This window comes from Ischnura elegans, chromosome 5 (genome assembly GCF_921293095.1).
Source record: "Ischnura elegans chromosome 5, ioIscEleg1.1, whole genome shotgun sequence".
Taxonomy (NCBI): Eukaryota; Metazoa; Arthropoda; class Insecta; order Odonata; family Coenagrionidae; genus Ischnura; species Ischnura elegans.
Window position 1 is genome coordinate 114,869,222 of NC_060250.1, and position 288,358 is coordinate 115,157,579.

At 40.3% G+C, this 288,358-nt stretch overlaps 16 protein-coding genes across 17 annotated transcripts; 7 read left to right on the top strand and 9 right to left on the bottom strand.

Moving 5' to 3' along the window:
* The first annotated feature begins 11,815 nt into the window (after positions 1–11,815).
* On the top strand, positions 11,816–12,988 carry LOC124159436 (mitochondrial translation release factor in rescue). The gene is made up of 3 exons (XM_046535246.1): positions 11,816–12,030; positions 12,126–12,430; positions 12,518–12,988. The coding sequence occupies exons 2-3, from the start codon at positions 12,202–12,204 to the stop codon at positions 12,733–12,735; spliced, it is 447 nt and encodes a 148-aa protein (XP_046391202.1). The 5' UTR covers positions 11,816–12,030; positions 12,126–12,201; the 3' UTR covers positions 12,736–12,988.
* Positions 11,866–12,145, top strand: LOC124159765 (MIEF1 upstream open reading frame protein). Its single transcript, XM_046535679.1, has 2 exons — positions 11,866–12,040; positions 12,126–12,145. Exons 1-2 carry the CDS (start codon positions 11,866–11,868, stop codon positions 12,143–12,145), a joined length of 195 nt encoding a protein of 64 aa, XP_046391635.1.
* A 2,879-nt stretch (positions 12,989–15,867) lies between the features above and the next one.
* LOC124159437 (Werner syndrome ATP-dependent helicase-like) lies at positions 15,868–63,130 on the bottom strand. Its single transcript, XM_046535248.1, has 19 exons — positions 62,829–63,130; positions 62,518–62,621; positions 62,275–62,418; positions 61,965–62,200; positions 61,538–61,645; positions 61,191–61,384; positions 56,014–56,151; positions 52,436–52,571; positions 51,410–51,601; positions 47,314–47,564; positions 42,005–42,254; positions 39,296–39,398; positions 38,626–38,767; positions 33,010–33,271; positions 32,747–32,889; positions 28,742–29,031; positions 26,996–27,322; positions 17,674–17,913; positions 15,868–16,705 (listed from the first exon to the last, which is right to left on the bottom strand). The coding sequence occupies exons 1-19, from the start codon at positions 62,995–62,997 to the stop codon at positions 16,049–16,051; spliced, it is 4,086 nt and encodes a 1,361-aa protein (XP_046391204.1). The 5' UTR covers positions 62,998–63,130; the 3' UTR covers positions 15,868–16,048.
* Positions 63,131–63,949: 819 nt separating this feature from the next.
* LOC124159440 (60S ribosomal protein L27) lies at positions 63,950–74,544 on the top strand. The gene is made up of 4 exons (XM_046535251.1): positions 63,950–64,060; positions 64,419–64,645; positions 64,770–64,909; positions 74,448–74,544. Exons 2-4 carry the CDS (start codon positions 64,427–64,429, stop codon positions 74,494–74,496), a joined length of 408 nt encoding a protein of 135 aa, XP_046391207.1. The 5' UTR covers positions 63,950–64,060; positions 64,419–64,426; the 3' UTR covers positions 74,497–74,544.
* On the bottom strand, positions 74,542–81,370 carry LOC124159438 (dynactin subunit 2). The gene is made up of 7 exons (XM_046535249.1): positions 81,262–81,370; positions 81,034–81,105; positions 80,821–80,960; positions 80,443–80,706; positions 79,716–79,944; positions 78,710–79,031; positions 74,542–74,885 (listed from the first exon to the last, which is right to left on the bottom strand). Exons 1-7 carry the CDS (start codon positions 81,307–81,309, stop codon positions 74,707–74,709), a joined length of 1,254 nt encoding a protein of 417 aa, XP_046391205.1. The 5' UTR covers positions 81,310–81,370; the 3' UTR covers positions 74,542–74,706.
* A 39-nt stretch (positions 81,371–81,409) lies between these two features.
* Positions 81,410–90,946, top strand: LOC124159439 (NECAP-like protein CG9132). Its single transcript, XM_046535250.1, has 5 exons — positions 81,410–81,524; positions 81,687–81,892; positions 82,045–82,235; positions 84,094–84,404; positions 89,827–90,946. The coding sequence occupies exons 1-5, from the start codon at positions 81,439–81,441 to the stop codon at positions 89,876–89,878; spliced, it is 846 nt and encodes a 281-aa protein (XP_046391206.1). The 5' UTR covers positions 81,410–81,438; the 3' UTR covers positions 89,879–90,946.
* Positions 90,947–95,311: 4,365 nt separating this feature from the next.
* LOC124159443 (tetratricopeptide repeat protein 17-like) lies at positions 95,312–106,214 on the bottom strand. The gene is made up of 6 exons (XM_046535253.1): positions 105,820–106,214; positions 105,422–105,707; positions 105,221–105,340; positions 105,010–105,150; positions 97,265–97,417; positions 95,312–95,766 (listed from the first exon to the last, which is right to left on the bottom strand). The coding sequence occupies exons 1-6, from the start codon at positions 106,125–106,127 to the stop codon at positions 95,587–95,589; spliced, it is 1,188 nt and encodes a 395-aa protein (XP_046391209.1). The 5' UTR covers positions 106,128–106,214; the 3' UTR covers positions 95,312–95,586.
* Positions 106,215–106,283: 69 nt separating this feature from the next.
* LOC124159442 (dolichyl-diphosphooligosaccharide--protein glycosyltransferase 48 kDa subunit) lies at positions 106,284–122,150 on the top strand. The gene is made up of 8 exons (XM_046535252.1): positions 106,284–106,524; positions 106,613–106,777; positions 106,864–107,000; positions 107,925–108,113; positions 111,783–111,917; positions 118,135–118,293; positions 119,748–119,978; positions 121,841–122,150. The coding sequence occupies exons 1-8, from the start codon at positions 106,371–106,373 to the stop codon at positions 122,048–122,050; spliced, it is 1,380 nt and encodes a 459-aa protein (XP_046391208.1). The 5' UTR covers positions 106,284–106,370; the 3' UTR covers positions 122,051–122,150.
* A 19,668-nt stretch (positions 122,151–141,818) lies between these two features.
* On the bottom strand, positions 141,819–144,517 carry LOC124159871 (piggyBac transposable element-derived protein 4-like). Of its 2 annotated transcripts, none has more exons than XM_046535770.1 (2): positions 144,372–144,517; positions 141,819–144,292 (listed from the first exon to the last, which is right to left on the bottom strand). In XM_046535770.1, the coding sequence occupies exon 2, from the start codon at positions 144,116–144,118 to the stop codon at positions 142,394–142,396; it is 1,725 nt and encodes a 574-aa protein (XP_046391726.1). In that variant the 5' UTR covers positions 144,119–144,292; positions 144,372–144,517; the 3' UTR covers positions 141,819–142,393. The 2 variants fall into 2 exon arrangements, with proteins under 2 accessions (XP_046391726.1, XP_046391725.1); XM_046535769.1 differs by having other exon boundaries at positions 141,819–144,127; positions 144,203–144,517.
* A 39,987-nt stretch (positions 144,518–184,504) lies between these two features.
* On the top strand, positions 184,505–192,241 carry LOC124159445 (putative nuclease HARBI1). The gene is made up of 7 exons (XM_046535256.1): positions 184,505–185,136; positions 185,402–185,638; positions 185,713–185,909; positions 186,360–186,492; positions 186,574–186,715; positions 187,296–187,682; positions 191,415–192,241. The coding sequence occupies exons 2-6, from the start codon at positions 185,402–185,404 to the stop codon at positions 187,673–187,675; spliced, it is 1,089 nt and encodes a 362-aa protein (XP_046391212.1). The 5' UTR covers positions 184,505–185,136; the 3' UTR covers positions 187,676–187,682; positions 191,415–192,241.
* LOC124159444 (piggyBac transposable element-derived protein 3-like) lies at positions 188,428–191,415 on the bottom strand. The gene is made up of 2 exons (XM_046535255.1): positions 190,962–191,415; positions 188,428–190,800 (listed from the first exon to the last, which is right to left on the bottom strand). Exon 2 carries the CDS (start codon positions 190,795–190,797, stop codon positions 189,007–189,009), a length of 1,791 nt encoding a protein of 596 aa, XP_046391211.1. The 5' UTR covers positions 190,798–190,800; positions 190,962–191,415; the 3' UTR covers positions 188,428–189,006.
* Positions 192,242–194,147: 1,906 nt separating the features above from the next.
* LOC124159766 lies at positions 194,148–195,062 on the bottom strand. Its single transcript, XM_046535681.1, has one exon. The coding sequence runs from the start codon at positions 195,060–195,062 to the stop codon at positions 194,148–194,150; it is 915 nt and encodes a 304-aa protein (XP_046391637.1).
* Positions 195,063–195,139: 77 nt separating this feature from the next.
* Positions 195,140–196,396, bottom strand: LOC124159767. The gene has a single exon (XM_046535682.1). It carries the CDS (start codon positions 196,394–196,396, stop codon positions 195,140–195,142), a length of 1,257 nt encoding a protein of 418 aa, XP_046391638.1.
* Positions 196,397–199,962: 3,566 nt separating this feature from the next.
* LOC124159768 lies at positions 199,963–201,295 on the bottom strand. The gene is made up of 3 exons (XM_046535683.1): positions 201,039–201,295; positions 200,251–200,471; positions 199,963–200,169 (listed from the first exon to the last, which is right to left on the bottom strand). Exons 1-3 carry the CDS (start codon positions 201,052–201,054, stop codon positions 199,963–199,965), a joined length of 444 nt encoding a protein of 147 aa, XP_046391639.1. The 5' UTR covers positions 201,055–201,295.
* A 14,096-nt stretch (positions 201,296–215,391) lies between these two features.
* On the top strand, positions 215,392–216,030 carry LOC124159769. The gene has a single exon (XM_046535684.1). The coding sequence runs from the start codon at positions 215,392–215,394 to the stop codon at positions 216,028–216,030; it is 639 nt and encodes a 212-aa protein (XP_046391640.1).
* A 29,453-nt stretch (positions 216,031–245,483) lies between these two features.
* LOC124159770 lies at positions 245,484–247,643 on the bottom strand. The gene has a single exon (XM_046535685.1). The coding sequence runs from the start codon at positions 247,641–247,643 to the stop codon at positions 245,484–245,486; it is 2,160 nt and encodes a 719-aa protein (XP_046391641.1).
* Between the last annotated feature and the right edge of the window lie 40,715 nt (positions 247,644–288,358).

Genomic DNA, 288,358 nt, shown 5'->3' on the forward strand with positions numbered 1-288,358 from the left:
CACTGCACACGCAAGAAGTTCTGCGATAATTCAAAATTTACCCATTTTTTCGTTTATTAATCCATATTTTGCGCTTATAAAATCCATATTAAAGAAGTAAGCGCTTGAAGACAAGGGAGGCTCCCAGGATGCTTCTTAAGTACTCCATAGAAAGCTATCTAAATCGGAAAAATACTTAAATAACCAGCCGTAACTGAAACTTTTAGTAATGATATCTCGTTTATATTAACTCACCCAAAAAGTGCTCGGTCCGCCAAAAAACGTATTCGCTTCTAAAAAAACAAGGGTGGATGAAAGAAAGGTTCTCGGGACTCAGGTAGGAGAGGAGGTTTTCCCTGAAAGGTAAGCAGGGAAAGCGAGTAGGGAGTTTGAAGATGTCGTATACTGCCTAGAAGCTGGGGGTGAGAGGGCATGGGATGACGAGAGAGGTCATGACCTGCAGTGGGAAAGAGAGAGAGGATTTTCAGATCGATATAATACGGTAAAGCACTCGCCTAGTTGGTGCGCGCTGTTGTGCAGTTAAAGTTGGGAATCCCTTCCGGTCACTTCCCTCATTCCTTTAAGAGCCTCCTGAATCACATTAAGGCCGGAATTGAAAGCAGGAGCGCCGAGTGCTAATTCGACGAATCAATTCCACGGTCATTTCCGACTGCAAAGATAATGCAACGATGCCAGATCTACACGAAAATAAACGTGAAAGCCTTTCATTATCCATTACTGGCTTTCAAGTCAATTGGATGGTTATGAATTTGTCAATGATGACAGAAATATATAGATAAATTAAAACAAAAAATTGAGATGAATAGAAAGATGTCGTGGAAACTAAAGTAAAATATCTGGCGTTGGGCACTAAATATTTATTTTTATTTTCTTAACATGAGCTGAAGGAGGATTTCTTACTTTTTTGCAGCATAAAACATTATATAACGCTCATAAAATAGGAATTCTAAAGCTAATACCTAGATTTTGTCCTTAAGAGAACGATAAAGTAAGGAGAAGGTGAGCTGAAGGAGGATTTCTTACTTTTTTGCAGCATAAAACATTTTACAACGCTCATAAAATAGGAATTCTGTAGCTATTACCCACATTTTGTCCTTATGAGAACGATAAAGTAAGGGTCAATTTAATTAACACGAATATTCATATGACTGCCGCTAACTATGAATCATGAAAAGGAATTTGCATAGTGTAACAGACACTGAGGAACATTAGGACAAAACACGAATGAAAGGAAGGAAAGAGTTGAAGGAAACCCAGTGTTAGCTTCAGTCTGCTCTGAATGAAAGGCTTCAAGATGACCAATAACGTCCTGCAAGGCGGCTGATGGATGCTCTTCTCGAGGGGCTATAGCCCCTATAGGGACTATAGTCACAGGGCACAGAGCACCCAAGTGGGATATACGATTCGTCAGCAAAATCTCCACCTATGTCGGGATTTAAACCTAATCTCTCAGGATGAAAACATTTACCGTCCCTTGTCAGTTTCTTTTTCTCCCTTATGTAGTATGCCAAAATTCAGTGGGTAAACAATGCATTGCATAAATGTACTAAATATTTAACCGATTTCTGATGAAAATCACAAGAGTGACACATCACTGATTTTCTAACTTGCACTAACTGTTACCATCACAATCATACGTTTGACGAGTTCTCGGTAAATCATTATAAATACGAGAAGATTACCCGTTATTCCCAATTTTTTTTATTATCTTCTTTCCGAATTCTCTGTTATAAAGTTTTTTTTCCGAAGAAAATTATTTAGTCTCTCACTCTAAACGAAATACGCCTTCATGTAACTGTATTTAACCTTCCGTCACGCCGCGCCGTCCGGGTTTTTTCACGGTGAGTCTGATTTAATTCACATGGGACCAATGAGGAATCCTTAATATTTTTACTTTTGCATTATTACGCTCACTGACTCCATTCAATTGTGAGATTAACAGTGTCTAACAAAATAATGAAATAACCGTTGCACCTACTTTGACTGGTAAGACTATACTACTCGGTCGCGTTTTAACTTACACTCTTTCCTCTAAGATGTTAATTCCCCATCGTTAAGAGAATTACATGCCTCAATTAGCGTCAAAATCCATTCAAATTTAGCAATTTCCTCGAAAATATAGATGTGCACTGGATTTGAAAGGACCTAACCGCTGCTGTTCTTGTAGTAGTCCTCTGCTGTCACAAAATTCAAAAACCCGACCTGGTTTCGCGTCGGGGATCGATAAACAAAAAGTGGGAAAAACTGGTAGAGACTCCATGATACTGCACGGACAGAGAGAATATCGATGGGTTTCTACGATGACGACCTGAATATCCGTAATCACCATCTATAAATAAATTTTATCTATGAAGTTTCATTTTCATTGCTCAAATTTGGGAGAAGAAATTAAATAAATTTTCCACGCGCTCGATATGTAAACCGAAAAAGTTTTGAATACCTACATGGCAAAGTCAGATGTTTACATTTCTATAATTTACATAATATTTTAAATGGGATTGCTTTCGTGCGCCGATGTTAACTTACTACGTAACTTCAACGCCACGAATTTTGATGGCATGTAAACTGTTAGCGACCTAACGATGACATTCTTCTCTACTAATATCCTGCTCTTCCTGCCAGAAAATTTTACTTCGTCAATCTTCCCTCATTAGCCATATTTTATAATACACTCTTCTTTTCCATTCACTCCTTCCTGAAATATAAACAAACACGCCAAATTCGCTAATTAAATTCGCTCTTCGCCATTATCTCTCCTATTCTTGAAAAGATAAGAAAAATATTTTGGACCATGAATGTGATAGTCCAGCATTATCATTTTTACTATTGTTTGAAGCGAAGTGAAATGAAGCCTCAAAGACATATAAAGAGCGAATAAATCTTTTGACGAAGGAAAACGAGGAATGTATTCAAATAAGATCACCAAACTCCAAACTTGCTAAATGATTTATAATTTCATTATCATCAATTTTTTTTAGCAAATACGCCTAATTTCAAGTTACTACCTAAAAAACACAATTTTGGACTTATATCCGGCTTTTTCCGATTTCAAACCACTGTGCGTAGTGTCATTCCGACCCTAATACTTATTTTACAAGCTCTGGAGCGATGCAGAGAGGATGGGAAACGACAATTAGAAAAGGGAATGCTTCGAGATGTGACTTCCGCGCTGAATGAATAGGATGCACAATTACCGACCTCTTCAAATCGTTGCGCCCAATGCCTGTAGAAGTTGTCAGATGAAGCAATGAAGCTCTCGCCAAGTCCAGGCCTCCGATGCAACTGCCATCTACTACCCATTCTTTGAACTCTACCCTCAATTGGCTTTCCCCCGCCTCAATTTGAAACTAGTTTCCTTCGTCGAGCCAGCTGGCCGTTTAATAAAACGCCATTTTTTAATGAATCAGTGAGACATACTTATAAGGAAAGAATTCCACTCATAATTTTAAAAAATCTAAAAATATAACTGCAAAGAATTTTCATAGAAGATGCGCGCCTCATCGTCCGTAAAGCTATTGAAAATTTGAATGAGCACCCAAAAATTCTATTCTATGAGTTGAAAGTGTTTCTTACGCCCCTTGTTAAACAGGATCGGTAATGACGCAAATAAATGAGGAAATATTGAAATTATTTACGCATAGTAGCACACTATCAATATAGAATCTTAAAGACAGTAATAAAAACATCCAAGATAGCTATTCAGTATTAATGTAAATTTCAAGTGATTATGTGAATAGACCTGAAAAATCTATATGTACGGGACGTACCACACTAACACTGTCCAAGATGACGTCATATACGTACGGAGAAAATAAATTATCACGATTTTAAAACACTGCCTCGACTAAAGGATGCAAGCCAAAGCTTCATTTTCTAACACTAAAAATTTATTCTCAAAGCTCTAAGCTTCATTTTATAACATTAAAAACTTTTCCAAGATTAAATAAAAGACTAAAAAACACGAAAGGCAAACATACGTCAAAATGCTATCGAAGAAATTAGCGAAATGGATTGCTGGGAAAGCAAATAAGCCGAGTTGTTACTCCAATTCTATCCATTGGAATGAGAACTCAGCTGAAATGAAAACTTCCGCTACGGGAAAACTACACGGTAGCCCAATTCGTAATACGGTGGGATATGTAGAACACAAGTTTGGATTGGACACTAAAGCCACCGGTAAACAGTGTTCCCTTGGTGCTGTAGGAAACAAGCTCAGCAGACGCCATCTTACGCCCTTAACGGGCCTTAATTCCCTTACATAAGATATCAAAAATATCCTTTTCAATGGAATGAGTGAATATATATGTTTCGTCTATTGCCCAATAGGTGATTTCAAGATCAGTCTCAACTCTGTATCATTCGATACCATTTAATTTATATAATTTGTTCGTAAATTACTTTGGAATCGTATTCTGTTTTTGGTATTTCAGACATGCGTGCACATATCCTTTGGTTACTTTTTCATCGTGTGATATCTTTGGAGAGAATTTGACGACTCTGTCTGATATTTATGTGATTTACTTGTTTAACTTTGTTACCATACTTTTTCTTCGTGTGATATCTTTGGAGAGAATTTGACGACTCTGTCTGATATTCATATGATTTACTTGTTTAACTTTGTTATACCAAGCATTTTATGAGTTATTCCAATAACAGGGTATAGCTTTAGAGAATAATGAATCAATTGAATGCCCCGACGAAAACTCTTTCTACCGTTTAAGGTGTAAATATCCTCAATCAAAAGAGGCCAACGAACATAACAACCAACCAGTATGGAAGAGGCTCGGGTAGCATTATAGGTGTGCTAGTACAAGGAAATAATCGATCGGTGAACAACAGCAAAATAATTTTCTAATTTGGCTCAATAGTTGGGAATTTCATTTAATAATGAATGGATCTCAAATTATTTAATTTCCTTTTTTAATTGGTTGGTGCTCACGATCGATTTCATCGTCATCACATATTGAAAATGACGCTATATTGTTGAAACGGGTTGTGGTCAAACAACAAAAAAAGATGTGGAAAAATGACAAATTTTGCGATCATTTAATTTGGTTTTGAAGCGTTGTTTCAGGCAAGATGGAATGTGTGACATAGAAATTCGGAATTGGCTTGAATCTGGTTCTCTTTTTTTTCGAGTTGACTTTTATTCGAATTGATAAATCCGTTTTTAACTTAAATTTCATACAATTTTGGTGAAATTAGGGTAAAAAGACCACAAAGTCTTATGAAGAGCCTCTCCTTATCACTCATGGCGCAGCTCATCGGATCAGTTGTTAATGCGAATCAGAAAACTCTCGAAGCTTTATTTACGGTAAGTTAAAGGGTTGAATTTGTCACGGTGTGTTTCTATGCAGAGATATTTCCACGCTCAGACGTTTGTCATTCCTATCACAGGCGGAGGAAAACAAAGGGGAACCGATGAAGGGGGACAAAGCGGAAACGAGACAGACGGGAAGGGAGAATGTCGTGTCGTTTAGAATTTAAAATCCTTCAGCTGCGAAGCGTGGAGAGGTTAGGAAGAGGAGGGAATAGGGACTGTTACGCGGAGGGATGACATGGTATGCAAGGGATAATACATGATCCGCCGGGAAATTATACCACATCTCACTGACTGCTTATGCGGATTTAGAGGGGTGGACGGAGGGTCGTGCCCCCCTACCCCCCATACGCTTAAAAAATAGACAAGATACGATCGTATTTAATACGGTTATCATTACATTCATTTTTATTTGTGCATTACGGAGCCTCAATCATTTCAGCCTTGAGCCCAAGTCAAGAAGACAGATATGTCGGTCATTGGTACTTTGCTAGTCAGCGCTCGGAAAAAGCTTCGCCTGAGTAGGTAATGGGCTGAAAAATTGTTGTTATTATAAATAATTTGTTTGGAAGCCAAGGGGTACAAGTGATTTCTTTTTTCTATAAACAGTTAGGTACAGAACTTAGGTATAGAAAACAAACGAGATGAATTAGATATTTGATATAGTGCATTTGATTTTCTACTCGATGCCAGCACAGAACTAAGACTCACTCGTATCCCTTGGAGACCAATTTTTGTGTATTTCTTATAGCAATTAACTTTACCTAACTCTTTTGAGAAAAAAATCTCTTGTACGCCTTGGCTTCCAAACCATTCATATGTAACTTGTTAAAATTTTCATATTAATTAATAACTTTCATATTAAAATAAAGAGAATATTTCGCAAAGTAATTGTTCGATGTTGCTTTTAGTTTCAAATATGAGAAAACCACTCCTCTCCACAGAAAAAAAATCCTGAATCCGTCCTTGACTGAATTAATATTCTTTAATGTACTCAGTCACCGCCCTCTCGTCTTCCTTGGAAGCCGCAGGTCGACTGGTTCCACAAAAGAATGCTACAAGCGTTGACCCAAGATGCACAATATTTTACCTCTAATATGCTGAAATTATACTCGCTTTGCTTAATTGAAGGCAAGACATCTTTTAAGAATAAAACGATAAAACTTATTGTACTTTCCACTGGTTTATTAATAATTATAACGCGTTTCGACGCTTAGCGTCATCATAATGTCAGATAGAAACAAGTGAGTATTGCTGCAGCTGCGACACAATTTTTTCAGGCTCAGAGGAGTAGGGGGCAGAAAAAAGAGGGTAGGGAGAGGATATAAGTGTAAAATAGATTAAATGGGAAAGGGTTGAGGTCACAATCTGTCATTAGTTGAGGAAGCATGGGGAATGAAAGGTGCTGAGCATACAAAGAAGGAAGAAATTGGAGGGAGGGAGGAAGGGGCGAATAATAAACCAGCTAAGGTAACCAGGCGGTTAATAAACCAGTGGACAGCACAATAAGTTTTATCATTTTATGCAGAATGCTGTTCCACCATATCTCTCCAAACACAGTTGAACTCATCCTTTAAGAAAATCTGGGGAGCTTTGAATTCAAAGCAAAAAAAACGAGCAAACCAATAATGTGACTATAAGGCGCTACAAGAAGCCAATAAATCAAACTCACTATCGCCTCCATATGATAAATCATCCATTTATGATGTATTATCATTACAAATAATTACTCCCACCTTACAAAAGAGTTTCATTTTTTATTTATGAAGAGGTTTAAATTTGAATTTCTGCCAAAAAGAAATGCTTTCCACGTGGCCAATGCACCCGTGCTTTTGAGTAACTTCGTCCCAGCTCTCATTTCCTGGAAATCTTCTCTGGTTTTTCACACGGTAATTTTTTCTATTCCCGATGTTTGGATGAGTATCCAGTTTCCAATAGACGCTTCAATGTCACTGGCAACCTGAGACTAATCAATATAATTTAGAATGCCTTGGAAAAAAAGGCGTAGCCAGAAAACTTTTTTTTGAGGGTGGACTTTCGAGGAGGGATTTCATTTGGAGGGGTGTAAACTGCGACTCCAAAACAGTTCGGGGGCGGAGGTTGGACCCTTTAACTCATCCCCCGCTGACTACGGCCTTGAATAGAGAACAAAAAATCCATTCGCCTAATTTTTAAAAAGGTAATTGATCATTAAGAGAGAATTCCGTCATGTCTGGTGTTTTAAGAAATTAGCTAGCTGCGACTCGGGATAATAATGTGGTGGTTTCGCCTTGCCTGCCGCGTCGCAGTACCACAGCCGCTAAAAAATGTAAACACGCCTAAAGTGAATTGCGTGACGCTTAGGGTGGTTCTTTTTTTTCGATTTTCTTTCGGGATACCCCTTATATTTATTTAAAATGCTGTAAAAACATATCTTGTATAATATTATTGCGATTGGATAACGGGAAGACGTACTGCATCGCACTCAAAATTGTGAAATTTTGCCATTTTTGGCTGTCTTTCGAACATGAATGGCCACTAGGAGGTGCTAGTATTTTCGATCGATTTTCTCTGGCAACCAACGAACATTGTACATTTGACATGCTGCAACTAATATATTTTCCTATTGTGACCGGTGGTTCCTGGCGACTGTCACAGTACCGACCACTGCGGTCTCCACCTTCCCGGACATGAAGTAAAGCTGCTGCCATCTCCCCCGGGTACCCTATTCGGGTAGTTTCCTTCATCAAAGAAAACGAAAGGCATTGATTGCGATTCGTTACCCACCATTAGTGTAGTCATAATATATAAATTATTTGGTTTTAGAAATCCCAGTTAAGACGAATGTTAATGGTCAATTTTAACTTCATTTGAAAAAGGCGAGATTGGCGCCCATGCGATGCCACTCCACATGACGTCACAGGGACCTAGATTCTACACGAGTAATCAGGAGTTTTACATCGTCTGAGATTACCAATGCATGCATGAGGCACAGACTTCAGGGAATCATCTCCTAATAATCACCTATTAAAATTGTCTTTGGTCGGAAAGTTTCCTTCGTTTGATAGGGTATTAATAATCCTTATTTAAGCAAAGCGCTACCTGCTAGCAGGGTACTCTACGTTACCGCCATGCTCGGCAGCAAGCAGCCTGCATGGCCTGCATCGTAGCGTCGAACATATCCTCGCCCCAAGGTCACCTCACACTGGAACCAGAATGACGCCACACGGGCTTTTCCCAGCATTCATACTTAGCCGTCCGCGTTTTCGCGAGCTTGAAAATTTTCACTTTTCCTTCAATCGCGAAAAATAGATATTGTCATTTAAAAATATAAAAGCGTGAAATACGTGCTCCAGGGGTAATATTATTTTCGATTTAGGCAATAAAAAATAATAGGAAACCACCCTATTGTTAGCGACCTCCCGTCACCATATCACGGCATCTTCACAGGCTTTACGTATCAATTAGAGTGTCTATCTTCCCCAGGGATGGACCCATACCAACTCGGCATGTCGTCGATTTTGTCCACGACTGCTTATTCGACGAGTAAACTCGCTTATCTCGCAGCTAACCTCTAAATTTAGAGGTTGGACACCATTCGCAACGCGGTGGACGCTCATCCGCGATCGACATCAAATCAGTGCTGAGAAGAGTGGGTGAAAAGAGAAGTCTTCTAAAAAGCTTAAGGCGAAGACGGGACAACTTTGTTGGCCATATCATGATGCATGATTGCCTAATGATAATAATCGTAGAAGGACAGGTGGAGGGGAAGAAGGTAAAAGGACGGTCCCCAATTAATTAAAGAGGACAGGCTATTAAGAATGTGTAAGAAAAAATCATCACTATAAAAAGGCTAGCAGATGGGAGAGCGTAATGGAGAGCTGCGTCTAAAAAATCTTAGTACTGTTGACATAGGTTGTTCCGAAAAGTTAGATCATGCGAAGTACAGCTCACGCTCTTTCTTCACGACGCCCTCAAATCAGATGGATCGAAAAGACAAGTTAACGCCTTGTTTCTGGATTTCAAGAAAGCTTTCAACAAGGCACCTCACAGCAAACTTTATACAAATTACAGTAATACGGGTAAAGCGAAACAGTGGTAAAGTGGATACGCGACTTTCTGAGAGATCCTTAGCAAAACGTAGTTCTTGACGGAATCACCTCTGATGTAGTTTAAGTGATATGTGTCCCACAAGGAAGTGTATTTGGCCCCTTTCTGTTCGCTATATGCATAACTGACCTATGCTCTCAAATTAACAGTAAAATACATTTATCTGCTGACGAGGCCGTCATCTATCGCGAAATTAGTATCACACTGACTTTGAAATTCCATCGTCATATTTAAGCAAAATTCATGAGTGGAGCCAAGGGTGGTGACTCGAACTTAATCAAATGTACGGTGGTACATTTCTTCCGCAGGTCGTCTACTATTCTACTGTTTTATTATTATTCCCATGTATATGCTGTTATTATTATGCCCATGTATATTACAAATATTCTCATGTATATGCTGTGAATGGTGTTAACATAAAGGCGACTGATGATGTGAAGCATCCGGGAGTTACGATAATTTCGAACCTATCGTGGTGAGCTCAGATAAGTAACATTTGTGGTAGAGCCCTAAAGAAGCTTGGGCTCGTCAAGCATATTGTGGGAAGATTTTCGGATGAAAAAAATAAATGAGAAGTGCTATTTCGCACTCGTCCGGCATATCTTGATTATGCAGCGAGCATTCGGGACCCGGCGCAGAAGGACTTGATCCGTAAGCTTAATAAAATACAAAGGAAAGCTGCACGATTCGTCAAAAACTGCTATGGGCGTACAGAAAGACTTGCACAAATGTTAAGCGAAATAGGCTGGGAACCGCTAGATACTGGGAGGCTGCGTGCTTGACTTAGGTTGATTGAGCAACTGAGAAAAGATATCTTTCAGTGATACGGAGAACATCATATAAGAACCCCACTATATTTCCAGGTCCGACAGAGAGAGATATTTTTCCGAACGGATAGGTATGGGAATTCGTTTTTCCCCCGCACGATAAAATTCGATAAATGCTGCGCTTGAGCAAACTCTATGCGGGGGTGTCTAAATACCACACCTTTTAAGGCAGCTTGCGGGGTAGTATGTTGATGAACATAATACAAAATGTACTGATCGTGAAGTGAAATTAAAGTATTTGTGAAAAACTGCCAGTAAAAATTAATCTACTACTATACAGTACGGTATATTCTTATTCATTGGGACACACCCGAATAATTGCATAAATATTATAACATGGACGTTGTGATGTAACTGTTTTTAAACTATAATGATGAAAAAATGATAAAAATAACCAGCACAACTTCGATAATTCTATAGGTGAAGGAAACATATGTTATTCATATTTCTCTCAGTCTCTACACACTGAATTAAAGGCATTGACACTGATAAAATTTAAGTTCCATTCTGGCTAGATTACTAACGTTAGAGGTGAGTTTCTGTGGATTTAAGCTTTCATTGAACGACTGATAATGACTAATGGAAAAATTGCCATTACATGGAGTTTTGAATCTTATCGTGCGTATTGATCAAATGCCACCGATGCGTGGTCAGTTCCAACCTGTTACTGTCGCAATTGACGACAGAAAACTCAGGGTAATTCTTCAATTGAGTTCTATTATTGGGAATTCGTCACAAAGCGGCTTCCCCAAATATATGTTGACCCAATCACCTACAATCTACTGTGATCATAAAATGTTTAGCTAATTATAACTATAACAGATGAACACGGAGGGATGTGAGTTCCTAAAATTCACGTGGTAAAAGAGTCCAATTGAGCTAAACTTTGAAATTGAAAAATTGTGACAGCCAAGCATAAAGATGAATCTCATATTTTTTGCTGCGATAAAGATATCTGACCGAATTATACACGTGAGGGCAGATGAATGAAAAAGAGATCATATCAAAACAAATCATATGGATGGAAAGACGAGGAGGCAAAAAATCCGTTAATTTCTTTTAGACATGAGATAACACTTGCTAGAGGAACTAATTAAGCTCGGAGATTGAAGAAATGGAGATATCGGGATTTAAAATGCCGTTACAAATAAAATCTGATCAATAGGAGGTGAGTAAGAAATCTTTTGAAAATTTTCACTCACTTTCAGCAGAAATGCTCAAAAATTGCGTTGCTCCGCTCACCTCAACCTGGAGAGAGTATAAAAGTAACTACTGTTCCTTTACTCTGTCCTTTATTCTTTTTGTTTGCCTGCTTCAGCTGATTACCATGACTCAACGACCGATCATGCGACGTACCATGAGGAGAGCAACACAAATCAGGATACTGACGTAATTACTGGCAAATTAGAAATAGCATTTTTTGTAAAGTAGTTTAAGAATGTATTTTCACGTGATGATCAAATGAATTGAACGAATATCTGAGTTTAAAGTTACCTTAAATGTGAGTTTTTACGAGCAAGGAAGCACGGCTGGTTCAGGCGGCCCGCCATCGTCATATGGCAAATGAGTAACGAAAGTTGCGGTGCGAAGATGTTTTCATTTTGAACGATAACCGAGTTCATGTGAAGAATGTATAATCCCAACCCTAGTCAAGTTTTAAGCCTTTACCGTTCACTATTAAGGTATGGGAAGGAGTTAAAATACACCGATAGAAATTACTTTAACAGAAGAATACGTCGGGAATTCAAAAGAAATAAGAATTTATCCCCCGAAGAGAGTGCATTTCAGTACGAGGTAGGAATTGGTATATAACATCATAAAATATTGCATCAGAGAACCATTCTTGTCCAATAAGTTATATCTAAAACTTTTTATTTGTTTTTTTTTAGAGAGGGCTAGTTCTCCTTGAAAATAAAAGAGTCGTATGATTTTCCGGCCTTGAAGCTACAAATTGTTGACCCAGAGATGCTCACCATACCGCGCCTATCAAGGCTAACTCTTATTCCCGCTATAAGTTGCGATCCTATGGTTTCTGGATGGCTTAGCTTGAGGTCGAAGCACACAGTAGATTACTCCCTTGTGCCTAAGGTCAAGGAAGAGGATTTGAAGGAACAGTTTGTGCGAGGAAGTGGACCAGGAGGACAATCAGTCAACAAAACATCCAACTGTGTTGTTCTGACTCACACACCCACAGGTAAGCTTTGCAATGTAGCCTATTCACATTTATACATCACTGTTAAAATTACTTCCTCGCCTTAATAAAGATTAATTTTTTTAATAGGAATAGTAGTTCGTTGCCATCAGAGTCGATCCTTAGACCAAAATAGAAGAATAGCTAGGGAGTTACTGGTTACGAAACTGGACAACCTTCAAAATGGAGCCAAAAGTGTTGAAGCACAACTAAAATCAATTAGAGATGCCAAGTCCATTAAAAAAGATCAGAAGAAAAGAAAAATAGCTTCTTTGAAAGAGCAATGGAAAAATATGAACAGTGACTAGTGATAGTTTTCTCCATTATTCTTTACTGAGTGATATAGTCTAATGTGCTGCTTCAAGCGCTGCCGATTATGGATAATCGACTGAGAAGACTGGAGTAGCCAGACATGATAAGTATCTCAAGCTATCCAATTATGTGGGCTGTGGACATGATAGTTGGTGGATTTTTAAGTATATGTCACTGTTGAAATGCTATTCGTTCATTAAATATACTGATTAGTGTTTTTACATGAAATAAATATGGGTCTACCACTCATTGACGTATCCGCAATCTTCTCATAAAATTTGATCCTTCAACTTTCATACATCTCAATTCCTTTCATTCCCTCCGAATTTCCCCGTTCCCTTCTTTTCACCTTGTGCTGACTTTAAGATTACTTCTCCCTTTGTATCCCTGACCCTAGTGATCTCCTTATCCCTTTCCCCTACTCAACACGCAAGTTGCTGGGGTTGGTTGCTCCAGGGAATTTTAAACAGTACCCTTTCCATAAGGTGCATTGAATCCCTGTTTGTGGTTGCTTAGCCAATGACATAACGTTAAGGAAATTTCAAAAATTGGGACTGGAAATTGAAAGTTGGCATAAACTGTACCCGTGTACAATCACTATGGTACGACTTTCGTGTATAGGAATGCATATTTTGATGATTTAGCGTAAATATCATAATAAAAGGGCCTTTTTTAAGTTGATGGTTGACTAGACTTAGACCCTCCAAGTAAAATATTCTGGCTATGCACCTGCAACTCACTGATGATGTAGAGAACCTCATCTCTCTTTCCATCTCACTTCTGGTATGTTGGTATGTGCAAGGGAAGATATCGCTACATACTAAGCCATTGGCGTGGTACACATATGTTAAGTGGTTCAGTAACCGTTCCACTTAACCATTCCATGATTTCATTTGTAGTAGTAGGTGCAAATGCTTCATCTGGCTTTAAACCTGGGACTCTTTGATTAGATGCCAAGTGTTCTACCTCAAGGCAATCCAAATGCTCCCTTTAATGTTTAAATTTTATCATTTGGCTACTATGTATTCCGTCAACCGTTAGCATAGTCAAGAGGGGCAACTGCCTCCCAAAAATGCATGTTTTGATACAATTGATTCCAAACATGCTGAATGGTGGATCAGAGACCTCAACCATTCGAAAAGCTGACTAGAAAAAAAGAGATCTTGAAAACCTGAAGCGGAAGGCAAATGCTCAAATAGAAGGTTGAGGAGAGACATAAGAAGGTTTACTACAGAACAAGAGAAGGAAGGAAACTGTAGAGCATCATACGTCAAAGGTTCCAGTGAATAGGCCATGTCTTAAGAACAGTACATCATTATCTAAGAAATAAAATCGAGGAAAAAGTCCCTCATAGGAAACCACAAGGTTTGTATGTACTTGGGGCTAATCAAGAACTCGAAGGGCAAAGAGGAATGTGAGGGAACTCAAGGCATTGGTTTGGAAAGGGAGAAATGGAAGGCTGCATTACACAATATTCAGATTACAATAGGTACTGTGAATTCCTGACAAGATTAGGAGAAGAGCAGGGGTGCTGACTTACAAAAAATATTGGGGGGCCCAAATCGGGGATCTTGCCCCGGTAAATTTTATAAGTACATAGTAAGTTTTAAGTTTTTAAGCATTTTAGAAGAGTCATATGATCAAATTTAGAACACTGATAACTCTAATGTCGATATCTGGACACCACGGGGAAAATTGACAAGCCTGACACATTTTTTCCTCACATCTGTAACAAATTTTTGGGGGGGCTCGGGCCCCCTCAGTCCCCGTGGAGTCGGCGCCACTGGAGAAGAGTAAACAACTTACACTCCTTCTCCTCAAGAGGGCTGCACACAATTCCTCACTAAGCCCATTCTCTGGATTATCCTCCCCATACCTTGAAATCCCTACAGTGGTTATCCACAATCGACTCTAGGGATATTACTGATGTATGTACATACTATATTTATTTAAAGTAGGAACCTCACCATGGTCATTAAGTTCATCTTTTTAAAAGTGGTTTGACATAACTCTCTTCCACTTTTCATCACATATTCAATATGTATATAGCTTAAACTAGCTTGCGGATAAATATCAGGGGGCTTGTGGGAACATAATATAATGAATTGATTTTTTCACCAAAGGTTATTTGTTCTCACCCATCAAGTAACATCAAAACCCTGATGCATTGTTTCCTTCGGTTGTTGTTTAAACTACCAAATCCTTTTTTTGAGTAATTTGTCATCTAAGATTTATGAATTTTCAATTCCTATATGCCATTATTCTTAAGGCCTGTTTACATGGTACGACTCTCTGCCATTAAAGCCAGAGATCACACTAAACATGCTGTTAAGGCCTGTTTACACCATACATTAATCCGTACAAGTTAATATCTAAATGTATGAACGCGAGAATCAACGCCAAAATGTACCGTGTAACCACCCAACTTGTGCGAATGCATGCACAGAAAATAGAACCCGTTCTAATTATGTAGGTTCATGCATTCATACATGTTCTGTTCCGGTCCACAAAAATCATTCACGCAACCATACATTAACTCGTATGTGTTAATGTATCGTGTGAACAGGCCTTTACTGCAGACCCATAAGCTATACCCATTTTTAGTAAACAGTTGGCTTTCCATCCCTCCATTAGCTTCATTCAAATTTTTTTTTTTCATGGGAGAGGTGTATTCATGTCAGGTAGGATACAAGAAGATTACAACTCTGTGGCTATGGTGAGTTATTTTTCTATTGCTTGGAACGAAGAGCACATAAATTCAATCATTTTTGCATGACCATAATGATAGAGCTGGGGGGAATAGAAAAAAGGTGACACTGGTTAAATCACCTTGTATTTTAACCACTACCACTTGGCAGGGATAGCTTCAACGGGGAAAAGATTTGCATAAAAAGTGAAGAAGCTCACATTACACAAAGCTCTCAAGGGAAACTGACCAAGGAGGAAAAAGGTAAATGGCCAAAATGATCATAAAAAGTATCCTTACCTCCACCTGACTCAACCTTGGAAGGAGCAGCAAAGCAATTCCTTGAAAATTTAGGCCAGGAAACACTTCTGAGAGGAATACCAGGTTCTGGAAAAATATACTTGATACATGAACTTATAGTGAACAATAATTGATATTCACATTTGAAGTAGAAAAATATTTGTACGTATTTAATTTAACAAAAACAGTCTTTTTTGTAAGTTTACCTTCACAGAGTTGGGGCTATGAGATTCCAGCATGTGAGTATGTATAGGAGAAATACACTTCATCTTTTGAGCATTACAATAAACAAAGAATGCCAGCACAACAAAAAGACAATCAAATCACAAGTTAGCCAACTTAGCTCTCTTCTTTTTCATTTCCAATTTTTTCTCCATCACCCCTACTGGTCTCTTAGCGATCACAGGTGTCTCTTTCCCACTGGAGCTGGAGTTAGAAACCTTTTGAGGAAGTTCTGGGGATGAGCTGCTGCGATCTACATACTCAGATTTTAAACTAGTACTGAAGGCAGGAGATCTTGATGAATGGACTTCTCTACCTGTCTCAACAACCACACCAGATGAACACTCACTCATTTCAGACTCATCACCATAAAACTTGCTTGGCTCATCAACAACATTGAGTGGTTGATGTTTAGCCTCAGGGGTACCATCAAGGGTAGTGATTCTCTCCCCTGAAGGTTTACTGAATGAAAACTGACTCAATTTCTTTTTGGCTTCAAATAGAGAGAACTGGGGTCTTGTGACATTTCTGACTGATGATGCCTCCTTAGGAGAACAACTGATGAGATCTTGCGAAACCTTTTCATCGCTATCCACATTATTACTCTCTTTTCCCTCCTTTCTTTCCTGACTGCCACTTGGAAAAAACAAGCAACTACGAGCACGTTTAAACGTAGGGCTTGGTTCAGTCTCTGCTGTGCAAGGCCGCACATTATTCATACCAGGTTCCATTGATTCACCACTACCATGCCATCGTTCCTGAAAAAGGTAAATGCAAAAAAATTCAGCTATACAAGAAAGAACACTTCAAAAGTCAAACAAATACATTTGAAATTGAACTACAGTCACGTTCTGAACTGCAAGGACAGCTTTCACCAACCAAAATCAGAGTATTTCATTATTTATCTACTGGGCAATGAAAGAAACAGTACATATCTCTTGCCACACTCCCAAGGAATACTAGCATATATCCTCAATATGAACATAGCAGAAATGATATACCTAACTCAAGGCACTCTTTGGGTAATATGTAATGTTTAAAAAATTAATGAGAATCAACCCTTTTATTGATAACCTAATTTTCCTGGTATGCTGAAGAATGCCAGAGCTTTTATGTTTGCACTTTTTTATAATTTATATAAAGCCTAATATACATTATCAGAAACTATTTTTTTTCATTTGCTCACAATACTTATGGGTATGTTAAACCATGGCAGATACTAAAAAATAATTACAACAGCTACATGAATCACAAAAAATAAAAGTTGTGAATATAAAAAAGTCTTGGCCGATAGTTTGGTCCATGACACTATAAGGGTTACTATCTTCTAAACAAATGAGAATTATTATGCCTTGGATAGTTACACTATAGGCTTTTCTTTCTACACTCCCACAGACATTTTGATCAAAATCCCCCCCCCCTCCCTCAGCCAGAAAGACTAATGGACTGAGATTGGTGGAGTGATTCATATAATGAGGCCTCACATGAATTACAGAGAGAAGATTGAGAAAATTGATAAAAATTTAGCACTATTCTTTTGAAGTATGGCTCCATGACTGCAATATCTTCTACATACTCATCCAATCCAAAAGGAGCACTCAAATATAACGTCTTCCACTTATTCCTTTGATTCCCCACACTAACTTTCCTTAATAACCAGCCCTTCAATTTTTCACCAACTTCATGATATTAATCATTTATTTCAGTCGCTTCCACAACAACTTACTTTACGCTTTGAACCAGAAGACATGGAAAATTGTTTTTCAGGAGTGACATCTGCTTCATGTAAGCTACCAGATGGTGAGGAATCCATTGATGACGATTTTTTAACACCACAGCGAGGCTTTTCCATTTTCCATGAATCAGAGCTTTTAACCCGTTTAAACCTAGGACTTGACTTAATCGGGGTCTTAGATGAAACTAAACTTGGAGATTTACTTCGCCTATCACCTTCATCAATCATTTCCTGAAATAACAATATGATAAATTGATTAAAACAATACATGTTTTCAAATTGAAATTGTTTTTAAATTTTTTTCAAGGAAAATTTGAATAAAATTAATTGTAGGCTTACACAATGCGATAAAATGCTTTTCTACAAAAACACACACTTTATTGCTGACTAGTTTCGGTTACACTGTACCATTTTCAAGACTAGTGAGAAACTACTAAAGTGAGAAAGCACTAGTCTTGAAAATGGTACAGTGTAACCGAAACTAGTCGGCAATAAAGTGTGTGTTTTTGTAGAAAAGCTAAGAAATTTCCTTCCAAACATTAAATATGGAATTCTACAAAGTAAAGGCCTCAACAATTCAGTGCATCATTATACATACATATATATAGTAGAGATGTGCGAATAGTATCCGCGAATACTCGAATACTAGAAAGTATTCGATATTCGAGATTTCGAATAGTTATGCGAAAAGTACCGCCTCGAATACTTTGAATTTCGCGTCATACACTGTCGCACGCACGTCGTTGGTAGTGACTCGGAAAAATGTAGAGAACTGTAGTCATTTAGTGCTCGCAGCGCCGTTTTACGCAAGTTGACGAATTGCATCAAATTCGTGGATTTTAGCGGTGAAAAGTGTTCGACGAGGGGAACCGAAAATAGTCGGGTGAAAAAATCCGAAAATCCCCGATTCCCCCCACCGGGAGAAACTCAGTGCCGTGGGATAGCAACCTTAGGGCATTTCCCACGATCCTCTATCCCCCTCCATTCAGCACTCGCCTCACCCACTCTGACGCTTTCCTCTTCTCCGAAATAAAACAAAAGGTCCCAGCTCGCGCAGGGATCGCATTACGAAGACCCCTGCTTCGAAAAAAATATCGAGTTACGAGAACAATAAAAACGTGTTTCACGCCCTCCCCCCTTTTCTCGCCCACTGACCTTTTTCTGGCTACCTGCTTCGAAGTTCCCCATTTCTGGAGGTCAACTGATGTGTGAGTACCGTGGGATACTTACATTAGCGCATTTCCCAAGGTCCGGTATCCCTCTCCATTCAGCACTAGCCCCCCCTCTGAGGCTTTTCTCTTCTTCAAAATAAAAAAAAGGTCACAGCTCGCGCAGGGATCATATTACGAAGACCTTAGCTTCGAAAAAATACGCGAGAACAATAGAAACGTGTTTCGGGCCCTCCCTTTCCTCCCCCACTGACCTTTTTTTTTCCTACCAGCTTCGAAGTTCCCCATTTCTGTGGAGGTCAACCGCTGCATGAGTCATCTATTAGCACAAAGGGTGTCTAAGAATGACTTTCGTCACTTGATGTTACACCTTTATTGAATTGAAATATTAGTAATGTGCGCGTAATTTCAAAAAGAATAAGACCAAACACGACGTATTTCTGAGTTTATTTAAGCATTTTACGCAAAGAAATAAATGTCAAAACACGACGGAGACTTAGCATTCTGGCGAAACTCGATATGAGCAGCAGAGCTTCTCGGAAGTTGATGCGGTATTTTTTTCCGAAAACATATATCAAAATACAATTTATGAGTGGTGCTATAAATCTTTATTGTTACAGTCACAGACAAAAGGATATTTTCTCAGAATATTTGGTTTCTCCCTGATAGCAATTCCAATTCATCTTCTTATCTCGTGAGAACTCCCAAAGATGGACTGAAAATAATTGAAGAAAATCCGGTGGAAAAGAGCTTGTATTTTGCAAAATGCCTCAGATTGTCAGCTAGCACTTGGCAGCAGGAGTGGGGGTAAAGCGATGTTAGTTGAATTAATTATATGCCCAATTGTTTCCATAAAATTAAATTATTCATTAATCAGCTAAATTCCTGTTCGAATCACTTTAAGGAAATCAAAATTACTCCCCAAAATCTTGTGTTGCCTGCTGCATAGGCAACCGAGTCAAACATTCCAGCATTCATCATTTAGTATTCGAGGTATTCGAAATTCGAGGTATTCGAATATTCGAGCTATGATTTAATATTCGAATTCGATATTCGAATTCGAGAAATCTGCTATTCGACCCATCTCTAATATATAGGTATGTAGGATCGCTAAATGGTAACGCTGTAGTTGAGATAGTGCTCAGAAACAGCATCTGAATGTGTATGAAAAGCTTCCTGCAGTACAATGATAGGATAGTAATGACAAAGATAGAGACTAAACCGATCGATTCCATATAGGTTTACAAGCCTGCTACAGATTACAAGGCTGAAGATGTTGTGGATATCTACGAAGATATACATAATGAAGTAATAAAACAGGTAAAAGGTAAAGAAAATCTTATTATTAGAGTCTACAAGTATTTCAATTGATTGGACTTGAGAAACAGTGTTGTTGGAGAAGGCCTAGATGGAAGAATCACAGGATTAAGGAATCAAAACGTAAGAGGAGAAAGGCTCCTGAAATAATGTACAGATCACAAGTTAGTGATTACTAACACACAGTTAAAAATCACATGAGAAGAAACACATGGAAAAAGCCTGGTGATGAAAGAAGATTTCAACTAGTCTTCATTTTAGTACAGCAAATTTTTAGTAACCAGGTGGAGATACAGTGCCATCTGTAATTCAAGACCTTTAAGAAAGCAGTGATGAACATATGGCAAATATGAAGATCATCATCATCACTGGTCAACAATCCTAGGATTGGTTTGACGCAGCTCTCCACTCAGTTCTCCTATCAGCTAATCTTTTCACTCCTACGTATTTCTTCTCTTTCACATCTCTCTTTACTTGTTCCATATATTTTGTTCGAGGTCTTCCTTTTCCATTCTTGCCTTCCACCTGTCCTTCGACGATTGTCTTCATCAGGCCATCATGTCTCAATATGTGGCCTATAAGGTTATTAAGGCCTAATATGAAGATATGTAAACTAAAAGAGCCACCACATGAATGGGCATTCAAATATGCAGTGGATAACAAAATAGGAGCACATCTGAATAAGATGTCTGTGTAGGATAGCTGGTAAATATCTTTAACTTATCCATTTCTCATGGCCATTTTCCATCCTGTCTGAAAACAGCAATTGTTTCTCCCATACATAAAAGAGGTCCAAAGCACGACTCAGAAAACTATAGACCGATTTCCATTCTTTCAACCTTCTCTAAAATATTTGAGAAATTGATGTTTAACCGTATTGTAAATTACTTGCAACATTATAACCTCCTGCATCCAAATCAACATGGTTTCCGTGAAGGCCGATCGACAACTTCAGCTGCTTTCCAACTAATTCAAAGCATTTGCCAATCGATAAACAACCACCATCAGGTTATCGGTACCTTTTATAATTTAAGTAAAGCATTTGACAACATTGACCATTCTATACTATCTCACAAATTACTTGGTATGGGTATCTCTGGTATAGCTTATTCCTGGCTAATGTCATGTCTGTCAAATTGCCAACAACTTGTTCAATGAAAAAGTAAATCCGAAATGGGAATAGGGTAGTTTCCTTCATCAAAGAAAACGAAAGGCATTGACTGCGATTCGTTACCCACCATTACTGTCGGCGTCAAAATGATGTGCCGCTGTACTTTGCAAATTTATATCTGGACTTCAGTGCATGCCATACTAATGCATAATACGTCATTTTACAGGAAATTTTATTTTCAATTCTATTTAATTTTTGTATTCTAAAAAATTCAAAAATATAGACATGCGAGTGCAATAAATAACTCCGCACACCGTAAAATTAGCCGTTTTGTCAACTTCATGAACTTTGGAACTCAACCTAGGGAAAACTACTACTTCTACAGCATTCATCTTCCACAATAAGTTGAAACAATTAATGTAGATTAACAACATGACTTTTGTGTATTTTTAAAACGTATAATTTGTTGTAAAATGACGAAAATGTTTAAATACTATCTAGTCCTACAGTTTACCCCGAAGGAAAAAATGAAATTGATAGAAATACTTTTAATTTATTTGCAATTTTTCTATGATCCATAATCTATAATTTTATTTATATTTGTGAATGTCAATAACTTCTATTAATGTCATGTTGCCAAACGGGGCCGCACCAGGCCAGTCGTTACCAGGAAGTAAAGTTTAGCGCGCAAAACGTGGCAACGCAGCATTCGTTCGCTCCGGCGTATTTTTTTAATGCCTATATATAATCTATACTGCATAAAAATCATGCATTTTCGGATCATAGAAAAATTGCAAATAAATTCAGAAGTGTTTCTGTCGATTTTATTTTTTGTTTGGGGGTAAACTGTAAGACTAGATAGTTTTTAAACATTTTCGTTATTTTACACAAAAATATGCGTTTTAAAAATACGCAAAGGCCACTTTATTAATCTACATTAATGTTTGCAACATATTGTGGAAGATGAATGTTGTAGACGTAGTAGTTTTCCCTAGGTTGAGTTAAAAAGTTCATAAAGTTGACAAAACGGATAATTTTATGGTGCGCGGATCATTTATTGCACTCACGTGTCTACATTTTTTTATTTTTTATAAAATAAAAAATAAATTAAATTAAAATAAAATTTACCTTAAAGTGACATATTATTCATTAGTATAGCATGCACTTAAGTCCAGATATAAATTTGCTAAGTACAGCGGCACATCATTTTGATGCCGACAGTAGTGTATTCATAATATACAAATTATTTCGTTTTAGAAATACCGGTTTAGACGAATGGCAATGGTCCATTTTTATCCTCATTTGAAAAGGAACTTATTAGAACTGGCTAAGGTCGGAAAGTTTTCCTCGTTTAATTAGGTATTAATAATCCTTATTTAAGCCAAGCGCTACCAGCCAGCAGGGTACTCAACTACCCGGTAGCAGCCTGCGTCGTATCAGCGCTAAGCCTCGCCTCATGGTCACCTCACAGGGCGGCGCCGGGAACCAGAAATACGTCTCACGGAGAGATTTCCCGGCATTCATACTTACGCGTCGCGTTTTCGGGCGCTTGAAAATTTTCACTTTTCATTTAATCGCGAAAAATAGATATCGTCATTTAAAAATCTAAAAGCATGAAATACGTACTCCAGGAGTAATAATCTTTTGATTTAGGCAATAAAAAAATAATAGGAAACCACCCTATAAAAAGCTTTAGATATACACCACTTGCAGTTAGTTCCCCTACTATTTATAATTTTCATCAATGACCTACCCCTCTCTCCACCAAACAGTGATGTGGTATTGTACGTCCCTAAATTCTGCAGTTACTCCAGAAGTTCTTTTCTCGAACACAAAAAACTCAATAATACATACGTCTCAATGGTGTCATGAAAACAATCTTTCCCTTAATATCAATAAAACATCCTTCATGCAGTTTCACTGCAAAATATCTCCTCCAACAAGTAGTCCACGGCTAACTCTAAACAACAGCATAGTTCAACGTTCGTATTCAATTAAATTCTTGGGCCTCCAATTAACAGAGGATCTTGACTGGTCTACTCATGTTGAACATCTATCCAAAAAAGCTGCTACTGACATTTATATGATTAGGAAACTTAGACCAACTACCTCCGCTACCACACTAAAAATGGTGTATTATGCCAATGTCCATTCTCACTTGATGTACGGCCTAATTTTCTGGGGAAACACAACAGCAGCTGCAAATTATTATTTCTCATTACAAAAACAAGCTATCAAAGCCATTTTAGGTGTGTCCATTAGGACTCCAGGTAGGCCAATATTTGAAGCTCTTGGCATTCTTACACTCCCTTGTATATATATTCTGCAATGCTCTATGTTGGTTAAAAACAATCCTTCTCTATTCCCACCAAACAGTGACTACCATTCATACAATACACGTGGTAGAGGCAATATACATGCATTTGGGCACAATTTAGAGTATTTTAGGCGAGGTCCTTTCCACCCAGCTTCCCAAATATACAATAAGCTCCCAAGTTCTTTAAAGTCTCTTCTCCGGCCATTTTCAAAAGCAGATTATGTAAAATTCTTATAACAAACGGTATTACAACTTGACTGCATACCTGGAAGATATTCTCTAATTGATTTTTTGTGTATTGCATATATTGTAAATTTGTATATTGTATTAGTATTGTATAGAGTATGTATGTTTCCAATTTGACGAGTTCTATGTCACATGACCAGCGGAACAATAAATTTTATTATTATTATTATTAAATATTAAAAATAAAGATTGGAGGAGGCTGTAAGAGAAGTTATGCAGAGAAGAAGAAGCCAGAGAAAGAGATGAAGATGAAAGAGCCTTGGGTGACAGATAAAGTCCTGCACCTCAGTGCAGACAGGAGATAGAACAAAAATACAAAAACTGAAGTAGAACAGACTTGCTACATGAGCAAAAGGAAGGATATTTGTCCCAAAGTCTGGAAAGCCACAGAAGCATGGATGAAGGGCTTTTGCGAAGATATATAAAATAGTCTACAATAGGGTAAAGTGGAAGCTGCCTATATAATAGGGATGAACCATTTTGTGGAAAAGAGTGCAAGATGCAATACCATACGGATTAAGAATGAAAATTCTTCCTGAAAGCGAAGACAAAGGGAAGTCTGTAAGTTGAGCAATAAAAGTTCTCTTCACGCAGCAGTAAACCCAAAAATTGTTTACACTGGCGCATCTAATCACTGCAAAAATCTAAAATCAATCTTAGGATTGTTGGCTTATGGTGACGATGATACATATTTCCACATGACTCAACACTGTTTACTAGTCCTTGACCCATTTCAGTGATTATTTTCGAAAGGTAATATGTACAACCTTTGTTTGTTTTGTGTGGAAAACAACTAAGTTTTAATCTTTCCATACTATGAAATTTCAAAATACTTCAATCCACATATACTATCTCCATGAAATTGTGAGAATGATTGAATTGCTTTCTTCAAGAAAACCATCTGAAACCAATTTTTTGTACTCGAACATGGCCCCTGTCTTGGGGTGAGAAAAAAAAGAGGCATGTGGGAGGGGATAGGAGGGACTCTTAGGACTTTGGAAGGAGAGGAGGGGGTGAAGGACTCATCAATAGGCATTTGCACACTACATATTGTAACAATTCTGAAGGGGTAACACCTCAATTAACACTACATATTATCAAAACAATATAATTCACTCCACATTTTTTCTTACTTAGCTTCAGGCTTTGAATTGGGCTGTTTTCACAACATATCAGAAATAAGGATATGGCACTCCCCTAAGCTCCTAACAGGAGAATGGCGTGGCAAACATGCCACCCCAACATTTCCTTAGGGAGCCACATGATCTGCGGAAACTTCATGTAGGAGTTTAAATTTTCCGCTGCAGAAACATATGGTATCTGCTGTGGCTAAATGCATGTTAAAAATGCTTGTTAATATTAGTTTCACCAAATTAAATGAAATCATGTCCGAAAGAAGTTTACAGTTACTGAAGGATAATATACTTCCATCATAATCTACTCCGCAATTCACTGCAGATAAAAATAATTTAGGTATATAGCATTTGTACTAGAGATGTGCGAATAGTATCCGCGAATACTCGAATACCTCGAATACTAGAAAGTATTCGATATTCGAGATTTCGAATAGTTATGCGAAAAGTACCGACTCGAATACCTCGAATACTTTGAATTTCGCGTCATACACTGTCGCACGCACGTCGTTGGTAGTGACTCGGAAAAATGTAGAGAACTGTAGTCATTTAGTGCTCGCAGCGCCGTTTTACGCAAGTTGACGAATTGCATCAAATTCGTGGATTTTAGCGGTGAAAAGTGTTCGACGAGGGGAACCGAAAATAGTCGGGTGAAAAAATCCGAAAATCCCCGATTCCCCCCACCAGGAGAAACTCAGTGCCGTGGGATAGCAACCTTAGGGCATTTCCCACGATCCTCTATCCCCCTCCATTCAGCACTCGCCCCAACCACTCTGACGCTTTCCTCTTCTCCGAAATCAAACAAAAGGTCCCAGCTCGCGCAGGGATCGCATTACGAAGACCCCTGCTTTGAAAAAAATATCGAGTTACGAGAACAATAAAAACGTGTTTCACGCCCTCCCCCCTTTTCTCACCCACTGACCTTTTTCTGGCTACCTGCTTCGAAGTTCCCCATTTCTGGAGGTCAACTGCTGTGTGAGTACCGTGGGATACTTACATTAGAGCATTTCCCAAGGTCCGGTATCCCTCTCCATTCAGCACTAGCCCCCCCTCTGAGGCTTTCCTCTTCTTCAAAATAAAAAAAAGGTCACAGCTCGCGCAGGGATCATATTACGAAGACCTTAGCTTCGAAAAAATACGCGAGAACAATAGAAACGTGTTTCGGGCCCTCCCTTTCCTCCCCCACTGACCTTTTTTTTTCCTACCAGCTTCGAAGTTCCCCATTTCTGTGGAGGTCAACCGCTGCATGAGTCATCTATTAGCACAAAGGGTGTCTAAGAATGACTTTCGTCAATTGATGTTACACCTTTATTGAATTGAAATATTAGTAATGTGCGCGTAATTTCAAAAAGAATAAGACCAAACACGACTTATTTCTGGCTTCATTTAAGCATTTTACGCAAATAAATAAATGACAAAATACGACTTAGCATTCTGGCGAAACTCGATATGAGCAGCAGAGCTTCTCGGAAGTTGATGCGGTATTTTATATATCAAGTTACAATTTATGAGTGGTGCTATAAATATTTATTGTTACAGTCCCAGACAAAGGGATATTTTCTCAGAATATTTGGTTTCTCCCTGATAGCAATTCCAATTCATCTTCTTATCTCGTGAGAACTCCCAAAGATGGACTGAAATTAATTGAAGAAAATCCGGTGGAAAAGAGCTTGTATTTTGCAAAATGCCTCAGATTGTCAGCTAGCACTTGGCAGCAGGAGTGGGGGTAAAGCGATGTTAGTTGAATTAATTATATGCCCAATTGTTTCCATAAAATTAAATTATTCATTAATCAGCTAAATTCCTGTTCGAATCATTTTAAGGAAATCAAAATTACTCCCCAAAATCTTGTGTTGCCTGCTGCATAGGCAACCGAGTCAAACATTCCAGCATTCATCATTTAGTATTCGAGGTATTCGAAATTCGAGGTATTCGAATATTCGAGCTATGGTTTAATATTCGAATTCGATATTCGAATTCGAGAAATCTGCTATTCGACCCATCTCTAATTTGTACACACCAATGCAATATCAAATCTGTGTCTGGCTGTCCCACCACTGCCAGGCTGAACTGTCACGGGACTGGAGCTAGGGGTGCGGAAAAGAGGTTTCTTGGACTCAGGTGGCTCCACTGAGGATGATGATGCCTTCTTTGAAAGAGAATGCTCCAAAATCTCATCTTCAACATCGGTTTCATCATCATCATCATCATCATACTGCAACTGAGATGGAAGGACTCTTTTTGAAAATGTGAACGGCTGCAATGCCGATTTAACCGGAGTATTTCCTGAGTTAGAGGATGCCTGGTTACCACTTTTCTCTCTAATTTGACCATGATTAGCATATGCCTAGAGAAAATAAAAAGATAATTTAAGTTTTTTTGTTTAAATATAAGCAATAACTCAAGACCTGTAATAGTCATATCAATAGTTTGGACATAAAATATTGCCAAGTGGCAATATTTTATGGCCAAAAGTAGTGTCATTTAACCCTGATATGGCATTATTTTGCCAACGGTAAATTTAAGTAAAAACTCTATGCAATACATTTGATGCATATTTTTTTTATTTTTCAATGTCCCTATTGTAAATATTTCATTCCATTCAATTGGAAAGTGACAAATTTCAATTGAATGTATGGAAATTAAATAGAATATGAGGCAAATTCAACTGAATTTCCATATATTCAATGGAAATTTGTCACTTTTCAATTGAATGGAATTGAATATTTCCATTAAGGGTAGGAATATGAGCAAGGGGTAATTCCCTACTTATACCCACGACGTTTAATAAAATATTTGAAGATCAATCTATCCATATATCCTCACTTTAATGGAAAAACATGGCTTACATATGTTTTGATATGACTTTTGTTACAAAAGCATGAACAATACAGTTAAAGATGATAAAAATCGAGAGTAAATTGTTCAAATTAGGGTATTTGCAGGAAACTGCTGAATTTACGTTATTACATTTGCAAATTTTACATGTCCCCAGCAATAACTTATGGATAAATTTCATATCAGTACACTTTGGAGTATATGCTGCGACAGCAAAAAGGCACTCATAAATAACATCACCCATGACAATAAATCAAGCAAAAGCATCACTAAAAATGGTTACTTAAGTTTTTACTGCAAAGGGTTTAACACTAGAACGATGGAGTGAGCCAGAGAAATTCATTCCTCAACCCTATTCAACAATTTCTTTTAATGAATTTTGCCTTTCGTGACTTTTCATTCACTTTTAAAATCTTTAGGTTAGAGTTGTCAGGATCAGCGAATGTTTTTTAGGAAATAAATGATAGTTTGCTTAGAAGGACAGTATGTCATAGCTAAAATGGTTCACACCATCATTCTAATGTTAAGTGAAAAAAGCTATAGAGGACCTAACATTTTCCTAGCAGAAATGTACTGCAAATCATTTGAATTTTATAAAATTTTAACAATGTACAGAACAAATGATTCAAGTGAAATACAATGATAGACTAGTAAAAAAATCAAACAATGGGAAATATGTATAACAAAATTTCATTCAGCGAAGGAGACTCGTGTAGCACATTACAGATAAGTTATATCTGCAGCCAACATCCATTATATAAAATGTGCATGCACTAACAGTTGATAGCATAGGCCATTTCAGGGCACAAATACTTAGTTGAAACACAAAAGCACATGTGCAATTATATTAAAAATAAATAACTAGGAAATTACTTAATGTTGTGCTGTACTTAAGAATAATTTCTAAGTACAAAGATAAAATTCATACCTTAGATTCTAGATCAACAGAAGACCCTCGGCTTTCAGCTTCAGAAGAACTTGGACTGTGCTTTGTTTCTTTACTAAATCGAAAACTTTGCAATTGAGGAATACGATTTTCTATTGCGAAGGAGCTGGTTGCTTGATTTTGTGTCCCAAACATTATCTTCAGTTTCTCTTGAAATTTATTTGTATTCCCAATTTGACTTTTCAAGTGGAAAATACCAACGCCTAGCGTAATATCATCATATGAAATGTTACGAGGACATAAGTTTTTAATAGGCGCCAAGCGTGAACAATCTGTAAATTTTAAACACAAACATTAGAATGGGAAGTCAAAAATTTTTATTATTGTACACAATAATAACTGAAATAATATAAGATTGTTCATAGAAGGGGTTGAAGGAGAAAAGATCTTGCATTAAACACCTGAGTCAGATATCAGTGCACAAGTGAAAGAAGCAATGACATACAGTCATATTATGAAATGAAAGAAGTAGATTTATTATAGGAGTAACAGTGCTTCACATTTTTGCTACCGAGAGGAAACCCGAAAAATACATTACCCCATAACTTTGCAAAGAATCATAGGAACTCAGAAAAGAAAAATGCTTTCTCTTCAACTATTCTTAGTCCATTAATTTGAAGCAATCAGTACAAAAAAAATTATAAAAACATCTAATATACATGTATCATTAGCTAATTAAATTATATTTTACAGAATATTAATTCCCGGAACTTTAATTTTTATGGAATGTGGGAGGAATTTGGAAGATGCTGGAATATCCCTTCACAACCCAAATCATCCACAATTTTTTATTTGCTTTGGTACATGAAGGGCTCTGCCTGGCTGCATAACTTATGAGCAAAGCAACAGAGGGGTTGTGGAGGAAAATGAGTGCACTAAGTCAGCTATGAAGTGTGTCAGTTGCTACAGCTACTAACTGCTAGGTGAAGTGTTTTTGATAGACCCTCAGATGCACATTTACTCCTGTACCTCTGATATTAACGGCACTTTGGCAGCTTGCCCGTGTCTATTAATCTGTCAGTCATGCATATGTGCATGCTTTTGAGTATGACCTCATGCCATCATTTTCCATTTTTATTGGAAACTCACAATTGCTAGATGGAATACCAAAGATTGGAACGAACTCATTCAAAATAATGAACATACTCCTCAATTAGACTTCATCATCTGAAAGCATTGTGTGTAGCAGGAATATAAGGATCCGGGTCTTCCCCAGCATACCATTAGGATGCATTTGTTGAGATTTCATCAGAGTGAGTTTGCTCAAGAATACGTTTTGACGCCTAAAATTTTCTTATTACCAGGGAGAAATAAATCTTCCCATTCCGTCAGCAATTTGAAGAGGGTCAAGAATGAAATTGCTCTAATTTATAGAGTGAGTAAAATAAGTCTTTTGAGATATGTTAAACGAGGACAGCAAATCTTCACCAGTTTTGTAAAATAGAATAGAAATATTTTTGTAGCAAAGAATATTTCTATGCCTTATAGCAGAGAAGTTTTGGAACATACCCACTCTACAGAGTCTTTAAAAAATAAAAAATAAAATAAAAAAATGTTTAATACTAATTCCAAGAACTTTAATTTCTAATTAACTTAGGTGCTGTGAGAATATGAGCATTGTTAATTCAACCATAAGATTTTATTGTAATTATAAATGCTAAGCATGATAGATGAGTGTGAGAAAGGAAAGGCATGCTATGGGCTAATTTAAATATCTCAATTGGGAAAAACATGGACCACTGGAAAAACAGACCAGAAAAGAATGGAAGCCTCAAGTCTTCAATCTTGCTGTAATTACAGTAAAACCTCTTCAATTCGTAATGGAGGGGACCAAAATTTGGGCAATTTAATGTATGGAGGTTCACTATAGAGAGGTTTTATTGATATGCACCATTTTTCATATCCTTTGGAAATGAAAGGTACCTACTGTCTTTTAAATCATTATATTTAAGCGTTTACATAAACATGCATGCATTAGTGAACATTTATTTATTATTTAATGATAACAGAAATTAAGCGCTATCATGTGATTTTTACCATCGTTCGAGAGAAAACGATGTGATCTCTCCTAAATAAACAGTCACTTAAAATGATTAAGATAGTTGATATCTTTTTTCTTAGTTACTGTTAGGTATGCTCTCATATGGAACAAAGTGGCCATAACCAGTGGTTTATGTGAAAATCACAGCATATTAAAGGTGTAAAAGAAAAAAATAAGCATGAAACATTTATTGCTGAAAATGTCATTCCATGTACGTAATTGCGGCTGCATTAATGGTCTCTAGCTGTCTTGGTACGATTTGCGGAGATAGTTAGGCTGTCTCGGGGTATCTCCTTGGTATGATAAGTGGAGGTTTTATGAGATAAAGAGGTTCACTACATAGAGGTTTGCCTATAAATTTACATGTAAATCTGACAGGACTGTAGGGGTGGTATTAAATATGGAGGTTTATGATGTAAAGAGGTCCACTACATAGAGGTTATACAGTATATTTATTTTTTCGTAAAAAGGCAGGAAAGCCCACACCAAAAAGCACCAGTCACGTACCACCTAGGTGAAGGAGGAGGGCATATATACCAGAAAAAATAAAGACATTGCCATCATCAACCCTGAGGATGTAGGGAAAGTCTCCTGATTAAATGTTGGCCAACATCATGCAGACCCTGACCTGGCTGGAAACCAGATAGCAGTTCATTCATAGAACTAGAAGTACACACACTATCGTCATCCCCATCATCACCAGAAACTTAGTCCCTCACCAGGGCCCAGCCTGCCTCATGGCAATTCCCAAAGGACTAGCTGGCAGAGACACACTTTGCTCTGGGGCCATGAACAAGAGGCCACTCAATGAAAAAATTGGTGGTAGGTCGGAACTTTGGTAGCTTATTGCTCAGCGCCTAGGCCATGAGGGAATGAGATATTGTGCCCTTCTTCATTTGTCATGTTGCACTGGTTCTAACCAAATTTAAACACATTCAAGGGAGGAAACTCAGTGCATGTATCTTGTGAGGTTATAGTCTGTTCACATTATGTCTGCGGGTGAGCTTTCGTGAGAGCCCGGACACTCTCGGATGGCTTCGCTGATAGGGGAGGGGTACTAACGAGAGAGAGAGAGGAGGAGCGAACATAACGTTGCCAAATGTACATAGCCGCCCTACTTTGTCACTGAAAACGTGTGAGTCATGGGTGGCCACGGGTATTTTGGCCCCGGCGCCGAGACTCATTTGGAAGGCATTGGGGATAATCCTTTCACAGAAGCCCATGACATTTTCAGCTACAGTGCTGAATGAGGCACCGTTGGTGGAAGGCATACTTAGTCACATACATGGAGAACGCGTGAGCTTTGGCAACACTGCTCCACGAGCAGATTCACGATGTTCACTCGGTGGAGGTCTGAGAGCGACTCACTGAGGCCACGCCTACTGTTTGCTGATTGGCAAAGGTAAAGTCACATGTCGAGAAACTTTCCCTCCCGTATTCTCCACTTGCTTTGGCCACACCAGATCACCCGCAGAGATAAAATGAACAGTGTATAATGGATCTTGATATTAACAGAAAGCCAGAGGTCCACAGTTGAAATGCCAGTCAAGAGGCCATTTTTATCATGGCAATTACCGTAAATTCATTCTTCAGCGTACTTATTTACATGGAATAGACACAATTTTAAATATTTTTATCCAAATGATAGCCTGGGCTAAAGTGGCATAAGTGCAAATAAAGTGGTTCAAACAGTAATAAGAGACATTACCGTCTCAGTTCTCGAGTGAACAAAGTCTCGACATATTCCACAATAGAAAACTAAATTTACCAAAAAGATTAAGAGGAAAATCACAGGAATATAGCTTTCAGTCACACTCTCAGAATAAAATACACAGACCTTTAAAATCCCAGCCAGGCATTAAATCAGCAACTGCTAATTCGACCAAAAATCCCATACTATGAAAATACCTTTGGAGTAAAAAGATTAAGTAAAAAGTAATACTTGCCCCCATTAATGGAAGGAGAATTGATGACTTTTTCAATTATTTGATATTTATCTGAAGTAAAGCCGAGACGTTTGAGGTCTACATGAATTCCCTTCTTAATAACTTCACCTAAATGGCCACCTAAAGTTGAGGGTTTCAGTCCTCTGAAAATATATGAAAAGTTATGAGCATGAGGTAAAACGTTTTTCCTGCAGTCTAAGGGTTAAAGTAAACTTACTTCAAGCATTTTAAATAATAAAATTAATAAATATCCATCAACTAACCTTTCTTCAGCTATTTGTGCCAAACTCTTATTTTCCTTTTGAAAGGCAACATAAGTGGCCCTTACGGTACCACTTAAAGAGGCAAGATCCAAACTGTCCTCCATTGCACGATTGCATGGATCCTGATCATTTTTACCACTTCTGGAGGACTTAATTTTAGGAAAGTTGTCCAGTTTTAGCCCATTATGCTTGCAGAAATCGAGGACCTTATCCACCAAAGGACTTCCAAACTTATCGATTCGGGCCTGATTAAAACCATCAACTGAAATTGTAAAAAAGTTTTTTTTGTTACATATTTTTGTATTAGCAATGATGATTAGTAAGATCATAAACAGCTTTCCTAAGCTTGGAATGAAAAAGTGACATACTTAAACAAGGAAAGCAAAGCATCATAAACATTGTATCCTAGGGACTGAAAATATTGATTCCAAATTATGTACTTATAAAATAAATATTCTATCCAAATATAAATAAAAATATATGTAAGCATAAGAAGAGCTAGCATGATAATACATGTGCATCACCACATTGTGCTGCTGTTCTCATGTAGCCTTTCAAAAATATTCAATGCAATGCACAACTTCTCAGAGAAATATATTTACTTTCTGTGATTTTTTTCTCATTTTTAAAATACACAAAATACCAACTGATAATAATGGGTTTTACAAAAGATGCATGTAAAGCACCAATGATAGGCACCGGAAATATGAACAACAATAAAATAAAAATTCAACTCTGTCGATCAGGGGCAGTCTGGGGTCATAGGGGGCCCTGCTTACTGGGGGATTCCGGGGAATATTTAAAAAAACTTCGTGCCCGGAAATGGAGTTTGACACTGTTCTGACTCATAAATAAAACAGGTAAGTAAAGGTAAATAAAAATAGCAATTTCATAAGAAAAAAATACCATGAAAAGCGAGAATTTCACAGCTTATAAAATTTAACAATGATTTACTGTTCTAATATGCATCTATTTTGTGACTTTGCTCCTTGAAACTACACTAAAATCTAAAAAAAAAACTCTAAAAATAACCTTTTTAAAAATCCTAATTTTCTCTTCTAACACCTTTTTTATATTTATCTATAATATATACAACCCGATGTGCAAGGCCGAAGCCAGAGGGGATCAAGGGGGATTGATCCCCCCCTGAAATGAAAAAAATTAAATAGATACTTTATGCTCGCTTGGTGCTCACACGACAATATTATATAGAGGTGCATGGACCAGTAGTCCAATGTGACTTAAGTCAATAATAGGGTAGTTTCCTTCATCAAAGAAAACGAAAGGCATTGATTGCGATTCGTTACCCACCATTAGTGTATTCATAATACACAAATTATTTGGTTTTTGAAATACCGGTTTAGACGAATGGCAAGGGTCAAATTTTATCCTCATTTGAAAAAGGCCAGATTGGCGCCCATGCGATTCCACTCCACGTGACGTCACAGGGACCAAGTTTCTACATGAGAGGATAGGAGTTATACATCGTCTGAGGTTACCAATGCATGCATGATGCACAGAGCTCAGGGAAACGTGTCTTAATAATCACCTATTAAAACTGGCTAAGGTCGGAAAGTTTTCTTCGTTTCGTAAGGAATTAATAAACCTTTTTTAAGCCAAGCGCTACCAGCCAGCAAGGTACTCAGCTACCCGCTAGCATCCTGCGTCCTATCAGCGCTCAGAGCCTCGATCAAGGTCACCTCACAAGGTAGGAGGGGGAACCAGAAATGCGTTGCATGGGCTTTTTCCCATCATTCCTACTTACGCGTCGCGTTTTCGCACGCTTGAAATTTTTCACTTTTCATTTAATCGCAAAAAATAGATATCGTCATTTAAAAATCTAAAAGCAGAAATACGTACTCCAGGAGTAATAATCTTTCGATTTAGGCAATAAAAAAATAATAGGAAACCACCCTATTATCTAAGCGAATTTGTAGGTGCAGTGTGTGAAATAATAGTGCTGTGAATTAGCAGAGAGGTGAGTGACATATGAGCCTCCTGAGGGACCACAGAATTGACATCGACACCGAGGAGTTAATTCATTTGGTCGCAGCAAAAAAAAGCTAGAGGGCTAAATTCAATTTTATAATTATATTTTCCTTAAAGGGTTTATAATAAATATGCATATTTAACTGTATAAGCTATTTTATTTACCTTATAAAAATAATTTTACATTTGTCTACTATTCCATAAACCCCCCCCAAAAATATTTTCTGGCTTAGGCCTTGCTGATGTGTGACAGATACCTCACTGACCACTGACTGACCACTCACTGATTCACGTATACAAATCCCCGACCACTTCCGGACGTGCTGGGAGGACGAGATTTTTACCCGAGGTGGGCAAAAAATATTGATCGAGGGGAAAAAATCTGAAAACTCAAAAAAGTCGATTGGTTTTCGAGATATATATTGATCAGAATTAACATTGGAGCCTTATGGGACTAAAACTTTTTCCATTTATTGCCTACTTGTAAATGTCTCAGGAACTTGAAATTTCTCTGACAGAAACAAGATTTTTTGCTCAATTTTTCGGTTTGGTTGTATTTGCCATTATTTTATTTAAGGTATTTTTTATAATTTTTTTAAATTTCCAATGCTTTTCTTAAGGGCCTATCTTTGGATTCTTTTTAAACCAACTTGCAATAATTGTAGGAAAAAGTCCTTAATGAATAAGATACAAGATTGTTTGCTTCATTTTTGGTGAGGTTTTCTTTGCAATATTTTGATTTTAAGTATTTTTTTTAATTTTTTAAAATTTCCAATGCTTTTCTTATGGAGCTAACTTTGGAATTTTTTTGACCAACTTGCAATAATCGTAGGTCAAATTCCTTGAAAAGTAAGATACTAGATTTTTTCCTCCATTTTTTCGCTATCTTAGTACATCCATTAGTTGAACAAATTTCGAGTAATTAACGATTATCGATTTTTATACATAGCACCAAATCAGCAAAAAAACAATAAATGTCTACATTTACATTGCCCTCAAAATCCATTTTTACACAAAAATATACTAAGACCAAAGAAAAAAAGACAAGAAACACCAAATTCAAAAAAAATATACAATTAGAAAGCCCTCAAAATTCCATTTTATCTATCCTTTTGATAAATATAGAGGCGTGAGTTGGAAATGGCTCAAAAAAAATTTCCTCCGGTAAGCCATTCAAATCCTCTATCCTCCGATGTAGAAAGGAAAATTTTAGTCTATCTGTCAGCTGCCTTGGGGCCTTAATCTTAAAATTATGATCCCTCCTCCCCAGATAACTTGGTCCTTTCAACCGCTTCGTTAGCTCTATATGTGAGTAATAAAGGAAAATTCATGGTTCCACTAAAGCTAGAGAGCTGGAATTTTTATTGTAGGCCGGCAAACACATTTTATGCAGGAAAACCCCTCGAAAATTCACGTAGCTCCCTGGAAGACCACAAAAAAAAAATGATTTTTTGCTATAAGTTACCAGTTATTGGTTGTTTTCGCATATTTTGGCAGTAATACCGTTCTCCTATGACTCATCGCTAAGGAATTTATTTGGACGATAGTGATAGTCAGTACACTCATTAGAACCCCTGGAAACTCCCCGGACCCCTTCAAAAACATTGATATAAGCTAATCGGGGTAACATGCGTCTAAATTCTGCCAAATGTTTCCCCTCGTAGCCTTCGCCAACGATGGGGGACAGCTGGTAGTACGCATTGCTTGGTGAGGAGTGAAAACCGTGGCGGCGAAGACGCCGCCGCCCCCTCATGAGGAACGGCAAAGCCGTTCCGAGGAAGTTGATGAGCAGCCAAATGGGGGTCTTGACGAGGGGGGAGGGTTCCGATAACCCTTGGGCGGCGAAGCCGCCCCTTCACGAGGAATGGTGAAGCCGTTCCGTGGAAGCAGTGGAGTAGTCGTACCTCTACCTCCGGTCGGCGAAGCCGACCCCTGACAAGGAACGGCGAAGCCGTTCCGAGGAGTCGCGGGAGGAACGGCGAAGCCGTCTGGTGGGGGCGGCCTTCACAAGGAACGGCAAAGCTGTTCCGAGGAAGCAGTGGAGTACCTGTTCGGGGGCTACTTCTACCTCCGGGTGGCGAAGCCGACCCCCTACAAGGAATAGCGAAGCCGTTCCGAGGAGTCGGGAAGGACGGCAAATCCTTCCGGCGGGGGTGCTTTAGGGGGCGCAGCCCCCTATCGAGCGCGTTTTTTATATAATCTTTTAACACGGACAAGGGGAGACCATGTATGTACCTTGCTCTGCCTTTTTCAATGCCATATTTTTTATGGCATTCGGAATAATGATAAAATCTCTGAACTGATAGTGGTCCCATTGAATGGGCCTTAGTTTGGCTGCAAGTAATTAATATTTTAGCACACACCAACCTTTGCTAGTGTTGTATTCATATCTCTGCATTCAAAAAGACACTTCTTAATTACCTAAATGCCGTTACGATGTTAAAAATTTTTTCTCATGTCTATGCTTGCTGAAATTAAAATTAGTGAAATACTTGTCGCCATATGATCAAAATGAAGACTAGAAAATATGCTACCGTGTCGAATCCTTGAACCCGAGTCCCCCCAGGTGAGGACCAAAGATGCTCATCACCACACCAATCTACCCAGCTTTAAGGAGATGCCCTATTTTGGGATTATAAAATGCTTGTTAAAAATATCGCTCGAAAATTAATTAACTACGGCCAAACTAAGGCCCATTCAATGGAACCACTATCAGTTCGGAGATGTGTTCACCATTCCGAATTCCATAAAAATACGGAATTGAAAAAGGCGGAGGAAGGTACGTGGTCTCCCCTTGTGAGTATGCTGTGAATAAAGGAACTAATGAAAATGCAGAATTTTATAACAGGAAAAGAACTTGGTTTCAATTAATGAATATTTTTTATCACATTTTCCACGCTTCATGATAGATACGAGCATTGTGGGGGCCCCCTAACTAAGAGACCCTCGGAAATCGCCAACCAGCCAACCTGGACAGACAGCCCCTGTTGTCAATTAGGTATGTATTATGAAAAAATTTTCAAGTGCCATTTTCAATCTGTAGCTATGGATACAACAAAATTTTAGAAAAACCATCAATTGTTTGTCACAGCTAAAAGCACTTAAGAAGGAAATCTGTATCTCTCTATTTTTTGCAACAAAGCCATAAATGCAATGTATCCACCGGCAACCAGAAATATGAGCTACTATTTCCTTTCTAAGTAGAAGTACTATGGAGCTATTATTAGCATTAAAAAACATGCATTCATAATTAAATGTTATAATAAAACAGCTTTAATTTGAGTTTTTTTTTAAGCCAACAAGTGATCTTTCTGATATTACATGGTTGCTCTTTCAAACTTAGGTGGCAGAGTTTAACAGTGTATAGTAGTAATTTGAGCACTGTGCATGAACCTCACAACAATATTTTCATATTTTTGTTCAGAATGAAGCAACTTGGACTGGGCTCTCCCATTGCCCCAAAGTGTTTTTCAGAAATTCAAAATGAATGAGAAGCACTCGAATAACTCCCACTCCCTGAATCTCCCATAAGAATATCTGGTTGATGCTCCCAGAAAATAGCTACTTCAAAGCAACCCCATATTTTCACCATACAGGCTCTCACCTAACCTTCATTCTAAAACATACCTCCGCTTAAATTTCCCACAGTAGAAGGGCAAAACCTGGTCATGTCCACCAGAGACTTATCACTTGCAACCATGTATGGCATACAGTTACTCATCAATGCCAGGTGATTCCTAAGTTCCATCAATTCCCCATATAGTTTGTGCTAGAAAAAAACACAAAATTCTCAAATAACATACTAAGCATAACAAATTTATCTAGCCAACATGGCCTTAATGACGAGTAACAAAGAATGAATACTATTTGCACACAAAAAACATAACCAATCAACCAAAAAATTAATTATTAACCTAAAGTAACCATTTAAATCACGAAGAACTTGGGTAGCTCACCAATAGTATAGGACCATAGCACATCATTTTGATATGTAGTACATACTACCTACTTTATTGTTGAAGGGAAAAATGGCAGAGTTAAGCTTCAGATGAGATACATAGAGCAGCTAATAAAGGACTTTTACACAGGGGATTAAGTACTTTTACATTTGAAAATTCAACACTGCTTACTAGTGCTATGAAAAAGTGGCAAAATCGGGTCTTGTTTAATAATAAATATGCTATCCAAAAAGTCTGGAGTATTATGTGACTACACAGTACATAATGAGTACATACTTTCACTAAGCCTGTCCTTAATAGGTCACATCATTCCGAAATAACAGCTACAGAACTCTCACCTGAAGAATTTGTTCATCCTTGCTTACTGGAGTATCATTACTGGTGGACTCATTAGTCACACTCTCAGTAAATATATTATCAGCAGAAAATGTTGGTAACAATCTGAAAAGAAGAAATTTAAGAATTTTTATAACATCTTTTTACATTTTCAATCAACCTGTATGCAAAAAGAAAGTGGTATGTAACTCATAAGATCAGCCTCATTGCTGTGTTAAAGTTTTACCCCTAGAAAAACAAAGATTTTTTGGAATAGTAAAGAGGAATATTAAGTACCACTTTCTATCACTCTCACTTTATTAAGAAACTAGCAGGCAACCCGGCATTGCTCGGGAAGGACAGTTAGATGATAACCACGACCCCCTAACCCCAATGTATCCCATGGTTGACTTAAGATTGAAAGAGGATGGTGAGCGAAAGATACTGAACTGTAAAAAAATCGAACAAACTATTTCCATATACCGCACACAGGATCAGCTTATACCCTGCTCGTTACGTAATTGAGTTACATACTTAAGTAACATATTCCCTACGAGTGTGCCAAGAGGTTTGGCTACCCAGCAGGATGTCAAACCACAGAAGTTGTTGACGAGACATAACAAATGGTAATGAGAAAACAATGCAAAAGAATGCGTGGGACATAACAGAAAGTAGCACTATGGGGTTCCGGAGCATGAAATGCACCCACGTATTAACTTTGGTTGAAATCCGTGCAGCTGAATGGAAATGCATAGTGGACAGACCAACAGACATCCTCTTTTGTATTTATAGAAGATAGATGAGAGATAGAAAATTTAATTGCAAAACTTTACTATTTACATAGTTGAAAACACAACATTCCACAATTTAAAAAAAGTAGAAATTGGACAATACCCCACAATAACTTAAAAATTATGTTTTCAATGATTACAATACATGATTAATACTAGGGATGAATGGATGCCTGATTTTTTTTCGAATCTCGATCCAGATTGGATCCTTGATTTCATGGGTCAGATTTTTGGATATTTTCAGATCCAAATGTTTTTTTAATTGCCCGCTATAATATGAAGTAATTATTCAAGTTTCTCCAGGGTAAATACAATAAAAGGAATGCTATTTTGATACCGTACACATTTTAATATTTTCAAATTTTCCTCACACACATTTCCCCTGAATTTTGTCACTTTCTCATTCCCCGAATTTTGTCTCTTGTGTTTCGGTCGCAAATGCTTCAGTAGTGGTGAGGTTGATTTTGCACTTCCTTGCGATAACTTCACGCCACAGTGCACACAAATAGCATATATTAAGTTATTCCAATCCAAATAGAAATGTTTCCCAACTTAGGAAGTCACTTTTATAAGTATAGTGTATCATGAAATTAAATTGTAACTGTGCAATCTGCAACACAATAAAGAGTTATTTAGACATATCATATCAGCAAACTGTAGGTATGGCCTCGGTCGGTCACTCTCAGACCTCCATCGAGTTAACAATGTGAATCTGCTCATGGAGCAGTATTGTCAAACCTCATGCGCTCTCCTTGTATGTCTTTAAGTGTGCCTTTCACCAACGGAGCTTCACTCAGCTGTGACAGTATCATGGGTTTCTGTGAAAGGTTTATTCTCAATACCTTCCAAATGAGTATGTATATTGTATCGACAATCCGGGGTCAAATGACTGGAATCAAAATACCTGTGGCCACTCATGACTCACACATTTTCAGTGACTAAGTACGGGGCTATGTACATTTGGCAATATTAACTTTGCTCCTCTTCTCTCTCTCGGTACTACCCCTCCCCCATCAGTGAAGTCCAACCCCATCACCCACAAACATAAAGTGGATAGAATATAATCACACATGATTACTGCAACAGATAAGAATTTTAATCCCACTCATTTACAATCATCCTCACCCCAGGAATCTGTTGCAGATTGGTTATATTTTTACTGGTTTTTGCATTTATATTGGTTGCATACTATAATTTTTTTATAATTTGAAATGAATTCTTCGCTTTGTTCTGTGCGTAAGCAATAGGGTAGTTTCCTTCATCAAAGAAAACGAAAGGCATTGATTGCGATTGGTTACCCACCATTAGTGTATTCATAACATACAAATTATTTAGTTTTACAAATACCGGTTTAGACGAACGGCAAGGGTCATTTGAAAAAAGCCAAATTGGCGCCCATGCGATGCCACTCCACTTGACGTCACAGGGACCTAGTTTCTATACGAGTAGATAGGAGTTTTACATAGTCTGAGGTTACCAATGCATGCATGAAGCTCAGAGCTCAGGGAAACATGTCTTAATAATCACCTATTAAAACTGGCTAATGTCATAAAGTTTTCTTCATTTGATAAGGTATTAATAACCCTAATTAAAGCCAAGCACTACCAGCTAGCAGGGTACACTGCTACCTGCTAGCATCCTGCGTCATATCAGCACTCAAAGCCTCGCCCCAAGGTCACCTCACTTGCGGCAGCGGGAACCAGAACGACATCACACGGAGTTTTCCTGGCATTCATACTTAGCCGTCGCACTTTTCACGAGCTTGAAAATTTTCACTTTCCATTTAATCGTGAAAAATAGACATCGTCATTTAAAAATCTAAAAGCGTTAAATACGTACTCCAGGAATCTTTTCTCTCAGAATCTCAGAACAATCTTTTAAATACTTTGCACCCCTCATGGTTTAAATTTATAGAAATAAATATATAATTGATATACTTACATAGGTTCATAAGTTCTTGATCTTTGAGCTTTGGAGTGAGTATCTTTGATAGTATCAAGCATGTTCGCTGGAGGGACCAAAAGGATCTTATTCTTGGCTTGATTTCCTTCTTTACGAAACAGCTTCAAAAATTTCTCTCCTTTTAAGGAAGTGTTGACAGTAGCATATGGAAAGGACTTTTTCCCAAAACCACCTCTGAAAGGCTTTGACTCACACTCCTCAAGGTAGCCAGCCCTGATTAAAAGCCGCCCTGTTGAATGATTAATTCTATGAACATCAACCAACAAAGGCAACTTCCCTGGAATTAAATTTCTCTTTGAAGAAAATAATTTTCAGTTATTGAACAAATAGGTTCACTGGTCTATTTGTCACATAAAAAACATGTGGATTGAAGAAGTTGAATGTTGCTCTTCAATGAAATAAGAAAACAAAAAATGTATTTATGCAAATCTTTCCTAAGGTAATTTGTCTAGCATTTATAAGGTAGTATAATTGATACTATAACTTCGTTGGAGAACAAATCTATGTAAATAACAAGATTACCACTTTACAGTCATAATACATCATAATTCATTGGGTTAAGTAGCATTACCTTAAAATCCAGAGGAAATGGATAAAACTTAGAAATACAAGGCATAAATTTTATACTGGGAACACTTATGATGACGTAAAAATTAATAATTCCTTAAGTATTACCATAAATTGAGTTTTTTCTCTTGACCTCTATATTTTATATTAAATCAGCATCTTGGAGTGTAGGTCTTTAGCTAAATGCTCCAGATGTACCTAGTAATTAGACCTAAGACTTCAATGATAAACCATTAGCGCTGCCGATACAACCTACTCTCAAATAAAAAAAATTGAACAAACTGTTTTTTTTTATAAATCCAATGCAAAGAAGTATGGATCAAATGCATATATGTTCTGAAAATACATATTTTTAACAATCTCACATGAGATTAGAGGGTGGGTAGACCCAAATCTCATGATATCTCACTAATGAGGGAGGGGGATAAAAAAAATTGTCAAAATCACCACACACAATTAATTGACGGGGCCATTCTTAGCAGTCCCACTCCAAACAACACATTTATATGGAAAGGGCTTGCTGAAGGTTCATACAAACATCCTTTCAGAGGGTGAACACTCGAAAATTATCTTATTATTATTGTTTATTGTTATTACTGAAAATTAATTGACAGATCTTATTATATCATACAGTATCTTATTATTATTGAAAATTAATTGACAGATTGGGCAACATTTCAGAAATGCGGGCACATTTCTATGCAGAAATCACTACTGCTTTCGCATTACACAAACTCGTAATTCAGAATGTGGGAAAAAATAAACATTGTTTTGCATTTAACATATTAATGATAAAGGAATGTATTTCTTTCAAACAAAAAATTCACTCTTATAGGGTTTTTCTCAGATTAAGGTCAACATTTTATGCAAAAAGGGCTTAACCATGAATTGTGTTAAAAAAAAGTTACGCAAAAACAGAGAAATTTCACTCCATCATTGCACTATCTCAGTTTGCAAAAATTTGTTGTCTCTACACGTGGGTGCCCACAAAAATAATTACAAAAAAATACTGGAGATAATAGCACCACCTCAGAAAATTTAACCATACCAAATAAAATTCACAACTTCAGGCAAATATTCAAAGTGTTGCAAGTAAAAAATTTAGCTGCCATGGGAAAAAATTAGAGATGCATCAAAGAAGCAGCATTCATAGCAGACTTCTCGAACTGGAATATCGAATTTGAATATTAAATCATTGCTCGAATATTCAAATACCTCGAATTTTGAATACCTCGTATACTAGAATTGCGCAAAGCATATTAAACGTACATTTTTTCTTCTATTTCACTTGATGAATATATAAATAAAAAGGTATATATCAAATACATTTTTAAAATAATTATTTTTAATCTGAATAAATTCCCCACATTGATTGCTGTGGAGTCCAACATCAATCAATTGATTGATAGCATCGCACTGCGGTGGAGTTATGTTCACATTACACTCAAGTAAGAGGCAGCTAATGTGATGGCTTTCTTCCGTTCTGGAAGATGCCTTCCTTGTGGGTTCATCCTGAATGAGCATAGAATGAGAAGTGGTGAAAACAATTTTTTGAATGTAGGTGTATTGATGCATTCAGCCAGAGGCCCATACATACGCCGTTTTTTACTATTATTTTAATGAAAATTTCAATCCTTAATCAACTTTGACGCATCATTGCGGAGATGTCATTTGGCATTAGGAAACAAAACTGACATCAGAGGAAGCCCGCATCCTTGCAGTCTTCAAATTCGTGATGACCTTTCCGATGAATGGAACCGTTCAGGAGCAGTAGCTCAATGCATATCGGAAGGTACTCCAAAAGTCGATATTTTTTCCTGCCATTTTTAATTTTTTCAAGGGGTTTCGTGGGGGAAAACCGGGGATTTACGGATTTTTTCCTCCGATCGTTTTCGGTTTCCCCCGTCAAACGATATCTTTTCACCACTCTAATCCGCAAATTTGAGTAGTTCGTCAACTTGCCTAAAATGGTACTGCACGCACTAAATGACTAGAGTCCTCTATGTTTTTCCAAGTCAACTACCAACGACATGTGTGTGACAGTGCATGGCACAAAATTCAAAGTATCGATGTATTCGAGATCTCAAATATCAAAATCAGTATCAGTAAAATTCGGTTATAACGCGGGTCTAGGGGGACATAGTTTACACCCGCGTTATCGGACAACCGCGTTATTACGGGAATCTGCACGGGAAGCAATAAAAAAAACCCTTAAAGGTAATTTTTATAGCCAATTTATTTGCGTAATACATTATTAAAATATTTAATTTATGATTTAGACGCTCTACTTTAACGGGAGTTACTAAAGTACTCGGATATTTTCTTTTGCCGCGATAGTTGATGGCGTTTCTTTGTCACGTAATTTTTTATGCTTTGCAAGTGCAACAGATGAATACTATCGCAATCACTTTGTCCCTCCAACCAATTCATCAATTCACTTATATTATGTAATAAATGGCCAATTTTTGGCATCTCGACCTCACTTTCGTCTTCTTCATTCTCGCTCTCATCTTCCGATGATGCAGCTGTTTTTGCGCGGCTCAGGACTGCAGTCACAATTTCTTCGTCACTCTTATAAGCAGATACAGGAGTTTCCTCGTCTTCGCGAACCCAGGCCTCGAGATCGCTCACAAATAGCTTATTACAAAGAACATCTGAAGCTTCACGTGCGTCCTCTTCCGTGAAACCCAAAAATTCGTCTTCGTCTTCCATGCTATTGCCCGCTGTATACTCGCACTTTGACCAGCAATTTAGGATTGTAGCTGAAGTTATTTTCTTCCATGCCAAACCAATATTATAAGCCATGTTCTTCAGGGTGACTCTTTTCAGATATTCTTGTACCTGCAGTTCTGAATTTATGACACTAGTGAGCAATTCCCGCCGATGGTGGGCTTTAAATGCTCTGATTATCCCTTGGTCCATGGGCTGAATAAGAGCTGTCGTATTTTTTTGGTAAAAACGAAGCCACTATTTTGCCATCCCTCGATATCAAGAGCTCAGAAGACGGATGGGCCGGACAGTTATCTAACAGAAGTAGTGCCTTCTCTTCTAACTTTTTTGATCTTAAGTGGCTCTTAACCGATGGAACAAAATCTTCATTGAACCAAGATAAAAAAATGTCTCGAGTCATCCAGGCATTCTGACTGTTTTTGTAATTTATGGGTAGTGCTGTCATATTAACGTGCTTGAAGCACCGAGGACTTCGATTTTTACCAATACACAGAGGTTTTAACTTGTGACTTCCTGATTTGTTAGCGCACAGTAATAAAGTCACTCTTTCTTTGCTCATTTTTATTCCGGATTTATTTGCCGACTTCTTAATATCAAGTGATTTTGTTGGAAGCAATCTGTAGCAGAGAGCGGTTTCATCGCAGTTATACAATTGCTCTTCAGTGTACTCACGTTCATCAATCATCTTGCGTAAAGTCCCACAGAATTCTCTAGCTGCTTCACTGTCACTGGAACGAGATTCTCCTTGCATGTTAACTTGCGCTACCCCGTGGCGAATTTTCCACCTCGATAGCCAGCCAGCAAAAGCAACAAAATCATGAGCACCACCTATTTGTTTATTTAATTTAATTGCCTGTGCTTGTAAAAGTGGACCGGATAATGGAACACCTTCACTGCGCTTCTGAACAAACCACGTAAACAAACATTCATCCACATCACCAGCAGCACTCAATCTGGCCTTTTTTCTATCAAGTCCTATTTCGTCATCCACCTGATCAACAAATGATCGTAATTTATCTTCTTCTTTCATCCAACCACGAATAGTTCCTTCAGGAACACCAAACTCCCTGAATAAACTTGATTTTGAATCACCGCGTTTCACTCTGTCGATTATGCCCAACTTTTCTTTAATTGTGTAAGTTTTCCTTTTGGCAGACATCGTTTTTACCCTAAAATCAATGAAAATTTTCGTAAAAAAGTAATTTTCATATTAATATTAAGCCAAAGACAAAGGTAAAACAGCTCATTCATCATTAAATGCTCGAAGCCTGTGGGCATCGAGTACCTACCTTGGTTTGAGCGCCGCGGTGCGAACGTACGAAAGAGAATTATCTCAATCTCCCTGAATCTCGAAAATTATTATAGCCGTGCAACACACTTTTCAGCTCGAGTTCACAAGACACAATGACCGATCAGGAATTACCGAGTTTTTTTTATGGCTACGAAACAATGTATGGAATACGTCGCCAACCGCGTTAATACAGTCGCTTGAAGTAGCGCCGTTGCGACGCGTCGGTAGACACGCCGAGATAAAATTCGCCACCTACCTCAAAAAAAAAGGTCAATGTAATCATTTCGGGGGACATGGTGAGACCCGCGGTATATCCGAAACCGCGGTAAAGTGAGGCGCGTAATAACCGGAATTTACTGTACTTTCAAGTGATCAAGGTATTCGAGTATTCACGGATACCATTCGTGCATCTCTAGAAAAAATGGAACTGGTCTGTTGGCACACTGGTAAATGCATGAATTAAATAAATTAAAAAATTACTTGAGTTTACTTTGCCTACGGCTAAACTGACTTCAAGATATGAAGATCCATGATATTGCTCTCAGTGTAAAGTATCATAATGATCAGTGCAATTCACCTTTATTCTCAAGCGCTATTTGATTCAAGAACAAATACACTATGCCATCAGTGAATGTTATATTTTCAACAATGGTTTATTAATAATATGCAAAACAGAAAAAAAGACGAAAAGAAAACATACCAAGATTTTTCCAGTATGCCTCAGTCTTATGCTTTCCCTTCCCAAACAAGGGATCCTTGGAATGATGATCATTCAACCTGTTAGACTTGGATCCACGTAGGAAGAGAATAGGAATGGTCAGTCCAAAGCGACCCCCAAGAGCATTTACAGCACCCATCATCAGATTGGCATCTTCAGAGAAATCATATCTTCCACACTCATCCAGTCCACTCGACTTATCTATATCTATACCTATACTGCTATATGAGGCCCTGAAATAATAAAATAGTAATCAAATCAACAGTTATCCAGGCATAATGACACAAATTTCAATGCAACGCAGGTGCAAAAGTCTGATGAGAAAGCACTGATAATAAGTACAGTTGTAATTAAAAACTGAAGAGGATAGAATTTGAGAGTTAAACTCAATTGATTAGGAATTCTTATCTAAGAGTTCAATCACAGCCATCATCAAGCCATGGGGCAGAGCAAAGGGGGCACCTACCCTGGGTGGCAGATTTCAGAGGGCGGCAAAATTTGAAGTTTATTACAGAAGTTATTTAATTTAATCTAATTATACAATTAACAATAATTATTTATTTATAAATTATTTAACAATAATATTGATTAAACTTTTTAATAGCAAACATCATATTTATCTGAATGTAGTCCCTCCTTTTTTTTCCAAAATTGCCCATGGTAAAAGTAAAGGGGGGACTAGATTCAAGCACATTTTTTTTAATTTTCCCGAAACTGAAGCCTCAAAATAATGGGAGGGGAATATATTCAGGGATGGACTATATTCAGAGAGGGACTCTATTTGGAGAAATACGACACATGGTGCGTAATTTTAACTACTGCATCTCAAAAAAGTAGCTTATGGATGTATTATATCATAGAGGAAGATTACTCCATAATTATATTTTAGTGGTACAAGGATGGAGTGGAAGGGGGATATAGGGACTAGGGACCAAGGAGTACAGTATTATTTACTTCAAAAGGGAACTCAGTAAAATTTATAACTACAGTACACTCCCGATTATCCGGGGTAATGATGGGGAGAGATGGCACGAATAATCGGAAAACACGGATAATCCAAACTTTCAGTTAAATGTCTTTTAATGTTCATAATTTACTTAAAACAAACAATATATTATTATTTATGCAGTTATTGTGTTGCTTTAGAGTGCTTCCAGGACTCCTTGAGAGCTTTCTTCGCCAGTTCGCGATCTTTTTTTAGCGACGATAGCGTGGATGTACTCGTATTATTAATGCTTTGCGTATGGCCTGGTTTCGAAAACCACGCATCCGTGGCTGTGTGATAACGGATACAGGAAAAAGGTTTGCATGAATGCTTCAAAACCACTGCTTCACGTCGCAAACTACACTGTCAGGCACTACGCCACGTACTCGCGTCTCGCACAAGTTGCCCGGGTTGAAACTGCTGCGGGACTTGTATCCGTGATCAAGGAGCGCGGTCGCGCACTGCGAGGCTTGGAAAACAGGAACACGGTGCTCCCGTGAATGCAACTAGAGCGCGATCGCTTCCGTTTTACGAAGGGGATTCTAACGGAAATGATAAGCCCCGTATGTCCTAGCATTGATGCAGTAATTCCGGTAATTTTGCTTAGGATTTTTAAAACCAAAGATCGCGGAAAAAATTGAGCGAGAGTGAAAATCATGCACGGATAATCCGCAACCCGGATAAACCGCAGCCGGATAATCGGGAGTCTACTGTACTTTCATTGATCTCTACTCTATATATACATTCATATCTACCTGTGGAGAAAATAGGTCATAACTGAAAGAATGCTGTGAGTGAGTGAATGAATTTAATACAGTAGACTCTCGTTATTACGAAGTTCACGGGACCGAAAAACCGGAGGTTCGTAATAACGAAGTTCGTAAGAACGTTTCTTTTAGGAATCGTCGAAAAAAATAGTGTATTATAAACGCGATTAAATTACGCGAGAATATATATTAACAGGAAAATTCGTTTCAGTTTTTCAACAGAAAACTACGCCATGACGCAATCGAGGGTTGATATCTTCCCGAATACATGAACTCCGATATTCATACTAGATGCGTCCCAAGACCTTGTTCCTAGGTTGATAAAATTACAGTCCGGCCACCGAGATTTGTCCAATAACAGACAAAATGGTCTAGGTCTGGGTAGGGGGCAAGGCTGCCAGGTAAGAAAGGGAAACGCTTACAAATTGTTCCGTGAAGAAAAGAACCGGAAGGGACGACGGGCGTGAAGTACCTAGAGGAATAATCACTTGTTCTTGTGATTCGAAGAATGGGCTTATTTTGGTAGATCAGGCTTATTTCGGTGCTCGTTTATGCATTTGACAACGTTGTATGACTAGGCGAAGGTGTGAGGTGCGCTTGGGGGACAGCGATTGGCTTTAAACCATGCTGACGCAGGATTATCCGCCCATCTTATTGTGCCGTAATCAGACAACCCTCGCCAGCCGGATTGTACGCAAGTTATCGATGAGTACTGTTATCCTGCGGAATGCAACACTGCATTACACGTATGCGATAACTCACGATTGTGGCGAACTGATCTAGCGGGGCCTGCGATGCATTCGGAGCCGAAAAAATAGCTCCCCACGGTGACGAAGGACGGGCGAAACGCTGAAGAGTTCCTAAATTCACCTTTAATGATACCTTATTCAGATTGTGATCACAATGAGAGTTTCCCAGCGCCACACCGCGTAGTATCGGCCAAATTCGAAATTTGAAAATTTTGAATGATCGTATCTCTGAAAATTCGTAAATCGAATGTGCATAGGAAGAGGATTGACTGTACAACCAATTTACTAACGGTTATGAGTGGGTCACTATGACTTCACAGGAATGAAGCTTGTTATATAATGTAGCGTATAAACTGAATAAAGAACCATAATTGACGCTCTTTGGCACACTACACGAGAAGAACTTAAACGTGGCGCGATTATTAAAACTTAAGTGTAGTGAATATCCACCTAAATGCCGTGACTTGTGCGTGGAACTTCGTAATAAAGTTCATATTGTAACCGCCGGGACCGGGAGTTAGGTTCGTAATTTTGTAAAAACGAAAATTTCGCTATAACGTTTCTTTTACTATAGCTTGGATAGGCCTTTTCGACGGGACCAACGATTTGCTTCGTAATAACGAGAACTTCGTAACAACGTTGTTCGTATTAACGAGAGTCTACTGTAACAAACACCGTATTTATCTGAATATAGTCACTCCTTTTTTTTTCCAAAATATGGACATGCATATAATTTCCAAAATGGGATAGAAGGAATGGCGAATGATTACCAGAAAATGGTAATAGGGATCTATTACAGTTACCTTTAGAAAAATGTTCAAAATCAGTTGTGAGTACCAGTTACAATTTTCAAAACTGTGTAATTGCAGCTACAAATATGGTTATCATTACTTTTCGACAACACTTTTAAAATTTCACACTATAATCAGGTGAGTTTTGTCAAACACCATAAAATACTTTACTTTTTATTACAAAAAGTTTGACAGAAAATTTGCAGGGTTGAATGAAAAATAAAGAAAAATATCAGCCCTCTTACTTAACACTAAAAGGACGGGGTGGAGATGTTAAAAGCTTGCACTGTCTTACACATTAGGAGGGCAGAGTTGAAATTGGTATTAATCATCTAACATAATACTGAACTACTCTTATGATTGCATTTCCAGTGCATTTCCTCCACCCATTTGGGCTGTGATGAGAGATATCATTATCGTCACCTGGAAAAGCTATGCTTGTAGGAACACACTCGTTGTGGTGCCGGCTTTTTAAATTACATGCTCCGGTAGGGTATGTGACGATAAGTAACAATTACTTTTAGAAAGCAATGAGTATATTACGAGTATTAGTTAATTTCTTTTAATGTGAGGAAAAGAAAAGAATAGAACATGAAATGCAATTTTAACCACTAACTCAAGTTTCTCTTACTCAGTGACTGTGGAATACTAAATATAATCAAACAATTTATCAAAATTTACGTTATGTTAACAGGATAAAACAGACAACAGGCATAACATGATAAGGGCCCTGGAACCCCTCTCATATGATCACTGATTCATATTTGACTATGAAATGAAACTAACTTTCGATTGCAGTTGTCACAGCAAGTCTTTGATAATGTTGTTCCTTCTGATTTACTCATTCTGCTGTCTTTGAAGTGGCTTAACAGAAGCTTGCGGCGGCATTCACTGGTTTCCAGATAGGACTGAAGCAAGAGACTCATTTCCTCCTTATGTTTTTTGAACTGAGCTGTTTTATAAGTGCTCAGAAAATGCCTAAAAAGGACATGATGCATTAGATTTAGTCATATTGTAAATACATATTTGAATTTTCACTGGTGAATACTGAGCATGATTGCTATGACACTTCAGAAGGTTTTTAACAATTGAAATGCATTACATTTTTACGTATTTTCTACAATTATGTGTTTACAAAACTAGCATGCAGTAATCAATCAATATCTTCAACCAGTTGGCCATCCATAGTTCAACCTCTTGGCACTGCCAACTTGACAAAGCGCCCTCTCACCAGTGGGAGTGGGGTGAGATAAGGGAGAGTAACAGAGGATACCCAATGATTGGGTCCAGGGGATCTTAGGAATACACCCCACATGCTCATTAATGGGCCTCAGGACAACTAACTTCGGATAGCATCTCAGGAAACATTTGGTTAATTTGCCCTTACAAAAGCTGGAGGTCCGGGGTGACCCACTGATTACAGGACACCAAACATGTTGACTGGTCACATAATACACATAAACAATAGGAAAAATAGGAATAGTTTTTACACAATTTTACTGCAGTCGGACCAATGACAAAAAAGGCTCTTTTTATCTGTGCTATGACACATACCCAACTCATAGCGGCAGTCATCCACCATTGAATGAGGTTCTGGGTGTACTGTGGGCCCCCCATAAAATTTCAGGGTGCACCACAGGTCTTACCTGTCATTAATTACAATAATTTATTATTAACTCAGATACACTATCAGACTTTTCACATTTTCTCGGCAATTACCTAAAGGAGCCTACCAAATTTTTCACAGATTGTCTTCATTACATTTAGGAGGGTAATGGGCAACAATCAACACACAAAAACAAGCATACTGACCTATTAAGAGCAAAGTCAGCAGGAGAGAAAAACACCAAACAACTGGATGGAAGACCATCTCTTCCAGCTCTACCAATCTCCTGATAATACGATTCAATGTCATGAGGAGCACCATAGTGAATAATGAGACGAACATCTGAAAATCAAAATACTTCATCAAATGAAAGTGATTATTCCATATCTCCTGCAGTAAACAATTACCGTATTTCTCCGAATATAGTCCCCCCCCCCCCCCTAATTTTGAGGCTTCAGTTTTGGGAAAAGTTAAAAAAATGCATTTGAATATAGTCCCCCCCTTTACTTTTACCACAGGCATTTTTGGAAAAAAAGGGGGGACTATATTCAGACATACACGGTATGTACTGTAAAGTCAATGATATTTTTATATCGTACATGCTTTCCTGATCATACAGAAATTACTCAACAGGTAGTTGTTATAAACCCTTTCCCTACAAATGACGAAAATATGTGGCAGGACGTTTCTTTACCCAGGAGACAAAAGCAGCAAATATTTGTCAGAGATTTCTCTACGCGGGCGAACGAATGCCGAAGATACACGTTTCCTTGCTCTTCCCCTTTTATGACGGTCAGAGGATCACGAAGTCAGCAACTGCGGTCATTCAATTGTTTCACTCAGTTTTCGAAATGAGTATTTGTTCCTTTCTCAAAATATATAAACTAGAATTGAATTCTTTGTCTTTTGAGCAGCGTTTATAATTTTTAAACGAAACTATACAATATACATTCACTTATATCTCGATTTCAGTATGAACATCAACATGGAAATTGTTGCTGCATTAAAGGCTTTAACATTGGCACTAGAGCTTCGTTCAAAATTTGACCATTCTCAGAATAAATCGAGGAATTTAATTCAAAGTCTGCAATTTACATACTAGGAACAATTATACATACAGCTAATTCGTATAAAAAAAGCATGATTGAACACGAACCAATGCCTCTGGTAGTTTTATAAACCCCAAAATGAGGGAGCCCAACTATCCTCGGATAATGCGGAGTCTCTGCTAGGTAGGGTCAAAAAAGGTTGGTGCTGAGAGTGTATGATTATCCGCAAGACACGTACTTCTTAACAAATGCCAAGCAAAAATGCTCCATACAGAGAGGACGGAAGAGTCTCTAGGGGCTCAGTCCAGCAGTCATGCTAAGGCGAGAACTCCACCATCTCGAAAGGGTTAAACCACATTTTATCATCAGCAGAGCACACAACCTAAAACGTTACTTCCCTCATCTTTTGATAAAGCAACATTCACTCACAAGAAGTGGATTGTCTCTTTTGAATTAATGTGTAATTGTAGCTTTCTTATTTGTCATGAAAAAAGTACCTATGTGCACTTGCAGAATATTAGTTTGCAGAATAAAATGGGCAACGCATTCAATTGTGAAATATTATACTCACGAATTTGAAAACCAATCTAGGACTAATGTATTGTTTATAGGCCAGATGCCATGACTAAAAATTCACATTTACCACTTACTTATCTGATAGAAGACAAAATTTTTTTTTTAAATGTAGAGAGGATATAGCATAAGGACACTTGAATGAGGCGAAAGATACAGAGAACACAGGCAAGTCCACGGTGCGTGCCATGGGTGTGACGGCACTTGCCCACAATTTCATAAGGGCAGAAAAGTAACCTTGAAAACTTAAAACAATCAAGCATAAAAAATAGGTAACAATTTGAACCGAAGAAAAATAATGGTACAAATTATTGCAAAATTGTTCGTACACTTCATCATAATCATTCATACATATAGCAGAATACATTGAAAGAACTCATAAGCAATCTAATAATCCATGAGAAAAAACTTGTAACACATATGACTAGAGGTGTGCGAATAGTATCCGCGAATACTCGAATACCTCGAATACTAGAAAGTATTCGATATTCGAGATTTCGAATAGTTATGCGAAAAGTACCGCCTCGAATACCTCGAATACTTTGAATTTCGCGTCATACACTGTCGCACGCACGTCGTTGGTAGTGACTCGGAAAAATGTAGAGAACTGTAGTCATTTAGTGCTCGCAGCGCCGTTTTACGCAAGTTGACGAATTGCATCAAATTCGTGGATTTTAGCGGTGAAAAGTGTTCGACGAGGGGAACCGAAAATAGTCGGGCGAAAAAATCCGAAAATCCCCGATTCCCCCCACCAGGAGAAACTCAGTGCCGTGGGATAGCAACCTTAGGGCATTTCCCACGATCCTCTATCCCCCTCCATTCAGCACTCGCCTCAACCACTCTGACGCTTTCCTCTTCTCCGAAATCAAGCAAAAGGTCCCAGCTCGCGCAGGGATCGCATTACGAAGACCCCTGCTTCGAAAAAAATATCGAGTTACGAGAACAATAAAAACGTGTTTCACGCCCTCCCCCCTTTTCTCACCCACTGACCTTTTTCTGGCTACCTGCTTCGAAGTTCCCCATTTCTGGAGGTCAACTGCTGTGTGAGTACCGGGGGATACTTACATTAGCGCATTTCCCAAGGTCCGGTATCCCTCTCCATTCAGCACTAGCCCCCCCTCTGAGGCTTTCCTCTTCTTCAAAATAAAAAAAAGGTCACAGCTCGCGCAGGGATCATATTACGAAGACCTTAGCTTCGAAAAAATACGCGAGAACAATAGAAACGTGTTTCGGGCCCTCCCTTTCCTCCCCCACTGACCTTTTTTTTCCTACCAACTTCGAAGTTTCCCATTTCTGTGGAGGTCAACCGCTGCATGAGTCATCTATTAGCACAAAGGGTGTCTAAGAATGACTTTCGTCAATTGATGTTACACCTTTATTGAATTGAAATATTAGTAATGTGCGCGTAATTTCAAAAAGAATAAGACCAAACACGACGTATTTCTGAGTTTATTTAAGCATTTTACGCAAAGAAATAAATGTCAAAACACGACGGAGACTTAGCATTCTGGCGAAACTCGATATGAGCAGCAGAGCTTCTCGGAAGTTGATGCGGTATTTTTTTCCGAAAACATATATCAAGTTACAATTTATGAGTGGTGCTATAAATCTTTATTGTTACAGTCACAGACAAAAGGATATTTTCTCAGAATATTTGGTTTCTCCCTGATAGCAATTCCAATTCATCTTCTTATCTCGTGAGAACTTCCAAAGATGGACTGAAAATAATTGAAGAAAATCCGGTGGAAAAGAGCTTGTATTTTGCAAAATGCCTCAGATTGTCAGCTAGCACTTGGCAGCAGGAGTGGGGGTAAAGCGATGTTAGTTGAATTAATTATATGCCCAATTGTTTCCATAAAATTAAATTATTCATTAATCAGCTAAATTCCTGTTCGAATCATTTTAAGGAAATCAAAATTACTCCCCAAAATCTTGTGTTGCCTGCTGCATAGGTAACCGAGTCAAACATTCCAGCATTCATCATTTAGTATTCGAGGTATTCGAAATTCGAGGTATTCGAATATTCGAGCTATGATTTAATATTCGAATTCGATATTCGAATTCGAGAAATCTGCTATTCGACCCATCTCTACATATGACATTGAGAAGGAAATTCACATACGTACAATCAAAAAAAATGTAAGTGAAATAAAACTACTTGCCTGGTTTGTCAATGCCCATTCCAAAGGCAACAGTGGCAACTATAACCTTGATTTTGTCCTTGACAAATTTTTCATGAACAGACTTCCTAACATCAAGTCTCAAATCAGCATGATATTCATCACATTCAACTCCCAATCCTGTGAATAAATGAGATACATGATAAAAATATGAGAATGGCCCAATTCACTATTTTTTATGTAAATTTTGTTAGTTTGAAAAATAAAGAGACCCATATTTTTTATCTGTAGACAACTTCTTGAGCTCAAATGAAAATTGAATACCTTAAACTTTTTGCAGATAAGTTAATGATGCCACAAGCAAATGCCAAAAAATGTATATTTCCTTCTTCACTTGGTGTGGTTGTAGGGGTACCCAAGGCTCTGTCCTGGGTTCTCTACAGTTTCTACAGTATGTCAATGAATTACTCGAAATGGTAATGATGAATGTTGATCATAAGTGCATAACACATGCTGATGATGTTAGTATTTCAACGTCTGAAATTGGCTCGCCTAGTTTATTTGATTCTGCTAAAGTGGTAAAAACATCTAATGCCAAGCAGGGGTGAAAGCCAGCAGCAGATTCAGGATATTTTCTGGGGGGGGGGGGGCACAAGGGTCCCACAGATCTTCTTATATTTGAGATTAAAAACAAAATGCAACAATTACAGTAGAAAATATTATCTTTATTTTGATATTAAAATTATTAACATTAAATTAAATGATTGAGGCTCCGTACACAAAATAAAACGAACATAATGATAACCATATTAAAAATCTTGTCTATATTTTAAGCATCTGGGGGGGGCACGTGCCCCCATGCATCCCCGTAAATCCACCTATGGTGACAGCAATGATTTAATGTTGAACAATCAAAAGTCACTACATTTCAATTTGTAAATAATGAAAAGGGTGTTCATGACTTAGCCTCCAATTAAACTGATCTCACAGTTGTAAACAGAGTTAAATTCCTTGGGGTGCATATTGATTCTGTGTTAAAGTGGGATGTGCATACCACTAATCTACATAAAAAACTGAATTCTGCAATATATTTGGTATCTACTTTGAAACACACTGTTACTTTAGATATTATGAAAACCATTGTATTTCTCCGAGTATAGTCCCCCCCCCCCCCTAATTTTGAGGCTTCAGTTTCGGGAAAAATTTAAAAAAATGCATTTGAATATAGTCCCCTCCTTTACTTTGTATGTACTTCATTTTTTGCAGTATCTTTTGGACAAATAAATTATTATCATTAAATACAAGTGGGTCATCACCTCTCAGCTACTTCTTTGCGTTGTGCGTGAGCATTACATGGTTCATTGTTTGTCATTCCTGTGTGCAATTTGTTCAATCAATGAAAGATTCTTCCTGAACAGGTCACTGGAACTCTAATGATATCACCGCCTCATGAAAACTGAACAACAACTTCCATTTTTTTTTGTTTAACTCAGTGGCGGTTTGCCCATAAGGACTCTCGGACGCCGCCCCTCCCAAATATTTGAAAAAGTAAAAAAAATAAATATCCATTAATTTATAATTATACATTGATTAATGAAAGTGTTTTTCAGTCCCATACATCGAAAGTGTTGGAAAAAACGAAAAGAAATAGCGCGAGAAGTTCGTATTTGTAGCCGTGGGGCGCTGGCCAGAACGTCCCAATCCATCCCCATGCAGTTATATGGAGAGTGGTAGTGGTGGGGGCAGCTGGTGCTATGACGCGTCTAACATAGTGCCTTACGGAAGCCTTGGGACGTCGTCCGAGATTGCGCAGAGTGACGAGTGAGTTGACATCGCTGCGCAGGCCGGCGGGCGTATAATCTGGCGTCTACTTGGTGCTGCCACAGAAAAGGGACCTACGGAATCAGAATGGTCACTGTACTGGGTGTAGTTATACGATTTTAATTTTTAATTGCTGGTAGGTATTGCTACAGTAAATAAATTATCCCATTACGCTTGCGTTTTTTGGTGTTTGAATTCCGGAACACATAAAATCCAACCAGTTAAAGGCCGTATTGACGAAGGAAAACTATTCTCGAGTATTTGCCACAGTTCTGTTATGATTACGAATTTCAAGAACCGTTGGGAAACTAATATTATAATATTTAGGCCTTAACAATGTATTCATATCTTCCCGATGATTAGAAATGCGGTACCTATTTTTCAGATTAATTTATCATAAGACCTGCAGTATTAGGAAAAATCAGTTAACATTCCCCACTGATTTATAATTTAAGAAATAGGTGCGTGCGTGATAGGGTGAAGGATTAAACATGATTTAAACCGTAAAACGTGACTTTAAATAGAGTCATCCAATGAATGTCAAGAAGTGCCGCGTACAATGCACCTTTTGTGTGTAGGTTCATCATTTTTCTAGCCGTCCTTGTTGTATTAGTTCATGTTCACCTAATTCATCAGCGGCAGAGCGGTAGCTGTCTGACGGAAAATGTCCACTTGGGTCTGATTTAAGTGGCTTCGAAGAGTTCATGTGGCTTCAAGAGTTCAGTGCGGAGATCCTTACAGCTCCCATCTGTGGCTCAGAGTCGTCTTCTTTTACGATCTAGAATTTATATATTATTATATCATGGCAATGATTTCGAAGTCATGGTTATTCCAAATGCGACCCGTTGGCGTCTCGTGTGTTTACCACATATGAATCTTAGACTCAAGGAGATGGTCCGTGACGTATTTTGTTTGCTTGAATGCCTTTGCTGACCTTAAATTCGTCCCTCAGCTGAATCAGCATTAGTGGACCACGACTTCTATCTCCCTTGAGTCGTCCTTATAGTAACGGCAAGACTCTCGGAAAGAACGGAGTGAAATAGTTCAGACATCATTTTCGAGGAGTTAACTGTGCGTAATTGCCGATTAAGAAGTTTCTTAGTGCTGTGTGTACATTCAAGAAGACAATTTTGAATTAATCAACAGTGCTCGTTTTTTTAGGGAAATTTAGGGAAAAATTGTTCCAATTCTGTGTACAGGCACCTTGTTCTTTTTGGTCGTATTTTTCGTCGGCCCATTTTGTGTCGTCCCTTGTTTATTAAGTCCCTGGTTTATTTATAGACTAGTGCCCTTGCCATGTGTTCAATCGGAAAGAAATTGTTGTCCGGCGCTGATTTCAACGAACGTGTAATTGATCACTTTGCTGGACAAAAGGAAAGAAGGATGGACTTCTGCAATATAACTAAAGGCATGTGAGTATTTCAGATTTTGTTAAAAATGTGTGAGAAATGTTTAATTATTGATTTTAAATCATACTGTATTCAAGAATCATCGCGAACACCGCCATCAAAGTTTACATCTGCAATAGCAAAGCGCGCGCATTCTAGTAGTGTTTGTTGCCTAGTGGAATTCAGTGACACTACCCTCCCTCCTCAAGTGTTACAAGTGTCATTGCTACCTAAATCTTTGCAAATGTTGTATAGATTTGACAAATAACGTATTATGATTGCAAAACGAACAACAGAAGTGTATTGCGGGCATATCCGCACGAAGAATGTATGCGATAAAACCTAAAGTTACGTATTTTCGTTTGTATTTGCAAAATATCGCAGCAAATAAATTTTTATTCTTCAAGATCATTGATCAGTATAATCGAGAGTCCGGAATAAGCCGATCCGTATGACCGAGAGTCTATGGCATTTAGTATTTATTAATCAAGCTTTATTAGGAAAACTAGGTATTTTTGTTGAAAAAACGGAACATGTGGCATCACAAAATTTTATTCCTAGATTGCCGTAAAACTTAATAAAATACACGAAATATTAAAAAATTATGACCCCCCGGTGGAGTGCGCCCCCCCTAGCATTTGACTCACGAGCCGCCACTGGTTTAACTTATGGCTGAATGAGGAAGATTTTACTTTCACCTTGGAATCATTGCTGACAGACAGGCTTGGTATACAGTTGAAAAATACTCACTCAGCAGCAAGTTCAGAAGAAGATTTTTTCATTGTTTTCACATGACATAGCTAACTTCTGAGGCTTTGCATTTCACGGGTCTGAGAATAAACCCTTCATTCGCAAAGAATATGGCTGACTGCAAGCTCATTATATCCTCGCGTTTTCATTAATTGGGTTAGACAGTGACCTCAACTTGTTTACTAAGAGAAGTAGCTGAAAACATGGGTCCCAGACAGGATCACTAATTTTCACAACAAATGGCTTTCCCCAGAATCACTATACCCTTGGCCTTAACTAACCAAGCGCTTATGTAATGGCGAATTGGATTTGCCAAAGGGCACAACGCATCCACCACATACCTCACCTTGTGAGAAATATGCGAGTCAAATGGTTAAAAGGAATTTTTAAACACTATGGGCTGTGTCCCATTCAATCTAAAATTTAAGCCAAGAAAATGGCTAAGTTTCAAGGGCAGAACCTTGAAAATTCAAAGTACATAATGGCACACAAAATGTTAAAATTCAAGAAAGTTGAGATGTCACACTAAAGAAAACTTAAAGGCTTTGCCACATTAAGACCTTACTGAATAAGGTGAGAACACAGCCTTTTTAGGCAATTGAAGAGTTAGAGATTAAGAGACAGAGTTAGCCATCAACAAGTTTTATTGCTAGGGTGAATATGTTTCTGTACCCTGTTTGACAGCCCTGCTAGCACCCTACCTAGTAGCTCCCTCTACTGCCATGGACTGTCAAATAACACTACTTTGCAAATAAAAAATTGGAGAAATTGCTAATAAGAGATTCTCAGAAATAGTTTTCCCTCTGTACACAGTTAGCATCAAGATAGTAGTTTCCAAATTGGAGTCACTTCATAAAGTATAGGTTCCATACAACAGAGTTCCCGCTACATTTGTTTTTTACATGCTTTGTCTATACCTAGTTTATCAGCTTCCCAGGTAACAGAATTCTTTCACAGCCAATATGCAACCACAAACTCAAAGAGGGGGGAAAACAAACTACATTTTGCTTAATTTTGGCCATGGCCTCCTCTGTCCTGTTGCATGCTAAATTATAAGTTTTTATCTTCTGTATTTATGGAACACATAAACACATACACCCAAAAATGAATAATAATGCATCTCTTAAAAGTCACAGAAAAAAAGGAGGACTTATTTTGGGGTTAATTAAACCTAGTAACCAATTTGGTAGATATTGATGATGAAGGCACATGCAATGATTTATAATACTAAGTATGAGTAGGGCGATTAACATCAAGTACCTTTTAGGCAATCAGCAATGCTTGTCGTCTTTTTCTTGGTAGGGCAGTAAATAATGGTAGACCCTTTGAAAGTCCAGTGTCCATCCTGCTTGAACATGAAGGGCCGTAGGTCATCAATCACATTACTACTCTTCGGGAGGACTTTAAGGTATAGGTTCGGACGATCAAATCCGGTGCAGGTGACAACTGGATTTCTTGGTAAAAGAAAACCAAGGTACTTCAATCAGATATCAATTTGAGTTACAAACGTGTGAAAAGTACATTAATAAGTAAGCAATAACAATAAATAATGTACAGACAAAAATAAAGATACACATGATGGAGGAAAACAGTATAAAACCATTTACCGTAAATGCAGTGATTTGATAATATCTCTCTTAACCTCTGGTGTTGCTGTGGCAGTAACTGCCAGAAATGGAACATTTGGAAGACTATCTCTCAGATTTCCAAGTTTCCTACAAAAAAAAAAACAAACACATCTTTAACCAATATCAGATACAGTCCATCATATTCTCTAAAGATATGCTGTAACATCAGTCCAACACCATGATTGATAGAAAAACGAAGAATATGAAGATAGCAAGTGTTACAACACAAATTTTAGACTTACAATCAAGGAAATTTCTTTTAAACGATAAATTTCCAACATAGGTCATTCTTGTACCAAAAAATCCTGATAATTTTGATGAAATTCTTATGGAGACTGATGAATAAATCGAAAAATAATTCAAAAAATAGTATAAAGCCAGGTTATTTAAAAAATGAAATTCTCACCTGTAACAGCTCCTAAAATCATGACCCCACTGACTAACACAATGAGCTTCATCAACAGCAACTAAAGTTAATTTTAACCCCTTCTTTGTCATTTCCTTGATAAATAATGTTCCGACATCACCAGTTGCATACTCAGGTGTCATGTAAACAACTCTATAGTCTCCATCCATCACTCTACTTTTGACATTTCTATCGGATTGTGCAGAACCCAGATAACATGCGCTGATGTTGGCTACCTAAGAGATCATGGCACATTAGTGATATATCGAGTGGGAAAATCTACATCTGTAGTCAAAGAAAATTTGTTCACCTCAAGAGAAAGCACTTGATCTTGCATGAGCGAAATAAGCGGAGATATAACTATGGTAGTTCCATTACTATAAACGGCTGGATACTGGTAGCATAAACTTTTACCATAGCCTGTTGCCATTATCACGCAATTATCTTGTTTTTTCTAAGGAAAGAAAGAATCAAAATTTGAAAAAAAAATTAAAATAATTGAATAAAATTTTGCAGTTTACGGTTGAATATTTATTCCCTTAATAAACCTCACCGAAATTATTGAATTGATTATTTTCCATTGCATTGGCCGGAAACTGGAATGGCCGAAATATGATTTGAGAACTTCCAAATTCTTAGTAGAAGGAGAGGGCACACCTAAAACGTTACAGAAACGATCAATTATGGTTTAAAGTCACTCAATATGAAATTAACCCAATACTAAAAGATTGCCGATATTCAGCGGAGAGGGTTTTGGGATATGCACCGTGAGTGTCCATATGTGTTGTCTATGATGATGGACACTAGGACCGAAAACCCCTCCTCTGAATCTTACCCCACTGCGAAAGTCAGCACTAAGCTTACCAATATCATCCTCTTCATCATAATAATTACTTTTATCCGGCGAGACAGCATGCTCTTTGGAAGGTTCCAAGACTGAAACTTGGCTTTCATTACAAATCTCATTCTCCCAATCACTACCACTGTCATCGAAAAGAAATGCATTGACAGCTTCGCTAACGTCGTTTTCCATTACATTAATGCTGTGACCTTCTCGCACACAATTTATCACAATATTCAACCAAAGGTACAACACTAAATTATGAAATGTAGAATATTTTCACAAAACTTGCACGATCTGACAACCCTTGCGAACATTCGAATCGACAAAACACAAGAAAACAGATGAGCTAAGCGCGCCACCCAATTTTCGTTGCTCACTTTTAGTGTTGCCAAACTTACGTTAGTACAGAAGTCGTCTGCAATTATCAAAATCACAGAGAAATGTTAATTTTTTCTTAACGGCGTGGGGATTATTATAAATATGTTCCAAAACATTGACATTGAAATTTAATGCTTCAAATTTTTATAAATAACATGTACATTGTTGCATTTTTTATTTTGGGTCACCTGACAATATAAACACAAGGGCAATACTTTATCGTGGAAGTTCTGTTAAGAACCTTAAGTCCATAAAATATACCCTATAGGTTGTTTAAAAGGGCCTCATCTTAGACTCATAATTTTTAATTATTCAGACTTTCTAATTGAGTCCCTGAACTCCTTGGAAGGTCCTCGACTGCAAAACTAAAGGTCGCGGGTACGAATCTTGCTAAGTTATAGTTTGTCCATATCCAGAGTAGAGTTTTTTTCTGGCTATCCTGCAATATTGCTCGTTACATTCCTCCGCTGGAAAGGGCCCAAGGGCATTGAAACTCATAGCAGCGGAGATTAAGATTCCTCAAGCACGAGAACGGACTCGTGCCCGTAGCCCCGTACACTATAGTGCCATCATTAAAATTAGATTATACTCGCACTGCCTCCAATATTCTGAAAATAACTGGAATTTATTTATTTCGTTTTGAAACCCGGAATTGTTCGGGAACAATTTTCACTTTGAGGTTCATCGTAGCGAATCCATCTTTAGTTTGTTCACTCTGCGTCCTTGGGCCATGCTCAGGTGTGCTCAGGGCCCTGCAGGGCCCTCAGCCATGATTCGATTTGGCAACTCTGTAACGCGATAGCAGCGCCAAAATCGTACCTTCCTGTGTTCAGTTGTGCAATTTGTGAGTCTTCTTCCGGCGCACGTCGTCAATGTGAGTTCGTAGAGTTTATAATTGTAAATTTCATAATCCTAATTCATCCGTGTAATAACGTTATCTACACATTTAATGCTAATTATAATTTCGTCATTATATTTTTGTAATTCATGTTGTAAACATTTGACCCCAATAATATGTGGATTTGTACCATTTTTATGTAGAAATTATGGCCATGCTTATGTTGTTGTGTGCCACATGAAAACATTTTATCTCACGTTTCACTTTAAAAGAGTGTTTGAGTGAATTCATAGCCATTTCTTTGTTCTCTATGGGGTCTGAAATTTCCAACATAGTACATTTTTAATTGCAATTGCATACGTGTATGGTAATATCGGTGAGTTTTATGTTTCAGAATTAAGAATGGGGAAGATTATGAAACCGGGAAAAGTCGTACTGGTCCTAAGTGGCCGGTACGCAGGAAAGAAAGCCATCATAATTAGACACTTCGATGAAGGCACAGGTGATAAACAATACGGACATGCCCTGGTTGCCGGAATTGATAGGTACCCCAGGAAAGTAACCAAGAGGATGGGCAAAGCGAAAATCCATAAGAGGTCCAAGATCAAGCCTTTTATTAAGGTAATTATGTTAACTCTTGGTTGAAGTCACTCTTAAATCTGAAGTTTAGCGTAGCATCAACACGTACTCGGTGTTTTTTTTTTCGTGGTATACTTCTTTTCACCATTTTCAATTTCTCTTTAAGGTATTGAATTATAACCATTTAATGCCAACTCGTTACACAATGGCTGATATTGGCCTTGAGAAAACCACAGTTAAGGATATCAAGGACCCCATGAAGAGGAAAAAGGCTCGCTATCAGGCCAAAGTGAAATTTGAAGAAAGGTAAGTGCCATTTGTGTAAACATTGTAGTGTTGAAAATGTCACCAATTATGTAGTTAGTGTGCATTGACCTGGTTATGGTTTTGGAATCTGAGTTTCGAGGGAGTGTTGTCATGATCGGGTGAAGATGATTTAAAATTTTCAGTCTTTATTTGTGATGATTATTCAGTCTGTTGTTGAGTTAGCTTTGTGCCCGAGTACCAAAGTCAGTGAAGTAAAATATGCTGCTAAGGGTGAAGATTACGAGGGGCTACTTAATTGTCATTGTGTACCTAGTTTAAATGGGAAACTAAGTAGCGGCTATTTCTTGTTGGTTGCAGCAAGGTTTGATGGCTGTTGTTAGCAAGTATGTGGTAGGTTCCTGGATTAACACCTTATCAATTTTGAATGCCATTATTAGCATCAATTTTCAAGGGTTAAGCAACAGTGAAAATTTAGATCCTCATGTAATTGCTTCAAAGGCGCAGCTATGCGCTCTCCTTCAAGTCCATTTGGCATTGTCTCTTCGGTGAGAGCTTGGAATTATTACTCCCCATCACATTTAATTGTGGTCTACGATCTTGGTCTTGTAATGTGCTAGCACCTTGGCGTAATTACAGAAGCTTGAAAACGGTTGAGAACCATGAATGTACTTGTGCTTGGGAAACTGAATTATTAACTAAGTAATGTGTACGTGGAAATATGTTAGCCTTTACAATTTGGGATACATACTTTCTTTTTTATTTCATAGGTTAATTTTTGTTTGATCATGTTTGCATTAATGTCTACCTAGGGGTTCAACTCTCCCACCTCAGGTTTTGAGGCTGATTTCTACGTATATTTTCATGGATGGTAAACTTTTTTGAAAGTGGCCATCATAGCACTCTTAGATGTCCTTAGTTTTTCTGAATATCCACATAAGAAGTTAAAGTTCATGGGTTGTAAAATTGCGCAGTGGAGCAGGTTTTTTTTTAGCTATTGAGGTTTCTTTGAGCACGATGAAAGGAGAAATTGTAATATCTATATTTATTAAATTTAAAGTTTGATGTAATGTTAATTAGGTAATGTCATGAAAGAGGCTTCTGATATCAATTTTTGTTTTCTGAAATTGCTAAATTAACTTTTGACATTCTGGTACTGTCACATTTCGTTTAGAATTTGTGATTGGTGTAGCATATGGGCCTTATAATTTTTCACTCCTTGAGAGCTGTCAACTTTTCTTTAGCTAAGAAAAACATACTTTTCCATTGTAAATGGTCTCTGAAATAATTATTCAAGTTGATATGATGTTTTAGGTCTATATTATAGACAAATTAGTAGTTAATGAAAGCCAAATTGTGCAAATCTTGTAGATATTATGTTGAGGCTAGTCTTATGTTTTGTACATTACACTTCTGTGCGACCCATTAGTTTCTTTTTTACCAAACAAGGATGAAATTCGGGTTTGAAAAATTACTTGTAAGGGCAAATCATGGAGGATTATTGGGCATTAAACTCTGTTCACTTTTACCGCTATGGCTTAAACAAGTGGAGTTTACTCAAAGGAAAGTTTCTTAACACATCTTTCCCTTTACCAATCAGAAGATAGAAGGCATGGCTGAGCGCTTCTGTAATTTGGTAGATCTCACGTACTTATGGTCGCGCTACGGAATATCTTCAGAATCATGGGTATGATCAACGTGACTATGTTGTGAGCAAATGCAGTAAATCCTCGATGTATGAACAAGGTGCATTCTGAGACCTTATTTTTTCAGTAGATAAACCTATGCAAGACGTTGAAAAGTGTGGTTATTCTGCAAACCGCATTACAGTGTTGTGTCAACTCAAGATTGTGACGATCTGATCTAGCTGGCGTGCAACATGGCTGTAGCGGAAAAAAATCACTGTCTGCAGGAAGGAAACTTGGGCAAAATGCTGAACAGTTCCCCTATTCAAAACGGATTGATACTTTTTTATACTGTGCTCAATGTGCGAGTTCTTCTACGTCGCATCGGCCAACACCAAATTTGACAATTTGTACACACTTGAATTTTTCATATTCTAGTATCTCTGAAAGTCGAATAATTGTCGGAAGATGACTACCATATGGCCAATTTACAGTCAGTATTATAAAGTTCATTTTATAGCCATCAGGACTGAGGTTTGTAATGTCGTAATAATGAAAATTTCTTAGTAGTGTTCATTTTGCTATAAATAGGATTAGCCTTTTTGTCAAGACCTCTGATTTACTTCGTAAAAAGAACTTGGTGGTAACGTTGTTCGTAATAACGAGAGTCTTCTGGGTAAGGTATTCAGCATGTCATATGCAGCAATACCTCAATTTTACTGGTTTACTAACCAGGGAACCCCAAAAAATCTGTCATTCACAATCCCAATTCAATTAGTTTTGTGGATTCACATTTATTTACAGATGTCTTGCAATTACAGTGAGTCCTCGTTTAATGTCACTTACCGTTCCTGAAAAATGTGACGATAAACGAAATGACGTTAATCGAAGCATAATATCCCATTAGAAACGATGTAAAAAGTGAATATCAGCTCCTAGACCTCACAATTCCTGCGCGAAAAAAATGGGGCATTTTTTACGGTGGGAATGCTAAACTATCGCATAAATACTAGTCCCTGTCTTCATCGACGACAATAGCAGCAGTGACGTAAATCCTTCTCCATTTTTGTATCTTCCAGCATTTGCTTTTCGGCTTCGCTATGGTGGTCGCCCGGGCGAGCGTCGCCTCGGCACCATCATCGCTGAAACATCGTCGCAGTTACAGGAACCAAAATTATTGTGAACTCGGCAAAAAAAGTGACGACAAAATCTCAGAGTTCTACGTGGAAAAATGCCTTGAAACCACTTTTTAGGTTCCTGAAAACCATTATGTCTAGTAAAACCTTGCGCACCTACGCAAGAATTTATTTTGAAGAAATTTTTGCTAAAACCGTAATTGCAATTAAGAATAAGCACACCATTTTACACTTTGCTTAGAATGACTGTATTACCGCCCACAAAACGAACAACCTGCAACGCCCGCCGCTTCGCCTTTTTTTTCGCGCGAAATTTAAAATGACGGTCTCAAAATTTTCGTGACGTTATCGCGAAATGACGTTAAACGCGGTGACGTAGAACGAGGACTCACTGTATATCTAAAAAATAAAATTAGGAGGTAATGGTGGTATATGAAATGGAGGTTATAAATTATATTTTAGTATTTTTAATCAAAATAAGCGGGGTTGCCATGGCCCCTTTCTACCCTCTTGAGATTGCACAGGGATATAGAATAAAAGGTGTGGAGTATCCTTTCATGTAACTTGGGTAATTCCCAGGAGGCTTGGAAGAGTGATATTTCTATTAAGATCAATGCTAAAAGTGACATTTTTGACACATCAAATCCAGAGGGATCTTCTTCCTCTTAATTTTTTGTATGGTGATGGGATTTGGTGACTTCACGTTAATTCCAAGCTACTCCCTGTAAGAAAAAAATGTGGCTGTTGAGCCTGTATGTCTTGAAGAAAATACTAAATACGCCTTACACAGGGTGTGGGACATTGTCAATTTCAGTAATTGTTCAAATGATTAGATATTTAATACCATATTTGCTTGGTTTCCATTTTAAAATTGGTTAACAACGGCTACTTTAGATGTTTTTTTCTTACAATGCTGTTTCTTTGATATTTTTATGCTACACTGTCAAAATGTAGGTACCTATCACTAATATGTTTGCTATTGATAGCTGAAATTTCAATTTTTGGTATCCTGTGCAATACTGTGCTGCATTTTCAATTTTGACTAATTTGCAAACAGTAAATGCTAAATCTGGTGCGATACAATTTGAGAGGTAGATTTTCACTTGTTTTTTGATGTAACTGCTTATTAAATGCTTCATCAGACAAATTCAGTTAACATGCTGTTAGCGATGGAGGAGAATAATTCCGGAAATGATTCATGTAAAAATATAAAATATCTTTTTCATGTAATTGTTTTGACTAATTATAATAACAATATTTCTTTCCCTCCAAATGATTGTTGAGAAAAAGTTGTTAGGTTCACCTAAAACCTTAAATTTATAGCTACTTATGCTTTCTTCCCTAAATGCCAACAAATCAAAATATATGCCAGTGAACAGTCTCTCATAAGAATAACCACAAGGGTCTGTTAAGCTTTCCTTAAATTTCTTGCCCTTTGACAGCCCATCAATGTGCGATTTCCACACACTACCCAATTTGTGTGGCCCTTGGAACCTCTTTCAATTTGTATACAATATCTTTTGAACACCTCCCTTGTCCATCAAAACTCTCAGGCTACTAAACATCAACTTCTTTGTGGATGGGACTTTGGAGGTATGCTCTGTTGACATGTAAATGATTAATGACACATTTATTTCCACTGCTAATGCCATGAGTATTCAAAATAACTTATTTAATAATTGACTATATTTATTTATCTTAAGTCCACACCTGTCATCTCAGAAAACCTTGGCTAACATTTTGCTTTCAAATTTGGCCACCTTACCATTTTCATCATATTTAAGCTGAAACAATCATTACCTTCCTCTCACATAAATATTTTATTTCTTACATTTAACATATCATGCCTAATTTTCCACCATATTTTGCATTTCATTTTTCTTAGCTTCTTTCCATTCTTTTGCATATGGTCCACGCAGGGCTTTCAGTCTTAGGCACCATGATATTATCTTCATGTTCTTGCACTTCTTTATTTTTCTTTATATCATTAGTGTCTCCACTACAAATGGAAGTTTCTCTTGTTTTTTTACGAATGGAAAAATATATCTTCATCAAAGGTTGCATCTTTTCTTACCTCTAATTTTCCTTCTGGTTAGATTCTATAGTCTGAATCCTCGATCATTTTGTTGTATTCCCAGAAAAATGCACTTCTGCGCAAGGGTCTAACTTCTTACCTCCATTTCTTTTGGCACTTGCTTGGCATCCAAGTTCTTTAGTATCTGATTGTTTGTTGAAATTAATGGATAACAATTTCTGATTGAACAGGCTGAGTGTAGATCTTCTTCCCGGTAATTTTGAGGAACTCCGTATACAGGAATAAAATAGAATTATTTGCATTATTTACCACTTGGTTTTGATAACCAGCCAGTGGAGGTATTATAATTCCAATTATTATGCATTAAAATGAAGTCTCTTTCATCAACTCCTAATCTTGTCTGTCAGCTATCGGTGTCATGTATCTTATAAATTTATTCAAGCATATGCCATTAATAATAATGACAATCAAGGAAGCGGTCTATTACAAACCATATAATTGGCCTTCCTGTCTGGAAGAAGCTAATACTATAGCAGGGCTTTATAATCTCTATGGTCTATTCACTTTGTCTGTGGGAAAGCTTTCGTGAGAGCCCGGACACTCGGATGGCTTCGCTGATAGGGTAGGGGTACTAACGAGAGAGAGGAGCGAACATAACGTTGCCAAATGTACATAGCCACCCTGCTTTGTCACTGAAAACGTGTGAGTCATAGGTGGCCACAGGTATTTCAGCCCCGGCGCCGATATACAATACGATAGAATATAACTACTCATTTGGAAGGCATTGGGGATAATCATTTCAGAAAAGCCCATGACATTGTCAGCTAAATGAGGCACCGTTTGTGGAAGGGATACTTAGTCACATACAAGGAAAACGTGTGAGATTTGGCAACACTGCTCCACGAGCAGATGCACGATGTTCACTCGGCAAAGGTCTGAGAGCGACTCACTTAGGCCACGCCTACTGTTTGCTGATTGGCAAAGGGAAAGCCACATGTCGAGAAACTTTCCCTCCCCTCATCTCCACTTGCTTTGGCCACACCAGCTCACCCGCAGAGATAAAATAATAAAGCTAAGTTACCAAATGTGAGTATAATCAACTCACATTTGGTAACTTAGCTTGCCTATTTGAACTCCTGTCGGTCAGCAATGAGTGCTCAGGAATTTTGCATTCAGAAAGCAATTATCTGAAAAATAATGAATTGTATAAATTGAGCATCAATAAAGTGGTCACTGTATTGGGAAAATTCGATGATGGGAGTGCTCACTCCCCTTGAATGCACATTATATCCAAAAATATCAAATTCTTCTTCCATTTGAGCTCTCACTTAGCACAGGTGCAGGCAACTTCATAACATATTTTCGACCTTCCTTAGTAGGCAAATTGATTGAGAGACCGAGAGAGAGTTAAGATTTTGCAAAAATCTCATGGAACTTAAATTTGAATACCTGGCAATCAGCATTGAGTTCTGGGGCACGTAATGGTGAGGAAGACCATTCTGAAAAGCGGGCACTCAATCTGTGGGTGTGGAGCTGTGGCATTCATGGAGTAATTCCATAGCTGGGGTGCTCATTCCCTAAATGTCAGACAATGTGGGAGACAGGGATGTCTATGCTTCTCCTAGTCCTTGTGGATTATTGCTCTTTCCAACTCTAGTTTCGTCTCTTTTCCTGTCTGTCTAGGGTTGATTATCAATTCTGTAATCCAAGTAGTGATGGCACAAACGACTCTTTTTGTGGAGCTGCCTCACCTCGCAGCTCACTCTAGAGAGCTGCAAGCACAGTGCACCTCAGCAAAGAGTTTCTGGGCTAAGGGGAGTGGTAGAGAGGGGAAGGTGTCGAGGGGGATTTCTGAATGAACATTAAAAATGCAGCATTTCCTAGGCCACAATTAGAAAATTTGATTTCTAATCAATTATGTATTGAATAGTCACAATACTTTACAGGTGATATAACTTAGGAACCATTTCTGCTGGTACGTTTTATCTTTCATCGAAGGCATAAAATGTATTAAGTCTCCTGTGCTTGTAAATGAAGACAAGTAAAAAAATTCTGTTGCAACAAAATGTTCTCTCCAAAACTACATGATCATGTTAAAAATTCATAATTAATTTCCTCAATCTTAGTTGCGAGCATCTTCAACCCTATTTCTTTCACAATGCATGGAAAATGCAGGAGAGAGAACTAGGTTAAGGGTCATCTGAGATTCTTTAAAGTAATACCTAGAATGAATGAATCTTTCAAGTGATGTGAAAAGGTGCGCAGTGGTCTACCTGTGAAAGTTGCAATGTGCTCCCTTTGACTTGCTAAGCGTGCCATGAGCTTCACACTACAACATGCACAATGTGTGCAGAGGGAGTCATGTGCGCATGGAGTCAGACTTCCACCGCTCATATCCAACAGTGTGTGCTGAGGGAGTCGTGAGTGCTGGGAGTCTGAACTCCACCGCTCGCACCTCTAGCATTCACATTGTGAGGTGGAGTCGTGAGCGCCGCAGCCTTGCACAACTTCAGTGTAGTGTGTGCGGAGCGAGTCATTTGCTGAGGGAGTTGCGACTCGCCTCATAGCTCAATCTGCTGAGTCACACATTAGAACCAACTCGTAGTGCCCACCACTAATCCCAAGGTTACCAAGGCTTGTTAATAAAAGTTATCAACTAATATTCGATAACTCACAAAGTTTACTTCATAACTTTTGGCTGTTTATGAAATAATTGTGGGAATTGGGCACTATCTATTATTCTTCTACAGCATTGAAACAGCAACTGCCTCACACCAGATATTAAAATTGGGTTGGGATGTGTCCTAGTTAGTCTATTCTGCAGGGCTATTCTACTAAACGGGGCCATACGTATGGCCGGCCGTAAGTTTCTTATGGTCTGACCCGAAATTACGGCCTAAACCGATTCCACTCTCGAGGGGCCATATCGTATGGCCCGGCCAAAAGTCTTAACGCCCTTTCTGCAGGCGAGTATGAGAATTATAATTGGTACTATAAGTTTGGTTCACTTTTTTATATACTAGTCATTTTTTTGAGAAGGAAGTTTGTTCCAACGTGAATAAAAAATTAATTATATGTTCCATTAACCGAAATGGACTCTTATTAAAGGATAAATTTGGATTTTCTTTAAACACTAATCTAGCGGCAGACGCTGAAGATCTTTAAAACAAGTGAAGAACGCAAATCACGGGCGAGAAGAAGCAGAAGAAATTTGTACCGTGCAGTATTATAATATTCGTGAATTGTGCATGTAATGGATAGAGTTAGAACATGACATCCTATTGTAGTTCTAACCCCCTTCATCTCCTTCCAATGGTGTAACTATTGTCTCATGGCTGCAATCATTTGCCCCCAAAAGCCTTATAAATCCAGCCAATGCACGAAATCTAAAGATGAAATTGAAACTTTAAGTTTCATTAATTTTATTATCAGAGGCTTATGTTTCGGTAGCTGTATGAAGTTAAAACATCAATATGAGACTATCATTCTTTCCTTGATTTGTGGACGACATTTGTCCTTTACGCATCGACTTACTGAAGATTGCCTTACTGCCAAAAAAAATTTCTTGCCCTATGTTTCTTAGATATGCTCCCTCATGAACCGTTATGCTACGAGAATCTTAAAATATAAAACATTTAATAGCGGATATTTCAAACTACCTACAGCTTTTCGAAACAAATAAGGAACCTGCTAGCAATTTAAATGTAGCACAGAAAGCAAATAAAAGCCGGCTCCGGAAGAGGAACGGGCCCGTTCCTCCGTTCACTTTAGCAGAGCATCCGTTAAAAGTATTCCTAACTTTTTAACTACAAGCGAACTTATAGCTCATCCACTATATCTACTTAAAAATTAAGTAACAACTTTTGACGCACGGAAATAGTTAATGAAAATATCGTCATCGTATGCGAACGGATTACCTACACGTATCCCGTATCCTCCTTATGAAATCGACGTCTTTTTAAAATATATCTAGCCAATGCCCGTTGAATCCGTATGTGCTCACCCACAATATTCATATATTTCTTGAAACAATCGCTATGTAATCGATGAGACTTCGTAAGTTTCTTTTATAACACCTTAGGCGAGCAATGTTATTTCGTATGGCCCGAGTTATGACCGCCTCTTAGGCAGGCCATATTATTACGGCCTTTAGGCCATAGCTACCGCCCGACTTATGGCCTTTCGCTCAGAGTAGAATCGCTCGAAGCCATACGTATGTCTTGAGGCCGTAGTTATGGTCGATTTCGACTTATGGCCCGGCCATACGATTAGTGGAATAACCCTGCTGGAGTTAACTTCTCAATCTCTGATTATATTCAATTTGCAAAGTTCATGAAAAATTGACTGAGAGACTGCATGTTCCTAAGTTACACGTTTTTTTATAAAATGGGCTTAGTGGTAAACAGTCAAAAGACTGTTTGGATATTTAGCTCTAAATACTATCTGAAGATTGCTCTGTAGAGAAAATCTAGCATAAAAATCAATAATGTTTTTCTTAACAATCTACCAAATCTTCAAGAAGACCTGTGGCAGATTTGCACCTCCCTACACTCATCCTGGGACTCTTGCCATATGCCAAATGCTAACCCATACATTAACTAATCTCCATTGTCATGTTTTAGTTGTTGCTTTTAGTTACGTCTGTGTTTTGTGGAATTAGGTACTTCCGAATTTAATTATTACGATATTGGTTATTGGATGAGTTCATAGTTTTATTACTCCTGTTTGTGCCTATGTGAGTCAAACTAAGTCTGTAGTTCAAATTTTTTTTCTTTTCTTTCCAGGTACAAGCTAGGAAAAAACCCATGGTTCTTCCAGAAGCTTCGTTTTTAATTTCTTCTATGTATTAATGTTTGGTAAATTAAAAATACCAAAAACTTACTTTTTTGTTTTATTTCATGAATTAATGATATATCAACACCAATAAGATTACAAACAATTAGGTATGCAAATGGGATACAATATATAGGCACTTAAAAATTCAACGTATAAAACTATTAAAAAGAAGCCAAAAAGTATAAATTAGTTAAATAAATATATATTTCATTTCTTCAAAGCTGTAATTCGAGCATCAAGGCTGCTCATGTTGTTCTTAATTGTCTCCAAATTCTGTGAAAAGCTCTCCTTAACCTCCTTCAATACTGTTTCATTATTAGCAATTCCTGCCAGGATTTTCTCTTGCAAGCTGTCAAGCTTGGCCAGGGTAGTGCTGAATTGTAATGCTGTAAATAAAATTAAACCACAAGATTACATTATTATTTCATAGGTGCCAGTCAATAAGTTAATAACTACATTACAGTGGTATATTTCAAGTTTAACGCATGGACACTCGTGAAATTCACAATTGTTGCCACAGAAAAAAATTCCTTCAGACCCATAATCAATTCTCTTCTCTCTTGCCCACTACTCAACGCATATTCCTAAATTACTTTGGCATCTTTTACCGAAGTTCACAGTGCTCTTCCCAAGACTAACATTACATCAAGGATTGTATATGTTGGTAAGGGAGTAAGTGCTTCCAAGAAGGTCATTACCAAAAGATAAACCCTATTCCAGCTGTAAATGTGGCAAATGAAATTTTGCTCCATCCTGGAATTTCAACATTTATTTAAAATTCATTTCACATAATTCTGCCAGTTCAACACCCATTTTCTTGCCTAAAATGTGTTTGTTGTAATTTTAATAGCATTAGCTTACAAGTAGACATCGGGAGAATGATGTTCGGATGCCGATGTTTTCTGAATAACAAGAGAACTTCAATGACAAAATACTAAGATTGAAGAAACAGATCATGTAATTTCAGACATCGTCATGTAAACCTTGGCCCCATATTCAAAAGCTTAACATTGCATTCTTAAGTGTTGCAGCGAAGTCTCTTTTTGTCTATATTTTTGCTGAACTACAGGCATTTTGAAGGCAGAATATCGATACCTCCACTGCAAAAAAAGCTCAACAATCGCCCACCGAATCAAATCCGCTCATCTAGTACTGCTAGGTCAACTGGATGAGCAGATTTTATTAGGTGAGCAGTAAACATGCCTGCAAGTATTACACTATGTAATGTAATCGTTTATCGCTTAAAATTAAGCTTAATTATATGACCAATAGTAAAAACAAAAAGTTCATTGAAGCATTTATCAGTGAAATGTATTCCCTTCAGAATGACATACACCCACTTATTAGTGTGGCCAGGTAGTTATGGTTCTTGATTTTCAAGCCAAAGTTTTCAGATTGGTTCTTGTGTACCATATTTGTTTTCATAATTTCCTTCAAATTATTCTTTCACAGAATCCTGCTATTCACAATTCTTTTCATGATTTTCTGCGAAAATTTTATCTCTGGGCAAGGAAATATTTTTGTGAACATTCGCAGTCTGATATTTTCACTCAGAAGCTTCCTTTGAATTATTTTATTTCCATGTTGCAACGTTTTTAAGATACACATTTACTTGGTTTTCTTCTGCATCCCAACATGGTATTGTGGACTCATTCTTAAAATTCAGGCCTAGTTTTTGAATTGGATAGCACTATTAGTTGAAATTTCAACAATCTGTGGAGTAGGAAAAAAACAACTTTCCCTATAAAATTTGATAACTATGTATTCATATATGTGACCGCTCGATGAAAGGATGATTTACCTACCCCAACTCCGGAGGAAGAGATCTTTCCCTCCCCAGGCTCACCCTCTCTGGATTTCAACAGCTCTTTTCCAACAATTCAAAAACTAGGCTTAAATTGTAAGAATGAGTCCAAAATACCACATTGAAACATAAAAAGAAACAGTACATTTGTACCTTATAAATATGTCATGCTGCGACACAAATACCATATTTATCTGAAAATAATCCCCCTTTTTTTCAAAATTGCCCATGGTAAAAGTAAAGGTGGGACCATGTTCAAACTCATTTTTGAGTTTTTTTCCTGAAACTGAAGCCTCAAAATTGGTGGGGGGTCTATATTCAGAGAAATATGGTAAAATATTTCATAAGAAGCTTTGTGAGGAAAGAACAGGGAAAAATCAACATGCCCCATGGGCAAAAAAAGAAATTCCTTTCACAGAAATAAAATTTTTGGTGAAAGGCATGAAAATGATAGTGAATAGCAGGCTTGAGTAAAAGAAATAGAGAAAAATTATGAAAAAAGTAAAACAGGTGACACTCGATCCTTGAATCTTAACATGGGAGTAGAACATCTTAGCCATGGGCCCATGGAAATGCATGCTCAAATGATGCTCTGAAGGGTATTCAAAGCCTACTGCATTGACATCTACAGACCCTCTAGCCTCCAGTGACAAAAGTTGGAGAGTGATTCAATGTGTGGGGACCGGGTTCACATTAGGACTGTCACTGCTAAAAAGTGGAGCCTCCTTTAGTAATATGAACATATAAAGGGTGTTCAGAAAATCGAAGTAGAGGAATTCATGCATAATTCCAGGTTCAATAACTTACATGATTACTGCTACAGATAAGAATTTTCAAACAACCAAAATAATTTAAATACTTTTAAACAATATTATGTTCCTAATTTAAATATATTATTTATAATGATTCACTGCAAGCCAAGAAGCTGCTTCAACCTCTTAAGTAGATGTTGACGTCACCTGGAATAGGGTAGTTTCCTTCATCAAAGAAAACGAAAGGCATTGATTGCGATTTGTTACCCACCATTAGTGTATTCATAATTACAAATTATTTGATTTTAGAAATACCAGTTAAGACAAATGGCAAGGGTCAATTTTATCCTCATTTGAAAAATGCCAGATTGGCGCCCATGCGATGCCACTCATCGTGACGTCACAGGGACCTAGTTTCTACACGAGAGGATAGGAGTTTTACATCCTCTGAGATTACCAATGCATGCATGAGGCACAGAGCTTAGGGAAACATGTTTTAATAATCACCTATTAAAACTGGCTAAGGTCGGAAACTTCTCTTCGTTTGATAAGGTATTAATAATCCTTATTTAAGCCATGCGCTACCAGCTAGCATGGTACTCTGCTATCTGCTAGCATCCTGCGTTGTATCAGCGCTCAGAGCCTCGCCCCAAGGTCACCTCAGTTGCGGCAGCGGGAACCAGAACGACGTCACACTGAGTTTTTTCCCGGCATTCATACTTACCCGTAGCATTTTCGCATGCTTGAAAATTTTCACTTTTCATTTAATAGCAAAAAATAGATATCGTCATTTAAAAATCTAAAAGCGTGAAATACGTACTCCAGGAGTAATTATCTTTCGATTTAGGCAATAAAAAAATAATAGGAAACCACCCTATTCTATTCTTCATGTTTTTGAATCTTACTCGAGTCAAGAGTGCCAGACATTTCGATTTTGTTTTTTTCTGACATTCCACGTCTTGACGCAGCAGTAAAAATTCTTACGCTACTGCACTTAAAATTATGACAAACACATTTTGGGCCAAATATGGGTGTTGAACTGGAAAATTTTTAAGTGAAATGAACTTGAAATAAAAGATGTTGAAATTCCAGGTTGGAGCAAAAATTCATGAATAATTTATACATAATTTCAGGGACTAAAACTTCACACATAAATCCAGATTCTCCCAGTTTTCCCAGTCACTGAACACCCTGTTATAAACTATGGAAAAAAGAGAGGTAATTTTAATGTCTATTAAAATTAGAAGGAAAAAAATACATACAAAATCAGATTTTCAACCGTCTTACGTAATCACCAATGGAGAAGAAAACAGGCTAGCAGATTATGATTACAAAGAACTATTTTCGCACTGAGAAGATGTTTTACTAATATAAAATTCGCCCGTGGCAGGCAGAGTGCAGAGAGAGCTAAACTCACACGGGGTGAGCAAATCCCACGACATCTGTGAGCAACGAATTGCAAAATATACTGAGGGTCCATCTGCCCAAAATTTGCTTAGAAGAAAATAAATTCTCATTTCTGGGAATATGATATAAAGACGTCAACATTTAATATGTTCTTTCAGACTTGAGAGGGTGATTCCCCATGGTGATATAAGGATTTAAAGCAATGGTCATTTTGTGAAAGAAGGAGAATTGAAGAGCTCTAACTCACCCTGTTCATGTACAGTGTTAAGAGCTCCCATCCTTTCCACCACTTCTTCAAGCATTGGCGTCATGGCCTCAGATTTTTTTGCCAACTCATACAGGGCAGACACCTTGGCTTCTTGTTCTGGGTTAATCTGGCCTTCAGCTTTATTCCGTTCACCAGCAATGCTACTCATCTTTTCTCCCAAAGCAATCAAACGGCCTTCAATATGGTCCAGCTGACCTGGATCAAAGAGGCTTGTGCGGGCACCAAGGGACTCAACGGCACCAACAAGCCCAACTCCAGAAGCACCACCTCGAAGAGAGCCACTATCGGCATAGAGCCTTGACTGGAATCAAAGATAATCACAATTAAATTCCACCTACTATGGCTGTCTCATTTTTCTCTCTTTACAAAACCAATATTGACATTTAAGCAGTGAATTTCTACCCATAAATATTGGATTGGTATGGGAAAAGCACAACCCAGGATTGTCTACAAGCATTTTTAACTCACACATTCAATTCTTACCACTGGGCCATACCATTCCCAATAAAGTGTCAAAATGCTACACACACATTCATACTCCATGCCTTAACACATTCAGAGCGGAGCATGTAAATTGACGTGGTCCTGTCTAAGCCGAGATATGGAGCACGTCAATTGATGCCCTCTGCCGGGAGCCCTTTCTCTGCTTCTGTACTTGACTAATATCCACTTCTGAGACGTCTGATCGTGTATATGGCCTTCAGCACACTTCTCTCTTTCGAACCGTGTGCACCGTTTGTAAAAAGCAGTATTAGAACAGAAGTTATGGTGAGGAAACCTCCATCTATTTTCCTTTCTTACTTTTACGGCCGATTTTGATGACTTGAATGAAAATCGAGCCCGCATTGAATGTGTTTAATCAGTGAAACTGTAAGGGTAAATTTACCAGGAAGCTCCAATTGAAAATATTCTCCCATAACTATCAGCAAAAACCTTGCTTGATATTGGCAATATTTTTCAGTTGCACCATTCACACAATTCTCACCAGCTTTTCAGGATTAGGTCCAACAAATGCTTCCAAGTTGTGTAGTCGCTGCTCTAGCATTGCTATGCGCTCATTTCGTGTGAAGTGCTCTCTTTCAGGATGGCTATATAGCTCATAAGAGGCTAGTAACTTTTCACCACCTGCATCTTTCTTTGCACTAGCCTTAGTTCCACTTTGTGCCTCAGTAACTGCTCCCTTTTTAAAAGCTTCCAACTGAGCGAGCAGCATTCTGGAAAGTATAAAAAATGGGCAATCATAAGTATAGTTCAATAACTCTTCCTCACCAAGCAATGGTTGGCAAAATTTTCTCCCAGCCATTATCAGGAATACGAAATTCTCTTCAGCACCCGTGTATTTAGCACACCAAACAAGAGCAAATTTATCACCACTTGAATAATCGAGGAAATATGAGAAACATAGCTTACTCGTTTATCCACAGACAAAACCTGGGCTGCCAACATAAAATCCCTCCGAACTTTTGCAGCATTTTTTCTATAAGTCTACACAGAAAATCAAATCACAGGACTTTTTTTTGGAAGATTTTAATCTCTCAAATTATATCCTCTAGCGAAATGGTCGTGCAAGGTTGAGAATTTTTTAAATAGATACGTAATTAGGTCAATTAAATTTATTTTTAAGAGATTTAAATACAAGGGACCGATAAATAAACATAAATGCTCAGGTACAACATGTAATACTTAAGAACATAAAATAATTAAGAACATACTTAAGCTGGGCTTCTTGTGGATCCGTAAGTTCACTTGCATGTTCACCAAAAATTTCTTCCAAGCGGAGTTCATCTAATTGTTTCCGAAGTCGATCGCCTTCTTTCGCAAGTGCTACAACAGACGCTGCAGCTTCTGGGCCTTCACCAGAGGACTTCACCTCTTCAATTTCATCAAGCAGCTCCTTCACCTCACATTTAAGTCTCCTGTACTTCTGGACCACAGTTTCCTTCTCTCCCTCACCCGCCAGCTCCAACTCAGTAGATCTATATTGTCATATAGACAAAAAATTCAATCTCCAACACAATTTTTGGTGAATACAAAAACAACAACAACCAGCAAGTTGATAAGAATATAGGTTCATGAGAAGGCAAACATACCTCGCATCATATCCGGTTCTTATGTATCTGCTGATCTTATCGGAAAAGTCCACTCCGCTGGCATAAAGTGACTTTCCTTTAAAATTATTGAAAGCTTCATTGGCACTGATGTGCAATCTCTCTATGCCCTCAGTTTCTTCCTAAAAATAATTAAGTCTTGATACACCCCTTTACAAGAAATTAAAACTTGAAGGACAATGCTGATTACCTTACCTCAACATATTCTATATTCTGATCTGCTTCAGGGAGATCACTCGTTTCATATACGTCAGGTTGATCATAGGCCTGAAAAGAAATGGATCATCAGAAGACCAGTGGGTGGTAGTGGTAACCACAGAGAATAATTTCAGATAATTGGCTGGCGGCCAACACAAATTACTCATAGCAGTAAGATGCATGACAGTGATAGGCATGTAATATATACATGAATGTATAACTTACGATTCCAGGTAAATCAGCGTATTTTGGATCAGCCATATCGACATTCATTGATTCCAGACGATGTCGTACTGTGTTGCGGGTTGCGGAGATGGCGCGGCGAATAGTTACGCTTTTTGATCTTCCGTGATTTCGAACTGTCAAACAATCTCTAATCGAAAAGGCATTTCACATCAAAAAATGGATTCCTACGAAAGTGTGTTGCTTGTGAAATCTGAGGTATTTGTTTTTAAAATCCCACCGAGAACAACTAGTAGAGGTCACAGGTAATTCAAGTATACTTGTCTAAAATACTGTTGGTGAAATTGTCATGGCAGTGGAATCGTTTATTGCTGTGGCTCATGATTTAGTGACTTGGAATTCAAGCAAACATCGCGACGTGGAACATTTTAACATATGTAATTGAGTGTAATTTCTTTTAATTTTAGAGCTGCTGATTGGAATTTACAAGAGCCCGATTGGACTGGGAGACTTAGATTAGTGGCTAAAGGTAAAGAATGCATTCTGAAACTAGAAGACAAAATTTCAGGGGAGCTCTTCGCAAAATGTCCAGTTGAACAATACCCTGGAGTCGCCGTAGAAGCAGTGACGGATTCGTCTAGATACTTCGTTCTCAGAATACAAGACGATAATGGTATGAGATCTATTACTTATTCTCTCACGTGTTATATAAGTATAAAAATTATATTTATAATCTTTGATAAAATCTTTCATTAGGTACATATTGTAAATTTTATCATTTGAAATACTTGCTTTGTTAGTTGATATTATTATCATTAAATTCAGGGCGATCGGCATTCATTGGTGTCGGTTTTTCGGATCGATCGGACAGCTTCGATTTGAATGTGGCTTTACAAGACCATTTCAAATGGGTAAAGAAATCTCAAGAAATAGAAAAGGAGAAGGAAGAACCAAAGCAGGAACTCGATCTTCGATTCAAAGAGGGAGAAACCATTAAAATAAACATGAAAATCACAGTAAGTGCCTCTAACTTTTCAATTTGACCGTATCGTTAGTTGTAACGTCTAATGGGGATACATGATGTGTCCATTTGATATCGAAATTACGTTTAGCCTTGGTTTGATGCTGATCATTAGATTAATAGTATTTATGATTCACATAAAGGTACTCTTTTAATGATGCAATGATCCTGACAGCATGATCACTCATACCTCAACCCAATGTTTTTCCCCACACCTCCTGTCTTCTCTCGGCTATCCTTTCTTAAATTTGATTGAGTAATTTTTTACCTTTCATCCATTTTTGGGGTTTTTTGTTTGCACTGAATGGGGTTTTTAGTACTGATGTGAAACTTCATGAATACATATCATTAATGCTTTTGAAATCTCAGTTATATTATTGTCAGTGTGTCTACAATAGTTTAGGGAAGGTTTTTATGAGATTCTTAAAAACAAACTTAGTAAGAGACATTTTTTTTAGTCAAATAATTAATCTCTATATGTGTTCAGGTATTCATCCACGTACATTTTTATCAAGCAACCATGTCATGTCATGCCCCTTTTAACTTAAATCAGGCAGTGCGCGAAATCATGTCATCAGATCATGAAGTATCCCTGAGATCCCTACCCGTAATTAAATGCCATACCTAACCTATCGATATTATCCTTCGCACGTAACTGCATCAAGTATTAGAGTAAAAAGTCACATAAATGTTTATAACTACGGAAAAAAGTACATAGAGTAGTAATTCTTGCCTCATTTTAAAGGAAATATATAGATGCACATTTTTGCATTACCTTTAAGTAATTTGAAGCTATAATAAAGAAGACTGGTTTGAACTATAAAGTAGCAATTATTGCCCAATTATTTTATAAAAAAAGGCCTAATTTAATTCCATGATATTTTCACAGTAGCTTTTTTAAATGTTGTTCATTGATTAATAAATAAAAAAAGTTTTATTGTTGTTGTACTCCGTCTCACTCATTAAAGTTGCATGGCTTTAAGAGTGAAGAATGAAGATTCAGTCTACTTAGCATGTAAAATTGATAAGAAGTGCTTTCGTGAGGTATTGTTTGACATATTGTAACTGACTACTATTTCAATAATTTATAGCATCAAATGTATGCGAAGATCCAGAATCCACCTCAAGCGGTTCTGTATTTGCTCTCTATCATCGTTTGGTCAAAAAAATGAAGCAAAAAATATCACGAAGTTTCTTAATTTTTTTTTTTATTGATGGAACAACCTTTAAATGTGCCACTATGAAAGTTTAAATTGAACAAAAGGTGGCATTTTTTATATTTCAGTTATTCAATAAGTGCTAATATTTTTATTCTTTAATTGAGCCGTGTGTTTATTATTGCTTCAAATTACCTGGTAATTATGTAAAATGTTCATATATGTATTTTCTTAAAAATAAAACAAGAATCTCTGCTCTATGTGCTTTTGGTCCATAGTTATGTTTTTTCCATTGGAGTGATCATCGTCATTAATCAATTTTTGCTCCAAGGGTTTGATGCAGCTATGTTTGAAGGTTCATAACTATCCATGGTTCAGGTAATGAGCTTGATTATAATTTGAGCTGAAGTCGTCATTATTCATTCATCTTAAGGATACCTCTTTCAAATATGTACCTTGAAGGGAATTGGGAAATGTTCACCTAACATCGTCCTGGCTGATTTGAGATGAAAAAATAGCTTTTGAGTTAAATCATGCCCCTGATTAAAGGTGCCTGCTCTGCAATACCCATTTGTAATGTTAAAAATACCTAGATTTTTCAGCTGCATTTTCTTGGACTTAATTGCTAGATTTTCCTAGACTATTATGTCATTATATTCTTATGAAGGATCACCTGAGTATTCTTTTCATTGTCAGAAAAAGGATGGCAGTGAAGTATCAAGTAAGCCAAAGGCGAGGAATGCTGCTGGCTCCGGGATTCTCCCACCCCCGCCGGGAGGCATGAAGATTGCACCACCCCCTGGTGGAATGCGAGTCACCCCCACCTCCTCGCCCTCTCATGGCCCGCAGAGGCCCATTGGTGGGACCAGTAGTAATGTAGATCTTCTTCTGGATGTCGGCAGCTCCTCATCTCAGCAAGGGGGAGCATCTGCCGCACAGCAGCCCGGAAAGCAGCCAACCTCAACCAATGAGATGTGGGGAGAGTTTGCTAGCGCCTCTCAGCCAAGGTGAATGTCTATTTTTCTCAGAACATACTTTTTAGACAGTAGGTTATTTGATTGGTGTTACCTTGAAAGCTTGAAATACCATGTAGAGGTCAAATTGAGACTTAACCAGTGAAACTGGTGATCAATTTCTCTATCAATTGATGATAACTTTAGCATCTTGAACTTTACATAATTTAATTCCACTCTTAGGTATCCTTATTTTCTTTGCTGTGATATAATAGATTGTTTTAAATCAGTACTCACCATTTCTTGGTTAATCTCTTTGGATGTTTAATTTAATTAAATGTTTTGAATGATAAGCCATTTCGAAGTTGTATGAGTAAAAAACCCACTGCCCCAATATGCATACTTCTTCATTTGCTGGCCATTACTTGTTATTGGCAGTGACTACTCTTTTTGATCATATAAGCTCCCATTGTTATGAAGTTGAATCTTTAATGTAAGAGGATTGCTGAATACTTCTGCCATTAGGTAATGAATGTTCTCAAGCCATCATTGACTCTGATGCCTTTCTCACTGAGGTGGGGATCTCGTTCATTGTTGTGTTGGAAAATCAGTCATAAATAAAATGTGTCAACAAATGATTTGGCAATAATGTGTCTGTTTCATGCTGGCCCAAACATTGTCTCCAACCACTTTTAATTTCATGATCAGTAATTATTTTAAATAAACATGCTTAAGCAATGTGAATTCATGTATAACATAGGCTTATGTTATTATTGTAGTTGCATATTGTATGAGGTTGACTTTCAAATGATGTGCATATTGGAGAAAAAACTCAGCACTATAATCAGGCCAATAAGCCATTCATGAAGATGAGGGGATAGGTTCTTATCCCGTTCTTTATACCAGTGAGAAAGTATATGTTTTATGGCAGCTTCATGGGTCTTTGCTGTTTGTTACTATGAGATTTCAATGGTAATTATGGCTTCCTTTTCAATTATTGATCTGTTTTTTTTTTCGAATGTTATATTTTTGTTTTTATGCCTATGGCCTTGATGCTGAAATTCTTCTCGCAAATCGCTGTTTTGTGACCACCTGCATTCTTTTCTGAAATATAGGTGTTAGAATATTAGGTAATATAGTGGAACCCAGTCAGTACAAAAAAAATTTACCTTTATTTTACATGTGTAAAATTATGGGAATTATAAACACACAAGTTTACCATCTTTTATGATGGCAAACCTGCGTGTAAACGGTTAAACTATCTATAAATTTAATTGATAAAATTTGGGCAATTTTGTGGTAAAATTCTTACTTTTTCTGGGTAAAACCTCCCGGTACGACATCAGAGCTATCTGTGGAGCTTGAAAAGAAACATAAGGCCACCCCCTCTGTCGGTACTAATGTGAACTAACAGTACCTTGACTTAATGCGTTATAGGAATTACTACACAATTATGAATTGAATCGACATTGATATTGAAGAATAACTGTTTATTAATGATGAAAAGTCACTAAATATACAAATACAACATCTATATAAGGAAATAACCACTTAATGAAAGAGAAATAATTACAAAAAATGGAACCTACATTCATTAAGACTTGTACTTGTTGGAAGAGGAATAATCGAAATAAATGAAAGGTATGTTTTAAGAGGAATTGCCGATATTTCTATTTCTATCGTGAGGATTTGAATTAGGCGCTCAAAGACGAAATGGTCTGCAGAATATTAAAGGCCAAAAAGTGAAAAAAAAATTGAAAACGTATATTTTACTTTCCGATTGCATGGCGTTCACGCTTTTTTCTTTGAGAGTTGCCGGCTAACACATGCATTAAAGGGTTTGTCAGGTTGCTCTCGCCAACATTGTAGCATTTCCATAGCCACGGCAGCTTTCAAATGAGCCAACTTTTCGCCTGCCCCTGTCCACGGTATGGCACTGTTCTTTCAAGTTACCATGTTGACACAGACCAAGGTCTCTATGGATGTCTTCAAACAAGTCAAATGACGGCACGGCACCCATTTCAATCTAGCGCGGTGATGTGCCATCTACGGCGTGAAATACAGGCAGTGCTACATTGAGGCCGCTTTCAGACGGAACGACTTTTCGCCAGCCTCTGTTCATATGAAATTCATGTGGCTTTCCGATGAGATGACTATCTGCAACCATGCCATGAACGGCAGCCGGCGGAAAATCATTTCATGTGAACGTGGTCTTACGATTGAATCATGTTCCTATGCAGTAATTCTTCGACATACGATCCAGGTACATTCCAAGAACTTGTTCTTTAGTTGATAAACCAATGCAAGGCATCAAAAAGTGTTACTATCCTGCAGAATGCAACACTGCATTACAAGTAATACAGAATATATTTTGAACTGACTCACAAATTACAACAAATTAATAAATGATGTTGTCAGATGTTGGGGGAGTTCCACTATTGATCCTGATGCTATGCAGTATGTACAACGTGCTCCAAGCATATTAGTATGGCCCTTCAAAATCAACATCGACCACTACTGTTTTCAGTGAACGCTTATTCCGTACTGCCTGCAATATTTCTGCCAAAAAAAGAATAGATTAGACCCAGACAGGGTAAAAATGTTGAATTTTTAATTCAAAGCCTGGAGGAAGAACCAGTACCTGACTGTTGTAATGTGACATATTGGTCAATCATGCATTCTTTAGCAACGTGTTATTTAAACATTTTTGCTTGGCAAATGAAATTACGGAAACGATCTTAAGTTTTTTTTTACAGAGCTTTCCTACTAATATGCATCTTTAGTGAAATTATGTTCATTCATTTCTTGTGGTTGCTCATTTGAATTTGCCATTAATTCCAATAATAAGAGTTCATCCTTGAAAACGAGTATCGAGAACTGAGAAATGATGGGGAGAACCGGACCGGTACCGAGAACCGAAAAAATTTAAGAACAGACTCATCCTTCATTCAATCTTTCAACTTTCATGTAATTATTTCAGTGCAAATAATTTTCAGATTAAAATTTGTATTCTTCTGTGTATCTAAGAAAATAATCAGGCAATTTTCGAGTACTTCATCTCTGCTAATGACCTCAGCCTTTCATTGATAGCATGAATATAATATTGAAACTTAGCTAAATGAAATCAGAAATAATTTGAAAAATATCACAACAGATTTTACTATGGATGTGTAGAACTTTATCTTGCTACTTTAAACTTTCCTTAAGCTCATAAAATTAACTAAATGCCTCACTATATATTTTTTTTAAATTCACTGCTGGCAATTCTGCACACGAGTAATGAATGGGTCAAGAAAGGGTAATGACGAAAAGAGTAAAACTGCCCCAAACCACTCAAATAATTTCCATCGAAATTATCTTTTGTGCTGACTGGCAAGTATCTAACCAATTATCCAAAAGAAGAAATCAATAAACAGCAATTACATTTCAAAATAGCTCTGGTGGAATCTTTCTATGAATTGCTACTATGAATTTTTATTTATATGTATGTGCTATTATTTCCTATTGGTTTTTTGATACGTATTCATAGTGGCTCATCAGTATTGGTTTTCTTATTCCCTGTGAATAGGTTTCCCTTTCTTTTTTTTTTTTGGTTGACATTTAGTCCAAAATGATTCGTAATCTGTATAATGCCCAGACTGCGCAAGTGAGGGTAGCGGATGGAGAATCTGGGTGGGCAAGAATGGGACGTGGAGTGAGGCAAGGCTGTCCTCATTAGCTGCTGCTCTTTAACGTTTACTCTGAAGAGATGGTAAGGGAAGCGTAAGATGAGTTAGAAGCTGGAATAAAAGTGGGAGGAATGATGTTAAAATTAGTGAGATTCGCGGATGATCAGGCGTTGATTAGCCAGTCAGCGAGGGGGCTACAGGCTCTAGTGGATGCGTTATACGAGCGTTGCGAGGAGTATGGTATGAGGATTAATCACAAGAAAACACAAGGTTATGCGGTTTTGTGAAGCATCACGAGCGAGGAATGTGAGACTTAAGATAAAAGTGGGTGGTGAAAAACTTGAGCAGGTTGAGCAGTTCAACTATTTTGGCAGTATGTTAGAGGAAAAGGGATACAGTAGTAAGGACATTAGGAAGAGAATTGCATTAGCCAAGGAGGCGTTCATGAACAGGAAGGAGCTTCTGAGAGGATCGTTATGTAAGAGTTTAAAGAAAAGGTTAGTGAAGAGTTTGATATGGAGTGTAGCGCTCTACGGTGCGGAAATGTGGACACTGAGAAAAGAAGATGAGAGAAGATTGGAGGCATTCGAGATGTGGGTATGGAGAAGAATGGAGAGGGTGAAATGGACGGAGAGGAAAAGGAACGACGAAGTGTTGGACATGGTGGGTGAGGAGAGGCAGCTTTTCGATGAGATACGGAGAAGACGGAAGGTATGGATGGAGTTAGTGCTTAGCGGGGAGGGGATGTTGGAAATGGTGTTAGAGGGTAGAATGTTAGGGAAACGAGGGAGGGGAAGGGAAAGAATAGGATTTTTAGATAGATTGAAAGGGAGTAGGCCTTACAGAGAATTAAAGATGGCAGTGCTGGAAGGAAAGGGAGGTTCTCAGATCACTTCTTGAATACTCCATGCAAACCTACCTTAATCAGTAGAATACTGTAATAAATACATAATATAAATTTAGTCCAAAATAGAAGACCTACGTTTTGGACAAATGCATAAGGTGGAGTCTGGAAATGAACTTGCAGTCCTCACTTCTGTGATTATCCCAAGTTTGAATTTCTCTTGGTATCAGTGTCACGAAAAGGTTGGTGGCAGAGTGGGAATATCACTTGTCCAATATGTACTGCGAATTGAATGAATTTAAGGTATTGTACGCTGAACATGAGGTAGTGGGGTTAGAAACATTGGAGTTAGTGCATTGTTAGAACTAGTAAAGGAAAAAATTTATTCATTTACCATGTAACTTGCCTAATGCATCAAATACTGATACATAATATATTGTATCTATTGAGTGTCTTCTTCATGAAGTGTTGTCAATGACAAACCTTACGTATCCAGCCTCTGGCAATGGTATGAATAGTGGGGATGAAATTGTATTTTCTTTCTAATGAACTGTTCAAATTTAATGCAATCATAATATGAATAAATGCTGTTTCATACTTCTCTAGCATTTGCTCCATTTAAGAGACAAAAGTGGCAATTTTCAGGGGATATTAGCAAAAGTGAGTCTACTTCATGATGAGCTATTTTATGGCAAGTCTGTACACTCATTGAATGATTTCTACTGCAACACCATAATATTAAGTAGTAATTCAATGGTTATCAACTGTTTATCTATTGGATTATTGCTGAACATATTACAGGTCTATTTGCTATTTTGAGAAGCTTTATCTTTGATTCCAAAAATGTATTTTTATGGATAATACTTGGGTGATATGTGATTTTAGGCTTTAAAGATTAATTCTTTTAAAAGTCTCATGTTATAATTTTTCTTCTATTTATTGTGGATTCTCTCTCCCTAAACAGTGCCGCAGCAGCTGCACCTCCACCTGGCAATTCTAGCTGGGTTCAGTTTTGAATGCGAAGAAAAGCTGTTTTGCGTACTGCTGGCTGTCATGACACCTATTGATTGGATCAATTTATGAATAGCTGTGCTGTATATGCTGTGGCATCTCTGTCAAGTGTGAAATTAAGCACATTGCAGCGTATGCATGAAGGTTTACGCGTGTGAATGTCTTTGATTTGCACTATCAGCAGATTAACTGTGTTTAATGTAATAACCTAGTTTTGTCACTATAAAGCTTAAAGTGCTTGCATGTACTGTTACTGTTGATAGATAACAAACTATCGTTATGTATAGTGTTTGTAAATAGTTACAAGGTGATGAACCTTTTTGAAATAAATATTCAGAAGTTAATTATAATGGAATGGATCTCTGTTTAAAAATATTAATTAAGCAGGGCAGTCCAGTGATAAGGTGGATTGTTTAAATCCACTCAAGTCATTGTTTTAAAAGATGTTATATTAAGAATGTTCCTCTATTTATCTTAAAAAAATGAAACATTGTGGAGTAAAATTATTTTGTTTGTACTTGTGATTTGGCTTTGGGCTATTTACCCCTTTGCCTGTATACTTAATAAGTCTATTAACCTGTGCTACATGTTTATAAAAAAGGTTGATGTACTTGAATAGCATTTATTTCTTGGCAATATATCTATATATATGTATGCATATAACATATCACAACATTATTCTTTATTTGAGGGTCACTTAGAACTTCAATGTTTTGTTTACCAAAGAGGTCAACCATTCCATGTCATAACTAATGGCTGCTGTACTAACATTGATATCCTGGATTTATTTATAAAATGATAGGTAACAATAATGGTGCATTTTTTAGTGAATGACCAAAGATGAATCCAGAGTCTGCCCTAGAAATCAACTGAGAGTGTCCATAGTTAATGGCAATAATTCGACCTTTGTGGAGTTTGCTCATGATGAAATGTCTCCCCATGGTTAACTTTTCTCTAATATTCATTATATTTTGTTGTAAAAATAAATCCTGTGTGTTGACTGTAATTAAATACAGGGCAGTGTATAATACTATTTACTTTATGCAACTCTAATAAAACATTCCAGTATTACAGTTGACGATTTGATTATCTACTGAGGTAGAAATTATCTGAAAGGTTTTTGTTTCTGACCTTGGTCATTGCATGACAAAGAGTTACATCAAATGGATCTGAGAAAAGAAATATTTATACAGTGAAACCTGTTTTAAAGAACCTTAGTGGGAGGAAAAAAGGGAACCAAAAAGATGACTGATGAGTGGAGGTTTTAGATGTTCAGTTTACTTCTTAAAAATTTTAAAATTACTTTTTTCAGTATGTGCATTTTTTCCTTGATGAACAAATTTAACCCTTTCCACTCTGGTGTCTAGTCATATGCAACAGTATAGCTTACTTCAACTCAGTCGTTGAGTGTCACTGGATGCACATCTCTTTAATCCATTAGTATTAAAAATTGAATTATTAATGGAATATGTAGTGATATACATAAAGGGTGGAAAAACTGAGTGCATAGTTGTAAGAATTTTTCCAAATTTTCAAGATTTAATCTATAAAGATTTTAAGAAAGTCGTCAATGCTGACTTCACAAAATGTTTAAATAGTCATAATAGAAGAAAACTGGTACTTCCTATCAATGATTGGCAGGGATCCGACTTAGAAAAAATATTGGGGGGCCCAAACCGGGGATCTTACTCCGGGAAAAATTATAAGTAGTGAGTTTTGAGTTTTTTAAGCATTTTAAAAGAGTCATATTATCAACATTAGAACCCTGATAACTCGAACCTTGATATCTGGACACTCCCAGGAAAATCGACAAGCCTGACATTTTTTCCTCACCCAGAAAAAATTTTTCCCCCTCAGGCCTCACATATAATTCTGAATATAGTCCCTCCTTTTTTTTCCAAAAATGCCCATGTTAAAAGAACAGAGGGGATTATATTCAAATGCATTTTTTAAATTTTTTCCCGAAACAGAAACCTCAAAATTTGGGGTTCACTATATTTGGAGAAATGCGTAATATGTACTATCATTATGAAGAAAATATCGGAGGATTTAAAAGATTACCAATAACCTGCATCCCTCTCATTTATGTTACTTCATTTCCTCAAGAGTATGAGGAGGTTAAAGCATGTACATGTTACTTGAAACAGCACAACCACCAGCAACAATCCTACCTGCTTGAATTTTAAGTTGGTGACATCAAATACTTTTGCTACTACACCTCCTGTTATATTAATCCACTACCAGATACCTTTAGAACTACATACCTATATCTATCTTCTAATGTGAATGGCAGGATGATAAATTATATAGATAACCTAGAACTATTTTTTTTCTATTTTTGCAGATGAATTTATCAAGAAAAGCACCTCCATGACATAACCTCTCCCAACTCATTACCCTTATGTGTCATCACTCTCCCCTCAACCTTAGCGATTAACATTCACACCACTTCTCCCTTCCAAATTACAACATATGTATACCTATCTTGGTTCCCTTCCCCACCACCATTTCTCCCCCCATTACCTCTTTCAGATCATTCAAAAGCAAGCCGTACTGTTTTGAGTTTTGTACCTGAAGATGACTTAAAGCCAAAACTTTCAGATTTAAATAAACAGTGGAAGCTCCTAAAGTACTTTCCCAATAGGTATAATTATGCATTCTTTCCATCACACGGTAGTTTCAAGTTTGGATTTCACGTTGGAATGTACCCTAAAATTATACATGTGAAGTACTCATTGTGAATGCATGATTGACTATGAGAAGGCATTCGCTGGAGTCAAATGGAATATCCAGTTAGATCTTTTGAGGGTGATCATACACTAGAAGGAGAGGGGATTTATAACACAGAGGGATATTCATCCACCAGAAAGAGAACCATGGGTGAGACCAAAGAGGCCATATAATAGGACGGATATTATGGCAGGAGTGGTGGTGTATTGAAGATAGGGAACAATCGAGCACTACGTGCCAGAGGAGGACCCCTCGATTGTAATGAGACCTAACGATTGATTACATGAGGAATAGAATGGACAGAAATAGCCCCTGATGATGATCCATAGGTAAGTAAATACAGTGGAACTTGGTTAGTACGTTCCTCCTTAGTACGTTTTCCTCCTTAGTACGGCGATTTCCCTCGGTCCCGGTACCATCCGAACAAAATACAGGTAAAAGAATTTGGTTAGTACGTTTGAAAAAATTGCGCTTTCCTGGTTAGTACGCTCAATTGCTTGCCGTGACGCAACCCGCAATTTGTTCTCTAGTGTCTTCTTAAGGGTCGCAAACGTCTGAATTCATGATTTAATTTATTATCATTAGTCATTAACATTCTTCCATTCATTCCACATCTCTTTCTTCTACCGCAATTTATCCAAATGCATTTCTGAATTCTTGTGACGTGATGAAAAATAAAATGCGGCCATTTTTCGGGAATGTCTGACTATGAAAAACTACAACCAATAAGAAGCCCCAATTTTCCCCACCCCGACCTCCTCACCGTCCGTTGCCTTTGGAGCGCTTGGGAGTGCCCACTGCTGCGCACAAAGTTCGTGAGTGGGCAATTGTTGCTATTGCACGAGTTATCATGATGAAGAAATGAGTCAGACAATTTCCACATTATCTAAAGCAGTACTGTTCCATAAACTCGACGTCGTGCGTAATTACTTGACTACTGTTGCGGGAGCAGACGATCCTCAGGATCTCCACGCGAAGCTTAGCTTAAACATAATTGATCTCGGAACGAAAGCAGACGACATTAGACAAATTTTGAAAGTAAATTTCAACTGTTTAATATAAAATTTTCTTGTAATTACGTCGTAATCTAATAATCTTGCGTGTCATCAGTCGATATATCGATCGATTTTACAATCGAAATGGTATCATTCCAGAAGCGAATGTCTACGGCTGTTGCCGTAATTTGAAAGTCAATATAATTTTGCCCAATTTTTATGATGTTTAAAAAACCAGTTGACTTACTCCGGGTTGTTGTTATATTCTCCGAGTACGCTGTGAGAAAGAAAAATGACTTGTCTGAGCTTCACTCGTCCTCGTTCTGTAAATATATATAGGATAAATCACGGGAGATAGACGCCGTAATCATGAAATCGTCTCCGGGATGTCCATGAAAAATTGTGATTTTTATTCACATGGTATTGTTTTTCATGGTAGCGCTCATTTTCTTGATTTTAAATGTGAAAAGAGTTCAGGAAGGCGATCCTATGAGAACTACCGATAGTAATTGTAATTATGACGACTTTTTCACTGATTGCAATAACCCCGACTGCTATTATTTACTTTCCTCGTTAGTACGTTTTCCTGGTTAGTACGTTCATTTTTCGTGGTCCCTTCAGAAACGTACTAACCAAGTTCCACTGTATTTAGGACATAGAGACAAGACAGTAAGAAGAGACCGGTGTGAGTTAATACCAGAATGTACGAATCATTTTGGTTGACTGGAATTGAACATGTACGAAAGCATGAACCAAATTAGAGCGGTTCCATGTTCTGTTCATGCTTTTGCATAATTTTGGGTACAGTGGCTGCCCTAGGAACTTGTTAAGGAAGGGGAAAATATGTAAAATTCTGGATATATTATAATCATAATGCTACATTAACCAAATGTTCTAAAATCCCAAACATCCAAAAGCTATTTTACTTAGTGTAAGATGGTACCAAAGGGGGAGGATTTAAAATCTTCACTCGATCCCCCCCTTGCCACCGCCACTGGTTGGGTGGTCAAACAGAGCATTTTCAGTCTTGTGTTCATGTATTTACAAATAAACTTGATTAGGTTAATGTACAAGGTAACCAGGTCTTAAGAGCAGAATCATAAATTTTGGCAGATTTCACTGCACTGGCATTCACTTCATGTCTGGTATTAGTCTTGAACTAAGGGGTGGCGAGCTTTTTGGTAATCAAGAGTCAAAGTTTAAGAAATAGCAGTATACTCACTCGATTTGCATATGCACCCTACTCATTGCCCTCAGTATCCTCCAAGTTCCATGTACCAAAATCAGCGTAGCTGCATATCAACTAAGTGTACCACTATGGGCAAGCATGCCATAGGTTCAGCACCTCTGGACTAGTCTTTTGAGGATGGAGTTTTCAAGATGGGATAGGAGGGAGGGAAATTCTGAATACCCAGCAGCATGAGAATGAATAAGGAAAAGGAGACCTGAAGGGAATAGTTTGGTTTCATACCCCATTTATCCCCTGTTTGGTGACTTGCTTGAGATTAGTATCAAGTAGAGTTGTGCTATTTTATAGGCATGTGCTCTCTTTTCTTTGCTTAGAGGTAATACTGTTATAAATTTTTCCTAACTACTACACCTCAGTTCATAATTGCATTTTTAGGGGCCTTTTTGCTGCCATAGGAACTAAAAGTACATACGTATGTAGAATAGCCATTCAACAGGAAAGGGTAAAAATGAATCACCAAATAATGCACTGTGATTGGTAAATTTAATAAATTAAAAAATAAAGTATTATTGAGGTTGAGAGCATTTTTAAATACCCACTAACATTTATGATTACATGGATGAGTCACATCAACGCTAATCACACATGGCTTCGTTAACACACTCCTGCCATTAGTACTAACAGCAACTCCGCTACTAACTCAGGTAAACCAGCTTTGAACAAATGGATTAGACATGTGTAGAAATGCATGGGTCTATGTGAAAAATGAAAAAGTGAAAGAAGTACAATTATTGCAGCCTTATGTGGTACAGCTACTGCTTCCTCCATAGCGTTTGGCTCTCATAGCACGCTGAGAGATACCCATCTTGAGACTACGCATTGCCATTGCTCGGTTGAAGTGGCGCTGGGTTTTTATCTCGGTAAAATCATCAAGGTTGCCATCTACTGATGACAGGATGACTAGTAATACTCCCAGGACCTTAAAAACAAAAAAAAAATGTAGTCAATTATTTGATGAATAAACAGAAAGAGAAACATGTTGAAGATGGAGCACTCTAATTCCACATAAATGCTAGACCATGGTTTTGTGGCAGTGCAGCATCTTCAGATGGGGCAGCAAAACCAAGGTCACATTGTATTGAAAAATTTGTTAGGAATAGCAGGGTTCTCTTTCCTCTTCTTCAAGATTGAAAAGTTCTACCAAACACCCTCCGGATATAAGCACTGAGTTTCTAAAAGAGAGTGCAATGTTGGTACTGCTGTGAGAAAAGATGAAATACATTTGAAACTTAAGCAGTGATAACCAGTTAATTTTTGGTAACAGTAGAGAAATATATAGGTAGCTTATTTCCCTTTGTAATGTAAAACTTCACAGGGATGTAATGAGGATAGGGTGGGGATGTCTGGAGGTTCAAACAAGAGGCACGGAAGCAGTCACCAAAAATGCTGTGGCTGCCTCTGTGAGTGTATGTGAAAGAGAGAGGGCATAAACCAAATGTTCCCTGTTCATGTATCTAGGGCGGGCTCCTGGGGTTACACTACTCAGGAACAGGAACCAAGTCTGAGATCTTTACGCCCATACTCCTCAGGAGGGGGGTGGAGAGGAAGAAAAAAGGGAATGGAAGCACCATCTCAACAGGAGCCCGACATCGCCTCCAGGGTAGGGATAGGGAAAAACCGGTTTGGAATGGAAGAATCCCAAGCCATCGTTAAGATAACGTGGTCAACCATTAGCAAAACCAAACCTTACTGTTCCCACGGAAACGGAAGAATATTCAATAATTAAGAATATGCCACAGATTTTTCTGTAGATACATGTTCCCTAAGGTATTTCATGAATACATATTTCCAAAGTCACAACAGCCTTGGAGACTGAATGATGGCAATCGGGGGTAAAATGAGGTGGCCACCCACCTGACGGCCCACCAAAGGCCCCATGCAGAGTACATATCATTTACTTGATGGAAACCCCTTTAGAGGGCCCTTACTGCTGCCATTCCCACATGGATATATAGGATGGAGTAGTTTAATGTGGTCAGGGCAGAGAGCAGAATGCTAGCTAGAAAAACAAATGCTGGGCATATGGCTTATCTTACTCTGGCTGTCTCCAAACACAAACTCAGACAGCCATAGGGCATGAACGGGGAGAGTTAAGATTTCGTGCTTGATTTCAGGCCTCACGTTAAAAACACTTCAGAAATACTACCCTTCTCCAAAATATGACCTCAGACCTTACTATGGATTACAAAGTAAATGATGAAACTCGAGGTATTTTATGCTACGGAAAACATAATTGAAAGCAAATAAAATTGCTTCCACATATATTTAAAAGATTCTATTCCAAGTAAAAATATACAGTTCAAATGAAAGAAGTGAAGTTGATAGGTACCATTCGGAAAGAAATCATGACTTTAAAAAGATGAAGAAATTCATAGAAATTCATAATACTATGTCTTTGGAATAACATAAAATCTTACCAAGCACACTATTATGAGAAGAGTGTATATATGTATGGTATTATCAGGTACAGACTCCATATCCCTCAGGGCTATCATCGCTGGCTCGAACTCCGGCTTAAGCTCTAAAGCATGCCGCAAATGGCGAGCCGCCTCTGGATAATGCCCATAGGCCTAGGAGAAAAGGGTGATGGTATTAAGCACACATAATAATAAATACCACTAAATAACAGAAATACAAAGCATAGAGGAGAATAAGAACTGTGAGGGGGAGAAACTTAATTGCTAGTTATTTCAGGAAAATGCAACTGACAAAATTGCACAGTATTTTTTAGCAACAAATGATGATTAATACATAATTAAGGATGGGTTAGTTATAATATTTTGTTGATTCAAATTCCAGATCAGTTGCATGGGTTTCCATCAGTTCTAGTTCTTAATCAAGTGCCTAATATCCATTTTAGACTTATCAAGAACTATTAACATATCCATTGGCATTACTACGGGAGGAGCAGAGTCAGCATCTTCATTATTTTCCAACAAGTATATTTTGCAGTTCTATAAGAAGTATGTATTAACAAATGTGTCACTTTAAAATTTTTACGTTAATTTTTTACGAAGTTACCTGCAATTGGAAAGAAATTCACTTTGCTAGGGCATAACATTAAGAAACCTACGTTCAGTCAAAATACTCCATTATAAAGTTATGCAATTTAAGCATGAATTCTCACTCTATTGCTTTTAACACTTTGCGTACGGATGGCAAGAATTCTCGTCATTTTTTTCCAGAACGTTCCGGACGGATGACGAAGATTCTCGTCATTTAGGCGCATCAACCTAAACAATTTTAAAGTGTACATACAATACGTATTCGTTAGTACATTTTCAGTTGTTGTTCGTCATTCATAATGAATTGATACATCATAACGTTTGATTGGGTAAAGTTATATTCTAAACATTAGCTTTTTAACCATGTTTAAACCAAAGGCATTACGCCCTAATAGGCACATATTTCCAGAATCGGCATTCCAAGGAATTTAAATACCCCGGTACGCAACGTGTTAAATCACACATGTAGACTAAGAGGTACCCACATTTTAACATAGGCTTTTGCAGCGAGAATCATCAGTATCGCAGGCTTCTGGGTGCAGCTGGACATTACGCTTTGTCAAGCCAGCTTTCACAGCCTTTGGAGGTCACATCATCCGGCAGTGAATGATTCATCACCTTATGACACTCCCTTGACAAAGCATAATACTCAGCAGCACTAAAAGCCTCCGACACTAATAAAACTTCGTCATTGATCAAAATATTATTGAAAATGCTGACATATATACCAAAATAATGAAAAAAGAAAGAAATTAAAAAATTGCACTATATATTTTCGGAAGTTGCAAAAAAAGAACATATCTCAGAGTAATCATAACGAAAGCTAAATACAAAAAATTTTGCATTCACAGCAGCGGGAATGTACTAGTATCTCTCATTATATTATTTTAGCACAAACTAATACCAGATACATCATCTCTGAAAATAAGGAAAGTGCTAAACCATAGCCAACCTGGCCCCTGCAGGATTCCTTTCCCTTCAAATACCATAGGGTGGTTATCTATTCCGAACTTATTAGACCACACTGCTGATCATTCATCCTTTTTCTACCACTCCTCCCATCTGACTCACGGCAGAGGTGTGCCTCCCTCTAAAAGTTTCCCTCCCTTTCACTACTGGGCGATCTACAGATTAAGAGATCATGAGCTTTTTAAAGGATTAGACGACATTTTGTTTATCCTTTACTTCAACTTGTGTCATGGAGATTGCATTGATAAAATTATGCAAACGCCCCTAAAAAAGATTCATAAATGACACGAGTTTTGAGAAATCATCGTATCTTTACCTTGGTCCCATGTCAATAAATATTTTTCAGTGAAATTTGCATAATTTTTATCACTCCCACTATGAAAAAATTTCACAAAATTTCCCATGATGTTTTCATTTCCATAACAACACTGAAAAAAATGGAAAAGTGTGGGAAGTTTTCCAAGAGAGATGTTGCAAAGTTCATTTGAAGAAATTAATCCACAACTGAACTCTAAACAAATTTAAAATCACCTCCTATGAAAAACACCTCTCTTTGAAGAAGATATAATTTCTCTCTTTGTTCCTACGAATTCATGGAGTCTATCACAGGTAAAGCGATGAAAGAAATGGCATCATAAAAATTGCATATCCACAGCAGGATGAATTACAGCATCATTCATTGAGGAAATTCTTCTACATTTGAAGGAATTTCAAGTTATAGAAAAAGGATATATGTAATCAGTATAATATGTTAGGCAAAAATAAAGACTGACGCTGAGATCTAGTCAAAAAACTAAATACTAAGCCCGTAGTTAATATTTTTATGAAAGGGAGCATTGCCCAGTAGCATCACAACCTTCCTCTTTGCTTTCTTCTTTTTCCTACTAAAACACTGGAGTCAATTTTCAAAAATATGCCATCCAAGCTTTCTTATTTGCCTCTCATGAAATTCCAGTAAACGTGGGACTGGTGGCTGTTGAAGGGGGTGACTTCTGAAAAAAGGGGAAATTACTCTGCATGTAAGTGAAATACAATGTGTTCCACAGAAAAGTGGCCAGTAGAGAAATTGGCAGCTGAATGGATATGGCTCCAGAAGTAGATTACACTGTATAAAGACTATCAACTCATTACGCATTTTCAGACTTCAGAAAAAGGCTGTTAGAATAATAGCCCAGAAACCATCCAGATACTCATGCAGACCCTTATTCAAGGAGGTAGGCCTTCTGCCACTGCCTTGCATTTATATTATGATTACTGTGTTGTACATCAAATCTAATATCATAAGCTTTCCCCTTAATAGTGACCATCACTCCCATCACACAAGATGCAAGCATGACATACATTACACTACTACAAGGACAAACTAAAACAAACTGGGCCCGAGGGAAATGGGGGTACGACTTTATAATAAACTCCCTGGTGATGTAAAAAATATTAAAAAATATAATGCTTTTAAAATACAACTAAAAAGGTTCCTTCTTTAAGGATCATATTACCCTTTGGAGGAATATTTACATGAGTTAAGGGCTTGATGGAATGTCATACAATGTGATTATTTTTTCCTTTTCTTTGATATGAGTGATTATTATATGTGATATATGTACACTGATTTTATGCTTGTGAAGTAACTTATGTTTTTGATGGACGTGCCGTATACCTGTGCAAATGTACCTTGGTCTTTCGGGCAAATAAAACATATTATTATTATTATTAATGAAAACCCAGAAAAAAGTTTACTTTCACCTGTAAAGTTTATGGAATCCAAATCTTTGACTAAAATGGGCAGCTTGGTGCATAAAATACCATTCTGTATTTATTAATATGCATATGGATCAGTTCAATCATCAAGCAAGAGTACTGATGAATATAAATATGACTATCTTAACTACATCTATCTTAGCTATAGCTATGCTTTCCAAATTATATTTGTTTAGCAAAGATGACACGCCAGTTGAGCGCTGGCAAAAAACTGTTGCACTACTGAAAAATGTATTCAATAACTAATCCACAATCTATGAAGCCTAATTATTCTTGGAAAACCCCTATATTATTTTACATATGCGTTCAAATTAATAAATAATTATGGGTCATGTTAAATAAAAACTTTTGGGTTATGCTGCCGCGCCAATTTTTGGTTGGCCCAAACGTTTCCCAACCAAAGCTGGTTGCTTTCTCAAGGGATTCTGATGAGGTGGGAATTTATATCCAGGTACATATATAAGTATTCGGATTAGTAGGTTGCTATTATGTAGTTTTTCCGGATTACGGGTTGTTAAATCGCACTTGTCGACCTGTAATCTGGAAAAACTATCAACAACCTACTCCTACAACCTCCCGCTCCCCTCCCTCCCCTCCTGACATGGATACCTACACATATGGATATAAATTCTCACCTCATAAGAATCCCTTGAGAAAGCGACCAGCATCAGTCGGGAAATGTTGGGGCCACCCAAAAATTGACGTGGCGATATAGCCCAAAAGTTTTTATCTAACATGACAAGAGCCAGCGAAAGTTTTAATGAAGAGTAACTATGGAGCTTTAATTGAGATTCTGGGAATGAAACTCAAGAGTTGTTGTTGTAACCTCTCTTGATTCATTTGTTTTTGCAAACATGATGTTGATTTTGCTGTCATTCAAAAAAGTTCAAGCTGCAAGTTCAAGGTGGGTAGCTGTGAGTCCAAGATATCCTGATAAAGATGACCCTGAGAAAGAAGAGTGGATGACAGTGCCAATGCAATGACAACGCATTGAATTACATATATCATTCAGCAGGTGGAGGATCTGAATTTTTACAGTATTGATCAGTGTTTAACTGCAAAGGAAGCACGTAAAAAACTAAAGGTTATTCACACCAAAATCAACATGATTCAGTTTGTGGATATTCTTGAAGAGCCTAATTTTCACCAACAAGACTGATGCAATACCTATGAGAGATAACATTGGTAGGGCGACAGGAATGAAGAAGGAGACAGAATCATTGATCGCAAAGATTACCAATAGCATTGATACCGTGACAGTGGCATACATGATCAGAGGTTTAAAAGATAATCCCAAATATTACCATCTTAATAATTGTTCAGGGGTAGCTGGCAAATGATGTAAATAACATCCACTTGTTTTTTAGAACAGGCAGGAAAGATAAGAAAGAATGAAAAAGAAAGCTTCTGAGCCTAAAAATGATGTTTTCAGTCAATGAACTTCATCTACGTGATTGGGCTACAGACATTTAAGAGCAAGAGAGTTGATGCATGAAGAAAATGGGGTTGACAGCCAAAAATTGTTTAGTATAAAATTCAAAATATAAGGTATAGAAAAGGTACGAAATGTATCTGTGAAAATAGTAAGACTTTCAGAGTAAGAAAAAAATAATGTGAGACTGTGGGGATGTTGGAGAAGAAGGTCCAGTCAATTAAAAGTAAGAAGAGCAACGGCTAATATTAGAATGAAAGTGTCAATTGGCTCTAGAGCTAGCTATAATCATACTGGTCAAAGAGAGATTTTGATGGCAGTGCATTAGGGGCAGTATTAACAGCTGATGGAACCATGAGTTCAGCATTAGGGGTGGGGAGGGCCATCATGTAACAGAGGAAAGACTGCAGTGACAGTAATTACAACCTAGTACAATTAATTATTTTTCTCTTGATAAGAATGGCAACTTGATGTTAGATAGGTGATTAGATGTGAGGAGTTTTTTAAAAAAAGCTTTGAAAATAAAAAAATGGAAAACAATTGTAAGTACAACTGTAGGAAATAGGCTCACTTAAAGCAATTACCACAAGTATATATGTAGGAAGAGGACCATATAAAGATTGCCAAACTTGCTCAGTAGGTGAATGCGCATAACAATAATTACATATTTTTGATTGAAATTCAGGGAGTTAAATTCAATGGTTGTTGAGGCAGATTATTTTTTACAGCAATGCACCTGACCACATACAACAGCAGTTCTATTTCAATTTTACAAGCATAAAGTAGGTAATTATTTATCAATAAGAAAGTATAGGAAGAAACCCTGAATGAAGGATTGAAATATGGTGGCACTATGGCAAGTAAAGGAAATGAAAATGGAAAATATAACCTGACAATAAGCCATTTTTCACAGGATTTTTTGAAAATGAAATTAGTCAAACCTCACTTAAGCACCATCATTTATAGAGATGACTGTGACAGGGTGGTTAAAAAACCTAGCAAAAAAATGCAAGTGTTAGATTAAAAATTGAAGCATGCTCTAAATGAAGCACAATTTTGTTAAACTTGCTAAAGCAAGTTTCATCTGGAAGGGTAATATACTTTGGGGGAATTAAACTCATATCCAAATATATTTGAGGGTGAGGAGGGTTGGCTAAAGTGAGGATGAGTGGTGATAATGTTAATCAGCAAGTGACTTTCCCATTATCAGTCCGATGACAACTGGCATTGCATTAAGTCCTCGGTAATTCAGTCCTTCCATGACTTTAGTTGTATCGACTTTAAGAGTCTAATAGCTGTGTAGTCAACCATAAAATTTCCGACCTTATCTGTTTATCCAATGAAAACCCACTGGGCAGGGATGCCTCATACCAACTATTACCAACTTTTCCCCTGAACGATGGACTAAATAAATGCTATGCATTATTTTGTTTGAGCACTTCCTTTCCATATGCAAGAGCATTTAACAGCTGGTATCCTAAAATACTCCACCACACTTCCATTGAGGCAGCTAAAGGGATAGTATGAAGATGTAGACAAACAAACCCATTTCAGCAGTAAGGTGAACCCTTTTCTGAGCCAGAGAATGAGAATTAGCCTTAATTTTCTCCAAACAAGGAAGGTCATATATTTTAGTACCAGTCCTAGGATACCCGAGGTTCAAGTCCTTCCTTAATAAAATAAATGCTATAATGGACATTTGGTAATGCCAAGTTTGCTACGTCTTGTACTCTCCGTACATGCTCTCTTCCCCCCATATTAAGTGGAGCCCACTACCAGCATCCAGGATGAAAATAACAGCAATTTCTCCCTCATTTGCTTTAGCCCCATCCCCCAACCCACAAAGATATTTGGAACAGAGTAGAGAACACTTTAAATTCCCTGGCTGTAACCTTACTTAAGAGAGTTCACGGCCAATAATTAAGAAATACACTTTTAAAAATTACTCATCCACATACACACAACCAATCTTACATATTAACTTAGTTGTCACCTATTTAAATGACCTTAATGAGTTATAAGATGGGATATCTAATGCCTTTGCCTGTATTTTGTTTCTTGTTATATATTTTTATTATCTTGTTATTGCGCCACTGCAAATTGGCAATAATTGCTGTATGTGGGCTTTTGAAATAAATAAATAAATAAATAAATAAATAAATAAAGCATTCTCTGCCACCTACTTGTGCCACTATTTGATGACCTTAAATATTATTATGTATTAAAAATATTTTCATAGTCTCCTATTTTTCTGTTTCACAAGGTATTTTGGCAAACACCATTGTAGGAAAATCTTATTCTCTTAACAAAATGCTGCTGTTGTAACAGTTTGCTGTCGCCAGCCAGTTAGATTTTATTATTTGGCAGCCCCACCACAGGTATTTTTTAATTTCACTGGGGTGCCGATATTCCACTTTCAATTTATTATTACTAAGTCGATGCTATTATTACTAAGTCGAACTTTTTGACAGTGAAATAATAAAACTTAAACCTTCATAACTTGAGGAAAACCTATTTTCCAATAGCAGACGGCTACAAAGAGATGGTAAGACCTAAAGATTCACAATCTGAGTTCACCAGCATTGCATATAATGATGGCATGATGTCATATGATGGATTTTAAAAACATATTTGGCACCCTGAATAGAATATTAGCAAGAAATATTTTAAGCAAAAGACGATAGCAGAATAAGACCATGACAACATCAAGAATAATAATTTACTTGACAAAGAACAAACCAATTGGTTCAATAGCATGCGTTTGGCCCGTGGGATACTAGAGTTATGAAGGGACAGCAAACACACCTAATGCAGCATAAGGCTCAAATTCACATCAAGTGTCAATAAATTTTCAAGACACGACCTATGACGCTGTAACTTTTAGAGACATGAATCATTGAATAAATTTAACGCCAGCTAATATTCAACCAAAGGGAAAGAATGTACAACCATAATAATGTACTGCACATAGTAATAATAAAACATTTGATGTAGGTACCTTTAATATTTCACCAAGGGTGAAGTACTGCTGCCAAGCATTTTTTTCCGGCGGCCGGACTTCTAGTGACCTTCTTGTGAGATAAATAGCGTCGTCTAAGTATTGTAAATTGAAAAGAACTCTTGCCAAATTCAGAAGAACCTGCAAAAAGCAAGTGCAGTCAGAAACGAGGCGTAATTTAAGAGAAAAATCCACAGATTATGCTACTTACTTCAGCATTATTCGGAGAAACTGCCAGAGCACGCCTAAAGCACTCGATTGACTTCTGAGCATCACCTTTAACTCTCCAAAAATTACCAATTTGATTGTAAAGTTGCACCGACTTCGGCTTCTGCAAATATACACAACAGTGAGTCTATGACAAAAGATAACTCAGTTAAACATGGCAATGACGGATTAGCCGATTAAGTACCTCTTTTTTGGCTTTTTTAAGTTTTCTCTCCAATGCATTAATATCAAATTCAATGTTTTTCGAGCTCCGCTTCCTAAATATTAACGACACTTGCGGCTCCGGCGCATGAGGATGGTTATGTCTATTCGCTACACCAACCAAATGGTCGTAGTATGTAAAATTTGCACTTTTTCCGCAATCCAAATACTCTTCACCTTCACTTTCTTCGACACTTGAACTAGAATTATTACTTTCCTTGACTGTTGTATTTTCTACCTTACTCTCCGGTTCACTCGCATTTTCAACTCTGAAAAGACGAGAAAGTAGAAAATTTCACGTTCCATAGCAGTAAAAATTGAATTTAAGTCACAAGCTTATATATAAAGACATTTTTATACAGGGTGCAATGACCACCATACCGATCATATGCCTTGGGGCTCACGGACTGACAATCAGTGCAGTAATATTCCACGCTCCTTTTCGTCCATGCTGTCCCAAAATGTACAGTCGAGGTGATAATATTAAAGATCGGATCATCATCGATGGTAGGCTGTTCGTCATTAATTCCTGGCAAGGTGACAATCTTTGGAAATTGACTAGCTTCCACAATTTTCCCCTCCTCAGGATTTAATTTCCAATATGTAGAGGTTCTTGAGTTACTTTGAAGTATATGGAAAGATAATATGTAAAGTGCCATGTACGTTATACACGGCACATCGCCCAACATGATGAAAAGTGCCGCCTTAAACGGTCTGCAATCTCAAAATGATTGCCCTCTCCTGCAAATCGAACCACAAACAAAACATTGAAATCCTGCCAGTGGATGGAGGAACAAGAGGAACGCTGTGCCGGTCCATAAATATGTTCCTTCTGTCCATGGGTTGCTTCCGGTCCTATAATCAATATTTCTACCAATAGGAAAAAGACAACGTGTTGACAAATCAGAGTACCGGTTGAGGAATCGGCGAAAATGGCTAAGTTCGCCGCAATGAATTCGGCTTTGTTATTTAGTTTTGCTTGCATTTTATTTGCTTCCCGGGTTCTGGGCGGCGGCAACACTCTCGTACTGCTTGATAACTTAGCAATCAAGGAAACACATTCCATATTTTTCAAATCTTTAATAGGTTTGTTTCAGAAATTGCTGTGATCCTCGGCCATGTAAGCATGCTCCGACGTGTAGATAAGTTATCATTTGTATGCTTTTTATTTCAGAAAGGGGTTATACTTTAACGTTCAAATCCGCCGATGAAGCTAGTCTTTTATTAATCAAACACGGGGAGTTCCTCTATGACCATCTAATTATATTTGCACCGTCTGTGGAAGAGTTTGGCGGAGCTTTAAGCGTCGAAACTATCACGGAGTTCATCGATGGAGGAGGTTGGCCTAAGTTACCAAAGTGCTGGTTTATATACGGTCAATATCAGTTTCTTCGAATAAGATTCTTATGCTTAATTTTCTTGAAGGAAATGTTTTGGTAGCGGGAAGCTCTTCATCCGGTGATATACTCAGAGAATTGGCGTCTGAATGCGGCTTTGAGGTTGATGAAGAGGGAGCCGCCGTGATTGATCATTTCAATTACGATGTGAATGATCAAGGAAAGGTATGGATTATGTAATTTTCAGTGACTTTGATATCCTTAGGTCGATTAACCGCGTCAGGTCTTTAGAGGCTCGATAGTGCTATATTATACCAAAGTACATTTTTTAAAGCTCGATCAAAAAGTCTTTTGTTTAACAGATATCAACGTAGTGATGAATACCTATGGAATAGATACCTGTTAAATTTATTATTTTCTGGATGACAGCTTGTCTAAATAGAAATGTCTGTGGATATCGAGCGAAAAAGTCGCCAGGTATTTATCTGTCACTTAATGTAGAAGTCGATTGATGAATGAATTTTGATACCCGCATTTACAATTATTTGTGGACATCTGTTGATAAATTTTAAATGTAATTAAGAAATCTGAGATTTAAGGGAATCAAAAAATGAGCACTAATGGATCCTCGAACTCGAAGATCATTCTCAATGCATTCATTCAATTGAGACTATGGACGGGAATGTTAAAATTTGGTGAATATTAATGCACACTCTCGGTTAACGTGAAGCACGGAGTAGCTTTTAAGAAATGCGGAATCGCCATTTCTTTGGATAATCTCCCGTGAGGTTTGTGTTTGATCAGTGTCAAAAATAGCAGCAAAATTTTGTTGTTTTATTGAGCAACGTTTGTATGACAGGAGAACAACATGTACTTCAAAGTTAAGCAAATGTGTCCTGTCTGGAATTGCAATTTATATTTTTATTTAATTATGTGGCTGTAATTATGTCAGCCTATGAAATCTTTCCCAGTTATTTTGATGAGTTCAGATTTGAAGTTAACATATGGAAATAAATCCTCATTTGAGCATTCTAACAGTCTGTAATATTGACAATTTCATATTTAGCCTCACTTATATATTTGATTTTATAGTATTTGGACAAAGTTCTTTCAGTTCTCTCTGTAATCTTGTTTTTTATACCTTTCTAGCACACCCTAATTGTGGCTGATCCATCCAATTTGATCGATGCTCCTATTATTGTGGGATCACGTAATGTCGCTCCTTTGCTGTATGATGGTACAGGACTCATTGCAGACAGAGAAAATCCTCTTGTACTCCAATTACTCACCGCTGAGAGCACTGCATATTCCTATGTCCCTGATAATGCTATCAAAGAGGTGAGTAGAAGTATGTTACATACTTTATCTACATCTATATAATACCCCGCAAGCCACCTAAAGGACGTGTGGCGTGGTGTTAGGACACCAGCAGTTTGCAGCTAAAAAAAAAAAAAGAAGTACTCTTACGAGGTTGGTACTGGCGTTCATTAAAGTCATATACGGTTCGGGGGGAAAACGAATTCCCATATCTATCCATTCGGCAAAACATCTCTCTTAATTTATCGCTTCTATCAGACCTGGAAATATAGTGTGTTTCTAATATTATGTTCTCTGTGTTGCTCTTAAAGATATCCATTCTCAATTGTTCAATCAATCTAAGCCTAGCGCGCAGCCTCCGAGTCTCCAATGGCTCCCAGCCTAATTCGCTTAACATCTGGGTAACGCTGTCTGTATGCCCGTAGCAGTTTTTGATGAAGCGCGCAGCCTTCCTTTGTATTTTATTCAGTTCGCTGATTAAGTCTTTCTTTCCCATACGCTCGCTGCATATTCAGGGTGCGGTCGGACGAGAGCGAAATAGCACCTTTCTTTCACTTTCTCATCTGAAAATCTTCCCACAATACGCTTGACGAATCCTAATTTCTTCAGGGCTATGCTGCAAATATTCTTTATGTGTGTTCCCCACGTGAGGTTCGAGGTTATCGTAACTCCCACGTATTTGATTCCTCTATTGCCATTATGTTAATACCATCCACTGCATAAACATGGTTTGAGTTGGACGAATTCCGCAAGAAATGTACCGCCATGCATTTGCTCAGATTAAGTTCGAGTCCCCACTCTTGGCTCCACAAATGAACATTGTTTAGGTCAGATGATAGAATTGCATAGTCAGAGTTATCACTAATTTCGCGATAGATGACAGCGTCGTCAGCAAATAAACGTATTTTACTGCTAATGCGGGAGCAGAGATCATTATTGTATATAATGAACAACAGGGGGCCGATTACGCTTCCTTGTGGAACACCTGATGTAACTTTTACAACATCAGAGCTAATTCCGTCAAGAACTACTTTTTGTTTACGATCTCTGAGAAAGTCGCGTATCCAGAGATCCTTTATATGTTTCTGGAGGTGTTATCTTTTATTCATGTTTACTTTTCAATTCGCTTTTGTTTATTTTGATTTAAAACCAGCCACATGTCATTAAAAATTTTGTTTCAATGTTCATTTATAATGCTTAATTAATTCTTGTTACTTAAGTGAAATTCGTATTGTTTGAAAAAAGTTAGCTTCTCCGCATGACAAATTGGTTCACATCTGGAGATATGATATTTACTTTTTATTCTGGGATCAGTCATGAAAATGCTTTCCATGATATTTGTTTGAATAATATATATCTTTTCAATACAGATAGTACACATGTTGATATTTACCCGTCTGTAGTTACAACCTCGTTAACACGAATTAAATGTTTCCCAGATAGGAATACTGTGAAAGAAGTGAGTATTTGTTGATATAAACCAAGCCATAGAAGAAAACTGCTCATTGGTCATATTATTCCATTTTTGCTGTAATGTAAAAACTAAATTTAGCAAGCTACAGTTATGAAACTTAAAGATGGTGTAGTCAGGTAAGTCTAATGTTAAAAAAATTGGCTGATTTGGCATGCATATTTCCTATTAAAGCCAACATTTTCATATGCTCGTCAAAGCTACAAATAATATGTTAAGGTATAAGATACAGTCTCTGGCGTTATTTTGTGGAATTGCTTCATTAATGAATAAAATAAAATAACTTCGCTTTATTCCACACTTTATGTTAAATAGCACGACCGGGGTTTCAACATCTAGTGTTATCATCAGGTACAATAGGGTGGTTTCCTATTATTTTTTTATTGCCTTAATCGAAAGATTATTACTCCTGGAGTACGTATTTCACACTTTTAGATTTTTAAATGATAATATCTATTTTTCGCGATTAAATGAAAAGTGAAAATTTTCAAGCGCGCGAAAACGCGACGCGTTAGTAGGAATGATGGGAAATCTCTCCGTACGTCGTATTTCTGGTTCCCCCTCCGCCCGGTGAGGTGACCTTGAGGCGAGGCTTAGCGCTGATACGTCGCAGGCTGCCAGCGGGTAGCCTAGTGCCCTGCCGCCTGGTAGCGCTTGGCTTAAATAAGGATTATTAATACCTTATCAAACGAGGAAAACTTTCCGACCTTAGCCAGTTTTAATAAGTGATTATTAAGACACGTTTCCCTGAGCTCTGCGCCTCATGCATGCATTGGTAACCTCAGACGATGTATAACTCCTATCTTCTCCTATAGAAACTAGGTCCCTGAGACGTCACGTGGAGTGGCATCGCATGGGCGCCAATCTGGCCCTTTTCAAATGAGGATAAAAATGGACCATTGCCATTCGTCTAAACCGGCATTTATAAAACGAAATAATTTTTATATTATGAATACACTAATGGTGGGTAACGAATCGCAATTATTGCCTTTTGTTTTCTTTGATGAAGGAAACTACCCTATTGGATGGGTAGCATGCTCTCAAATACGTAATCGTGGGTGGAAGGGGGGGAACCGAAAAAGGGGAGGGGGTGGGAAGGAGCATTGATGATGGGTAAAGCTGTTTTCTGAAGAAAGGAGGGGGGGGGCCTTGGGCTGGCTTGCTTGGGATAAACGACAAGGAGAAAAGATAAAGGGGGAGGGGTTCTCAAAAGGTTTAAAAGACATGAGGGAATCAATGTTGAGGGTCTAAGTACATGATACAACGTAGAAATAAATTCTCCTTCGTATGCTTTTTGTTGCATTGCAATTGATGGCTTTGTTTAGACCCTAGAGTTCCTCAAACTCGGGTATCTTGCTTTTTTTACAGACAGTATATTACCATATTTTTACTGAATATCAATGAAAGTAGTTAAATGCTAATAAATCCTCATGTGTGGCATTGAAAATTTTAAATTTTTTAGTCCAAAGATGGACTTTATTTCATATTTTAAGAAAGTTTTGAAAATGCAGTGGTACTTTTTTTATTTCAAATACAAATTTTCAGAGCAGTTGGTATTTTGTGTTTGAAATACAATTTTTTGGAGTACATAATTTGTACCTAAAATACTATTGAAATGCATTTTGCCTACCTCTGGCTATTCCCATAATTCTTAGTTCGTGATTCATTTTGTTTTAAGGACAAAGCGTTTGCTTCATAATTACTGGAATAACAAATTATAAGGAATGGGTGAATAATCCAATTTTAAAGAAAAAATAAAAGTACATAGTTATATTCATTTTTATGGAGTATGACTTTGTTTGTAGTCATTGATGGCTGTAACTGCATATATGGAGATCTTGTGTATGCAATCTTTATTTATGTTTCCAGTTACATTTCTGTTTATTTCAACATTTATCCTCTTATCCCAATGGCATTTTCGATCTAATGGCATATGGTGTGTATTGTGGCTGCTCTAAATGCTGTGTTGGCTTCTGGTTTACTTATGCCTTTGATGTGTCGGTGGTTACTTGCCTAGAAGCTAAGATGATGTTTTTGAAAGACTGTACGGCAACATAGAGCAGCCTCATTGCTCTGAATATGATAAATATTGATGTCATTTGTTTTCCTATCTCGGGACGTAGGTGATATTGTCTATTTAATTTTTTTGAAAGGTTATGAATTTAAGGCAAATATTTTCACTGTCTCAACCCTAACCTTTCCCTGTTCTATGTTTTCAGTACCCTCATGCAGTGGGAAAAAATACATTACTAATCGCTGCCTTACAAGCTAGGAACAATGCACGTGTTGTTTTCTCTGGGTCCATGTATTTCTTTTCTGATGAGGCATTTACATCACCTGTTCAGAAGAACTTGGTAAGTTAATTTTGTGATTCAATCCTTGAGTTTTTGCAATTGATTTTTGCTGTGCTTTACCATGTTGAAGGTAGTGATAAAGAGTGTTCACTTCATGCAAGCTTTGATTTTGAACCTGCAGTGGTTTGACAAGGTACTACGGTAGACTCTAGTTGATATGAACAACCTTATTACATAGTTCTCGTTTTTGTGAAGGAAATCATTGGTTCCAATGAAAAGGTTAGTTCAATCTATAGTAAAAGAAACATTATTACAAAATTTCAAACCTCAGTCCCAGTCCTGTCATTTGCAAAAAGAAATTTATTAAGAAGTTTCAAGGATAAGCAATGGCATTTTGGTGGATATAGACAATGCTATGTTCAAGTTCTCCAGGTGCACTTTTCCCGAGAGCGTCAATTATGGTTCTTTCTTCAGTAGGATATATGTACTTCTGTATCCACTCAACATCATATTATAAGCTTCATTTTTGTGCAATCGTGGTGTCTCACTTATCACCATTCGTCGATAGGACGTACAGGAAGTCTTCTTCGTACGAAAATTCAATTTAAGAACTTTCAGAGGTATGAATATTCGAAAAATGTAAGCATGTCCAAAATTTCAAATTTGGTGCCTGAGTTGGCCGATGTGATGCAGTGTGGTGTTGAGGAACTTGCACTTTGGGCACTATCTGAGAAAAGTATCAATTAATCCATTGTGAAGTCAGTAACTGGTCAGCATCTCGCCTGTTCTTCATTCTCACAGTGAGTTTTTTCGGCTACCGCTACGTTGCATTTGCAGCTACTATCTGTAAAAAAAGCAAGACACCCAAGTTTGAGGAGCTCTACTGTCTAAACGAGGCAATCAAATTAAATGCAGCTAAAACCTTATGAAAGAGAATTAATTCTACTTTGCATCATTTACTTAAAAAAAAAAATTCCGCCCCACAGTATTTCCTGTACGTAATTTTTTCTAAAAAAGGTACCCGTTTTTTGCGCATAAAATCAAGTTGCCCTACTTTGAGCTCTTGGTATTCCTGTAGTTTCCTTTCGCATAACTTAGAATTTCTATATAAGAAAGTCAGATCTATTATGACCAGTTTTTAGAGAACAAATTGTTTATACCACAAAAATTGACAGATTTGTTGTAAACAAAGCAAATCTCTGCTAATTTCAAAACCAATGTGTGAATTGAAAATTTATTGGTACTGTTGTGTGGCATAGAATGTAATTAATACAATTATGTATATCATACACGTTAAATGTCAGCAGCTTATTCGATCAGTTCATCACAACCATGAATCAATGAATTGTATTGCAGTGTTGCATTCTGTGGGATATCACACTTTGTGATGCCTTGCATATGTTTATCAACTTAGGAACAAATTCAACTTACTATCAAGGTCTTGGAACGTATCTTGTTCATGTTGAGGACTTGGAAGACCCTCACTTGTGTCATGCAGCAGCCAAGGGTATTGTGTTTCACACATGGATAACTTTGATGCCAGATGGTTATAACAATTGAGGATGACAAGAAATTGTTTAATGAAATCGGAGGGGGGCAAGAGCTAGATAGTCTATAATTACGTTTTCCCTAGGATCCCTGTTAAAGGAGATGACTTATTAGCCAAACAAAAATATTTTAAGATGTTATTTTGTAAGAAATTAACCTCTTTAATCGCAAACAATTCCAGAGTGCCAAATTTCATTTAAATTTTAAGAAGCTATTGTCATTACAGATCTATCTTCCATCAATTTTATTTCCATCAAGCTATACCTGGTTGATGCAATTGTTCTGCAGTTTAGTTACAGTTACATAATACAGTAAACTCTTGATTTTACGAAGCAGGATTTTACGAAGTTTTCGATTATACGAAGTGATATTGCGGTCCCGGTGAAAAGCTTATGCTAAATACATTGCGCTATTCGATTATACGAAGTTTCGACTATACGAAATTTTTTGAATTTACGAACCTCGGCTCGGTCCCTAGGAGCAAATGGCATTCGTTTATACGAACTACGGCGAAAAATTTGTCAACAAAACTAGTTATGCCGGCGTAAGTAGCTAAAAAATCAGCGCTTCCAACTGTGGTCCATCAAAAGTGCGAAATCGTAAATGATAATGCAACTTTGGAGAGAAATGGGTCGCCAAAAACCTCACTGTGGGAATTTAGGGGGAGTAGGAGTTCAGTTAAAATATCGCGGCTGACATTATGCCCCTATTTACGTGCCTGTTCGTAAACATAGCATCGACAATAATTCATAGTTTAACATGTCAGGAAGGTTGCGCGGAGTATTTCGTACACCCCTAATTAACCCTTTGCACTGCTGTGAACGTACTTCGAAGACTACTTCACTACGTTTCGCCGAAGCACTTCGAAGGGTCCCTAATCAGGGACCCTTTCCTCGACGAGCTCACCCTCGCTGGCCCCTGAAACTGGGCTATTTTTTAATGCATTACCTGACGCAACCCTGGGTTTCAAAGGGCAAAGGTGCCATGGGGGAAAAAGAGTAAAGTGCGTGTTACTGTGGGGCTGTGCGTCAACCAAATGGGCACGGACAAAATAAGCCCGTTGTCATTGGGAAATTTGAAAGGCCACGGTGCTTAAAACATTTAAAATTGGAAGCCCTCCCCGTTTTTTTACCATGCAAATAAAAACAGCTGGAGGACCTGAGAAATTTTCCAGCAAACGGTTATACGTCTACAGAGAAAAATTGCTGGAGAGAACAGCAAAATTGTTTTAATAATGGATAATGCCACCGTTCATAAATACGTGGAAGATCTAAAATTGGCTAATGTTCGAGTCCTCTTTTTACCCCTGAACTCGACTAGCAAGTCCCAGCCCTTGGACCAAGGCATTATCCAGGATTTTAAAGTCCTATACCGGAAGAAGCTTGAGCGGTATTACTTGCGATGGATCGGTATGTATACATTCATCCATTTTGCTCATGTGCGTTTGGATATCGATTTAGATATTTTTATTCATGATTATCATTCTTTCAAATCTATTTGCTACTTTTATAAATGGGAACAGAAATTAATAACATCCCGAAATGGACGTTGATACATGCAATCCGCGCCATAATATCTTTTCGTGTATATATTGGCCTTTGTGAATGAACAACTTAAATATCTTAAGTACTGGGCTATATTTACCGCCAATTTATATTTCAGGCTTCTCGTAATGAAGACGCACTTCCAAGTCTAACCATGAACTTTCCTCACGCGCTTCCCCGATCTCCCATGCTGGGGTTCTGTCTTTCCAAAGCCGTCCCTTCCCTCCTGCCGCCTTTGGCTGATCTTGCTGACACCCACCTTACGCATCCCAAACCCCTCCTTCCCCAGCATTTCCCATTCACTCCCTCCCTAAGGAGACTGAGCTTGTGTGCGTCGCAAAAAAATACGGCCCCCAAAAGTAGACTGAGGCAGAGCTGAAGGCCATTTCCCCACCCTTCTTTGTCCTGCCCCCTTCACCAGTCCTTGTGCTGACCACACTTCTTCCCTCAGGCAATCCCCATCCCACTCTTATTCACCCCACCCACTGGGAACGTTCCCCGATTGTGGAGAAGGGCATGGTTCATCTTTACCTGCAACGGGGGGAAGTTATTAACCGGAGAGAGGCGGAAGAAGTATCTTCCACTATCGGGAAAATGGTGCCGCGCTTATAATTGTCTCTCTTCTTCTCAGCTGACTTTTCAATTGAAATTAATTTCTTTGCTCTTTCCACACTATATTTATTTATGATTATGGCGCGACTATTTTTTTAGTGCTAAAACTAAGAAAATCTTTTCTCTATGTCAATGATCCTTTGCCTAACTTTCAATACGGCGAAGAAAGGAACACGAAAACTAAATGAGGTGACGGTACAGGTTTTTGCGTGTCATTTTTTGGGAATTCATGCTAGCGAACCAATACTTAACCACGTTGAGAAATGATAAAACGTCTCTTGTAGGAAAACAATCAATGTGGATAATAACGTTTCTATCTATATTTCTCCGATACTGTAAGATGTTTCTCCTGTCGTTTTCCGGTTGGAACCTTGCTCCTGTCAGCATAAAAGGAGAGAAACATACTACAGTGAAACCTCGATATAACGACACCCCACGGTGCACTAATAAACACTCGCTATAGCGAATTGTCACTTTACCGGAGATGGAGCAAATAATAGCCAATATACCTGTTGCGAACAGATATACAGGAACAGGAGTGGTGCGGCGACAGATAAACATCTATCCGATAAACGTAAGCATAAATCCAGACGAAAGGCGATGTTTTTTTGCATCACTAAATTTCCTTACTCAAATAACGACTAACTATTCAAACAATTTATAAGCGCCGCACTGAATAAAAATCATGCAAAGCATTGTTTCGTCATCATTATATTTATCAAACGACAGTTTACCACATAAATTTGATACTGCGCACTCCATTAACTTCATTTCTAACAGATCGCTAGCAATTACAGAGGTTAAGGAGTCTTGATGAAAGTCTTCCGGCGGTGAAACCCTCGCTATGGCGAGAGCCAACACCGAAAGGGTCTCGTAAAAACGAATTTTTTAACACGCTTATTATAGGATCAATTGACGGTGCATCGGCTATCTCTCGTAATAGCGGGGGTGTCGCTATAGCCCGTACTCGCTTTAACGAGGTTCCACTGTATATGAACAGGTCACCTCACACCCGGTATGAAGAATACAGTCCTGATGAAGAATGAAGTCTTTTATGGCAACATCTGCGAAGATGATGGAACACAGTAGTCGGATGGAGAACTCAAACAGAATTTACTTCAAATATTCGCCAGAAGATAATCACATCCTACGTTATTTATGATCGTAATTGAATCTCAGTGAAAATATAGCACATTCTGCTGAAAATACGAAGTAACTCGAAATATTAACTTACGAAGGTTATTTTGGAAACGGGCTAAGACCCTTGTTTTTCTTTTTTTCTCGTCACTGAGCGATAGAGGGCGACATAGATGGCGGTTAGGCCGGCTGCCGCTAAAATTCCGTGGGTGTAAGAAACAAATATCTATCTTTTGCATACTTAATAGTAGCTATTGGCTCCGAACCACAAATTTATTACTGTTAATTCTTATAATAAACATTGCAATTCATTATTTGATTACGTTTTCTAAACTGGTCGGGAATTTCTTTAGCAATCGTTGATGTTGAAGTATGAACAAGAAATGGGAATTTTATGGTGGTATAATTATTTAACGATTTTTCACATCATAAATCGATAGCAAAAAGCCTTTTCTATGAATTATACCGAGAATAACCACCGAAAACATTTAAATAAGACCACTAAAGACAAAAAACGGCGGAAGAAACAAAAGCGAACATTTTTTTCGTGGCTTATGAAAAAGGTTTGAATCTACGAAACTCGATTTTACGAAGTGCCAATTTTCCGGTCCCACTGACTTCGTAAAATCAAGAGTTTACTGTATGTATTTAGTTTTTTATAAATCGTATGCTATGATTGAGGAAGTGCTAGGATTAATGACAATCACCTGCAATCTTCTATTGATAAAATCAAAAGAATTTGCTTGGTTTTTCTATATTTGAGCGTAATTCAATTATGTATATCAAACACAAGACTTTGACACTATTCCACAGCACGACTAGAGGTACGGTACATTGAAGAGACAAGAAATTTGGTCGAGGTATTTTTTTTACAAATATTCCTATAAAAACCGTTCTTACAAAACTTTATTAAGAACCTGCGGTTGTTCAGCCCCATGAACATCGTAGTATCGAGAGTCTGTTTGTAATAGATTATTGCAATCGTTAATGAATAGTCCATGTTTAGGACCACAACCTTCATCAGCCATTGCTCTTGCATGTATACATGGTAATATCTGTGAAAACAGTGTTGACCAATGGTTTGGACTTCGGTTTGGTTTGTTGTTGAAGCTGTGATATACTTTTTCAATTATCTCCTCAATGACTTGTCATAAAGGAAGAGTTAATGCCTTATGGCACCATCTCCCTTGTAGCTGTGTGAAATTAGAATATGTTGGGGATGTACGAAGGGGATTATACATTAAAATCTGGTGAATTCATGAAGCAATGCTGCATATGCTAAATGTATTATGGAAAGAAAAATTTAATCGACATAACATTCTCTTTCTTAGTGTGGTGTAATGAATTAGAAGCCAATGGCTTGGGAGACTTATTATGTAGAATTTTTATCATGGCATTTATGAAATACCGTCTGTTTTCATGTTATTTTAATTCAGGGTGGCAAGAAGTATGAGAAGTCCGGTAACCAGCAAGTGGTCACTGCACTGAGTCAGTGGGTCTTCAAGGAGCATGGAGTCCTACGTGTCAACAAGGTGTCCCATCACCGTGATGGAGAAACAACTGCCCCAGCTGCATACACTATTATGGATGATCTTGTAAGTTAATTATTTTATGCGAGGTTTCTTATAGATTTGGAGATATTTGTGTTTAGTCAGGACTTTTTATTCACCCTCCAGCATTCTAGGGCACATTACTCCTTTCTAAACCTTTTCACTTGGGATGAGTCAATTCCAAAGATTCCGAATTCCATTGATTCTCGGGTACAGAATTAAGAATTGATCGCCTAAAGTCGATTCCAATTGGAACGTAACCCCTTAATTAGTATGGAACTCAATGGTTCGACTTTAGTACATGTTTTCAGGAACGCATTGTGTGAGAAAGTCGGGGACCGCCTGTAGTATGAATAAGAAGCAATGGAATCGGGATGTGGAATTGATTTGAAAGAAGTGGAATTGAGCTAAAAGTGGAATCGATTCATCCCTACTTTTCACCTGTCTACATGTACCTAGATTTTCCATTCACTCTTTTAAACATTTATAGTCCTCCTACTGGAGCTGCTGTGATCCCCTGTCCTTTTCAACACGTACCCTTTTGCCATCCCATGCTTTGACATGCATCTCTTCGACTTCCCCTGTCCCGATCGCTATCAGCACTTACCCGCTTCCCCACACACACCACTATCCTCAAATTCTGACAGTTTCCTCCTCTCTTGCTACCAAGGCATGTCAGAACATATTTCACATTATGCACTTTTCCTAGCCTTTCTGTTTTTAGAGTTGTTCCTACTTTGGGAGTTGTAACCCTGTTGTCCCCTTCTTCTTTTACACCGGCTAGGCTTGCCTCCATCTTTTAACAGCTATGCTCTTCTTCTTCATTGCACCATGGTGTCACATACTGGTGGTAAATGCATAGTTAAACCTCTAAACATTCTCACTTCCCTCAGTTTTGCTTTATTTTTACTCTTTTCCAATTTTATGTATACCTTAATCCTTCTATAATAATAATAAAATCATTTATGTCTTGCTCTCCCATATCTTTTCATTTTCATCAGTTATAGCAACATATTGAATCATAATAAAGCTGTAGAAATAAGTGACTTCTCTTTTATCACACGTGACATGTTGTTCAAGGTTTGAAAGTTCAGTTTTACACTGGTAGTCATCATGATTGAGAATGAAATAATTTTGAATTTAATTCATCAAAAAAGTAAATTGAAGTGCATAGAAAGATAATTGATGAATAGGTAATACTTTACCTCTTACTATAAGTGTTGCACTCCTTAATGATCACTTACTGAAAACATGAATGTTAACTGCTCATGTGCACAACATCTTTGGATTTATCATTAGGGATCGTATGATAGCTGCTGTCCCTGATGATAAAATGAGCATTTATTATGTAGTGATCATGTGAGCCAAATGTCAACAGTATCTCCACGGAAAGAAATTAAAAGACAATGTGTGGCCTGGGTCTTGCCATCTATTTTCATGTTTTCCCTTGGAAATTAAATACTCCTAGTCTAATATATATTTCACTCCTTCTTGTATAGGTTTACACAATTGATGTGGAGATTCTTGATAAAGGAAAGTGGATACCATTTGAGGCTGATGACATTCAGCTAGAATTTGTACGAATTGACCCATTTGTGCGCACAACATTGAAGAAGAAGAAGGGTGGGAAGTACGAGGCAAGATTCAAGATTCCAGATGTGTATGGTGTATACCAATTGAAAGTTGATTACAACCGTGTTGGATATACTCACCTCTACAGCACAACCCAGGTAACTTCTTATCAATGCTGCATTTTGACCATTGAGTAATTATTACCGTAATAGTAGATTTAGCCGTAAGCTAATGTCATTACTTACCAACATGAAACATATATTTACTTGATTAAACTGTACAGGAAGGTTTTGTAAATGATATATTCTGTACATAAGCTTAAATATGTAGTTGTAATGTATACTTTAATATAAGTATTGGAACTTGTAGGTAAACTTTTCACAAGTGACTTTGACTATACGAAATATTGGTTTGCAATGTTTAATTTGGTAACCACCTCTTATCAAAGCACCATTTATTCACTAAAAGTAACCCCACTGATGATTTTGCATGGAACAATCCCATTGAATGACTAGCTTCCTGCCCAGCAGGCTTTGAGTTTTTTGGAGGGATCTGTAACGTCATAGCTGTATAGCTTCATGCAACAAATGGCTGTAGCAAGGGGGCCCCCTTTAAAAGGCCTATGGCTCCCTTCTAGAAAACTTGGTAAATCAAAAATTTCCGTATTATACAGTGGAATCTCAATCTATTGTCTTTGCGTTGACTGTTTCCCTGTATTTATCACTCACAGGGCCTGGTGCCAATTAAAGTTCCGTATAGATAATATTCTTCTTCCTGCTTACATCATTCCTCGAAGCATTTTTTTTTTCAAATTGATCATATCCTAATGATTGTCTTCACTTTGCAATTCTTGTATTCATCATTTGAGAAAGAGGAAACAAACAGTTAACATGGATATAACATTGCAGTCTTTATGCATTAAAGTGAGTATGGCTTGCCATGCAGTGAATAATTAACTCCACGATCAGAGAGGCCATTGACATGTTACGTAGTGGTCAAGCAAAGCATTTTCCAGGCTCTTTCGAGGGCCATAAATTCCCTAGGTGCTTTCATGAAATTACATTATTTGCAAATAGGATGAATTCCATTAAGATTTCCTTATAGTTAGGTAAGTTCCCTTAAAGTTTTGGCGTTTTCAACTCTCTTTTGCAACCCAGAAATCATTTTCCTCAATACTTATTTTTCTGTATCCACGGTTTTTTATTTTGCCCTACCCCTTGAAAAAATTTAGAATGAGGTTCCACAGAGCTAAAATATCATCAGAAATTAGGCTTAATTTAAGCTCTGACAATGCTAAATTTGAAAAAAAAATTCCAGCATAGAAACACTATCTTTTGAAGATTAGTTACACTGCTGAGGGTGAGCGGTCCCATGGTGCCCCCCAGCTTTGATCCCTGGATAAGTAGATTCTTGCAGCACCTCATGGAAATGTCAAGAAGCACAGATCACAGGCCAGCCTGTCTGGCTCCTGGCTTTGATATTGGTTATAGCTTTCTAAAGCCATGTGCCAGGCTGTCTGGTGCCATGTGAGGGTAGTTGTGAGAGACCTTGCCGCTATCTTAAGGTGTTTGCTAGCAATAGTAATTGTAAACAGCTTCAAAAAAATAAAATTTGTGCCATTTCTGCACTAGAAAATATACCTTATCATTGCTGTGGCTCCTGTATTGACAACCTGTAAAAGCTAAGCCACTGGTGCCAAGTTTGACAGTCATTATTAGTGCAACAGCCTCGTAGCATTCAAATTGAGACCTTGCAGTTCTCTTACATTCACTTTTACTGCGACATTTCATTGGTTTTTATTGGTGAAATACAAACTAATGAAATTTCTGAGTAAATGTAAGTGAGACCTTTGGTCCAAATGTTTACCAAGTGTTTCTATAATGTTGTCGAATATTTTTTATAAAATACATTAAAGTATAATTTTTGTATTTTTTTGGTTTGTGATCATAAACTTATGCATCATTTGAATGCAAGTTATTTAAGATGACTTATCATAAGAAACTAAAATTATTTTTTCCAGGTCTCTGTTCGACCACTTCAGCATACCCAGTATGAGCGCTTCATCTCTAGTGCTTACCCATACTATTTTAGTGCATTTAGTATGATGTTAGGTGTTTTTCTGTTCAGTGTTGTATTCCTTCACTACAAGGATGATCCAATGGACCCAGCCAGTAATTGGAAGAGAAAGCAAGCTACTGGCAAAGATGAGAAAAAGTCAAAAAGTGATTAGATTGAAAAGATATTTGTTTTATTGCTGGTGCAATTTTGATTTTTGTTATTAAGTGTGGACTCGTTTTTAAAATAAAAATGTGATTCACCTTTGGCATTTACTTTTTGGGATATCTGTGAATTTGTACTTAAAATTTGTGCTTTTTTACATTAAAAATAAGCTGCCAAATTCTCATTCTTGATAAGCATGTGTTGATAACCATAATAATAATAACAAAAACCTAGTAATGCTAACATGTTGTACCCAATGTATAATGCATTTTGATCCTGGTTGGAGGTATTTGTTTGGAAGGTTTAAATCCTAATTTGTTGTGCATAATTCAGATTTGTTGAGTTGAAAAAATCTAAGCCATTAATGATTTATAGTTCATTGATACCTACTGTCATCAATTCAACATTTATGTGCTGTAGTTTGTTCTGGGATAATTTTTTCCTTGTAGCCTAAGCTTTTATTCCTTCATCATTCGTTGAAATAACTGTTGCCTTCGTATGAAGTGCTTACATCATGCCAAATGGGATGTGCCTCCTAGGTTCATATTTGACCCTTTTACTGACAGCCCATTTCGGGTGGGATGTGTGAAGACTGCCAAGGCTATTTTCCCGAATTTGCAACATTTCAGATTTAAAAATTTTTCAGTTACCTAATTTTATTTTATGCATCTAGATTTTTTCCCAATACTTAAGATATATTTATATCTTATAACCATAGATAGATTATGGGGTTTACTTAAATTACAGCCGTTGAAAAGGCCAAAATCATGAAAATAAAAGTGAAATAATTAGGGCCCATAAATCGGCCCGTGGCAGTTTTCGCTCAACCAGCGAGGGCCGATATATCGGCCCGGTGGCAGTAAAAGGGTTAATCTGAGATTGACCCTTCATTTTCAATATACCTATGATAACCCTAAAGCTGGGATCGTAGTAGTCACCAATGGTATTTTGAATTCATTAGTCTACGAAGGTTCACACACCCCTGCAGGAAGGGGGAAAGAATACTCCTGCAGCATCCCCGCTTGTCGTAAGAGGCGACTAAAAGGGTCATATGATCTGAAAACAGATCTTCCAAGTTATTGTGGAGGCATTACCAGCAGTCTTCGGGGTGCAACACCTTGGAGCTTACAGAAAAATTATCCAGGAATGGGCCTGATTGGGACTGGTCTTTTAGGAATTTTTCATGACTTCTTGGAAGGAGTTTGAAATTCCTGGCTAGGAAATTGAAGATTATGAAAGGTCATGGTAATTTTAAATTATGTGAAAATTTAATGACTTCAACTTTGGAAGTAATGCTCAAGGTTCTTGGGATAATGCCAATTTACAAGTGGGGAACTTGTTGGGAGCTTAAAAAGAGGTATTTACACCACTAACTTGTATGTCTGTACATGCTCACGGCCCACCCTGGTGTAAATGGCCTCCGAATTTCGGGCAATTGTCACGACCCGGCCTCAGGGTAAGCCGGGACTCGAATCCGAACAAGTTTTACATGGGCTCTTGCCCTTGGCGTCGGGTATCAATGATAGCACATGGATTGCATTTTAATAAAAAGAAAAAGGAACTCTACCTTTCGTAGCAGCCAAGGCACCAAAACCCTCGGAGAGGCAGGAGAAGGAGGCGTACTGGGCGAGCCACTTCCACAGGGCTATTTACGAGGTAGAGGACGGTGTGCAAACAGCCTTGTCCTTCGCGAAATATTCTGTAAGTGGCCTCCGAATTTCAGCCCATTACATGTCGCCTACTGTGAATCAGGTCACCACTTGACCCTGAGTATTTACGGGGTTTTTATTGGTAGAATCCAAAGATGGATAGTGCAAGTTTCTTTTCATCGAGAAAGCTGATGCACGCTGCCGTGCAAAACCTGCAACACTGCCAAGGCTCTCCCTGGGAACTCTTCCCTTTCCTCTGCGCAGAAACTGGGACATAACTAGCATTCCGCACCCGAGTCAGAGGGAATGGGCATCCTTAACCACATTCCAAAGGAATCGAACCCTTTAATGTGACTCAATATGTTGGAAGCATGCCCTACCCTCATTTTTTAAACTTCGTAGATAGAGGAAGCTATAGTTCCCTACCCTTAAGTAATTCAATGACCTTTATTACGTGGTCTAATGTTGCTTGGTCAGTGGGTAAACTATGTTCTAGGGCAACGTAATGTGGTAAGTTTATTATATTTGACATTAAGCTGACCCTCGAATTTTTTTTGGTGAATGATGGACATCAGGCATAAATACAAACGTCCATTTGATGCTGGGTGGGGGGAAAGTTCGATACCTGAAATTTCGTGGAGTGTGCACCTAAATGAATCCACAACCTTGTGTTGTTTGCTTCCATATCTCTGTCGTACATCAACATTCATATTACAATTAGCAAGCAGGGTAACTATTTACTTTATAACATCCCAAAGCTCTGGTTCCTCAATGGAATCCCCAATGAGCAAATACCCAGCCACCTGTTTCCAATGAAGGGGAAGACCTCTAACTACACATGCTAAGGCATGAGTAGCCAGGTGACACTCATCCTCTTCATGCTTCCTATGAATTTCAAGTGAAATAATTTCCGATGAATGTTTTCAAGCCTTTGTCGTACTCCAATGTTGGCCTTAATTGCATTTCATCAATGCAAAGGACACAGTTTCTGGAGTAATAAAGTGGCTTCTTTGACAGTTAAACACCAAGCCAATAAATGATGTCACGTTGCAACCCTGGAGCAAAGATGCATGCTTCAATCCTTCTGTCCTACATGAGGGAGGTCTATACTGCATAGGTATGTTTACCATTTCTGTCCAGTGGCAGCTCTCATTTGCAAAGCCTTCTTAATAGTCTTTGCAGACATTGGGTAGATGTTACTATTCCCTTCATTTTGCAAGTGAAGCATTGTTTCTCGCTCAAGGGACCAGTATTTACCTTTCCAGTGTAAGTGAAGGAGAAAAAGAAAAGAAGTCTTCTAGTGAGCGTGTGCATCGCACTCTTAAGTTTAGGAAGATTAAAATGAATTACACGATGAAATTTCCCTAAAATTTTTTAATTTTAAAATTCAAATTAAATCTAATCGGCTTTACATAGCGCCGGCAGCTGGCCAAATGTCGGTCCACTGCAATCTAATATTAATTAATGAGAATAGAATACATATATTTTTTCTGAGAGGATTACTTCATTTTATTTGTTATTTAATTTTTTTGTGGGCAAATGCCTCTCTTCGTATTTTACATATTTTTTATAGGTTTTATTTTATATTTTATTATTATTTTTTTCAAGTAATCCTTACTGTATTGGGGTTTTGATTTTTCCAATACAATTGTTCCTTTTTGCATTTGATTTGCAACCGGTTGATTGAGCTGATTGCTCTCTCACAAGGTGGTTGCTTTAACTAATTTTTCTTTCACAATACATGATAGTTAAAATTAAATTAGAGCAAAAGATGATAGGAAAGAACTCGATTTTAGCGGTAAAAATTTCTTGTGTAAGTCTGTAGCTGCTGTAGCTTTTGAAGCGTTTTCTTTGAGCTGGATAATTCCAGAGATCTTTTGTAAACGTGTTTCGTGGAAGAGAGTCCTTTAGTCTTACAGCATGCGACTGTATGAACTCGTGAATAGTTGGTACTATGTGTGCGTTTCTGATTTCTTGGATGGGTACGAGTCGGGATTGGTTTGTGATGTAGCGCGAGGTTTTATTTTGGTACTGCTCTAAGCGTTTTCTGTTTTGTAGGGAAGTATTGCCGAATACTTCACACCCGTACAGCAGCCTTGGTCTAATAATACTCTTGTAAAGTGTTACCTTGTCTCGTCGCGAGATTTGCGAGCGAGAGTTTAATAATGGAGCCATGGCGGCTTTTGCTGCATTGGCTAATTCAAGAGCATGCTGTACGTGTGTGTTCCAAGTGAGTTTTTGGTCTAAATGTATCCCTAAGAATTTGTGTGATTTATCCATTGGTATTGGGAGGGATTTGAAGGTTAGGTTTTTGGAGACAGAATTTCTCGTTTTTCTTCCAAAAGCAACGACTTTACTCTTGGTGACGTTAATCGTGACTTTAGAAGCGAGAGTCCACTTATCAAGAAGAGAAAGATGGGTGTGTAGCTTGCGAATGGCGTAATTGCCATGCCAAAATTGCGCCGCGATAGCTAGCATCGTCGGCGAACATGAAAGTTTGAGTTTGTGGAGAATAAGGAAGATAATTGACGTATAGGTTGAAGAGGGTAGGTGAGAGGATGGCGCCTTGTGGGACGCCGCAGTTCGTTTCTCTTACTGTTGATCAGTGGCGGCGCGTGCGTATACGCATGTTAGCAAGTGCACACCCAAAGATGAATAAATTATAAAAGAAAACTATTCCTTTGCAACGCGAAGGATAAAAGTACTGATTGCATATGCAAGAAACATGAGCCTCCGAACGCTACAGCTATCTCCTTTTCGAATTCACCGCTCTACAAGTGTGCGATCCCGTGGCATCGTGCCGGGCGCATTTTCGGTCTGTGCGATCGCTTGAGGGAGCTCTGGCGGGACGAGGTAAGCGGGGGGGTATGTGCTTTTCAAAGGGGCGATGGGAGCAGACTCATAACCATGCGAATGCGCACGCGCATGTTTTTGGTGACTGACTAGCAGGTAGTGTAGTGGTGTAGCCGCCACCTACACTACCTGCGCCCAGGATCCTAGTCCGTCTACAGAGCCATCTGTATAGCCGTTTTCTACACTACTTCCTCATAGGGTGTAAGGAAAAGAGAATGAATTTCAACTACCGTCACTTGTAAAGGTGTGTTGAGAATAATTATTTTCATACATGCTAATATTATTTCTGTTCATGCAATTTTAAGGGTAGAGTGTACCAGTGATATGTTTTGCTTGCTATGTATTCTATTACGACGAAATATGACGCTCATGGATTAGGATTAACATAATATAATTAAATCATCGTATATCTGCTCTAATGCACACCCTAGATAAATTACCACCAGCCGCCACTGCTGTTGATAGAGCACTGCCTTCAGTAACTCTGATCGATCTCGCGTGCAAGAAACTCATGATAAGTTTGACGAGATTAGGCGGGATGTTAGCCCGGCAAAGCTTGAGAATGAGGCCTTTGTGCCACACTTGGTCGAAGGCCTTGGCGACGTCTAGGTAACCCACAGCCGTGTACATACGGCGTTGAAAACCCTGGGAAATGAATTCGGCTAGTCGAAGGGCTTGGAGCGTCGTGGAGAATCCTTCACGGAAACCCATTTGCTCCGGTCGTAATAAGTCGGTTGTCCGTAAGTAATTGTCAAGACGGTTTTTGATGACTTTTTCAAGGAGTTTGGAGAGGTTTGATAGTAAGGAAATTGGTCTGCGGTTAAGTGGTATTGAAGGATCTTTTCCGGGTTTGGGGATAAGGAATAATTTTGCCACTTTCCATTGTTTAGGAAAGTGACTGGCGGCTAGGCAACTGTTAAACAGATGCACTAAGTGGAGGATTAAAGGTCGGGTAGAAAAAAGAAGTTGTCTGTTCGAAATATTGTCTATGCCGGCTGCCTTTTTTAGGTTAATATATTTCAAATAAAGTCTTAATTCCGTCTCAGTCACGGGATTAAAGGGCGGCGTGGGAAGGTTTTCAAGCGCGTCGTAGACGGCTTCTGCTTCCCAGTCATCGTCAGTCTGTTTCCAGTCGTCTTTCAAAGTCAGGGCAGCCTGAAAGGCGTCAGCTAATATTTCGGCCTTGTCCGTTTCGTCGTGAATAAGCAAGTCATTTTGTCGTAAAGGGGTGGAAGGCGTTCTTTTTTTGTCAGTGCTCGAGACATTTTCCAAATGGAATTGTCTGATACTGTCCATTTTGTCATGCCATTGGCGCCTTCTGTGCGCACTGATTTCTTTCTTCACTTGATTGGCGAAGAAATTGTACCTTCTTTTGTCCGTTGCGTCGCGTCTTCTCATCCATGCCCTGCGGGCTCGGTTGCGTGCCGTAATGAGATCGTGGATGAATGGTGGTAAGGTGTGATAATTATTGGCAGGTTTATGATACGGAAGGGAAGCAAGAGCCAGCGCATCTTGGAGCTTTGATGTAATTAATTCAACGTGCTCTTCGATAGCTGTTGCGGTTTGGGTTTCGGGGAGAGGTAGGTAGGAGAAAAAATGATGGCAGTGGTCTGCGTAATACTGCCAATTTATTTTATTAATTGATGACGGGATGATCTCGTCAGGCGCACACCGCCATCTGAACAAAGTTCATGAAGAACTTTGCCACGCGAGTTAGTGCGTCGACAGCCCCATTCCTCATGCTTTGAATTCCAGTCTCCGGCAACAATGATTTGCTTGTCGGCATCAAGTAAGAGTCGAACTACCTCGGGAAAAAGATTTTTTGACGCAGGTTGGTACACAGAATAGATAAAAAAAGGTTGCCCGTTGGAGTTGGAATAGAGATACCAATGGATTGAAGAGTGCTAAGGGAGTTCGTCGGCAATGCTTTATGTTTTATCGATGATTTTACTGCGATCAGTACTCCGCCAGATTTGTTGGAGACGTCTTGCCGATATGTTTTGAAATTCGGAATGTGAAATGTCATGTTTTGTGCTAGATGTGTCTTCCGAAGGGCGACTACATCAAAGATGCCTGTGGAAATAAAATTTAATAACTCGTGCTGTCGGCTTCGAATGCCGTTGCAATTCCAGCAGAGTAAAGAAATGTTGCCGAGTAGATTACGGTTCATTGTCAAGCAGTGCGCACATCTGCTTGAGAAGAAACATTTACTTCTCGGTTGGCGTCTTTAGAAGACTCAATGTTTCTGTGATTTGTGTGAAGAATGAAAAGAGATCGGAGGATTCAGGAGAAGCGTTCTGATTGGTCGGGCTTGAAGAAGGGATTGGTTGGGTTGTGGGATTTGGTTTTGTTGTTGGTAGAGTAGGGAATGCTTCTTGGTTCGTTGCCTAACCGCGAAGCCAAGGTTCTGAAGTTGGATTTGGGGCAGGAATGAAAGGGGGTTTTGTCGTTTTCGCGGCACGCGCTATCAATCGCTTCGCTTCGAACTTGAATGCGAAGCATCCGCGATAGTTGGCGGTGTGTTGACCTTCGCAATTGACGCACTTCGGGGGCGTCAAGCGATCTTTTTTCTAACATTCAGAAGTGTCGTGCAATCCGGCGCACTTCACACAATGGGCCTGAATGTAGCAATAGTTTCTACTATGCCCGAATCCCTGGCACCTGTGGCATTGCAAAACTCCCTTAGGCTTTGTGTATCGTTCAACTTTAACTCGCATGGCCAGCAAGTAAAATGATTCCCCTATTGGGAGCAGTTGAGAGTTAGTTTCTAAAATGACGTTGTAGACGGGCGTGAGTCGCCTTGCCACCGACGTCTTACCTGCGGCACGATCAGCTTGAGTTGGTCGTGTCGTTGTCAATTGTATTACATTTCTTACTATAAAACCTTTTCTTTCAAGCGTCGTGTTGACAGCGTCGGCAGGCGTTGATGCAAGTAAATTACGAATGACATATTCGGGTGTCTTATCAGAAGGCATTTGGTAAGTGGTGAACTCTAATTTCAGTTCGCGCAGCAAGTCTCAAGGCTTATGATAGTCTTCTGGATTAGCACACTGAATTTGGACGGTCTATGCCCCTTTCAAGTGCATTTAGGCGGCACCGTAAGTGATTTTTCAAGAGATTCTGTTATTGGGATCCATTGCTGGACTCCATGCACAACAAATGGCGGTACTCTTACCGTTTTTGGAGCCACTTGTGTGAAATCCATATTGACTTGCTGATTAACCTGATTTTGAGAATCTAAGTATTGAGCTGAGGGCTCCTGGCCACGCTGAGAGCTCATCAGTGGCGTAAATTGATTTTCTATAACAGTCGTCGGACTAATTGTGCGCGCTCTCCTATGAGCCGCATTCCTACCCGTGACGAGGGTGAAGCCCTCGTCGTCTCGGCCATGCGGTGTTTGCGTCAAGGTTTGTGTCGGCACTGTTTCTGCGACTGGGGGGGCAAGATTTATTACTTTCAGGGGTTTGGTTTGCGGCCCTCTTAAGGGCCGCCATTCGATGTTTGGCCGCGGCAGCGGCTGCTGCAGCGGCGGCAGGCGATGGCCTCTTCGGCGGTGGTGGCGGCGTCTCCGGCGGCATCTGTACGACAAGCGTCTCTCCATGGCGGTCGGCGATGTCCTCTAGCGACGCCGGCGAGTGGCCGCCATGGATTCGGCAACTACGGTGTGGTGGGCAAGGATGGCTTTCGGCATAACTCCCTGGCGAGGGGACCCGCCGTTTCCCCCAGGCGTGCAATGACTTAGTCTAGTGCCTGGGGTAGCGGCCAAGACGATCTGGTAATGTCAGCGGGTGCAAAAGACGCCACTCGGTAGTGAGAACCGCAGTGACCGAGCTCGAAAGTAGAGACAAACTCAGCCTACTGCAGCCCCCCGAGCGCCCTTTTGGTGACGGGAAGGTATTCGGTGCGTCGTCGGCGTCGCTGCTAGCGTCGTCGTCGGCGGCTTCGTTGACTCGCGCGTAGCCTCGCGCGGGGGCCACTAAAGTGGCCGTTGATTCGCCAGTATGCTGGCAATTAAGCAATTGGAGAATGATAGCTTTGGAGAATATTGTTTGGCCGTTGGCCGGCGGCCAACCGTAGATTCGACAGCGTCGTGGCGTAGATAGCGTCGTTGGCAGAAGCAGATTAAGCAGACAGTCTCTAAACCGGCGCCCCAAGTGACTTCCACCCACTGACTTCCTTCAGAGTTTGATGCTTTTTATACCCGAAATCTTGGCCCCCTAGGTCTTATCCCCCAAGTTGACTTATAGGACTTCACTTCCTAGTAACCTAGGAAGTGAAGTTTTTGTTGCAACAACTCTATGTTGTTGAGGTGTCCCTCTTCCCGTATTCTCTAAGTGTATTTTTGTTGCCGTATTTCACTTTCGCTTTACTTCTCTTAAGCCGTCCTCCACTGATCACCCTCGAACGTGATTATAAGAATTGTGGACAGTATATTACGACTTATTATTATTAGATCAAAGTCGAGCCGTGCTGGCGCATACCACTCACCGATGATGGTCACGTCGCTGGCAGGCCATGGCTCCGTCTCCCAGGGTTGCTCTCCGACCATGCACTTACGAAGTTCACAGGACGACTCCTCACAACACAAAATTCACTCCCGTTCGCGGAGTGACAAAAACAAAAGCAAAACGAAAACTGAAATATTCGTGGTACCGCCAACAGGTGGCGAGGCTCGACTTTGTATGGGGTAAAAAACGCAACCGAACATCCACCTCCGCCTCCCTCACGCGTTAGAGTGGGTGTAAACACTTCCGTGACCGAATTAGACGAAAATATTGTGACCAAATCTCCGGTCACCACAGAATCTAATTTATGTACCTAGTGAATATCTTCAAATGAGAGGGTTTCATTGTCTAATATGAAATCAGTTTTCAAGTAATTAAATCTTAGGAACTTTATAAACAAAATATTTTCCTTTCACCCACTTTAAAGTAAGGTTTCTATGGTGAAACGTCCAAGTGGGACATGGCCTTCTGGTTTGTACTTGGCTCCAATTTAACGGACACCAGTTGCAACATAACAATACTTAGAAGCTCCTTTGTCTTACCACCAAGTCCATGCTCGGGTATAAAATATCATATAAGCAGTTTCCACTGGTGAATAAGTCCTCTTATCAAAACCAATTATGAAGCCGCAGTTGAGTTTTTCAAATAAATTAATGAACCTAACATTAATTCTTAATTAATTTAGGGGGATCAATGTAGGGGGAGACCTAGAAGCCCTTTTAGGAGGCCACCCTACCAACCAAAATCATACATTTCAGTTCCTCAAAGAAATAAATATTTTTAATAAAATTAATTATGCTCACTGTTTGTACGAAGACATCAATTGTAGTGGCTCTCCTACTACATAAATTTTGGAACTAAATGACACAGTATTGGTGTGAAATGACCTAGCCGCCGACGAACCCTAAACTTATATGCTACTACTAACCTAACAGAGTAAGTTTCCGTTTTATATGCTCCATTTATATAACGTGATGGCTTGGCTGAGGAGGGTACGATTGCCCGTAAGCAAATTAGTTTTTCACACGATTAAGATTCAATTTATCGGCGAAGTTGAGGGCCTATTAGAATTTTCAGTGAGCATACCAGACTCCGCTCACACGAACGCTGTAATTAAGGGGTAAGACAACAGTACTTTCCACACGATTCACTATTGCTAGATTCACTATTGCTAGATTCACTATTGCTAGATGCACTAGTTCTGCAACTGTTCTGTCCATCCTCAAATTTACCATCACCTCACTCTGCTTTTTCAGAGTTATTCCACGTCTGCGATTGAGACATCAAGATTATACAAGGAAGAATTGGTCATTTCGTGATTTACATATATCCTAAACAAAGAAAAAACTAAAATTTTGGGAGTTATTATCACTTAGAGCTATCAGTAAAAACGAAATCTTAAAGAGTTCATTCAGTTGGGCTATATCGTCACAAGTAACACAAGTCACAAATTTTGAAAGAAAGCCGTGGTTTAAAAAATACAAGATACTTAATTTAATAACTAAAATACGTTCTTTTTGCGGTATTGGTCCCCAAATTGAAACGGTCCCATCAAACCAGATCCCTACCCTAATTTACAGCCAAGCCGTCATTGGCCCCATCTCAACTCAAAATCTCTTCGCATACAAATAAACTGCAACTAAAATTTTGGGAGTTATTATCACTTAGAGCTATCAGTAAAAACGAAATCTTAAAGAGTTCATTCAGTTGGGCTATATCGTCACAAGTAACACAAGTCACAAATTTTGAAAGAAAGCCGTGGTTTAAAAAATACAAGATACTTAATTTAATAACTAAAATACGTTCTTTTGCGGTATTGGTCCCCAAATTGAAACGGTCCCATCAAACCAGATCCCTACCCTAATTTACAGCCAAGCCGTCATTGGCCCCATCTCAACTCAAAATCTCTTCGCATACAAATAAACTGCACTCGGGGATATTCCGCAATAGACCTCTGGACAACATTTTTATTTCCCTTCAAATATATTCTAAAAATCAACAAGGATATATTTATGTACGTATATTATATGTTATATATTCTGTTGGCATCATGGATCCTGGTTTCGAAAGGGCAGACGCGAGAAACTTGCTTAAAATTTCAACTATGTCAATGTTTACCTTCATTGGTAGAAATAGTAACTACATAAATTCTCCCCGCACGGGGGAAGAGGGTGATCTCTTCCTTTGGGGAGCCGCGCCCCCACGGACCCGAGCCCACCGAGGCAACAACTACGTAAAAGAAAACCCTGAATCGACTGGGGTAGCGTCCGGACAGTCTTGTGGGCCTGAATGTCTGTGAGAGGCGATACCATCTTGCCTTAGCCCACCCGTGTGTTTGCCGTGCGCGGCGACCCGTCAGAAATTTCTTGTTATGAAATGTGCAAATGATGGTAAGACCCTGACAAAGGTGTCTCCCTTTCTAATAAGACGAGTTCTGTTGGCAGCGATACCCGGTGAATTAGAATCTGCATAAAATTAATGGATGGATCACTGTTAATTAAAACCAGCAGCGAAACACAAATCGAAAAGCTATTGAAAATGACAAAATTCAACGAAATACCTTTTAAGGTCCAGTCGCACCAAACACTCAATACAGACTTTTTAGAGAAGGTTTAACCCCGTTGGACTGTCCGGAAAGCCGATTGGTATTGTTTTAACTCAAATTTTAACTATGTGTGGGATAAAAACAACGACTTGTGTTACAAACGTAAATCTTTTGACGTCCAGCATTATTCAAGCCGCCGAAATTTGCATACCACGATCTCGAAGAATCCTTCCAAGAAATGCATTGCCATGGTGGAATGAAACCTGCGCAGAAACCATTAAAAAACGTAAGAAAGCTCTGCGAATTTTCAGCAAGTATCCTACAGCAAATAATCTCTCCGCTTTTAGGCGACTGATAGCGAAAGCGCGTCAGGTGATAAAGGACGCAAAGAGGACTTCATGGATGAATTTTGACCCAGGTTTCAACCAAAGGCGATCCCATAGACAATAGAAGCGTGGTCCTCCTCTTCCCGTAGCAATCGGAGGGAAGAGGTAGTACTCTCACGGTTGAGGATAGGGCACAGTCTTTTTACCCATGCGTATCTCTTTACAGAAGAGAAAGAACCTCCCCAATATGATGATTGTAGGTGCCCGTTAAATATTAGACATAGCCTGATAGATTGTGTTAAGTACCGCGACGCGCGAAGACGGATTAATCTAGGGGGAGACCTAGAAGCCCTTTTGGGAGACCACCCTACCAACTTAAACTATACATTTCAGTTCCTCAAAGGAATAAATATTTTTAATAACATCTGATTATGCTCACTCTTTGTACGAAGACGACATATGCAGTGGCTCTCTTTCTAAATTAGTTTTGAAATTAAGTGACACAGTAGTGCGTAATGACCTAGCCGTCGACGCACCCTAAATTCAAATACTACTACCCAATTATTCACTTAGCATTCACAAGCAGAAAAACCTACCTCCAAGCTGGACGACGTTATCCTTGGTACCACGACGTCATCCATAAAGGTGCATTGGTGGTACCACACCGACGATAGCACAGTAATATCGTCAGGCGCTGACCCAGTCCTACTGCTTGCCTTCACTTTCTTCTTCTCCTGCAGATACGTGGACCATATATTATTTATTTTTTTCTTGACCGCTTCCACCGACAAGGTAAAAGACTCGGCCAGGTCCAAATAGGCTCGGTTTTTCATGTCAAGCCTCCGATACTCCGGTGTTTGAATGTTCCAAAAGCATTCATGCCTTTGGTACTCCTCTATAAACTTTATATTGTCTGACTCGGTAGATGGTACCCTCCTGGAACTCATATTCCCTTATCTTGCGTACACGCTTACAATTCTCTCAAAGTTCTCCATTTTTAAACAGGGATCCAGTGCTGTCCGACCAGTTCGATTTTTTCGATCTAATCGAGAACCCTCGGATAACTCGGATTGGGATGGCGGCTACCTCGTCCGAGTATCGAGAACCACAGCAATCGATAGTGAACTCGGCCGGAAGTTAATATGATACACGTCCGAGTCGGCTAGTACCAACGAGTCAACTCGTACGTGTAATCCACATCTATCGGGAACTACAGATAGTATCGATAGTGCTATCGATAGTGCTATCGATAGTATGTCATCACTAATGACTTCCACACACGGACGAACTTGGACCTGGCGGCGAACCAAACAATTGTTTTCTTTCCCGATGGAAGACCAAGCTCGCGACAAAAAATGACTTAGTTGGTTCGTTTATACTCCACACATACACGGGAACTTGGTTCGTACGAACCAAGTTCGGCGAACCGTGTTCCCATGTGTGTGGGCCGCTATAGTTATCCTGGGACCCGGACCCGGCGTTAGCCGGGACTCGAATCCGAACGAGACTTAACGTGGGCTCCACGTCTGTTACCGCAGGGAGGAGGTCGTAATCGCACGATTGAGAATTGGGCACTGCGCTCTCACCCACTCGTACCTCTTCACTGAAGAGAAAATTCCACCCCTATGTGATGTTTGCGACTCTCCCATTACTGTGAGACATCTCCTGACAGTGTGTGAGAAATACCGTTCTGTGCGCCGTCGGCTGAACATCGGAGGAGACCTAGGGCTCATCCTAGGAGACGACCCTGATAGTGTCAGCCGAGTGATAAAGTTTTTAATGGAGACCGGGCTAATTAACAGTGTTTAAATTCTAACCTTTTTATAATCTGACTACCCCTTTTATTTCAAAACTTTTATGAATGTTTAAATGTTTTTTATGCATCTTGTAAAATTTTGATTTTATAGATTGTCAGTGGTGTAAATGACCTTAGTTGTCGAGGCACTCAAAAAACAAAATACTACTACTACTTAACGTGGGCTCTTGCCCTTGGCTTCGTGTATCAATGATAGCACATGGATTGCCACGCCACGCCGAAATTTCCTTTTTTTGTTGGTCAACATTCCCAGCCAATTTGGCTATCTACGGTGACTTTAAGTAGTTGTCATTTCAGTTACATTTTACTCGTTGGTAGTCAGTGTGGCAATTAGGAAAGAATTATGGGAAAGGGATATGATTAGGTAGAAGGGCAGTTTTTGGGGACTTGTGCGTTTCATCAGGCAATGGGGAATAATCCCAAAGATTAATAAGATTATTTTCTGTCGATGCCAGAGTTTTCTCAAAAGTTAATAAGCTAGATTTAAGATCCGTTAGTACTGGGGACATTTTTAAATCCTTCCGAATGTTCTTGTTTCGCAGGAACCATGGAGCACCGGCAATCTTCCATAGGATCTTTTTCTCCGTAGATGGCACTTTATTAAGGTGCGTTTTTGCCGCCATGAGCCATACTGGCGAAGCATACGATAGCAATGGTTTTAGCATTGATTTGTAAATAACCAGTTTTGATTTTAATGAAAGCTTCGAGTTCCGATGGAGCAGGGGTCCAAGTGAAGCAGCAGTTGCCATTGTTTTTCCGGTAGCGAAGGTAATGTGCCGTTTCCATCGCATTCCTTGGTCAAGAATCACGCCCAGGAATGTAGCTTTTTCGGCTCGAGGTATTTCGACGTTTCCGTAAAATATTGGTTCACCAATTCCTGCTTTCGGGCGACGCGAGAACTTGACGTTGACGCATTTGCGTGGATTAGCTGACAGCTTCCAGGAGTCGGCCCAGTCTTCACATTCGTCGACCTGCCGTTGGAGAAGTTCTGCCGTTGATCTATGGTTTGAACCCTGGGCTATGAAAGTGGTGTCGTCAGCATACAAGAAGGATGAAGCGCCGGGAATAGTAGACATAATTTATAAGAAGATTGAAAAGGGTGGGGGAAAGAATGGCTCCTTGAGGAACGCCAGAGGAAATGGGTGCGGTATCGGAAAAGGAAGAGTTGAATTGGACATAAAAGGTGCGGGCAAAGGTGAATGATTGGATCAATTTCTGAAGGTATATGGGAATGGGAAGGAAGGAAAGTTTCGGAATAAGGCCCAGAGTCCAAACCCTGTCGAATGCTGCCTCCAGGTCGATGAATACTGCTAGTGTAATCCAATGATGTTTGAAGCCTCAAATGATGGATTCTGTCAGGCGAAGAATCTGGTGAGTAGTCGATGTATGACGTCGGAAAACAGTATACTCTGGCCTGATGCAGTTGTGAAGGGAAAGGTGATGTTGGAGTCTGGAGTGGATTACGGATTCGAATAATTTGGAAAGGGTATTCAGGAGGGAAATGGGACGATAAGAGGAAGGGTTTGTTGCAGGTTTCAAAGGTTTTAGGATCATAATTATTTTTGCGCATTTCCAGGCAGTTGGAAAATAGGATATTTGGAAAAGGAAATTAAATGGATCGGCAAGGAAGGCAATTGAAGGAGAGGGGAGGTTTTTTGAGAAGTTTGTTGGATATTGCAACAGGACCAGGGGCAGACTTAGTTTTCAAGCTGTCAATAATGCTTGGGTGTGCTTTGCATTAAAATCACCGCCAACAAAAGCACGTTCACCAAGCAGCATTGTCGTGTCCCGACTGCTCGGTGCACACAACTGAAACGGAGAGATCGATCCGAGTGGCTAGATCAACTCTCTGAGAGGGTTGCTGGTACTTATGGATTGAAGTCCAGAGTGATGCCAGTGGGAAAGAGACTTTATTTCAGGAAATCTTACAGACTCCAGAACCCTGGAGTAGCGTATCCTTCGACAGCGAGCTAGGTCTCTTCCCCCGAGGTCCATGGATGGAAGGGTTTATATACTCTTATTCCTAGAGATGGGGGGATCAGTATACGTTTCTGAGGCAGGGGAAGGAGAGTGGGAGAGCTTCTCCCAAAATGGGCCTTTTAAGTCGTTCCTGAGGGTTCCAGCTGTCACAATCCTTTTAAGATGCACTTGTCTATCCCCCGTCTAAAGGCAGTGAAACTATCTATGACCCTTTTAAAAGAGAGTGCATCTATTACCCCTTTAAAGTAGTGAGGGTATCTAGAACCCTTTTAAGACAGTGAGAGTGGTACATTTATCTATCACTCTTCAAAAATAGCTGAGAGTGGTCCAATGCAGCCCTTAGTGGTTTTGTCTAGTCAGGCATAATGGTCCGTCCAGACATGCACGTGGTAGGCCGTCGTGCAATGCTTGACAAACCCTTTTAAAGAAGTGAGAGCGATACATTCAACTATCACTCTTCCCAAAACAGCTGAGAGTGGCCCAATGCAGCCCTTAGTGGTTTTGTCTAGACAGGCAAATGGTCCGCCAAGACATGCACGTGGTGCAATCCATGACACCTCCCCCCATACAGAGAGAAAGCAACAATTACCTAGTTGCTTTCTCGACATCTTAAGCTTAACGCTTAGGGACAGTGCTTGTCGACCCTGGGCGACGGCCTGGTCCTGGAGAAGACATTATTTCATTTAAACAAACCCCTTCTTCACATTGGTCCTTATTATCTGCCATGACCTCGTTGGAAGTGTGTACCTTGTTAACAATTTTAGGTCTGAATACAATATTAGTGCATGAGTCACCGTTTTCACAAGACCTTTGAAACCCTCGGAAATAGACCTTACAACATTTACAGCAATAGCAACACAAAATTAGTACAATTACAATTAATCCAATGATTGACATAATTGAGAGATTATATACTCTCTCGGTCTGTTTTTGCTTCCATTCTTCTTCAGACAATAAGTTCTCTACCTCTTGCACCTTATGACTTGCGTATTTTAAGTCCTCTATATTATTCACAATATGATTCAGGTGAGTATCAATTATCATAGAATTCACCGTTTCTACAACATTCCCATCGAGACAACAGTCATATGACAAACTCAACGGCGGAATCACATCCTTGTTATTGTAGTTGGAGTTGAACACAAACTGTGATTGGATGCGGTTCGTAGCCTTTACACTTCTTAATTAACCTTAGCTTTCCAGTTCTGTTAATAAGTACGTCCACTGGGTCCTGTTTCTCACACAAAATGGTAATGGATTCTGGTCTCCCGGACACATATAACCATTCATTATTTTCCAATTGAGTTCAAAGTGTTTGGTTGAGTATGGCTACTCTAACAGAACAATCAGATGGAATTTTTCTAATTGGCTGAAGCATCTTGGCTTCGCATTCTTCATGCAAGTGCGTAGACAGAATAGGATACACTTGTTTACATACCCTCCAATACATATTAATTTTCTTGCACTTAGATAAATCACTCTCGGTAAGCTTAGAATAATACCTTTTTGCAATATCCATAAAAATGTATGGTTTCTCTGGTTGAATAAATAAAAACTTAAAAGCAATCAATTCAGTTCTTATAGGAAATGGAAAAACTTGATAAACATTAAACTTTATGTGATCTGTTAACGGTACCCTAATCACACACGCAAGGACATTGTGGTTAATAAACGCATCAAATTCAATAACATTTAATAAGGCACTACTGTATGCCACACTCATAGGGAATGGAAGGGATAAGTCATTAAGTATCTCATCCCTGCTCCTTTTCATCATCTAAATTATTTGTACCGAAGTAATTACGTGTGGTTGCAATATGCCCCGTTTAGCATTCACTATAGCGCTCACTATCAACTCGTAATCCTGTTCGATTTCATGAATGATGCGGTTCAGTTGCATCATGTGTTTTTCAAGAATTAACGTGACTGATAATAGTCGGATTTTGCCCTTTTGACTCTCCGTCCTTTTGATCGAAGTGATCCCCTACAAGTTTTAAGTTTCTTAACAGCGCGTCTTCGGTCTCTTGTACCTCCCTAATGGTTGAGTTTACCGTCCTCAATGTGGCTTTCACTACGGTCATTTGTTACCTGGTTAGTTTTAATATACCAGTCTGTTCCGTTTCCAATCTATTAATCTTTTCAGTGTAATATTTTGCATCCGCCTCGTCCATCGTTCCGAACAAAACCTTGCTTAATTCCCCTATAAAATAAAGAGCACCTCTCTTCATTCTCAGAGGGCTTTCTTGATTACTTGCTAATTGATAAAGTAATTGTTTTTTATTACTAATGTCCTTAATCTTAATTGGTACATAATGCAACGTCTGGGTGCAATCTGTGACATTAGTCCACGTATTATTAACATAATTTTGACAAAAACTTATCGTATAATTAGCGTACTTAAGTAGACTTTCATACTTAACATCTACATCTGACAAATTCACATACGTAACAACTTTCCATCCAGAGCTATATAATTGTGCCTCCCTTTTGTGTTCGTAGTACAGCCCAGGTTAATCCTTCCTTTTATCTAACTTAAAATCTAATACAATTCAATACAATACCGGTAGCTTATCACTCGTCCCACTGTGATTTATCTTAATTAAAACAACAATTTCAATCTATTATTGACTTTCGTAACTTAACTTTTGCCTTTAATGGTAACATTAACACTCATAACCTCGCATGGATCCGAACTACAATCTCATCCACTGCGCAAATAACTTTCTTGACCAATCCCTTTAAACATTTTCATCTTAGAGAAATACCGTATCCTCTCCTCGGGATAATTCCATCTCACTTTCTAATTTCTTTTCCTCAGAGGGGTTGTCTTCTTCCGCACCTTTCTTTTGCAGAATCCCATCACCTTTCTCTTCTTCTCTTCTTTCTATCTCTCTCGACGATTCCTTCGTCGCCTTTATATCACTTATCTTTTCTTCTTCTCTTCTCGCTGCCTCTCTCGATGATTTCTTCATCATCACCCCACCATCTTTCTCTTCTTCTTCTCTTCTCTGTTTCTCTCGAAGGCCTTTTCGCTATATCTCTACCATATTTATCCTCTTCTTCTCTTCTTGAAATCTCTCTCGACGATTTCTTCGTCATCTCTCTACCTCCTTTATCTCCTTTTTCTCTTCTCACTATCTCTCTGGACAATTTCTTCGTCGTACCTCTACCACATTTATATCCTTTTCTCTTTATCTGCCTCGATGATTTCTTCATCATCTCTATACCACCTTCCTCTTCTTCATCTCTACTCTCTGTTTCTCTCGACGATTCCTTTGTTATCTCTCCATCATATTTCTCTTCTTTTCTTCTTGATATCTCTCTAGACGATTTCTTCAACATCCCTTTATCAGTTTTCTCTTTCTCATCACTTTTCGCTGTCTCTCTCCGGACAGTTTGTTCGACGTCTCTTTCCTCCGTCACCCAGTCCTCATTTTCCATTTCCAGGTTGGATATTCTACTTAGGGTAACTGCATTATGATCAAATCTTCCCATCTTGGGTATGACCATGTAATCAAATTCTTCAAGTTTGAGCCACCATCTCATGAGCCTTGAATTTGGGGTTTTCATGTTATTCAACCACGTGATAGATTTGCGGTCGCTTGAAATTGTGAATTTCCTCCCGTATAAGTAAGGACGGAAGTACTTCTTAGCCCAAACAATTGCGAGTAGCTCTTTCTCTGTTGTTGAGTAGTGCTTCTCGGCTTTATTCAGGGTCCGACTGGCGTAGGCAATTGGGCGATCCTTCCCGATCTGACCTTGGGAAAGAACACTCCCTAATGCCTCATTACTCGAATCAGTCGTGAGAATAAACTCCTCATTAAAATCAGGGTACCTTAGAATAGGCTCTGTGGTCAGCAACTCCTTAAATCTTTCGACTGCTTCTTGTTGCTCTCTTCCCCACTCATACCGCGCGTTTTCCTCCAATAACTCATGCATCGGTTTGGCAATCTTCCTGAATGCAGGAATAAATCTTCTATAGTAGCCTGCAAGCCCTAAGAATTCCTTTAACTGCTTCATACTTTTAGGCTGAGGGAACTGTCTGACCCTCTCCACCTTTTCTGAGTCAGGTTTAACCCTTTGACTACCTTTTTTTTTTCCTTTATATTTCTTGCTCTTTTTCATTATATTTTCGATTTGTTTACTCCAATGAAGATATTCATTCAATATTATGAACTTTTGATCAGGGGGGGCGGAGATGGAGGGGTGGGACATATGTGTCCCACTGGTATTACGGCGTGGGACATATGTGTCCCACTGGTCTTACAGGGTGGGACATATGTGTCCCACTGGTCTTAGAGGGTGGGATGCATGCGTCCCAATGGTCGTTAGATTTTTGGCTGTATATTCCCGTAACAATCCATTCTAAAAGCAAAAACACCATGATGTTTTCAAAGTATTTATTAGCTATACATCTTGATGTTTTTTTTGTAGATTGATACTCAAAGCTGAAAGATACTCCCACAAATCTCTTTCAAATATCAACATAACAATTTTGTTACAAATAAGAGGAAATGATTGAAAGTAATTATACTGGTACACATAAAACAAATATTCATTATATCCAAAAATGCTCAATAGTTTCAGCAGACAATGTCAGTTCTAATTATATTGTAGTCACTGAAAAGGGAATTACATTTATAAGTTTCAAAAGACAGAGTAAACCGGGAATACAATTGCTATGTGTGATAGGAAGTGAAACATTGTCTACAGAGTGGCACTTGACACATTGTGCACAGAGTTTTTGTTCTCTTTTCTACTTTGTTCTGTGCACATCTCATGCACCGTCTCCTTGTATTTCCCTCAACGGGAAGGTGGTCACCGACGTTCAGCATAAGCTTTGCTATTTTTGATGGTCTGCCTCTGCATCGCTTCCGTTTTACTTTGCTTTGTTCCTTACCCATTGCCATCATTTTTTCTGCCAAAGGCACGATGAACTGCAATAGCCTTACATCCTTTTTGGTTGTGTCCATATACAAAATCCATGAATTTACCACTGCTAACATAAGTACCTTATAAAATACTTTTTTCCACCACTTATTAGATCGCCTATCGAAGTCATACACGCCCACCTTCTGGTCTGAAAGATCTACTCCTCCCATGTATTTATTATAGAAGCAAATTAATTCTGGACAGTCTACCTTTACTTTTCTTCCATCCTTTTGCTTTCGGTTTGCTGTATTCACTGTTGCATCATGGCAATTACTGAGAACAGTTACTTCTTTGCTATCCTGCCACCGGGCTGCCATTGTTCGTTGGTGATTTGCAAGAAATTCGAATTCCCCTCTTTTCAATTTCCCTTGAAATTTCGGCATATTTTTTCTTGTACTAATAGCAGTACCTACTGCTGGATATTGAATACTATTTAGTAGATGCACGCTCGTGAAAAACCTATCAAAAACAAGAGTAACATCTGGATTTCTGATTGTTTTTGTTAGAGATAAGACAACTCTTTCCCCCAGAGTGGAACTCTCCGGTAGGTCTTGTCCCAATTCCTTGCCAGAGTATACATTCAAATCATATGCATATCCAGTCATTGCATCACAGCGCTCCCAAATTTTTATTCCTCGTTTTATAGGCTTGAGGGGAAGATATTGCTTTAGAGCTGACCTGCCCTTGAATTTCGTCATAGATTCGTCAATGCTCTGGTAGGGGCTTTCATCTCTAGCCTTGGAAAATGTATGTTTTAGGCAAGATATTACCTCATCAATATAGTATGTCTTTGAGGAGCTGGCAGGTTGCTCAGGATCTGTGAAGTAGAGCTTTGATATAAGCAGTTGAAACCTGTTTCGTGAAATGGCTCCTTTGATTGCCTCATTTCCCAAGGAAGGATTATGCGACCAATAGTCCGAAATGCTTGGAACTTTATTGTAGCTCATCACGAGCATGCATCCAAGAACTAACAATATCTCCCCTGGATCAGTTTCACAGAGATTGACCAAATTTTTCTTCTTGCGTAATATATCCAAACGTTTGTTAGTACACTGGCTGATAAAAATGATCAAACTTCGAGGAAACACTTTTAGAAAGTATGCCATTTCGTCAGATGACATATCCAAGTTGCATAATGAGGCTGTTCTACGATGTAATGTCACAGTGTGTCTAGGAATAAATAATACCTTCGGTGGAGACCAGCATATTTCACTAGAAACCTTTTTTTTAGATGAAGCCGGATAAGGAACCTCATCGCCACTCACCCCGTGCAGGAGATTGACACCATGAGCTTCTAACGAACTGTCCTCAGCATCCTGACTCACTCCAGAGCAGTCACTATCACTCTCTGTACTACTTTCATGTTCGGGCTGATATTCCCCATCTGATGAGTCGTCCGAAAAATATTCTTCTTCAGATTCATCCAGTATTTGGCAAAGCTCTGCTTCAGAATATTTCCTTTTATTGCTCATTTTTCACGTCTAAAAATAAAAAAATTCTGTTGATTGTAAAATTGGATATTGTGAAATTATTACAATATATTCTTCTTTACTTACTCTTGCGGGTTGAGATGAACTGCATACACTGAACTTTTGACATAGGTCAAAAGGGCAACAAAGGAAAAACACTGGATAGCATTCAATGATCTGAAAGAGAGTTAAAATTTGTGTAAAAAAACATTCATGATGATAAAAACAATATAAATCATATAAGGTTTTCATTTACCATGAAATGAACATGGGCTGAAATCACAGGAGAAGAATACGTTTTGTGATGTCCACACGATCCTTTAGCTGGTAAAACCTGGTGCAGAGAAAATACATGAATCAAAACAGAAAATTTATCCATAGGTTAGGTACTACATCAGCAAATATTAGCGAAAGCTTACTTACCAAATGGATAGAGTCGGGAAGGAAGATATAGTTGCACACTGGTACTCGATTAGAAGATACAGATGCACACTGACATGTAGAGTTCCCATAATGACATGTTGTACAGTAAAATATATTCATAAATGCCACTCTAATTTCAGTGGATGCGAAATTGATAATTCTTCACGTAAAATGAATGCTGTCAAATGATTATGATATGTGCATACTATAAAAATGAGAAGTATAACTTTACAAAATAAAGAATATTCAGTACGAGCGTAAGTTCACTGGAGAGCTAACGGGTGACGACCAAAAGGTATTTCACTAAAGTAAGGTAGATGCTGCTACCTGTTGCCGGAAATTCAACCTAAATAACAATTGGTACCAAAACAACCATTGGGACAAAAACATATGGGTTTTTCCAAAGCTTTTGCCCCATTGGTATCTCAATACTCCTTTGTGGGACATATATGTCCCGTTGGTAGTCAAAGGGTTAACTCCATCTTCTGTAATGACGTGGCCCAAATTCACCACCTCTTTCCTTAGGAATTGGTATTTATCCGGTTGCAGCTTTAAATTGCTCTCTCGCAGTCTCTGAAAAAACATCCCTCATTTTCGGTATGGCTCCTAAGCAAATCTCCATGCACCACAATATCGTCCATGAATACAAAACATTTTATTCCTCGCCATCCCGTTAATACTGCATTCATTAACCTCTGGAATGATGAAGGCGCACCCTTAAAGCCAAAAGGCGCGTGAACGTACTCAAAATGGCCATTTGAAGTACTGATAGCGGTCTTCTCTCGGTCCTCTATTCTGACTTGGATTTGGTGGAAGCCGCTCGCCAACTCGAGAGTCGTAAAATACTTTGCCTTCCCCAGCTGATCTAGGATCTCATTAATGTTTGGAAGCGGATACGCATCCCCTACCGATACGTCATTCAGCTTTCTGTAGTCCACGACAATCCTCCACTTTTTCTCTCCGGAGGCATCCAATTTCTTTGGGACGACTAAAATGGGCGAGATCCACGCGCTTTTGCTCGGGACGATAATTCCATCTTGAAGCATTTTCTCCACTTGTTTGTCAACTTCCTCCTTATGTGCCTCAGGTAAGCTGTATGGCTTCATGTTGATTGGTTTGGCGGGATCAATCAGAGGAGTCGGTATTGCATGGTCTATAGCGTTGGTGCACGAAAGGGTATCATCTGGCAGGTAAAATACGTCTTGGTATTTTTCCAATATATTAATGAGCTCATTCTTTTCTTCCTTATTTAAATGTCCAATCCTCAAGGAATCCAGCAAGAGTTGCTCTCTTTCCAATTCTGAGCCAGCCTGATATCCTTCAAGTGCGTTTACCTCTCTAGGATTAATTTTCTCATTGTCAACCCTTGAACTAAAGGTATAACTCTCACAATTAATTTCATTACCATTAATTGGCATCAATTTCACGCATGGCACCTCTATCTGCAGGTCCTCCTCATTCGAATTTACGAGGCTCGTGATGCACTCGTTTGCTACACTGACGGTAAGTGATGCCGCCATGTGTACTCCTGGACAAATCTCCCTCTTTTCTACTATGCCCTCGCTGTCTTTCTCTGAATGATACTTGACTATCACTTCACTTCTAGCGGGTAGTGTTATGTGGGTCATTCTTCTTACGGGCGGGCAAATTTTCTCATCTGGTCGGGAGTCAAACTTGACGATTACGTCTTGCATGGTTATCATCCTTTTCTCATTATCAATTTTCGCCTGCATTTCGCACAAAAAGTCCTTACCCAAGATCGCATCGTGCTTAAGGGTAAGATTATCATTGCGATTTGAAATTTATGGGAAGTCTTTCGGTCGTCCGTCATTATGGTGAGACTCACGGAACCTAGAGTGCTCACTATCTCCCCCGTCACTCCCATAACTTTCATTTTTCTCTCGAGAAGTAGTCTGTTCCTCTTTTTAGTAACGATGCCTTTACTATGCTGACATCTGCTCCCGAGTCCACAAGGAAGGCAAGGCATTCCCCTATGCATTCCTTGAAGAAAAACGACACCGTGTCTACGACGTCGGCCTGAAGGGCGTTCACCCTCTTCACTAAGGCAACATTTTTACCCGGCCCGTTTTCCCATTTTTTCTTCCACCTCCTAGGTCCCTCGTTTCGACTCTTGGGGCGACTATCTGGGTCACTCTTGAGCATTGGGCAGTCCCTCTTCAAGTGGCCTGGGCGGTTGCAACTGAAACATCGCATTTCGTTCAACGCCCTCACACCCCTTGGTTCATCTACGCTTTTCTTCAAATAGCACTTGGACAAGGTGTGGCATACCTTATTGCAGTTTTCGCACCTAATTTCGGACCTGTGATTAAACCTTTGCTGCCCCTTTCTTTCTGCGATAATATTGCACTTTCCCCTTCCAGTGCAATTTCAATAGCGGTTGAGAGAAGAATTTTCTCTCCGCGGCTTCTGACAATGGTTTGTATCCTATCATTACTTAGCCCCTGCATAAAACACGCCTTAGCCAAATGATTGACGAGAGCTATTGCTCCATTTATTTCTTCATTTGTTATATCCCTCCTAGCCGCGTCTCTCAATTCAGTTTGCATCGTGCCAATGCGACTTCCCCACGAAGCTATTGACTCAGCTACGCCCTGTTTCGAGTTAAACATCTTACATGCGTAGTAGTCTAATGTTCTTTTGGTGGAGTAATTTTCCTCCAATACATTTTTCACTCTATCCCAAGTGTCTGTTAGATCCTTTACGATCAATTTCGACCTGGCCTCGCCAGTTACTTTAGCCTTTAGAAATTTAAACAGTTTTTCGTGGTTATCGGGATGGACGAGTTCAAATGCCACATCGACATTATCTATGAATTCCCGTAACTTCATTTTATCCCCATCGAAAGGCTGGGAAACCAATTTATTGCCACCATAATTCCGCAGTATTCACTTGAACCTGCTCTGTTGCTACTCGGCCATTTTCTTGGATGTGAGATACCGAACGACAAAATAACTACGGCGGAAGAAAGAAATGAGTGTGACTCACCAGTAGTCTATGGGTCAGCGATCCTGCGACAGCTGTTCTCACAGCTGATTCCCCTCGGCGGCGTCTGCGGCGCTCCTCCTCGAATCCTCTTGTCGTCTCTGGCTCCTTCCTCTCTCTCTGCGGCGATCCGGCCTCCCTGGCGGTTCCAGCGTCTCAGCTCACCGGCGAATCTCGGCGCCTCTCAGTGACGGCAGCGGGCCTGCTCTCCGTCGTATCTCGGCGTCCCACGGCGGCAGCAGCGTCTCTGCTCCCCGTGCAACCTCTGGCGTCTCACGGCGACGTCAGCTCTCCTCCGCTCGCTTTTTCTATTCGAATCTACGCCAGTCTTCAGAACGCAGAATCAACCTAGCAATCACTTTACCACACCCAAGCACCTGACACCAATAACGTTTCTATGTCGTGTCCCGACTGCTCGGTGCACACAACTGAAACGGAGAGATCGATCCGAGTGGCTAGATCAACTCTCTGAGAGGGTTGCTGGTACTTCAGGATTGAAATCCAGAGTGATGCTAGTGGGAAAGAGACTTTATTTAAGGAAATCTTACAGACTCCAGAACCCTGGAGTAGCGTAGCCTTCGGCAGCGAGCTAGGTCTCTTCCCCCGAGGTCCATGGATGCAAGGGTTTATATACTCTTATTCCTAGAGAAGGGGGGGATCAGTATACGTTTCTGAGGCAGGGGAAGGAGAGTGGGAGAGCTTCTCCCAAAATGAGCCTTTTAAGTCGTTCCTGAGGGTTCCAGCTGTCACAATCCTTTTAAGCTGCACTTGTCTATCCCCCGTCTAAAGGCAGTGAAACTATCTATGACCCTTTTAAAAGAGAGTGCATCTATTACCCCTTTAAAGTAGTGAGGGTATCTAGAACCCTTTTAAGACAGTGAGAGTGGTACATTTATCTATCACTCTTCAAAAATAGCTGAGAGTGGACCAATGCAGCCCTTAGTGGTTTTGTCTAGTCAGGCATAATGGTCCGTCCAGACATGCACGTGGTAGGCCGTCGTGCAATGCTTGACAAACCCTTTTAAAGAAGTGAGAGCGATACATTCAACTATCACTCTTCCCAAAACAGCTGAGAGTGGCCCAATGCAGCCCTTAGTGGTTTTGTCTAGACAGGCAAATGGTCCGTCGAGACATGCACGTGGTGCAATCCATGACAGCATGTTGATTGCTCGAAGATTGTCCATTTCTAGTTTTTTTCGGCGGGTGATAAATCGACCGGGTGTTGACGTTGCCTATTTCGGTAGAAATGCTCGCACCAACGGGTTCAAGTGATTTAACGCTTGGAGACTGTTGTTGAGTTGATTGTAGTGTGGTTTTTACCAGGACTAAGACGCCCCACCGGATTTTCCTTCGCGGTCTTTACGAAATTGCCTAAAGCCGGGAGTAAAGATGTATTTTCCGGACGTGAGATGAGTCTCCTGAATGAGAGGCAAATCGATTAGACTTTCTTGCATCAGATGCAATAATTCTTCTGTTCTGGTGGTGATTCCATTTATGTTCCATTGTAGGATTCTCAGCTGATTTGCTTTCCTAGGATTATCCATCGTTGATCAGCAAGAGAGCGCCTTGGATAATTTCTTCAAGTAGAATGTCAGTTTTCGGCTTTTCTGAAGGAGCAATGAGTTTTTTGATGAGTTGAGAAAGCCTAGAAAAAGATGTTGCTTTTCACAGACGTAGTGAACAAGGAATTGATGGTTTCTTGAAGGGAAGCTGGTTGAGCTGGAGGAGCAGGAGGTGGGGAGCAGGAACCGGAAGAGAAGGGAAAGCACTTTTCGATTGAAAATGCTGTGCAGGATTGGAGGCTGCACGGCGAGAAGCTTGCAGGCGTTCTGAATAGGTGAGATATGCATGCCACTGCCGGTAGTTTGCAGGATGATTTTGTTTGCAATTTGCACAAGTAGCCGGGGCCGGTTTGATGATTGTGCATTCTGTGTGGGAATGAAGTTTGCCGCAGCGGACGCATCTAGTTGACATTCCACAAGATTTCTGCGTGTGTCCAAAGCGCTGACAGTTCTTGCATTGCGGTGGTCCGGGGGAAGGCTTGATAGAATCGAAGACCACAAAGATTGGTGACGGCTTCATATCTAGGACGATCGGCTTGCGTAGAAATTTTAATTTGGAATAACGGAAGCAGTCTAGTTAGGAGCGTTGGAAGAACGGCTGTGGGATCATCGGCTAGAATTCTGTCGCGGCGCTCCTGTTCGCGGCGCTCCTGTTCGCGGCGGGTTGGTCGGGTGGTGCGCAGCTGCACAACCAGAGCACAGTGGTTGAGCCACATGTAGACTAGCTACATCAGCCTCCAAGATATTTTTTTTTCAATATATTTATTGTCAAAACAGAAAAACATTAAATGAATACAGGTACATTTTCATAAATAATATGTTGTTACAGCAATTTATGGTAGATCACTGATAGCTCTTTTTTTCTTTTCCTTTTTTCCCCCGGAGAATTGGAGGCCTGGGGACTAGGGTGTTGCTTATTTTTTATTTTTTCTAGGATTTTTGATTTCTACCTCTTAAAATATGCTATGGGGTGCAGAATGGATATGCTAACAATTTCAGCTAAATTGTTTAACATTTAGAGGTCGCTCAAAGAGCATAAATGCAATAACATTAAATTTTCCCAATTTTTTGAAGTAACATCATTTTCAGGGGTAACGCACGATTTTATGGACCTTTAGGGCGTAAATTCGCTCCATTTTTACGTCCGCTCAACAGTTTTCCAGGAATACAATACTTTACCGCGAGCTACAGCCGCGCGTCACATCCCTGACGGCGAGCTGGTCGCTCGCGGGCCGCATTCACGTGCAACTGATCACGGCATTACGCCCCCCTCGCGCTTTCCCTAAAGAGAGTCGATGGAAGAAAGGAAGAGTTGCCTAAAAACCTGTATGGTTTTACATTGTAATAAATTCTGGAGACTTTTTCGTTGAGATGAATTCGCATAATAGATGGAACCATTAAGAATGATGTTAAGAGACAACTGTGTATATTTTCTTACCCAAGTTTGCGTGTTTCACATTTTCTTTAACCTCATCGCAGTCGGATTTTGAATGGCGTAGAGTAAATTTTCGAAGTCGAAACGCTATTGATAAATACAATGTTGTTTATCGCGCTCAAGTCTAGTGAAGTATTCCTCATCGGCGTCCCTATAACAGCTACCGCTGCTTGTTTCGTGAAAAATAAGCTGACTTTGATTCGCGAAGTACTGCAGTTGTTCTATCACCACCACTTAACCATGAAACAAGGAGTGTATGCAAATATGAGACTAACTATGATGTCCGTGGTCCCATTCCGGAGTATTATGTCGAGAATTCAAATAATTCAAGAAATACGGGAAATATATTAAATAGAGGCACAGTGTGCAGTGAGCTGTTAAAATTCAAGATTTATTTTTGAAGGCGATCTACGAAACAGCTAAAGAATGACATGGAATTGAATGAAAAATTGGATCAGTTCTTTGATATTACCGCGGTAAATGCTCTGGAAGTTATTCAAAACGATATGGATAAAGTGCTCTTGAAAATACAGAGGCGACCGGGACACCTACTTCAAAAGATCCTAAGCTAGCATTTATAAAAAGAGAGAGTTTTCAAAATATTTTTCTTTCTGAAAAACTTCCATACATTTATTAGTTTTGAGTTTCTGCTTGCACCAACAAAACTAATCACCCAAATCATAGACATATATATTATGCGCATAATATGAAATGCATTGTAAACTGGCTGGTTGGGGTGAACTTGGTTTACCGGGACAACTATAAAGCGCCTTTGGCTTGCCAAATAATGAGATCCTTAACGAAGCACTTAATAGAGAGAGAGGCGGCAGAGAAGTCGGCGCGACGAGTAGAGAGGAAGAGAAGATATGACGAGTATCGCAGCAAGTCTGAATTAAAGTGTACACAGAAAACCAAGTAGGCCTCGTAAAACTAAATCGCTATCGATTCCCTTTTCATGTCATTACATTGTTGTTAATGATACGTCATTCTTTTAAGAAATGATGATATTTTAATCTTAAGTAGTGGGGATGTTTCTGAAACGAATTCTATTGATGATACGCCAACGGAGTTGTCAAGTAAAAGATAGATTGGTAGGACAATCCTCATTACACCCCAAATTGCAGTGATCTATGATGCCTTGGGCATTAGCGCGAGATCAGCAGCAATGGTTCTTGCTGCTATTATGTTGTAGTAACAGGGGTTAGTGTCTACTAAAGCAATTATTTACTAATCCGTTGAATCAAGTAATTAAACATTATTTTGCATATTACGTCATTAGGTGGTTCTATAAATCTCATGGCTGATTGATGAAATAAAAACAACATTAAAGATTCCATAACTCACCGGAATTGCTAGTGGTCGGGCCGGGCCACTGCTGAGATTGTTCACGACTGCGTTGAATAATGGAGATTAGCGAATATAATAATGCATTTTCAATTGATTCAACAAGCGTAAATAGAGGTAACTAGCTGTTTTCATATTTAAGGTTCTCAGTCTATCTTTTTTTTGGGGATTTTAAACCTGAGAATTTCCTTTTTTTCATATGTTAGGTTCGAAGAACAGTGATGTAGTTAATTTAAAGGATAAACTACAGCAAACACTCGGTATGAAAAACGCCAACATAGTATACGACTCCTCCTTTCTTCCGCCGACTTTCGCTAGGGAAGGCGCGAGGGGCGTAAGGCAATGACGGTCGCTGTCCGTGAATGCGGCCCGCGAGCGACCAGCTCGCCGTCAGGGGTGTGACGCGCGGCTGTAGCTCGCGGTAAAGTATTGTATTCCTGGAAAACTGTTGAGCGGACGTAAAAATGGAGCGAATTTACGCCCAAAAGGGCCATAAAATCGTGCGTTACCCCTGAAAATGATGTTACTTCAAAAAATTGGGAAAATTTAATGTTATTGCATTTATGCTCTTTGAGCGACCTCTAAATGTTAAACAATTTAGCTGAAATTGTTAGCATATCCATTCTGCACCCCATTGCATATTTTAAGAGGTAGAAATCAAAAATCCTAGAAAAAATAAAAAATAAGCAACACCCTACTGGGGACTCGAACGCCCGGCCCCGACCACTCGGCTCTCCTGCTCACTGATCGGGCGCCTATCCACTAGGCCACCGCTGTCAGTTGCACTTTGCACGAAATCCACTCACTATGAGCAATAATTACTTACATCCTTCCTATTGAGAATTAATTTGTATTTCTGCGAGACGTGGCACAGTAAATGATCCACACTATTTAAAAACTAACATTTATGAGTTTCAGTATTTACATTTCTTTTCATGACTTCAAACTGTGGCTAAAATAGACTTCGAACATGTGTTATGCCCTTTCATTACTATGGATGCTTGGCAAATTTTCACAGTAAATCGCTAGCTGCACTTTTTGTGTTGGAGTTGTTACAATAGTTAGGTAGAAAGGGCATACCGTAGTGTCTCACCTTTCTTGCATTCCCACATTTACATTTTCAGTGGCAGTTCCCTCCGTTATCCGTATCTCATCTTCCTGCTGGGAAAAACTACTCCATCCTGGCATCGTTTGCCTGCCAAAAGAAGCAGAATCCATTAAACTTCAGCCCCTGACGACGTTGACAAATTTTCAATCAACCAATGGCCCCGAGTTCCACCCCTGATGAATTTGGGTGTTACCAAAGAAATGCATGTAACGATAATTACCATGAAGCAAAATACAGAAAAAGCTAAAGCATATCATGAACAAGATACAGGGGTTAATCAGACATTCCTGCTTAGTTTATTTTGCAATAAATTAGTGTAAGAATTGGATATCTGATACCCATAAAATGTATAGGGTGTGTATAGCTAAGAAAAAATGTAAAAAGACAGCACGATAGCAATTTCGTTTTATGTGATCAAGTTTCATTAGCCGTCATCATTGGTTTGTGATAATCGTGATTATGAATACTAACGAAGACGTTGTGGCTGAAATTTTCAATTGATTTGGCAGAATTTTTCCAATACCAAATGTGCCATCAATAGCTTTACTTATTTACCTATATGCAACATCTGACCTCCTCGGGCCATTGAGGCCTCTGGCCCTCCTCGACAAATATGCCGGCAGTTTCTCGAGTTCTCTCTCCACATCCCCGGAGAAGCTGTCTGCTTCCAACCACTTCCTGGCAAGATCTGGAATCCAATGACAGTGTTTAAGGACAGAAAATCAGCACCATTCATTTAAATTCCACATAAAACCACTGAGCAAAGAGTATCAGAGAAATTAAATAGTTAACTCTTGCATAAACATCATCAAAGTTACAATTGAACATTTAGGGCAAGAGTCACTGCTACAATAGAAATCAAAATAGACCGTAGCCCACTTAGGCAGACCAATGACATGAATAACTTTTCCAAAACAGGAATCAATTAGCAACATACTGGCAAGAATGCATAATAAAATGGCTTACCACTACAGAAATCAAATATTCCCTCATCATACCGATCATTGGCTTAAAATTTTCCATGTAAGATTGTGTGTTTCCATGTAAACTATGTCATAATTTGGTATGGTGCACTAGTCTAAATGATATTAGTTGTAATTGCTTAGTTACCTCAACAAGAAATTGCAACACTTTCTTTGTTTACTTTTGTAAAAACAATACTGTTTTTCTTTACAATTGCTTTTTGTAAACTGAGTTTAATCCCGTAAAATAAACATTGTTATTATAACAAGTATCATAAGTACCTTTAGCCGCAGATATGAAGGCCCGGGGAAATGCCTTCAGACTCTCCGTCCGCGGGTACTGCCGCATCTTCTTTCCTTCCGGCCCTAAAACACCTTGAATTAGGCAAGTTGCCCAATCCGACTTTTGCTTAGCTCCCATCATCGATTCGTAAAAGTTTTTGGTCCATCTGGACTCCATAACCAATATGGATCTGAAAGTGATGAGCATTTCCCTAAAGGTTATCAGGGAGTATTCACGAGCCTTATACACAAAATACCCTCCATATTAATGAGGATATTACTCAATTATGTAATCATAATACAAACACCAACTGCATGGCCTTACCTTGTGGGGAATGGAATTGTGGGCAGTGAGCACCCCACTGCTGCAAACTCCACCTCCAGCCTCACTGCCACGTGACGGGATGAGAGAGGCTAAGGACATAAAGGCAATTAGTCGGGTACCAAAGAATATAAAATGTAAATAACGTACATAAGTTTTGGCATCTTAAATAGAAAAAAAAGAGGCGTTCTTAATTGATCAGTCATGCATACAATACCAGTTCACCACATTCTCAGCAATAATGTAACAGTTGTCTCAATATAAACAAATTGCTAGGGAAGGTACAACTTTTACTTTAAAATTCCTGCTGGACTTACAAATCATATCCTCCAGCTTTGAGAAATGTTTATCTAGAAGGGAGGAGACGCACTCCTCGACGACTGCCTTCATCCTCCTTTCTACTTGATCCTACCTTTCATCTAACATTCTCTTTACAATCTCCTCTGGCAGAAATTGTTCCTCCGGCAGAGAGGTGGAGAGGCGAGGGAGAGGCGGAGAGGCTACAGCGGTGTTATTAACGAATAGGTGCATAGCCTCGTCCTGAGCTACTCTTTTCTTACTGGCCTTCTCCACCTGAAAAGGCAGATTAAGAGATAAACCAATGTTGTGCGGACATTAGGAAATACATTAACTTACTTCGCCAGCGAGAAAGAGTTACATAGCACGAAAGACCACACAAAGAATTTCGAATGCTTACCTTCTTGGCTCGCTGCTTCGCTAACGCCTCAAGTAAATTATATGCACCTGTTTCCTCAGAAGAGGTACTCGGAGGGTCTTCATCCCTAGGACAATGCCTGGGCATGTCGCCGGCCAGCTTATTCTTTTAGTGCTACTCAGAGCTTCCTTGTTCTCTGAAAAAAAAATGGAAAATTGTTATAGATTCACAAGGATTGAATATATTCACCGCTATTCATATCCCGCCCCCCGCGATTCGAAATATATATGTAACGTAATAACTGAAAATATTATCTAGGGCTTTGTTTAGAATATGCAGTCTACATTTCAGCGAGCGATCTCACAATGTTTCCCATTTTAGTTCGTCAACTAAGTTGAAGAACCTTAGGTGACGAAGGATAAATCATAAAATGCCACACAGGAAAAATTATTCTTCGATTTCCATTGCAAAATGTAAAATAAGTTTAACCCTTGTCCCCAACCTAAAAAGTAGAAATTCTAGCGGGAAAACAACAGGGCCATTCCGACATTTGGGGGAGAGTGGCGAACATGGCACAACAAACGCAGAAAATCGTAAAATAATGAATAATTCTTACCTGCTAGACGACCGACATGAGCGTAATACCACTGCTCTCTTCCCTCCGGGTCGAACTCTGCCGTTTTAACCGCGTAAAGGTTATTAACATCGAAGTCTTCCAGTCCCGCTGGCCTGATGTGTCTGCCGTCTCTTTTTATTTTCTTAACTGAAACATCACGGACAATGTGATCACGACAGAATCTAACCTTGGCAAACCATGCCTTGTACTCCATGTTGTCTTCCATAATGTGCCTCCGATGTGGTCTTGTCGACTTGAAGCGAAGAAATGGTATGAACTGACTGCACCATACTGTACTGTAACCGACGCTGACGGAAGCACGTGTTATTTCATGCAATGAGGACGCCTTGCAAGCGATACTACGGGGTTCACACGACGAGGACCCACGGATACCTCCCCCTCCCTTTATTTCAGTCATTGTCACCAACCAAACGATTTATACCGTTATTATACACGCGCCAAGTAATGTAGTAAATACTCTGATTTCGGGTCATTTCTGATGAATTTTATGAATGAAAAGGAAAAGGTTGTATATGCAAGAGTTTAAGAAGTATCTGTAATCATTGAGCGAGTGACTTCAAATCTTACGTTTGGCAACACTTACACGAGTTCAAGCGCGCGAATTGCCTGGTATCACCCACGCATCCGCGGATGTGCTCAAGTTGCCGTAGAAATTTGCATCTACTTTTTCCTTCTGCGCCAAAGGGTGGGGTTAAGAACCGAAATTATACGGTTCTCAGGCGGACTGAACGAGGTTGCAATAGTGGAAATAATAACATTATATTTCCTGATCTGCAGAAATGCCGAAGCCCAGGATTAAGTACAAGCGATATATTTTTGATGGTGATGATGTGCCACATACAGCAATTGTACGTACATTACATCGAAGACAATTTCCTGATTTTTCCAGTCCTATTCTGAACAACCTTTCTTTTGTATTCACCAAGTTATACACAACATTAAAAATAGATATCTTATAGTCTAGAGACATATTTACAATTCTTAAGTTTTTCCATGTATTTTTGTTTTGCTGCATACCATACTTCTTATTTTGTATACCCGACTGTCTGTCACTCTTTTCCAAATTTAAATAGTTGTACACTTTTTTAGATTTTGTCAGATCAGTCATCTCCAATTTAGGTATACGAGGGTGGTCTGAAAAGTTTTCAACCTAACAAAAATACAAAATATTTTTTCTGAATTTTTTATTTTTATTTTTCAACAGTCTCCTTTTAATTCTATACACTTCTCCCAGCGATGCTCCCATCTCTGCAACCCGTCCAAATAGTACTCGGCGCTTTTCTGTGCAAAATAATTGTCTACGAAGGTGATTGCCTCTTCATTGGATGAAAATGTCTGTCCTCCGAGAGCAATTTTTAGATTGGGGAGCAGAAAGAAGTCACTTGGGGCTAGATCTGGTGAGTAAGGTGGATGGTCAAGCAGTTCAAACCGTAATTCGTGGATTTTAGCTATCGCAATCGCTGAGGTGTGAGACGGTGCGTTGTCTTGGTGAAACAGGATTTTCTTTTTCTGCAAATGTGGCCGATTTTCCGCAAGTTCTGCCTTCAGCTTGTCAAGTAATGATGCGTAGTATTTTCCAGAAAAAAAAGTTTTAGCTTTTAGTATGCGTAGTAAAAACAGTTTTAGCTTTTTTTTGAAGCCGCTTCCCCCTGTGCAGTCCACTGTTTGGACTGTATTTTCGCTTCGGGCGTATGGTGGTGTATCCAAGTTTCATCAACAGTAATAATCGGCGCCAAAACTCGGATTTATTTCGTTTAAACTTCGCCAATAGAGCGTTGGAAATGTTCATTCGAACAAGTTTTTGCTCTAACGTGAGCAAACGCGGCACCCAACGCGCGGACAGCCTTCTTATTCCTAAATGTTGATGTAAGACGTTACAAACACGTTCTTTTGATATGTTCATGACCTCTGCTATCTCTCTCACTTTAATTCGGCGGTCTTCTAGCAATATTTGGTGAACTGTGGCGATATTTTCGTCTGTATTTGCAGTTTTTGGACGTCCCGAACGTTCATCGTCTCCCAAGCTCTTACGGCCACGTTTCAATTCAGCTGCCCAAAACTTCACTGTTGTAAATGATGGTAAAGAGTCTCCATACACAGAATCCAACTCATCCTTGATTTGCGTAGGCGTTTTGCCTTTCAGAAACAAATATTAAATGACAGCTCGATACTCGAGTTTGTCCATTATCACAAAATCACTCACATCGACTGAGAAAGCCGACTCGGCCGCGAAGGCAGCCAGCGAGGACGACGTTGCTGATTCTGTGCTGGTACCATATGAAGATTTGAAGGCGACCACAAAAAAGATGAAAGAAACTTGGCGTGCCTTAGAAAAGTGGAAAGAGATTTGGCGCTCTCTTACCGGAAATAAACTGCGCGCAATCAAGCCGGTAATCTCAGCGTGGCCCACGTCTGTCAGGAGGAATCGCAGGGAGGAGGTCGCAATCGCACGATTGAGAATTGGGCACTGCGCTCTGACCCACTCGTACCTCTTCACCGAAGAGAGAGTTCCACCCCTATGTGATGTTTGCGACTCTCCCATTACTGTGAGACATCTCCTGACAGAATGTGAGAAATACCGCTCTGTGCGCCATCGGCTGAACATCGGAGGAGACCTAGGGCACATACGACCGTGATAGTGTCAGCCGAGTGATAAAGTTTTTAATAGAGACCGGTATAATTAACAGTGTTTAAATTCTAACCTTTTTATAATTTGACAACCCCTTTTATTTCAAAACTTTAATGAATGTTTTTTTATGCATCTTTTAAAATTTTTGTTTTTATAGATTGTCTGTGGTGCAAATGACCTTAGTTGTCGAGGCACCCTAAACACAAATACTACTACTAATACTCACATCAACTCACTAAAATGACTGTTACATAAAAACTGCGCGTCCAAAATGGCTGAAACTTTGGTTAGTAACAGTAAACAAATAAACAATTAAATTTCATAGCTTTTATTTACTAGTGTTGCCATCTTCACGTTGAGGTCGGAAACTTTTCAGACCACCCTCGTAAGCTCCTTCATACCTCTAATATACATTTTAAAAATTTCAGTAGATTCCATAATATTAATTGAATTTTTTGAAAGGGTCTTATTAAAATTGCTTGGCCGGTCCATTGATTTTATTATGGTAGAGTAAAATAAAGCTTTTGCTTTATTAGGAAAGTCTATTAGGCCAATTCCACCCTCTCCCCATTCTTTAACCGCCTGTACCTTTGCAATTTTAAAAATATAATTTTTCCATGTAAAAATATTAAGAACTTGACAATTTTTGCTGCCCGACTATTTGGTGGCGGCAGGACGTGTCCAATGTACCTCATTTTACTGAGGATGCACGAATTCATTAATATCACCCTTTGTATTAGATTAAGTTCCCTATCATTTAGTTGTATGCATTCTCCCATCATTTTATTCTTCAAATATTCCCAATTTTTTTCGCTGTCTCTGCAATAACCTGATCCCAGTTTATACCCAAGATTTTTACTGTTTGCTTGTCTTCCCATAGGTTAGTTGTAAAGCCTTCCTCACTTTCAAGGTTTAAAAAACAAGTTTTTTCCTATTTATCGACATCCCACTTATGTCACTATAAAATTGCAGAACCTCATTTACCAAGTTATGGTATTCCTTTTCCGTTACCATGATTGTGACATCGTCGGCATAAGCAATAGCAGGCAATTTGGTATTTTCGATTGTTATGCCCAAACCTTTTTGGTCCAACATATCCAACAAAGGATTCAACTGAATACAAAATAACAACATTGACAGTGGACATCCCTGCCTTAGGGATTTTTCCACCGATATCCAATTTGTTGACACAGTAGAATTTATTTTGACTTTAACATGTGTGTCAGTATATAAGGTTTTTACCATTTTAATTATATTATTTGGGAACTTCCTTTTCTCCATTACGTCGTATAAGAATTCCATATTTACCCTATTGAACGCTTTTTCAAAATCGATTGCTATTAATTGAAGATTATTTACTCCTAAAGTGTCTTTGGAAGCTATTATATCTCTTATTAGACCGGTTGCTGAGTCGTCAGGTTTAGCACTGGTCCGTACCCTCAACTACTCAATGTGCTTTTTTAAGTCTGAGACCTAGAAATTCATCCATTAGTACGTGAAGTGATGAAATGCACCACGCTGAACCAAGAGTCAACCGTACTATACCTTAGTCAACAGGCGTGGAGCCTTAACTCTGCATTTCGTCAAGGCAACTTTCAAGTATATCTTATTAACAAAGAACACCTGCTGCCGTCTTTCCCTGCCAGACATTTGCATAACATTTAATATATTCACGATTACAATTTTAAAGCTGTTTGACACCAAGCATAAGAGAAGCAAGCAAAAACAAGTAAGTGACACAATGGAAGTCAATGAAGGAGCATACTTTCACAGTAATTGGAATACTTGCTTAAAGATCATAATATTAATATAGTGAGAGCATGAACAGAAAGATATAAATTGGATAAATGGAAAGGAGATGTACTGATAGCCGTTTCCGGTGACGAAATACTCGAAATCAGTGACTTTCAGTTAAGACTATTCAGGCTGCAATAATAGCGTGAAACACTTGCATGATAAAACAATCAAAATGATTATTGCACAAGGCAAGAAATAAATTCAGTAACGAGTAATGCAAATATGCTATAAAATTCACTATTGGTATTTATGGGAACTAATTAACCCTGCAGCACTCGCGCGGTATGCTGAATCACGCATACACGCGCGGGATACAGCTGTAGCCCAATGCAATTTCTTTTAATTACCTCGCATGCAACATTTTTTATCTCAAGTTATTTTTTTACGTTCATTGTAACATTACTTAAGGTGAAAAATTAATAATTACTATATTTTTTCCATTTGAAATGTTAAAAAAACATTGAATAATAGCATGATTTTAAGACATTTTCAGCTTTAAAAATTTACCTAACTTTGGTTGTGTAAAACTAATTTTTTTTCCAAGATATGAATCATAAAAACCATATTTACAATGAACAAAATTTATTGCTGGATACATAGAGTATTAAATGTTAACAATAAATTCCATATTTATACCTAATAACTATTAAAAAAAAACATTGCGCAATTTGCATGAAAATGAAACTTAAATTATTGATGTTTGTTACAGAAGAAAAAATATTTAAAAAGTGTTATGTATTATCTTATTTTACTGACGGTCTAGGCAAAGACGGCATACAATGTTGGAATGTTCTGGACACACCTTGTGGCCACACAAGTCGCAGCACTTCCGGGTAGATCGGTCACGAGCCCGGCCGCACAGGTAGCACCGGCCCACTCTGTCATCTTTTGGAACTGGTTGAGGTCGAGGTTCTTCTATCCCCAGGATTCTTCGTGCTCTTGCTTTCATACCATTAGGAAGAACTGGGGATTCTAGACGTTTTCTTATCTGGGGATGGATAAGATCCCATGCAAGGCTCTCAAGGAATTTTCTTCTCCTTGTGATTTGATCTTGATTGTTGAACGCATAAACACGTGAAGCATTTATCCCAGATATATTTACAAGATCAAAAAAGAGAACCATTGGCCAGCGTTTAGTGTTTCTTGAGATATCGTATTTGCTACACATCTGATCAACTGAATCGACTCCAACTTTTGTTTTATTATAAAAAGAAACAATCTCTGGTTTACGAGACGCACCGGTTGCTGGATCTATTTGCTGGTCATAATGCATTGTACTTAGTAAAATAACAGCCTTGTTTTTCTTTGGACAGTATGGCACAAGAGTCTTTTCTTTATGATGTGCGAACAGGGATGAGTACACCTCACGGACCTTACTCGCTCTTAACTCCTTGGGTATACCTACTCTGTTAGCTCTCAATGTTCCAACTAGGGTCAACTTCTTTTCGGCGAAAAATTTGTCTGCCAGAGCGATTGAGGTGAACCAATTATCAGTAGTTACGTTGCGGTTGGTTCCTGCAATTGGCTCACACATTCTAGTTGTAACGTCATCTGCTGATGGCGAAACTTTGAAGGGACCTTCAGGTTGTTTTCCCGCGTACACTTCCAAATGTACCGTGTACATCGTTTTTGCACAGACTAGTGAATATACCTTTATCCCATATTTTCCAGGCTTGCTAGGAATGTACATTTTAAAAGGACATCTGCCACGAAACTTTACTAATTGTTCATCCACAGTGCAAAACTCACTTGGCGTGTAATGCCTTTGGAAATTGTTCACGACCATTTAAAAAAATTCTCTCATGGCAGCTAGGCGATCAATTTCTCCTCTTGCATTGCGGTCGCGTATGTCATCAAACCTTAAACACCTCATCAAAAAATGAAATCGGTTTCGACTCATAGCCAAGTAACATGACTCAACCCCACTACCACGAAAGTTATCCCATATTCCTTTAGAATTCTTTCTGGCACCACCTAAACAACCTGTTAGAAGCAAAATCCCAATCAGAGCACGAATTTCAGTTTCATTAGTTTCTCGTGCGTCTCGCTCACGTGAAAAATTTTCTGTTAGAGTAGAAATGTAAATATTTGTGCTACAAACAATTAATCGAATTATTTGATCATAAAAAAAATATCAAACCATTCACGCTCAGATTTGGCATTCCGAGCTGCGGCTTTGGGCCCAGGTAAACGTAAAACAATATTGCTAGCTCTTGTACGAACGTTAGGGACAGAATGGGGGGTCTTTTTCCACTTTATCACATTTTTCTCCTTATCTTTGGAAAAATACAAGTTACCTAGAGGCGTATCATCTTCATCATCAGTGTCTTCCTCTTGGTTAGTCAGTGGTTCCAAAGCCTCCTCATCCTCTAAATGTATCTCTTCTTCAGTGAAATCACTCTCTCCATCATCACTGCCATTTGATATATCGTCTGGCTCCTCATCACTGTCAATGTTGTTCAAAGCAGCTACAATGTCTTCATTGCACAGACGAACACGCTTTGGGTCACTCATAGCACCAACACTCGCGCGGGCTACACTTGTAGCCCAGGCAACTTTGATCGCGAATACCCCACTGAATACTGCACTCCGTGACGTGCTAATGCACACTGAGCGTGTGAGGGGGCCTAACTCGAAGGTACTGAGACTCCTCCCCACCCCTGACAACACATGGCGAAAATACAAAGTAAACAAAATGTCTGGGCTACAACTGTATCCCGCGCGAGTGCCGCAGGGTTAAGTACGAAGTTATAGAAAATAATTTTGAAATCTCCCCAACAATTAATTTCCAAGACTTATTACCAACGGAAAATAAATGCATGCACATTAACTTCTATCTGCCTCAATAAAACAGCGTGAAACACAAAAACTCACAAAAAATGATTTATTACATACGACCTCAATTAAATTCAGATATTATCGATGAAAACATTCCATGATTCAACATTAGTAATCGAGGTAACTATACAGTTTTAGAAAATACCTTCGGCCATCGCTCGCTCCATGACACAAACGGAGATTGTCAATGGCATCAATGAGCTCCATAACATCTGCACTACTCTTGACTTCCTGTACCTCATTCAGTTGAACCTCCTGATTCTCGAGCATATTAAAACAAAAGGACAAAAATGATAACAACAGGGTATAATGAAGGCATATGTCCGTTCATTTTCGTACATGACATTAAACTGCAGAACAGAACACAAAAACAGAAACATACCCAGACATGCCAACTTTCAAAAATGAAAAATCAGGAGATTTTTAGAAGTGTATCACGGTGAATTACGATTCAACCCTGATTACGCAAGATGCACTAAATCAATGCAAGTAACAACTTAATTACATTTGTTACCATTATTTACATTAAATACTAAAAATGGACATACCTGATGTTTCGTATATGTGCGATTTATCATTCAACACAGTGACCAACATAAATGATGAGATCTGCAGGTTGGTTTGGATTCGCAGACATTCAGTGAAGCACTCTCGGGAGAACAAGTTTGGCATTATAATCCAAAATTACAAATTAGTGTCTAACCCTATTAGATTTCTGTTGTGACACTCACAGTTTTGCATGAATAAATCACTTTTAATTACCACAATATTTGCATGGCACCTTAATCCCTTTATGACACTTTGCCAATTTTTAATGAATGTCACACTTTATTAACATGTTAAGCTAAGTACACAATTTGAACAGTTCATCAGTTTGAATATATCTGATTAACAGAAGAAACATCACTTTATTTTTGTAGGTAGCTAGGCTATGTTTATGTTGTTGGCTACATAGCCTACTCATAACGTTGCAAAACTTCTTTGTTAAAATAGTTATTTGTTTAGCACACTCGTAGTAGCTGATTTAGCTTTCTTCAAAAACTCTGGACTAAATTTCTGCTCGAAGCACTTGCCTTTCTGAACGGATTTTAAGATTAAAAATTTCTCCAAAGATGTTTCTGAAAGCATGGACCTGAACTGAGTTTTTGTCTTCGTTACTGTGCTAAAAATTCTTTCACATTCTGCATTACTATGTGGAATTGATAAAATAGCTAGCATCACCTTAGCAAGTCTATCATACTTGAGAACACCATCAGCTGATTTCATCTGACCTATCAATGCCCATTGAACATCAATTCTCTCTGCTGTGATGTTGGTTTCCTGTAGCTGAAAGTTGCAGAATTGAGAGTGCAGAATATCAACTTCTGCATCTAATTGTTCCATTTCTCTAGTCAGAATGTCAGGAAATCTATTAATGAAAAATCTAAGGCTGGAAAATGATGCCTTGCCAATATTAGAAATATCTGCCACCTCAGAATGTATGAGAACTTCATCCTTGAATGGAAATTTGTGTATCATGTAATCACATGAGGAGGAAAAACATTTCCTTTCAGACTTGAAGAATACACTCTTTTCCTCAGGCTTCAAAGTGGTCACCAAAGCAAATGTAGCATTTCCTATCAGAAGATCACAATCATCCTTTTGATTTGCAAGAGTGTGATAATCTACACCAGTAAGAGAGCTGGAGGTATTAATAGCAACTGGTTTCACAAATCTTGCCATCACATTCTTCAAAAGTTTCTCTAAAATTGTCCTCAATAAGTGGATATGTGGAACGCCTGACTGAAGAACCACATTTGGTCCCTCAAAGACAGGCATAAAACTTGACAGAAAAAGGCAGAAAGATTTATATAAATCTGATGAGAGAAACATGAACAGCCGTTCCTCACGTGACAAAACATGGCTCGTACCGTCACCTGTAGCTTCAATGGTTTTCCGTAAAGCTGATGCTGATGGTGTTTTCCTTTTAAGTGAGGAGTGTGCCGAACTCGTATCATAGTGCTTAGACTTGGGTTCTGAATTAGACACATCTGCACTTTGAATGTGTTTTGGAATTTTATAATTCTTCAAAGTGCCCTCTCCAGAATCGTTGCTCACAATTTCATCTTTGAACAAACTAAGTAAAGGGTTCCACTGATCTAAAATCCTATCCAAACATCTTTTCAATGATAGCCATCGAGTAGGTACATGTTTCAGAATTTTCCTCACTTCAGTGTCATGTAAAGTTTGAAATTTTCTAAATTTTTCTTTCCTCTTTGCACTTCTTTCCAAATAATAAAAAATGTCGATAATATTTTCGTCAACATTTAAGGGTAAACATGCCGCCCCTTTCTCTGCAGCAAGATTAATCAGATGACGAGGACAGCCTACAATGATTAGGTTGCCGATTTCCTGTTTCAAACATGCTGCCACACCCGTTTTTTGCCCTACCATTACGGGAGCATTATCGGCACCAAACGCCAGACAGTATTTTAGCGGAATATGGAATTCCCGTGAAGTTGAAAGCAGGAGGTCAGCAATATTAACGCCAGTAGCATCCCCTTCTAAATTAGGCACAGAAAGGAGGCAGTTTTGAATTTCACAGAGCTCAGGGCTGAAGAACGTAACAACAATAGGATATAACTTAAAGTGTTTTGTTACTACCATCGGTAGCAATAGAGAATGGATTCTCCTGTATGTACGTAATAACTTTCGTTCTTTCTTCCATGCACATTTCTGTAATAATAGCCGTTGTTTTAGTTCTGGCACACCCATATCGTTTGGCAATTTCCGAATCGGGAAACATTTTGCGAAACAAAGGCCCCGCGTGGTCGGCACAGTTTGTAGGCAAGTTATGCTCCACAATAAAAGACGTAAATAAAGCTTCGGCATTGGTAACCGCATCTACACTTTTTAGAGATTTACACAAGTAGCTCAGTTTCTGGTTGCTTTCTACACACTGGAGACTCTCCTTGTGTTTTTTTGTTTGTACATGTTTAAGAATGTCGCTTTTCCCGCCATGAGACACTGAAAAGTCACATCTACATATATTGCAAAATGCATAAGTCTGTCCCTTCCTCGACTCACTTAAACACGGAAACTCTTCCTTGTACACGCTTCTAAACACTGCGTTGTATTTCTTCGACATTTTGGTCGAAAAATAGTCACGGCCTACGGGATACACAGCCAACAAGCACTACAGTTGGTTACACAATACACACACGATGTAGCGGAAACGAGCACACAATACAAAATGGTCTCGTGAACAACCAACGTGAACCAACGCCAGAACAACGCTATCGCTTCGCTTGGAACGACTATTGATTACCTCGTCGTCCATCGATATATCGAAGGCGCGGGATTTTCAAATAATACGAGATTATTACCGAAACTGCTCTGAAAATCGGGAGATAAGTCCTTACGATCGGGAGATCGGGAGTAAGAAGGAAAAATCGGGAGTCTCCCGCTTAAATCGGGAGGGTTGGCATGTCTGCATACCTTATAACTAAGATCCTCCGCTATAACGAGGGGTTTCCAGTGAGGAAATTCACTCCCACATAGAGGAAAATAATACTGACCCTCACTTGAGCATATGTCCAGCTCGGATCCTGCTGCTGAAACGTCGGCAGAGCTTCAACTGAGGCACTCACGCATTACGAATTAACTGATCTGTACCCCAACTCGTCCGGAGGAGTACTTAATGCTACGCCCGCTAACAAATCCAGGAAGTTTCCGCAATCCGCCTCCTATGTTACAATTGCTGGATGTGTAACCTCATCGGCAAGCCGCGCCAACACTTCGTTGCCTAATTCCACCAATGTATTTTTTTCATTCATTTTATTGGTCACAGAATTTAGAACTCTTTGATTACAAGTACATTCTTACAAGTACATTTTTTTATATTTAAATATATAATTTTTCCGCGCGAAAATGTTTGTACATTTTACTATTTTTGCCGCTATATGGTTCGGTGGGAGCAGTATATGGCACACACACCACATTTTACTCAAGAAGCAATTGTTCAAAATCAGCGTTCTCTGCAACAGATTTAAATTTCGCTCATGCGACTTACAACATGCTCCCACCATTGTGTTTTTTTAATTTTTCTTAGTTATATTTTACTGTTTTAGTAATGTTTTTTCCCAAGTATTACCCATTATTTTTACCGTGTTCTTGCTTTCCCATAAGTCCGTCACGGAACCTTCCTCACTATTTAGGTTCAAATTGCAAGTTTTGCCTTGTTAACCGTAATGCCGCTAATGTTGAAATAGAATTGCAAAATATCGTGAACTATTTTATGCTCTTTTTTTCTTTCAATATTATGGTTACGTCATCTGCGTACGCTATGCATGGGAGCTTGAAAGATTCTATATTTAGCCCAATACTGTTGTTCTCTAGCAATTCTTATAGGGGATTTAACTGAATGCAAAAAATGAGCATAGATAAGGGACATCCTTGTCTTAAGGTCTTCCCTACTGGGATCTAGTCTGTGCTTTCATTTTTACTTACTCTCGCTGAAATATTAGTTCATTGTAGAGACTATTTATTGCTTCCATTATATCCTATGGGAATCCCATTTTTCCTATTACTACATCTAAAAAGGTCATGTTGACTTTGTCGAACGCTTTTTCGAAGTCTACTGCCAATAATTGTAAGTTTGAAACTCCCAGGTTATCCTTTGCTATTATTACGTCTCTTATTATTCTTGTGGCAGTGTTTGTTCTCCCCTTTTTTGCTTATGGCATATTGAAGGGGATGTATTATTTCAGATACCACAGTCATTATTTTATTTTTGATCATTTTTGCAAATATTTTATAGTCTGCATTTAGGATTGTAATGGGACGGTAGTCTTCTATTTTCTTTGGAGTATCAACTTTTGGTAATAATATAATTCTTCCCTCCCTTTGTGATTTGGATAATTTTCTATATGATAAGCGATACAAAAAACATTCAAACAAATCGGTACAGATAAAATCACCGGAAGATAAATAAAACTGACCCCAAATCATCTCGGTTCCTGTCGCTTTTCCCTTTTTCAATTCTTAAATTGCTCCCAGAAAATCCTCAATTGCATAATTTTCATTTAATTTTATTTTCCCTTCCTCGCTACCTCTTCCAAATTCTGCTCTCTAATCGCACAGAACTTCCATTCCGTGGGTGGTTTCTTTGTCCTGCTCTCCTTGCAAAGGTACATGGGCAAATTTGGGAAAATCGATGTAACAGCCTCCTCTTTAATGAGTGGGATTCCCCTTTCCATTTTATGAATGGTCCCATCAGGCAATCGTGTTTTTGTAGCTCACATACAGGATATGTAATTGTCAAAACCTTGTCCTTCGTTGGAATAGCCTTCCTCCATTTTTCATGCTGGCATTCGGTCTGAAAAAGTAGTTAGTAGGTAGTATTAGGGCGCGAGGAATTTCCCAAGTTCCCGGAGGGGGAAGGGAATGTGAATTTTGAATTTCGCAAGTACGGAAAATTGTCGCCCGCCAGAAGGGCCTGAAAGCAAGGAACGAAGAGATTGAAAGCAAAAGCAAGAGAGCCCGTGAAACGGGTACTGACGAGCCAAGTAGGCGCGAGACAAGAATTTCAGATAATCACGACGTGCAAAATCACACCTTCCGTGAACGAAACTTAGCCCCGAAGTAGAAGAAGACCTACTAACCAACTATCCTTTACGTTATTACCTTTAAATAGTGTCTCTCGAACGTCGTAGAGACGTTGAAAAACCCCAGTTGGGGGGTATTTCGCGGAAACGTATCTTTTAAACTAAACCCCCCATTTTTCTTCTCGAAAAATTAGAACCCGCGAGCGTTCTATTAATTGTGTTTTTTCTTATTTGCCAGTCATTTGGTCATCGCCTTCCTTCTCCATCCTCCCGGATCTTCTATTTTATGGCAAACAGGGTGTTTGTGCATCGTCCTCTGCAAACAGCCCTGTCCTTCGCGAAATATTCTGTAATTGGCCTCCGAATTCGGGCCATTACAGCATGACAACATTGCGAGGAGCGTTCAGTGATGTCCTCGCATCAGCAGGGAGGGAAAATGGCTTAGTATCTTGAGAAGGTTTCTAAATTTACCCCTTGTCAAACCGTTTGCGCCCCACTCCGTCAATGCAAGATAAATATCAGCCAACCCATCACACATTGAATCCTCATGAGTCAGAATGTGATACATCGTCTGAGTCTTCCGAGCCTGAGGAATCGGCCAATGCTTCCAAGCCTGATGTCTCATCAGCTGACTCCTGGTCAGTTGGAGAGAGATTATCAGGCTCCCCCGTTTTCCACAGCATTGAAAAACTTCGTATTCATCAGCACGAACATAATGCACTTTCTTTCGGTAATTCTGTGTCATTCGGGTCAACACGAGCTATCAGGCGGCGACGGTGTCTTGAAGATATCTCCTGAATCAGCTTTCTCCTTTTCACTGACATTATTGACGAGGTTCAGTGAAACTTACAGGAGCACTGGGGACTCTCACATCAGCTTACAGCACTGAAGTACCAAGTTAACAGTCAACTAATATTTTTACCAAGTGGAATTTTTTGAATGCTTTTTGCCAGCGCAAATATTTGGTATGCTTGGGTTTACACTTGAATAACTAATCATATCATATAATTACACTCCAATCAAAATCTTACTTTTTATCAAATTAAATGTTTACTGTGAAAGCGCGAATCTATACGGCCGGAATATTACAATAGAGAAACTATGCTCAAATAGATAGGAAGTTCATGATCCTGATCTTTAAAGAACTCGATCCCCTAGGAATTACTAACTCTTCAAGCAGCCATAGGGAGCAAGTCACAATATCAAGCAATGGTATGTATCAATGTTAAAAGGGAAAATATTATTATTTTGAACTTTTTGAATTTGTGTTTTAATGTGCATTAAGATTATGCATTACACCTTTAATTTGACGCGGCTTCTTTGAAAGAAATTTATTCTACTTAATACTTACCCAAGACTTTGCATACTCCCCGCACGGGGTGAAGAGTGTGATCTCTTCCTTTGGGGAGTAACGCCCCCACGGACCCGAGCCACGACCACAGAGATAGATGACCACCAGGAAAATGCGTTTTGACCTTTTTCAGGTAACTAACCCAACGGAAAAGAAATCCCCTTTTAGAGGCCTACTATGAAACCGTTAAAAATGTGTTTTACGGGTACCTCAACTCCTCCCATAAAATACATAAGAAGAGGCGCATTCCTTCCTTGTTGAGGTGGATTCCGTCTCTCCTCCGTTTTTCCCCGCATGGGGGAAGAGGGTGATCTCTTCCTTTGGGGAGCCGCGCCCCCACGGACCCGAGCCCACCGAGGAGACAAGCTCGTTAAAAAACCCCTTCGCTTGCTCGGATAGTGTCCAGACAGCATGTGACTGCTGTTCTGAGTAGCCGTAACATCTGGCGTCTAGAATCACCCACATGTTTGCCGTGCGTGGAGACCCGTGCATGGGGGAGAAAGGGATCCTGGTGGGTGAGTTCTCCGGCACCCAGCCGGTCGTCGGAAACCCGGTATGGGCCGGAGTTCAATACCCCACTTCGGCCCTGGATTCCCCGCAAAACGGGCGGCCGAGAAGAGCCCAGCTCGGTCAATCGGCTCCTGGCGGCTGAGGAGCTTGGCGGCTCCTTCCGAGCGTACGCCAGGACGGGTTAGTGCTGGAGATATGGGGATCTCTGTAGGGCGGCCGAAGGCGTGTGGGTTCGGAGGGCCCCCGCGATGGAGGTTCTAACCCAAAAGAGACCCCCTATCTAAGGTTACCCCTTGGGTAGCCCTGGCGTCCATTCCGGTTTGCGGGTGGCGTCCCAAATGTGTGGCTCCGTGGTGGGCGGGGAGCCCAGGGGATGAAAAAGTTCTTAGTTTCATGGAGACGATTACTCTTCCGCCACCAAAAAGATCCCGCCCGGACACGGGCGAGGGAGAAATGAAAAACAACACATTCTTGATAACGAAAAGCCAGAAGGAAGGGGAAACGCTGAAAAAAGTGTCCCCTTCTTAATCCGTAAGGTGTTTTCTGCAGCAGTACCGGGAGACATAAAGTCTGCAAAGAAGTTACGCGACGGGACCCTATTTATTGAAACGTCGAACAAGGCGCAAAACGAGAAGATCCTTAAAATGACGCTGTTGAATGATATCCCTGTGACAGTGGAGGTCCACCGAACCCTAAACACTTGTCGGGGCGTCATTAGTCACTACGATCTACTGTTTGTGGAAGTCGATGAAATAAAGCATGAGATGGCATCTCAGGGAGTGAGCGATATGCGTCGACTAACCACAAAACGGAACGGAGAAATTACAAATACCACATCCGTAGTGCTTACGCTTTCGTGCGACCGGCTTCCCGACAAGGTGTTCATAGGGTATGAATCAGTTCCCGTGTGACCATTCATACCAGCCCCGATGCGCTGCTTCCAGTGCCAGCGCAACGCCATGTGAGGGCAAGGCCACCTGCCCACGCTGCGGCCAGGATGCACACGGTGACTCCAGCCGTCCCAAGGGTCCGCAATGTGTGAACTGCGAGGGCGCACACCCCGATTACTCCCGCAAATGTCCAGAAATGTTAGAAGAGCGTAAAATAATGGAAATAAAGACAACAGAGAAAATAACACATTTCGACGCTAGAAAGAAGTACAGATCAATAACTGCCCCAACCTTCTCGAAATCGTTTGCTAAGGTTGTCGAATCAACTGTCACTAAGGCCTCAATTGGGACGCAAACCGAGACTATTACCAATAACGACAATAATACCATAGAACCTGCCAAACCGGATAAGGCATCTATCCCGGCTGCTTAACATAATTCCACCGCTGTGGGTTCCCCTAAAAGGAACCCACCCAACCAAACCACTGGCGTACCTAACGCAAAGAAAGCGTGAGGTCACGCCACCCCTAACTACCTCCGGCGTCACAAAATATAAACTGAACCTACCGGAGTCAATGGAGGAAGACGAAAGTCTCTCAGAGACAGATCCTCCAAGCCAAGAACAAGACAAAGAAGAATAGACTTCGGCGTTGAACACCCTTCACGCAGTTAAAGTTTTTATATACCTTTTACTTATTTATTTATCTTTAAACATGGCTTTTATTTTGCAATGGAATTGCAATGGTTTTTATCGGCACAAGGAGGAGCTGGCCATTTTACTGCGTGATTTTAATCCAACGTGCATTTGCCTGCAAGAAACACATTTTAAAGCAACGGACAAGGGTATTTTAGGTGGTTTTAACGTGTTTAGATTTGACGACACGAGTGGCCAACGGGCACACGGTAGTGTTATGGTTGCCACTAGGGAGACCCTTCATGTCTCCCGGGTGGCGCTTAACACGCCTTTTCAGGCAGTAGCGGTAACGCTGCACGGCCCCTAGTCGGTGTCCTTATGTAACTGTCAAATTACTGTCCACGACGATTTATGTGGGAGTGATCACTTCCCTATTACTATTAATAGAGAGGAAGATTTTAACCCCAATATTTTACGTCCTAGGAATTGGAGTATCCGGAGAGCCGACTGGGCTCTTTTTAAAGAATCATTCCAATTACCTAAAGCAACCAGACCAGTAAGCGTTCGTTTTAACGATTTTATTCGCGGATGCGAATTTACGCTACCTGAAGTGTATCCTGTTTCATTCTCGGAACACCCCCCTTGGAACACTCCCACTCCGGTGGTGAATATTCTCTCACGATCTCGACCGAAGTCTTCCACAACTCCCTCGGAGTACCAGCGTTTGTTTGCCATGTTCCGATGGAATCACCCCAACCTTACCCCCGTTTACACTGACGGTTCGAAAGATAACTCTGCTTGTGCATGTGCAGTGTTCTCCCCTATCCACGGGAACATCAGAGCAAAGCTTCACCCGATGTGCAGTGTGTACACGGCGGAGCTTTATGCCATAAGGACAGCTCTAGAAGCCCTAGGTGACCACGGCGGCTCCTTTGTCATATGCGCTGACTCCAGTAGCTCGCTACAAGCCATCTCTGGCTTCTCACCCGTGCACCCGATCGTGCAAGAAATACACTCTCTCCTGCTGACCCTTTCGAGAAAGGGTTTGAATATCCATTTTCTGTGGGTACCGGGACATGAGGGGATAGCCGGGAATGAGATAGCAGACGCTATGGCCAAGGAAGCTCTGAATAACGAAGTTCTTGTCTCAACGCTGGTTCCCCACGAGGACTTACGAGCATCTCTAAGAAACGTGGTATTTGGAAAATGGAGGGAGTCATGGAGGATTCTAAATAATAACAAGCTCCGTGGCATCAAGGACATGGTAGCAGCGTGGCCCTCCTCAGCTCGTAGTAATCGGAGAGAGGAAGTAGTACTTACACGATTGAGGATAGGGCACAGCCCCCTGACCCATGCGTATCTCTTTACTGAAGAGAAGGAACCTCCCCAATGTGGGGATTGTAAATGTCCATTAAGTATTAGACACACCATGCTAGATTGTGTTAAGTACCGCGAAGCGCGAAGACGAAATAATCTAGGGGGAGACCTAAAAACCCTTTTAGGAGACCACCCTACCAACTTAATCTGTACATTTCGGTTTCTCAGAGAAATAAACATTTTTAATAAAGTCTAATTATGCACACTTTCAACGAAGACATCAGATGCAGTAGATTACTTTATACATAACTTTTGTAATTAAATCGCACAGTAGTGGTGCAAAATGACCTTGCCGTCGATGCACCCTAAATCCAAATACTACTACTACATTCCAATTACATTTAACGAAGGCCGCTGTGGTATCCAGAATATTTTTTGTCAAACGGTATCGTCGAATGTGCAAATAGTAGTGTGCCAATGTCAGAACACGCCCGTATGAGGCCTGCCGTTCCATGGTGGAACGACGATTGCGCCAAGGCTATTCAGGCACGCAAGAAAGCGCTAAAATTTTCAATAAATACCCAACAGCCATCAATTTGGCTTCCTTTCGTTGTCTTCGAGCCAAAGCCCGAAAGGTGGTCAAAGAGGCGAAGAAGGACTCCTGGATGTCATTTGTATCCGGGATAAACTGCCGGACACGAGTGTTGCAGGTGTGGAAAAAGGTGAGGAGCATCTGTGGTGACCACCATCAGTTCGGAGTCACATGCATTAAAAACAACGACAACATCGTAACCTCACCGTCCGCTATCAGCGAGATATTCGGACGGCAGCTAGCTAGCATGAGCGGCAACCCCAATTATGAGGACTCCTTCCTATCCTTGAAGAGACACTTCGAATCGCACATTCTTTCGTTTGCTGAGAGGGGAACTCTGGCGGACTACTATGTCCCATTTTCCCTTTGGGAACTAAAATCAGCAATCGCAGCTTCCCGCGACACGTCTCCAGGGATGGATGAGATCCATAATGCCTCTCTCCGCAATCTTCCAGAGAGCTTTATTGGAAGTTCTTTTATGTTTTAATCAACTTTGGGCAGAGAGAAGCTTTCCACCGTTCTGGCGCGTATCTATAGTTGTTCCAATTTTAAAACAGGGCAAGGATAAATCCGATCCGAACAACTAGCGTACAATATCCCACACCAGCTTTCTGTGTAAGGTAATGGAGAGAATGGTGAACCGACGACTCGTTTGGTGGCTGGAGCGTCGAAACCTTCTTTCCAATGTCCAATGTGGCTTCCGACGCGGCCGATTGACAGTTGACCACCTCGTCAGGACAGAGAACTACATCCAGGAGGCCTTTGTCCTTCGTCAGCACGTTGTTGGTATTTTCTTCGATCTAGAGAAGGCTTATGACCGGGTCTGGCGCCGAAAAATACTCTTGACGCTCCACAAATGGGGATTTAGAGGCCATCTGCTAATGTTTATTGAAAAGTTTTTAAAGAACCGAACCTTTAGGTCAGAATAGGCCAAGACGTATCGCAATCTTATACCCTGGAAAATGGGGTACCACAGGGCTCCGTATTGAGCGTGTCACTTTTTGCGATAGCCGTTAATGACGTGGCGGATTGTGTCAAAGCCCCAACGATGAGCTCGCTGTTCGTGGATGACCTGGCAATCTTTTGCCGGTCGTCCAAACTTGTATCGGTAGCCAGACAACTACAGCTAGCATTAAATAACCTAGGCACTGGTCGCGGATGAATGGTTTTAAATTTTCAGCGGAAAATACCAAATGTGTGCATTTTCACCGGAAGAGAGGTAACTTTGCCCCTCCAGTTTTAAAACTGGATGGCAGACCCCTTCCGTACGTGGAGTCGGCTCGGTTCCTAGGTACGACCCTAGCCCACCGATTAAATTGGTGGGAACATATTCAGTTTTTAAGAAATAATGGTCTTAGGACCCCAAATATTTTAAAGTTTTTAACCCACTTCTCATGGGGCGCCGACCGCAGCATGATGCTTTTACTATATCGCGCACTTGTTCGGTCCAAGCTGGACTATGGGAGTTTTATTTACTCGTCTGGCCGCGAGTCAATTTTAAGAACCTTGACGACGCTGCACAACACAGGATTGCGGCTCTCAACTGGTGTCTTCCGCACCAGCCCGGTGCTCAGCATTTATGCAGACGCTGGAGAGCCGCCTTTGCAGAGCCGAAGAAACATCCTGATGTTGAACTACGCGGCGAAAATCCTATCCTCAAGAGGTCACCCGTATTTTAACATCGTTTTTAATCCAAAGTTTTTAAGAATTTTTATTATAAGAACGAGAGCCACTAAGCCACTGTGTATACGATTGAAAGAGTTCATCGAAGCATCCGGAATAAAACTCCCGGATGTAGCTCCAATCGTTTACCCCGACATCCCGCCATAGATAATTCCACATCCCAAATTTTTTTATGTTTTTGAAGGACTCCAGAAAGAATACTCCACTACCTCAGAGTATCAGTGTCATTTTAATGAATTCGGAAGCCGCCTGTGCCTGCGCAGTGTCCTCGGCATACTACGGCATCATGCAGACGAGACTCAGCCCGTTGTGTAGCATATACACAGCGGAGCTCATCGCCATTAAGAAGGCGTTGGGGATGGTCGCCGGCGATTGCAACCCTACCACCATTTTATGCACCGACTCAAAGAGCTCGCTGCAATCTATCGCCATTATTTTCCCGACGTACCATATTGTGCAAGATATTCAAATCTCCCTATATAATATCTGTAAACGAGGACGCAAAGTGTCGTTCCTATGGGTTCCCGGGCACATGGAAATAACAGGAAATTAAAAAGCAGATGCAGCTGCAAAGGCGGCACTCACGCTGCCGGCGCAGGCTACGGCTTCTGTAACTTATCAAGACCTACAGACTGCCATGCGCAGAATAGTTCTACGGCAGTGGAGTGAGGTATGGACGAACGTAACGAATAACAAACTAAGAATGATCAAACCGGTTACGTCAATGTGGCCCTCTTCTGTTGGGAGGAATCGTAGGGAGGAAGTCATCATTACTAGACTGAGAATCGGTTGTTCCGCCCTGACACATTCCTATCTCTTCACCGAAGAGAAGATCCCACCTCGATGTGGCTATTGTGGCTGTCCCCTGACTGTGAGACACCTCTTGACGGAGTGTGATGAGCATCAGCTTACGCGAGACCGGACAGGCGTCAGGGGCAACCTAGAATGTATTCTGGGCGATGACCCTGGCCACCTATGCCGCGTCATAGAATTCGTTAAGAAAACTGGTCTTGTCAATTCGATTTGATTGCCTCGAAGTTTACATCAATATTGTCAACAGTGCCGCACTAAACTGAAAATATAGTATATGCTTATGTCGCAATTTGATTGCGCGTGGTGCTGATGACCTTAGCTGTCGACGCACCCGTAACCCGAAACCTACTACCAACTAAGTTTATAAAACCCTCGTCAAACAATTCGGCCGCCTGCTCTGACAGGCCGCTTTCACTTCATCGTCGTCATTGAAGCGCTGCCCGCCATTGGTGGGCAGCGCTTCAATGGCGACGCTGACGCTGGCGGGCCGCCAAGTTGGTGTTTAAGGTACCGGAAAAGATGGAAATCGCTAGGAGTGAGGTCGGGGCTGTATAGTGCATGGTCCAAAACTTACCAGCCAAAGGAATCGATCAAGTCCCGAGTCTTTTCAGAGGTGTGAGGCCTAGCGTTATCGTGGAAGAGCAAAACTCCTTTTGTCAGCATGCCGCGCCTTTTGTTTTGAATTGCTCTTCGGAGATTCTTTAGAGTTGCACAGTAGGCATCTGAATTAATTGTCGTTCTTCGTGGCATTAAGTCCACTAGCAAAACACCGCGCCGGTCCCTTGCGGTTTGACAGCGTCTGTTTGGCTTTGACCTTGACGGGTAAGGTTGTGTGTCGCCATTCTATTGATTGTTGCTTGATTTCGGGAGTGATATGGGATACCCATGTTTCATCTCCGGTAACGATTTGACTCAACATGTCATCCCCTTCTTCATGGTAACGAGTCAAAAAGTCCAATGAAGTGGCAAATATCTTCCCTTTGTGGTCCTCTGTGAGTCTGGGTACCCACCGAGAACACAATTTCTTAAAGTGTAGGTTTTCAGACACAATTTTGTACAAAACCGATCTTGAAACTTGGGAAATGTCCAAAGAAGGAGTGGATATTGTGAACCTTCTGTCCTCACGAATCTTTGTTTCGACTGCAGCCACCAAATCACCAGTGATCACAGAGGGCCGGCCTGAGCGTTCTTCGTCATGGACGTTTTCACGGCAATTTTTAAACTCTCTAACCCATTTACGCACTTTACCTTCACTCATTGCATTTAAACTTCTGTTAACTGACGATGAATGTCTGCAGCTGCTAGGTTTCTCGCAGTTAAAAAACGTATCACTGACCGTATCTCACACGCGGCGGGCGATTCAGTAATCTTAAACATTTTAAAGGAGTACAGCGATGCGTACACGTTAGCTACTGAGCTGCAACTGGCACCAGTGTGTCCGCAAAGGATGCCGGTAAGTGGCGCGGCGGCCTGTTGCGGCGTCCGCGCGAACTACAGGACTATACGCGCCAACGGCCCTTACTTAAAAAACAACCCTCATATAACTAATATGATAAAGAAGTGGCGGTACTTTGAATTTTTTTGGCCTATTTTTTTCAGAGAAAATAAGCACGCGATAGTACCGCCAGGAGTGTATTGGCTTACTTGCTCGATTTCCTCAAGGATGTCAAAATCCAAACTCCAGGAAAGCTGTTTTGCGATCCTCACCTGAATTATAGACATCATTATCAATTTAAACACCATAAAAGCATTAAAAAATAGACACAGTGGTGATTGCTTGTCTGCTTGGACACACTGTCACGGAGGCTCCATCTGTGGCCTCAGAGATTCTGAAGACTGTTATATAAAAGTAACCATAGAGGGGATGGGTTACACTCGGGACGCCAGAGAGGACAAACGGCTCCTGGCAGGCTCCTTACTAGGCCCTGGCTGAGATATACTAGAGGTGGACGGAGCTATAGATTGGGCACCATGGGATGTCCTGTGTGGTGTGGATGCGCCATGTCCGCTTGCTCGGCTGGGCTCAGGAGTCCCCACTCCGTGCATAAGACCCCTGGGGTTGGAGGATACCAAGGAAGTTACCTTATTCTTTATTGCCTCCAATTCTGTACAGGCTATCTTCATACTAGTAGTTACCTGGTTCAATGTGGCTTCTGCAACTTGGTGGCATTCCTGGAAATTTGTCCGTATAACCTCAGCAGTTGATCTGTAGATATCTTGAGTGGCTAAACAGGACTGTGTCATTACATGTGATGCAGTGTACGCTGCACGCAGTGAAGCATGCCCAGCAGGAGACTCCCCTGTGATGACTCTCTCCTTATTAAGGAAGGCCTCAAGTTCCCTTGGTGGAGCACCATTCTTCAGTAACCGAGCCAATTGAAGATTTTGAGTTGCTATCTTATAACCGATTATTTTCATCTGATTTGACGATATGCGACTTAGGCACTTGATGAAATGCTGTGATGTGAGATTGTCTGGTGGGTTTATTAAGTGGTCCCACAAATCGCCCGCCCATGTGTTTAAGGCCCCATTGGTCAGGGCAGTGTAGGTTGTTGCCTCAGAGTCCAGTTCGGTTATGGTTGCCTGTGTGACAGAATATGTCTCTGCGTTTTGAGGAATATTAGGGTAATGCGGATGGTCTTCAGGCGCTTGGTGCATAGGTTGATGAACGTCTGCTATTGTTTCTATTATATCCTGTATATTGGACCTATCATCTGTGGGAGAGATGGAGTTGCCCCTGTCCACACCTGGGTCTTGTTGTTGTTTCTCCTAGGGCTTAGGATCGACTGACTCGTGTGCAACGGCTGTTCACACGAAACCCTTCTCCACATCAGTCCTCCAGGGCCTCGCTGGAGTATTTGCTACTACCACCAAGATCTGCACCGGCGGCGGCTCCAGGCAGGCTCGAGCCCAGACCCTTCTGCGCACGCCGCCGCGACCCTCCTACTCGTCGCAGCATCGAACGGAACGAATCCGCCCCGCCGCGACGGCCGGGTATAGGCACGACGCTTCAGCGCCATCCATTTTCAGGGCTAGTTGCTTCGGCAGGTGAGTTATTACACACTCCTTAGCGGATTCCGACTTCCATGGCCACCGTCCTGCTGTCTTAAGCAACCAACACCTTTCATGGTTTCCCATGAGCGTCGATTCGGGCGCCTTAACCCGTCGTTTGGTTCATCCCACAGCGCCAGTTCTGCTTACCAAAAGTGGCCCACTAGGCACTCCGATCCAGCCTCCGGCTTCGTTAATCGAGCAAGCCGGAGCTCTCACCCATTTAAAGTTTGAGAATAGGTTGAAGCCGTTTCGGCCCCAAGGCCTCTAATCATTCGCTTTACCGGATGAGACTCGACTCCGAGCGCAAGCTATCCTGAGGGAAACTTCGGAGGGAACCAGCTACTAGATGGTTCGATTAGTCTTTCGCCCCTATACCCAGCTCCGACGATCGATTTGCACGTCAGAATCGCTACGGACCTCCATCAGGGTTTCCCCTGACTTCGTCCTGGCCAGGCATAGTTCACCATCTTTCGGGTCCCAACGTGTGCGCTCTGGGTGCGCCTCCCCTCGCGATGAGGGATCAGACGCCCCGGGAGTGCGGGGGCGAGGCCCCGTGGCTGACCTATGGCGCAGTGTAGCGAACCAGATCCAAGAGGCCGCCTGTGAGGTCCTTGGGCGAACGAAACCAGGAACACGCTTTATCGATAAGCAGGTATGGTGGTGGAATGAAGACGTGCAACGCATCGTCAAAGAAAAGAAGATGGCCTTCAAGAAGTGGCGCGAGACAAACCATATTGTGGACTATGAACAATACCGCACAAAGAAATCTGCCGCGAAACGAGCAGTTGCTAAAGCAAAGACAGCACACTACGACCAGCTGTACGCCGACTTAGATACACCTGGAGGTGAAAATAAGATCTACCGCCTTGTCAACTCCCGACATCGAGCAACTCAGGATTTTAGCCAGGCCAAATGCATCAAAAACGACGATCACCAGATACTACGAGACCCACCTGCCATCCTTCGGCGCTGGAGAGAACACTTCTCGGCCATCTGTAACACAGAATTTCCCCACCCACCGATCATTAGCGCGGACCCTATATCCGGACCTGTGCAACACATCAGTGAAGCTGAGGTAGCCGCCGCTATCAAGGAGATGAAGAATGGAAAGGCAACGGGCCCTGACGACATTCCAGCGGAAGTGTGGAAGCTACTTGGCCGCAACGGCGTTGTCATCCTCGCCGAGTTATTTAACAACATCATCGTTGACAACGAAGTTCCCGACTCCTGGCGGACCAGCATAACTGTGCCCATCTGGAAGGGTAAAGGCGACGTCGCAGAATGCTCTAACTACCGCCCGATCCGGCTTTTATGCCACGCCATGAAAATATTCGAAAGAGTGATTGATGCTAGGCTCAGACACATTGTTCACATCACACCCAACCAGTGTGGATTTGTAAAGGGGACTGGCACAACAGATGCAATACACGCAGCTAGACTGCTCTTGGAGAGGCACCGAGAGAAGAACAAGCCAGTGCATATGTCTTTCCTTGATCTGGAGAAGGCCTTCGATCGCGTGCCACACGACCTTATCTGGCATGCCCTCAGATCTCACGACGTCCCTGAAGTCTACGTGTCATGGGTGAAGCTTCTCTACACCAACGTCACCAGCTCCGTCCGTTGCCCATCAGGAATATCACCGCCTTTCCCAATCACTGTTGGCGTCCACCAAGGATCGGCCCTCTCTCCGCTCCTTTTCATCCTGTGCATGGACACAATCACGGCCTGTCTCCAAGAATCGCATCCTTGGTCACTACTGTTCGCCGATGATGTCTTCCTTGCCAGCACCACCAGACCCGAATTACAGCAGCGAACTCTACTATGGAAGGTACGACTCGACAAATATGGGTTGCGATTAAACATCAAGAAGACTGAGTACATGGAGTGTGGGCCTCAAACCGATGGCACGATCAGCATCGACGGCGACGACCTTGAAAAGGTCGAGAAGTTTAAATATTTGGGCTCTGTCATCAGCAACGATGGAAGCACAACCGCCAACACACGAGCTCGAATCAATGCAACATGGCTGAAATGGCGCCAAGTGACTGGCGTATTGTGCGACCGTCGAATGCCTGAACGATTCAGGGCCAAAGTATACAAGACCGTAGTCCGCCCAGTGGCCCTATATGGAGCAGAATGTTGGCCAGCCACAGCAAATCAAGAACAGGCCATGCATGTCATGGAAATGAGGATGCTGCGATGGATCCTAGGCATCTCCCGCCTGGATCACATCAGGAATGAAGACATTCGGAAAAGAATGGGAGTTGCATCGATCACAGACAAGATGCGGGAGGCTCGACTGCGGTGGTATGGGCATGTGGTGCGTAGTGATGAGAACTCCGTGGCCAAAACAGCAATGCGGCTGAGTACTGAAGGACGCCGACCACGAGGACGACCAAAGATGCGCTGGCTCGACAAAATTAAGGCGGACATGAAGACCATCAACGCCACGTCAGTAGACGCCCTGGATCGAGCCAAGTGGAGAAGGCTTTGCAGAAAAGCGGACCCTGCAATAGCGCGGGACAAACGCTAGGAAGAAGAAGAAGAAGAAGAAGAAGATTATCAATTTAAACACCAAAATTTAGCTGCATTAATAAAGTGAATGAAAAGGGAAGATAATCTGAAGGGAGATAATTACAATTGAGTACTTATGTTTAGAGAGGATGAGACTGTGCTTTCTTCGAGTTCAATATTCTCGGTGCTGTATTTTGGGGAGCCTACGTAACCCATGGTAATAACGTTTTCACTGTGCGAGGAACCATAGTGCTAACAGAGTTTCTGTGTTCTATAGTTTCCCTGACCCTAGTAGCCCATGGTAGAGTCACTCCAATTGTCTACCGGTGTCATATTCCGTAAACCAGTTTTAGTCTCAGTGCGCGCCGGGTACAAACATTTTTTGCAATTGGCGACCTGAAAGAATTGCTGAAAGCGAACGTAAAGCCTTGCCGGCGCTCCGGTCTTTAACATAGAAATTCTGTGGACGAGTAACTACAAAAGATATCGACTCTAAATTTACAGTGATTCCAATATTCGTTGCGGTTGAGAAGATTATCCTCATCGGCACGTATCAATGATTGCGCAAACATATTTTTAAAAAGATACAACGTATTCACCAACCAATTAAAAAATCGAGACTAACAGCTGAATTTAGACACCGGAAAAGTAATCAAGTTAACCTCACGAGAGTCGATTCTAATGAGAAAGGTTGCTAAACAATACATGGTCAACAGCATAAAAAATTACATTCTAGCATAAAATGTTAATGATGTAAATCCCACTGCATACCGCTCATGTTTTGGTGGCTTAGGTCTAAATCTAAGCGGTATTATTGTTCCGGGAAAGCAGGTTTTGGCAGATACTTCTTGGTACGCTTAGCACTAGCTTTTAGTCTTCATTTGTTCCCTCAACATCAATCATTTTAAAAGTAGTTCCTCTGTGCGAACTCTTCACTTGCGCCCATATTGATTCCATCGGATTATTTTTGCAGTGGTAGGGAGGAAGGCGTACCACTACCAATGACCCATTGAAAGAGCTAAATCAACTAACTGATACTATGGCGTGATTTTATTTTTCACCGCGTAGCCTTTCACCATATCGAGTAGTTCTTTCATTGTGTTGCTGTCACTAAATAGTTATTTTTTCCTTTCGTAATCAGGATTGAATTTGCGTTTTCCAGTACGATGTGTTGGGAATTTTATTGGAGATTTTTAAGTGTTAGTAAGCATTATCAATTACAAAAAAATTACGGCTGGTGCTACCTCCTCAGAAGTTCTTCAAACCACCAAGTAAAACGAGCCGCATTCATGTCTTTGCCCCGCCCGGGGGGGAAGAAGGTAATCTCTTCCTTTGGGGAGTAGTGACCCCACGGAATAATGGAGAGCCATAAAATGCTTCATCACATCCCTTGCCTCGATTTCGTGAAGAACAAACGGTCCCAGGTATAACAGAAATATACTAAATTTTGTGGCCCTCTATCGGAACTTCTCGTGGCTTCTGATCCTTTCCAATGCAACACTTACGGCAGAATTTTTTGCCTAAGCAGTCGTACCTTCAAATTTCCTCTTGTGAAGCAATCAAAATCTTTCTCATCACCACCAAGCATACCAAATGGCAACGTAGTCACCATTCTCATTCCTGGGAATTTCTCCGAGGGAGAATGCCCTAAATGGTGGCTGTCATCTTTTTTCCTTGAAAAACTTTCATCTTTGCGAGGAGGAAAGTTGATTTCATCAAACACAACACGGTTTGAAATGTATTCATACTCTATATTACGTTTCCCACGGCTAGAATACCCGGTGTGGCTCTTTATCTGGGATATGAAGTTGATTACTGATTTCACTTATTCCACGTATTCTTCCAAATATCCGGCACATGACTGGGGTCTCATACCCATGAAAAATTCCAACAACAAAAGATGAACCCCGCACGGGGGGAAGAGAGTAATCTCTTCTTTTGGGGAGTCGCGCCCCCACGGACCCGAGCCCACCGGGGAGACAACCTCGTCAAAAAACCCTTCGTACGCTAGGATAGCGTCCAGACAGCATGTGACTGCTGTGCTGAGTAGCCGAAACATCTGGCGTCCAGATTCACCCACGTGTTTGCCGTGCGTGGAGACTTGTACAAGGGGTAGAAGGGGATCCTGGTGGGTGAGTTCTCCGGCACCCAGCTGGGCGTCGGAAACCCGGTATGGGCCGGAGTTCAACACCCCACTTCGGCCCTGATTCCCCGAAAAACGGGCGGCCGAGAAGAGCCCAGCTCGGTCAATCGGCTCCTGGCGGCTGGGGAGCTTGGCGGCTCCTTCCAAGCGTACGCCAGGGGCCCTATCCACTAAGACAATCTCTCGGATAGTTCGTGGTTGGTTCTCGGAAAGACGTCATCATTACGGAATGAGCTATTCACTAAGGTCTATCCGAACTTTCCGTCACGGGAACTCGTCCGAGAGCGGCCGAAATGACGGAGGGTGTCGGAAAGTGACTTTCCGTTTCTCGGAAACGGAAAGTGATATGCCAGCTGGTAAGTTATGGAATATTTTTACCGGTAAAGTGATGCTGTAGAAGCTGGTAAGAAATCTCAAATCATTTGCAATACTGGCACGGTATGTGTACCAAATACAATGGTAAATAGATGATTATGTACGAAGTTTGGAATCAAATAAAGTTGCAGTTGAACCGAAGAAGTCAATGCCTATCATTGTTCAAGTTGTAGTAACTTTCTTAATAAGTTCCAATTTGGGAAATGGTGTTATCCGTTGAAATAAATAAATAAATGCATTTATAAAGGCATTAACGCTTTTCAACAATGCATTAACTTTACTTAATCAATTTGTTTTGGAGTCAGTTGTTACGAATTTGACGTTGTGTTTGGATTTCGACCTGCTAGATTTTGGATTACTGCTTTCTTATTTTGACTGACCTCTTGGACTTACTCTTTTTCGGAATCGCTACTTACTGACGTTTTTAGGCAAGTATTTGCTTAACGCTTTGACCTCGCACCGTTTGGACCTCGATTTTTGGATTAGATTAACGCTTTGACCCCGCACCGTTTGGACCTTGATTTTTGTTTTAGTAGTACCTCGTACTCGGAACATCTTGCGAGGTAAGTGCAATCTTTGACAAGTTATGATTGATTGTTTGAGAAAGTTCGTTTCCTGCGGGAATTCCTGGCGTATGACTGTCACTGTTTGTCACATTTGGCTCCAGTACTCTCATCATCTGATCTTTCCTTGACAACATTTGAAAAGCTTGTGGGTTTTGATATTCTCTTACGTCGTCTGCAGATCTTCACAACGTTAAATGAAATCACAAGTATCTCAATTCTATTAACAAACATAATGCAATTAAATGACGTAAATCATTTTTAGATGAACGAAATACAGGCGTTGAGGTTAATCAGAGAGAGGAGAAGAAGGGAGTTGAGGCAAGTCAACAGGACAAGGTTGCGCCGGCTCCGTGAATTAAGCGACCCATACCTCATGCCTGATGCTGCTTATCAAGGGCTTTACCGGCTTAATAAGGCTCTGACAACCGAGCTTGTTGAAGAGCTGGAGCCGCATATGCACCAGGCTGAGAGAAGCACATCAATACCTACCAAATTAAAGGTGAGAATACACATAAATGAGCACAGCAAGCCTCTTGTTATTACAAAATGATATATTTTCTGAAATGCTCCTAGGTCCTATGTGCTCTACATTTTTTTGGGCAAGGCAGCTACCAAAAGTCTGCTGGGAGTGACTGCCACCTGGGCCTCAGCCAAGCTGCTGTCAGCCGTGCAATTGAAGAAGTGACTGAGGCGATGAACTCTCCTCAAGTGCTGACACGTTGGGTTCATTTTCCACAGACACGCAATGAAAGACGGCAGGCCATACAGGAGTAAGCCATTGTCGATTTCTCTCACAGCATACATAAAAGAATACTTTGAAACACAAAGATGCATTTGCCCTTAACTTGAATGTCCCTTACATTTCCATTCTAAGTAGTTATTGATGGATTTAATAGCAACATAAATTTTCATTAATTTTGGATACGGGAACCTTTGACTTGGTGTCAGTCTTTACTGCTACACTCTTTTCTTTAGGCATCTTCTGCACCTAGCAATTGCTGATGAAAATTCCACCTTACCCAGTTCTTTTCAACAAAATCCACAAGTTCAAGGTTTTATAAATGTAAAGAAATAACACAGCATCTTCCAGGGGTAGAAGTATTTTATTTAAAATACATATAAAAAATTATTCACCATTACGTCTGCCTCCTCAAATACGTTATAAATCTGAAATGAAAAATATATTGATTTTAATGCCAAAGATTTCTGCTTCACAACAGGAATTACCAAGCAACAGGATTTCCTGGTGTGCTGGGATTTGTTGATGGCACACACGTGGCCATAAGAGCACCATCAGAGAGGGAAAATTTGTATGTTAATAGAAAATCATACCATTCCCTCAATGCTCAAATGGTAAGTATTGTTGAATAGGTGAAAATAATTTATTTATATGGACATTCAATTCATTTTTCCGTGTTATACTGCATTTTCTAGGTGTGTGATAGCAGGCTAAGAATTTTAAACTGTGTGGCTAGGTATCCTGGCAGCACACATGATTCTTTTATTTGGAGGAATTCTGAGGTGTGCAGAGAAATGAGGACAGTGTGGGAAAGTGGCGAGAGGTGCTGGTTACTAGGTAGTTATGATTCATGTCAAATTATTAAATCTCATTCCAATAGAAACCCATAAATTGAATAACTATTGAAGAAAATGCCTGAGCAAGATAAGATTGATAGCTAATTGTAAGTTGTAACTATTGCATGTTCTGAAGAGTACGTTAAAAATGGTTTTATGACTCAAACCAAGCGGGAAAAGTAAAAAAAAGGAATTTGGGAAGGAGAATTTAGATTGGAATGCAGTTGAAGTTGCAAAATATAATGTTAAAACAGTGATTTAAAATAGAAATTTGTGTTTAAATGGAGAAAAATACACCTGGAAAAATGGTACTGTTCACCGCATTGCATTTTTCAACATGAGATTCCGCCTTAAGGCTGAATGATGGGCCAAAATTTTGGCCCATCATAATTCACAAAGCACACTATTGAAGATAGCTGTGTAAATGCCTGAAAATATTATGTGAAATGATATATTGTGGAAAATACTGCTGCATTTAATTACATTCCATTTTTTACACCTCATCCCTAAGGGGGCAGTTAATATTATCAAATTTTGCTTATTGGGCAGCTCCAGTTTAATTACATGATATGCTTGTTCAGGTGACTCAGGCTATCCACACCAGCCTTGGTTGCAAACACCCATACTGGATGCTGTGGAAGGTTCACCAGAGGAAAATTATACTAAGCTTCATGTGCGGGCTAGGAGTGCTGTGGAGCGGTGCTTTGGTGTGTTGAAGTCAAGGTTTAGATGCCTTCACCGCACACTTGAGTATGCTCCCGCCAAAGTGGGAAGGATAATAAATGCATGCGCAATACTCCACAATATGTGTATGGGGCATGGTTTGCCCATACCGGAGGAAGAAGAGGATAATGGGCAAATGCCAAACAACCCACCAGAGCCTTTTATTGCCCATCCTAGGGCATTATTGGGAGAAGCAAGGAATGTGAGGGAGTCCATTATTCTCCGTTTGCGAAGATAAATTATGGGTATGTGTTTCAAAATAATGTGCTTGTTTTTACCACTAACTTACTCTGTCTTCACCTCCCTCAAAGTTTCACACAAAACTTGAGCAGTCTCCTTGAATGTTTCCGCCATGGATGTTGCAGCGGCAGCCCTCTCTTCCGCTGCTTTCACCAGTCTCTCCTTATACTGGTCTGGTGGGGTATCTGCAATGGAAATTGCACCAGAAAATATTGATGAATGAACTTATTTCTTTTCTACTACATAAATTGTTTGAACTCATGAATTATATTCATCTAGGTCAGGTTTAGATTAGGTTTAGCAAATGCCCCTTCTAATTGAAAGATTATTTGATTAAAAGAAAGTCTTTGATTACTTGCTGGAGTAAAAGTAGATGATTCAAAAGATTGGCAATATGCATTGCCTACATGCTCACTGGTATTTCACTTTCCCACTATTCAACCCTCCTCGAGTAAGCTTTCCTATGTTATAATGGGTACAATATAATATATAATAGATATCAATAATTAATCATAAAGGTTGATGTTGCTGGTTGATCTATTTAGGCATCTTATTCATTCTAATCATAATTCAGAGTAGTATCCTAGTGCAAATATTCCTTCATTAATGCATCTAAGAGTGATTTTACATTTTACGGAGTAGCTTAAATTTTTCCCTCTCCAAAAGTAAAAATTCATGTGTTATTCTGAACTATTACCAGTTAACCCTTTATGGTCAACAATTTTTTTACCCAAGGAAAAAATTTTTTCCTTCCAAATCTTAATTAAGGGAGACCATAGGAAGCACACCTACCCATTTTTTAAACTTTTTTGTCAAAATTGATAAAAATTGAGGTATGTGCCAAATTCGGTACATTGGGCATTCCCGTAACAGTTAGGCTTCAACAGTAAGTAGGCAACCCGTCATACATTTTTAGATTAAAAAGACATAATTCCTCATTAACTGCCTCTTTACAACAATTAGTCTTACTAACAAAACATGGGAATATCCTTGGTCAAATTTTACCTATAATTCATTTCAATGCACAATGTGTAAATCATCAATAACATTATTACAGTCAAATATCAGCTGGCAGCATAATAAGTAATATGTGAGGAGGAAAGCGGATATTTTTTCAAAAAGTAAACAACAATGTATCCATAATAATATGCCTGATGGCATTTGATTACTTAGTGAAATAAATTTGGAGAGAGTTACACATCATAATCAAACACTTATTCTAAAATGGATGCACTAATTTCTGTTGTCATTTCAGCAAAATATAAAAATCAATGGGGAAGTATTTGAAGAACTGCAGTAGATGGTTGGTAAAAATAACAATGAACCAAGTTATTTTTCATGAAATTTAATAAAACAATTTGAATTCTTGTTCAAGCACAAGTGTACATCGCATTTAGTACAAAGAAACACAGTTTTCCCTGAACAACCAGGGTTTTTGCACCTCTGCCTGACATCTTTTACCTGTGGCCAATGGCCAACACCATCAACTCGGCAAGTTGTTTCTGGTATTGGATTGGCTGGTCCTCTCTTTCTCTTTGCTTCAAATTTTGCATCCACGCTGTCATGTGATTTCCTGCCCCTCTTTTTCAAAAGAATGTCTTTTCCTCGTTTTGTTAGAGCCTCTGCTATTCTCATCTTGAATTCCAGCAAATCATTTTGCTTTTTCTTGGAAATGCCCAAAGAGTCACAGTCTCTCCGGTAAAGAGACCAACTATTCACCACTGCCAAGTCAACAAAATGAAAAAATAGTCTATGGTAATATTTCCTCGACTTGAGAAATATTCTGTATCTTGACAGATTTGCATCGCATAAATCTACGCCACCCATACAATCATTATACATTTTTACCATTCTGGGACACTGAACTTCAACTTTTCCCTTGCCCTTCTTGTCCCATCGTTGTACAGTTCCCATCGGATGAGCACCACCAAATGTACCCATCAATGTAACTGGTCGGTTATCAAACCACTTCACGACCCTGACACTTACTCCATCCACAGTGGCTTCCTTTTCATCGATTGAGCCCCTGCCTCTTTTCTTCAGTTCCTTGTCAGGCAAAAGATTACACCCTGGAATTCTATTGCATCTAACTGTCCCCAGAGAATATACTCCTTTTTTGTGTAATTCTGTCAGAAGCGCCAACGAGGTGAACCAATTGTCAAAATATAATGTAAAGTTTTTGTTGCTTTCTAAAATTGAAACTAAATTCAGGACAACATTACCACTTGCTCCTATGTCCGTGACACCAGGCAAAGGAGTGATTTTACCTGTGTATAGTTCAAAATTGTGAACTAAACCCTTAGTATCACAGAGCACAAAAATTTTATATCCCCATTTGTATGGTTTTTTTGGGTTGTACTGCTTCAATGTAGACTTCCCCTTGAAGGGTACAATTTGCTCATCTACACACAACACTCCACTTTGGGGAATTGCTTGAAACTTTTTCACCACATGGTCATATATAGGTCTAATTTTAAACAATTTATCATGCAATGGATTGTCCTTTCCAACCATATTTGTGTTGTCATTGAAATGAAGCTTGCTCTTGATATCCTCAAACCTATTTCGTGAAATAACTGATGATACTTCATTAAGTTTTGTGTGTACTCCCCAGTACATTCGAGACCGTGGAAAATTAAAAATTGACATATACATAACACAACCAAGGAATTGCTCAATTTCTTCTGGTGAAACATTTAGAGGTTTATTCACATTGACCTGTAATGCATAGAGGTTGCTCTGTTCCACAATGTGGGTAATAATTTCTCTATCAAATATCTCTAAAAAATAATCAACTGGGGGCTTAACTGATTCTGCAGGATCTATTTGTCCAAGCCATAGGGGACACGTTTTTGGACTGTCAGCACCACAAGTGGCCTTCCAGACTGGCAACCTTTTTATTCCCTTTCTGCCCACAGACTCGACAGGGTGAAGTTCTGGCGTTGTTTCATCTTCAGAAAAACTATCTGAAGCACTTTCGGAGTCATCAGGTGACTCTGATTCCACATCTTCATCGCTTGAGCTTTCACCAGCATGAGGATCATCACTATCCTCCGGTGGTACAATGACATATTGCACGACTTTCCTCCTCTTTTTCCCATAAAAAAAATCAGGATTCATTATCTGAAATAGGGTACAAATACTATATCTAAAAATGCCAAGAATAAATGTTATAACTAGCCATTTGACTACTCTTTACACTCAATTATATAAATACGACAATATCACGAAGTATATTTATAAAATATTTTATATCAGGTTTCAGAGGCGATTTATTGACTTACATTGCTGTATTGCCGTAACAGCCCAGAGGGACGAATTCGTCACACACTTATTCTTCCTTCAATTTCCAATAATCTGAAACATTAACATGTCACGATTACATATTACAATAATTAAAACCATAAAGAATGCAAAATAAATTTTATAAACACATAAACTTACCTATGAAAGCCAAAAACTAAAAAAAAACACAGCAAGTGAACTTTTTTCCATGTGCTTTGCTTCGACTTATTCCGATCGTCGTCGGAGTTCTACCTTTCCCCGCTTGGTAGCGACACTTACTGCAGCCGGCAGATACGAATGTGCCGAAAACGTCTCAATGGGCTTTTGTGGAATAACTCACTTAGCTACTGATACAAAATGATTCTGGAGGTATGTGCCGAATTCGGCACACCTGACGTTAAAGGGTTAACAATAGCAACAACAGCATTTCTAATGTAACTTTTAATTTTCAGGTTTACTTACGATGGGCAACTGGCCTTTTCCTCTTACGGCTGCTGGTCTGTGGAGGTGGAGGAGATGCTGCCGGTGTTGTTTCATCTAGGACGGGCTGAGGGATAAAAGTGAAGGGCTGAAATTGGGAACTGGTGGATGGTGTGATGGGTGGAGTGGTGGGAAAAGTTACTGTTTCAATCTCAGTTGGGGTAGATAAGCTCTGGGTAGGAAGTTGCATGGGTGGGTGGGAATCGGGAATGCCGTCACTTAATTGCCTCGTAACCTGTGAGAAATAATGAAAAGTTTATGACACATGAGGCCTCAGATTTCTTTGATGGTTACAATGGTAAATTCGATACTATGGTAAACTGTTTGAATTGAATTCTTTTCCATGTTTATTCTACGCAATACTTAGGCCTATTACTATATTGGGATATTCAAAGGTATTGAAATACCGGTTGACTGATTCAGTTCAGCATTTGACAGCACCAATAAGAAGGATAAAAACTTCCCCGGAAATGACACTTTTCCCACCACTCCACCCATCACGCCATCCACCAGTTCGCAATTTCAGCCCTTCAATAATAAGTGTATTCATTTAGAACAGCCAGCAATATTGAATATGAGATCCACCTACCTCCATTTAGACAATCGGAATTATTCGTTTCTCATTACAAATTCCTCATTAATAAGGAATTATTTTGGTTTCACCAATGCCAGGCTATAAGAAAGTGTACGTTCTGCAATGCACCTCATATGACAATAAGTTTCATTGGAGAAAATGAAAATATACTCATTATTGGGCCAGTTCCCACCATAAGACTTGTTAGACATTCTTCTTAGAGATGTCCATTATAAAAAATATCAAAGCATTTTGAATACAAAAGTTTTTGCTGAATCGCATCAGTGAAAACTTTGTGTGAAAACCTCAACCTCATTCTCAATTAGGAAATGAATAAGTACATATTCTCATATCACTAATGCTGATTTCTTTGTAGTCAAACTGGCACTTCAAACCAGTCTTCTTTGGGTGATTGTAACAACATTGATAAAATGAGTTTCTTATTCAATAAGTCAACATATTTAAATCTACTATTGTCAATTAAAAATATGCTATACCAATTAATTAAGGCATATTAATTCTTCCTCAGTTAACAAACCAAATCAAAATATTATATTTGATGGGAAAATGGTTTGATCAGCAAGAAATTGCATAAACTTTGAATATACCATACTAAATTAATATTTCTTCTCTATCTCTCAATGTAATGCTGTGTCTAAGTTATTTCGAGCAAGCAGTCATTGTCATTACTTTTTTGGTCCCCAACTATTCCATCTGAGGTGAGGAAGGCTATCAATTCTATAAATATCTCTTCTGTTGGGCCAGATTAGATTCCCTCAAAGGTTATTAAAGCTTTTAATAATGTTATCTCTTCATCGTGTCATATTATAAATTATTCATTCATTTCTGGGTGATTTCCTACAACCCTATAGCAAGCAAGGTTGAGACCAAATCCTATTATGGGACATTTGTAGAATCCACAATTTATGGGCCAATTTCAGTTCAAACAGTCTTTTGGAATATATTGAAGAAGCTAGTCTATAATTGCTGTATATGTGTAGTCATTTCTCATTAGACATTTTAGACAGATATACAACTGCCAAAAAGGTTTTGGAACTTGAAAATCTACAACAACAGCTATTTTACAATTTGTGATGGTACTGCCATTGGAATTAATCATAAAGTGTTACAGGTATCTAATTTGACCAAAAAAGTGCATTCACTAGTGTAGATTGTAATATAGATTTTCTGTTTCTAATACTTCCTTGCAAGGTAAGGTTTATTTCAACACCATCATGTTTTAAGAGAAATGTTAAATTTTTTTAGCAGAGGGCCTTATTATTATTCACTCTGTTAATTTTTTAGAAGATGAACAGCCATATTAGGAGCTAAATTAGTATTTTTTGTTTCACAGCATATTATTTGTGCTATTCCTGCCCTATTATGTAACTGCATTTTTAAATATTGGTTCATGTGTTTGATTCTGTTAATATGTATGATACTCAATGGAAGATAAAAACTTCTACGTTACTTAGCATGTGGTTTTTTTCAAAGCATCCTAGGGTGACCTTGGGCAATGTAAATGATGTTAATTTCAAGGGTGATTATGATTGACAAAAAATGAACAGTTTGATACAAAAATTTGATTACACAAATGTAACAGTCGGAATATGTTGTCATATGTTGATCAGGTGATCATAAAAAGGTAATGGATATCTATGTCCACATAAAAATAACACATTACCATCATCAATTATGTCTAATCAAAATACCACAATATTATCTATTTTGCTCTCTGTGAGTAGTGTTGAAATAAAGTGAAATCTGTTATTCAGCTGAACTTCTTTAATGGTGGGTACAGAGTGCAGGCCAACTTCACAAGGCAGGGTTCGGCGTAAGAGTGAGTGAGAGAGTGAATGCCGTGCGAGACGAAACTCCTGGTCGGCCCAGCGCATGCGCACTAGACCTCTCCCTCCCCCTCCACCTGGAGGGAATTCAAAAAGCCTAAACATACCGCCCGCCTCGGCAATGTCGAAATAATTACCTTAACATTTATAGCCGCCCGCCGTGACAAAAATATCGGGGCAGCCAACTTACAGAATGAAAGAAAACATACAAAAATGAATATGGCTTACCACCGAAACAAGTAATTTAACAATAAATATTTAGTTTTTTTAAATTTAAATGAAATTTAGTCGATTTTATCGCTGCCTCCCAAGCCTCCGAAGTGCGGCGCGTACGGTGGGATAAAGGTCCACTGCGTCCCCGTGTTGCTCAGCTGACAGCCGACTTCTTTATAGAAGGATGAATTTTGCTGGAACATTGTCTTCAATTCTTGCGCAGCTCCTCGGAAGATTGAGGCGTTGTCGCTGTAGAGAAAATAACAAGCACCTCTTCGCGAAACAAATCTGCGAAAAGCAAGGAGAAAAGTGTTAGTGGTAAGATCAGATACACATTCAAGGTGAACGGCCATCGTTACCATACAGATAAAAAGACAAATATATCCTTTATATGCTTTGTGCCCCCGGCCCTTAGTAGCCCTCAGGAGGAATGGACCTGCATAGTCCAGTCCAGTAGATAAGAATGGTCTTTGGGGTTTAACCCTTTCTTCTGGAAGATCACCCATGCGTTGCACCAGAGTCTCTCCACGAAACCGGGTGCAGGTCACACAGGTCCGGATTTCTCGCTTCACCACCACGCGGCTGCGGATGATCCAGTACCGTTGCGCTAGGTACGCTGCTGTAGCTTGCAGTCCGCCATGAAGAGTGACTGCGTGTGCGTGGCGTACCAGCAGCACGGTGAAATGGTGATCCTTTGGAATGATGATGGGATGTTTCTCGTCATAGTCCAGCACTGCATTTCTTAGCCGACCACCCACGCGAAGTAGTCCATCCGCATCGCAAAACGGTCGAAGAGGTAGCAGGGGTGAGGACCTTTTCAGGGATTTCCCAGACGTCAAGGCTGCAAGTTCGTCTCGGAATGCTGTGGACTGCGTGCTCCTGATTACCGCAGTCAGAGCTTGGGCACGCTCCTCGGGGGAGACAAACCCCGAGCGTTTGTGGCTTTTATCCCTGAAATTGTGTAACCATCTTAGGCACAGAGACATGACGTTTAGCAGGCGCAGGTATGATGGAAATCTTTGTAATACATCACCTGAGTTATGAAGGGAAGTTGCAGAGTGGTTTACGGCCATCCGCATCTCCGAATCCTCAGCACCTGATGATTCGGGTTTCCCACAGCTCCACCCCCCTCTTCCCGGCCGGCAAGCCATGGTGGTCCACTCCACCAGAGAGAGGAGTCCATCAGTTCGTCAGGGCTGATCCCACGGGTTGCGGCATCAGCTGGGTTGAGCTTGGTGTTGATGTAGCTCCACTGGGCCCCCGGAAGCGACGTCTGGATCTCCGCGACGCGATGAGCCACGAAGGTCTTCCACCTTGAGGGGTGGCCACGGATCCAGGCCAAAGAAACTGCTGAATCTGTCCAGCAGAATACTGGCACAGACACGAACTGAAGGCCCTCCACTATTTTCACCAGGAAGCGAGTTAAAAGTACAGCTGCACACAATTCAAGGCGAGGCACACTAACAAGCTTTAACGGGGCGATTTTCGTTTTAGCGGCCAACAGGCTAACATAGCCATCCTCCCCCTCCCCAGCAACACGCAAATACACTGCTGCTGCGTATGCCCTCTCAGAGGCATCGCAGAAACCATGGAGAGAAATGAAAGACACATTCGCCTCTTTAGTACCTACCCATCTAGGGATACTGATTTGCTCTAACTTGGATAGTGAAGACCTAAAACTCTGCCAACGTTCAGTAAGTTCCAAAGATAGAACTTCATCCCATCCTACCTTGGACAGCCACAAGTCTTGCAATATAATTTTGGCCACAATTAGTACAGGCGCCATCCAACCTAATGGATCAAATAATCGGGCTATCTCCGAAAGCACAGTTCTCTTAGTCACTACTGCCTCTCGGCCGGTCGGATGAGCAACCCTCGCACTAAATGTATCTAAAACTGGTGACCATCTTACTCCCAAGGTAGCAACCACTTCTGAGTCAGAAAATACTTTCGACGGATTTTCATCATCCGAACAAAGACTGGGTTCGTTAGATGCCCACTTACTTAATGGAAATCCTCCCCTCGCTAGCAATTCAATTAACTGTCTCTTAACGTCCATAGCATCAATTACATTAGCTGCACCACAAAGAATGTCATCCACGTAAGAATGCCGTGCCACTGCATTAGCTCCCAAAGGGAATGAATGACCCTCGTCAAGTACCAATTGCCGGAGTACTCTGATAGCTAGGAAGGGGGCTGGAGCCGTACCGTAAGTAACCGTAGTCAGCTTATAATCTGAGATTATTTCGGAAGGATCCTTACGCCAAATAACACGTTGAAAGTCTGAGTCGTCCTCATGCAATCGAATTTGGCGGAACATTTTCACTATGTCCGAAGTAAAAGCCACTCGAAAAAAACGCCAACGCGTTAGAATCAACCACAAATCCGGTTGCTGACGAGGTCCACTCAACAATAAATCATTTAAAGAATTACCAGAGGCACTCTTAAAAGATGCATTAAATACAATTCGAACCTTACGCGTTTCGTCATTTTCTTTCGAAACAGCATAGTGTGGCAAGTAATATAATTGATTGCTCGCACTAGTAAGTTTCATGTGACCTAGATTTAAGTATTCCGTCATAAATGCGGCATACTTCTCCCTCAAAACAGGTTGATTTTTGAGTCGATTCTCGTTTTTCAAAAATAATTTCATAGCTGACTCCCGAGAAGGATACAATTTCAGCGAATTGTTTGGCCTGAATGGCAAACGCACTACATATCTCCCATCAGAGTCCCTGCGATGAGTCGTTTTAAAATGATTTTCACAATAAGAATCCTCTTCTGACGGCGGTGTTACCGTGGAAACTTCCTCAAGGGACCAAAATTTCTGAATCTCATCCATCACCCTTTCATATGCTTGCACATGCATAGCGGTAGCACAGTCATTTTGAAATTGCATATCCTTCGCACGCGAAACAGGTCCCATTAACACCCATCCAAAAGGAGTTAAACGAGCAGTAGGACTTCCTACAGGCCCTACGCGAACTTCACTCAAAAGTATTTCCCCGCAGACATCGGCGCCCAAGATGAGGTCAACTGATGAAGGAATGGCATGAGTTGGATCCGCAAAGGTCAACCCCTCCAGATGAGACCATGGGTGCAATTTTGCATAGTGGGAGGGCGTAAGAGCGGTTAGCCTTTTAAGCACCAAGGCTTGAAGATCTAGTCTAAAGTTTCTGTCGAAGGAAGATGTAACTGTCACGTTTACCATGCTCAAAGCAGTACCCACTTCATGACCTTGTATGCCCATGATCGGAACGCTGACCTTAGATCCCCGAAGTCCCAGAGTTTGCGCCAACCATTCCGTAACAAAAGACGTATCAGACCCAGTGTCTATGAGTCCTCTCACTGTGATACATTTTCCCGTAAGGGATTCAACCTGGGCATAAAAAGTCGCTAAGAGAACCACTCGACTTGAAGAGCTTGCGCGACATAACACTGCGCCGGGGGAAGTCGAAGGGGATATCGTGGGTGACTTTAATGGTATGGCATCAGACGATTGAGGATTATCCGCGAGTCTCGGAAATGCTTCATGCAGTAGCGTATGGTGCTTGCTGCCACACGCTAGACACCGACCTGATGATCGACACCGACTCGCTTCGTGATTACGAGAAAGGCAATTTAGGCAAAGAGAAAGCTTGATGACTTCTTCTCTTCGTTCCTCAGGTTTAAGAGCCTTAAAACCTAAGCAATAGCTCAAAAAATGACCCCTTGAACAGAGCGGACAAGCGGCATTATTTCTTCTCGAAGACTTTGACGACACTGCATTCAACATTTTACTCGACTGACTCGGTGATTTCACTGAGTTATTTCGACCCCCTTTTGACTCTGAATTTGAAGCCGAATTGGAAGAAGCTACTTCTCTTGAAGCGTCCAAGGCACGAATTCGGTTTTCAAGGAAATCAGACAAACTCACAAAGGACGGCACCGCACTCATTTCTGAGTGAGATAATTCCCACTGGAACCGTGTAGAAGAATCGAGTTTACTGACTAAAAGGAATACGAGCCATTCGTCCCATGCTTGAACTGGCTTTTGAAGGCTTTCAAATACCCTAATAGTTTGGCGAAATTGATCTAGGACTCGCTTCAGTTCAAAAGAAGTCGCCTTTTGCATGTTTGGGAGTTCAAACAAACTCTTCATATGAAAATTTGAAAGAACTCTAGCGCTACCATACCGCTTCTCCAAGTCATTCCACGCCCCTTGGTAATTCGCCCCAGAGATAGGCAAATTTTGTATTACTTCAGCGGCAGGCCCACGTAGGTGGGTTTTAAGATATAAAAGTTTGTGCACATTTGATAAGTCTGGCGCCTCGTCCACTAGCTTTTGGAATTGCTCTTTAAAACTTTCCCATTCTAACAGGTCGCCAGAAAAAACAGGTAATTCTATTTTCGGAAGATTAGAATTAACTGAGGCGCTACGTGATACTTCATTTTCACATGAATTCAATCGTTTTAATTGAGACACGTAATCAGATATGTTAGACAAAGCGTCGATATAAAGCTCCTCCACACGCGAAAAGTGATCATTTTTCACGTACTCTGTCTTAGCGGCTTCAGCTTGCTCCAAAACTACGAAGTGGCCCGAAAGAAATGCATTCCAATACGAATCAAGCAAGTCCTTACGTTTCTCGAGTAAGTTAGCGGTTAGTCTGTCCTTGCCCAATTTCATCGTATTTGACCAAAAACGAGAAATAAGTTCACTTTTACTCATTTGAGTTTGCACAACGCTTTCTAGATCCTTCGACATATTTCAAAGGGAATGATTGAACACGAAATAAGACGATCGAAGGAATTAAAGTTTCAGCAGTCAATCTCACCAAAAACCAGATGAAGATGAAGCAGGCAGTGTAGAGCAGAAACTTCTTCAAAGTCCTAGGGAAGCACACACCCTGGCAGATGGAGTCGTAGAAAAACCATCACTATTGAAGAAAAATTGTCGAACCACGTGGCTTCTAGAAATTTCCACCTAAAATAAAAGTCCATTAAGTGCCGAAAAAAAGGAGAAAAATTTCACAATACTGCACGTATTAAACGCTGGAATCGTAGTAAAACCGGAATAGATCCGGCCCGAAGGACCAAATTTTATGTTGAAATAAAGTGAAATCTGTTATTCAGCTGAACTTCTTTAATGGTGGGTACAGAGTGCAGGCCAACTTCACAAGGCAGGGTTCGGCGTAAGAGTGAGTGAGAGAGTGAATGCCGTGCGAGACGAAACTCCTGGTCGGCCCAGCGCATGCGCACTAGACCTCTCCCTCCCCCTCCACCTGGAGGGAATTCAAAAAGCCTAAACAAGTAGTTATGGTGATATGTTCATACTGGTTAACAAACTTGTCTTTAAGGGATATTTATAAATATATTTATTATAATGTATCAAGCTTTTTGAACTAATAAACTGATAGTATTACCTAATTATTCATTGATTTCTGTTAATTTTCCTCTTCATTGAGATTTTAAATTATCTCACAGACATATTCAATACTATATTGCATGCCATTTGTGACTAAAAGTGTTACTTATATTCTCCTTATTAATAGTTTATTATTGTTTTTTATCACTGAAGCCAACACTGTAATGTGACAAGTAATGCCATTTAAAGTTTCTTTTTTTGGTAGTACACTACTCAACTTCTCATTAGCATGAAAAGATATTATCCATTCCCCTAATGTTGACCATAATAGATTGAAATATGTAGTCTTATGTGTAAATAGGGTGTTGGCACTCCTATGGTTTGGTTTTGGATGAAATAATTTATGAAAATTGATTAAAAATTGTTATATCTATCTATATTATTCTGTCAGCATTATCTAGCAATCGTATTCTGTTTCTATTCAATTTGATTGCTCAATAAATACAAATTATTGCCTTCAAACTCCATTTTATAGGTTTCTACGATTCAGCAAATAGTTCTACCTGCATGGAGTCGGGTACATCTAAATGGCCCTCCACAGCCACTTGGCCCAACAACCCAAGCAATGTCTCCTCAAGAGGAGTGAGGGCTGTCACTTTGAGGGATGGCCCTCCTCCTGTCCCTTTGGCATGCCCCATAATCCTGGCAGCTTTCTGCTTAGTGTCGCACCGCCAATCCTGCCAAACCTGCCAATAAATATTCCTCTGATACTGTCAAAAAATCAAATTAGAGACAATGCTATTGGATTAGTGTAAGCACAATATTACCTTAGCCCACTTCTCCGCCGTCTTTGTTGCTCCACTGGAGCAGGCGTTCAGGCGAATAGTTAGCTGTGCCCACAGCTGCTGCTTCTGGGCAGCAGCTTGTGGGCCAACTATTCTGTTAGTGGCTAACCCCGGGTGGTCCACCATGAAATTCAGGAGCTCCTCCTTCTGCTCCTGTGACACCCTGGGTGTCACCCGCACAGCACTAATGCTTACGCCAGTATCTATTGTGAATTTTGATAACTTCAGTTATTGAAAAAAATATGATATTACAAATATGCAGAATTTAAATTAGCTTAGATCACCAGGAAATATCCATCTTACAAAATATGATATTACAAATATGCAGCATTTAAATTAGCTTAGATCACCAGGAAATATCCATCGAAATATTAAAACTATCAAGGAAAGAACCATTTGTGAAAGTAGTCTTGTGCAGTATCCTATGCGAAAGTTTTATTAGTTCGCAGCAACGTAATGTTGCATTTTAAGGAACAATGTTACAATAATTAACAATCGTAAGAAATAATGGATCACCAGAAAATACGCTGTATCAATGTCGCCGTGAGAATAACTGGCATTTAGTTAAGCTTTGGATATTGTTTATGTTTACCATTGATATTTACGCTACCCTTTCAGTATTTAAAAGTGAAATTACACTAGGTATACCAACGTAAAATTAGGCGATTTCGCTACTTACGAATAAAATCAATGCTGTGAGAATTGTCCAGTATAGTTGCCTGCGACTTAAAACAATAATATTCATTAAAAATTAGCATATTTTCACTTACCTCCTCCGCGTTCCATTTTCAAAGGTATGATAAACAATTGCCGGACGATAATCAGCCATTGGCTCCGAGAGGATACGTCATCAGTAACTTCGGCAATCTCCGCCTCTTCTGCCCAAGAAGGGGGGAGGGCACGGGATATATTCCGAGAAGCATAGTGGATAGCATAACAACGCTTCCGAGTGACGGAAACGGAATCGGACACGGAAACGGAAAGTTCGATTCCGAAATCACGGAAACGAGGAGACTTAGTTACTGAATAGGGCTCCAGGACGGGTTAGTGCTGGAGATATGGGGGTCTCCGTAGGTCGGCCGAAGGTGCGTGGGTTCGGAGGGCCCCCGCGCTGGAGGTTCTAACCCAAAAGAGATCCCCTATCAAAGGTTCCTATATCCCTCGGGTAGCCCTGGCGACCACACCGGATCTCGGTGTGGCGTCCCGAATGTGTGGCTCCGTGGTGGGTGGGGAGCCCAGGGGATGAATTTCTGTTTTGAGTCCATGGATAACAACTTTCTTCCTCCAACGAAAAGATCCCGTCCGGAAGTGGGCGGGGGAGAAAGTAAGTCTACCGCATGTCGGAAATTCCTTGTTATGAGATGTGCTAATGATGGTGAGACCCTGACAAAGGTATCTCCCTTTCTAATAAGACGAGTTCTGTCGGCAGCGATACCCGGTGACTTAGAATCGGCCAAAAAATTAAGGGATGGATCACTGTTAATTAAAACCAGCAACGAAACACAAAGCGAAATGACAAAATTTAACGAAATACCCGTTAAGGTCCAGGTGCACCAAACACTCAATACATGTCGGGGAGTCATTTCGCATTACGACCTACTCTACGTCTCTGAAGATGAGATAAAGAGTGAGATGGCGTCTCAGGGTGTAATAGACTGCCGCCGTCTAAAGACAAAGAGGAACGGTGAGCTGACCAACAGCACGTCCGTCATCCTCACTTTCTGTCGTGACAAACTTCCTGACAAGGTCTATGTGGGATACGAATCTGTTTCCGTAAGGCCATTTATTCCTAGCCCCATGCGGTGTTTTCAATGCCAGCGTTTCGGCCACATCGCTACCAGATGTGAGGGCAAGGCCACCTGCCCGCGCTGTGGCAAAGATAAACACGAAGGTGACGCGTGCACCTCTGCACCAACCTGTGTGAATTGCGAGGGATCACATCCGGTTTATTCTCGAGATTGCCCCAAGATGAGAGAAGAGAAAAAAATAATGGAGATAAAGACCGTGGAAAAATTGCCATATCAAGAAGCACGAAAGAAATACAGAACACTCATCGCGCCTACGTTCTCCCGTTCGTATGCTGCCGTTGTAGACAGTGAGAAAACTAACAATAGAGACACGCAAGAGAAAAATAAGGAAGAACATACTATTAAGAATGCAAAGCAAGCCAAGCCGGATAAGGCTACCAAGCCGGCAACGAAGAAGGGCACACCGCCGGAAAAAAACGATGCTAGTCAGGGCTCTTCAAAGAAGAACCCAACCACAACTCCCACCGTGGCCACGCAAAGCAGGCGTGGAAAATCTCAGTCCCCGGGTCCATCTGGTTCGCCTACGCGTAGGCAACCAGAGTCTATGGAAGAAGACGAATATATTTCCGAGTCAGAAATCATCCGGGCGAAGGCTAAGGAGAGAAGACGCATTAAGCGTTGACTCTCCCTCCGGCAGTTTTAAATTAATTTATCTATTTATTTATTTATTTAATTTTTATCAATTTTTAATGACTTTTATCATACAGTGGAACTGTAACGGTTTTTATCGGCATAAGGAGGAGCTAGACATTTTAATCGGAGATTTTAACCCGTCCTGTATATGTTTGCAGGAAACACATTTTAAGGACACGGACAAGGGATATTTAAAACATTTTAACGCTTTTAGATTGGACGATACCAGCGGCCAACGAGCCCATGGTGGAGTGGCGGTTTTTGTTCGGGAGGCACTTTACACCTCCAGAATAAATCTTAACACACCGTTCCAAGCGGTAGCGGTGACGGTGCACGCTCCCGAGGCGATAACGGTGTGCAACGTTTACCTGCCGGAGGGTGCACCCGTCACCCGTTTAAATCTAGAATCCCTTGTTCATCAGCTACCTCAGCCTTTTATTTTACTCGGAGATTTCAATGCTCACGATCGTCTATGGGGAAGCACCCCGGAACAGTGCAACCGTAGGGGACGTATTTTATCAAGTTTTATTAGTGATTTTAACCTAATTTTGCTCAATAACGGCGAGAAAACCCGTTTTAACTCGTATAGCGGCGATTCTTCCTCCATTGACTTGGGTATTGTATCGACTAGTTTGGTCAATAAACTCAAACTCTCTGTGCATAAGGATCTTAGTGGGAGCGATCACTTTCCCCTTTTAATCAAAAGGGAGCAAAATTTAAACCCCGATTTTATTAGACCAGGCTGTTGGATTGTCCGGAAAGCTGATTGGCTTCTTTTTAACTCAAATTTTAACTACGTGTGGGATAAAAACAACGACTGTGTAACAAACGTAAATCTTTTGACATCCAGCGTCATTCAAGCCGCCGAAATTAGCATACCACGATCTCGAAGCATCCTTCCAAGAAATTGTAACGTTACGTCGTAAAATCTGGTTGATTTTTCACGTAAGTCCAGACAGGGGAAATACTCCAACCGTCGGTCACATGCTGGATCAGGGAAAAGACTCCACAAACAAGAAAAACAGCTCACAAGAAAAAGGTAGCCAAAAATAATTTACGAGTTATTACCGTACGATATCTATTCAAAGTAGAGTATTCAAAAAATCAGAAGTATTACAGAAAACAATGATAGTAAATTCATGATCCCAAAGGAAACATTACCAGCAGAAAATTGCTCTAAATATGCCATGGCTCACAAGACATGTGACTCCCAGCAGGTCACGATCAGAAAGAGGGCTTGCCTATGCAAGGCGAGACAGCATTTGAGGGGAGGGCTTCTTCCAGGGAGTGGAGGGGTAGCCAGGCGAATTCAACAACCGCCCACTGATGCGTCACTGCCCCTGCAGAAACGGCCGCTCCACAAAACACCATTCCCTGGTTTTGAGACAACAGCCAGCACCCAGAATTTTCCCCTCAACTTCTGGGTTGGAGACATCAGAGGAATCGTTCATTGGAACACATGGAGGGGAAGGAGATACTGGGGTGAGGTGTTGGAGGGAGAGAGAGTTTGTGATAGGACAATGGTAAAACTTCTCACTCCAAGTGCAATACTAAGGCCTTAGCACCGATTTCCCCTTGCTTGCCAAGGAGAAGTATTTCTCCGCAGTAGTCCTATATAAGTCTTGCATTGCAGGTAGGCTGGTTCGGGGCTGTTTCGGAGGCTGTTTCAGAGGCTGTTTCCAGAGGCTGAGTTTCCAGAGGCAGGGTTTTCAGAGACAGGATTTTTCAGAGACAGGATTTTCCAGAGACAGGATTTTGCGACACAGGATATTGCGCGAAAATCCTTTGCGCGAAAAACCTTAGCGCGAAAAATCCTTAGCGGGAAAAGTTCTGCGGATAAGTTCGGAGGAAGTTCGAGGAAGTTCGAGGAATTTCTGGGGGGGGGGGGGTACCAGAAATTTTTTTTTGGGGGGGGGGGGGGAGACACTAAAAAATGCCACATCCTCTGTGGGAAAATGACCACAAAAATTGCTTGAACTTGGGGACCAAGACACGTCCACCAAGAACTGATTAATGCCTAGAAAACTTATCGAGGCATCACAGGTCCACTGGTTTTCACTGGATGAACCCCCACTGTTTAACCCCCATGAATCTCACAAAAAACCATTATTCAGTGGTTAGAATTGAACTGAATATAAAAAGTTTATTGATTGAGACAATAGTATTCAAGAAATATCACTCAAAAATAGTTTTGACAAGAACATACATTTTTATCACTCTGTAAATAATAACCTCAGGAGTGATGTTTGGAATTCAACAGAATTCTTAAGTGAGTAACATGACATAATTACAAGAGTGAGACAAGAAATATTGCTGAATTGATATAGAGTAAATTATTTAGTATTACATAGCAAGAGAATAAAATTAATAATCAATATGTCATAATGTGATGCTTGTTTCGGTGTACAGTGAATCAAAATTACAAATAATTATCATCAGCGACTAGAAGGAACTGGGAAGATTATTTTTGGTATAACACCAGGATATCTTTACCAAACTCAAATGTCCCTTCTCTCATCAGAGATATTTTGTGGTTTTTTTTAAAACCAAGTAAAGCAATACAATAACCAACCACTTAGTAAATGGGCAAGATTGGGTTGGTGAAGCAGTTGGGTTCATGAGAACCCTGGGTTGTCCCATTAGTTGGGTTCAACCACCTTATCAAAAATCAACGATTGACAAAAATGGGTTTTAACTTCTACCCAAAATTCATATTGCAACCCAAGAGAAAGTTAGGGTCGACCAACAAAATATATATCCCAATTTATATAATCATTAAATACAAGGTTATTCAAATATACGGTTATTCACTAAATAATTATTAGTTATCAAAATAGCAGCAAAAATATTCAGCATAATATGTGTCTCACTTAATTAATATACATTGGCATTAGTATTTCTCCCTTTAAACCCTCCATGTTTGTAAATATTATCAGTCCATAATTAATTATAAAATAAAGAATCCTCCAAAATTCAACAAGATTTACATAAATGACAATAGATTGCACTAAATTCCTCGATTTTCCAATAATTATTAATATTTACAAGGCATATGGTATTCATGTCAGCTATTGAACAAGTACTGACTAAATTTAATCAAGATGTGTATATATATCTCTCAGTATTAATTAAACAAGTCAAAAAGAATCATAGGCGATGCTAACAAAATGAGAACTGCATATTGCATCAACAAAAGAAATCACTCTAAATTTCACTCTTCAATTAACAATAGAAATGAGAGCTACATGCTGGTTGCGACAAGATGAAAGTTCATACTTGTCGGGCGATGAAGGTCGCAACTCAACGCCAAAAGCCACACTAAAACACAGTAGGCAGTCTTAAGATCAGCTGATCAATTCAATCACTCAGCCATCGATAGAATATCGAACACTGCGAAATCACGACACTTATCACTGTCAAGAATTGTGAGAATGTCCATAAAGTCTTGGTGGAGGAAAGGTGACACAAAACACAATTGAATCTTAATAACTGGGGCCACCTCCACAGCTTATCTGGAAACGAGCCATCTCGGAGATTTCCCCCCAAGTTATTCTCCCGTCCTCTCCCTCCAAGCACCCATAATTCCTCCACCTTACCCCATCTCACAATCACAGTAGACCAACACTAAATTACATGAGTGAATTAAGCAGATGAGAATAAGCAAGTACAATACAATATTTCAGAACAATTTCAATTACAAGCATAGAAATAGACTTATTATTCATTATTCAAAACAATATTATTAGGAATCAAGAGAAATTCAACACCGAAATCAAGCATCAAATAGTAATTGAGAAAGCAAACATTAGCATTCATTGAGAAAAATAAAAAAAATAATAAAAAAAAATCAATGATATATCTCTCCTTTTAATTACTGGAATTAGCAATGCCACCATGATATGCCTTTAAATGAGAAACATGACAAATTTTCTCTTTCCCAGGAGAAACTTCCAGAATAACTGTTACAGGAGAGAGATACTTTTTAAGGACGAAAGGTCCGTTCCACAGAGGTTCCAGTTTTGCCATTTTCTGTTCACCTTTAGAACTGACAGGATGGTTTTTGCAGAGAACAAGATCTCCCACACAGAAAGTGATTTGGGAGTGAGATTTATCATAGGATTCTTTATACCTATTTCTGGCCTTTTTTAAATTAGCAATAACATGATTCAGACATGCTTGTCTGTCATTATCGCTGAGATCATTCTCGAATAAAGATTTTGGAATGTCCCACTGATTAATTAAAGGATGCTTAAGTTCTCTGCCGAAAATTATTTTGGCAGGAGAATAACCACTGCTCTCATGAGAGGCAGTGTTCAAGGCAAAATTTAAGTCAGCAAGCATAGAGTCCCACATATGGTGAGCATTATTGCACAAAATAGCAAGTGCAGATTTTAGATTTCTATGCAATCTCTCTACCCGATTAGAACAGGGATAGTATGGAGAAACAAAAATTTGCTTAACCCCCAGTTGCAAACACATCTCCTTAACGCCATGAGATTTAAAAACTTGTGCATTATCAGACACCAAATATTTAGGAAAACCGAATTTCGGGAATACTCTTTGAGTGAGTATTGAAACAACCGAACCAGCAGTAGCCTTACGAACTGGCTCAAGAAAACAGAATTTAGAAAAACCATCAATAAGAGAAAGTATATATTGGTGTCCACCTTTAGTCAAAGGTAAAGGTCCCACAAAATCAATATAAAGTCTTTCCCAAACTTCAGAAGGATTGTGCGACGATAGCATGCCAGGAGGTGGAGCATTTCTGGGTTTACAAGTTTGACACAGATGGCATTTTCTGACCATGTCATAAACCTCTTTTTTCATATCCTTCCACCAAAAGTGTCTGCTAATCTTATCATAAGTTTTAGCCATGCCCAAGTGAGCAGACATACTAGAGCAGTGAAAATATTGAAAAATCATAGGCCTCAAGACCGTAGGCAAAACAGCTCTTCCTCGCTTAATTTTAGAATTCCCATAACATAATAGCTGTCCCTTCAGAAAATAGTTTTTGTCGTTCAAGGAATTATTATTAATCTGATTGAAAATATCCTTTAGAACGAGATCAGTTTCTTGGTGTTTTCGAATGTCGACAAATGACAAAGGCAATTTATGTAACACACAAGAATAAGGAACAGCTGACTCCTTATGAGTGTTAGATTCCACATCTAAATGACTATTTGTAGATGAGGATGGCTCAATGCGAGAAAGACAATCTGCGACAGAATTAGATGATCCTCGAACATGATGCACAGTGAATTTATAAGAGGATAATTTAAGAACCATCCTCCCTAATTTGCCCAACTGCTTAGGATGAGAGAAAAGCCATGTCAAGGCACCATTATCAGTGTACAAGTGAAATGGTTTTACTTGTAAGTAAACACTGAATTTTTGAATTCCAAAAGTAATTGCGTGACACTCCAATTCATAAGAAGAAAATTTACGTTCATGTTCCAAGAGTGCCTTACTAGCGAAAGCCACAGGGACAAAATCACCATTTACTTTGTGATTCAGGACGGCACCAACCGCCAAATTACTGGCATCGACAAATAAATGAAATTCCTCGTCAAATCGAGGGAAAGATAATACTGGTGGATTGGTGAGAGCTTTCTTCAACTGGCAGAAAGCCTCATTTTCAACGGCTGTCCATTGAAAAGGAACATTTTTACGTTTCAAGCGATTCAGTGGCATAGAAATTCCAGAATACCTTGGAATAAACTTGCAGTAAAACCCACAAAGTCCAATGAATCTGGCCACTTCCTTCACATTTCTGGGAACTGGGAATTGTTCAATTGGTCTCACTCTCTCAGGATCAACTTGCAAGGTTCCATTTGTGATTAGATGGCCCAGAAAAGTGAGTGATTCCACACCAAGCTTAACCTTGTCCTCGCACACCGTCAAACCGGCACTGCGTAGTTTGTTGAGGACAGCATTAACATGAGATACATGGTCTTCAGCAGACTTGGAATAGATACACAAGTCATCAATATATGGGTAGACACATGAATATTTCAAATCGCCCAATACTTCATTAATGAGACGAGTGAATATTTGAGGAGAATTTACAAAACCAAATGGCAATCTATTATACTGGTACACTCCGAACGGCGTCACAAAAGCAGTTAATTTCTTAGAATTCTCAGATAATGGTATTTGATGAAAGGCAGAATTGAGATCAAGAACAGTAAAATATTTTGCATCAGCAAGATATTGGAATGCATGTTCAACAGAAGGTGTAGGATAACCGTCTGATTTAACAACTTTGTTCAACTTACGGTAATCAACCACTTATCTTTCAGATCCATCCTTTTTAGGCACTAGAAAAGCTGGCGAACACCAGTTTGAATTGGAAACCTCAATCACATTCTTATCAAGTAAAGATTGGATGTGCTTCTTCATTAACTTTGCCTTTGGAGGTGACAATGAATAAGGATGGGATCGAATCGGAGTAGAATCTAGCAGTTCAATTTCGTAGGTCATAACAGATGTGACCCCCAATTCTTGAGAAATCACATCAGGAAATTTTGACAATAAGCCCTTCAACTTATCACACAACGTGATTTCAGTGGACGACAGAACATGTGATTCGGACGAGTTACTAACTGGCGCCGATTTAAACGCTTCGCAATTGTCCGTAAAAGAAAAAAGAGAATTCGGGGCAATTTCAAAACTGACGTTCGCCGGACGAATAATCATCTTTGAATTACAAATGAAATCCACACCCAGTAACACGGGAAACGGGATTTTAGCTAGATAAAACACGTGGTTCCAAGAAAACTTGCCTATTTGAACCTTGAGTGAGACAGAGGAATTAATATGAAAAGGCTGCCCCGACACCGTGATTAAATCGACGTCAACATTTTGACGAATAATTTTTCTCCGGCAACATTTCAGAGAAGCAAAGAAATCTTCATCACACAGTGAAACTGAACACCCAGTGTCAATTAGAGCCTGGCATGGCATATAATGAAGATTAATAGATAATATTGGCAATCGAGTCGAACACTTGTCACGGACACTCATCAAACTCACGGCAGGCTGAGTAAATCGTCGTCTTTTGCGACACTCGTTCACTTTGTGGCCAGGTTTATGACAGTAAGAACAATTAATAGGAAAAGAAACTTCCCTAGGCGCACTGGAAGAGGCAACAGAAGACGGATTCCTAGAGATACGATGGAAAGTGTTGGAATATTCAGCACAGTCCATTAAATGTTTAGAAGCCTGCGTGATAACAGAGTCCAATTCTACAAATGTGTTAGGCTGATTTGAGAACATAATTGCAGATTTTGTTAAAGGATTTAACCCTTGAATAATGAGTCGCACAATAGAAGACTCAGAATACTGCAAACCCAGCACCTGAGTGGCATTACGCACAGAACACACGAAATCGTGGGGCGTTTCGCGAGGGAACTGAAATCTCTTAACTTTCGTAGTGATCAAACGATCAAACTCTCTGTCACTAACAATTCTAGCCCAAACTTTTTCTGTGATTTGAGACCATGCGAGATTCAAGTTTAACATAGACAACCAAAAATGACGAGAGCTGGCAGGTAGTTTAGATACTACAAGGTACAATAACGTTGACAGAGGAACCAAAGACAAAGAAACGATTTCATTAACTTTTAACATGAAATTAAACCAATTCTCACTGTTTGACACTTCAAATGGCGGAAAATCACTGAGTAATTGTTTGACAATTACTAACCCTTCAGCAACTGGCAATGTCTGAGAAGCAGACATTTCGTGAGAGACGTGAACATCACTACTTTCCTCGTGCGTTGGGCGAGGTGGAACCACTTCTAAAGAAGATTCCCGTTCATTATTAGAAACTTCACTTCCTACGGACACATTACCCGTACCCCTAGCCTTACGATCCTCGCCCGTGGTTAAATAAGTTTTTTCGTACGGGTTGTGAGTACCTCCAGGCATTTTGAAAAGTGAAGTGACGACAACGAGAGAAAGAGAGAGAAAGAGCGAGATTTAAAACTATCTATCTCTGCTAGAAGAGTCCAATCACCAAAAATAGTGCGAGAATAACTAGCTGCTATCCAAACTATCAAGAACATTACGAGCATTACGAACATTAATGTCAAATGGCATATGACCACGAGGAAAAGTCGGCAACACTAGTCGCGTAATCCCACACGAACCAAAAAGCACTTAATGGAACATAAAATAACTCACTTTTAAGAGAAGAAACAACCAGAAACTGCAAAAAGTGGAGAAATAGTGGAGAAATGTCACCATTGTCCAGCACTCGGAGACCTCGACGAAAGGACAGGAAATCGAACCTCAACTCTGCTACCAAAATGTAACGTTACGTCGTAAAATCTGGTTGATTTTTCACGTAAGTCCAGACAGGGGAAATACTCCAACCGTCGGTCACATGCTGGATCAGGGAAAAGACTCCACAAACAAGAAAAACAGCTCACAAGAAAAAGGTAGCCAAAAATAATTTACGAGTTATTACCGTACGATATCTATTCAAAGTAGAGTATTCAAAAAATCAGAAGTATTACAGAAAACAATGATAGTAAATTCATGATCCCAAAGGAAACATTACCAGCAGAAAATTGCTCTAAATATGCCATGGCTCACAAGACATGTGACTCCCAGCAGGTCACGATCAGAAAGAGGGCTTGCCTATGCAAGGCGAGACAGCATTTGAGGGGAGGGCTTCTTCCAGGGAGTGGAGGGGTAGCCAGGCGAATTCAACAACCGCCCACTGATGCGTCACTGCCCCTGCAGAAACGGCCGCTCCACAAAACACCATTCCCTGGTTTTGAGACAACAGCCAGCACCCAGAATTTTCCCCTCAACTTCTGGGTTGGAGACATCAGAGGAATCGTTCATTGGAACACATGGAGGGGAAGGAGATACTGGGGTGAGGTGTTGGAGGGAGAGAGAGTTTGTGATAGGACAATGGTAAAACTTCTCACTCCAAGTGCAATACTAAGGCCTTAGCACCGATTTCCCCTTGCTTGCCAAGGAGAAGTATTTCTCCGCAGTAGTCCTATATAAGTCTTGCATTGCAGGTAGGCTGGTTCGGGGCTGTTTCGGAGGCTGTTTCGGAGGCTGTTTCAGAGGCTGTTTCCAGAGGCTGAGTTTCCAGAGGCAGGGTTTTCAGAGACAGGATTTTCCAGAGACAGGATTTTGCGACACAGGATATTGCGCGAAAATCCTTTGCGCGAAAAACCTTAGCGCGAAAAATCCTTAGCGGGAAAAGTTCTGCGGATAAGTTCGAGGAAGTTCGAGGAATTTCTGGGCGGGGGGGTACCAGAAATTTTTTTTTGGACACTAAAAAATGCCACAAAATGCTGTGCCATAGTGAAATGAAACCTGCGCAGAAGCCATTAATAAACGTAAGAAAGCTCTCCGAATTTTCAACAAGTATCCTACAGCAAATAATCTCTCCGCTTTTCGGCGACTAAGAGCGAAAGCGCGTCAGGTAATAAAGGACGCAAAGAGGATTTCTTGGATGAATTTTGTCTCCGGTGTCAACCACAGGACTCCACTTGCACAGGTATGGCGTAAGGTGAGGAGCATATCGGGTAGCAGCCAGCATCTAGGTATATCCTTCCTAGAAGTCGAAGGAAAGGTTATCACTTCTCCAGCTGCGATAGGGAACGTATTCGCCCAATTACTCGCCAAAGTGAGCAGCGACGAATGCTATGAACCTTCTTTTGCGATCCTCAAGAAAAGGCTCGAGAACGTCCCTATATCCTTTATGGAGCCTAAAACAACGGCAGACTACAATATGCCATTTACCATTTGGGAGCTGAAATCTGCCATCCATGACTCCCACGACACGTCCCCAGGACCCGACGAGATCCACAATGCCTTCCTCCGAAATCTATCGGAATCGGCGTTGCTGGAAATCCTTGAAACTTTTAATCAGCTCTGGGCCAATGGGGATTTTCCTCCGTCCTGGCGGGAGTCCGTCATTGTTCCCATCCCAAAACATGGAAAAGACCGAGCTGATCCGAATTCTTACCGGCCGATTTCTCTCACCAGCTGCCTGTGCAAGTTAATGGAGCGAATGGTAAATCGACGTCTCATTTGGTGGCTGGAGCGTCGAAAACTCCTCTCTAGGATACAATGCGGATTCAGACGGAACCGTTCCACAATGGACCACTTGGTTAGAATTGAAAATTTCATCCAAGAAGCCTTCCTTCTCCGCCAACACGTAGTCGGTGTATTTTTCGACTTAGAGAAGGCTTACGACCGGGTCTGGCGACGTAAGATTCTACGCGTATTACGCGAGTGGGGTTTTAGAGGCTGTTTGCCCATTTTTATACAAAAATTTTTAACCAACCGTGTTTTTAAAGTAAGGACGGGACAGTTGTTGTCAAATTTTTACCCTCTTGACAACGGAGTTCCCCAAGGCTCCGTTCTGAGCGTGACGTTGTTCGCTATTGCGATCAACGGCATAGCTCACTGCATCAAGGAGCCAGTGTTAGGGTCACTGTTTGTGGATGATCTCGCGATTTTCTGCAGATCATCTAGGGTCGTGAATGCATCGCGTATGGCGCAACTCACCATCAATAAACTTCACAAATGGACCCAAAATAACGGCTTCCTTTTCTCTTTGGAGAAAACAAAGTGCGTTCACTTTTCTCGCACTCGGGGCGTCCATGTAAATCCCACGTTACACCTAGGTGGTAGAAACCTCCCATTTGTGGAATCAGTCCGTTTTCTGGGGATGACCCTCGACCACAAACTCAACTGGAAGGAGCACATTAATTCTGTCAAGGTAAACTGTTTGAAGTCTTTGAACATTTTAAAGTTTTTAAGCCACGCATCTTGGGGAGCAGACCGCACCACCTTAATTTTACTTTACCGCACACTGGTGCGGTCGAAATTAGACTACGGCTCATTCGTGTATGCGTCCGCTCGCGAGACGTATTTGAAAGCACTTAATTCAGTGCACAACGCAGGTCTGCGACTATGCACTGGGGCGTTTAGGACCATCCCGATTCCCAGCATATATACCGACGCAGGCGAGCCTCCTCTATGCTACCGAAGGACCTGGCTTCTTTGTAGCTACGTTTCCAAAATTTTAGCAATGACGAGTCACCCATGTTATAGTTTACTTTTTAAACCCCGTTTTATTAATGTTTTTAACCGAAGGACTAAAGCAACCAGACCAGTAAGCGTTCGTTTTAACGATTTTATTCGCGGATGCGAATTCACGCTACCTGAAGTGTATCCTGTTTCATTCTCGGAACACCCCCCTTGGATCACTCCCACTCCGGTGGTGAATATTCTCTCACGATCTCCACCGAAGTCTTCCACAACTCCCTCGGAGTACCAGCGTTTGTTTGCCATGTTCCGATGGAATCACCCCAACCTTACCCCCGTTTACACTGACGGTTCGAAAGATAACTCTGCTTGTGCATGTGCAGTGTTCTCCCCTATCCACGGGAACATCAGAGCAAAGCTTCACCCGATGTGCAGTGTGTACACGGCGGAGCTTTATGCCATAAGGACAGCTCTAGAAGCCCTAGGTGACCACGGCGGCTCCTTTGTCATATGCACTGACTCCAGGAGCTCGCTACAAGCCATCTCTGGCTTCTCACCCGTGCACCCGATCGTGCAAGAAATACACTCTCTCCTGCTGACCCTTTCGAGAAAGGGTTTGAATATCCATTTTCTGTGGGTACCGGGACATGAGGGGATAGCCGGGAATGAGATAGCAGACGCTATGGCCAAGGAAGCTCTGAATAACGAAGTTCTTGTCTCAACGCTGGTTCCCCACGAGGACTTACGAGCATCTCTAAGAAACGTGGTATTTGGAAAATGGAGGGAGTCATGGAGGATTCTAAATAATAACAAGCTCCGTGGCATCAAGGACATGGTAGCAGCGTGGCCCTCCTCAGCTCGTAGTAATCGGAGAGAGGAAGTAGTACTTACACGATTGAGGATAGGGCACAGCCCCCTGACCCATGCGTATCTCTTTACTGAAGAGAAGGAACCTCCCCAATGTGGGGATTGTAAATGTCCATTAAGTATTAGACACATCATGCTAGATTGTGTTAAGTACCGCGAAGCGCGAAGACGAAATAATCTAGGGGGAGACCTAAAAACCCTTTTAGGAGACAACCCTACCAACTTAATCTGTACATTTCGGTTTCTCAGAGAAATAAACATTTTTAATAAAGTCTAATTATGTACACTTTCAACGAAGACATCAGATGCCAGTAGATTACTTTATACATAACTTTTGTAATTAAATAGCACAGTAGTGGTGCAAAATGACCTTGCCGTCGACGCACCCTAAATCCAAATACTACTACTACTACCATCCTGCCTTAGCCCACCCACGTGTTTGCCGTGCGTGGCGACCCGTGTCGCAGGGAACGGGGATCCTGGTGGCTGAGGGGACCTCCTCTGTTGGAGGGGAGAATCCCCAACACTCCACTTTGGCCCCTGACTCTCCTAGACGGGCGGCCGGGAACTAACCCATTCCCGGTCAATCGGCTCCTGGCGGCTGGGGAGCTTGGCGGTTCCTTTCGAGCGTACGCTAGGAAGGGGAGCGTGATCCAAAGGGACACTGCCAAGAGCATTCTCGGAGGGGCACGTCTATATCTTCGGGGGAACCTGGCGCTCTGCACCGGCCCGCGGTGCATCGTCCCCTTGTCGGACTCCATGGTGGGTGGGGCCCCGGAGATGAATATAATCAATGTCTATGGATATCCAAAACCCAACACCCATTGCCTCTAGGGAGGCTAATCCCAGCAAATGGCTATGTACGGAAAATGTACTACAGAATGATTACCCTTCTTACGTAGTAATGAGCAGCATAGAAGAAGGAGCTTTGAAAAAAGTGTCTCCGTTCGTAATCGCGAAAGTGATCCAGGGGTTGGTTGGCGATGTAAAAACAGCGAAGAGACTGCGGTCAGGTTCTCTCCTCATACAGGTCAACAATTCAAGACAAGTAAAGAGACTGCTTGAGGTGAAAGAGTTCTTCCAAGTCCCAGTGAAAGTTGATCCCCACCGATCACTTAACACTTGTGACGGCGTCGTAACATCTTGGGATCTTTCAGACTGCACCGAGGAGGAAATCAAAGAAGGCCTGAAAGACCAAAAGGTGATATCGGTCCGCCGCTTGAAAACGAGGCGAAGCGGCACTCTAAAGGACACGAAATGCTTTGTCCTCACCTTCGCCCTTCCGAAGCTTCCCGCGTCCATCTATGTATGCTACAGCGCTATCCAAGTTCGACCGTATATTCCTAAGCCTATCCGATGCTTCCGTTGTCAAAGTTATGGACACACATCAGGCAACTGTAAAGGAGAGGACTCTGTGGTAGATGCTCTCTGAAGAAGCACGAAGGAGACTGTAGTGAAAAGGAAAAATGTGTGAACTGCCATAGAGACCATCCAGCGTGGTCAGCATCCTGCCCAATATTTGCCGAAGAAAAGAAAATACAAGAAATAAAAACCTCAAAGAAAATAACTTACGGAGAAGCCAAGAAAGAATTCAGAGCTCTGAACCCTGTTTTCTCTGGAAAATCCTATAGCCAGGTGACGGCCAAAAAATATGTGGACGCTGCCGTGCAGACACACACGCCCTCTGTATGCGCGCCATGCAAAGGCGTGTTCCTGCCCGCCAAGCCTAAGAACTTAACAAGTATCAGCATCACGAAGGATAAAGCTAAGGCTACTGCGGAGAGTGACTCTTCGGGCGAAAACTCGCCTTCATCAAAGAAAGCCAAAACACTCTTACGAAATACTCATTTAAAAAAATCAGACCTCGAGGAGGACGCAGTATCAGACGATATGATGGACGCCGATCCCTCCGAGGTAGCTAAACAATTTAAATGCTTGACAAATCCTCCAGGAAAGGGGAAGACGAGACTACGACGATCGTAGTCAACCGTATATGTTTTTAATACCTTTATCTCTTTTTATTAATCATGAATTTTGTGTTTAAAACCTTACAGTGGAACTGTAACTGTATTCACAGACACAAGGAGGAACTGTATGCTCTAGTTAAGAATTCCAACCCATCCTGCGTATGTCTGCAGGAAACCCATCTGAAACCATCCGACAGAATGTCACTACAGGGCTATTGCGTTTACCGGGCTGATGATGTTAGTGGCAATAGAGCCCAGGGAGGGGTTGCAATAGCTGTCCGGGAGAGCATTTACTCCTCACAGATCATTTTAAGAACCCCCCTACAGGCAATTGCAGTTTCTGTAGCCACCCCAGAGTTAGTTACCTTTTGTAACGTTTACTTGCCCCAGTGGGCACCCGTAAACAAGAATGCCCTAGAGTCGCTAGTCGCTCAGCTTCCAAAACCACACGTGCTGTTGGGGGATTTTAATGCTCATGACTCTCTTTGGGGAAGCAACAGAGCACAAGCTAATAGTAGAGGAAAGCTAATAGCTAATTTTATTAATGATTTTAATTTTATTTTACTCAACAACGGCGAACACACTCGTTTCAATAGTCATAATGGAGAGTTCTCGGTTATTGACTTGTGTTTTTATAGTTGTAGTTTAGGAGCTAGATTACAGCTGTCAGTACATAACGACCTCTGCGGGAGCGACCATTTCCCGATTTTTATTTCAAAACCGAGTAGACGAACTTGCGATTTTAACGGACCCCGTACTTGGACGATTAAAAAAGGGGACTGGCCGCTTTTTGAAATCTTTTCAATTTTACATTTACTGACGACCGAAATGGAGCTGAAAATGTTTTAACCCTTACGAAAGCTATATTGGATGCTGCCGAAGCTAGCGTCCCTAGGACATCGATAGCTGCAAGGCGTCCACCCGTCCCATGGTGGAACAACGAGTGCGCAGAAGCTATTGCCGCAAGGAAAAGAGCACTTAAGAACTTTCAAAAATACCCAACTACAATGATCCTAGCAGCTTTCCGACGACTCCGGGCCAAAGCTAGGCGGATAATCAAGGAAGCCAAAAAGGCTTCGTGGATTTCCTATGCGTCCCAAATAAACTGTCGGACTCCTATATCTAAGGTATGGGAAAAGGTGAATAAAATCACAGGAAGCCGAACGTCCACTGCTATCGTTGGCCTAAAAGCGGGACCCAAAATTGCAACTTCCAGACAGGAAGTCGCGGAAGCATTTGTGGAGCACTTCGCTGAAGTAAGCTCTTCCAAAAATTATGACCAGGCATTTATATCAATGAGACGGATAGCTGAGGCAGCCCCTATGAATTTTGACAATAAAGCGGACTTTCCATATAATGAGCCCTTTAGTCTATGGGAACTCGAAGCCGCAATCGCATGCTCAAAGAATACAGCTCCAGGTGGCGATAACATCCACTATGCCTTTATACGGAATCTCCCCGTTAAGGCTTTTGCTGATATATTGTCAACGTTCAGCCAGATCTGGTATGATGGATCTTTCCCGGATGCATGGCGGGAATCTGTAGTCATCCCTGTCCTTAAACAGGGTAAGGATCGCAGCGATCCTGGGAGCTACCGCCACATATCAGTAACAAGTAGCCTCCGTAAAATAATGGAGAGAATGGTTAACCGACGCCTGGTTTGGTATCTTGAAAGCCGAGAACTTCTCTCCAAAATTCAATGTGGCTTTCGCCGCAACCGATCGACAACGGATCATCTCGTCAGAAGCACCAACTTCATACACGAAGCCTTTTTGCTCCGACAGCACGTCATAGCAGTATTTTTCGATATAGAAAAAGCCTATGACCGATTATGGCGACACAAAGTTTTAAAAACTCTGCATGAATGGGGTTTTAGGGGCAACCTTTTAACTTTTATCAGGAATTTCCTAGAAGAACGGGTCTTTAGAGTTAGAATCCACAACATCCTGTCAAGTTCCCGCACCCAAGAAAACGGGGTCCCTCAAGGTTGTATTTTAAGCGTCACGCTGTTTGCTATCGCAATTAACAGCATTGAGGAATGCATAATACCTCCGGTAATTGGATCCTTATTCGTTGATGACTTGGCAGTTTTTTGCCGGGCATCCACGCTCCATTCCGCTACGAGGCAAATTCAGATGACCCTCAATCGGATCGAGAAGTGGTCCAACTACAATGGTCTTCGATTCTCGCCTGAGAAGACAAAATGCATGCACTTTTACCGATTACGTGGAATATTCCCTATACCATCCCTGTTCCTCGGCAGAAAGAAGCTACCTTTTGTGCAGACGACTCGTTTTTTAGGGCTGACATTGGACTTTCGGTTGAATTGGCGCGACCACATCTCTATTGTACGGGACAAATGTTTTAAAAATTTGAACGTAATGAGAGTTTTAGCAAGTACGACTTGGGGTGCCGACCGAACCACGATGCTCATGTTGTATAGAGCTTTGGTGAGGTCTAAACTTGAGTATGGTTCGGTTGCCTACTCTTCGACCCGAGAGTCCTATTTAAGACCTTTGACGACAGTACACAATGCTGGCCTCCGGTTGGCCACTGGTGCGTTCAGGACCAGCCCGATTACTAGTATTTACGCTGACTGTGGGGAACCACCGTTATCCATCCGGAGAAATATTTTAATGTGCAATTATGCTGCCAACATTTTATCATTAAAAGATCACCCTTGTTTTAATGCAATTTTTAAACCTAGATTTATGGATGTTTTTAACCGTAGGACAAGATCTACGAAGCCTTTAGGCGTGCGATTTCGTAATTTCATGAACGAAGCTGAGTTTCGGCTACCCGACATCATCCACCAAGGATGCTCAGCTAACCCGCCTTGGGTCATTCCACGACCAGACGTTATTTTTTCTTTAGCGCGGGGAGCTAAGTCCTCCACTTTGGATTTGGAGTACAAGCTCCTTTTTAAAGAAGTCCTCGAACGCAAACCGCGGCTTGTACCCATTTATACTGACGGCTCAAAATCCGAATCAGCTTGTGCCTGCGCCGTCATTCCTTATTATGGCGGCACGATCCAAGCTAAACTCAACCCGCTCTGCAGTATATACAACGCAGAACTTCTTGCCATAAAATATGCTCTGGAAAATATCTTTACGCAAGTCCTATTTAATCTGCTCAGACTCCTTAAGTGCACTCCGTGCCATTTCAGATTACTACCCCTCTCATCCCTTGGTGCAGTCCATACAAGATACCCTTTACTCTTTGAGCAGGAAGGGCATTACACTTTCTTTCATGTGGATCCCGGGGCATGTCGGAATTCGAGGCAATGAGATAGCGGATGCAGCAGCGAAGAAGGCACTTAGTAAAACCGACATCGATTTCGATAGGATCTCCTCGGACGACCTAAGAGCCGCACTGAAGAGAATATGCATGGAGCAATGGCAAGAGGTGTGGAATAATATCGCTGGCAATAAACTAAGAAACACTAAGTAGAGACGACCGCTTGGTCCACCTCAGCCAGGAATAGTCGTAGGGAAGAGGTCGCCCTCACTAGGCTTAGAATTGGTCATACTGCGCTCACACATGCATACCTCTTCACCGAAGAGAAACAACCTCCCCGCTGTGATAGTTGTGATTGCATACTTACTGTGAGACACGTTCTGGAGGAATGTACAAAATACTCTCTTGAACGCAGGGAACTAGTTGGAAACCAAGATATACGAACCATTCTGGGTAATAATTTGGATAATATTAATAATGTAATGCAATATATCGTCAACACCGGAATAATTAAACTCTTGTGACCTCATACAATGGGATACCCTATTTTTGTTGAAAGCGCTTAATAGAACCCAATAAGCTTCCTTAAGGTTAGCGAACTATGAGAGGTGCAAATGACCTTGCTGTCGACGCACCCCAAAAAACGCATCTCTACTACTACTATAGAGCGTTCCACATTTAGTTGACAGTATGGGCTCTTATGGAGAATCGTTTCCCATGTTTATCTCCATAAGGCCAGGAGCGCGGTGTTGTCAATAACAACACGAAAATTAATGTTGCGTTATGCACTGATTAAAAATTGCATTCTAATGTAGAAAGAGATGCTGCATTCATTGGTGCCAATAGTTTTTCGATAAAAATTATAACAAAAGCTATAAAAAACATTTCCTTAAATTTCCGTCAGGAACGTGTATTTTTTTACTTTATCTTCTTCTCGCAATATCTGCCTGACCGTTGTCTGCATTAAATTGAATCTTCTGCACAATATTCTTTACACTATTTTCTCTTTGAAGGTTTTCAATAATTGTACAAATTATGAGTAAAAATGTTGTTATGCCGACGTAACACCCTTTAGGACAAGAAAATTTTGATTTTTGCAAGGTAAAAAGTAGTCGCTTACTAACTTACGTTTCTTACGTCGTAGGTCCCTATATGCTGCGTATCAAATGTGAAGAAAACTACAAAGTTATTTTTGGTGAAAAAATCATTAACTTACATCAATTCTGAAGCGAGTTACAAGGTTTTGATCTTAAGAAAAAATATTACGGCGCCGCTGGGCCGGGCTTCTTGCTTTTTCTTGCGCGCAGAGGGAAAATTCTCGGGCGGAAAAGGAGTGTTTTGTCAATGCATTCTATGAAATGTATTTATCTATTCGTTTGATATCCTAAACAGAGAATACTCATACGTTGTAACAGCAGTGTTTTTATCTGAATACATTGATACACGAAAGTAAGCAAGCGGCTTGGAAATAAGACGCTTTCGCCTTGTGTGTTTCGGTCCCACCGCATAAGCCAAGAAGGAAAATATCTCATAATCTGTGCGAAACACTACGCCTTTTACAAAAGGGGGCTTGGGTTTTTTCTCATCCAGTCTACGCCTTTTACAAAAGGGGGTTTGGGTTTTTTTTCTGAGTTCCTTTCATAGGGTACCAGAAAACCTGCACCAAAATCGACCGTAGCCGAAGGGGCCGGGGGAAGAATTTACGAAGGCGTTCAGTTTGTCATTGCATTTTTTTTTTGAGTGAACAAGTGTTGTGTAGTCTGCTGAATTTGAGAATTGTGAAGTGTGTTTTACACTTATCTCTGCTGTAACATGCCCAACCAATATATCCGATACAAAGAAGAGGAGAAAAGGTGAGAAGCTCATAAGCCGCGAAAGACAGTTGGTGCTCAAAGTCTTCTCGTATTTAAGGAAATCTCTCAGCATTAGTGAGGTCTGCCGAGAAGCTTCGAAGGCTACTGGGTGCTAGGAGACCACTATTTACAGAGTGAGAAAGGAAAGTTCCCGTAGTCCATTGGTGACTCCTTCAAAAACTAAAGAAATTAGACAGCCTTACAAAAATTCGAGAGCAGTGATTTTCGACGATTTTGTGAGATCGGGAATAAGAAGGAAGGTACATGAATCTTTCGTGCAAAATATTCCTCCGACTTTAAAATCCATCTTAAAATCGGTAAATATGGATAGTATTCTCCCAGATTACAAAAGGACAGCACTATATCGTCTTCTTTTGGACATAGGCTTCGTGTACGAACGCAGGCGGAAAAGAAGCATCCTTATCGAAAGGGATGATATTATTCGTTGGTGGCACAATTAATTATTTAAGGCAGCTAAAAAAATATCGTCGCGAACACAGGACGAGTATATTCACAGGCGAAAGTTGGATTATTGTTGGACAAATAGTGAACATTAGTATGCGAAACAAACAATTAGAAAACCCGCGTCAAGCTTTCCTTGCTGGACTAAATACTGGCAGAGGGCCTCGATACTGGGCTTGGCCCCTACTTCCCGAGGAGGACGGTTGGCTATTATACTCGCAGGAACGGTAAATGGGTTCATAAAAGAAGCATTGCATGTGTTTCTGTACAAAAAGCACTCAATGGATGAGCATGAAGAAGTGGGTGGCGAGTGTTACGAGAGATGGTTTGAGCACTCACTTCTTGCAAACTTACCCGAAGGATCAATTATAGTGGTAGATAATGCCTCTTATTACTCAAGGAAATTGGAATCCTTGCCTACTACAAGGTGGAGGAAAGAGATCATTAAGGAAATTAGCTTCGAAGATGTCAGCTTGAAAAGAGATCTTTAATTTACAATAAACCAAGTACGGGATATTTAAAAAAAATTAAAGATTGATGATGTCTTATACAAAATCGCCTCTCATGTAACACTAGCCATAGTCAAAACAATAATGCATAATATGGAAGGAATAGAAATTTTGTCTCATTCAGGAGTGGCGATAATTTTTATTATCCTTCAATTTATTGTTATTTTTTACATTACAGATTATTCATTATTCAGCTTGTGCATTGAATAAGTACATAATAAAATAATAAAAGACTTTTCCTTATATATTGCAGCAAAGGTATTGTAATTAACGCTAAAAAATTCCCCAATTTACGCCGTCTTTCGTGCGATCCCTAACTCCTTTTTGAACTAAACAATTTTGGCGCTATATTATGTGTGGTTGCATACGCTGTTAGGATGCCTGCCGGCGGAGCGGAAGCTTGGCAACACTGTTATCCATAAGGCCCGTACTGTCAACTAAATGTGGAACGCTCTATAGATATCTCCTGAATCAGCTTTCTCCTTTTCACTGACATTATTGACGAGGTTCAGTGAAACTTACAGGAGCACTGGGGACTCTCACATCAGCTTACAGCACTGAAGTACCAAGTTAACAGTCAACTAATATTTTTACCAAGTGTATTTTTAGAATGTTTGTTGCAAGCGCAAATATCTGATATACTTTGGTTTTAACTTGAATAACTAATCAGACCTTATAAATACACTCCAATCAAAAACTTGCTTTTAATTAAATTAAATGTTTACTGTGAAAGCGCGAATCTATACGGCCGGAATATTACAATAGAGAAACTATGTTAAGTAGATGGGAAGTTCATGATCCAGATCTTTAAAGTACTGAATCCCCTAATAATAACTAACTCTTCAAGTAGCCATAGGGAGCAAAACACTGTAAGAAGTAATGGTATGTATCACGAATTTGATTTCATTTTCATTCACTACTACCATTAGGGTCTTAGGTGGTGTTGGTTCACTGCATTGTGCATTAACCCATTATTCCCCAGACTGCACATAGGGCTTTTATCTCCGGTTATTTCGCATTTTACGGTTAATTATGGCCTAATTAAGATTAATTTTCGGACAAAATTATTATATTCAGCATAATATATGATTTGCATAATGTTGCGTTTACGCAACGCTGGGAAAACTCCGGAAAATAAAAGCAAAAAAAAATTTCAAAATTTGGGTTGCATATTTTATTTTTCATCGTCTTTTCTGATGAAATGTTCAATAATATGCTGAAAGGAATTAAACGTAGCACTTTTAACAACATAATTATCCTTGATTTGCAAATTTGACATTTCGCCGGGAATTATAAGTACCTAGCCTGCGGATGAAATGCTCTATTCTCCCTTGACGGGCATGCTACGGTTTACCCCACATACATGTTATTTTTCCTAAGGTGTCCCGCATGTGGACACCAGTTTTTATGCCAAATGTCATCAGCCATTGTATTGGAAACGATTTCTTGTCTCAGTAAAGTTTTACGATCTCTGACCGAAATTCTAACTGAGGAATTGCTTTGCCCGTGACTTAGGCGTAAAATCACCACGGATTCACCACTGCACTGTCAACCCCTTTTCGGAATAGAGGCCACCTCCATTTTTTGCTCATAATCTGGATACCGTAACATGCAACATAATTATCGAGAAAATCTACCCTTCCATGCCCTAATTGTAATCGTTGATGATATTTCGATTTTATACGGGAATCTCCGCGAATATCTTTTTGTTCTTACTATGGGTTCCATATTCCCATAATTTAAAGCAACAGCAATGACAGAGTTATCATGCCATCGCACAAAGAGAATATATTTTGACCTGTCAAACGAATAGTAGAAATCCTTGCTAGGTTTTTTGCCAAATCTCTCGAAGACATGAGTGCGCAGTTTTCCGTTCGATTTCCTCTTGCTTTTCCCGTTGAAAATAACAATTATCGCTTAAGAGTTGCTAATAACTGTTGTAACTGATGAAGAAATTATCAAAATACTTGGCAAGAATTTTCGGAGACTAGCAAAAAAATTCAGTAAATTTATTACTACCGTTTCTTCAAGTGAACTTACAAATCCTAGGCATATAACTTTCAAGTTCCACCTCTCCATGTGGAAAAAAATCATATAGATAGCCTGTAGATGAGGCCAGACACCACAATGTATAACCTACTCTAAAACAATTGTTACCCACGAATGAACATTTTAGCTGTGTGCCACCTGAAATATGGAACCATTCAGTTAGGAAAATTCCTAACTGAATGGAATTTTGGTTTAGTCTATTGAGAAAAAGTCCAACTTTCAAAAATGTATCACTTTGTGTAGTTGAGAATTATCGGAGAGCTGTCGATATTTATTTAATTCATCAAACCAAGTCCTCGTCATAAATTGCCTCACAATTGCGACAGACATCTCCTCTTGGCTTGTCCAGTACAACTTAGTGCGTGGTAATATATGATACCTCGACGATTCCAATTATTTTTTTATATCTGCCTCATCTGAGTAAAGGTATGGTTATTTATCTCCTCAGCGTAATTATTGAGTAGCTCAAAATTAATTCAATTAATTTTCCATTGAGAAATAAGTGACGGAGCTCAATTGGTGAGTGGCCTCCATACTGAGTAATAAGTGTTTCTATTGCCTTTTTCACATAGAAATTCGGGACTCCTACGGAGGTAGATTCTATTTTTTCACATTTAGATGAACCACTGTTTGTTCTCTGCATCTTTCACCTGGGCGTGCGCGTTTACTGGACGATTTTTCTTTTGATACTGCTTGAGTAAAATGTGATTTACCTTGCAGCACCTCCTGCAATATTTGAAATACTGAGACGATGTAATCCCCATTGTAGTCCCAAAGTTAAGAAAATATTATACATCGCCTCTCCTATCAATTTATATTCTTCAACTACCTTCTTGGCGCTTCTTATAAAGTATACGTCTGAGGCGTAGACATAACGGATAAAATTTTCTTCAATTTTAAATCTGAAGGAAACCCCTAAATAAATTATTTAGCAAAAAGCCGAGCAAAAACGGTATGATTGATATAATTACTGGATGAGAATTAAAGATGCATTTCAGAGGACAATTTCACTAATACGAACCTAACTGAAGCTAGATTATTAGCCTTACATGACCTAAGCGATAGAAGAAAAAATAGGTAAGTAACTCAGGATTGCGCGGAGAAAATTCCAATGAGCGACTAGAGGAACGCTCCACCTTTCATCACAATCCTGCTTCAACAAATAGGTTCCTCACCCTCTCATTCTACCATCTCTGAAAATTAATGCATCTGAAGCTGAATTTAACGTCTACGAAGTAATCCTTTCACTCAACGACATGGGAATGACATTTCCCTGTATCGGTTCCACGTGTTCACGTAACAGTTTGTCTCCACGAAGTACCAGAGTGTTCGATGTAAAATTCGTACCGATGGCCATGTTGGAATTCAAGATGCCATTCACCCTTTACTATGTAAACTCACAACCTGTGAGTGCCAAAAATGCATCTAAACTGCCTCCAAAAGACTACGTTGTCGATTAAAAGCCATATTGACGATTGTCGTTATGCTTTGAGACAAGCCCTCTGGTCTACCATAGAATTCCCATCGTTGCGTAAACGCAACATTATTTACAACAACCATATTTATACCAATAACGACGAAAGTTCGTGACAAAAATAAACATGATGAATATAGAAGCTTAGAACTAAGAGAAAACATTACCTCTAGTAAGATCACGTAATAAATCTTTGTAAAAAAATATTTACAGTTTGTAGTGCTTCAACGCTTCGAAATAGGCAAAATTCGAAATAAAATAAAAATTATTATTTTAATGAATATTTTTCCAAAAATAACTGAATAAGAGCGAATGGTATTTCAGGAATTCAGAAACCCTGAGAAAAAATTATCCTGAGGCAAAGGTATTTTATAATAATTTCAATTCAATAATGTTGCGTTTACGCAACGCTGGGGATTAATGGGTTAAGATAATGCATTTCAACGCGGATTCTTTGAAAGAAATTTATTCTACTTAACGCTTACAGAAGAGTTTGCCTACTCCCCGCACGGGGGGGTGGGGGTAGAGGGTGATCTCTACCTTTGTGGAGTAGCGCCCCCTCGGACCCGAGCCACGACCACCGAGAGAGATGACCACCAGTCAAATGCGTTTTGATCTTTTTCAGGTAACTAACCCAACGGAAAAGAAATCCCCTTTTAGAGGCCTACTATGAAACCGTTAAAAATGTGTTTTACGGGTACCTCAACTCCTCCCGCAAAACACATTTTTCGCATTTTCGGAGGCGCATTCCTTCCTTGTTGAGGTGGATTCCGTCTCTCCTTCTCCGGTCTCCGCGACTCATTAAGCAGACATAGGTTGATGGCTCCTAAATGACGTTTCCCCATAGTGATGTGTCGGGGATTAACGTTAACAAAACCACCCTAGAAAATTACTCGCATTTGAGAAATTTAATAATATCCCTGTCAAGGTTCAAGTGCACCGCACCCTTAACACTTGCCGGGGTGTAATCAGCAACTATGACCTCCTCTATGTGTCCGATGATGAAATTAAGACGGAGATGGCTCCACAAGGCGTAATAGACTGTCGCCGATTAAAAAATAAAAGGAACGGGGAGCTGATAAATAGCACATCTGTAATCCTAACATTCTCGTGCGACACACTTCCCGAAAAGGTATATGTGGGCTACGAATCTGTGTCCGTCCGACAGTAGCAGTTTTCTTGGAAAAGTACCATATCCGTGCTATCGTACCATTTCGGAGTGAGGTGTTCTCCGAAATCGGCGAATTGGTTTTGTGAAAAAACCCGTCCAACGCCCGAACCCCGAGCCTGCGGTCGACTCCTCGGCGGCCACCGGCCGCGGGGTTCCCCGGAGATGGCTCCGAAGCCCCCGTCGACCGATGGGCCATCATACACGCTGCTAATTGACAATGTTTCACAGCTGTGGGCATCGGAACGCAGCAAACGACCTCGCGCTGTCATCAGAAAGAAGGCCAGCAAGTCATCCCCGAACAGGGACAAGGATGCCACCACCATCACCATCAAAAAACAGCTAGACAAGCTGCCTGCAGAACTCCTGACAGCGTCCTGTGCCACCTGGCAATCCCCACGGGCGTCGCCGCCACCAGCAGCAGCCGTCCCGACGTCTTCCGATGACATCTCACAGCCATCTGGCTCCACCGCCTCTCCCACCCAGCCACCAGTAGGGGTTAGATGGAAGATAAAACTTTCTAGTCCCAATCTCGCCCAATAAAGACGTATTATTATTATTATTATGTTTTTTCTTAAATTTTCTTCAGTTTTCACTGAGTAGCTTTAGTGTTAAGAGCACGGGTTTTCACCAAGGTAACTCTTCACTATTGAATTGCGTTGAGAAATTTTCTCGTGATATGACAGGTTGAAATTATTACAGCCTTTTGCAGTTTGATGTAAGTATTTGGATGGAGGTTGAGTATTTTGAAACTATTTTGTATGTGTTTTGGGATGATACCGGTAGCTGAGATGACAATTGGAGCTATATAAACCTGTTCCATATTCCATATTCTTTTTATTTCTATTGCCAGATCTTGGTACTTGTTAATTTTTCCTGTAATTGTCTTTTCGATGTTATGCGACAGTGGCACGGCAATATCAACTATGTAGCAAGTTCTATATTTCTTGTCAATCAACACTATATCTGGTCTATTATTAACTATAGTTTTATCTGTTTGAATAGGCAGATCGTAATAGATTTTAAATTCGCCGTTTTCAAGCACTGTTTCAGGGTGGTACACATAATATGGGGTCTTAGTATCTATTAACTTGTGTTGGTAGGCCAGTTTTTGGTGGATAATTTTTGCAACTTGATTATGTCTACTTAAATATTCTGTATTAGCTAGCATCTTACAGCCAGATATAATGTGCTGGATTGTTTCAGGTACTTGAAAACACCTTCTACATTTGTCATCTGTTATGCTTTTATCACCAAGGATGTACTTTGCATAATTTTTAGTGCGGATGACCTGGTCTTGTATTGCAAGCATGAACCCTTCGGTTTCTCCATAAAGTTCACCCAATGACAACCATTTGTTTGATGAGATTTTATCAACATATGGTTGATTGAGGTCATTGATGTGTCGTCCATGTAATTCCTTCTGGGCCCATACTTCTACCTTTCTATTTAATAGAACAGCTCCTGTGTTGGTTGCTTCATCGGTCGTGCCATTTTTTAGATTTAATGGTGTTAATTTGTTGTCGGCATATACTATTGATTTGTGAAGCTTCGAACTGTTTGATTTATCGTAGAAGAAATGTTTTAGTCCATGAATTTGGTTTTTGAGGAGCTGTTGTAAATCTATTAACCCTCTACCTCCCATATAGCGGGGTAGCGTTAGCCTTTCTATTGCAGCCTTTGGGTGGTGTAAATTAAATTTTGTGAATGTTGTACGTATTGATCTTTCTATGCCTGCTATTTCGGTTTTGGTCCAGTCAATCACTCCAAATGTATATGTCAACACGGGTACCGCAAACGTATTGATGGCTTTGATTACATTTCGTGCATTTAATTCTGTTTTAAGGATGGATGTTAGTCTTTTATGGAATTCAGTTGTTAATTCCTTCTTGATCTGTTTATGTTGTATTGATTTTGCTTGCAGGAATCCAAGGTATTTGTAGTTCTCATTTGCTTCCATAGATATTATTGACTCGTCTTCTGTAACATTGAAGTTACCATGCTTGATTTTCCCTTTTTCTATGTGAAGCAATCTGCATTTATCCAATCCGAATTGCATTTTTATATCCGCGGAGAACCTACTTGTGACATCCAAAAGGTACTTGAGCTGTATTTCATTTGAGGCATAGATTTTAATATCGTCCATATATAGAAGGTGAGACAAAGTAAAACTGGTGTTTGTACTATTTTTTATTTTGTATCCATATTTAGTGCTATTGAGGGCATTTGATAATGGGTTCAACGCCAGGCAAAACCAAAGTGGACTCAATGAGTCTCCTTGGAATAAACCCCGTTGTATATCAATGGTTGGTGTTATAAAGCCTTTACCCGATATATTGACCATTAGGGCTGTTTTCCACTTTGCCATAGTTGCTTCTAAAAACTTAATGATGGTGCCGTGGATTTTGTATGTAGTCAGAACTTTTAAGAGCCAATTATGCGGGACACTGTCAAACGCCTTACGGTAGTCAATATAAGCAACATGAAGGTTTCTGTTATTTTTGCGTGATTGTTGTAATACTACAGAATCAATTGTCAATTGCTCCTTGCATCCCATATGGAACTTTCGGCATCCTTTTTGCTCTTCTGCAAGTATATTATTCTGGTCAATATGGCTATATATTTTCTTTGTAATACAAGACGTGAGTATTTTGTATATAGTAGGTAGACATGTTATGGGTCGATATTGTGTTGGATCTTCCGTATTCATTGTTTTGGGCTTCATGTATGTTATCCCTGTTGTGAAGAAATCAGGGAGGATTGTTGGGTTATTAATAATATCATTAAAACATTTGGCTATGGCTCCATGTAGAGACGTAAACTGTTTATACCAGAAGTTTTGAATTCCATCAGGACCTGGTGATTTCCAATTATGTGCCTTTCTTAAAACTATTTTGATGTCCTCGGTTGAGATTTTAGTAAACTGCATTTCAACTAAATTGAGGTGTAAGTTTTCTTCGTTTCCAATCCAGCTTGCACTCGAATTGCTTTCTGTTGGGGTCGACCATATTGAGGACCAGAAGTTGTACACTCCATCCTGATCTGGCAATTAACCTTCGATGTCAGTTGTTGCAGATGATCTCAGCTTCTTGTAAAATGATTTTTCGGAAGTTTTAAATTCCCGGTTTTGTTCCTTTCTATTGAAAGACTTATTGTATCTTTTAAGGCGCCCAACTTTAACTGCTAGTTTTTGTTTATTAAGTTCGAGCAACTCTTTGACATACCTGCTGTGGTTTTCATTAGCTACATCTATGTTGAAATTTTTGAAAACAAATTTAAGTGATGATACTAACTTTCTTGATCTATTTCCATTTTGATATTGGGTCAATTTACCAATTTGCTGCCTTAGATGTTTTATATCGCTCTCTAAGCGTTTTCTCCATGGTGGAATTGTTTCTTTTCTTACTGGCACTGTTTCAGATCGGGAATTCGGTTTGATTTTGAAGCCTAAGTGTTTACTAATGGTGATAGAAGCAGCATAAATCAATGTATGGATGTCGGAAATATTGCTTAAATACTGGTTTAGCTGTGGTAGGATATTATTGACCATAGCGACGGTTTGCATAAACTTCGTTGATGTATTTATTTTTGGAATTTTTGGTCGCTGGCTGGGATCTGAACCGTAATATTCTATTACCGTTTTGGTTAGCAATCCTGATATTTCAGTCTCTTCAAGATTTGTCGTTTTGGACTGATTGGTGTCAATATGTTCTTCTTGGCATTGGCTATTGATGATTCCTGAGTTTTCTGTTTTAAAAGTTTCGTTCCTAGATTCCTCTGCGGGACGTGGGGTTGTTGACGGTTCAGCTTCGCTAGATGTAGGTCCAACATTTAAACTGATTTCATCCTCATTTATTGGTGGGTCTATAAGGCTACTTCTGGACAATTCTTTGCTTACTTGATGTTTTATTTCTTCAAGTATTGGAACTGGTAAAAGGTTTTTTAATACAATTGCACGTCTCTGGTCAGCTACTCTTTGTTCGGTGACTACACATTCTGGGTAATGCTCTTTAAATTTCTCAAAAATGTATTTTCTATAACTAGTTTTATCTATTTCAAGCCGGGTTATGGTGTAATACGCATGCATGACACATTTATTCATTTCGGGAGTCCATTTCATACGTACACGATTTTTTCCTGCTTTAGTGGTCCCTCGATTTTCTACAGATGTAGATTGGGAAGCATCTAAAGCAGGTGTTTGCAGGTGTTTGGTGGTATTCATTCTATTATCATCGGCTGTGTTTCTTTCGGGTTCCCCGATGGGTGTCCGCCTGTTCAACCTCCCATCACTGACGGCTTGCATGCTGTCACGTCCAGCGTCAGCTCCAGACGTGCCCTGGCGAACCCCAGGCAGCGACCTTTCTCCGAGGCATCTCATACTCCGAGTCTCCATCTTTGATGGGGGATTTGCATTTTATACCTACTGCCAGGTCTTTAGAACAGCCGCCCCTGACATGGGGACAGACGCTGACCAGGACGCCGCCCAATGTGGGAACAGACACGCCTGGATTTCGGTTTCCGTTTTGGTCCGCGGGTGGTATTTTATTTCCCACCTACCCTGCATATCTGCCGAGCATTCCCCTATCCGCCACCTGGGGACGCGCCCGATGGGGGACGGAAAACCCCACACGAGTTATTATTATTATTATTATTATTATTACCAGCAACGCCGGAACCTGCCCGCAGCCAGCCTGAGGACCCAAAGAGGGCCAATGCCGTGGATGCTGTGCTGCCTTCTGAGAGCCCTGCCATTGCCGTTTCGGTGAGTTCAATCCCCACAACCAGCCAAAATTCAAGTGCGCATGCCTGTTGTTCCAGCCTGGACGGCTTCACAGTGGTGCCAGCTCGCCGAAAGGCCGTTGTTAATAAAGTTCCTTCTGTCCCAGTCCAAATTAAAATTTCAAACCAATATACTCTTGTCTGATGCCCCTTTGCCTACTGAAACTTTAACTGATAACGTAGATTCTGCTCCTCCCCCTAGTATGCCTAAAAAGGCAAGAATTCCGCCAATCTGCGTTGCTGACACCACCAAATGGCCAATATTTTATCCACGAATAGTTAAATCCTGTTCCTCCCCTCCTGTCTCTCACGCCACAAGTGTCTCTTCCGCTACCATCAAATGCTGTTCCGTTGATGACTGTTACCGTCAAATCAATTTTAAAATCTTTAGATGTGCCTTTTTCCACGTATCAACTAGCCGTTAACCGCCGTAGAGAATTTGCGCTTCGAGGTCTATTACCATCAATTCCCGATGATGTCATTCTATCTGATCTTCAATCACAAGGTTATCCCATTCTCTCCGTTAAGCGAATTATGTCAACTCGTCCCTCTCCTGCTCAAAAAACTAGTGGAATTAATTCTGTCCCGTCATATCCTACCGGTGTTTGCCATATCATTTCCGATCCCTCCATAGATGCTCAATCATTTATTAATTTAAGATTCGTTGCTGGCTTATCCATTTCAATTACCCCTTTCAAGAAACCTGTTGTCCCAGTCCAATGCTACCGTTGCCAGGGCATTGGACACACCAAAAATCATTGCAATTTACCTTTCAAATGCGTTCGCTGCGGAGAAAATCGTATCAATACTGACTGCAAAAAAGATCCTAATGCACCGGCAAAATGCGCTCTCTGCGGTGGTTCGCATCCGGCTAATTACCGCGGGTGCCCTAAGCACAAGGAGGCTAAAGCAGCAATCATTGCTCGCCGCGCTGCAGCTCAATCATCTCCTGTAAACCAACCCTCTGCTCCTCCTCCCTCCTTTCCAATTTCCTATGCTAAAGCTACAACTTCCGCTTACCAATCCACATTTCCTTCCATTTCCGGTAATAGCAATTCTCCCCCGAACCCGTCAAACGAAAACCAAGAACTTTTCTCCTGGTTTTCAAATATCTATTCTCAACTAAATTCATTAAATTCAATCTCAGCAAAAAAAGCGTTCCTCCTCCAACAATTGATTCTACTTCAAACCCCTTGAATAACTGTTAGGTAGGAGTCCAGGCTGTCGGCACTTAATAAAAACACTTTTAAATTTAACAAATTACACTGCCTACAAAATTTTCTCTTCTATGAGTCTTTCGTATGTCTGTTATTCTTCTAATTTAATTCATTACTTGCCAGTGTTTTAAATTGAATATAATTTGTTTTGCTCATCATGTCAAAAAAATATATATATATATTTTTTACTATGCACAATTAAAAAAATAAACTCAAAGGACAAGCAGTCCTATTGTGCAATGGAAAAAAAATTAAAAAAAAATAAGAGTGATAATTGTCAACAAAAAATCTCAGCAACTCAATGAGCAAAAAATTAAAAAATAATATTTATATACTACTACGAAACTTCTAAATTTCCTACTTCCACACAAACAACATTTAAACACAATCACTTTTTTTTACAAAATGCCACTTAAACTGCTAATGTCAAAAGGCTGGTTGTGGTGAGGTTGACTCACCGGTACAGCCCAAGTATTCGCGCCTTCGGCGCGACCATTAATGAGATCCTGTGTCCGTCCGACCATTCATCCCCAGTCCTATGCGATGCTTCCAATGCCAGCGTTTCGGTCACATCGCAACAAGATGCCAGGGCAAGGCCACCTGCCCACGCTATGGCAAAGATAAACATGACGGTGATTCCTGCACCTCAGATCAATCCTGCGTCAATTGCGAGGGTACACACCCAGTGTACGCCCGTGATTGTCCCAAAATGATGGAAGAGAAGAAAATCATGGAAATCAAGACTGTGGAGAAGTTACCCTATTTTGAAGCCCGCAAAAAATTCAGAACGTTAATGGCACCTACCTTTTCATTTCGTACTCTGCAGTAGTAGACACCTCAGTTAATAATGATAATAACAATGTGAGCCAAGGAAACAAAAATAACGTGAAAAAGAACAAAACAACGGACAACAGCAACAACCAAGCCAAACCGGACAAGGCTACTAAACCGGTAACAAAGAACATTCCGACGGGAAAAAATGACGCCGTGTTGGATTCTTCGAAGAAGAACGCCAACTCAGCCACCATCGGGACCACGCAAAACAAGCGTGGGAAGTCCCACTCCCCCGGTCCATCTGGTAAGGCTATACATAGCCTACCAGAATCCATGGATGAAGATGATATCTCGGAGTCAGAGATAAACCGGGCGAAGGCTAAGGAGAAGAGACGCTTTAAGCATTGAGTCTCCTTCTAGCCTAATGACCGAGTTTTAGTTTATTTATTTAACTTAATCCCTATTTTAATGGCTTTTATCATACAGTGGAACTGTAATGGCTTTTACCGACACAGGGAGGAGCTTACAATTTTAATTCGTGATTTTAACCCTAGTTGTGTTTGTCTCCAAGAGACGCATTTTAAAGCTACAGATTAAGGAATTTTAAAGGGTTTTAATGTTTTTAGACACGACGACATTAGTGGTCAAAGAGCCTAAGGTGGAGTGGCAATTGCTATTCGGGAGACCCTTAAACCTCCCAATTACACTTGACCACTCCATTTCAAGCAGTAGCGGTGACAATCCATGCTCCGGAGACCATAACGTTAAGCAACGTTTACCTACCGGAGGGTGCGCCGGTCACGCGGTGCAACTTGGAGAACCTTACCCGCCAACTACCTAAGCCCTTTATATTGCTTGGAGATTTTAACGCGCATGACGCCTTGTGGGGTAGCACAAGGACCCAGCAAAACCGGCGAGGAAGAATTTTATCTAATTTTATTATAGATTCTGACCTTATTTTATTGAACAGCGACGAAAAGACACGTTTTAACAGTTTTAATGGTGAGTACTCCTCCATAGACCTTTGTATTTTATCAAGCAGTCTTATAACGAAGACTAGCGTGGCCGTGCACGACGACCTACGTGGGAGCGATCACTTCCCGCTTTTAATTACAAAAGACCACTGTGTTAATGAAAATTTTAATCGACCGGTTACCTGGCTTCCCCGTAAAGCCGACTGGGACCTTTTTAAAGAATGTTTTAAATACTCACACGATAATCATCGGGACGCTGTACAAAACATCGAGCTCTTAACTTCGGCCATCATAGAAGCTGCAAATGTTAGTGTACCGCGATCTCGAGGTAAGGCAAAACGACCACGGGTACCATGGTGGAACGATGAATGTGCCAGAGCTATTAGTATTCGTAAGAAGGCTCTTCGAATATTTAATAAGTACCCCACAGCAACAAACTTGGCCTCTTTCCGCCGCCTGCGATCCAAAGCTCGTCGTGTGGTGAAAGAGGCTAAAAGGATCTCATGGATGGAATTTATTGCAAGTGTTAACTATAAAACGCCACTTGCGCAGGTATGGCGCAAGGTCAAATCCATTTTAGCTTCGGGACAGCATAACAACGTGTCCTACTTGAAAGTTGACGGCAATTTATTGACAACAGCGCCCGCCATTTCGGAAGCTTTTGGGAAGGTCCTAGCCAACACAAGCAGCGATGATAATTTTCACGGCTCCTTTCTCCACCGTAAACGTCAACACGAAACCTCTCGCCTTTCTTTCTTAGGAGGTGATACAGATGCTCCGTACAACGACCCGTTCACCCTGTGGGAACTCACCTCCGCCATCGAAGAGACCAGGAACACCTCGCCAGGGTTGGACGAGGTACATAATATTCCGGAAAAGGCATTGGACGAAGTTCTGCTCACTTTTAACCAACTTTGGGTTGATAGGGATTTTCCATCGTCATGGCGGGAGTCAATAGTTTTCATTGCATTTTATCTATACTTGACAATCCCTAGTCAGTTCTGGGTTTGGTTGCTAGATATTCGTTGACGCAATGTAAGGAAAAGCAAGCTATTCTGATAAATTTTGTAAAAATTATTCGGGACATCTTTTGTGAAGTTATTTCCTTATATATATTATCCAGGAATTTATAGTGACCAAGTCAAAAGTATTCTGGAAAGAAAAAACAGGCCTGGTTCTAGTTCTGACCAAATATTTCCCCCCCATATGATCAATAATATCTACTTCAAAGTTTATCTCATTACAACACCTTACAGTTTCGGGCGATTTGTTAGAGTTGTTACTAATGTCAATATGAGGGCGAAGAGATCATAGAACAAGAACACATTTTTTTCTGTTTGCCGTGATGAACAGTAAGTGTTACGTCACTATTTTTGTTCAATTTAGTTGATTACAACTCTTCCCGAGAAACTTTTATTTCACCAGGTATTTCCTTTCTTCCCTTATTTACGGTTCCCGAAAGGCAAGTACCCATTTGTTTCGAGTAGAGCTAGCAAAAGTGATGTGAAACAAATGCCAGTGGTTACATTCCTGCCCTTGCTCATGTAGGGTTGCATACGTTTCAATACAACATGATCTGAAACGCGATCGTCAGCTTGACGAGAGCCGTCCTTGACGCCTCTGGCCAATCTGGAAGTTAATGGAATCAGTTTACCAAATACATACTGTCTTTATATACTGCAAACCAGTATTTATGCCCATACTTATCAGGATTTGGTGCCATGAATTGCTTGAATGGACATCTAGCTTTGCTTAGAAACAGCTGTTCGTCAATGGTTATGTTAGGCTGAGGTTATGATTCCTCAGCATGGCCATCTCCTTCTTAGGATCTTGAAGAAGGAGTTGAAGTCGCCTTGAAGTCTACCCAGCGCTCCTTCCACGTCGGCACACCATGTCACGACCACGCACAATTTCTTTTCTGTCCGATAACCAGTGCAGATCCAGTAACTCAATTATATGTATATGCGTATTGTAAAATAAATATGTGTATCTTTCGTGATTAAATTACTAAACTGTAATATAAAAAGTACTGAAACTGATCGTGCTCACTGTTTTAATCATTTTTGGATTATCTAAATTGCACCTCCTGTGCAACCCAATCGTTGTCCGTCTCAAGATCTGCATCAGACCCTTTCTCCGACACGTCTCCAGAAATATCGTTTAGTATTACAATACTTTGCTCCGTCGTAACACGTCTATGCAGTGCCATTATCAAGACAGAACTGCCGAAGCAAGTCAAGCAGCAGGTCGCGACACACAAACGACCCAGTCCGCCAAACACGCGCGCGAGCCAGGCAGCCGAACACAGAGGCTCGGCAGCAGCTAACTGCATTGTCGCGCGCGTCACTTCACTGCAATGTTTCAGGGCAAATAAGTGTACCGCGGTAAAAAAAACTAGCTGGTTTCAAGGCGAATCATTTGAAAAAGGCAGCGGAATATACTTACCTTACGAGCTACTAAACTTTTGAAATAAGTAGTATACAGCCTATGCTCATTGAAATTATGTAAAACAAACAATCATGAAGGTAATATACTATACTAAAATATACTATACTATACTATACCTAAAGGTACTACACATGAAGATAATGTACTAAACTGTACTAATTTGACAAATAATTATCAAGCCGCATCCCACGAGAGACCTAAACCGAAGAAAGAAATGATATTATATACTGGGTGTCAAAATGACACTCTCCGGCATTCAAGGTAAATTTGAATTTTTGAGACGAAAAAAATTAGGGGGGGTATCCCTTTTACTGTCGTTTTGTTAAGATCTAAAAATGAATAAAAGTCACGAAAGATTTTTTTCTAGAACTCTCTAAGGGCCAACTCCGTAAAAAATGTACGCGTAGGGTGTCAAAATGACACCCTTCGGCATTCTAGTGTTAACTCCTTTAACGGAGAATATTCCTCCATTGATTTGTGCTTATGCACGAGCAGCATTTTTTGTCCATACGGATCTCAGTGGTAGTGACCAATTCCCGATTTTAATCAAATCTGAGGAGATTAACAATACGATTTTTATCCGCGAGGGCAACTGGATTGTCCACAAAGCCGACTGGTCTGTTTTTAAAAATTCTTTTAATTTCACGTACGATGCTCTTCGGGGCGGAACAAAGAACGTTGAGGTGGTAACCGCTAGCATAGTGGACGCAGCGAAACGTAGTGTCCCCTTATCTAAGGGCGCAGTCCGTCGACCAGCGGTACCATGGTGGAATGAGGAATGCGCCGAAGCTATTAAGAAACGTAAACGTGCCCTCCGTATTTTTAATAAGTTTCCAACTGCCTCTAATCTTGCCTCATTTCGACGACTCAGAGCAAAGGCTCGACTAATTATAAAGGAGTCAAAGAAGGCCTCCTGGATAAATTATGTATCCTCCATCAACAACAGGACTCCACTAACTCAGGTCTGGAACAAGGTGAGGGCTATATCGGGAGCACGGCATGTTCACGGCGTTTCGTGCCTTGTATTTCAAGGTGTGACATTTCACACACCGAAGGCGATATGCGACGTTCTCGGGGAAGCGTTTGCCAAGACCAGCAGCGACGAGAACTACTCAGCAACCTTCCTGTCTATAAGGGAACGCTCCCCACACTTGAACTTCACCGAATCGCACGCAGCAGCCGGATACAATGATCTTTTTTCCTTATGGGAACTGAAGTCCGCCATAGCGGATTCCAAAGACACCGCGCCAGGAGTGGACGGTGTCCTAAACATATTTCTTCGGAATATACCGGAGAACGCGATGATGGATATTATCCATACCCTCAATCAAATTTGGGTTGAGGGAAGTTTCCCTACAGCGTGGCGGGAATCCCTAGTTGTCCCTATCCCCAAACAAGGAAAGGATAAAACAGACCCAAATAATTATAGGCCAATATCCTTGACCAGTTGTCTATGCAAGACCATGGAAAGAATGGTGAACCGTCGGCTCGTTTGGTGGTTGGAGCGTCGGAACCTTCTTTCCAATATCCAGTGCGGTTTCAGGCGAGGTAGATCCACCACAGAGCACCTCGTGAGAACCGAAAATTTTATCCAGGAGGCTTTCCGTCTGGGCCAGCATGTCATAGCCGTGTTCTTCGATCTGGAGAAGGCGTATGACCGAGTCTGGCGCCAGAAGATTCTGAATACGTTACACGAGTGGGGCCTAAGAGGAAATCTCCCAATTTTTATCAAAAATTTTTTAGCAGACCGTGTTTTTAAAGTAAGAATAGGTAATCATTTTTCCGGACCTTTTACACAACATAATGGGGTACCACAAGGCTCTGTACTCAGCGTCACACTCTTCGCCATTGCGATAAATGACGTTACAGAATGCGTCAGAACACCAGTGATGGGCTCCTTATTCGTGGACGACTTGGCCATTTTCTGTTGATCATCCACAATTGCCAGTGCCGCACGGGTCATCCAGCTGACCCTTAACAGACTTGGGGAATGGTCGAATCGAAGTGGATTTCGTTTTTCCGTTGAAAAAACGAAATGTGTCCACTTCCATCGTAAGCGGGCACAAGTTCCTCCACCAGAACTTCGCCTGAGCGGCCGAATTCTACCTTATACGGATTCAGCCCGCTTTCTGGGTTTAATTTTTGACCGCCGCCTTTTTGGCGTGAGCACATTGAGTTTTTAAAAAACAAATTTTTGAAAGTTTTAAATATCCTGCAATATCTATGTAATTACTCGTGGGGTGCCGATCGCTCCACGATGCTTTTATTGTATAGAGCATTGGTGCGCTCGAAATTAGACTGGATGTTTTGTCTACTCCTCTGCCCGTGAAAGCTATTTGAGACCTTTGAACACGGTTTACAATGCGGGGCTTCGATTGGCAACTGGAGCTTTCAGGACTTCTCCGGTCTTGAGTGTTTACTCAGATTCTGGGGAGCCCCCGTTGACTGCACGCCGAAACATCCTTATGTGCAACTATGTTGCTAAAATTCTAACAATGAGAGGGCACCCTAGTTTTAATATTATTTTTAACCCACGCTTTATAAATATTTTTAACAGGCGGCCTAGGGCAACTAGACCCCTAAGTATTACTTTTAATAATTTTATCCTGGACAGTGAGTTTATACTCCCAGAAGTGTACCCCATTGGGAATTCGGAAAATGCACCTTGGCAGGTACCTTTTCCACAAGTCAGCTTTGTCCTCCACAAAAATCAAAAATCTTTGACAACTGTCGCGGAATACCAGCATAGCTTCAAGGAAGTAATGCACCGCCACCCCGACTTCATTCCTGTTTACACGGACGGATCGAAGTCGGAGCGTGCGTGCGGGTGTGCAGTGATCTCGTCTCACCATGGAACCCTCAAGGCCAAGCTCAGTCCGCTGTGTAGCGGCTATACGGCAGAACTGTTCGCCATAAAGATGGCTCTGGATGGTATTAAGTGTAGCAACGCGTCCTTTATGGTCTGCAGCGACTCCATGAGCGCCCTGCAGTCCATTTCCAGTTTTTCTTCCAGTCACCCAATCGTCCAGGAAATTCAAAATAGACTACTTTCCCTTGCTCGGAAAAAAGTGAAAATCCGTTTTCTGTGGGTTCCTGGACATGTGGGTATTGCTGGAAATGAGAAGGCCGACTCGGCCGCGAAGGCAGCCAGCGAGGACGACGTTGCTGATTCTGTGCTGGTACCATATGAATATTTGAAGGCGACCACAAAAAAGATGAAAGAAACTTGGCGTGCCTTAGAAAAGTGGAAAGAGACTTGGCGCTCTCTTACCGGAAATAAACTGCGCGCAATCAAGCCGGTAATCTCAGCGTGGCCCACGTCTGTCAGGAGGAATCGCAGGGAGGAGGTCGCAATCGCACGATTGAGAATTGGGCACTGCGCTCTGACCCACTCGTACCTCTTCACCGAAGAGAGGGTTCCACCCCTATGTGATGTTTGCGACTCTCCCATTACTGTGAGACATCTCCTGACAGAATGTGAGAAATACCGCTCTGTGCGCCATCGGCTGAACATCGGAGGAGACCTAGGGCACATACGACCCTGATAGTGTCAGCCGAGTGATAAAGTTTTTAATAGAGACCGGTATAATTAACAGTGTTTAAATTCTAACCTTTTTATAATTTGACAACCCCTTTTATTTCAAAACTTAAATGAATGTTTTTTTATGCATCTTTTAAAATTTTTGTTTTTATAGATTGTCTGTGGTGCAAATGACCTTAGTTGTCGAGGCACCCTAAACACAAATACTACTACTACTGGCGTGAACACACAAAAGACTTGCGGGAAAGATGTCTGAAGATTTTAAATATTTTACGGTTTTTAACTGGAACGACTTGGGGAGCGGATCGCTCCTCAATGATTTTACTGTACCGCGCACTAGTTCGCTCCAGATTAGATTACGGGTCCATAGTCTATTCGTCCGGACGTGACTCCTACCTGAAACCACTATCAACCGTACACCATGCTGGCCTGCGCTTGGCAACTGGGGCTTTCAGGACGTCACCCATCCTGAGTTTGTGTGCTGAAGCTGGAGAACCACCTCTCGAAACGCGACGGAAGTTTCTAATGTGCAACTACGCTGCAAAAATTTTCGCGACGAGAAATCACCCAGCGCATAATGTCATTTTCAAACCACGAATTATCACTACACCAGTAAACGTACGGCTAAGAAACTTTTTAGACGAATGTCCGTTCAACGTTCCCGTATTATTCCCCGCTACTACTTCTTGACTACCTCCATGGGAGAAGACGAGACCGTTATGCGATACGCAACTCCACAGAGGTCTCAAGAGTTCCACCTCGGCCGCCGAGTTCAAGCAGCTCTTCAACGAATTCTTAGCCCTCAACCCAGAGTTAATTCCCGTGTACACGGACGGGTCGAAAATTGATTCGGCGTGTGTGTGTGTGCCGTGGTCTCAAATCACCACGGTGTCATCAAGCGGAAGCTCAGCCCTCTGTGCGGTATTTTCACGGCTGAATTGATTGCTCTGTGGATGGCCCTTCAGGGAATCCATCAAAATGACACACCTTATGTCATCTGCACTGACTCAATGAGCTCTCTGCAGACCATACTCCGTTTCTCTCCGTCGCATCCCATTGCAAACGAAATTCATGTTGCCCTCCACTCCCTCCAATGAGGGGTGCGAAAATCAGTTTCATGTGGATACCAGGGCATATGGGAATACGCGGAAACGAAACGGCAGACAGAGCGGCGAAAGAAGCTCTATCCGATATAGAACGCAATACACTGCCAGTACCTGCAGGTGATCTCCAGGTAGCGTGGAAGAGAATCGTCCCAAATCAGTGGAAAGAACGCTGGTGTTCCCAAACGGGGAACAAACTCCGTAGCGTGAAACCTGACGTGTCAGAGTGGGCCTCTTCGGTCAGGAATACTCGGAGAGAGGAGGTAGTCATCACACGACTGAGGATAGGGCACTGCGCCATGACTCACTCCTATCTATTTACAGAAGAGAAAATCCCGCCTCATTGTGAGGAATGTGACTCTATAATCAGTGTGAGACATATCCTGACGGAATGTGACCTATATCGGGTATTGCGATATAGGATGAACCTTGTTGGAGGACTAAACGACATGCTTCGTGACGACCGTGAACGTCTTAGTCGGGTAATAAAATTTCTGAAAACTATTGGTCTGCTGAATGAAATAAACTTCGTTACACAATTTGTATTCACGCACACCTTTCTCACCTATTATTTTATATTCCGAGGAAATAAATATCCAGATTCCTTCAGGTTAAGGTTTATGACGTGATCCTCTCAAAATGAATTTTTACGAATGGAAAGATGCGGTGCAAAATGACCTAAGATGTCGACGCACCCTAAAAACAATAACTAACTAACTAACGGCTGTCGCCCACCATGACGTGATGGAAGAGAATCGGCCTATTCATAGCTGCACGAAACTATCACATCGGTGAAAGTAAGCCAAGTGATCATTTGGACTCAAAAGAGTGTTGGGTCGCTCACGAACGACCCGCTCAAACAGAGCGATTCGTGGAGCGAAACAAAAGATATTTGAATCATTGAGCAAGAAAAGTGGAGCAGAATTATCAATCATACGTGTACTATTGAGAATTAATAAATGGATATCGTGATTGATTTTAGTCAGTCAGAAGTGCAAAGGATAATCTTAGGGATCGCAGTATGCTGTATCGAGCATTAGTACGCTCAAGGCTAGACCAAGGATCGATTGTGTACTCATCCGCCCGTGAGACCTACATGAGACCGCCCTCGACGGTTCGTAATACTGGACTGCGTTAAGCAACCAATACCTTCAGGACCTCTCCTGTCTTGAGCATTTACGTCGGTACAGGAGAGCCTCCCTTAGCCTTATCGTAGGGAGATGTTAATGTGGAATGGCGCCACAGAAATTTTTTCTGCGCCGAACCACCCCTGTTTTAACATTCTTGCTCACCCACTGCATTGTGACATTTTCAAATGAAAGATAAGATCCACTTAACCTCTAAGTGTTCGCTTTAGAAATCTAATCGCAGAACGCAATTTTACCTTGCCCGCCACGTACCCCACGGGGTACAGTAACGTTCCGCCGTGGTTTATTTCCCGGCCAGCTTTGAGACTTGGTCTTACTCGTTGCTCTAAATCTACTACTATGCCGGGAGAATACAAACGACTATTCAAGGAGTTCCGCGCTGTAAACTCCGAAATTACGTCCGTATACACTGACGGTTCCAAATCGGATACCGCCTGTGGGTGCGCTGTGGTAAGTAGTAAGCTAGGGCACTGAGGAATGGTCCCCCTCACCCTTTTCCCCACCCCTCCCCCTCATCCCCACCCCTCCCCCTCCCCCCACCCTACCCCCCCCCCTCCCCTACCCCTCCCCTCACCCCTTCCCCTCCCCCCACCCCTCCCCCTGGGGCACTGGGGAATGGTCCCCCTCCCCCGGGGGCACTGAGGAATGGACCCCCTCCCTCCCCCGAGGGCGCTGACGAATGGTCAGCAGGTAATATGGTAGAGTTGGGAGAGCCCCGGATAGTGGGTGGGGGAACCTAGCTCCTTGGCCGTTTCCCCCGCCTCTAAAAACATGGATTGCATTTCCTGGTCTTGGCGTTGTTCCCCGGGCGTCACATTTTCAGCGAATAATAATAATAATAACAACAATGAAAAAAATATATCCGAAGAATTTATTTGAACCTGCGACCTCATCCAGCTTAGCTATTCACCCCTGCGTTAACCGATCTTGTCAGGGCTGGGCAATACTTTAAGACGTCATACTCAAATGATAATGCAGAATTTGTAATGTTACTGGCTATTTCGTCCTTTCCATTTGAAATGAGAAAATGAAAAGGATCGTGATGATATGGATTGTAATTGCGGCAAGGAAAGTTAAATGAATGGTAGTAAGCTCAACAGCGGGCGTGTCAATTAAAGGCGATATAATATCTGTTGCCGTTTAGCTTAATGACAAAGTATGTCGAAAACGTAAACTCTTCTGATGAGCAGCTGTAAAGTTTTTACTCAATATTTGGGTAGAGGATGTTTGATGAGGTAGGTGAATGAAAGACTAGATGGAACAAATCCTTTTTAAATAACATTTATTTCATGTTCAATACAAATAATTATCATGAGCATAGAAAGAAGTATATTTCACTCAGAGTAAATACATATATCCAGTACATATTTGACGTTAGAAAAGGGATGGAACATCAAAATATTTAACTGAGGCTACCATAAATTACATAAGATTACACTCATGTATTAATATATTAAATACTCAATAATTGTAAAAAGGCTACTTAAGTAGTCACTCAATAACAATTTCATTATTAAATAAGCGGCACTCCTGTATTATTTTTAAAGTGAGTTCTATAAATGCTATTTTAAACCTTTAACGAGAGCCACAGTCAAGCACCAAACTAGTAAAATTGCTCCTTTTAGTTACCATACTCTCAAAATAAATTTTCGTTAAGAAAAATTTTTACAATTTTTTGTTAAAGTGTAAATTCCAAAAGTTATTGAAAAATAAACGACAAATAATTAAACAAAAAAGTATCTGCATTGTTTCCATTAAATAATTCGTGGATGCTTCGTTCTGTAGAAAGGAATACTCAAAGAACCTTTTTCGTTCGTTTCACTTTGTCGCTTTCGTTTGAAACCTAAAGGCAGAGTGTCAAAATTGTCTACTCTTCTCCGCTTCGTGTATACAGACTGATAAGTTTTTCTTTCCGCTTTAGACATCACCTGAAATGGTCTTTTGCGAAAAATTCTGCTTTCATAATGGATCACCACAGGTGGTGATTCATTAACAACCATTTCCTTCATGGTTTCAAAAGATATAAAAACCTCGTTTGAGGAGTTTATACTTAACCCTCTCGCCTTGCACACTGATTTCACTTCTCCTGCCGTGTCTTTTTTAATTTTTAAAGCATAATTTTTCGGACCTCCCGAATCTTCCACAGTGCTCCATTTTGAAGTCAGGCGACGAAATGTACAAACTATTGCACTCCCCTCATGTTGAAGTGTCTTACCTTCTCGAGGTAAACGAGGAAACTGTTTATTACTGGCGCATATATTGACGAAACAATTTCGTCAATATATGCGCCAGAGCCAATTTTCTCCAGCTCGTCGGTCATATCCCCGAGATTATCTCCAACTGACGGGCAGCTTTCTCCAGGTTTTTGTGAAAAAATTATGCTATCTGTATCAAAATAAATAATCCTTTCTTTTAGCATATCTAGATACTTGTACAATTCTAATCTGGCATGTGTGGTTGTATAACAGACTATGATGATACTTCTTGAATCCTTCGCGGAGAGAGATTCTTCACGCTCACACCAGCTTGCGTATACAGTTTCCTCGTTTACCTCGAGAAGGTAAGACACTTCAACATGAGGGGAGTGCAATAGTTTGTACATTTCGTCGCCTGACTTCAAAATGGAGCACTGTGGAAGATTCTCTCGCTGACCGAACTTCCCCCAGAAACTGTTAAGCATTAATTTTGCCAGTGACCTCATACCGGCATTTTCTCGTATATTTTGTGGGTCCAGATCAATATTCTCTCTTTCTTTGAATGCCTTAATGTACTGACATTTCTTAGCCTCAGAGGTACACCAACTCGGCCATCCACTTGCCTCCTGTTTTAACTTGAGGAAACAGTTGATATACTCAGTAAATAAGCCACCTTGCTTTTTGCTGACATAATAGCAATCGGTGTCATAATGCCATGCCTCGTGCATTTCAAGTATTTTGTATCCCTTATTTACCGCCATTTTTATCTCTTCAGACACCCATGTGCCTGTGATAGCCCGCTCGTTTTCCTCGTGAGAACAGTCTGTTTGGGCCCTAGTGGTGGCACATTTCATGAAAAGGGGGAACATTAGTTTTTCACTAACCCTCACTGGAAGGACGGGATGGTAGAGTGAGGTTGGAGGCAAAATCGAACACTTGAGTCCCTCTATCTCGTTAATTGGGGGGCATTCCTCTCCAACGTAAATCTTCGGGTGGCCAACTGGATATTTCATGTATTTATTAACATATGGATACAATGAGCATACATCATAGTATCTAATTTTTTCCTCTGCCGAGTCGTCAGTTTTCTTATAGAGTTTGATGGCATTGGTTCGCCCCCCATAAAATACCTCTCTCGGATTAATTGGTGTTTTATCTAGAATTTTATTCTTTTTCAGCTCAGCAATAACGTCACTGTTCTTTAAAATTTCCTTTTCAAAATCACATTCCCACATCTCCACTACATTGTATCCGTTCTTGCGGAATAACAAAGTCTTATATTCGGTAGTTTCGAAGCGACTTTGCACAGTCTCATTTCGCCCGTTTGATATTTTTTCGTCGCGTTTTATGAAGCTTGTTTTACAGCCATGGAAGAAACATCCGTGGTACTCGAAAATAGTTTCTCTATCACCTTTGTGATATCCATCAACTCTCCGCCCTAAAACTTTCACCTCCCTCCCATTCCCGGCATGTTGAATGGAAATCCCTCTTTTCCTCTCTTCAAACAGAATCCAGAGTATAGCCTTAAATGACTGTTGATCAACCCATCTATACCCTCCAGATGGCATTGTGGAAATGGTTTTTGACCGCAGGAAGTTTTTACGGAACACGGCCATGCAAGCACTAGCTATGGTGAGTGCCTCTCGAAATGGATCCACGCTCGTAGTTGAGAGAAACATCTCCCGGAATTTCAGACTGGCAAGCCGTAGAATATTTACATCTTGGATGCAATAGGAAACAAGTTCATTCTGCATAATGAATTTGTACCAGTCTTCTCTCAATGTTTTATGCCAGCGCGTAAATTCCGTTCTCTCAGAGGAAGACATATTGTCTGGACCGCAGAAATGGATGTGTGGCAACTCTCCTTCATATTTGGAATTTCTGGCTGTATTAAAGAAGTGAGGGAAGTACCCTTTAGCAGTTTCTTTCGGGAGGCCAAGAGCTGCAGGCAGTTTGGAAAGAACCATCGGCAAAAAGTTCAAAGAATCGATAAACCGTAATCCGGAGTATGAAATGCTCATTATCTTGGATCCATTCATCAAAAGCTTAGGTTTCCAAGATGTTTTTTCTAGGATGCTTTTAAGAATGAACTGGCTGTCATACGCCTTGGTGTTGTGGGCAATGACTGATGTCTTTGAAACCCGCATCACCCAGAGTTTCCAAGTATTTTAAGAAGTCGGTGACTGGATCAGTGACATTAAATATATTTTGCCTCTCCCCGCATTCCACACAGCTCAATTTTACATCCAGTTCATTTATGCAGGTATTACAGCAAGTCTGTGACACTAATAAATTTGGTGAATGAGCAAATACATTCTCCTTTCCTCCACATGGCTCTTCCTGCGTCGCTTCTATATCGTAAAAAACAAAAGCATACTTGGATTGCAATTTATTTCCTTCATGGACCTGCATGAAGCATTCATGCCCGTTTTTCTCGGTTCTTTTACAGACGTGGCAATACATTTCTCCACATACGTGAACGCTGGTTTTAGTTTTTCTTGAGAAAACTTTGTTGCATTTCTCACAATACTGCATAGTTTGGCATTTGGATCTGCCCTGGCCCTTTTTTATTAAATGTTTCCTTAGACATTCTTCCCCGTGGAATAGTCTGTGGCACACATTACATGATTTAAAAGGGGCAGGAGGTCATGGAGGAGAATTCAGGCACCTTGCGCACTCTACCGGACATTTATGTCCGAACTGGGAGTTATAAGGATACCTGCATTCTCTGCTGTAGTAACTGCAGCTAAATGCACCTGTCAAGGAAAGAATAAGATTGTAATGGTTGTCACCAAAAATGAGATCAATATTCTTCCTCTTAGCTCCCGTTTGAGTGCTGGATGAACCCTCAAAAATAACTTCCCTCCCACATCGATCACCGAACACATTAATTTGAAAGTCAGCAAGGGCTTCCTGAAAAGCCTTTATTTCCTCTATTCCTGCTCCATTTCTACCAATCGTGACATTAGCACGTTCACATAACTCCCTTGCTTTGGCCTCCAAACGTGTTTTACCCTGACGTAAAAGTCTAAATTGGTAGTCGGTGTCGGAGAGACGTGATACTCCCAAACAAAGTGCTCGAGGAAGGCAGAGATTGTCGGAGTTTTGGACGACAAGAATGGAACGTTTACTTTGGCAGAAATTATACCTCCTTTTTCAATATTAGGAGCTTCGGCGCAAAAATCAGCGTCAGATTCGTTGCTCAGGACTCGGTCATTATTATTTCGAGAAGGCAATTCATCATCTGTGAACACCTCCCCCGCTAAAGGTGGAAGGTTCGTGGAGGGATCTGGATAGTATGATTGACTCAACTCATTCAGTAGTTGCGAACAGACATTAATATCCAATCCTGCGGGTTCCACATTTATGAGTCGTTTGGGAAAAATGATGTATCATTCTTTCGAGAAGACATTTCGTATTCAGAGGACCTATCAATGCCTTCATTTGTCAAATTTGCGACATGATTTTCAAAACCAGGCGGCGGACGTAGGGAGCCAGACAGACCCCTTGTATTAGCACCTGTATTACTCCCTCCTGGAGCCAGTATTTTCCCCTTTGCAGTTGACTTGGAATTTTCCTCAGAATCTTTTACAGCCTTTACAAAATCAGCAAACGTATCATATTCAACATTCTCACCCAAATATAACCATCTATGCACCAGGCCCTCAAAAGCACTATTGAGAAGAGATGGTGTATTATACGGCCCTGAGCGGAATCCGCGTATGATTTCCTCAACGGGCACACATTTAAAAATTGAATCCATATCCCAAAATTATTTACAAGTCGGGAAAAGAAAAACAACAACTTAACCGATTTTAATTCCCGGAACCTTGATCCGTTGACAAAACCGGTAACCTGGCCAAATGTAGATTCTGCTAAACAGCTCTCCCGCGAAATACTTCAACTCGGCTCCGAAGACAGCAATGGATCTCTCTATTCCGCTTAAGCGCTCTACCACCAATCACTGCAGACACGGCCTCCACGCCAGCACAGAAAATGTCACGAAAGGTAGTTTCCGCTAAAAAAAAAAAACTCCGAGCCCACAAACTGCCTCTAGCACGGTTTCTTCAACACGAAGTTAAATCTCGCAAAGAAGACTCCGTATGCAACAATTCTGCGCTTGGAAATCTTAGCTCAAGCTCTCTACACGAACAAGTCGAAACAGGTCGAAGATATTCGAACAGAGCAGCCGTTGGGTTATGACGACACGTCAACAACACCAGTCAGGAAGACAGTGAGCCAAAATTTTCCAAGTCTAACGACAGACTTTCACTTCTGATACCACCCCCCCAACGCCATCACGTTCCACCCCCTTCCTCTGGCGTGTGGGGGTGGCCCTGAGCGTCTTCGCCAGTAAAAGGGTTCTTCCTGACCCTCAACTCGCCAGTTCAGCCGCAAAACCAATCTACGCTGCACCCTAGCCTGCCAATCGAATCATTCATCATGAGGAACGCAAAGCGAAAGCTCTTCTCCGAAGAGGAGAATGAAGAAAGTTTTACGGTGAGTTATAATTTATCTTATATATTATTTAAGCCTTTTTTTTGCTTTCCATTTAAACGCCTCGTATATTTTTAATATATAAATTCTATTCATCCTCCCAGGTAACAAACTGGTCAGACTATGAGTCTGATTCAGACTTTGAAGACCAACCACCATAGGTGAAGAAATTTAAAATAATGCAGGCTCAGGAGTTTGGAAATATAAATCAAAACTCCCAAATAACAACATCAACGCCGAGGAAGCATACGACGACTTTGAATTTATCCTCGCCGAGGAGAGAGATAACCTTTCCCGACTCATTCTGGTCCCCTCGGAAACAAGAGGACACTATTAATTTAAGTGACAGTGTGGAAATAGTGTACGAAAAACTTGCGGCAACATGTAAAGAGGTACCGTGCACCAGTAATGAGATACCGTGAACAGTAATGAAAAGCAGGTCGTGGAAGAGTACAATTCTTGTGCGGAAACTTATTTTTCACAACCGGATGCGGTGACCAATGAACAGGTAATTGAGAGAAAGTTTGTGGAATATAATGAAGTACATATACCGTGTGACAGTGATGAAGTACAGGTTGTTGAAGAGTGCAACTCTAGTGCGGAGACTATTATTTTATCAGAACAGGCTGTGGTGACGAATGAACAGGAAATGGCCGGAAAAGTTGTAGATGCCTGTGAAACGAGCACTCTTGACGAAGTGCAAGATTTGTATGATTACATTTTAAGTGCTGAAACTGTTATGCCTTCGGATTGGACTGATGTATCCGATGAACATGTATTTCATAAGGACATTCAAAATGAGGGAGCTCACTTCACGGAAATACTTTCAAATTACAGTGATTTGAATGAATGTCATTGTAAAAATAAATATGCTAATACACTATTATTTGATCCCAATTACTCCGTGGTGAGTGAAGATGATCTTTGTGAATTTGACTGAATGTATTGGATGTGAATCGTGGTTGGAAAAAATCTTCAATGCAATTGTTTCTGCGATATTTGTGTTGGCATGCTTTGCCAAGAAATAAATCAACTTCTCTAAGGATTATGCATGTTATTTCATCCTCAAGGCTTTACAACAAAAGAGTAGTCCACCTACAATACTAACAGAGAGTATATTAATACTATAAATTTAGAATTTTTCTGAGGGTTTGAACATTTAAGAAATGGATTTAAGACTAAAACATCCTTTTGGGGCTCTAATTGCAGGGCCTAGCGCATGTGGAAAGACAGTGTTCACCAGACGCCTCATAAAATTCCGAAAAGAAATGTTTGACACCACTTTTGCGGATATAATTTGGTGTTATTCAGAATGGCAACAGTTTTACGATACTTTGAAGCATGATGGGGTTCTCTTTCACGAAGGAATTCCAGACTTGAAAACTATTCCATACAAGCCCACTGCTACTCTTCTCATTTTGGATGATTTGATGCGAGAGACTAACGGGAGCATTGTAATTGATTTATTTTCAAGGGCCAGTCACCATCGAAATATTAGCGTGATTCATCTCACGCAGAATATTTTTCATCAAGGCAAAGGAACCCGAGATATATCGTTAAACACTCACTATCTTGTGTACTTCAAAAACCCGAGAGATAGGAGCCAGCTTTTGAGTTTGGCTCGGCAGATATATCCAAAAAGTCCGAAGTTTCTGCAGGAGGCTTACGAAGATGCTACACAAAATCCGCATGGTTATTTGCTAATCGACTTGAAACAGTCAACTCCCGACATCTTTCGGTACCGTACGGAAATATTTCCAGATGATGTGACACAGTATTTCTACTAGCCAAGAAAATAATTACTGCCTCAGTGGGAATAAATTAGAGCGTTGTCAAACGTCTTCTTTCAGTCGATATGGCGCGGGTGTTAGCTAAACACGCCAACATTCTACGGTTTCTTGCGCGTTGTAAACCTACTATTCGTGCTGCAATTCTGAAAGCTGCAGACCCCAATCTGATACGTGTTATCTGCGAAATTGTCGATAATACACTTAAGGGCTGTATCAATTTGACAGCTGCTCAGAGGAAACGCTTGTCTCGTTATAGAAGGATTGTTGCGCAAAATTGCTGCGAGAAAAGGTTGCTGGAAGAGGAAGAAAAAGTTATGCCAGCAGTCCGGTGGTTTCATTTTACCCCTGCTTTTACCATTAATTAGCAGTGTAATAACCAACATTTTGTAACGATGGAACATGCAAATAAGATGGTACTCGTTCCACAGGAAAACGTTCAACGATTGGTGGCTCCGAGTATTACGATGACGAACTCTAGCCAAGTCCTTTCAGATCTAGATCGGGAAATGGTGAAAATACTACGCACACCAATGAAATCAGATAACGAAAAATGGACACTATACAAACAAGGTCTGCATCGATTTTTACATTTAACGGGGGTGGAAAGAAGCCCATTAGTCTTTCCCATCACGTCGAATGTTGAGAGAGAACCAGATGTTGATGAGCAAGGTGAAAACGAGAGAGATAGAGACAGGGAAAACGAGAGAGACAGAGACGGGGGAGTGCAAGTAGAAATCCCTCTTCATGCGGAAATTGTCTTCAATACCGAATAAATTCCGCAAAAGGGCCGAGTTGCTAATCGCTCGATTGATGTCATCTGGTAAAGTAAACTGGAGTGCCGACGGCACTGTAAGCAATATTGCCCAGCCCTGACAAGATCGGTTAACGCAGGGGTGAATAGCTAAGCTGGATGAGGTCGCAGGTTCAAATAAATTCTTCGGATATATTTTTTTCATTGTTATTATTATTATTATTCGCTGAAAATGTGACGTCCGGGGAACAACGCCAAGACCAGGAAATGCAATCCATGTTTTTAGAGCTGGGGGAAACGGCCAAGGAGCTAGGTTCCCCCACCCACTATCCGGGGCTCTCCCAACTCAACCATATTACCTGTTGACCATTCCTCAGTGCCCTGTTTTTGGAGGTGGGGAAACGACCAAGGAGCTAGGTTCTCCCACCCACTATCCGGGGCTCTCCCAACTCTACCATATTACCTGCTGACCATTCGTCAGCGCCCTCGGGGGAGGGAGGGGGTCCATTCCTCAGTGCCCCCGGGGGAGGGGGACCATTCCCCAGTGCCCCAGGGGGAGGGGCGGGGGGAAGGGGGGAGGGGGACCATTCCCCAGAGCCGCAGGGGGAGGGGTGGGGGAAAGGGGGAGGGGGACCATTCCCCAGTGCCCCAGGGGGATGGGTGGGGAAAAGGGGGAGGGGTGGGGGAAAGGGGGAGGGGGACCATTCCCCAGTGCCCCAGGGGGTGGGGTGGGGGAAGGGGGAGGGGTGGGGGAAGGGGGGAGGGGGACCATTCCTCAGTGCCCTAACTTACTACTGTGGTATACCCATTAGGGTGGGCCGAAAAAAGGTTTTTTTTCCTGATCAAATTTGCCCTATGCGGGAAAGTTGCGAAATGATATAAGGATCTCGCACACAAAATGTTTTTCAAATCGGATAATATTAACCACTGCCGCCCGAGCTCTAAAGTTTAAAATTTTGCGAAAAATCAGGCTGATTTCAGAATCAAATGGCTATTAAGACGAATTTTATGAAAATATGGGATAATGGATAATATCAAAGGGTGGATACATGTTTATAGTTTATGAAAATGAAATTTGAAGTTTTTTTTGACAAAATCTATGGTAAAAAAATTGTCTATGAATTAACAACAAAAGTAGAGTATAGACCACCCGCACAACACAACTCATTTTTTCCTACATTTCTAAAACTCCATTTTGGGGGCTAAATTGCAGGTAAAATAATATTTATTTCCATTGAATTTCATCTCTTATCAAATAAGTCATCATATGGTAGTAAATAATCCCACGAAAAGTATTAATAAGGTAAATTATTTGAAATTAACATCAATCATAATGACGAATAACGTACCTGTGGAGCTGTTTTCAACAAGAAATTCAGCCAAGGCTGAGAAAAAACAGAACCTGAACACCAAGCATTTCACTAAGTAGCTCTCTGCTAGTTTCGTAAAGAAACTACCCAGAACTCACCACGAGGAAGATTTTTTTTTTGAACCTTTTTGTGGGATTATTTACTACCATATGATGACTTATTTGATAAGAAATGAAATTCAATCGAAATAAATATTATTTTACCTGCAATTTAGCCCCCAAAATGGAGTTTTAGAAATGTAGGAAAAAATGAGTTGTGTTGTGCGGGTGGTCTATACTCTACTTTTGTTGTTAATTCATAGACAATTTTTTAAGCATAGATTTTGTCAAAAAAAACTTCAAATTTCATTTTCATAAACTATAAACATGTATCCACCCATTGATATTATCCATTATCCCATATTTTCATAAACTTCGTCTTAATAGCCGTTTGATTCTGAAATCAGCCTGATTTTTCGCAAAATTTTAAACTTTAGAGCTCGGGCGGCAGTGGTTAATATTATCCGATTTGAAAAAAATTTTGTGTGCGAGATCCTTATATCAATTCGCAACTTTCCCGCATAGGGCAAATTTGATCAGGAAAAAAAACCTTTTTTCGGCCCACCCTAATACCCATATCATGGAGTCCTAAAGGCAAAATAGCATCCGTATTGTTCCATTTTTACGGCTGAGCTCACTGCCATTAGGATTGCTCTCCGATCCATTAAAACAGTGTTGCTCAATTTATGATCTGCACAGATTTATACATTGCTATCCAATCCATCTCTCTTTATTCTCGTTGTCACCCCATCGTTCAGGACATACAAAGCACTCTGTTTTCCCTGAGTAAGAAAGAAACCACTATAAGATTCGCTTGGGTCCCTGGACATGTGGGAATACCCGGGAATGAGAAGGCTCATTCTGCAGCTAAAAACGAACTCAGGTCCACAGATACCGATTAACAATTAATACCAGCGGAAGATTTAGGAAATTCTATGAGGGATATATCAAGACAAAATTGGAAGACCCAATGGCTGGAAATTCAAAACAAAAAACTTCGGGAAATTAAGCCCGTAATAACTGCATGACCTGTCAACGTAAGAAATGTCCGCCTCTGTAAGAAATGTCCGCCGGGAGGAAGTGGTTTTAGCACGGTAAAGAATTGGCCACTGCTTATTAACCCATTTATACCTCTTCGCCGAAGAGGGAATACGGCCCCAATGCTAAAATTGGGATTGACTACTAACAGTGCGACATATCCTGACAGACAGCACAAGATATCAGGCTGCACGGGTGAATCACAACCTCGGACATAACCTAGCTGAGGTACTAGGAGACAATTCCGAAAACATCTCCCGATTGATAGCATTCATACACTCACCTCGACTTTTCAATAAAACATAAAAAATGTATATGATACCTTTTGTAAATTATATTTTCAATAAAATATAAAAAAATTAAATGATACCTCTTGTAAATTATTGACACGTTAATTTAGGAACGGGCCTATTCTCCTTTATCAATTTCATTGGGTATTTCAAAATGGCCTTAGCCTGCGACGCACCCTATAAAAGAAATACTACTACTTATCTCTTCCTTTGGGGAGTAGCGACCCTACGGAGAAATGGAGAGCCATAAAGTGCTTCATCACATCCCTTACCATGATTTTTTGAAGAACATACGATCCTAGGTATAACAGAAATATACTAAATCCTGTGGCTTTCTATCAGAACAATCCCTTTAATGATCGACGTCTCCAGTTGAACTCCCATGGAATAAAGCTTCTGATGCTTTCGAATGCAACACTTAGAGCAGAATGTTTTGCCTAGGCAGTCGTACCTTTAAATTTCCTCTTGAGAAGGCAATCCGCATATTTCTCATCACCACCAAGCATACCAAATGGCAACCCTAGTCACCAATCCCATTCTTGGGAATTCCTACGAGGGAGAAGGCTCTAAATGGTGACTTTCATCCTTTCTCCTTGAAAAACTTTTATCTTTGCGAGGAGGAAAGTTGATTTCATAAAACAAAACACGGTTTGAAATGTATTCATCCTCTATAGTACATTTCCCACGGCTAGAACACCTAGTGTGGCTCTTTATCCGAGATATGTAATTGATTAGTGATTTCACTTATTTAACTTATTCTACGTATTCTTCCAGATATTCGGCACATGACTGGGGTCTCATACCCATGAAAAATTCCAGCAACAAATGATGAAATTTCAATGTACAAATCAACTCATCAGTAAGGGCCAAACTTGGCCTTCGGAACTGTTGCCGATGGGGAGGCCATAAATGGTGCCCAACAAGTTCATATTCCTTGATTGAGCAACCAGAGGATAGCGCTTTAGGATCCTATAGAGATTTTTTTGAGTCACAATGGTAATAACTGCCACCATCATTGGATTACATTGTCGCGACCCGGCCCCTGGGCAAGCCGGGACTCGAATCCGAACGAGTTAAACATCTACATCTACAAAATACCCTGCGAGCCACCTCTAGGGTGTTTGGCAGGGGGTGATCAATCACCAGCATGCAGCATGCATTTGGACTCCCACATGCACACCACACCGTCCAAGAAACGTCCCGTATAATAACAAACTATACTACTATATGCTGTTAGAAATAGAATATAGAATAGGAATTCAGAAACATGCAGTAAGTTTTACATAGGTTAGTAGGCTACACTACAAGTCATGCAATCTATTTACGCGCTCTATTGCTGCCGTTATAATCTCTTATTGATCGTGGAAAAAATGACATTCGGAATCTGTCTGTTCTGCAATCTATCTCTCTTATTTTATTTATATGATCTGATCTTCCGTAGTACGTTGGCGTCCGCAAGATATGGTTAACTTCGTCAGAAAAGACACTGCTCTTGAATTTATCTAAAAGGTTTAGTCTATTTTTCAATCTACGGTCCGACAGAGATTCCCATCCGAGTTTATGTAAGAGGTCAGTTACACTAACAAGACTATCGTAACGACCTTTCACATACCTGGCAGCTCTTCTTTGCACGCGTTCTAACTCTGTTATTAAGCCTTTTTCATGAGGGTCCCAAACACTGGCAGCGTATTCCAAATGTGGTCTAACGAGGGAAAAGTAGCTAATTTCTCTCACTTTGTCGTCGCACTTTCCTAATATTCTTTTAACAAAACCCATTTTACGATTAGCTTGACCGGTTATTTCTCGAATATGTTTATTCCACGATAGATCATTATTGAGTCTAACCCCTAGATATTTCACAGATTCAACTGCCTTTCACTGCGTGCCCCTAATGACATAGTTACGCTGTAGGGAGTTATTCTTCTTCCAGAAATTCATTACGACGCATTTTTCCAAATTTAATTCTAACTGCCAAGCATCGCACCAAGCTTGGATAGCAGCAAGGTCATTCGTTAGTTCATCTATATCTTTGCTGGAACGGATTTCTCTGTAAACTACAGCGTCGTCTGCAAATAATCGTAACTTACTCTGCACTACTTCGCCAATGTCGTTTATATAAAGAAGGAATAGGAGTGGGCTCCCTCCCTTGGCGTCGGCTATCAATGATAGCACATGGATTGCATTTTAATAAAAAGAAAAAGGAGGTCTACCTTTGGAAGCGGGTTGGCAGCGGAAACCCTCGGAGATGCGGGAGGCCGGAGAAGGCTGGCGTTGGGTGGCGGCTACGGACGGACTGGCAAATACTTGCCTAGTTGCAGATAGAGCGCGAGTAATTTCCCAATTTCCCGTAGGGGGAAGGGAAGGTGAACTCGGAATATCGTAAGCACGGAAATTTGTGGCCCACCAGAAGGGCCTGAGAGCAAGGAACGAAGAGAGTGAAAGCAAACGCAAAGAGAACCCATTAGGCGGGTTCTGACAAGCCAAGAAGGCTCGAGACGAGAGTTAAAGAGAAATAACGACGTGCACAATCATGTCTTACGTGAACAGAACGGACCCGGAAGAAGAAGACCATCTATTCTTTACGATTTGCCTTTATATAGTGTCTATCGAATGACGTAGAGACGTTAAAAAAGCCAAGGTGGGGGTATTTCGCGGAGACATATCTTTAAAACTTAAACCCCACCTTTCGAAAGGTTAGAACCTGCGAGCGTTCTATTAATTGTATTTGTTCTTATTTGCTAGACGTTCGGCCATCGCCTTCCTTCACCATTCTACCGGATCTCCTATTTTATTTCAAACAGGGCTTTTTACGCGCCGTCCTTCACCTCGCATATAGCCCTGTCCTTCGCGGAATATTCTGTAAATGGCCTCCGAATTCGGGTCATTACAGCATGACAAAATTGCGAGGAGCGTTCAGTGATGTCCTCGCATTAGCAGAGAGGGAAATGGCTTAGTATCTTGTTAAGGTTTCTAAATCTACCCCTTGTCACACTGTTTGCGCCCCACTCCGTCAATGCAAGATAAATATCAGCCAACCCATCACACATTGAATCCTCATGAGTCAGAATGTGATACATCGTCTGAGTCTTCCGAGCCTGAGGAATCGGCCAATACTTCTATGCCTGATGTCTCATCAGCTGACTCCAGGTCAGTTGGAGAGAGATTATCAGGCTACCCCGTTTTCCTCAGCATTGAAGAACCTCGTACTCATCAGCACGAACATAATGCACTTTCTATCGGTAATTCTGCGTCATTCGGGTCAACACGAGCTATCAGGCGGCGACGGTGTCTTGAAGATATCTCCTGAATCAGCTTTCTCCTTTTCACTGACATTATTGACAAGGTTCAGTGAAACTTACAGGAGCACTGGGGACTCTCACATCAGCTTACAGCACTGAAGTACCAAGTTAACAGTCAACTAATATTTTTACCAAGTGTATTTTTAGAATGTTTGTTGCAAGCGCAAATATCTGGTATACTTTGGTTTTAACTTGAATAACTAATCAGACCTTATAAATACACTCCAATCAAAAACTTGCTTTTAATTAAATTAAATGTTTACTGTGAAAGCGCGAATCTATACGGCCGGAATATTACAATAGAGAAACTATGTTAAGTAGATGGGAAGTTCATGATCCAGATCTTTAAAGTACTGGATCCCCTAATAATAACTAACTCTTCAAGTAGCCATAGGGAGCAAAACACAGTAAGAAGTAATGGTATGTATCACGAATTTGATTTCATTTTCATTCACTACTACCATTAGGGTCTTAGGTGGTGTTGGTTCACTGCATTGTGCATTAAGATAATGCATTTCAACGCGGATTCTTTGAAAGAAATTTATTCTACTTAACGCTTACAGAAGAGTTTGCCTACTCCCCGCACGGGGGGGTGGGGGTAGAGGGTGATCTCTACCTTTGTGGAGTAGCGCCCCCTCGGACCCGAGCCACGACCACCGAGAGAGATGACCACCAGTCAAATGCGTTTTGATCTTTTTCAGGTAACTAACCCAACGGAAAAGAAATCCCCTTTTACAGGCCTACTATGAAACCGTCAAAAAATGTGTTTTACGGGTACCTCAACTCCTCCCGTAAAAAAAGTAAGAGGAGGCGCATTCCTTCCTTGTTAAGGTGGATTCCATCTCCCCTTCTCCGGTCTCCGCTACCCATCCACCTGTAAATTACGGAGGCAATGAATACAGGTGCAATCGCCCGATTCGTGAAAATGTTAGCAAGGATTTTGCGAGCTTAACGTTCAAGAGACTCCTCCCTCACTACACCGTCCCTAAGAAAAGTTGTAGTTAAGTCGATCACTTCAAAACCACCTATGGGTTGGAATGAGTGTCATATTAATGTATGAATGGAATGGCAGCTTTAACACAATATAAAATTGACATAATTATGAATTAATGACTTATGAATTAAGTAAATGAAAACGTTGATATCTTATTATCCCTTTTTTTTAAGCAGACATAGGTTGATGGCTCCTAAATGACGTTTCCCCATAGTGATGGGGCGGGGATTAACGTTAGCAAAGCCACCCTAGAAGATAAGCAAGTAAGGCGGAGGAGAATTCTGTGGAAATTACTCCTCAGTTGGTGGTATTCTATGTCCCTCCTGAGATCGTTCGATCCAATTAAAAGGAGAACCGGTAAGGAGAAGCGGCCGACTTCCAGGAGCACTCGCCGCAATTCGGTTGTGTTTTTTCCGGAGACACATAGTCCATGGTCGCTGGACGACCTATGAGCGACGGAAGCTTTTAGTAAAAAACATAACGCTGCATGAAGGATGCATTAGGAATAGATTACTCGTTTACCTCTTTCAATGTGATAGCCAAGAAAGGATGCCAGGCGCACAAAATTGCTGTCACCCACCATGACGTGATGGAAGAGTATCGGCCTATCCATCGCTGCACGAAACTATCACTTCGGTGAAAGTAAGCCAAGTGGTCATTTGGACTCGGGAGTTTGCTCACGAACGACCGGCGCAAACAGAACGATTCGCGGAGCGAAACAAAATATACTTGAATCATTGAGGAAGAAAAGTGGAGCAGAATTATCAATCATACGTGTACTATTGAGAATAAATAAATGGATATCGTGATTGATTTTAGTCAGTCAGAAGTGCAAAGGATAATCTTAGGGATCGCCTATGCTGTATCAAGCATTAGTACGCTCAAGGCTAGACTAAGGATCGATTGTGTACTCATCCGCCCGTGAGACCTACATGAAATCGCTCTCGACGGTTCTTAATACTGTAACGGATCGAACCGCGAGAGCCGCCCGCTCGTCTCCCGTCCGATCTCTCCCCGGACATGTGATAATTAATTCTCCACTTCACCAAAATATAAGGATGCCCCTACCTAGACTTACCTTTTCAGGGCTCCAAATCAAGTCCCCCAATTGAACGTGCCCGCTCGCACACTCACTTACAGAAGGATTGAAGGCACTCGTGGCAATAGCAAAGAACAGTAAATTCAATGAAATCCTTTTCACAACTGATTTTAATAAATTAATTGACATTGATTCAAAAGTTTACACAGAAACCAAAATATACCCTAAACACAAAAGATAAATCCCTTTCCATAATACAACGGCGTCACCTCCAACGTGAAATTTGAACATCCGTCTTCTCCTTCAAAATCACAATCTCACTTTATCAATGAATATTATTCAAATATGATGATCTTTCCCAATAACAAAATACATCAATGCGCCTTGGTTCATTAACAACATGAATAGTGTGAAGTAAGACTCACAAAAATTACGTGCAAGGCAATTATGAAATTATGCGTTAGTCAGTTCAAATGGCCACCCGTCTTGAATTAGGGCTCAATGATGCCCCAAGTAACTACTAACATTCAGAAGTATTGCTCAATCTCCTCCACGCTAGCACTTAAGTCTTGCAGGGCCGTGACTAAGACCAGTCAACAGCGAATTCACTAGGGCCTAAAATGGAGAGTTCACTAGGGACTTTCGGAGGGGGAACAATCTGGATTCAAAGGACCTTTTAGGGCTTTGGGAAATTCCAAGCTTTCGTCCTTCTTAGATGTCCACGCCACCCCTCGCCAGCTGTCCACGCCACCCCTCGCCAGCTGTCCACGCCACCCCTCGCCAGCTGTCCACGTGCATGCAACCTCCACTTGCCGTAGCCGTGCTGCCACCGCTTATCACTGCACACTCACGATTCGACTTCTTTCGTGACAGAGCGTAGGAGAGAGAGAGAGAGAGAGAGAGAGAGAGAGAGCGAGACCTCGCGTCTCTCCCTTATATCACTTTTTTCTTTCCCATAACCACCTCCGATGCACACTAACGCCCTCTTTTTCCCAGTCGAGAGGCGGGTTTTCAAATACCTCCCGGGAGAGAACCACAACGTCGCCTCTCCCAGAAATCCACTTCCACACTATTTCACAGCATTTCATATACATAAAAAACATATTCTACATTTAAAACATAAAATAAACCCTTCACACATATTTTGTGCCGAACTCTGTTCCAAAAATGCCAAAAAATGTGAGCGTGCGTGCAGACGTAACCCCAGCCGCGATGTTTTAATCTTACGCGTCGGGCCGGCTCCGGACCGTACCGCTACAATACTGTACTTCGTTTAGCAACCGGTGCCTTCAGGACCTATCCTGTCTCGAGCATTTACGACGATACAGGAGAGCCTCCCTTAGCCAATCGTATAGAGACGTTGATGTGCAATTATGCCACAAAAAGTTCATCTGCGTTTTAACATTATTCCTCACCCACTGCTTATAGACCTTATTTACCGAAAGACAAGATCCACTCAACCTCTAACAAAGACGTCGTCGGCGTAGGTTTTACACACCCCGTCGATATTGGACCCACCCCTTCTGGACTGACAATGTTGAGGGTTCAAGCCAGTTTGTTACCACTCAACAGCTAAACGATCGTCTAGATAAGTTCACAAACTGTCTTAGTATGGAACAAGGTACTTTCAACAAACTGTGATTTAGTTAGAAACCACTGTACCCTGGGTGAGGGCAACTTTCGTCAGTCCATACATATTGAAGAACGGCTCAAAGTATTCTTAAGGTATGTATTTCTTAACAAACCCGCCTGAAGTTCTTAAATATTTACGCAAAATTCCCCTTCAACGTTCATCAGGCCCTGATGGCCTGAGTCCGATATTTGTTCACCATTGTGCTGAATCACTCTCCATTCCTTTAACTTTGCTTTTAAACCGATGCTTTTCCCTTGGTATTTTTCAACCACAATGGAAAACTGCTAATGTTATCCCCATTCATAAATCCGGGCCAAAAAATGTTGCATCAAACTATAGACCCATCTCCTTACTTCCAGTTCTCTCTTCTGTTTGTGAAAGAATAATCTTAAATCGACTATACTACTTCACCTCCCCTCATCTCTCTGAAAATCAACATGGTTTTCTTCCGGGCCGCTCATGCATGACCAACTTATCCGTCTTTCAGCATAATGCCATTAACTCCATTAATAATAAATCACAGTTAGACACCATTTTCCTGGATTTTTCCAAAGCTTTTGACTATCAATCATAGCCTCCTCCTCCACAAATTAGGTGAACGATTTAATATTTCTGGTAATTTCAAAAGTCTCCTAACTAGCTTCCTCAACAATCGAACTCAAAGGGTTATTCTTTCTGGCTCATCTTCCCCTTGGTCTCCTCTGACATCTGGGGTTCCTCAGGGGAGTGTCCTTGGTCCTTATCTGTTTAACTTGTATATTGATGATCTTGCCTCTTTGCTACCTTCTTCCCAAGCTCAAACTCTCCTTTATGCTGACGATTGTAAATTGTTCAAGGAAATTCAAAAACCATCTGATTGCCAAGACCTACAAGATGCCTTACGTCAGACATCGAATTGGTGTAATGTCTGGAATCTTGCATTAAAACCAGATAAATGTAGTGTGATTTCCATTTCCCTAAAGAAGATAACTCATCAATTTGTCTACAGTATTTTTAATCACTCGATGAAACGTGTATCAACATCTAAGGACCTAGGCATTATCACTGATGATAAATTAAATTTTTCTCCGCACATACTATCCATCAAGTCTAAAGCAATGTCCCTCTTAGGACTCCTGTTCCGTTTCACTGAAATTAAAGACCCCCAGGCACTTCGAACTTTTTTTTCATCACTCAATCTTCCAATTCTTACCTACTCTTGTCCCATCTGGTCTATCTCTTCACAAACCAACCTCTCATCCCTGGACTGTGTCAGCAGTTTCTTTGCCAATATAGTAAAAAATAGAATACAGCATTTACGCAACATGTCCACTAATGCTATTCTCTCCTCCCTCTTCATCCCTAATCTCACTACCCATAGGCTCACAGCTGATTTAAAACTCATTTATAAGATTCTCAATTCCACCATCGACTGCCCAGCATTGCTCTCTTTTATCAATTTTAAAGTTCCACCCCGCCCTACGCGTTCTCATCCCCTAATCCACATGCCCATTCCTAGACTTTCACTCACTAAACGTTCGTTTTTCTACCGCATTACTTTGTGTTGAACTCACTCCCTCCACACATCGACCCCTTTGCACTTCCATTGAAATCCTTCATAAGCCTTTCCTTATCCTATCTGTCACCGAAGTAGTCTGTCACTGCAGTTTCTTGTTGTCCTTTTGTTTTTGTAAATGTAATTATTTATATATATATATTTTTTTTAAATCACGAGATGTGGGTCAAAAGTTGTTGTTGTTGTTGTGAAGTGGTTTCTGAATAGTTTCCAGTCAGCTTTTGAAAAATTTCTGTGAGGTGGTAGCGGCAGTTTTGCTGGTTTGCTGGTTTAAAAAAAATATATATTGTGACCGTACGCGTCGTCACATACGTGATTTGGGGGGAGATAATCACGATCGTCTCGAGCAAAGGAATACTGGAGTCAAACAAATCATCACTCACTCTTAAACATAAAAGATATATTTTACCCTTCATGAATTATTACATTTTTCACAAAACAAAAACAACAAGAATAATACCCTGATGAGGATGATATGATTGAAATGATTCCACTTCGGAACAAAATAATGACGATGATGATATCGTGATGCTTCCCACCCTAAAAAATAGTACAAGTTACAATACAACAACAAAAATCTAATGTGAATTATTTGGGCCACCATCAACTTGTATCCTTGGATAAAGTTTTTTTGTTCTCTTTGAACTTGGCTTTTCTGAGCACTTCTTAAAGTTATTTGAAAGGAAGCGATGCACTATGATCTTGGAGAAAACAATTTCTCGCTTCTGATTAGGGGAAATTAACGGTCGTCTGACCATAAACAGATGATATAAGAACTTTCTTACAGTTTTCTGTTGAGGCTGGAACGGAGAAATGGTTTGTAGCACAAGAAGGTGGATCAGCTGATCCACGGCACCGAGGTAACTCCTCTCGCACCTGGCGTGGGACACTGCCGTAACTCGTCCGGGCTGATGCCAGCGTTGGCCACCAAAAATACTCCGCCCTCAGCTATGATGGCGATCACGCACATCAAAAACTTTCCCCTAATTCGTCCAGTCAATCATGCTCGCGACGCCTTCCCTTCACGGGCATTTATACTCCTCGGGAGGGGAAAAATCACAGGTGGAAATGGTTATGGGGAGGGAGGGTGATTTCACTTGGGCCGGAAATAAATGGGTCACTAGCTGGTCCTAGATAACTGGGGCCAACACACCGGCCACCATACACATGACTCATTCACTCTCTCACATACACACGTCGCAGGACGCACCCACTCAAACTTAATTCTATTGAATTAAGCTACATTTGGCTATTCAAAGCATTTCTTCCTCCCGGCTTAAACATCCACCGCTAATCCCTTAATTGCCTCAACCCACTTCTTTTTCCCCCCCTCTTTGGACCCTACCTCCCCTCTATTTCCCCTTCCCTCAGCTATCCTTTACCCTCTACCTACAGTCTTTTACCTAACTCCGAGGAAGGTGGTAATGCCACCGAAAATTTAGTTATTTTGTGAGTGTGAGTTTCTATTCTTTATTGTGTGTTCTGATACTGCCCACCCTAGGGTTTTTTATGATATTTACCTCGCCGAGGAACCTTTCGAAGTGTATATATATATATATATATATACATCCCGCTATCATTTTGCCTTCCTTACACTCTGCTTCGTTTTGGCGTCCACCAGAAATAGTTATATATATTGCTATATTATCGCGTATGTTGAACAACCGAGTGATTTCCTACCTTGTGTACTATTTTGTTTTACGAAAATTATGTATTTGCAGGAGATATACGTGCATCTTGAATCCGTACAGACAGGTTACATTTTGGCATCATTTCAAATCCAATCATTATGGCGTCCGGAGTATATTTTTTACATTTGATCATCATTTTGGAATCCATTTTGTATATTTAGCACCACCGCGGTACCTTTTTGGCTTCCTGCGCTGTTGCCAAATATGTCTATCTTATAAACCTCGCTCTTGCTTGTTATTTTTGTAGTATATAGCTGTTATTGCATTCAATGGGTGAAATTATTCCAATTAACTATTAACTACTGTTAACTACTAAACTAATACTAAACTAACTAATAAACTTACTAATAAACTAACTACTAAACGTAATATTACTGTAAAAAAAGATTAAAGTCATCAGGGGAGTGAACTTCGTGAATCTAGGATTCTAAAAGTTAGCCAAAATTATTAAATGAGTTAATTAAACTCCATTTCGGAAGAAGCTATCTAAACCCTTGGTTTTTATAAAGCCAAGGACACGACGCACAGTGGGCTAAAATTGAAAAAAGCTGGCCAAATATCGGAGGTCTTAAGTATTATTAAATTAAGGAATGTTTTTATCAACGGTGTGTTGTAAAGATGCAATTAAACTTATTTAGGATGACGTATGCCACAATCTTGTTTAGGAGCACAATATCAATTAAAAATAGGCAAAAGTGATGCGGGAAGCAAACTCGCCAGGGGATCATAGACCTTCTGGTACGGAAATATCAAGGCAAAAATATAATTTTAGCTTAGAATGTAGCTGTTTTCAGACAACAAGCTGAGAAAACCGTATCATTTATTTCACGTCCACTCGATACGGCCCTCAAAATTACAGAAAAGGGGGTAATTAGGTCCTCAGATATTCCTGAAAAGGGATTTTACATGAGTCTGTGTTAGTATTGTCGATTACTTATTATAAATTCTCTCAACAATAATTCCATTTGAACGATTTAATAAGGAAATCTGAAGAAATTGCGAGAGTAATCTCCAGATAATGAGTGAAGAGTGAATACGTGAGGCTAAAATGAGCGCAGTGTCGATTGAATGTCAATTTAAATGGAATTAATATATTATTGAGTGTACTTAAGCGAAGTTCTTTCAAAAGATTCCGAGATTTCTCACGATAATTTAAGGCTAAATCAATTTCTCCAGATGTTGTCCCCCCATCTGTCAGAATATCCTTCAGCAATGCTACGTTAGTCTTCAGAGATTTTCCCTTCCTCTCATCATCAAGTAATCGGAGTAAGTGAAAGCTATCATGAAAGAAAATTTATATAGCATCCTTCTGAAAGGTCGTACGATTATACCCCGAGAAAAATATTGGCTTCACTATCTTGAAAGATGCGTATTCGCTAGCATTGAGGCTAGAACAAACTATCTCTCATTTACAAGGTTCAAGCTCTTATAAAAAAAGGTATGCCGCGGCTCGTTGATGTCCCGTTCTTATATTAATCCATCGGAGTCGCGAGGAAGTACCTCCTATAAAACGGCCTTAAATATGCTATTACATTTAATATGAAAGCAAATTTCACAAATCACTCATTTTGCTAGCTGAATCCAATAATTTCATGTGCACGGATAGCTATTCCAATGGCTGCGTTCGTTGGCATATCAGCGTCGACGGCATTTTACCACGTTTGCTCCTTTCGTAAAGATAGACTTAATCGTACCCTGGGCGTTGGGAAATGTCCCAGACGTACCCAAAGAACGTTTTGTGGCGACAATATTTAAAGCGATTCTATTCACATGTAAATGATGATTCTGCTTCTATCTTTTGAAAGTGCTTTTGTATTTTTAGCGTGGTGCCTTTGATTTTGTTTTGCGATATTGCCTTCATGGTTATCCATTCCGTAGGACGGGTAAAAATAATTCTTTAATATGACAAAATAACTTTTTGTTTATATTCCGCTATAGCTAGAGTGAATTAACGCCTTTCACAAGCTGTATTTTACTATTTTTATTTACTCTTTACTAGCTCCAGCTGGAATCTACTACTCCTATAGGGGTCTTGCTAGTAATTATTTAATATATTCGACAGTATCCAGCGCTTTTTAAATTACTCTTTCGTTACATCAAACGGCTTTTTGACTTTACTACGTATTTTCCTAAAAATTAATGAAAATGACATGGAGATACTTATTATATAACTTAACCTCACTAATCAATAGCTTAAATATTCCTTCAACGTAACCTTCTTGCTCAGCTGTAGATAATGGCGGTATCTATACGGAAAACTCAGGAGGGCGCTGGACTAACCTATTCAATTGTAGGTCTTGAATATTCTTTAAATGATCTACAATCGGGAACAAAACTACTCGTGGGCAGCGTTGTTTTACCGAATTCCTAGGAGTACTGTACAACGACATGTCTCTGGAACCCTGGGGAAATGAGACACATCTCAACGCCCAAGTAAGGGTGATGTGTTTTGACTTCCTATTTCTCTGCTGCTGAGGAAAAGGAATTTGTCAATGCAATAAACGTTATGGAAAAAATGGCTTTGGACGTCATTAGCAAAAATATTGAACAAATCGCGTTCACCTAATATATTGGCGAAAATCGTTGAGAAAGGAGAGGGAAAAGGGGTACAGATCATCAACTGCTTGTAAGAGCATTTATTTCGGCAAGGAAGTGGCTGAGTGATATTTTTAAAATTTGTGCAAAACAGATTATTGTGTTGCAGTGACTTTTAAACCTTTCCTGCGAAGGAAACGAAAATAACCTTCATTACACCCATGCCTCGTATAGCGCAAGGGATGCGTTCCTTGGGATCTTTGCGCTATACGAAATTGCGTAATATGAGAGCGTTTTAACAATGGGAAGATAGGGATGCGTTCCTGGTGGCATAGGCGTTGGGTATTGAATTTCCTCTAAGCCATATAAATTCCTATTAACAGACTTAGAAAACCTTTTTCATAAAAAAATTTATAATTTAAAATAGCTTTAAAGATAGTAGGCATGCATTCAAAGATTTTTGTTCACGTAAAAAAAATTCGTACGAGCTTTAGAAATTCCCTCCTGTTGTTCGGGTGGGATAACCTCTGCTCTCTCAGGGGTTCATAACGCATTGCCGGCCATTGACAAATTTTCAAACCAACCTAGAAACATTTACTGCCTCATCTAGACCCCTTTTTCGCCCATCCGAATACCAGGCTATTGCTAATTTGAATACCGTTTCATTGCTCGCCGAGTGTGTGAATGTAAAATCAGAGCTGGCTTAAATTTGAAGTCCCGTTAGGCATTAGCAGCAACGTGAAATTGTCTTTAAATGCCTTGTAATCTGACCTAGTTGTCCTTCCCTGAAAATGAATGAACGAGATTGCATTTTTTTCCGAAACAATATCGTCTCGTCAGCACTAAAAACTAATTGAGGAAGAAAGAAGCCACTTTCAATCACAGCTTGGAGTTAATCAGAAAATGTTGCGGCGACTCCGCAATCAACACTCGCAGATTCACCTGATATCGCCGCACTGAAAATACCTACTTGCCGCATAAAACACTGAAACCAGCCGGAGTTTTCACTAAATGTCTCGGAGCGATTACCAACCTTGCCTTTTCGTACTAATTCAAAATGAACTTTCCATATGTACTGAGCGCTTGGTTAAAGTGGGTGGGGCTGAGGTCACTGATGTTTTAACTTCGTCTTTTTTCAGAATAAGGCATCGGGAGTTTAACCTTCCGCGCAATATCGCTTTGACGCTCTCCATTTTCAAAGCAATTTACCTCTTTCAATTTATTTTCTAGTTTTATGGTTTTCCTTGATATCTTCTTGATTTTTCTGCCCGAATTCTAACTTTTTTGCCATTGTTCTCTTGGTTTTTACTCCGTAAGGCTCTATCAAAATCACCTTCTACTGCTGCACTGTATTCCTGAGACGCAGAGAGCCTACGACTGCTGGAAGGGAATGAAGCCATTGTGTTTGAGACTCACTAGCGGACCCCTCTATGTTTTGATGCTATTCATACGGAACGAGGGCACCGCTCCATTTCTCCCCCGTGAATACCGATGACCTTGAAGGCTTGAGCTTAGAACCTATACCTGGAAGTCAATCGCCCGATAACCTATGACGGAAAAAATTACGTCTCAATCCGTATTTCTTTCTAAAAACTCATTTCCACTAGCTCTTCGCTTAATTGATGATCTAAGTAAATTAACTATTGTTATTCTGCTAAGGTGACGAGATAAATTAGTTCGGTAGGCCGGCTAGGATTACAAAAGATGCATTTTAAATGCCATCGAAACTTTAATCGTAGAACCTGGTCAATAAGAATTTTTGAAACTGGAACTATTAGCAGGATTAAAGTGACAATTTTACCCTATTTTCCCCCAGTTCAACCTATTGTTTAACTTATCCCTTTATCTTATTTTGTATGAATATTTCAACAATGATTGTAATTAAAATCATGAGGTGTTAAAAATACATTATTTTTAAGTTTGGTGATAATACCTGATGGTGAATAGTGAGGTCTACTTGATATTATTTGCGTATGTTTCTTATGAATGTTGCAACTGACATTCTGCGGGAAAATGAAATAAATGAATCAAATTTGCCGTACGTGCGTAATAAAATTATTCTTTCCGAATTTTTCAGGCCCATGTAGAATTATACCTTTGGAATCTTAAACCAATTAAAAACTAATTTAAGTTCCATCTTCGAGAGTACTTTCATTATTACGAGTGAAATGTTGCTAATTTGCTCTTTTTGTACACGACAAATTCATTAAATTCGCCAATAAATTGAATCCGCTATAAGTGAGATTAATAGTACCTTTGGGGTACCATGTTCTAGAAAAAACCAGCTTGATATTCCAAATAATCCATTTTCTAATAATAAAATAAGATGCATCATCAAATGCGGATGAGATCCTCAGGGAATGAGGCTCTTATTTTTCAAAATATATTTCTATTTCCAGCTGAATAAATTTCGTTCTCTTATGTATATGATGCGTTAGTCTTGGCCAAAGGGTTGCGGAGCCGTGGGAAGAAATGTTTAACTATTCCAAAGAATGAGTTAGTAAAACGACTAAGAACCAATGCCTCACGAAGAAAGCACTTCGGTTCACAGCCACCCCGGAATTACTTTGGCTTGTAGATCTACTACCATTGTAACAATGATAAAAGCGAATGTTTGTAATTCTCGCCAATTATTTTATATCGAAATACAAATGCTAACAGAGAAAATCTGACGTTAGTGACGAGATCATTATTCCTACAGAACAAGTATCCGGAGCAAAAATAACAGCGGGACAAGTTTCTATGATTAATGGATTGTAATTTCAAGTCTCGTGGGTTTTTCTACGTACGTTAAGGAACCAACAGCTCTTACAAGTGGTTACGTTGGAGCATAATTCCAGAATATTTGACAAAAATCGTCGAACACCCAAACCTGTAGAGTGGTAGATAAAACTGTAGATGCGCCATATGGAATTGCTACATAATCTGACCATGTTACTGACGCTGACATATAAATAAAATGAATCACTAATGTTTTTTAAGATCTACGTGTTAAATTTGTTCTCGTATCTCATTAATTTTTAAATTGATATTCACCCAATTTGCTTCTCACTCAAAACACATGAGTATTATGCGTAGGTACTTGTACAAAATGGACATGAATTACCCAATAAACCTCAAAACCATTGCATAAAATAAAATAAATATTTTGTACCAGTTTCGGGGAACCCCTTCCACGCACCCACATTTTCCCCTACGTCCTCCCGCTCTGCCCCCTTCCATCGAAATAAAAATAGATTTGAGATCCCGAGTCACTCCTCCTCTGCAACCTTCCCTCGCTTTTTGGCTTTATTTTTTTTTCTATCGTCCTGCTTTCCTTTCGTCTGGGAAGCGCTCATATTTCACGTTCCCACGAATATAGCGTTTGTTTTTCGACGCATATGACTCACGGAAACCTCGAGCTCTCGAGTCTCTCCTCTACTGCCCCCTCCCTCTGCTCTTAGGCCTTCTTTTATTTTTCAATCGTCCTGCCTTCCCTTAGTCTGCGAACCGCTCATATTTCACGTTCCCACGAATATAGCGTTGCTTTTTCGATGCATACGACATACGGGAACCTCAAAATCATGAGTCACTCCTCCCCTGCCCCCTTCCTTTGCTCTTTGACTTTCATTTATTTTTTCAAGCTTCCTGCCTTCCCTTCGTCTGATAATCGCTCTTATTTTGCGTTCCCAAGAATATAGCGTTAGTTCTTCGATTCATACGACATGCGATGTCCTGCAGATTGTGAGTCTCTCCTTCCCTGCCTCCTCCCTCAGCCATTAGGCCTTCTTTTTTTTTTATTGTAATCAAGAAAATATGCGAGTGGTTATATGATTAAGAACATAGCTATCCAATCATATTCTCAGGGGATAGTAAAATCAGTCGCGTTCGTTATTTCTCTTGATTTTCAGCGCAAAATATTAATACTGAAAAGACGGCTTTCCTCATACACTAATCTTTATTTATTTTACTCAAATCCCCCTAAAGAATTATTTAGGTGCCAATTAAAATACCGTGATAGCAGTAATGTTGTTATTGAAGTTACCACAGCGCAAGTCCTTTTAACTGACTTTGGACCAAGTAAAAACTGGAGCGGTAGCGCGGGATGACGCGCACTCGGCTTACGCGCAGTCAGCCGAGGGATCAGAACTCCTCGAAGAGGCTTGGGCAAGAGAAATTCATAGCAGAACCAGGCAGAGCGGTGTTGCCAAGCAGTGGACGCCACTTGCTGCTTAGACTGTACGGAGATATTCGGGGGCACGGTATTCACCGCGGTCAGCGCCGCTCGGCCCGGAATTATACCGAACTAATAATATATGAAATTTGCACATATTGCTAACAAATTTGCGTCCATACTAATTTTCGGAAATAGGGTCTACATGATGTAATTAGTCAATTCCAGCTGTTTTTACACGTTTGTAATCCGGCGTCCGGTATACGGCCGCCAAATTACACTCATATATATATATATATATATATATATATATATATATATATATATATATATATATATATATATATATATATATATATATATATATATTTATATTATAAGGGGTCGTGAAGTATAAAGTTTGAATGTAATTCTTGTTTTCTACATGTTATATTGCGTCTTCGTCCTCTAATTTATGTATTGTTACCTGGCCACTATAAAATGGCATATGCTGTATGTGGTTATATTTCTTTAAAATAAAATAAAATAAAAATAAAAAATAATTTTTCGAATTAAAAAAATCATATAGTAATTTTTAAACAATAATTTGTAAATCCAAATATAGTGTTTTTATCCTTTGATTCCTTCTGGAACATTAAGGTAATCTGGCGGACTTCGTGTTGTTAGTGGTATTGCATCCTCGGTTGCTACCTGTATGCTGTCCGTTAAACCTGAGACTAGATTGTATATTTTTGCAGGTGTGTCTGCAGTATACTCTTCCGGTAGGGTTGTTGTGAAGTGGTTTCTGAATAGTTTCCAGTCAGCTTTTGAAAAATTTCTGTGAGGTGGTAGCGGCAGTTTTGCTGGTTTGATTCCGATTAAGCAAATCAGTGGATAGTGATCGCTGTCTAGTGCTTGGATAGTGCGACAAGAGACGGAGAGGTTAATGTTGGCCAGCAGAATGATATCTAATACGTTGCAAGAGCCATTTGACGCATAGTGTATCGGCTGATCGGGGCCCAGTGCACGAGGAGCGCTTGTAGTGAGTCATGTCCTTAGTCCGTTGCCTCTCGTGTTCTGAGAGGTGGACTTACAAAAAGGGTGTATGGCGTTGAGGTCTCCACCAAGCACCGTCGGAGAACCTCTTTGCATGAGTTCAGCGTAGTCAGCTTCGCGGAAATCGTGCCCAGGTCGATGATAGGCTGCCACTAGGGTGAAGTCGCCAGCGTTGGTCTGTAACTCAACCGTTGTGGATTCAACGGAGGAGTTGGTTGGAGCGGGAAGCTGGTGTCCGTTAAGCACGTCTTTTAATAGGATTGCAGTCCCTCCACTTGCTTTATTTGTGGATACTTGACTAATTCTGTCTTCGCGAATGATCTTAAATCCGGGAATGGTCCATTTTTGAGTTAGTTGTAACATAGTCTCGCAGATAAGCGCAGCATCAACGATGAATTCTTTTAGGAATACAGCAATTCTGGGATCTTCTATCGAAGTCCTCCATTCGCATTCCAGGTCATGATGGTGAGGCGAGGTGGCAGCTTATCATGTCTAGGGAACGCGATAGTTAAGTGCCGCGAGTACCTGAGATATGAGAGTCTGTTGTTGCATTAGTAGTTGCTGTATGCTTTGTGTAACAGCAACGAGAGCCTGGATGGCCGCTGTCAGATCTGGCGCGCCTGGGTTGGTGTCTGGTGCATGAGTAGTCTTGAATCTTCTTTCGTTTAAATCCGGGAATTCCGCATCCAAGCGTAGGTGGGGAGTAGCTGATGGTCTACTAGTTGCTGCGTTTATGTTGGTTCCCCAGGGATTTTGAGGCCCAAGCGACGGAATTGTTGCAGGAATTGGCTTGGCTGTGGCAGATTGCGATTATCTAAGTACCTTTTGTTGTTAGGGCATTTCCTGTACATGGCCGGATGGTCGCCGTCACAGTTACAACAGGTGGCAGGTGTTGTTTTTGGCACTGTACAGTCTGTGCCATGATGAGGGCTGGCACAAGACCAACAGCGTGGAGTTAAGGTGCAGTAAACACTAGTGTCCACTAGCACATTTATGGCCGATCATGCTTGTAGGGAGCAAAGCGAAGATGAACTGGGCCAACTTTCTTAATTGCTGCAATGGCTTTCGGTGTCCATTCGGGTGTAGGGCGGACAGTGATTTGGTGTAAATCCCGTTTCTCCTTGTTGCTGTTAAGTAGGGTTCTGGTAGAAACTACTGGAACTCCTTCAGCTTCAAATAGCTCTTGCAAATATTTTACATCGAAATCAGCTTTGAGTCCTCGTACCAAATTAGATATTGTGCGTTCTTTAGCTAGCAATTCTTACAGGGAAGCGTGGTCCTCCATTGTGTCTAAGTGGACACTAGTGAATTCTCGACGGATGTCTAGGCGAAATTCCCTTTTAACAATCGTTTTGATGAGCTCAATGGATTTTTATAGTCCGAAATTCCATAAATCAGGAGTGGCGGCGGGCGCTGACGTCTTGGGGGACGTTTACGAGCAGCAGGCTCTTCTGGAAGAATAGGTGCTTCCGGCGCTAATTCATTTGTTGAGGCTGTATCGCCTTCTGGGGATAATGCAAATAATCTATTGCTGGTAGCCACTTGTTTGGCGGGCTGAAGCATGGGAGGAGACTTGCGGCTTCTCTTCCGGTTGTTCTTCAATGAGATGAAGGCTCCAGTGGGAGCGTATGCATCATTTGTCTCCATAAGGTCCTGAAGAGGGCTGTTTGGGTTGAGGTTTGTGTCCATAATGTCCTGAACAGGGCCGTTGGAGCTACTTGGCTGGGGTTCCAGGCTCTCAGACAATGACCGGGAGGCAGTAGGCGTGGATTGGTCTCCCTGGGAAGACGTTGCGGCAGATGATGTCCTAATGAGGGCCGGCAGTGAGGTCCTTAAAAGGGCCGTTGACGAATTACCCGTTTTTACGGATGAAGCATTGGCAATTTCTTTGTCTGATGATGGAGCAGTGTTGACCGGGCCTTGTTGCTGTTCCTTAGCTGCCATTCGGCGGCTGTAGATCGTTGGATGTCCTTCAGAGGCGGTCGACAGGTCGTCGCTGGAGGCTTTGGCTGCCATGATTCCATCGCGGCCAGTCTGCTCGTTGTGGAGGGTAGGGAGGGCTATTTGGGGCCTAACAACCTAGCGAGGGGACCCAACCGTTTCCCCCGGTCGTGCAATGGGCGATACTGACCCTGAGTGCCCGAGGTAGCGGCCGAGACAACCTAGGATTGTCGCCGGTTGTAAAGCGCCACCCGAAGGTGAGAACCGCGGTGACCAGGCTTGAATTTAGGAACAAGCCCAGCCAGCCGCGGCCCCCCGGGTGCCCTATTGGCGACGGTAAGGGCGTTGACGTGGCGAGTAATGACCCGCAGATGCTGCCGGTGGTCGGACAACGCTGGCTGGCGTCCTCGGCGGCCGTGGTGTAGTAGTCTCCGGTTGACGGATGAAGTCCTCTGGATGCTGTGCTGTGCTGTTCCTATGAGGCAGGTAGGCGTTCAGTAGAGACCAGCTAAGCAGGCGTTCTGGTGCGCCGAAGGCGCATAAATAAATGGTTCCGGTAGCCAATGGCCGCCACTACCAATGTTGTCACAAAAATAATAAAAATAAAAAAGACGGATGTTTGCGTTTGTTTTGTAACGTATCTTAAGATTTTTTAAAGGTTTTTAAATATTTTTTTGCAACAAAAAACAAATAGAAGAAGGAAAGACATACGATAGACTCATAGACGAGTGATATGTTTAGGAAGTGGATGTGTTGATGGTAAGTTTTCGTCGTAATTCCAGATGTTTTAAAGGAGTGGATTATGAGTAACTGTAAGACGTGCGCCCGTGCTATTTCCTTGCTTGCGGATGAATTCTTGGACTGTGAGGAGTTTGTGAGAACGGAGAACATGGAGCATTTTGGTACACGGCGGAATTTGCAGATAACTTCTGACGAGGGCAATCAGCGGCATCGGGAACCGATTAAGGTAGAGTTTGTAGATTAACGCGTCATGCCAAACGCGATCAAATCTCTGGCAACGTCCATAAAAACCGCATATGTCGGGCGCCGAAGATTGAAACCAAGAGAAAATCGCTCGCAGAAGGATTTGTTGTGTGCATGAATGTCGCCGTCTGAAGTCGAATTCAATAATTCAAACCGGTTGACATCGGCTATGGGCGATGTCGGGCGGGAAGTAGTATTGGACGAAGGCGGAGTGTTTGCCTTACGTTTCTTGGAACTATTGACGACAGTAAAAGCGGGCGGCACAGAGATGGCATTAGAGGCTGCAGCCTGTTATAGGAAGAAGGATTTTAACTCGAATCCTCGTTCGCTTAGAAGGGCAAGGTAGCGCGGATCTTCCGCAAGTGGTGTCAATGAGACTGCCTCTGGAGAGGCAGGTGAATCGGAGTCTGACACGGATGCCATGTTTGTGAGTCTGTAGCCTAGCGAGGGGACCCGGCGGGTCCCCCAAGGCGTGCAGTGAGGTTGACCTCTGCCTTGGGGTTGCCGACCGAGAAAGGAATCTGGTAATTGAGGAAAGTGATTTTGTTGAAAGACTGTCAAAAGATTATTTACCGATTGTTCAATAGGTGAAGAGGAAGTATCAAGTGACATAGTTTTCTGAAGTCTGCCTGAATTTCAACTTTTTTGATCGGGTCAAAAATTAATGATGAATTAAATGAGAGCGGATGGTGAAATATTTTATCGGATTTTTTTTTAGATTTAATTGTGCGCCAGATTGATGTAGCCTCGGGAGGAACAGGGTTGTCGAATGATAATTTTGCAATGTTTTTCCCAATCTTTACTGCTAAGGGAGATTATTTCTTTTTTAATTAGATTAGAAAGACGATTATAGATTGTTTTGTCTTGTGGAATTCGGTGAGTTTGCCATACTCGACGCTCAGCATTTCGGCGCTTGATTAGTTCTACTAGGAATTGCGGGAATTTGTTACGAGGTTTGGGACGAGGAGGGAATGTGCGTGAAGCGCGATTTTTTGCATCATGGAGAGCAGAGGTTATAAGTTCTGCTTGCTGATCAATAATAGTGGAAGTTGGTTTTTCGATTGGGTGAATTTCTTTGAGAGAATCGTCTAAAATACTGATGAATTTATCCACGTCTGTTTCGTGAAAATTTTCTGGCCGGATTGTCTTATTGCTTAAAGGAATTGTGAATCGTAATGGGAGATGATCTGAAGTAAAGGAGTATATTACAGATGGGGAGAATAAAAACGGGAGATTGTGAGAGAGACCGAAGTCGATTATGTCGCAACTTTTTGCTGCGTAATGCGTTGGAGATAGCGGTGCCAATACATGAATATTTTTGTTTAATACATAGGAATGCAAAACTTTACCGTGATGGTCAAACCTATTACTATTCCACATTAAATGTTTGGCGTTCCAATCGCCGAAATAAATTCCACTAGAAGTGGAAAACAGGTGATCTAAATCGTCCGCTGTAAATTTTTATGAAGGTTTGTGATATACTGAGTAAATGTTTAAGGGACCGTCTTTTGTTTGAATCGAGATACCAAGAGCTTCAAATATTGTAGGGACAGGAGAGTTTAGAAGGGAGTGGGATATGTTATTTCGAATTAATACTGCTACTCCTCCGCCGCGTGATAAGCGATCCAGTCTGTATATGGTGTAATGTGGAGAGTAAAAAGATTTGTTTGGTGATAAATGTTTCTTGTAATAAAATGATGTCGATGTTGTTGTCGACGGCGTACTGGAAGAGTTCGTGTTTTTCAGCCAGTACGCCGTTGCAATTCCAAGAGATGACTTGTAGTTCGTGTTTGTGTATTGCGTGTGTTCATTGTTCGGCCTCGAGGAGTAGCAGTTGTTCTAACAGGAATGTTTTTCTTTCCGTCGTGGTACGGAAAGAGGAAAGACGGGAGTTGATGCCAGAAAACCAGTTGAAAAGTTCACTGACATCAGTTTGGGAGTTGGAAGGAATAGGATTGGCAGAAGGATTGATTGGTGGGAAGTTGGAATTGGCGGCTGCGGCAAAGGAGCGGGTGAGTGGAGGAGGATTAGGAACAGGAATGTTATTTTGGTTAGTTGAAGCTTGAGCTGAAATTTTTCGAGACGCCATTGCGGCTTTTATTTTTGCGGCTTTGTTTTTCACATCGCGATAACTGGCCGTATGCTGGTTGCCACAAAGTGCGCACTTGGCAGGTTCAGATGTGGATTTCTCGCATTCATGTGAAGCATGATCTTCTGCACAGCGAACGCATCTGAATGGTAGAAAACAGTGATTTTTCGTATGGCCGATAGCTTGACACCTATGACATTGCACAGGGAGAGCGGGTTTTTTATACGTGTCAATTTTAATTTTCAATCCTGTAATATAATTGGTGAGAATGAATTTAGCAGCGTCTATTGAGTGTTCAGTAATGACATGTACTACGTGAGTTGGATAACGGGGGACCGAATTTAAACCGCTTTCTCGCTGAGAGGCTGAGGGCCGCGTTGAAAAAATTCTTTTACATGATATCACGGGAAATCCAAGTGATTCTAATTCTTGCTGGATATGTTTGTCCTCAACTGACGGCAAAGTGCCTCGTAGCGCGAATTCCCGACGTCTGTTATCAGGCAAACAGTAGGTATTGTATGGAATTTTTAGTTCCGGCAGAATAGATTTTGCGGTGATAAAATCTTCTACAGATAAACATTTAATAATAGCTGCAGAACGAGATGTGGCATGCGAAATAGGAGGGGATCGGCAGGATTTTAGCAGTTGGGAGTGGAGGATAGGCCATTTGGAGGTATCTGCAACGTGGATGGGAGGGATTTTAGGTTGAGGTTTAGGAGTGGTAGCGGTACACTAAATGTCATTATCAACAAAATTTGATGTATTCAGGGCCGGCCCTGAGCTGTTACTAGTAGTATTACTACTGGAAGGAATAGTAGAATTGGTCTCAGTAGAAGTGCTGAATTGGCCCTCTTAAGGGCCTGTTCTGAGTTATTGCTATTGTTATCGACCGTCGGAGTCAGGAGGACATACTTATTGGGAGTTGCAAAGATAGGAGTTAAAGTAGTGACTCTATTCTTTCTACCTCGGGGAATAACTGGAGAATATTCATTGTCCAGGCTATTACAAGCATGCACATACTGGCTAGCTTGGTGAGTGTGGCCTACCGTACTTGGGACCGGGGCGGTGAGGTCCTTGGCTGCGGCGGGCTGGATGGCAGCGGACGGCTTGGCGGCAACCAGTGGCGTGGCAGCAACCGAAGGTGTGTCGGCAGCTTGGGGCGGTGGCGCGGTGGTGGCAGCATCGGAAGGCGTGGCGGGTTTGGCGGATGCACTGCTGGCGGAGTCACCAGCGGCTGGCGAGATGTCGCGTTGCTGAATCGCTTTAGTTGCCTTTGGAATGGTCCTCTTAAGGGCCTTGCGGGCAGCTTGTCAGCTAGTGCCGCGATCACTTGCAGGATCACGGCCGGATCGTCGTCTGGCAAAGTCGAGGACTCTTGCCGCGACTCCATGGCGCCGTACGGCGCGAATTAAGGCGGCAACCAGTTGACGCGATAGGATTTCTTGACGCACTAGTGAAAAGAAACTTATCGCACTAGACGCACTAAGTTAAGTATACACAGGAGCCCAGGCGCAGTTGAACAGGCAGCAGACGTGTTAAACCTTTGGAAAGTAGTGGGCTACCTACTTATGTTTCTGGCTGATTAGTCCCTCAATCATACCTGTAACTAATCTTTTCCCTTGATTTACCTCTCGACTTTTATGAGATTCTCTACCTGTGTATACTTCGACATTCCACTTGTATGAATCACTACTACGACTTGCAGCCAAAATTTTTATTACATACTTTCCTGGTTTTGATGATACAAACTTTCTAAAGGTACAGCGCCCACGGAACATCAATAACTGTTCGTCAACTGTCATGCAGGATCCTGGCACGAATGCATATTTCAAATATTCATTCCGCCCATCAAATATTTCTCTAATAGTCTGCAACTTGTCTTCACCTCTGCTTTTCCTCATTTCTGTCGCATTATCAAATCAAATAACCCGCAGTATTACTTTTGACTCCGTAATACTGTTGAATATTGGTCGCCCGTCTAGTTTACTCCAAAGTTGTGAAAAATTTTCATTTTTGACTTGTAAAAATGATATATATTAGCAATGCCAGAACCTCATTTATTTCAGAGCCATCTTCTTCATTCTACAAAGCTTGAAAAACTATATAACTTTCAATGGTGGTCCATTTTCTAACAACATCAAAGATGTTAGGACGCAAAATTAGCAAAAGAGCAGAAGACAGAATAAAAATTTCGCTCTGCGCACGGGGTATGACGCAAAATATTACGCCTTCGCATTCTACCCTTTTTAGTGGCATGAGGTTTTGTTTTCCACTCCTCCGTCAGATTGCGTGAAATAAAAATTTCTCTCTCTAGGAATTCCCCATTTTCGTGTTTCTATCATCTTCTCAGAAAGATGAAGAAAAATCGGCCAAAGTTCAGTTCTTCTCCATCCTTATTCAATATTTTAGGCTTCATCTCCTCCGGAGTCATTACTACCCTCCTCCTGTTAGGGCTGTATATTTACATGCTGAACACGTCGTTCTGCAATCTTTAGATGAATACACTCCAAATGTGTGTCACTATAAGCAAGCCTGTGAATAAATTGACAATGAAATTTATCAATTTTTCATTCCAAACTTTACTTAGATATAAATGGAAGATAACATTGTTCGTGCTACTCCTTAGTTGTAAATTCAGGTAAAAATTAGAAAAGCACTGCCTCGTATTATGTTTCTGATATCATCAAGCAATTGCAAGAGTTCAATAGTTTTGCTGGAACAGCTAATTTTTTCCATAATTTTAAACAATCCTTTTTTCTTATTACCTCAAAAATATCTTGATAGTCATTTTTACTGTAATATCCAAATGGCGACGCCGACTTCTTAGCTCCTCAACTACACAGTATATCAATAGTCACTATGAATTTATTCACATCAATACCTCACTACACAAAATTTGGTACCACCAAGCATCCTGTAAAGATAGGAATAATGACATTGCTGTATATCATAGTAGTTGAAAATCAATACACCACTTCATCTAACTAATCCATCTGAGGAGTAAACGATTTGGTAAATGAGATAAATACTGAAGAAGTACATTAGAATGAAGGAATATAGACTTTTGTATAATCCATAAAGTTTTGTACCTACCATGCATGGTATCAAAATGTAATGATAGAATTCAAATTCTTAGTTTTCTTCAGTTAGATAGTTGGAATAACAGCAATTGTCGGTAGGTAGGGAGACTACTCCAGCTTGCAAGCGTAACTTCTGACTGTCCACCACGAAAGCACCGCAGACGTTAGATGAACGGTCTCACATATAAAACTAACAGATTATGGGGCTGAATGTTGATAATTCACACTGTGTGTGCGTCAAACCAGAGAAAGTTACTAAAACTACCCATTACGAAACGATGTGGATACATGTTTCTGACTGTGTCACTCTAAATGTGACATTGGAAGAGCATACGAAAGGCTTCAAGCCAATCCATAAAAAATGCCCACTTAATGGTAATAACTATCGCCTACGGCTTTGTTTATGTCTCCATAAACATTGAATCTCCCAAAAATACAAAGTAAATAAGGAAATTGCTGATAAGTTGAAATGAATTACCCATACCATTGAAAATAGTCGACTGTAGTCCAATAAATAGTCCAATGGACCCAGTCCGCCCACTATGTAACTTTGTAATATACTATAAAATGGAATGAGCCCATTCTCATTATTTCTTGCTATGTTTTAGAGGACATATATTTAGGTAAAGTCACGGCGTCAAAATCAGTTCCGTGCATTTTTTACATAATTATAAACTTTCAAAACTACCAACTAGGACCATTGGACCCAGCCCGTCGTTCTAGGGTTAACCAATTACGAGTCCCCAAACTCTTTTCATAAGCATATGGAGTCATTCTAGAGCGATGTCCTTTCTTGGACTGAATTACAGTGACGGAGCTAAGAAAAGATTCCGCGGCACCAGCGGAGTAGTTCCGTCGTGTCAGGGTCGGCAGATGTGACGGTAGAATTGTGGGGAATCGGAGGTTGGACGGATTTTTTGGGCTTAATCGGACGCAAATGACGGCGTTCTGGCAGTGTTGGTTCCCCTGTCAGCTCTTGCATAACGTCGTTGCCAACCCATTTCGGAGTTCTTGTTATTAGGCGTTGAATCTTCCGTAGGCGAAGTTGCAGTTTTCTTTGTGGGCCGCGGTAGCCAATGCCTGACCAAACCTGGGAAGCGTATAGGAGTCTCGGAATGATTATTTGCCTGTAAAGCCGCAGGCGGTCGTGGACGGCTATGTCTGTTGATGACAGCAAGGGATGTAGTCTGCTGACATCGGCCGAAGCTAGTTTGATAAGCTTCTGGTGGTGCTCTCTATACGTGAGGAATTCACCCAGTTCCACTCCCATATAGGTTGCTGCTTTCTTCCAGGTTATTGTTTTCCCCCGTAGGCGAAGTTCTGGTGCCGGTGCCTTCCGCTTTCTTCGGCGGAAGATAACTGTTTGTGTTTTCGCTGGGTTTAATTCAGTGCGCCATTTGGCACACCAATCCGCGACGTTTTGGAGCGTATTTTCTGGCCTGGCTGCCGCGCATTTTGCAGTAAAGGAACGGCAAAGTAGGGCCATGTCGTCAGCGAAGAGAATGACTTTGGTGTTCCAGCGTAGTTCCTTCGGGAAGTCCGCCGTATAAAGTGAGTACAGATGCGACGCAATGACGGAACCTTGCGGCACTCTGGCTTCGATGTTACGTTCCGTTGATGCCTTTCCATTCCATGCTACGTGGAAAGTTCTGCCATGTAGAAAGCTTGTTAAAAGCTTGTTGCCACAGAGGGTAGCGAAGATGTTGGAGCTTCCATATGAGGCCATCATGCCACACTGTCGAAGGCTTTGGAGACGTCTAAGAATACGGCGGCGCAGCAGGCATTGGTGTTGAATGCTGCGGTTATGAACTCAGTGGCATGAAGTAAGGTATGTAGCATGCTCCCGCCGGAAACCAAACTGAAAATCTGGCAGACTATTTTCCTGTGGGATGAATCGTAGAATGTGCGGCAGGAGGATTCTTTTCAAGAGTTTCCCCAGGGTGTCAACTAAGGATATCGGCCGGTAGCTCTCTATCTTAGTTGTTGGTTGACCCTGGTTTCGGGAGGCATATTATTCTTGCTCTTTTCCACGGTTGTGAAAAGTAGCCAATCTTGAAGCAAGCTGAGAAAATGAGCGTTAAAAAGGAGTCGGCGCCAAGTGGGAGTAGTTTTAAGTGTTCGTTTTTGATTCCGTCTGGAACCGGTGCTTTCCACATAGGCAGAGTTTTAACGGCGGAGATAATGGACTCCCGGGTGATGATGGGAATTTCTTCGTGCTTCGGTGGCTGATGAGGTGCGTTGCCTGTTAGATACTGGAGATTTGCGGTGGGGTTTGTGATTGGATTGGGTGTGAAGGCATGTTGGAAGTGGTTTTCCGCGTATTCTGCTTTCTCTGTGTTGCTACAGGCTGGGCCATCAGGAGTTTGCAGTGGTGGGGTGCGGATAAATGGCTGTTTGATAATTCTTGCCATTTTCCATATGATGTTGTCCTTGTTATTTAGGGAAGCAAGCTTATCGCTCCAGGAGTTTCTCCGAAATTGGATGACTTCGGTGGCAACTCTGCGCTTTAGTGCCTGGAGTTGATGCTTGGTGAGTGGATTCCTTGTTCTTTGGTATCTGCGTCGAACTGCATTATTCTGATGGATCAGCGTTAGAATGGATTTTGGTGGGTGAAGGTAATCGGGGATTTGATGAGGGGATAGCGATATGGATGAATCAGCAGCTGATTGTATGGCGGATGTGAATTGATTAACAGCGGTGTCTATGGCATCTGGGGTGTCCAGGGTTGGCGGTGGTTGCGGTAGAGCGTTAACTATTTGCCGGCGGTAGTTATCCCGGTCAGCCTTCCTAAAGTTGCAGTGCATTGGTGGTGGCAAGAGCGGTGGTGTTATACCTTCGTATCAGAGTACAGGAAGGTGGTCGCTTTCCATCGCGGAAATTGTCCTGCAGGTCAGCGACGTCTCTATTCCTTGGAGTAAGATGATGTCCAGGACGTCGTAGGTTGCACTGGGCCGATTGCTTTGATATTTTGGGCGTTCAGCCAGGCCCGCAGTTTTCCTCCTCAGGCATTAGGGTTGGTAGAGTGCCAAGAGTTGTGCTTGGCGTTAAAGTCGCCGCCTGCAATTGTCGGGTGATTTTCATGAAAGAGCGCCGCATAGCTGCTTTCAGGGAAGGTTGTACCAGGTCGGTGGTAGACGCTGCAGATTTTGATTGAGCCGGTTGGTGTATTGATGCGAACAGCCGTTAGCGTGTTCTTCAGGCGGATTGCGTAGCTGTCGGATGAGTTCTTGATGTCTTTTGAAGACTGGGCATTTACGTGACATCGCGGGGTGGTCACCGCGGCAGTTGCAACATGTTGCTGGCTGTTCTCTTGGCCGATCGCAGCGGGTGCCGTAATGGTTGCCGGCGCAATTCCAGCACCGTGGTTCCGCGAAACAGTGTGCGCTGGAGTGGCCGCACCGGTTACAATTAAAACAAATTTGCGGCCGATCGTGTTTGTACAGTGTGAGCTTCAGGTGTACGGAACCAACGTTCTAAGGGCTCCAATTTCTTTTGCTGACCATTCAGGGGTCATCCTGACAGTTAGCAGATGGAGGTCTTTCGCCTGCTTGTTGCGATAAAGGAGTGTGCGTATGTTGGTGACATGCCTTTTTCTTCAAAAAGCTTCTTAAGGTAAGAGAGGTCGAAGTCGGCCTCAATGCCACGTATGAGGATTCATATTCTTCTTTCCTCCTTGGGTGCCCAGGAACTGCTTTCTGCCTTTTCTTTTGCCAGAAGAGCCAGTACTTCTGCGTGATCTTCTTGCGTTTCCGACTTGCAGTCGCGTGAAAGCCTTCCTGATATCTAGCGTGAATTAATTTTTGACCACCGATTTAATCAATGCAATAATAATGCAATGCTCTTTCTGTAGTCTGAGATACCGTATACTAGTATTGGTGGCGGCCTTAAACACCTGTTGGGGAGTTGTAAGCCATTTTGAACTGCTGTACGTTGAGATCAAACGTGAGATGGCCTCCCAAGGAGTCTCTGATGCCCGTCGACTCACTACAAGGCGCAACGGAGAGAAAATTGACTCGACATCTGTCGTACTCACGTTCGTGCGCGACAAACTCCTTGACAGAGTGCTCATCGGTTACGAATCGGTCCCAGTGCGACCATTCATACCGGAACCCCTGAGATGCTTCCAGTGCCAGCAGTTCGGTCATATGGCCACGAGGTGCCAAGGCAATGCCACCTGCCCACGATGCGGCCTGGACAAGCATGAAGGTGAGTGCCATTAGCGTTGCGTGAACTACGAGGGTGCTCATCCCGTGTACTCCCGCAAATGCCCGAAGTTGATAGAAGAGCGAAAAATAATGGAGATCAAGACAGTCGATATGATCCCGTACTTTGAGGCGAGGAAAAAGTACAGAGATCAAGTAGCTCCTACTTTCTCCAGATCTTTCGCCCAAATCGCTTCCGCTCCTATCGCCAAGGCCACCATCTCGACTCAGACGGAAGAAAATATGAACAAGAAGGCTGGAGAACAAAAATCGGCCGCGCCGGCTAAGGCCACAGATCCGGCAAACAAGAGTGAAGTCGTGGGAATGAAATCTCCAAATAAGAAACCTAACAAAAACAACGCCGGGGCTACACAAACCAAACGTGGGAACTATCAGTCCCCCGGCCCCTCTCATAAGGCTGCAAAGAGCCAAGCCAATTTAATGAAGTTAGAATACCTATCCGACACGGATATTTTAAAAATTGAGAGCAGGGGGAAGAAGAGTCACGTCAAGCGCCCTTCGTGACTCAACTGCTCCTTTTAGTTTTAATCCTCTTTTATATTTTTAATCATGGCTTTTATGGTGCAGTGGAACTGCAACGTTTTTTATAAGCATAAGGAGGAGCTTGAAATTTTAATCAGAGATTTTAACCCTTCCTGTATATGTTTGCAGGAAACGCGTTTTAAAGAAACAGACAAGGGATATTTAAAACATTTTAACGCTTTTAGACTGGATGATACTAGTGGCCAACGAGCCCATGGTGGAGTTTCGGTTTTTTCGGGAGGCACTTTACGCCTCCCGAATAATTCTTAACACACCGATTCAAGCGGTAGCGGTGACGGTGCACGCTCCCGAGGCGATAACGGTGTGCAACGTAAATCTGCCGGAGGGTGCACCCGTTACCCGTTTTAATCTAGAATCTCTTGTTCACCAGCTACCTCAGCCTTTTATTTTACTCGGAGATTTTAATGCTCACGATTGTCTATGGGGAAGAACCCCGGGACAGTGCAACCGCAGGGGACGTATTTTATCAAGTTTTATTAGTGATTTTAACCTATTTTTACTCAATAACGGCTTTGTGCAATGATCAATGTTAAATGTGCAATGTTCAATGAAAAAATTTTCAATGTTCAATATTCACTCTTCAATCTTCACCCTTCAATGCTCAATGTTCAAAGTTTAACGTTCAATGTTCAATGGTCAATGTTCAATGTCCAATATTCAATCTCCAATGTTCAATATTCAATGAATAATTTTCTATATTGAATGTTCAACGTTCAATATTCAATGTCCAATGCCCAATGTTCAATGTCCAATGCTCAATGTTCAATGTTCATTTTCATGTTCATATTCATGCAAATGTTCATGTTCATGTTCTATGTTCATAGATCAATGATCAATTGTAAATGTTCTATGTTCAATGTTAAAAGTTAAAAATTCAATGTTCAATATTCAATGTTCAATTGTCAATGTTCAAAATGCAATGTTATATTTTCAATGTCAATGCTCAATTTTCAATGTCAATGTTCAATTTTCAATGTTCAATGTTCCTGTTCAAGTTCATGTTTATGTTCATTTTCATGTTCAAGTTCATGTTCATGTTTAAGACATTATAATGTTCATGTTCAAAATTTTCAACATTTTTAACATTCAACATTTTCAAAATCAACAGTTTCCGTATTTTCAACATTTTGAAAACTGAACATTTTCAATGTTGTTACCATTGTCAACATTGTCAACATTTTCAACATTTTCATCATTGTCAACATTTCTATCTTTTCCATCATTTTCATTATTATCAACATTTCGCTTTTCATCGTATTTTTTAGTTTTTTTTTCGCTTTTATTCGTTTCTTCCGTTTTTTACCGTATTTTTTTTCCGATTTTTTCGTTTTCATTTTCTTTCTCTTTTTCATTTCATTTTCATTCTCATTTACCTTTTTTATTTTCGTTTTTAATTTAATTTTCATTTCCATTTCCATTTTTATTTTCGTATTCATTTTCTTTTTCGTTCTAATTTTATTTTATCATTTTCATGTTCATGTTAAAGTTTATGTTTATGTTTAATGTTTAATGTTCAATGTTCAATGATCAATGTTCAATGTTCAACATTCAATTTCCATGTCAATTTTCAATGTCAATTTTCAATGTCAATTTTAAATTTTGAATGTTCAATCTTCAATGTTCAATGTTCAATATTCAATATTCAATGTTCAATATTCAATGTTCAATGGTCAATGTTCAATGTTCAATTTTCAATGTCAATGTTCAATTATCAATGTTCAATTTTCAATGTTGAATGTTCAATCGTCAATCTTATATGTTCAATTATCAAAGTTTAATGTTCAATATTCAATGTTCAATGTTAAATGTTCCATGTTCATTTTCATTTTCATGTTAATGTTCAATCTGCAATGTTCAATGTTCAATGTGCAATTTTCAATGAAAAATGTTCAATGTTCATTATTCAATCTTATATCTTCAATTTGCAATGTTAAATGTTCAAATTTTTATGTTCAATGTTCATTATTCAATCTTATATCTTCAATTTGCAATGTTAAATGTTCAAATTTTTATGTTCAATGTTCAATATTCAAAGTTCAACGTTAAATGTTCAATGTTAAATGGTCAATGCTCAATGTCAAATGTCCAATGTTCAATGTTCAATGAATAATTTTCTATATTTAATGTTCAACGTTCAATATTCAATGTCAAATGTCCAATATTCAATGTCCAATGTTCAACGTTCATTTGCATGCTCATAATAATGCAAATGTTCACGTTCATGTTCAATGTTCATAGATCAATGATCAATGTTCAATGTTCCTTATTCAATGGTAAAAGTGAAAAATTCAATG

What these genes read in the sequence shown, in the direction of transcription:
- LOC124159765 (XM_046535679.1), top strand. Translation starts at nt 11,866, where the DNA reads ATGTATAATCCCAACCCTAGTCAAGTTTTAAGCCTTTACCGTTCACTA. An exon ending in TCAGTACGAGGTAGGAATTG is followed by an intron (nt 12,041 to 12,125) that starts GTATATAACATC and finishes GTTTTTTTTTAG; the next exon opens with AGAGGGCTAGTTCTCCTTGA.
- LOC124159436 (XM_046535246.1), top strand. Translation starts at nt 12,202, where the DNA reads ATGCTCACCATACCGCGCCTATCAAGGCTAACTCTTATTCCCGCTATA. An exon ending in TCTGACTCACACACCCACAG is followed by an intron (nt 12,431 to 12,517) that starts GTAAGCTTTGCA and finishes TTTTTTTAATAG; the next exon opens with GAATAGTAGTTCGTTGCCAT.
- LOC124159437 (XM_046535248.1), bottom strand. Translation starts at nt 62,997, where the DNA reads ATGGAAAACGACGTTAGCGAAGCTGTCAATGCATTTCTTTTCGATGAC. An exon ending in TGATGAAGAGGATGATATTG is followed by an intron (nt 62,622 to 62,828) that starts GTAAGCTTAGTG and finishes GTAACGTTTTAG; the next exon opens with GTGTGCCCTCTCCTTCTACT. An exon ending in TAATCAATTCAATAATTTCG is followed by an intron (nt 62,419 to 62,517) that starts GTGAGGTTTATT and finishes TTCTTTCCTTAG; the next exon opens with AAAAAACAAGATAATTGCGT.
- LOC124159440 (XM_046535251.1), top strand. Translation starts at nt 64,427, where the DNA reads ATGGGGAAGATTATGAAACCGGGAAAAGTCGTACTGGTCCTAAGTGGC. An exon ending in AGATCAAGCCTTTTATTAAG is followed by an intron (nt 64,646 to 64,769) that starts GTAATTATGTTA and finishes TTTCTCTTTAAG; the next exon opens with GTATTGAATTATAACCATTT. An exon ending in AAAGTGAAATTTGAAGAAAG is followed by an intron (nt 64,910 to 74,447) that starts GTAAGTGCCATT and finishes TTTTCTTTCCAG; the next exon opens with GTACAAGCTAGGAAAAAACC.
- LOC124159438 (XM_046535249.1), bottom strand. Translation starts at nt 81,309, where the DNA reads ATGAATGTCGATATGGCTGATCCAAAATACGCTGATTTACCTGGAATC. An exon ending in AGAATATAGAATATGTTGAG is followed by an intron (nt 80,961 to 81,033) that starts GTAAGGTAATCA and finishes AATTATTTTTAG; the next exon opens with GAAGAAACTGAGGGCATAGA. An exon ending in CCACAAGAAGCCCAGCTTAA is followed by an intron (nt 79,945 to 80,442) that starts GTATGTTCTTAA and finishes TATACTTTCCAG; the next exon opens with AATGCTGCTCGCTCAGTTGG.
- LOC124159439 (XM_046535250.1), top strand. Translation starts at nt 81,439, where the DNA reads ATGGATTCCTACGAAAGTGTGTTGCTTGTGAAATCTGAGGTATTTGTT. An exon ending in ACAACTAGTAGAGGTCACAG is followed by an intron (nt 81,525 to 81,686) that starts GTAATTCAAGTA and finishes TTTTAATTTTAG; the next exon opens with AGCTGCTGATTGGAATTTAC. An exon ending in CAGAATACAAGACGATAATG is followed by an intron (nt 81,893 to 82,044) that starts GTATGAGATCTA and finishes CATTAAATTCAG; the next exon opens with GGCGATCGGCATTCATTGGT.
- LOC124159443 (XM_046535253.1), bottom strand. Translation starts at nt 106,127, where the DNA reads ATGTTGGGCGATGTGCCGTGTATAACGTACATGGCACTTTACATATTA. An exon ending in TTTCTCCGAATAATGCTGAA is followed by an intron (nt 105,151 to 105,220) that starts GTAAGTAGCATA and finishes TGCTTTTTGCAG; the next exon opens with GTTCTTCTGAATTTGGCAAG. An exon ending in CCCTTGGTGAAATATTAAAG is followed by an intron (nt 97,418 to 105,009) that starts GTACCTACATCA and finishes CTTTTCTCCTAG; the next exon opens with GCCTATGGGCATTATCCAGA.
- LOC124159442 (XM_046535252.1), top strand. Translation starts at nt 106,371, where the DNA reads ATGGCTAAGTTCGCCGCAATGAATTCGGCTTTGTTATTTAGTTTTGCT. An exon ending in CTGATAATGCTATCAAAGAG is followed by an intron (nt 108,114 to 111,782) that starts GTGAGTAGAAGT and finishes CTATGTTTTCAG; the next exon opens with TACCCTCATGCAGTGGGAAA. An exon ending in CACCTGTTCAGAAGAACTTG is followed by an intron (nt 111,918 to 118,134) that starts GTAAGTTAATTT and finishes ATTTTAATTCAG; the next exon opens with GGTGGCAAGAAGTATGAGAA.
- LOC124159871 (XM_046535770.1), bottom strand. Translation starts at nt 144,118, where the DNA reads ATGAGCAATAAAAGGAAATATTCTGAAGCAGAGCTTTGCCAAATACTG.
- LOC124159445 (XM_046535256.1), top strand. Translation starts at nt 185,402, where the DNA reads ATGAACGAAATACAGGCGTTGAGGTTAATCAGAGAGAGGAGAAGAAGG. An exon ending in CAATACCTACCAAATTAAAG is followed by an intron (nt 185,639 to 185,712) that starts GTGAGAATACAC and finishes AAATGCTCCTAG; the next exon opens with GTCCTATGTGCTCTACATTT. An exon ending in ATTCCCTCAATGCTCAAATG is followed by an intron (nt 186,493 to 186,573) that starts GTAAGTATTGTT and finishes TGCATTTTCTAG; the next exon opens with GTGTGTGATAGCAGGCTAAG.
- LOC124159444 (XM_046535255.1), bottom strand. Translation starts at nt 190,797, where the DNA reads ATGAATCCTGATTTTTTTTATGGGAAAAAGAGGAGGAAAGTCGTGCAA.
- LOC124159766 (XM_046535681.1), bottom strand. Translation starts at nt 195,062, where the DNA reads ATGTCTCTGTGCCTAAGATGGTTACACAATTTCAGGGATAAAAGCCAC.
- LOC124159767 (XM_046535682.1), bottom strand. Translation starts at nt 196,396, where the DNA reads ATGTTCCGCCAAATTCGATTGCATGAGGACGACTCAGACTTTCAACGT.
- LOC124159768 (XM_046535683.1), bottom strand. An exon ending in CGGCGGAGAAGTGGGCTAAG is followed by an intron (nt 200,170 to 200,250) that starts GTAATATTGTGC and finishes ATTTATTGGCAG; the next exon opens with GTTTGGCAGGATTGGCGGTG.
- LOC124159769 (XM_046535684.1), top strand. Translation starts at nt 215,392, where the DNA reads ATGTCTATGGATATCCAAAACCCAACACCCATTGCCTCTAGGGAGGCT.
- LOC124159770 (XM_046535685.1), bottom strand. Translation starts at nt 247,643, where the DNA reads ATGCGGGTTTCAAAGACATCAGTCATTGCCCACAACACCAAGGCGTAT.